We start from the raw sequence: 281,369 nt of genomic DNA, 5'->3' as shown, positions 1-281,369 counted from the left end.
TCTTTCATTCCCTGGCTCTTATGCCAACTCTTGTAGGTAGTTGTTTTGATCACAGATGGGAAATCCAGTGACTCAGTTGAAGATGAAGCCCAGATCCTGCAGGATAAGGGCGTGACGGTGTTTGCTGTAGGTATGTATGGACACATTAATTTACATGGAGCATTGCCACCAAACACTGACTGCACACTGACATGCAGTCGATGCACTAGGGAAGATTCCTGATGCTTGACACCCCCCTCCTGTAAAAGCTGCACCCATCCCTAGGCTCAGCCACTAGCAACTACTGCAAGTACAGGAAGATCACATCTGTGCTGTGCTTGAGTGTTTTTTGTTGTTGTCAATAGCTGATTTATTCAGTGGAAATCTGTGGGTTTGCATCTGTCAAAACACTTGCGAATTCAGGAGTTCCATAAAAGGCAAAATGTTTTGATGTGACATTGTAAAAAATGAAATGTTTTTACTTTTGAAGGTTTCTCTTAATGGGGTTCAGACACTGACTTCAGCTACGTTAAAAATATCCATCAGAATAACTCCATGGGCAAGGAAATGTTTCAGCACACCCCCACCCCAAGAGCTAAATACAGCCATTTGTTAGAAGTCAAATCCTTCACTTCAACAAATATTTCAGAGGAGAAGAAGGGGATGGTGGTGGTGGTGGTTCATTATAGAGAGAAACCAGGTCAATTTGGACCAATGTGACATGAAAATTAGGGGAGGGTTGGTTTCTTGGGGTTTCCCCCCCCCCCCCCCCCCCCCTTTTTTTAATTCAACCACAGGAAAACTCTGCCATTTTCACGCAGCCTCCCAAAGTCCCATTGTCTGCTCATCAGAAGGGCAGAAATGTCTCTGTATCCCATTGGAAGGGTGAGGCCACATCCTGTCCTGCTCCTTTTCACTCTCCACCCCAAGAAAGCTTTCCACCTCTTGGCCCATTAGCAGCCAAATACTGTGAGGCATTCTCTAACATGCCTCTAGAGAAAACCTTGACCTCTTTTCCCTGATGGAAGAGGTTTCATCTGCTTCATCACCGCCCATCCAGCTTGCGACTCCATTCCCTGTTTCATCCTTTGCCATGGGCCGCATGACTCCAAAGGTGGTATAAAACTCAAAAGGCCAGCACATTGCTCCCACTTGCTCTTGGCAGCCCTTGCCAATGCCTGGTCTGCGACATGGATGGCTTTTTATGTCCTCCTTTCCTCTTGTTTTCTTTGTCTAGGAATTAAGGATGCTGACAAGAATGAGTTGAACAAAATAGCTTCAGAACCTACTGCAGAACATGTGCTTTACATTGAAGATTTCCACCTGCTCCACAACATAACACCCAAGCTCTCTCGAAGGCTGTGTTTCACTGCCTCAGAGCCACCACAGCCCATCAAGCAGACCGTGCAAGGTGCATCAGGGCTTTCCCTATATCCTGCTTTCCACTTGCCCAAACCTGCCCCTTCCCAGTCCAAGGACATGCCAGCTACACCATGGAGATGGACCTCCCAAATCCCCTCTGTTCATCACAAGGGACCTTTAAGGGTTGGATGACCACAGAGGAGCAACCACCCCATGGAGCATCTATTGCTTTGGGACAGTGCTCCTGTGTATTTTGCTTGTGCCTGCATCTCCATGGTTTGCCTAGTGATATCAGATCCTGAAAGTCTTGCTGCCAGTTCAAACAAAAGGAGCAGCAATGGGCTGGGGCAGCCTTTCTGCCCCTTGGGGGCTTTCATCATGGGCCTCTCATGGTGAACTCTGGCAGCACGGCTCAGGATCTCAGGAAGAACTTCACTGCTTGCAGAAAATGCAGAGAGCAGCCAAAGAGATCTCCAGAGATCTAGACCTGTCCCCAAAGAGATACTGATGTTGCAGTGAATCCATAGGTGATTGCAATGAATTCCTGCCTCCTCTTGGCACACAAGCTCATGAGAAGATTAGTTAAAAGCTTGGGGCAGAGCTTGGGAGAACTTCATCTGAGTTCTTAAAGCATCTTTTTTTGCTTTGTCTGTGGTTCTGTAGCACTTTGGGGCTTCCTGTGGTGTTTCATGGAAAGTTCAAGCTCTCTGGCAGACTCTTCCCTGGTGACAGTAAGGAGAAAGACAGGAAGGAGCTGGTGCCCTGTGTATTGAGCAGGTGTTCACAGGGGAAATGTAGCCAGAACCGTTTTTGTTTTCCTTCCTTGTGCTGTCAAGCAATTTGTCTAAAGAAAACCTGCTTGTGTGGCTCTGGCCTGGAAACAGATCGCAGCTGCCCCTGTGCTCTCAACCTAAGTGAGTGCCATCTATACCCAAGGCTTTCTCTGCATTGAATATGTTGACTCCATCAATAAACAGCTTGCACATGTACACCAGCAGTGCCACCATGGTCCAAACCAAAGGCCTTTCCTTTCTCTTTTTGCAGCTGAGAAGATCATTGGCCCCCAGGATTTGCATGTCAGTGAGCACAGCCACAGTTCACTGCGACTCACGTGGATGCCAGCTACAGGGAGGGTGATGGGGTACCGTGTTCATCTGCATCCCTTGCTGCCTTTGGGACAGGCAGTTTCAGAGGACCAGCGGCAGGTAGGGTTGCATTCCCATTTTGCAGAGCACCAGTTGCGGTTCCTGGTCTTAGGGATTAGTCCTCTGCTCAGGCTGATGTTGGCACAGCCTGGTTAGGAGATGGCACCATGTCCCTCAGCCATCCCAGTCACTGCCCAGTGCATTGGCATAAACTGAAGCTTGAAGCGAAGGCCTGTAGGTAGACCATCAGATTTGCAGGTGTGTTGATTGCTCATGCTAATTTTGTCATTGCTGCTGTCGTGAGATGGACTTTCTGGGAGTGATACGGGGGAAGGTAGGGTGGAAAAAGGATATGGCATGAACTGGCACAAACACCATTGGGATTGATAGGAACAGGTCAATGGGAAACACTCCTTTCTCTCCTTACCTCTGTGATACCACCTCCCAAATAAGCCCATCCAGCTTCTGTAGCAGCATCCCCTGTTCCTCTTGCTGCCAAAATTGTTCACCTTGGTAAGATCTAAGTGTGTTTTGGGTTTGTGTTTGCCATGTCCTTGTGTGAGTTATGCTGCCACGTGTGCCAGCTTGCTTTGGTTCAGCTTGGTCCGTGCACAAATCTGAGAGCAAGGTTGAAGGATAGAATGCCTAAAATCTTTGATTTCTAATAATAGAACAAAGCTATGGAAGCATAAATTATTAAGGTTAAGATTATTAATTGTATTAATTATTAAGATTGTGTTTAACAAGAATGATCGGCCTTGGTTGCTTCAGAATCTCATAAGAACATAGTGAAAACACAGAAGTTATGTCTCCACCTGTCTTGCCCTTGGGTTACATTGAAATCTTACTCTATGAGCTTAAAAGAAATCTTCTTTGTCAGAGGTGGTAGCTTTTCCTGTTTTCTTCAAGAGGGTTGGGGACCACCTTACGCATCATCTTACACATCTATCTTCATCTAGTGTTTTGTGGGCTATCCCACGAAACCCACCCTTCATGCTGTCCTGTGTCAGTGCTCATATGTCCACTGTGAATCTGGATATCATTAGAGGATTGCAACGTTCTGAGTTAGTGCATTTTAAGAGGCTCCTGCTCATGGAAGTCAGCTTGTATAAGGTGTGAAGCCTCGTGCTCCTAACCTGTTCCCAACATGGGGGTCTTCTACTGTTATAGGAGTGTAATTATGTCCTTTGTCCCCTGTGTGACAGATTGTGGTAGACAGTGACAAAAGCAGCGTGCTGGTGGCTGATCTGAAACCCAACACCAAGTATGTCTTCACAGTGAGGGCCATCTATGCAGATGCCCTTGGGGAGTCAGCAGTTGTCAAGGGCAAGACAAGTGAGTGTCTTTTCTGCAGTTATCCCTGTGTCTTCTTTGTCTGTGTGGACCCAGGAAAAAAACCACCCCAAAACAGTATGTACAAGAAGTGAGGGATGGATGGGCAGGGATGGGTAGAAGGAACATCTGTGCAAATGTCCATGGTGTGGGGTGCAGGACTGTGAGTGGGTGCAGAGCAACCCATGTGGTTAACCCACTTCAAAGCAGAGGGTGCAGCCTGCTGAGTAGCTCACATCATCTTGTTTAATAACCAGCAGGATTTAACGAATCCAGGCTGGGATTCAATTAATGTAAAAGCCATGTACCTGGAATGAGAAAGCTTTTGGAGACCATGGTTTGAGAAACACAGACACGAGTTTTATGAAGAGAAGTATATTCTGAAGGTTATATTCTATAACTTTTTTTTTCAGAAGTCGATGGTCCAAAGGTTTGGGCGAGCACCATGCATGCCATTAAGGCTTCATTTCACTCAAGGTGAATGCCAAGGTGGTATGATCATGGCCTTTAGGAAATGTCCCAAGCAGTGATCTCTGGTCTCATGAAATGATCTAGGTTGCAATCTGCCGTGCCAAATTCCTTTGCTGTCACATGGCTGGCTGTAATGACAAGGTTCTTGGAAACAAAGGAGCAAATTCACTCCTGGCCAAACCCTGGAGTGCAAGACATTGTCAGATGTGATGAAAGGAGCAGGTTTTGTCTCAGAAGTCTCTGCACCACTTAAGGGATTTTTAGAGTTTAAAGGGTGCACTAATTCCACTTCCCTCCCTGTTTTGGATGAAGTACCAAGTCTGCTTTGCCTGAGGCGTTTTGAAAAGAATTATTCCTTTCTTCCTTGTCTTTTGCGTCTTCCCCGACTCTCTGCAATGTCTTAAGTTGTTTGTCTTCTTGAGGGAAAATCTCCAACAGGATGAATAAATAAAGTGCCTCAATGAGGTTGACTCATATGTACTTGCCAGGAATAAGATGGAATGTCTTTATGGGTGGAAATAAATTCATTTGATCCCTTCTCTTATTATCCCCAACATGAAGCCAGAGGCAGAAGCTATAAATCTGTCTGCCATGGCTGGCTGGATCAAAATGGGCTCCCCTTTGTAAGAGTTGTATCCATAGGCACAAGTAGCGTTTGATTCATGTGCCTTGCTCAGCCTGCATGAAACCACCGCAGTTTTCTCTGCTCATGAGGAAGTGCCTTGTGGGTAGGTATTTCAGTTCCCAACACCGTTTAAAAAAGGAAGCCCACAATCATTCTGCCTTGGTGGTTTTCAGCTCACTTTTCAAGTGGACAGGGTTTGGTAGAGGGGTAACTGTTGTTTTTAAGGAAACAGCTAGCAGAATAGGAAGAATTGGTGCTGCTCACCTTTGTGTGTCTCTGTCCTTAAAGACCAAAGATTTTCCAAGCTCTTTGCCATGGCACTTTATTACAGCACTGTCACATCAATTTCTGCAATATTTTTGTATTCTAAAGCACCTGTGCCTCCAGTCACTAATTTCCGTGTGATAGAAGAAGGACTTTTTAGCTTGAAAGTGTCTTGGACACCTCCACTGGGCAAACTGGAGGGCTACAAGATCTACATCCCCAGAGGTGAGTTCAGATTTTATTAATTTTTCTTGGCGCTTGTTTTAAAAGAACCAGTGACCAAAGGACAGGAAAGATGCTATTTTGTCAAAGGAGCAATGCACCACAGAGCTCCTGGCATTATTCTGGAAGGAGTCCAAGTTAGCCTTTTCCAGACAGTGTGGTTCCTGCAGGAGAGAGGAGAAGAGTCCTTTGAAGGACTTTGTTTTGAAGAACAAGATGGGGATGCTGCTGTGGGTGCTTTGTAACCATTTGCATTGTCACATCCAGAACTACTGTGGATGTTTTTCAACTGCCTGCTTTGGTGTGGATGTGGGGTGAGTTCAAATGTTTGGTATGGCTCACACTCACCTCTGTGTGATCTGGAGGGCTGGGACAGCATGGATATATCAAGCCTTAGTTACAGACATAACTTTCAGCCACGCCACATGGGTTGGGGAACTTCAACCATGCCCTTCAGCCAGCTCCTGTGCATGCTATTCACCATGTGGTGAAGACATGGGATGTAGACAGGCAGTGGGAAGGCTTTACCATCACTCTTCTCCTTGGTTTTGCAGCCAACAGACCAGGAATGACCTACAAGCAGGTTCTGCGGGGTGATGTCTCTTCCCATGTACTGGACAACTTGCAGGAGGATAGAGAATACAACATCAGCATCTATGCCGTGTACCCCCAGGGGCCAAGCCAGCCTGTAGCTGCCGTAGGGAGAACATGTAAGAGGTCTGATTCTGTGGCTGGTTCCTTCTTGCCCTGGGCACCGTGTTCAAACCCGTTACTCTTGATAAGCACCTCACAGTTGGTGGATACTGCAACTACATGTGCGTCAAAGGGAAAGTGTTCAACAGGTCCTTTCTAACTCCAGCCTTGACCCCTTCTTTTCCCCCATGACATGCATGGACATGGACACCCTCAAAACACCATCAGGCTGCTTGGGAGGAAGGGTGGGAGATCTGGCAGAGCCTCATTTTCCCTGCCATTTTGCACCCGCACTGCATAAAGCAAATGAGGTTGATGCATTAGAGGCTTTGTTCCTGGAAAGCAATGGTTACAGATCTGGTTGTTTTCACCACTGCTTTTATGAGATGCCTTCAGCCTGTCAGGCAGGGCAGGAGCCCTTGGAAATCCCTCTCCTTCTGACAGATGAGCTGGAGGAACAGTGATGCAGGGAGGGCAGCCAGCAAAGTCCTCCACTGGCAAGTGCGTGCTCTGAAAGATTTGTTCCCTGTCCTCATTCCAGTGAAGCTCCTGCCTGTGAAAAGCATCTTGCTGCAGAACGAAACGACTGACACACTCCAGGCAAGGTGGAGCCCTGTCCGGGGAGCAACGGGGTACAGGCTTACTTGGACGTCAGCAGGTAGATACGTTGGGGTGGGGTATGTGCATCAGTGAGCTGGGAGATGAAGAGACAGGAGCTGTGAGGTCCCCAAGGCATTGGATGCAATGACAACTTCTTTGTTCAGCCATGCAACGAGAAACGAGAGGGAGCCAGGTTTTTTGTGGACTGTGAATGGTGGAGTCTTGTGTACATGGAGATAAATCAGCAGCTTGCAACAGAGAGTTATGCCATGGGTGCTGATGGTAAACTGCCATGGATGCAAAAATACCTGCTCTGGCTCTGCATAAAGCAGGCTAACAGGTACCCATCCTTTTAACATGGGATTAGTTCCAGGTTTACTGGACCTGTGTAGCCTTGGAAAGGGTTAATAGGTAGAGAGAAGCTGGTAAAATACTCCATGCGGAGCTAGATATCACACAGCCCCTGAGCATCTGGGCTTACCCCTGTTTTGGGAGGACAGGTACTACCACATTACAGACTGGAAGTGCCTGTGCTTGTTGCTTTTCTCTGCAGCAGTAAGATCTGGCTTCATCTCCTAGCATCCAATAATGCATCCTCATTCTGAGACAAATTTTGGTGTTTGAAGACAGATCAGCATTTGCAGTTGGAGCTTCTCCCTTGCCCTGAACACAAACATATTTTTGTGCGAAGTGGGGAGCAGAAGTTAGACATTCAGGTTTGATGGCATATTTTGGCCTTGGGAGATGGATATTTCTGTGGTTCAAAGATGAGATGAGAAGTCAGGACACCTGGGCTCCACCACAGGCTTTGAATAAATAGCACACTCTCCTCTGGCTCAGCAATCCTGGTTATGAAATGAGCAGACATCTCCCACCAGGGGAGGGGGGCTTAATTGGAAAACAGCTCCAAAGGTCATCAGAAGGGAACACTCTTTACAGGGAAGATACAAAACTGCTTTTATTGTTTTATAGTGAATGTCTCTCTGGAAAAAGTCATGGTGTACCCCAAAACTGAGCTGTTTACCCAGTCCTTGCTCAATACCCCAGCTAGAAATGGAGCACACATGTGCTCAGCTTGCCATGTCTTTGGAGTGGGGACATTCCTTCTTGAGGGGACAGCGTGAGACATCCTCAGCTGAAGCAGCAAGTGCACATCACCTCCACTCTGGATTTGCTCTTTCTGAGCAGCTCTTTCACGTGGTACCAGTTCACCCCATATCCACTGATGGCAAAATCCCAAGGGGCAGCCCACCCTCTCTGCCCAGCATTGTGTGGTCCTCCCCCCATGCTCCATCCCATCCCGGGGCCGTGTGTTATGGGTGCAGTGGTGCTGGGATGCAGACACCTTCTGCCCGTCCCAGTGCAGCGGCCCCGAGCACTGGAGGGGGGTGGATTTCTCTTGACTTCTAAGACAGAGAATGGCTGATGTGAAGAGAAGGTCCATGCATGGCGTGGGGTGGGAGAAGGGTGATGGGGCTCAGGGTGCTGGTGGAGCAGAAGATGAGGACATGGCACCCTCCAGTGACCAAACTGCGAATGTCAGCTTTCCCCCCCAAACCCCAACGTACTGCTGACTGTGCCTCCCTGCCTCTCTGAAACAGCGCGTGATCCCCAGGGATTAGATTTTAACTCTTCTCCTGCCGTGCCGGGGGGGTTAGCTGAGTAGTTTCTAGTCCCCAACAAGAACACAGAAATGAGAAAATGTCTTTTGTGGCATCAGTTGGCTCAGTATCCTGCGGAGTAGGCAAGATGACACAGCACCCAGTCACCCAGGGCTGGGCAGAGTGTGGACCCTCTTAATGGGACTGCTTGCAGACCCATATGTGGCCAATTGTGTGTCGCTACCTGATTTATTTTCTTTGGTCTGCAAACCCCTGAGTTGCCGTGGGCTATTGATGATCACTGAGGTCTGCCCGAGTGGCTGCGGGTTATTTCTACCTGTATATAATTAGGTCCCCAACCAAGATTTGTGCTTGTTGCACTAAGCCCTGTTTCTACCATCTTCAGCTTGAGGATCTCACTGGCACATGTGCAAGCCCGGAGGATGAAATGCCATTCAATCTTAGGCACTGTGTAGTTCTCAAGTGGTTGTCTGCATGACTGCCCACCTCCCTCCCAGGCAAGGAGACCCAAGCAAGGGTGGTCCTCCTTGGTCTGACCCAGGGGAGCCCAGACATCATTTCTTTTTGCAGAGGGCAGCATCCAGGATGTGAACCTCAGCAACACCTACAGCTACTACATGATCCAGGGGCTGCAGCCTGGCACAGAGTACACTGTCACCATCAATCCCATCTTTGGGGATGTTGAAGGACCAGTGGTGAGCAGTAAAGCAATGACAGGTGAGTGCTGTGCAGCAGAGGTGGGAGGCAGCCCAAGAAGACATGGATGGGGGTCAGGCTGTGCTGGCAGCACAGAGCTGGTGTCATTTGTAGTCACCACTCTGCCTGTCATCTGGTGCAGAAAACAATTTGGGTCATTACAGCTTTTGGGGGGCCACTTAGGAGCTGATGGGACCTTGATGCAACCAAGCAACTCTGCTCTCTTGCAGTGGCATCGAGCACTGTTCAGATGCTGAAAGTGAGTGATATATCCATCAACAGTGCTCTGGTCTCGTGGGACTCAGTTGCTGGGGCCACTGGGTACAGAGTAGCTTGGGGTCCTACACCAGGTAAGATCCCACTCTCCTCCAGCCTGCATCACCTTCACCTCCTGTAGCACAGAATCATGGAATGGTTTGGGTTGGAAGGGTCCTTAAAGATCACCTAGTTCCAACCTCCCTGCCATTGGCATATCTCCCAGCATGGGAGATCAGGCACTGGGAGCCTAAGAGATGGTGGGTGTAAGGACAGGTCCAGCTCATTCACTGCTCTGACCACCCTCTCCCACAACTTCAGGACATGAATTGAAACCATAAATTATTCCTGAACTGATCCAGAATGCCAGCAAGCAGGGTCCCTGCAGCAGCTATGTTCAGCCTGACCCCAGCCCAACACATGGAGCAAGAGTCCCACGCCACCTTGTCTGGTCCTTGGGGAATAGTGGGACAGAGGCTTTGCAAAACTCCCTGCAGATACTGGGGAGGGACAGAGACTGTGCCAACATTGCTGTGGGCCCTGTATGTGAGAGCTGGCTTGATTCCTTTGGTTCCTCTCAGCTGGTTTGGATCCTTTAGTAATTTGAATTCCCAAATAAATAACAACAAGAAAACTCTCTCTTGCCCCAGTGTACATATGAGTGTTCTACAACAGAGGTTCGGTTGGTTTGGAGATGGACTGCCAGGGAAAACATGATGTCTATCCCAGTATGTAACAGAGCTGCTTTCCAGACTCTTCAGTCTTTATTCTCTTCTATTTTATTTTCTCTCTTCCAAAGAGTTCTTTGGCAAAGACCGTCCTCGCCAGCTGGCCCTCAACAAGTCGATCACAGCCTACCAGCTCCGCAACCTGGCCCATGACACTGAGTACGTGATTTCCCTGTATGTGCTTTTTGGCTCGGTGGAGGGACCAGGGATCACAACCTCAGCCAGGACATGTGAGTATGGTCAGGGTATACAAGTAGCTACCACAGCATACAGCCCTTGCACATCTGGTTCAATTTAGTGTATCCCTACAAAGGCCTTACACTGTACCTCCTGCACCCCACTCCCATCATCTGCCCCTCATGTCAGGGGCACTGTGGTGGTGGTCCTCTGCCCAGCCAACCTGCTGCACCTGGTGGGTGAGACCGTGAATCCCAAATGCTTTAGATTTTCTGCCTGGGAGTCTTCAGATGCAAACTGGAGTATGTGTGCTCTGCAGTGGATCTGTTCATGCGCTGTGGGCTTGGGTAGAGCTTCAGATATGAACGGCCCAATCTGTGCTTCCTGAGCTTCCAGGCCTCCCAAAATCCAGACCAACGGCCAAAGTCTTCAACATTGTGGTCAAAGAGTCTAGCTGGAAAAGAGATGAGACCTGGGTAAATTCTGCCATATGAAGCCATAGGGAGTTAAAGGAAGAGGAACATCCTAATGTGGTCATTTCTGCCTGGTGACAAGGGCTGTCCCCTTCCTCAAAGAAGGGGGCACTCCAAAGGGCTATACTGGAAGAACAGGTTGCCTGGCAAGATGCAGAAGATGCAAATTCTTCATGTAAAATAGGGAAAGATGGTGGTCTACTTGATGGCCAAAGTTGTCCCTCCATAGAAATCTTCTTGGTTGCTGCATCTTGGCAGGAGGTGGGGGGCAGCAGTGCTGAGCATGATGATCAGAAAGCAGAGGCAAGATTTACACAGTACCAGAACTCTGCTTGGAGAGGTTTAAAATGGCAGCAGGTGACTAGCAACCCTGGAATACAGTATGGAGACAGTGGGTTGACCTTTGTGAAGAAGAGCACAGGCAAACAGGGATGGTCAGCACTTGTGGGATCTCTGGGTGGATGTTTCACCCTGCAGTGACAGGCGGTGGCAGTGGCAGGTGGGGCGCTGGGATCTGCATCCCTTGACTCCCTGCATCCCTGTACTGCCTGTCCTGGGCTTGCAGAGGTGCACCCACATGGATCTAGAGCAGAACATGCTCCTTGGTGCTAAGGGAGGTAGGATGTTCATGCACAGCCCAGACCTCAAGCAGTACAAACTGGTGTCTCTCCAGGTGAGGAGGATGAGACACTGAGGATAAGCAAAGGTACCACTTTTAACCTTTTTATATAATTTTGGCCTGCTTATACTGCCAATGAGGAGCCCTGCTGGACAGCACTAAGGACACTATCTAATACTATTCTCACCCTGCAGCTCCTCTTGGCTACGTTTCCAATTTCAAGGTGATGTCCTACACGAGCACAAGCCTGTCTATGGCGTGGAGTGCCACAGCAGCTGCCACCAAATTCAAAGTCACCTGGAGCCCTGTGGGAGCAGGCAAAGGTGAGCAGAGAAAGGGTGCACATGCTCATTTCTGGCACAGACCCATGGCTGTGGCCAAGGGAAGCATCTTTCTAAACTCCTGATCTACTGCCTCAGGTAGGAGAGATCTCAGTATTGAGAAACATGGTCCTCAGCCTGCACCTGTTGGCAATGGCTCCTTCTCTCTTTGTGTTCATGCTCTTCTATTTATGAATGTAATCCTCAAAGTTCTGAAACAATAGTAAGCAAGGAATGGCTGTTTCCTTCGGAGGGGATGCCACCAGCCTCACTGGTGAACTACAGGCTCTGAAGTATCCCTTTTTTTGACAGAAGAACAGGTTGCCAAGACTCAGTACCTGGGCAGTAGAGTGTTGGCTTACCGGATTGACCACTTGCTGCCTGACACCCTTTATAAAGTCAGCGTTCGGGCTGTCTTCAGCAAGGCTGAGGGGCCGGAGGTGACTCTCACTCACCGCACAGGTATGTCCTGGTGGAACCACCCTCTTTGCGTTGGGTTGCAAAGACTGGATTCATGGTCTTGTGCACTGCACATTAACGGTGGAGTGGCATGAGCAGCCCTCATAGCTGGTAGCAATAATCCACAGCTGTTCCCATGGGTAGGAGTGGACAGGTCTCCCTGGCATGTCAAATAGGCTTGCCATAGGTGGGCAGCCCTGGATGTATTAACGTGGTCTCCAGTCTTATTTATCCACAGCCATCTCAGAAAGGCAGGAGCCTCTCTGCAGGCACCACTCTGGGTCAACTCACCAGCATGCATTCTTGAGGTTTACCATTCCCTGATTTGTGGCTCTGCCTCTTCAAACTTGGGGTCCTGAGTCCTTTCAGTGTCTTTTTCACATGAGTTTGTCTGAATCACAGTTCCCCATGGTGTTTGAAGATGCATCTGGATGATCTGTCCTCTCGTGGCCCCCTCCTCATGTCCCTGTGTCATGTCACCAGAGTTTAGTGCAGGCAGTGAGAGATGTGGATGAACTCCCTCAACTGCAGTGCTCCTGTCCATGGATTCATTAGGAAATAAAGCTTGGCGACCCTGGATAATGGCTGGAAAGTAGACATTACATCAATACTCACATCTTCAGCTCTATAGCTTAGAGCCACAAACCTGATGATGTTTAACTTCAGCTGTTACTTCAGACATCTTACCCTGGTTCATTTTTGCAGCATCTTTTGCAGACTCCAGTCCCATCCAAACCATCCAAGATTTGAAGATTATTGAAACTGGTGTAAATAGTTTGAAGCTGTCTTGGAGGAGGCTTCCTGGAGTAACTCACTATAAGATATCCTGGGTGCCATTTGATGGTAAGCAACCTGGTCTCCTAGGTGCAGTATGAGGACAGAGCACAAGGAACCCCAAAAATGGAAGCTTAGCTCAGCTTATTCCTTTTCCCACAGATGGTCAGGGTAGTTGGGGACTGCAACGTCTATGGCAGCAGGTTGAAGCCCTGTGAACCAGGTTTTAGTCTCTAACAAAGATGCCGTTTGGATGTAGGCATAGTTCAGATTTAGGAAGTCAAAGAAGTGGCTTCCTTCCAGCAGCGCATGTGATGCTTTTGTGACCAGATCTCTCACCTGCCCATGCCTCAATTTCCCCAGATGAAAAATAAGTTCATAACCCTCCTCCCTAGCCAGGTCCCACAGGATCTGTACGAGGAAGCTGCTGTAACAATGATTGTTAATAGCAATTACCTTGCCCTTTCTGTGTATGCTGTGGGGTTTTGGAATGTCTCCTCTTAGGTGGCTTGGAAACTTCCCAGCTGGTTGCAGCAGAAACAGACTCCTTCATGATCTCCAAACTGAAGGAGAGCACCACCTACACCATCTGCATGTCTGCAATGATCAGGGGACGGAAAGGAAGCCCCACACTCCTCACAGCCAAAACCTGTGAGTACAAGACCACTGGATGGGGACAAGCGCATCTCCACATTAGTGCTGGGGGCTGTGTCTTCCTAGGGGCTATGATGGGAGATGAGGATGGAAGAAGAGCAATACTGGCCAACAGACACCTTACTTCTCAGGTGCCACCAGCCAGCATGCCAGAAAACATGTATTGGTCTTCTCTTCCTATTACCGAGAACCACTGAGAGTTTGCCTGTCTTCCCCTGCCAATAATCACCATTGGATGCTGGTTTTGTGACAAATTATCTTGGAATTACCTCTTTAGTTACAGCATCTTGACCATTTCCAGTAGATAAAGGCAAACAACTCTCATGATGCTGGGGCACCATGTGACTTGATGCTGTAGAATTGGCAGATTTGGAGACCAAACACTGGAGAAGGTCAGGCGTGTGGAGCCAACACTGTGGTTTCAAGAAGCACTAGCACCTGACACAAGTGAGAAGGCAAAAACTTTATTGCCTATCCCAGCAGCTCAGATTTCAGTCAGTTTAGAGAAACACACAGCAGTTCAGGCTCAAGATCTGCCAAAAGTTATTTGCTAAAAACCCACCAGTTCCCACCAGCTGAGGATCGAATCTGATTTAGCTTTCTGGAAAACCCCTAAAGTGCTGTAGGGACTCCTTCCTCTCACCAGAAACATGATGCTAATTTAGGAGGCAGAAGGTCTCCAAAGCTGTTTGCAGGCTTAAGACGTGTTTCCTGGTACACACATCTTTGCACCCTGGGGTAGGTATCATCTGAGAGATTCAACAGGACCTGGAGCCATGAAGAAATGTAGTGGAGATGTGCTTCATGCTCATCATTTCTATCTGGACTTATTGTCTTTGATTTCAGTGGGGCCAGGATTTGTGCTTCCCAAAGGATGCATCAGCTTCCTTTCAGCTTGATCAAGCTTTTGGTGGTAGCTTCTACCCACCTTAGGCTTTGTTTCTTTGTTTTCCAACAGTGGATTTACCCAAAGTGACTGAGTTCACAGTGCAGGAGGCTGCGGAGACCAGTGTTTTGCTGACTTGGATGGCTGTTCCTGGAGCATCCACATACCTACTAACGTGGCGCTTGTCCTCAGGTAATGCTTTTTGGTGATGGGAGGAAGAATGGCTTGTAATTTGGTCCAGTCCCCTCCTGTGTGAGATGCTTCTTCACCGAAGGGGATCTGAGGATGGAGCATGCATGTATCTGGCTTGCCCTGTGGTCTGTTTGATTAAGTACCTGGTTTTAGAGCCAGCTGATGCTGCAGAAGATGCAAGTGGCAGGTATTAAAGGGGAAATTTCCACCACCAGCCTTAAGTGGCTGCTATTTCCTTCAAGTGTCATGACTTGTGTCTCCAGGTGCTGCCCACTTCGACCTGGGGTAAATGATGCTGTCACTGTTGGCACCAACACTGTTCATTCTTTTGAACCCATCTGGACCCTGTTTAGCAAAAGAACAAAAAGTTGACCCTGGGGGCTTCCACAGATCATGTCCTGTCATCTCAGCTTTTCATTTGGGTGAAAAAGGAGGGGGGGGGCGGGAAATGGAAGCTGGCCCACTGAGGAGACTCTCAGGATGACACATTCAACCATTGCAAAAAAAAAAGAGACATGAAAATTGCTTAGGAAAAAGCCTGCTGGTTGCTATTATCAGTCTCTCTTCCTCTAGAGTCACTACCTGTCCATTAGGGATAGTTGCAGTGAACCAAAAAAGGTTGGCTTTTGTCATCCATACAACCCTAATTCTTACCTGTTTAAAAGCTTTGCTATATGGTAAAGAGCTTTTAAAACTTTCTTAATCATTGCTCACAATTTCTAGCATCTATTTCTTCTTCCAGTTAATTTGGCCTTACAGGGTTTGCTGTCTTAAAGCACCAGCTATATTATTTTTTCCTGGAGTGGGCTTAAGCTTTGTTTAATATAGCAAGTTTCCTGTCGTTGTTTCAGCCACTACATTTTTGCAAGGGATCTGTTCATCTTCACAAGTCAATAAAGAAAACGAATCTGACACTATTCCCCTGTGGTCCCTGCAATGTTTTTTGAGTTACCAGGTCATCAGCTTTCATTTTTTTTAATTCCAAGAACATTTTGCTATTGGCAGCTTAAGACTTAAAGCATATGTCACTGGGGATGAAGTCTCCTGTGGTGGCATCATTTTTTTGCTCTGCATATTAAGGATAAGCGATTAGGGAACTGAACATTCAGCTCTCTAGGGTGATTCAAGTGATCTAATGCAACTGTTCCCCTCCTGTACCATATTGTTAAAATACCAATCCGTAAGTATTAAAAAATCATTGGTTTCAGAGTTGTCAGCAGCTCAGAAATGGATAATACCATGTCTGACAGTCCCCCTGTGCCCTCACTTAATTGATCCTTCTGAAATAGGTTTACAACTATTGATTTAACATTCCAATTAGGTGAATCTTGCTACCACACTTCAATAGTACCAACAAGATCAAATTTATGCTCACAAGTGAGTAATTCCAATTTAAATTGTTTAATTATCCAGGCTGTCAGAATTAGTGTATAAAGGCAATTAAGAATTTTGTTGGGGTTTTTTGTTTTTTTGTCTCTTGGTGCCTTGATTAATTTTCTTCTCCACAACTTGTTTTTTTTTCTAAATGAGTACTCATTCATTACCTCTTTCCCTTGCCCCCCTTTTAAGCTTCTTTAGTGCCCTCTCCTCTGCTGGCTGATCCTAGCCAGCCTGCCCTGTAAAAGATTGGGTCCCCTTCTACGCAGCTTGAGGTCATCCCACCTGTAGACCCCCTCTGTCCACTGTTAAATAAAACCAAATGCACATGTATTTCAACGAGGCTCCATCCAGAGCCAACCTTCCTCCCCCATGTAACAGGAACAACCTTGGAGAAGGTCAGCTAGGCACTGCCCTCCTCTCTCTTCTACCTTCTCTTGACTATCCATGGAGCACCAAAGTCATGGTTTTCTTATCCACCTAATCCACAGATACTCGTTTAATCTTGCATTTGCACCTTGAGCCTCACAGTCTCTCTCTTGCAAATCAGCTTCATTTTTTGTAGAAAGTTGTCCCTGGCAAAGACTATCTTCCTTCTCCAAAGCGTGCAGACTTTTCCTGCATGTGCTTGTCAGTCTTGTGCTGGGCATCCCTCCCTGTGTATGATCCAGGTATGCCCTACCTCAGTCCACCAGCAAAGTCTCCTTCCTGTCCTGGAGCACATGTGGTAACCATGCAGTTTCTCATTATGTGAAAGCCCCATTACATGAAACAATATTTAGTGCTACACAACAGCATAGCTGTAAAAGGAAAAGTAGGTGAACGTGCCTGTTTGGGGGTTTAGACAAGCAGGTTGAGTGGTGGGCTGCCATAGATCTGTGCTTCATCAGAGCTGTCAGCTTGTGTTTCATACAGCAAATCTCAGACAAGGTAGTGTGGCACCTAAACCAATTATTACTATTTTGACTTGCCTACCCAGAGGGAGGGGAGTAGGAGAGTTTGAATCAAACTGCAAGAGGGATTTTTTTTAAAGGAGCAAAGCCTCCCATCCAAAATTTTTTGGGGGTAATTGAGAACATTTAATGAAAATTAAACAGAGGATTTATACTGATGTAATTTCTTTCCATGGAAAAGACTTCTACTTTTTTATCTTTTTAAGGGAAAATGCTATTTCAGAATGAAAAGGTGAAAGTTTCACTTTGAACAGTGTCAAAACTCATCATTCGATAGTTCTAAAATAAGACACTTATAAAATGTCAAAACATTATTCTGACATTTTCACACATTTTTCCTATCATTATTTTAAATCAAAACTATCTATTGTATGTGGCCACATTTCTCAACTAAGTTTGACTCTACTTTGCAGCGAACTTTCCAATCATTTCTAAACAAAACAAAAAAAAGAATCCTATTTCTATACATGCTAACTGCTGCAAACCATTGGTCTGTCACAGAGCTCATCCTCAGACACCGCCTGGACCAAATGCCCTCTCTAAACACTTGTACAAATTCCCATTTTCTTTTCCTGTTCATGTACTCAAGAACTCCCTTGTCAGATGCAAACAACCTTATTTCTTCTGGTTTAGGACCTGACCATCCCAGTTTGCAAACATGTCTTACCAAGAGCCTCTGCTCTGAAGCCCAGGACTTACCTTGTCCCCAAGCTCCTGTTTGCCAAAGGTGGTGTCATTAGAAGATGGGATGCTAATGGGAGTTATTTTGAGTTTCTCTGGCTCCCAGTCAATGTGTGTTTCTTCCTCTTTCACAGCTTCTGATCTTTCCCAGGAACTGTTATCAGCAGCTTCTAGATCATATCGGGTGACAGGACTGAGCACCAAAGAAATGTATTTTTTTTCTATAAGACCAGTCTTTGGAGATACGGAGGGACCAGAGACAACGCTCCTGGGACAAACAGGTATGAAAGCTGAAGACTTGTGTTGCAGTTTTACCTAGGTAACTGCTATTGAGAGTAATTTCTTGGCTTCCCTACCCTTCTGATGCTTTTGCTAGATAGTGGCATCATAATTAAAAGAGGTTTAAAAGACACCTTTTCTGTTTTCCTCTTACAGTGGGACATCACAGAGAGTCACCTGCACCAATCACTCCAGTGACTTTGACAAAGCTGGATATGATGAGGTCCCCATCCACATCTCCCAGCAATGTGGGAACCACTCCTCTTTCACTGGCCACCACCACAAAGCTACCACCAAAGCCAGAGACCCCACTATTGACAACTGTAGTGTCTACACCACTGACAACTGTCCCAGTGCCAAGTGAGTGTGTATCCATGTGTGATTTGATGATGATATAGAAGTAAGTAAAAGGGAGCATGGTCTTCTCTGATCTCAGGAGCCAAAACTAGTCTTTAATCATTGAGTAGTGAGAGTGGAACAATGTCAGGGAAGGAGAAGACACAAACCTCATAAAATGCAGTGAAGCTCTCAGCACTGCCCTGTAGGGTGAAGGTGCTGTCTGCTCACTCACCAACATATGGCATCACTAGTGGTATTTGGTTTATTTTGTTGCTCTGAACACAAAGAAACATGCTTCTGCTTTAGGACCCCCCAGCTTACAGAGATCCTCTCTTCCCTCTGCAGTCTGTGGCAAGTTCAAAGCAGACATTGGGTTCCTGGTGGACGAGTCCTCGAGTATTGGCCAGAGCAATTTCAATAAAGTGAAGGATTTCCTCTTCCGGATCATTTCCTATTTCCCTAAGATTGGACCTGAAGGGACACAGGCAAGATTTTGTTATTCTGTTTCCTGAAGGTGTTTTCCTTCCAATTGTTCACCTTTTGCTCATCCCTGCAATGAGAGTAGTCTGCTTGCTCACATGTTGTGGGTCAGAAAGGCTACGTGCTCTACCTAAAGACATGTGTGTCCAACAAAGACGTGAATGAGAGTCTCCTAAATGTCAGCTTTCTCCTTTGGATATATTTCCATTTCTTCGTTATTTTTCCAAGATCAGGTCATCAGGAATAAAGTAAATTCCAGACCTACTGAAGTGGTGTCTAGGTTATGGAGCACAGGGATGTGTCAGGTGCATGTCCCCCTCTAAGCAGACTGCTAATGGTTAGAGACCCAGGTGGGGGCCAAGATGGGAGATGCAGCACATGCCATCAGCTGCCTCCTCTAGACAAGCAGAGGACCAGACCTCCAGGCCATGCTGTGAAACACCCCAAGGACAAATGAAAAGCCTACAGCATTAAATGACAACTCAGCAAAGCCAATGGAAACACTCAGTAGATAATTTTGTGTCATTTCTGTTTAATTAATCCAGTATTTTAACTAGCCCTTTACAAGGGAGACCTATGTAGCTCACTTTCAGTTGATCTGGAAATGGGAACTTCTTGCACTCTTTGCTTGCAGGTAGCCTTGAAGGTTTAGGTACATGATGAAGTTGCCCTGGGTTAGCAAATAATTCTGAGGACATGAAGACATTTTGATTTCAGTGGCTATGGTATGGGCTGAGTAGCTGGCTTCCTTTTGCAGTCAGCAGAGATCAGAGGTTTAATTCAGCAGGAAGGGGTGTTGCCATGGGAGGTGCTGCAGCAGGAGGTGCTCTCACCCAGCCATGAGCTGCCCAAAGTGCACCAGTCTCCCATTAGTCCTGTGCTGTATCCACCAGCAGAAATCCCTGATGCACTAGATCAGGGGTCCTCAAACTATGGCCCGCAGACTGGATACGGCCCCCCAGGGTCCTCAATCCAACTCCCCGGTATTTACAGAACCCCCCTGCTCCCCCCACTGGGGTTGGGGGGGGAAACCAAGCAGCCGCAGATGGCTGCCTGCCACTTCATCCGCACGCCGGCCCCCTGTTTAAAAAGTTTGAGGACCCCTGCACTAGAGAGTCCAAAGTAGTGCCTTGCCCATCCTTCAGTGTATGCTGTTTTCAGTCTGCAAGAAGCACAATCTCTTTCCACTCCTGTTTGCACCACAACTAGGTGTATTATCCAACTCGAGGTAGATTACTGACAGCCCTCTTGCTATGTGCCTGAGCCCTCCATGGCTTTTAACCCTGTTTTCTTTGGCAGGTTGCTGTTGCTCAATACAGTGAGGAGCCCAGGGCAGCCTTCTACTTCAACCAGTACCGTGACCGCAACAGTGCCCTGAAAGCTATCAAGGAACTGCGCTATGCTGGAGGCAACACAAAAACAGGTGTGGATGGGTGAGCTGCACACATGGGGTGGACCTTCTGGCCCAACACAGAAGCTAGGGGCCAGAGAAAGCATTTGTCTGAGTGTTTTGAACCGACTTACTTGGTTAGAAAGCTATCATAGAATCATTTAGGTTGAAAAAGACCTTTAAGATCATCAATTCCAACCATTAACCCAGCACTGCCAAGTCCACCAGAAAACCATGAAGTGCATCTATGCTCTGGCCCAAAGTTCTTTAAAATTTGAGAACAGAGGATCCAATTTAGTTTTATTTCCAGGAATGGTCTTTCCAACTAGCCTGATGTCCTTTATCCTTGTCTTAGTTTTACTACTGGGTTTCTCTCCATTATTTTATAGCCTTGCCTGCACTGGAGAGAGGTTTTTATACATGGCTTGGAGACAAAGCCCATAAGCGTTAGGCAAGCATAGTTGATGCTGAAGCATCCTTATTGCCCACTGTATGCACATTTTAGTCAGCAAATTCCAAAGGTTATTGCCTTGTTACCCTGACAACAAAACAATGTGCCGCGTCCTATTTTCATGGTGTGTCATCACATAATGTCCTTTGTTCACCTGTGTTGTACACATAGCACAGCTCTTCATTAGCTTAGCATCTCAGAAGTTCAGACGTTTTTGTCTTATGTAGTTAAAAAGCTCAGAGACAGACAGCGCTCTCCACCTGCTCGTTCCCAGCAGGACAGTAGGGTATACCTGGTTCCCTGAAGGTACATGAGCAGTAATGTTAAATTGAAAGTAGTTAGTTTTAACTTTTCTAATTTTAAATGGCCCAGTTAACATCTTCCCACCAGTCCACATAAAGGGAAGCTTTGGGGCACCCATGTATGTTAACTGAAGGCTTATATACCTCATCTGGCTCAGTGGTATTGTCAGGAACACAGAAAAACGGGGCTGATCAAGATACAGGAATTCTGATGGGACTGGTTAGGGAAAGCAGACAAGAAACTGGTCAGGCTGCAAATTCCTAGGTAACCTTACCTCTACTCCTTTTCATTGAGATTGTGTCAATAGAGACATTTTACCCCTCATGGGAGTCTTTCCATACTGTTTGGGGGCTTCTTAACCATTTCAGTTTGGGGAGAGTTCTTTGTGAAGCTTTCCACTCGTTCAAAAGAAATTTGAAAATGGGAATTCCATGGATTCCTAGAGCATAGGAAAAATGCTTCGAATCTCCTGAATATGATTTTTTTTCCTTTCCAAAACTACCTCCTGAATTCAGCCTGAACCATTTCAGCCAACCTGATTTACTGCTGTCTTCCCTCAAAAGACATTGCCCTATGATAGGGGCTGCTATCCATCAATGGGACCACACTGAATGTCCTTTTTCCTCCATCTGTGGAAGGAGATCCACAATGCCCAGCTGCAGACCTAATACTTGGGCAGATTTATGCCGTGTGTCTCCATGTTTACTCAGGTCGTGGTATAGCCTACATGCTAAAGGAGTTATTTCAGTCCTCCAGAGGGATGAGATCAGATTTCCCTCACATGATGGTGCTTGTGACTGATGGACGATCCCAGGATGACGTGTTGCCACCAGCCAGAGTGGCCCATGCTTTGGGTAAGAGTTGTCCTGTTGCATTTCCCTGAAACCTTGGTTCTTCATGAATTTCCAGGGGGTTGAGAGTGGTACATTATGTAATGTGTACACTTGGAGTGCATTGTTGGCTTTCTGCCCTCCTTTATCCTCTCTTCTTTCTATTCCTAGCTTGAGTGTCTTGGTTTGCTATAACTCACACTTGCTGCTTCAGCTGAGTTCTCACATAGCTACTGAAGTACCTGATCCCAGAAGAGGTTATTAGCAGGAAGATTGTGATGAGGTGTTTGGAATCTCTGATCTCAAACGTTTTTGCTTCTGTTGAGTGAGCGATGTATTTCAGGGATCCGCGTCATTGCTGTGGGTGTCTCAGGAGCTGACCCCACTGAGCTCAACAGCATCTTGCTGCAGCAGAACCTCCAGAACGTTTTCTATATCAGAACATTCGACGACTTCCCAGAAATCCTCCGAGAGATGATAGAAGTCATTTGTTCTGATCCTCAGGCTTCAGGGGCCCAGCTGCCATTGGGAGAGGTGAGCCAGTTCATAGATCTTTGAATATAAGCCAGCTTGCTTGGTGTGTGTTGTGCAAAAGCGCAATCTTCTTCCCTGAGCAAAGTTTCAAAGGTTTAGGACACTGGGTCCAATCCTGACCTCACTTACTGTCCAACCCTAGAGATAAGGAACAAAATCTTTGAAATCAAAGGAGTGGAACTGGGGAATCCAGAATACAGGATTGAAAGTTTTGTTGCATAAGGCCATTGCGGGGGCAGAGCACTTGGATGTATTATAAATGTATTGCCCCCTTCTAACTCTAGTTGATGGGTCATTGCTATGAATGTGAGCTTGTCTGCAGAGTATCTCCAACAGTGATATTTTATGGCTGTTTCAATGAAAAGATGGGTGATAGAAAAGTGCAGTGACCTCTTGACACCTGTTGAAGGCTGGTGTTTGATGTCTGGTTCCAAAACTTGAAGGATCACTGATCTAAGCCAAACTCTATGCTGTAGGGTACCCGACATGAAGCTGACAAGCAATTGCCATTTGGTGACACGGAGAGCAAGCCACACATGCCTGATACGTCATCAGCTGAACCACATACCCAAAAAGAAGAGGATGCTTGTGATCCCTGGTGTTTAAAGGTAAGAATTAGTTCACTGTGTCTTGGGGGTTTATATTTCAAAGAGACGATGATTACTGGTCTGATCAGGTCACTTCTCATCCCTGTGTGGTGTGCAGTGGAGTTATATCAGTGTCAAGACTTTTAACTCTGGGAACCATGTCCATGTTTGGGAAGGACATCCTAGAAGCTGCCATTTCAGCATGGGAAATGCAGCAGCCTCCTGTGCTCCTTCCCAGCAAACCAATGAAATTCAGGTTTTCCATAAATCCTGCTTCATATCTGCCAGCTCCATGCAGACATCACAGGTGTCCTGTGGCATCTCAGCTCTATGCTCCATGTGAGCCACTGAACAGACCAACAAGTTGCTGCTGCTCCTTACTTCAGAAATAAAATGTCAGGGGGCAAATCTACCCACTCCTCATACCAAGCAGGAAGCCAGAGGACATGAAGAACAGTAGGACAGCCCCAGAGCCCATGTGCTGGTCTAGTGAGTTAACTGATGTGGCTGTAGCCAGCAAAACTGAACAGTGTATGTTAGCTTCACTGGAGAAAATTAGGGTCTCTGTAGTAGCTGGTGGACAGGTAGTCAGTGTGGTGATCAGTCTGGTCATGATTCAGTTCAAAGGTAGGTGTCCACACTGGCAGCATAGCTCAGATGGTGATGTTTGTGCTGTAGCAGTCTAAAATGGGGTGAGGTAACTGCTGTCTGTGGACAGTTGAATTAGGGTCTTTATTTCATGCCTCCCAAACTCCTTTCCACAGTTTCTCCGATGGGGGAGAACAATTGTATTGACACTACCCTAAAGCCTTGCAGATATGTAACCAAGAATATTTAGAGTCTGTCTGAGCCAGAAAGCTCCTGAACTATAGATGACATGGGCCAAGACTTTTTGAGGCATCAATATATTCCCTGACTGCATTTTGTCCTCACACAATGCTGTGTTCTCCATCCTGTTTTCCCAATTTCAGTGCAAGCTTGAGACAAAAGAAATAACAGATGACCTCCAAGGGACTTTAAATTGTCTAATGATATGAACAGGTCTCCTGGATGATCGACTTTGCTTCTTCCTTTTGTTGCATAAGCCAAGGAGCATGCTAGTCTGTATTTTGTGGTCACTCTGGTTTGAGTTTATTTGCCATCCTTCAGTGGATAATAATCTCTTCCATTTTCCTTCTCCTTTCAAGAACTTCAGAGGCTCACTGGCTCGCAGAGGCTATGACTCATACAGCTTTCCTACAAAGGGAGAGAAAGGAGAGCGGGTGAGTCCACCAGCATGAATCATCCACTTGATTAATATGCAACTAAATAATTAGGAAGAGACCTAGCAAAGAATCATCTTCAGGTCTTTTATGTTGGTGTTCTGATATATCCCACTCCATGCTGGCTTTGAAAATCGGGCAAAAGAGAACTAATGTGTGCGTGTGCACAGTGGCAGTTGGGGATTCTCTCAAGTGGTACAGAAAGCTAGTGCTGCATGAAGCTGTTTGGATTTGGAGGTCTGGGGCCATAACCTGCGTGCTGTTACTTTCCATGTATTTAGGGTCTACCTGGGAAGGACGGCATTCCTGGGCTGCCAGGCAGACCGGGGCGCACAGGTCCTCCTGGTCCCCCTGGACTCATGGTATGTGTTTGTTTTAACAAACTTTGTCAAAGTGCTGTTTAAGAGAAGAGTGAGCCTGTCTCTCAAATATCTCTTGTTTCTCTCTCCCCGCCCCCCCCCTCCCCATTTTGCAGGGTCTCCCTGGCATCCAAGGTGGTGTTGTAAGTATTTTCAATGCAGCAAAGATAATCAGTACAGTGGGACCCTAAAGCTTTGCTTTTCAAGCCTTTCAAAGGCCAATTGTGCTGAGCAGAACAGGAAGCCCAAGTGACCCATTTTGCCTTTATGAGGGGCTGTTGATGTCACCAAATAGCTCTAAAGAGTCTTCCTTCTGGTCAGAGAACTGGCAAATAATGCGACACAACATGGGCACATTTCTAACCAAGTAACTCTCAGTGAACCAGAGCTGTCCAGAAAAAGACTGTGAACTCTTCCTTCAGCTATATATGTATCAGTCCTACTGCATAATCACCAGCAGCAACATTTGCTCACAGACTTCCTATACACAACATGCAACATTTCATAACATTGCCTGGAAAACATGCATCTTGCCAGGCCAGCCAAACCTTGTATGCCCTTGTGTTTGCTGTACTAATTGCTCTACACTGTTGATGTCATTGATGGTGGCACAGCTTTGCACGCTAGATCAGAAGTCACAAAATGTACCTCCTCTGCTTTTACCTGGGCTCTATTAGTAGGAAAATGACCGTATTTGACCAGATAAATCCCCCTTGGCCCTGAGAGCTGTATTGAGAAGGTACACATACCAAGGTGCCCAGGTCATTTGAGATGCCCTAGGATTTCCAAGGCAACCATCAAGGGCTGATAAAATATGGGTCTTGAAGAACACTTGTGAAGTAAGAGCTGGAGGTCAGGGAGGTATCAGAAAGCATCACAAATGGCACAAGACACCAGTGTATGTGTAATTGAACTAAGTCCCTGACCTCTGTTGGCTGCAACATGGTGTAAAAAGCCAGCTCTTGTGCAGAAGCAACATTTCAGTGGCACCATCTTGAACTTAACTCCATCTTTTGGGCTTGGTTCAGGTCCCATCTTCCAGCTGATGCTCCCCTCGATATTGGGACAAAAACCTATTTTCATGACCACTTTAAGAATGAATGAGATTTCAGATTTTATTAGAGACAGGTCTGTGGTCTTGTGGGTGCTTTGCTGCAAGGTTTATTTTTCATTCCAGGGATCTCCTGGCTATCCAGGACCAGTGGGGCCAAAAGGAGACAGAGTGAGTTTCATTCCTGGGTTTCACTGGGAGAAAGCTTTTGTATTGCTCTGATCTTTAATTTCTAAGCATTTGCACAGTGACCTTTGGTGAATATGAACTTCTGAGCTACACATAACTAGTGCCACACTGCTAGTCTTCAGCCTGGGGAGTGGTCCTTCAGCTTTGCTAGAAGGAATCTAATGTGTTTATGGAGAAAAGTTCTCAGTCCTTATCACAGGCCCTTGGCACATATCAGTTGGTTATTTGCAGAAGGAGGTAGCACTTAGTTGGATCATTCTGCCTTTCTGAGTTTCCACTATGAACAAGCTTGTTTGAATACATTTAAGACACAAAAAGGTAAGGCTTCAAGATCAGTTGTGGGCAGATCCCAGGAACCATTCTATTGTCCTTCCTTCATCCCCCAATGCCCGTTCCTCCCCCTTCCTTGCATCCACCTAAGTCGTCTGTATGGCTAAAGATCAGGGAACAGATCCTGCTGAAAGCCAACCCTTTTTCCCCTGATTAATTTTCTTCCATGACAGTAAGCAAAGCTCATGGATATGGCCATGTGGTTTCTGATACCTGAAAAAGAGTTGCAGCAAGCAGGTGGTTTGGGTTTGCGGTGCAGGGAGGAGCTGTTTGCTTTTAAAGTTACTTACACTGATCCTGAAATTGCTCCTAAGTCATGAAACTGCCAGTCTGCACCCAGACCTCCCAGCGCAGCTGAGTGTGTCCCCTGCTCCCTTTGTGCACAGGGCGAACCAGGCTATGTGCTGGGAGGAGTGGAGGTGATTCCTGGCCAAACTGGGCAGCCTGGTCCCACTGTGAGTATCATACCCCACGTATGGTGGACCCTTCAGCCTCCCAAGGGCTGGTAGAGAGGTGAAGGGAACTGGGAGAGAGCCCACATCACTCCCTTTCCTGGTTTTCATTGTTGCAGGGACAGAAAGGGCAGCCGGGCGTTCCTGGGGTAGCAGGACCACCCGGTTTACCAGGTTTACCAGGGCCACAGGGGCCACCAGGGATCTCCATCAAGGTAAGCATGGTTATTTGAAGCATGGTTCTGTGATATACCACAGAAAGAGGAGACCCGGCATAGTCCACGGTCTCTGGATGCTCTTCATTCTGGGGCCCTGGGAGCACACATCTTCTCTCCATCATGGGATTCTCCCATTGAGGCATAGAAGGAGGCAGTCTGCAAAATGTTCCTGTCATCAGGGGCCCTGCTCTTCAATGCAGTGGGAACAGGTGATTGAAAAGGTTACAGTCAGCCTTGTCTGACATGGGAGTAGGTTCAGTGGCCTCTAAGACTTTTCCAGCTCCAGGTCCCTAGGAGGGCTGTTCAGCAGCTAGAGTGAAATTCACAGGATCACTTGTGCTGTACACAGGCAAAACTGGACTGATGGTTCTCACCAAATGTCTCCTTGCATTGTGGGTAGGTCAAAAAGTCTCAGCAGACATCAAGAGACCTAAATCCCCCTCCTCTACCCTAAGGTGGGGGGGTTGACACCAGATATTTTGGGCTGAGGTGCCTGGAGCATGCAAGATAGCAGACACCTCTACTAAAGCTCTGTCTTCCCTTGGGGGTGGGAGTTTTGGTCCTCTGGGCTTTTCAGCCTGCAGGAGCTTTTTGCTGGGACTAGGTTTAGAGAGGACCCTTTCTCTAATTACCACCCTATGGTAACTCTCCTTGTCCTTTGTGTTTCAGGGTGAACCAGGGGATTCAGGTATCAGGGTAAGCACCTGAGATTGGCTTTCGCTTTTGCATGTGATGAGAAGCCTTTTTTTATTTTTATTTCTAAGCTGCCCAATAGCTCTGGTTTCCCTACTTACCAGATGTCCATCAAGACCCATAAAGGTCTGCTGGGACATGCAGTAAGACTTCCCTGTGCTTCATGCAGGGCCCTCGTGGAAGGAATGGCCTCAAGGGTGACAGAGGAGGCATGGGAGAGCCGGTGAGTGGTCCACCAATGGCCAGTTGCTGAGGAAGAGCTTCTGGCCATGGTGGGAATGGGCCATTGGCCTTGAGATGCCTTCTGCCACATGGACTGGGTGTAGAGGGACAATGTCTACTGCCAGTTCTCATCAGCCACCACTTTGGGATGCCTCACTCTGTTGACAAGGGTAGGCAGATTAAACAGGGCCAATTAAGCATTTCTCACTTTGTCAGCTTCATTCTGTTGACCTGTCACTCAGGAATTGCCACAAGGAAAATGTTAAAAGGCCATCAAAGACACGGGATAACAGCCATTCATTTTGCCAAAAGCAAGGGCATGCCTCTACCTCATGGCATGGAGCAAAGCTGTGAGAAGTGCGTCCATCATGGTGCTTGCCCTGATGATAAACCCTCTGGCATAGTCAGTTATGTTGGCAGGTGATAATAAATGTCACCTCATGAAGACTACTCCAAAGCAACAGTGATTCACCCTTGAGACCCCTCTGTCTCCTTCACCCATGGAGCAGCTGAGTGCAACCCTTCTTCCCACATCCCACTCCCCTGGTCCCAGGAGGACAGAGAACAACTGGGGCAGGTCCAGGGGAGGGCAAGAAGGTGGATCAAAAAGTGTGGGACAGTAAACAGGCTGAGCTGGAAGCAGATTCAAAGCAAAGAGCCACTTCTTCATAAAAGTCCCACAAGGGTGTTTGGGGTGTAGGAATTTTGAGTTCAAGGGGAGATAAGAGAAGAAAAAAATGTCCATGGGGGACTACTAGGAATAAAAGAATCCAAGCTGGGTTTGGGAAGTCCCTGCATTACAAATGGCTCAAACCTGAAAGATTACTGAGAGACTATATGCATGCCCTGTTCTTGCATCCTTCCCAAGGTGCCTGTTACTGTCCTTTATGATACATGGGCTTTTTTTTTTTTTTGTTACCTTTGCCATACTGTAAAGTTATATCCCACAGACCAGCCGTTTCCATATGTCAGTCTTCACCATTTCTACACCAGCAAGCATTACTATGGTCACCTTTTCACAGCAACACAGCCATGAAGAGCCACTGCAGAAAACAGCCACTGCCAGATCGACATGGGTACCCAGGCTTTTTCTTCCCATGTAACAAGCAAACACATCTTTACTTTCTCTTCCTGAGTAAAGCCAGTGATTCATATCTTATTTGTGGGTGAAAAGGAAATTTGGGAATACATAGGTATCTCTATAAATCCTCAGTTGCAAAGCAGCTGTTAAGATAGGCACATCAGGATATATATTCCTCTGCTTGGGTTTCTACAGATTTAAAAATAGAACTTTTCTTTAGTACGATGGGTAACAAACAGTTTGAAAGAAAAAGAATTGATGATGTATCTTACTTTTCAGGGGAAACCTGGCTTGCCAGGCCCTGTAGGGCTACATGGTGTTCCTGGACTGCCTGGACCAAGGGGAGAAAAGGTCATTACTCTCACATCAGATGCTTGTGGAATCCATCAGTCCAAGGGGGAGCTGAGAACAGCTGAGAGAAAGTAATAGCAGGATAGACATGTGGGGAGATACTTCATGATCTCCCACCATTCCCCTTCACTCCCTGCTTGTCTGGGTTTGATTTTCTGCATGGTAGAATAGATGCTTCATCTCCATCCAAGTCCATTTTTCCTCACAGTCCTCTTGTTTCTACCCAGCAGAAGGTCTCCTCTGCAGTTCCTGCTGGTGAGAGCAATGTTTCCTCCCAAATACGGCTCGAGCCCTGCATGCTCCCTGTCCCTTGGATAGGGCTGCTTCATTGAACCCCCCACCCTGCTTCTAATGGCCACTGAAAACACCTACAGACCCTTGTTTGTAATTGTCTCGTCCAAGTTGTTGTTTGTACCTTGCTTGAAGGTTACTGATCAGACATATGTCTCAGCCAAATGTTTACACAGCAAATCCCTCCCTTCCTGCTTTGCAGGGTGGCTAAGAGTAGATCTCTGAAGCAGATATCCAGGTGGGACATGTCATGCTCTGCATCTTTGAGGACCAGGTTCCCTGAGTGCAATGCTCTGCTTACCTTGCAGGGAATGGCAGGAACTGGCATTCCCGGCACTGCTGGCTTGAAAGGCGAAGAAGGAGAGCAGGTAGGATGGCAATTTTGTGTTGAGATTTGCAGCTAAAATCTCCTTGGAGGGTTCAGTGTCTCCAGACACTCCTCCAATACCTGCCATCGTGGTTTTCCCTGGAGGGCACATCCTATGGTTACAACTGGAAAGGGTGAGAGAAGGGAAGACACTGGGTTTTAAAGTCTGAGCTTTCACGGTTTCTTCTGGTTTTTTCAAGGGGGTGATGGGACCTCCAGGAGCACCAGGACCAAAGGTGGGTACTGAAACGCTGAACCTGAGTCCCTGTGCCTGGTACTCGGATGCCAAGGAAAGCATCTAGCTCTAACCATCACCATAGGCTGTGGAAATGTTGACCTCTTACTCAAAAGCAATGAAAGGGAATAATTTTACACATCAGCAGCCACTGGCCTGTGGAAGTCATTCCTGCAGGGTGCTGCAGAGACCTAGAATGGTAGCAAGTTGTGATATTCTAATAAAATAATAAAAGGCATTTTTCTGGCCAGTGAGACTCTGCAGAACTGTAGAAGTTCATATTAGATGTGTTTTGAGAGGAAGATGTAAGGAACAGATTGTCTCATATGTGCATTTTGGACACCTTCCTCTGAACCTTCCAGACCCACATTCACTCCTAAGTTCCCAGCAGAGAAAGACCAGCCCTGTGAGAGGTGACACAGCCCATCCTGAAGTTTAACTTTTCTTCTGAAAATGCCCATCTTTCTGTTGGGGGAGAAGGAAACCTTGACTTGACCAATTCTCTCACCTTGCTTAGGAGCCTGGGGTCAGTGGTGGGGAACAGTTTTGGCCTCTTGGTGCTGCCAGAGGAAAGGAACCAGACAAATGTAGCTCCAGTCCAAATCTGGCAACTCTGCAATGAACCCAGGGAAGATGATGGATGGCAAGGACTAGTCGGGAAGGGACTCATGGCAGACAGGAAGATTTTCTTGCATACTGCTGCATGCCTCCCAGCTCTCACTACTCTTGGAGATGTGGGAGTTCAACTCCAGGTTCTCCATGTGACAAAATACCTGGGAAGCTGCAAGTGCAGGAGGAATCAGCTGATCTTGGCATATACAGGGATGACTGCTGTAGGAGGACGAGACTTTCTCCTAAGCCAGGAGAAATGCCTCTCAATTCAGGTTTGAGTGGATGTTTGCCTCTTCCTGAAGTACCTGGCTTGAGCTCATGTTGAAGTTTGACACCAGAGAAAGGCTCAGGAAGTCTGAATTTTCCCTGGTATGGGGAGTGCCAGGTGTGGGTTTAGGTGGTAAGGAAACTCAGCATGGTCCCAAGTTGTTACAGCTCTTGGAGGAGCAACCACTTAGGATTGGGTTGTATGGCCCTCTGCATACCCTCTTCTGCAGGTAACTCAGGATATACTCTTTGAGTTAACTGCTGAAGGCCAAATGGATCTGCGTCACTGATTTATTTCATGTCTGTTAAAGCTCAAAAAATGTCCATGTTGAGCCCAAAATAAATTATTTTCATACTTCAAATAGATAGAAAATGAAGGAAAAATTAATATCAAAGGAAACATTTCATTCAGCATGAAACAAAGTAGTTTGCTTCCCTTTACAGTGGTGCTTTTTAATTTCATAAAATAAAAAAGGATCTTAAATCTGTAAAGTCTTTGCAAATGTAACAGCAGGTTTGCTGCTTATGTCTTGCTCTTCACGAGAGTAAAGACCTCCTTGACTTGCCCAGTCTTGATACACACGAATATGGGTCTGTGGGTGGGTGTTTCACAGACTGCTGATGCAAAGCAATGGGGAGAAAGAGCAAAATCTGGCGGGGTGCTTACTGGTGAGGTGACTGTTGATGTTTATGAGCTCTTTCTGAGTTGACAGCAGAAGGTGCAGGAGGCAATCACAGCTGCTCATTTTCATTTAGAGTGAACCAGGACCACCTAGGGAAGAAGAATTGATTGGGCCAAGGGTGTGCCTCCAAATTAATCAAATCACAACAAAGTTTTAAAAATTAAGATTAAAAAAAAAAGTAAATGTAGAACCCATAGTAACTGGGCCCTCGACCAACATCTCACTTTGCTATCTTGGTTACGCTCAGCCTCTGAGCTAAGCCTGGACCTACCCTGCAACCCCTGACCTGCGCATTATCTATGCTGTAAACCCTCAATTTTTTCCAGAAGACTGTCTCATCTTCAGTTCTCAAGCTCCTTGGGAGGAAAGAGTCTGATCAAGCTCAGGATAGTCCATCTATATATATAGTAATGTATATATATTGTATTATAGAATCATAGAATGATAGGATGGTTTAGGTTGGATTGGACCTTAAAGACCATCTAGTTCCAGCCCCCTGCCAGGGGCAGGAACACCTTCCACTAGACCAGGTTGCTCCAAGCCCCATCCAACCTGGCCTTGAACACTTCCAGGGATGAGGCATCCACAGCTTCTCTGGGCAACCTGTGCCAGTGCCTCACCACCCTCACAGTGAAGAATTTCTTCCTAATATCTAATCTAGCTCTGTCCTCTTTTACTTTAAAACCATTCCCCCTTGTCCTGTCACTACAAGCCCTACTAAAAAGTCTGTCCCCATCTCTCTTATAAGCCCCCTTTAGGTACTGGAAGGCCGCCCTAAGGTCTTCCTGGAGCCTTCTCTCCTCCAGGCTGAACAGCCCCAGCTCTACCAGCCTGTCTGCCTAGGAGAGGTGCTCCAGTCCTCTAATCATCTTTGTGGCCTCCTCTGGACTTGCTCCAACAGGTCCGTGTCCTTCTTATGCTGGGGACCCCAGAGCAGACACAGCGCTGCAGGTGGGGTCTCACCAGAGCAGAGCAGAGGGGGAGAATCCCCTCCCTGGACCTGCTGACCACGCTGCTTTTGGTGCAGCCCTGGGTTTGGTTGGCTTGCTGGGCTGCAAGTGCACATTGACAGGTTACATTGAGCTTCTCATATGTAGTTCATATATATATATAAATATTTATATATGTTATATAGCAGATTATTGTGGTAGAACTATATAGTAACTATATTTAATTTTATAAAAATATGCAATTTAATATTAGGCATTATAAAAAAAGTATGTATAGTAATATGTTTGATTATACAAGATAGCAATATATTATATATACTATACTGGTAATTAATATGCAATATACAATATCTATCAATTCATGGACTACATATATAACACGCTATGTGCCATATATGAAATACATGTAAAAAAATGTATTTTTTTTACTTGCTTTCCTCCCTGCTTTCACAATCTCCAGCGGAGGAAACGTGCTTAGCAGGCTCTTCTGCAGTGTGCAAACCTCCAGGCTCGTCCTGCCCTGCCAGTGGATCCTTGTCTTAACTAAAGCATCTTCTGTTTTCCAGGGTAACAAAGGGCAAGGTGGTGATAAAGGGGAAAAGGTGAGACTGGCCAGCACTGAAGTGCAAAGTAGGAGGGGAAGAAGCACTGGCTCTGTTTTGGGGCTCAGGACAGAGCAGTTGAGGTATCTGACTGGAGATCCAGAGGGAGGGAATTTGAGGTCTCCCCCGAAGGCTTCTTCCAGTCTGGCCAGATGTAACTGGGCCACGTAGCTGCATGCCACGCCACCGTAACTTCAAGGTTCAGGAGCTTGCTGATGTTGAAGGTGCTGTCATGCATGGACTAGACTTTGCACAAATGGTAAATCTCTGGGACAGTCTGCAGCTAGCAAACACTGACAAACAAACTTTGAATACTCTTTGCTGGTCCATACTGAGTATTCACAGTTTGCTTTTATTGAGCTATCTTTCAGGTTTTGACAGCTCCCCCAGCTGCACTTGTTCTGCACATGTGTTTGATTATAACCTCAAAGATCAAAGAGACAGCAGCATTTTTGCTAAGAAAAGCTAGTGAAAAATGGAAATACGCTGTCAGTCTTCCTCGAGCCAGTGCACCTTGCAGGAGCAGCCCTGCAAGCACAGCGAGTGTGTGTACTTGCAGCTTCCAGCTCTGAGCAGAGACCTGGGGCTGGGGGTTAGGCAAAGCACTGACCTTGTCTGGTGGCTCCCATTCATCTCATAGCCATCTCCATACCTTCTCTTGCTTGCAAAGGACCATCTTCAATAGCTTTTCCTGGGCTGAGAGCTTGCTGCTCTGCACTTCATCTCTGGTAGATGGCAACCAGGCATGTTCAAGATAAGCATGGGGATTTCCCTCTCTCACCCCATAACTGTCTGGCAGAGCTGTCTTGTAGTTGGTGAAAAATTGGGCTGAAAAGCTTTCTCCCTCCGTCTGGCTGAGAGCTTCTCACTACAGCAGGGATTGAAAGTGCTGAATCTTTTTTCATTTTGGTGGAAATCCTCTTTTGATGTCTTGCAGGGACTCCCAGGACCTCCAGGGCAGAAGGGAGACCAAGTAAGTCGAACAGTAAGAGAGCAACATGTTTGACTAGCTCAGGTGAGAGTATCCCGGCTTTCCCCAACTTGTTCTATGTGTGCAGCTCTTGCAAGTACAGTTGAGTGTGTTTATGGGGAGGCTTACGCAGAGGTGAAGCCAGCAGGGATGTACTTGAATGCTGTTTTGCTGTTGTGCTTCTGAGATGGGTTTTGAGCTGTTTTAAGGAATGGATAGGGGGAAAAAATGAGCAGAAATTTTTCTTTGCCCCAAATTGTTCATTTTACGTCCTTTTGCCTTGCAGGGGAACCCAGGATTCCCAGGTGCTCCAGCTATGGGGGTAACTATGAGTGGATTACAGCCCTTCTTGTCCTATAGCTATGCAGCATCACCACCAGTGGTGCCAGTAGACTGAGGACCAAGAGAGATGTGTCCCACTGAACTGCAAGAAAAACTAATGGACCTTTTCCCTGACCCTCCAGCCGACTATGTCTTCTGCTCCCTTGCTCCACTTCTTGTATTCCCAGCCCTGCAAGATAGTTGCCCACTGTCTCCTCAAAGGAGCTTCACTGCTGTGCAGGAAACATGAGAATAAAGCCTCCCCACCACTGAAGCCTTGTGCTCCAGGCCTGTCCCCGTGCTCAAGCTCCTCATTCGTGATGGGGCTGCTCTGGTCCCTGCTGAAGCAGCATGTCCCTCTGCTGCTTCACATCTCTCTAAATGCTAGGGCAGCTCTAAGGAGAAAACTTGGTGGTGGCCACCACTGCATGTCCCATGGCATTGCTGCACATGGTGTGGGAGCAGCTGGAGATTGCATTAAGGACTAAGGCCCACCACCAGGACAGACTGATGTGTTATGGAGGATGCTTGAGTGAGCAGAGACATTGCTGTCTGAAGGTCACCTTGGTGTGTGTTAGCAAAGGCTACAGCAGCTCTCTGCTAATAGTACCTTGCATGTGTGGTCGTTCAGTTCCATACCTAGAGCCAAAACCTACAGAAGCTGATGGGATTCCTCACAAGCTTCACTGGGTTTGGGATTTGGCTTGTGGTTCTTTCTGGCTTGTAGCCCATTCTGATTTGTAGCCCTTTCTAACCATCAGTGCAGGTCCTATCCCATAACAAGGCTGAGATTCTTTTGCTTTGGAAAAGGTGATTTGAATAGACCCTCCTTTGAAAGGGAGATCCTTTTTTCCCAAATAAGAGGACATTTCTGTGATTTCTTTTTATCCTCAGATTTTGGGACCTCCAGGCAAGAAAGGTGTCAGGGTAAGTCCATTAATTAGCACTGCTTGAAACTTAGATGAGATCTTCAGCTGAAAAAGTGAAGGCCGTACCATGTTTCACCATCTGAACCATATCTCCCTTGTGATTGACTGGAGAGGAGATGTTGAAAAAGTAGCAGTAGTCTTGCCCTGCTGGCATTTCTTTTGCTTTTATTAACATTTTGTACCTAGCATTCTCTTTCTAGCCCTAGTCTGGGGGGAGATTTGGGATTTCCATGTGCTGGTTTTAGAAGGGAGAGATTGCTGAAGTGCAGATCCAGCCCACGCACAGAAGCTACTATCCAGCCAAGGGAGGCATTGACATAAAATCAAAGCACAGCTGAGGCTGGAAGGGACTTCTGGAAGTCTCTAGTCCCACCTCCTACTCAAAACAGAGCCAACTTCAAAGCTGAGTCACATTGCTCAGGGTCTTGTGTGCTGAGCATCTCCATGGATGGAGATCTCCCCACATCATTTAGGCCTCTGACTCAGTGTTTGGCCTCCCCATGACGGAAGAAAACTGAATTTCTCATACCAAGGAGACCACTGAGACAGAGCTGTTCCCTGACTATATTGTCCATATTGTACATCTACTTTATAGCACAGTGGCTACAGTTCACTTTTTCAGTGGCCTCATGGTGAAATGTGGCCTGGAATATCTTTTTATTACTATTATTATTATTATTATTATTATTATTATTATTATTATTATTATTATTATTATTATTATTGATAGCTCACTGCCAACCTGCAAAGAAATAAAAGATCTCCCTCATCTATGTAAGAAGTATTTACTGCAGGACTAACTCCTCTTGGCTTTTTGACAGCTGACATTTGTGAAATACCCTGCAGTGCTTCATACCTCCTGCACCCTACAGAGACAACAGGTTTTGTCCTTTTCACTGGGCTTGGATGTTGGAGCCACCTCCCTTTATTGGCCTTATTGTGCAGACTGCTTGACACTGTTTAGCAAAAATGTCTCTCTTCTTTTAGGCTGGCTGCATTTAGGTGGCGGGCCGGGACTCTTGCAGTGTCCCCATGTTGGAATTGGCTTGGAATATCTCAATTTTTTTGTCTTGATAGCTCATTGCCAATCTGCAGGGAAATAAAAAAATCTTAATTTTATCCTGCTCATACACTATAAATGGTGTTCTACAATACAGCAGTTGCATGGCTGGAGAGGGTGTAACTACTGTGATGAGTTTTGTATGACAGAAGACCAGATACCGCAAAGTTTCATTATAAACCCAAAGGTGGATGGTTGGGTGGTTTTGGCAAGGGAATGGTTTTCGGAGTGTATTAGAAGTGCAAAATGCAGTTCTAGGGAACCACATGAACAGGGCTTGGCTTCCTGCATGATATTATAAGTTTTGGGTATGTCTTTTTTTCAAAGGGAGACACTGGACCAACAGGGGCCCTGGGACCACAAGGAGACAAAGGAATACAAGGAGACAAAGGAGAGAAGGTAATGCACTTGCTTTTCTCAGCGCATCTTTTATTTTGGGTTTATTTTGTTTGTGTCCACAAGGGAAACTCTGAGGCAGATGGAATTCCTTCCCACGTCATGCTAACAAGGACCACCCATATGCTGAAAGCCAAGGGGAGACTTGTCACATGTAGAAGTCAAAAGCTCTTTGAAAGGAAGTCAGTGAGAGAGGCAGTTACTAATGCTCAGCTCACCCAGCTGCCAAGGACGTTCTCCGTCCTTTTCTGCTGGCTTCAAATGTGGAAATTTATGTCCTGAGCTTGAAAGCTGTTCTGGCAAGACATTATATCTCCCTCTGCATCTTGCTTAGCACCAAACACAGCACTGGCAACTAACTCCCACCGGTTACAGCAAGGGTGGGAGGTAGGCTGATCCTTGAGGTGGCTGCGAAATGGTGGTGGGGTGGAGACTGCTAACAGCAAGCATGGCATAAGATGTGTTCCCAATAGTGAGATAATCAGCGGAGCAGGGTTATGCCACCACAGCTTGTGCATTGTGATGGAAGCATTGCAGACAAGATCTGCAAGATCAGGATGGGGAAACCAAGGCATGTGCTGGGTTCCCCAGACTGTACTCTACTGAAAGTTGACTCTCCACAACAGCATCTCTGTGGTGGCCATAAGGACAAACTGAGAGGTAGTACCAGAACAGAGTTTGTCCTAGCTGTCTCTCTGTTGTACGTAGAGTTGCAGAGAGGAAAGCTCCTGCTCCCCAAGCGTTACACTGAGATGCACATCATCATTGATTTTTGCAGGGATGTCCAGGTTTCGGCATTCCTGGTCAACCTGGGCTAAAGGGAGACCCAGGCGATAGGGTGAGTGGGGCCGTACACTGTATGTGGAAAGGGGAGGGCTAAGGAGGCAAATCAGGAGGTTCAGAGACAAAATCTCTCTATCACCTCCATGCATGTGAATTTACTGGCCTTCACCCTTGGGGAAATTAATACGGGGTGGTGACAAGGACTCGGGCTGTCACCCTGTGGTTGGCGATCCCGTGGTGGTCTTGTGTGATGGGGTAATTAGCACTGTCTTCCACAGTCAGGTGCCAAGGCGGGGCTCCTCTGAAGTGTAGGCAGAGGATCACTCATGAGTCTGAAAGAAAGCACAGAGTCAAGGGTCAACTGGTAATTCTGTAAACAGCAAAGCCGAGGAAGCTTCATTTCCAATGGCTTTGTGTCCTGAAAGTGAACTTGACCTTTATCTTCCTGACTTTTGTGTCTAAGAAGGTTCAAGTGTCTGGTGGCTCCTACGTGAGCTCACTGATGTCTAGTAGAGGCTGGCTTAATGCCTTGGTTTTCCCTTCTACAGGGACATTAACAGTCCATTTCATTAATGTAATTTCACTTTAATAGTCACATCATTAATGGTTGAACTTGATGATCTAATGGTTGGACTTGATGATCTTAAACCTCTTTTCCAACCTACATGATTCTGTGATTCTGTGATTTTAAACCAGCAAAAACCTGCAAAACCTAACACCTCAGGTCCCCACCCTGCCATCAAAGCTAGTAATCAAAGCATTAATGGTTTCAAAGTGGAGAAGACAGATGCATCTAGATGGTGTGTGCTTACAGAAGGGCCTCTTGGGACATCATCTGTTTTCCCTTTCTCTGCATTTTACTACGCTGTTTCAGCTGGTAATTCCTGCAATCAAAGAACAGCTTTGCAGCACTGAGTCTGATGTTCACACCCTTTAGATACAACAGAGGACCCTCACCTGAAATTATTCTACTGTATCATTCTTGCCATATGACTAATGTTCTGTATTTCTGCAGGGAAATGTAGGTTTGTCTGGCAAACCAGGTCAGAAGGTGAGTCTGTGCAGGGATTGCCACATGTAAAGCATTGTCTCATGACTGATATCTATGTCACCCAAAGCAACTTGAGTCAGTGGGGTTTTTATCTTTGCCATAGGGCTGTGTCAAAATGCAGAGAGCATTCTAAAGCTGAAAGGTCTGAACAAATCCGGCTTTGCTGAAGTCTTCATATGACATGCAGAGCCCTACAGAAAAACAAAAGATGCTCTTGCATATTCAGTGAGGCCTTAAAAAAATCCTGCAAATCCTGGCTTGTAGGATTCCTCCTAGCAATGGTTCAAAACTGGTCAAGAGAGGTCAAGAAACATCCCAAATGTCATGTTTGTTCAGTGAATATGTTTCGCTGTGTATGTTTCTCAAACAGCGTTGCTCCCCAGGCTTGGCTGAAGGACCATATGAATGTGAGAAATATTACAGCCTGATACATAGCCCAGTGAAGAGAATATTTAGGCTGGATGAGCTTGATGGGCATGGAGAAATTTGATATCAAAAAAGATAAATGAGATGCATCCATGACGGGATGTGTTAACAAGATGTGTTAATGCAGTTGCAAAGTGAAGAAAACAGCAAGAGGTATTTAGGGTTGGGAGAAGGCATGGTGAGGTGGTTGAGTGATGAGGAAAGTCTCTGTTGTACAAACATCAATTAGAGCCAATGCATAAATACCCATCCACGAGAGTTCAACTGACTTTACATAGGAATAGAAGTTAAAACATGGAGGGGCAACTGACCGTGTGCCTACACCGCACTCTCAAGACCAGACCTACCTCCTGGGTCTGTTCTAATAGGTCACTTCATTTGAGCTGCAAAGCTTCCTGGAGGTGGAGATCCTCAGAAGAGTCTGTCCTGCAGTGTCTGCCAAGGCTGATTGCGGAGTCTGAATGCACTACGTTAGAGACAGATGCTTCCCAGTCCAGCCCACTAAGCAAATACTATAAGCACAACCCTTCCTGGCACAGGGTAGATGCTCTGAGCCCAAGCTTCAGCCAGGAATGTGGAAGCAATTGCATGGCCACTGGGCCTGGCATGCTGTCTGAACCTGCTCCACAATGTCTAATGTGAGAACTGTGAAATGCAGAAGAGGAATGTAACAACAATCTTGTTTTCTTTAGGGGGATATAGGTCTTAAGGGAGAGAAAGGTGAACCAGGATTACCTGGGAAACCAGGCGAGACCGGACTAAGAGGTAAAGATGTAAGTAGAAGCTAACAATCCAGCCGTATGGTCACGTCGAACCCCTTGGTACACCACTCAGTACCAAGCTAACAACCCCAGGTTATGCCCTTGCAATAGCAAGTAGGAACCAGTGACAGGATGAGACCACTCAGAAACATTCATTTTATACAGGCCTGGTTGGGGAAGAGACAGGTCTCAGCACAAGCAGCCAATGAACTACCTCTAATTAGGCATGATGGTTTGCTCATCAAGGGATCTAACTTCTCATTTGCTCTGTCTGCTCTTTGATTGCAAGTGAGGAGGTAGATCCCTCGCAGATTGTCATTAGGGTCTGCTTTAGGCTATGTTTCGGGTCTGAGTCTCTTTACCCTCGGTCTGGGAGGAACAAGTGCATGGCACCATGGTATTTGTGCTGCACTGCCTGGATGGAACGTTTCTTGTTATTCAACATCATGTTTTTTCATCACTGAGTCATGTCTGTCTGACGTGCAGAGAACTAGCACAGTGCGCAGCCACAACAGCCTGGACGGGCTTGCTTTTGGCTTTAGGACACCATAGTTCCCTCTTACGATCAAACAAGGTGGTCCCTCACAAAAGCATCATAAATGGCTTCTTCAAACAAGGTGGCCCCTCACAAAAGCATCATAAATGGCTTCTGGAAAGCCTCACCTAACCGCAGTCAATAAGGATATTTCTTCAGTTCAAAGGGCTGAGTTGATCCGTGAACATCAGATGGAATAGGAACACCAAGGGAAGTCTTGAAAAGAAAAAAAAAGCAGCAGCTGTGTTTACAATCCTGAGGTACTGCTGCCAGACACCCCTGACTTCAGAGCCACTGGTGATTTCAGAGTAAGAGCTGTTAACCTGAGGAGGAAGTTAGGGTAATAAACTTGGTCACAGATGGAAATGTAACCTTGCACTTCTGCATTGTGTTGTAGGGAGAACCAGGGAAGAAAGGCACCTCTGGGACCAAGGTAATCAAGGGGGAGCCCACACCTTCCAGTTACATGGCTACCAAACACAGCAAGCTAACTCACCGCTGGAGCTCCTGGTATGACAGTGTAGGAGAAGGGCTGCACTGAGTTAGAGTGAAGGTCTATCCAGCCCAGCATCTCACCTCCAAGAGTGACCAACTTCCCTGGAGGTCCTGGGAACAATGCAAAAGCAGGATGTCCTGTGTGAGAGGTGGTACCTCATGGGTCTTGGTAGACTTTGCTTCATGAATTTAGTCACCCCACATAAATCTTTAAAGACCCTCAACACCCCTGGGCAAAGCATTGCACAGGTTAGTTAAACAGCAGCTAGAAAATTACACCCTTTGATTTGTTTTGAAGCTGACCTCTGCTCGTTTTATTTCCTTTTTACTTGTCCTTATTGTAGATGAGACTATGAAGAATTTCCTTCATCTGGCCCTTGGCTTTTCTTTATTTCAGCTGTTGTTTCACCTCCCAAACCTGAAGGCTTGAAAAGAAAGGCCAAAAAAGAACTAAATTGTATTTTCCTTGAGAAATATTTCTTCATGTTCTACAGCAGATGCAGGAAACAGTATGCCATGAATAACAGTGAACTTTGGTGGAAATAACTTCATTCTACCCCTATTTATGAATACTATCACCCTACATCTCCTATCCCGCTTACTTTATTTATGGGGTAAAACACCACCCCTAATTTAAGACATCTCATATGGCCATAAGCCTGCTTTGCCTTGGCTTTCCAAGCATTAAGCAATGCCGAAGCGGAGATCTAACTCACATTAGAGCCACTGCAATGGTAGGTGATCTTGGTTCTCTCCCTTTAAAGTGGTTCCTCCAGGTGTAAGTGCAGTAAAATCAGTATCAGTAAAGTTCAGCCTGAGGGAAGCAAACTTTTAAAAGCTACTCCTCCTCTCTTTTAGGGAGAAACTGGTGTCCCTGGAGAACCGGGAGAGAGAGGAATCAGGGTAATAATTACTATTATTACAATTTTCTGCCTGGGTGAGTGGTGGGGCATCAGGGGAGGTTGCTCTGCTGCTGCCCGGGCACCCCGGGTCTGGGCAGGAGGAGAGGACTTCCTTCTCCATCCTAACCAGAGTACCCCCTTAGAAATATCCATGTGCAAATATTTCTTGCGTGAAAAATCACAGAATGGCCAACATTTTTCTTGTTTGCTTTACCTTATTGACCTGCTGGACATGCTCTATTTCTGATTGCTTCTCTGAATCCTTTCTTGCAGGGTCCACCCGGACTTCCAGGACGCCCTGGAGAACAGGGGATAAAAGGCGATACAGGGCAGCCTGGAAAGGATGTAAGGCAGTCCCTAAAGGAGCAGTTGAGAGAGGGTGGACTTGGATAGTGCAATACCAATCAAAGAAAGAACTGTATTATTTTTCTGCCTTACAGTCTGCAAGGCATAGAAATCTGCCTCCCTTTCTCATGGGGAGAGGGATCTCCTCTTCAAAGGGAAGATTAGGGCTGTTTCTCTCTTCTTGTTTAATTAACTAGAGCACAAGTTAAATAGCAGGACTGTGCACTGAGGGTTTCTGAGTGTGTAAAAATGTCCCCAGCCCCACACTGCTGGAAAAAAAATGCTTCGCTGTCTCAGTCTGGTGAGGAAGAAAGGGAAATGATACACTTAGGTTCTGTCTGTCTGATCCCCCTCTAATAGCTTTGGAAAACATGGGCTAAGACCAGCTACATTGTCAGAGGTCTCAAAGACAGGGTGTTTCTACAAACTTTGTGAAACCAAACAGCTGGCTAGAGGAAAGTCCCTAATAAGCCCACCCGCTGAGGAAGAGGCTAATAATCTTATTAAATATTAGATAACTCCTCCACTGGAGAGATGTTGAAATCCAGATTTCATTAGCTCAGCTGCTCAAAGATAGGCTTGTTAGCCCATTGGATGCTGAGCTGACAAGAAGAGGGGAGACTTCTGATTCCCCTTACCACAGCTCGTTCTCATCCTGCCTCTCTCTCCACCTCCTAGGGGAACACTGGAGAGAAGGGAGGCAAGGGTGAATCTGTAGGTTTGCACATTCCCACTTATAACCTTGCATGAGAGAGAGTGTGTTTGGAGGCTAAAATCTTGAATGGCACCACTATTTTTGGGGGGAATGGGGTTATGCTGGTGTTGTATCTTCACAGGGTGAGCCTGGGCTGCCTGGGACTCCTGGAAGCATTGTAAGTAACACCTGCTTCTGTTGACTTACACGTTTATTCAGGGAAGGGATATATTGAGATTTATTGTGAATCCATGTAGGACACATTGCCAAAACTTACTGCTTTCAACAGTGCATGCTGTAGAGTGGATTTCCCTCCTGGCCTTATCAAAGGTGCAAAGCAGCGAAGCCAGCTCCTCTATACATATATGCATTAATCCCACCCCAAAGGGCATTAATCCCACCCCAAATGGCTTGTTACTGATGCTGTAAAAAGACTATGATGCAGAAGAGACTAAAAGCTAGCTATGAACCCATCTGATACCTTTAATCACCACCTGTTGTGTAATCAAGGCCTCTGAGCTCCCTCTATAGTGAAGACAGAGTTGGATACCTTCTAGGAAAGGTGCTTAGGCAGATGGAATGACTCATGCTCATAACTCTCCTGTGCCTTTGCATGGAGTTTTCCTTTGGATTAAAGGCCTAACATCAAATTCGGTCAGATGAAAAGCGAGCAACTCAACCCAGGTTTATCAAAAATAAGGCTGGAAGAGATTTTGAAAGGTCATTTAGGTGATCAAGGTGCTTCAGTACATGAATGTGCAAGGAGGCATTTTTACACCCTGTTGGCTTCAGTGGAGGTAAAGCCACCACCACCCTGCAAAGCTGAACCTCTGCCCTAGGACCAGGAGCCACAGCCTCTCAAGAGAGCTGTGCAAAACTTTATCTTCCACTCCTAGGGATGAGGCATTGGCAGGATCTGAGTAAGAGGCTCCTTCAGACTGGGTAAAATGCTACCAGCCACCTTCAGTGGTATTATTCCTGTACAAAACAATTATTTCAGTTGACTTCAGAGCTCCAAACAAGCCAGGAGCAAGGAGTTGGTGCCTTCTGGTGGTATTTCTCTCCATATTTTACAGCTCTCTGCTTCCAATACCAACGTGCTGTTTGAAACCACCCCTTTTGGGGGTCCTAGACCCATTTCCAGTTTTTGTTATCCACTGCAGCTCCTGTTCACTTGTATCTTGTGTATTCTGCACTACTTGAACTCTGGTGTGTTTGGGAGTGGGACATAGGGATAGCAAGCACCCCCTGTTCCCTTCAAAACTACAAGAGCCTTATTGCTCCAGGGTATGGCAAGATCTTCCTCTGCTAGTACGTAACCATCTCACTCCATCAGGCAGCCAGGTGGCTGCCTATGAGGATAGGGTTCTAAAAGTTTGTTCTCATTCACACAGTTACCCAACCAGCTACCCAAATATCCCATTAAATGCCCATGCCAGAGAGGGACCCAAACAATGTCCTGAGTGGCAGGGAAGTGTGTGACCAGTTCCCTTTGAAAGGGACTTCACTGGAGCCACCCTGAACCTCTTACCTGTGAGAGCAAAGATGCTGCACCAGCTCCCTGTAGGTTTAACGCCAAACATAGCAGGTTCAGGTTGCAGGCTGATCTGGGAGAAAGCATCCAGCTCTGTGCCCATGGATGAAGGCTAATGGAGATAAAAGGCACATGGAGGTGAGAGGCTCTATCAAAGACATCATACTTCACTTTGTGAGCATTTTTTCCATTTTTTGCAGATATCTTCTCTGGAGAACACCATCACCCTGAAAGGTGACAAGGTAAGATCTCCTTGCTGGAGAAGATGTGTGTTGAAGCTGAATATGTGATTATTTTGCGCATGTTGTATATTTTGTAGCTTTATTACTCTTATACATCAAAGTCTGCAAACATAACCCAAAACTCTCAAGTTCCTTAAGCAAATTCTTGCTGTTCCCACATCCAACAATAAAGGTCCTCCAAATACAGTGCATCATTTGATGATGTCAGGGCACGGTGAGCTTTGGTTCTCCTTCCAAACCTTCAAATTTCTGCAGGGCAAACTAGAGCGATCATTTCAGCCCAGAAATCAGAGGGGTCCATTCAGATGCTGAAGTTCACTGTGAGACTGACTGCTTTGCTGAAAGGGAATGAGATGACTTGGACGTTGGAATAAGTCCAGTACATTGTCCAGATCAACGAGCCTATTGCTGTTACAGAAGATCCTTGTCATAGCAATAGCTCTAACTGTGGATAGGTTTGGAAGAGCTTTTATTTAGTACCAGCATTCGGATTGCAGTAGCATGGATCCTACACAGATGGAAATTTCAGTGGGAAGATATGGCAGAGACAGATTTGTTCCATCCTTTTTTCAGCCTTGTGAAAAAGATCACTGAAAATATTACCAAGCCCCTCATGACTTCATGCCAACCTGCCTAAATCCTATCTGGGGGATACCCAAGTAGTGATCAGTATCAAAGCAGCTCCTTACCCACTCCCAGCACTCTTATTGTGGTCCATTTGGCAAAGCAAATGGCAAATAAATGCAGGTTTTGTTCAGTGCAGGCCACAGTGCCACATGCAGCACCAAGATCCAACCCAGACCACAACCAGAGGTGGAGTCATGGGGTAATTTGAGTAATCAAAGAGCCCAGGAAGGTGAAAAAAGTATTTAACTGCCTTCTCTCCCTCTTTCAGTTTAACAAGGTTTGTGAGTTGACCATTTATTTGACCATTTATTTTGTGCACCTTGCAGCTGGGGACAGGGAAGGACACGAGGCAGATGTGGAGGAGGCAGACCAGCTGCAGCATCAATTTCTACTACATTTTGCTGGGCTGGGGGAAAAGGCTCATTCACAGAGGCGCAGACTGTGTATCTAGATGGGTCCTTCGCAGGCAGACCTGGCCTTGCCCTGCCAGTTTTCTGATTTACCTGCAGGGCTCATGAGTCCTGAGTCATAGGCAAAGCCCATGACAGACTGGGAGAACAAGATCTGCAAGCAATATCACAGTGGTTCTGTCACCTCCCCAAGCCCCACTTAAGACGTGCAGTCCCAGACTTTACTGAAGAAATGGTGTTGCTTCATCAGCCAAGCTGTGATGGCAGGGAAGTAGAGGCAAAGTTTGGTTTGCAAGGAGAGATAATACCATTATTAGCCCAGGCTGGGTAGCAGGGGCAAAAGGAAAAGCAGGAAAGCTCTCAGGTCTGCCTTTAGGTCCGAAGCAGAAGCAGCACGTTTCAACTGAAGAGCAGAGTTGCTCCAAATTTAATTATGTTAAACAGTGAGATAGCTACAAGAAAAGCCTGGCTGATCCAATTGGAAAAGTCATTGTTATTCTGGAGCCACCATGGGCCAGTGGGTGAGAAATGCCTCAATACATGATGCATCACTTCCACTGTGAATTTTAGGCGGGACAAAGAACTAACATGTTAATGCTGGCTTACAGGGGGATTGCGGGAAGGACGGCTTGAAAGGTGAAAGAGGTCCTCCAGGCCCAAAGGTATGTCCTGAGTGCATGGAGGCATTTTTGTGTGGGTGCCATTGTGTTGGGCTGACCAGAGGGGAAGAGCACCCATCTCAGATGTCTTCTGACCCCCTAAAATGTTGGGTTTTCAAAGCAGAGTTTCTGAGATGGGCTCATAATCTTGTGGTCATAATGATGCTGTAATCCTACAACTCGGTTAAGCAGATACACAACATTTAGGTAGGAAGATGTTGTTGAGGAGTCAGATGGGATAAATCTCTAAAACGTTCAGGGATGTTTCCTTCCTTTCCTCCCCCCTGCAAGTTGAAGAACACATTGGAAAGAGATGGAAGGAGAAATTGCTTCTGATACCACACACATCTAGAGTTCTTTAGAGGTAGAACAAACTCCTCCACTTAATGGAGAGGAAAATGCTGCAGAAAGCAGCATCAGTGGGTACAGGTAGATCTCCTCATTGGTCCAAGATCCAAGTCTTTGCAAAGGCAAGGACTTATGCAGGTGACATGCATGGGCTGTGCCTCAGACATACTGAGTTCAGCCAGTGCACCCCACATTGCAGTTCCTTTACCCCAGCACACCTTGGCATGGAGTTGCAGTGCCATCAGGGCCTTCCTGGCGCCCTTCATTCCACCGGAATCTGTCAATAAAGAAACCAGATTTCAGTGAAATGAAGCCCATCAGAGAGGCAGGTCAGCCCCCACCTCAGCAGATGTTCTTCACCCCAGCACTGGACCTCCCAAGCCATTGCCGCTCATCTGTAGTTTCATCTGTGGCACTGGCCCAGCAAGGAGAGGTGGACAGCCTGTTTATGCAACTTGCTGTTGGGAGTCCAACCCACTGCAGGTATTTGACCCAGATCGCACATGGCGGTAGGGAGGGCCACCAGCACGGTGACCACCTTCAGAAGGGACCATCAACTGTAGGGGCACCTTGGCCATCCACTTGCTGCCTACTACCTCTGCACAGCTGACACAGCAGGGACAGCAGCAGTGACATTGAGGGGCCTCAAAAACCTTCACTTTTTTAAACATTGCACATGGCCAAGAAATGGAGAAGAGGATGGTGCGCATGGCCAAGAAATGGAGAAAAGGATGGTGCAAGGCTCTGGTCCAAACCTCACTTTGATCATGTTCATGTCTGGCTCTTGGTCCAAGCCTGTCCTAAGAAATGCAGCCAGCAGCTGTGTCCAATGGAGGAGTGAAGGGTGGGATTCAAGGGGGACCAAGGGACCATTGAGCAGGGTGGGATTCAAACCCCCTCTCTGAGCTGATGGGGATTTGTCTGGGGTCACAGCATGGGCTGGGAACAAAGGGCCAGATTACATGACTCTTGCTCCTCCTCAGACTTCCTCTTCTTGCTGCTCATTGGGATAATAATTAATGCGTTGCTCTTGTTCATTTGAAGGGAGAACCCGGTCCACCAGGCAAAGGAGTAGAAATGAAGGTAAATGAAATAAAAAAATTATAGAGCATATTAATGTTGGAAACACCTCCCTCTGTCTGAGGTTGGGATGGCAGAGGGGACCCAGTGTGTGTCCCCAGGCTTAGCTATCAACAGCCTGCAGGGCCAGCTGGAGGAGAGAGAAGTTCTGACCCTTCTTTCCTCTTTCAGGATCTGGAGAGGCTTTTTGAAGCAAATGGTATCAATGTAGGTAACGCTTTGACCTTCCTCATGGCAATGATTGTAATTAAGTCTTTCCATCTGTTCCCTCTGGCCTTCTGGAGGCGATGTGTGCTCCCCCAGGTTCAGCACTGGCACTCACAAGAGTGCAGGGTTATTACTTTTCCTTTTACAGCTTACCATAGATATTTAAATGCTTCTTGGATGGCTTTTCTGCTACTATGTTATGGGGTGGATGGTGGATTTGAGGCCCATGTGACACTGAAACTTGGCAAATACCTGTTCAGAGCTTGGTGCTACTGCCTGGATTCGCTTGTACTTCAGCACTGCCAGCAATAGGACACCCACACAGCCCCATGGGTGCTCTGGCCATACTGCATGTCATGTTTAGCAAAAAAGTCTAGTTTGGGAGTTTTCCTTAGCTTATAACACAAATGGTAGTGAATCATCACTGTGCAATATAGCAGTGCTAGCCTGGTGGCCTCCCTCTCCACTCTCATGGTTGCCATCAAGCTCAGGAAGTGTGATAAGGCTCAGCTTTTAGTATCTACCATGCAGGTACTTACAGTTGTGCTTGTTACTTCTAGCTCCTTTCTGTAAGCTCTGGAGATGTGACCAAGGCAGATGGTCAAATGTAGGAGTTTTATTTAGGATGGGGAGAGCCACCATGTAAGCACCATCAATTGGCTCCTAGATGTCCAAACTGTAGTCACCTGTATTTAAACCAGCTGCTGGCTGTTGGGGCACATTGCTTCACCAGGTGCTACTGGAAATGCATCAGTCATTTTGTGGTGGCTGCACTTGCACTGTGGTGTGGCACTGGGCTACTGCCTTAATGGTATCCACTGGTTGCAGTTGGCACTGCTGAAGGACCTCTCCAATGCACTCCTGCGGGATGGACTGGATGGGCTGGTGCAGCAGCTGGGTGGCTCCAGGACAAACAAGACCTCCAGGAGAAAGCAGGCAGCTCTCCATGCTACCAAGCATGATGTGAGTATTGTCATCTGTCAACCTCAGGGGGCAGACAGACTTTGAAGGAAATGAAGGAGAAACAGAAACAAATCATTGAAGGCTTCAAGGTCACCTCTGTCATCAGGCAGGTTATGGTGACTTGCAGCCACGCTAAGAAAGAGTTAAGCTGGAACAGGCTCATGGCTTACACCAGGATCTTGGATCTTCAGGTTGAACTGATGGGATTACAAAGCACTCTTTTTTTTTTTTTTTTTTTCAGTGGAAATAAAGGAATTGGTCAACCCATGTTGTTGATGGAGGTAGCTAGAAGCCATCCTCCAAAGCCATCCCCCTCCTTGTGTCCTTTGAGGACTGGGAGTTGTTGGAGTGGTGTGTATGCAAGGGGATGAAAGCAGCTGCAAGCATGAGAAGTGATCATAGAGGTGGCCTCAAAAGCAAGAGGGATCCCAGGGAGGTAGAACTAGCTTAGAGGGAAGGTTTGGAGGTGACCATCAGGGAATTACTGACTACTTGCTCCATCCTGGTTCAGAAAAGGCCACCAGGTGGGACAGAGCATGCTGAAAGGGTGGGACAGTGGGCAGAAATAACCCATCAGGATCCAACTCATCACATGTGTGGGTCCTGGGAGCTCAGGTGTGTCATTGCCACACCAACCCACTCTTTTTGATGTTGCAGGATTCACTGGTGTTTGATACTTCTCACAATGCCCTGGCCAGCACCAAGGTGACAGAAGAAGCACAGAGCCTGGAGATGGAGGCTCAGTTTAGGGTGCCGGTGTCTGGAGGACTTCCCAAGGTGAAAATAAGGAGCAGAGCAGATTAAGTATAGTTGTGTAGATCTGTGTTCCTGTCCACCTGGTCTGCTGCTGCAATAATGTTAAAAGATTGCACATCAGATATGTACTGGCTGCCTGTGAGCTCCAGTCCATGCTCCAGTGATGCCTCCTGGTGATACTTATCCTCCCTTCCTTTCCACACAACCACAACTCCTTCTTGTCTTCTGAGCAAAAAAACCACCACATTTTGGGCTGGTTTCAAGCCATCCCCATGCTGTTATCTGTTGAACTTGCCCTGCAACTTCTCACTTGAAGGCTGTAATCTAGGTGTGTCCCTCCTGCCCCAGCAGGGATGGATCCAATCCTGCTGTCAGGTTGGGTTCAGGTTTCCCAAGAGAGGAATCCTTCCCATGACTCCACAGCCCTCATCTGCTTGGTCTACCAGGCTAATTGCTAGAGTTTATCTAGGCACCTGCATCCTTTGCAATTGCAAGTAACAGATAGCTTGCGTTTATGGGAATTAGGAGTTTATTAGCAATGTTGAGGCTGAATCTCCATGCTGGACCCGAGTTCCAGTGTGGTACAGCACACCTCCAGGAATGAAATCAGAGGATTGTATCCAGGTCACCTCTCAGCTGCTGGAGGAGTTAGTTTGTGTGTACTAGACAGTCCTGATAAGAGAGTCCAGGAAATAGTGCCTGCAGCTGCAGTGGGGCTTTTCTTGTCCTTGTTTTATGACAGCCAAGAAGTGATTCTCTCCGTAAAACCTTATAGGTCACCAGTAGGAAATGTTGTCTCTAACTGGAGCATGAGAGCTGAGGGGGGTGTTTGGAGCCAGCTCCTGATGTTTTTCTCTTCCTCTGTGGTTGGTTCAACAGTGACCCAGTTGCTCAGGCACTTAGGGTGAGACAGGCTTATCCCCTCTCAGCTCCAGGCTTCTGCCGCTGTCTCAGGTGAAACATGTTGCTTTTCCGGATCATTGGAAGCTGAATGATAGCATTTTAGGGGTTTGAGAGGTGATGAAGTGCTCACCAATACATGTGTTTGTATCAAGAGACACAAACTGGATGTGTGCCAGCCACCCCGGAGCCAGCGATGCTGGCATTTGGAGTACAGAGGCACCAAAGCTGTCTCTGTTAGGCTTTGGGAGCCCAACTGAATCTGACAGAAAGGGCTGGGGATGTCTGCTCATCTGGGCCAGCCTATCCAGGCTGGACTTCCACCAGGGGGTGAAGGGGGCAAAGCAGCCCTCCAACCCGTATGAGATCCTTGCAGTCTGCCCCAACCCATCCTTGCTGGCACTTTCCAAGTAAGATGCAGGAGAAGCCTTGGCACATTGGGTCTTCAGCCTTGCCCTGCTGTCTCAGAGCATGCTATTGTATTGCATAAATGGCAGTGTTGATAAAGCAATGCATTGTGGATGACATCCTGATGTGGAAAAAGCAATAACTTACTTTGGTCTCTACAGGGTCCATCTGCTGCTGGTTCTGAAGCTGTGTACCAATCCCTAGAGAACCCTCCTGAGTCCCTGGAGAAAACATCTGAGGAGAGAAGGAAAGATAGAGACTCAAGAAGGAAAAACACTTCTCTCAGCAGCGTATGTAAATAACTATTCAGTGACTTTTAATTACTTTTCCATTTGTGCTGATTTAACAGATGCAAAGGAGTTACATTTGTCAGAGCTTGATTGTACAAATTGTTGCAATTCTATGAGTTTTGCTTCTATTTTAATGCAGTTAAAAGCTAAGTTAGAGAAAGGGTAAGGGTGTCTGCATGTATCAGTGCCAGAGATTGGAAAAAGGTTTTGCTTTCCACCTTCTGCTCTGGTAATTAGTGGGACTGTTGTCACTTACCCATCACCCTCTGCAGGGCTTGTCTGTATCCCCACCATACCCAGAAGATGATCTGCAAGGAAACCAGTCCACAGAGCTTCTTGAGTCCTTGGAGGAGAGGGTGGAAGGACAACCACAGCAGGACACCAGCCATGTATGTCTTCCCTAGAAATTCTGGGAAGTAGACCAGTGTGGAGATAAGTGATAGACTGGAAGGGATTGATATGCACATCTCTTACAGTGCTGTGAGTCCTGGGGCAGTTACCCGGAGGACACCACTGCTCAGACATAGGACCTGGGCAGGAGGCTGATGGCCAGCCTTGTCCTTTGCATGTCCTTTGCCACTTTCCCTGTAGGCAGGGAAGTGGGAACCCCCCAGAGCCCTTGACAAATGTTTTGTTGTTAATTATCCACTTCTTTTTTTTTTTTTTTTTTTTTGGGGGGGGGGGAGGGTGATGGAAAGGATAATCTCTTTCTAATCTGGATCCATCAGCCACAGCAGCCATCCTATTATCTGGGCTTGTTTGACTGAATAGCTGAGGATTCTCAATACTTTTTTAAATCAGACTTGTAGTACTCCAGGGACAGTGCAGACCCGAGACAGTGAATTTAAGATATTTCCCCTGACAAGATATTTCGTTTTCCTTCTTACTTTCCACAGATGCCTTAGAATAGTCCAGACTCTCACGTTTCCCTGCACAGTGTTAGACTTTTAGACCCTGGTATGTACCGTTCTGAGCCCTGGAGTGCAGAGTCTGACTCCCTTAAAGAAGAGTTTTTAGTGTCTAAGCAGGAATTTGGGGCATTTCTCCTTTTTAAGGACTCACTAACAAGAGCAAATTGTAATTTAATAAGCCTTTGTAGATGGGCTGAGCCAAGGTGACTGTTCCCGAGGAAACATGATGCAGGGTGACTTACCCTACCTCTTCTTTCAAGGTCTGCCTCTTAAAAAGTTGAAGTGGTTACTGCACTTCAGTTGAAGGACAGTTGCAAAGTAGAGGTTTCTTCCATAGCCAGGAGTTAGAACTGCTTTACAAACACATGTGTACATAACCTCTAAGACTCGTTATATCATTTTCAGCAAAATTGGAGGGTGCATCCAGGCTGGTAGCAACAGATACCACATTTCAGCTGATGGGCAATAAGCTGTGGTGTTTCTGTAGTGTGGTTGTCTGAGCCCTAACATCCCATCTCACCCTTATTTTTCTGCCCTCCTGGGCATGCATTTTCTTTGGAGAATGGAAACCATGCTCCACTGCCACATACCAAACCCAACACCCTCCAGCCTGAACATCACTGTAACCATAAGTGCATATTCCAGCCTAGCTGGGAGACCCTACCCCAACACCATGCATTGAGTGACGGCAGCCCCAGTGATGGAGAGAGGGAAAATGCATTCATTCAGTGCTGTCTGAACACCTTTGCATACTGATGTGCTCTTGTGTGATGGAGGGAATGCTCTTTTTGAAAATACTCGGAGACAGGATACCAACAGCCTTAAAAAATGGACTGTAAAAATCTCTTGGATGTTTGCTTGCAACTACAGGCATGGTTACTGCTAGGAGCAGCATTAGCAAGGATATTTCTAGGAATAGCAATGAGGGAGTAGCTCTGAGTGAGGAGACTGTTGGAGGAAATCTCACTCTGATTTTTAAGTAGTCTGCTGGAAACTTGCTTCTGCTCCTAGCACTGGCTCCTGGCTGTCTCTGCAAATTAACACCACATGGAATCCCAAAGCTGGAACCAGTGATGTTGCAGCAGCCACGAGAGGGCTCCCGGCACAAGCACACACACGCAAGCACCCACCCCCACACAGACGCGTGCATGCGTGTAAGCTGCCGCTCTGGAGATGGCAGCCTGTGCCATGAGCATCCATTAACTTTGTTTCTCCTCCTGGATGCACCTTTTCCCTTGGCTGGGAATGGTTAAGCTGGGAAGGGACCCTAAGCACAGAGTACAGAGCCCAAACTCCCTCATTTCTTGGGGGATAGGGTTGCGTGATGCTGGCTGAGGTGGGAGATTTTTGGGGTCCAGTTGTTGAAAGCAGGTAGAGCTCAGTCTCTATGGACTCACACCTGGAGACTGTGAAATTGAGAGAGGGTCCTGAATCTGTGGATCTATTTGAAACTGTGGAATTTAGCAGTGCTGGATGCTTTTCGTGAGCAGACATCTCGAGGCTTCACACATGCCCCTTGCATGGGGTCATTTAATATATCAGATGCACCACAGACACAGCATCTTCTTCCTTGATGAATGGGAGTGACCCCTGTTTGTTTGGTGTCTGGGAGCTAAGTGCATCCCTGTGCCCAGACACTGTAGCCATGGCACCAGGAAGTCAAGGGGACTGTGTGGCCACACCAGATGTGACATTTGGGCAGAAAGAAGAGCTGTCCTCAGTCATCAGGTGTGTAAGTAATTAATCCCTGCATCCCAAGGACCAAAACCAATCCCTGTGTCCTTTTTGAGATGCCACTTTCTTTTAAAAAAGCCCCATGGGATCTGCAGAGCAGAGCCACAAAACTGGTTTGTAGGTGGCTTGCAGGTTCATTTATCATGACAGACCCAAGACTGGACATTTTTTAGCCAAACTCAGGGTGCCTGAGATAACATGATTTCTGCATTGAAGATTTTTCACAGGGAGGAGATACTAAATGTTAGAGGTCTCTTGAATCTTGTGGTGAAAGGCAGGAGGAGAGCCAGAGGGAGGAAGCTGAAGACTTATAATCCAAACAGGAAATCAAGAGTTTAAGCTGATTAACCCCAGCGGCAGGCTGGAGGGAGATGGTATTTTTCCCTCCTGACAATTCCCTGCCTGTCGCTGCCTGAGTTATCAGAAGCAGCGCACGGGGGGCTGGTGGGGGGACAGTTTGTACTTTGGGTTCACAGAGATGATCTCCTGCCCTGTTGGGTCTGGTGCTCAAAAGCCCTATGGATTAGTGCACACAATATCAGTGTCATCTGACAGTGATGCTGCATCTGGGTGTTTGGCAATAATTATTGGGGTAATCACGTAACTCGGTACTACCAGACATCTTTTCCTGAATCCCAGCCTGGAGGATTCCCCATCAAATGAATAATTGTTTGAAAGATGGGCAGGTAGCACCACTCTTCATTCTCTCATATCTAATGATCCCCATTTTGGTAGGGATGTTTGTAAAAGTAGAACAGCTGCCACAAGTTTTTTAGGGCACTTCATACCCTCCCCCAGCACAATGGGATCTGCACCCCAAGGATGTTTTCCTTGGTTGCATTTGGTGTAAAACCCTCTTTAGAGGAGGAAGAAGTGTGGTCCAAAGGCAGGGAAACAGCAGCAGCCCCTCTCTCCTTGTAGCTCCTGCGTCTCCTCATCCCTGGTGGCTCCTGCAGCTGAACTGAACTCAGTGGAAATGCAAAGGGAGCGAAATGGTGCTGGTTGCTTTCCCATCAGCAACAGCTGTAATCACGAATTTTACCTGCTAAAAGGTTCATAGGGCCCTAGAGAGAAGCAGCCTGTAATAGCCCAAGAGCTTCATCTCAGAGATGCAATTTCTGGCTGGCAGGAGTTAATGGGGAAGCAAATTAACTGATGTAAAGAGGCAGGATGAGCCCAGGTACACGTGCCTGTGTGAGAAGCGGTGGCTGGTTATTCTTTCCATAGATGAGCCACTTCTTTGATGCTACGGGACCGTACCAGCCAGTTCTTGCCTCCTCGATCGCCCAGCTCCCCTGCAGTTAAGCTTACTCATTTTCACAGTTAATTCAGATAAATTGCCTCTGGTTCTCTCCATGTGGATAAACCCATAGTCACTTAATTTTCCTACCTGATACCTTCTTGCCCTTTTCTATTTCTCTTTCCTGTACCTTTTTCTTTGCAGGATTTTTTTTTTTACTCCCCCTTTTATTTCTGCTGTTCTCTTTCCTGTCCTAATTTCATCTGTTCCTTTCCTCCTTTTCTCCCTTCTATCTTTTTCATTCTTTTTTACACTGTCACCTGCCATCAGTAAATCATTCCTTTAGAAAGCAGAAGCTTTTCTACTCTCTTTGAGATGCCTTATTGCTGGCATCTCCAAGCAGGAAACTGCTAAAATTGCGGAGGAATTGCAGAATGAAAGAGTTATTACCCCCTGCAATTTCCTACCACCCCAAGTAAATGGCAGCTTTATGAGATCACATGCAGATGGGTCGCCTTCAAAAGCTCAGCAAGGTCTTAGCAACCCGTGGGCTTGCCTCACCGCTGCCTTGTGACACTATTCACATGTCTGTGAATGGAACATCGACCCATGCTAAAGAGCAGCAGCATTTTACAGCTGGTTTGCACACAGATGAGCTGTGACCCAGTGCAGGATGGATGGGAACATCCAAGTGGTCTTATCTGATGGTGCTACCTAACCCACCCAGAACACCTTTGCATAGGACTGGGAGGTATTTCTCTAGCTTGTCCCACAAAAAACAGCCCAGATGGGGAGCCCCTCAAGTACTGACCTGTCTTTTATTCCTCCTTCTGTCATCCTTGCCTTCTTTCAGTAAAGAATTTCAGTTTTAATTAGATCAATTTTTTTTCACCCTTTACATATTTTGGTGAGTCAGAAACTTCCTGGGTTCATTAGCCGCTAGGTGAAATTACCATCCCACAAGATAAAATCCAACAAACAGGACTGTCATCCCTGCAGACCTGACAGTGCAATGTCTAGGGCTGGACTAAGCAGCATTTCTTGGAGGTACTTTATTTAGGATTTACTTCCCCTTGATTTTAGCCATCTAAAAGTCTTGACACATACTTCTAAGTGAAATTAGTGGAGGTGAATCTAGGTCTTTGTTTTCACAACAAAAAGTGCAGGAATAGTGCTAAATAACTGCAGACCATCCTGACTTTTCCCTCTCCTTCATGTGCTTGTGGCAGGTTACAGGGTTGGGGTTTGGGTGTTTTGTTATAAGTAAATTTGCTGCTTTTTTGTTTTCATGTCAAAATACTCACCGAAGCTACACTGCAGTGCTTCCACTGTGTGGTTTGAGGAATAATTGCTCTACACTTCAGCCACTAGGAATATTACAATGTTTACAACAGCAAGTAGATAATTTACCATTGCTAATATGGAAAAGAACAATTTATGAGCCAGGCTAGTAACTGTTTGTACAAGGTTTACTCGGTGTGCCTTAAATATATATTGGCCAAAAGCATCAGCACTGCAAACATCACCAAGTGGCAGATCAACATGTAGACATTAACAGGCATTAATTGTTTTCTTGTTCCAGTCAGATACACTGTGTACATTAAATGCATAGCAGGTGTGTTACTCGGGCATGGCTGGTGCAGGGAAGCATTTAACATTCAAAGTTGCAGTATTTTAAGTGGGGTTTATTTCTTTGAAATTGGAGTAAAATTGCACAGTGCTAAATAACATATATATTATTATGATGATACAGATAATGTTAGGTGCTCAGCAGGATGCCGCTTCCCTTCCCATAGGAAAATGTGAATTCAGGCAATGGCTCTGCACTCCCAAGGGACATTAGAACCAGGAGATCTGCAGAGCATGAGAGACACACAATGAAGACCCCATTTCACCACAGCAGCTTCAGGCTGGCCTGTGTGCAAAACCAGAGCCATCGGTGCGATCCAGAAGGAGGTGGTGACCCTTCCTTGTTGGCTCTGTCACAGGTTCATCCCCCCGGTGCTCCAGGAGCTTGGAAATCCCTATCTGGATCTGTGGTAAGTGAAGACCCTATACAAGGGTGTCTTCAAACAGATGGACGCAAGGGAAACCCCATTTGCCCAGTTGTGCAAAGTCACAATGAATGAATGTAGTGGGAGGGTGAAGGTTAGTGATAAATATTAACAAATAAAGCAATAAACAACTGCTATGGAAGCCTTTTTCTTGGCACAGCAGATTGTTCTCCCTGTATCTGGCAAGGGAAACATGATGCTTGGAAAGCAAGGGAAATGTGATGCTTGGAAAACCAAACTGGGGAAAATCAAACTTAATCAATGAGGCAACATTATAACCTGGCTCATGGGGAAAGCAACATCATAACTGAAGAGTGTTTTGTGTCCTGAGAGTTTAGAAGATATTTTAATGTGTGTTTAAATGTGTAAATATATGTGTGAGTTTATGAATACATACATTTCTGACACATCTGCACAATTACATTGTTGACTTTAACACAGTGTGCCAGAAATGGAAAGTGTAAAGAGTTGATTTTTACAAAATTTAAGAGAGAAAGACCTGTTTCCAGAAGTTAAGGATGAAAAACTCTGAACAGATTTCCTCTAAGTTTGAATGAATTTCTTTGAAAGCAGTGAGTGACCCTCACCCTGTGTTCCCAGGAGGAATGGCAGCACTGAGCTGAGCTCATCCACATCATGAGAAAACATATAATCTCATAGCCCTCCGTAAAGGGCCAGGGTTAAGGTGGGTCAGATGTGCCATTGCCAAAAGACTGGAACCGGGGCATTCCTTGATTCGTGGACCCTGGCAGCCCATATGCAATGGGCAGCACCAGCTCTCAGATGTCCTGTCCAGGCAGGAGCAGATCAGACAGAGCCTGGAGGCCACCCCGTATGCAACCAGGAGCCCTTCGATAGGGTTCTCATGATCCCTGATGACACACAGCTTCCCTGTGAGATGCTTCCAGCCTCTACACTTACTGCCTAACATCTCCATGCAAAAAGGACTTGGTGGAAATAAATTTAAATTTAATTTATAATGAAAGCAAGTTGGGTACCTCCTTGCACCCACTGCTCTCCAACTGCTCTCACACTTTCCTTTCTTTTTTGACTCAAGGCTTACCCAGGCCCTCATCACCTGAGGAGAATTAAGGTACAGCATTCATGTTGTACTCCTCTTATCACAGCTGCATGTGGTGAGGATGCAGCTGGTCCTTTCCCAGCCCCATTTTGTATGTGCTATTTTTTTTTTGTCTTACAGAAGGAGGAAACTGGCCCAGCAGATCCATCTTCCCATGGCCAAAAGGTCAGTGCTTTTGTTTCACCTTTTAATGCAGATACCCAACAGCACCTGTGGGGCATCAGGATAGTGGTCCATCTCCCAGAACAGTCTCATTTGGAGGCTGAGGAATCATGGGTGAAAACTGGCCAGGCCAGTAGGTTCAAGAGGTAGTAATCAACAGTTTCGGCTACTGTTAACGAGCAGAGATTCCAGGCTTGAGCCTTTCACAGCTGATCCAAACATGGGGTTTGTGTTTTGGGGAGCCTCAAAAGTTTTGTCCTCTGTGGACTTCTCCTGTCTCCCTCAAATTCATGGCATCCTTTTACATCTGCAGTGTTCTGGGGCAGGGAGGCCCTCAGCTTACCACTTGTCTCTGGCCCTTACTCTGCAATTTATGTTTTCTCCCTACATTTCCACTGCACAGAATAGAAGAGTTGAGGTCAGGTATGTCCCCAATCTGGTCTGGGAATGCAGGAAATGAGGAGTTCCTCCACAGGTGTTTGCTAAAAGCTGATGCAGGAACAAGGGCAGCACCTACCTGGTCCAAAGAGGGAAGGAAAAATTCCTCGTAGCAATGCATGTTTGCAATTGAAGGGTTTGCCTGTTGTTTTCCAGGGAGAAATGGGAGCTCCGGGAGTCCGTGGAGACAAAGGAGAAAAGGTAGCAATAGTGCTTTTCTGGCCAGAACCTCTCAGACCAGGAGAAGACTGTCTGTGCTAAGAGGGTCTCAAAAGGGAGAGACAACTGGGGATGTGCTGATGGAAGGGACTTTCAGGATCTATGGGAGACTGTACCAATGTAAATTGGGATTGAGACAGTCCCACCTTTATCCCTGAACCTTGCTGTGTGTTTCTGTTCCCTCCCTTCCAGCAATGCTAGCACACTCAGGAGTAAAGGCAAAAAATTCAGGGTTTTTTCCTGATGTTCATTTTCTGCTGGATCAATGAACTAAACCAGGTGACAGACAAGCAAAGACAGCCCTGGTGCAAGGGCAAGGATGGAAGAAGGGCAACACAAACCACCGTGAACAATTTTGGCAGCAAAGGTTTACAGGGGCCAAATGGCAGACTCAGTGTGGTGGGACCCAGATATTCAGAAGAAAGGCAGACAAGGCAGGGTGGGTGTTCACAGGTGCAGCCCAATGGGGAAGGGGTACTTTGCATGGGTGACCATTTAAACACCTATGTGGTGCAGCATCTTGGGGACACAGGCATGAGAAGAGGGAGGAAGGGGAGGTGGCTGGAAGGTGGCTGGTTTTTGTCTTGCAGGGGCAGCCTGGGGAGATGGGGGAACCTGGAGAAAAGGTGAGCTGTGGATTCGGTATCAGCTGCTGGAGCAGGACAGCATTACCAGCTAAGTGGCACAAATCCAGCATTGGAGATTGCCATAGGAAAGTTGAAACCTGCCGGGTTAACCCAGTACTCCATCTCCTCCCTGTGAGCAGCGTGGCTCCGTGTTAGGTCATTTGGCTTTTCCCTAGTCACGCAGCCACTGCCCACCTCTTGTGAAAAGAGGTGGAGGTCAGAGTGGCAAGTTGGTTGCTCCATGCTGCATAGGCTATGTGCACAACTGGAAACCTTTGCTCTTGCTGCAGGGTTGCACTGAGGTGGTATTTCACATAACCTCTTGCACAGGCTTGGTAACTCTTTTCTTATTTTATAGGGCACCAAAGGAGACAGAGGTGAAAGTGGTCAAAAGGTAAACAACAACATCAATACCACAATCAGGGGTGTCTTTTCTTACACTGTGAGAGCTTGCCTCCTGCTCTCCCTCCTCCTTTTGCCATACCAAACTTCCCCATCTCAGGGGCACGTGTCCAGGTAACCTCCTGAGCTGTGGGCCAGTCACTCAGTGGGGACCCAACATCTCTCTGTTGACTAGGGAGGGACTCCAAATGGCTGACACAGACAGGACACCCACCTTATAATGAGTAGTTTTGGAAGATGTGAGTCTCACCCAGAGTCGTCTGATATGATCTCCAATAATATTCCTGCAACTCAGCTCCCTCTTTTTTGAAGTTGATTAAATGCTCTCAGCAGCTTTGTCTCTCCAGGTCAGATTAAGTCTTCACATCATCTAGAGGAGATGTCATGGTCAGTGAGGGCTCTGTAGAAACCCTCAATGTAAGATCAGCTATGAGGGACTTCAGCCAAGTGTCTAGAGAGCAGCATGAAACAAGCTCTCATTTTGATGGGCCCATTGTGGAAGGAGTGATGTTAATTTTTCCTGACCTTCTCTTTACAGGGAGAACCAGGAATTGGGTTCAGAGGTCCTGTTGGTCAGGCTGGGCCACCTGGATTTAAGGTAAGCATTTCTCCTCTTCTAGATAAAGATCTCACTTGCTTTTTGCTGGGTCTTTCTCTTTGTAGTCCTTGCTTTTCACCACTGGGTGTGGAGCACAGAATTGGCTGCGGCTACAAAGATAAAGCACCAAAGCCAGTCCCAGCCCGGGAAGGCAGGAACTCCATCACATGAGTCTGGGACAGAAGGAGTGCTCTGTGTCCTCCAAAGGGCCATTTCAAAGCAGATGAGGTCCAGAGAATAGAATCATAGAATGGTTTGAGTTGGAAGTGACCTTTAAAGGTCATCTAGTCCACCTCCCCTGCAATGAGCAAGGACATCCTCAAATAGATCAGGCTGTGAAATATGTGCGTGAAAAAAATCCATGGAATTGTGGTCTCAGCAGAGATGCATTTCTGTGCTCCCTTGGGATGTTGCAGGTGTGCAGGGTTTGAATTCATTGGAAATCTCTGAAAGTCTTCAGGTAAGGGCTCCCTGCTTAGCAAGCCATGGTACGGCCCTTTCTCCAGCCCTAGGATCTCTCTTGTGAACCAGGGCTGGAGGGGATGTCCCCAGTTCTGTGTACTGGTCATGTGAATTCAAGGAGACACCCCAGGCTTTTCCCAGGACCTTTAGGGAGGCAGTTAATCCCACCTGAGATCCATGTTCCTTGTGATTCACTCAACAGGGTGAGCCAGGGGCCCCAGGACCTCCAGGAGCTCAGGGTATCCAGGGCATTCGTGGCAATGCTGGCACCCCCGGGTCACAGGGGAACAGAGGGGCTCCAGGTCTGCCCGGCATGCCAGGACAGAAGGTAGGTAGTGTGCAGTGGGGGGACAGCATGTGTTGTGTTAGCCAACTCAAGGTGAGAACAATGATGGTCCTGCTGAGACTGCCTATACTGGGTGTCCACCCAGTCAAGCCCCCACCCCTCCAGGTCTCCAGACCCTGAGCCTATACATAGTCAGTGACGCAGGAGCAAAGCCTGGTTGCAAAAGGAGAGGTAACAGAATTTATTAGACTAACTAATGTTGTTAGGGGAAAATGCAGGCCAAAAGATTTGGTACAGGGGGATGTCCTTCCAGTTAAAAAAAAAAAAAAACCAAACCAAAAACAAAAACAAAAAAACAACCAAACAAACAAAAAAAAGCTGTGGAACTCCAAGCAAGCTGTTCTTCTTTTAAATTTAGTGAAGTAACTTGGTGAGATGCCCAGGAAGAAAAGGGGTGGTGATAGCACAGGGAATGTCAGCACTGCAGGGACATGGAGGCTTAGCTGGAGGTGGGGTGGGGGACAGCAGTGTGCCTAAATTCAGGGTCTCGGTGTAGCTGGAGTCCCCTCTCCTCAACAAGAGGCCCACCCAAGGAGGCTATTCCTCCTGCTTGCTTGCCAGTGCAGGGAACACCTTGGGGAACCAGCTCCTGCTTTCTGTCTGGATGGGGGAAAGCAGGACCTTTCCCATCAGGGTGTTCTCCTCCTTAAAGGATTTTATTTTCAAGGGAGAGCGTGGGAAGAGAGGCCGGCATGGATTTGCTGGGCCCACAGGACCATCAGGATCCCCAGGAAAAGAGGTGACTTTTGTACATTGCCCTTGTGTCTTTTGAGCAGCAAAGGGGAGAGGTTGAGGGCCTGGTACCTGGGCTGGGTGTGGTTTTACTCTCTCGGAGCACTGGGACAGGGGAGCATTGAAGACTTGCAAAGCAAAGTCTTCCCTTCTATTTTGTTTTCCTTGTCCTACAGGGGATTCCTGGAACACCTGGACCCAAAGGCAACAAGGTCAGTGCCAATCTGCCAGGCAGGTCACAAGCACCTAAGATCCGGGGGTGGCAATGGGACCACTGCCCTCCCCTGGCTCCTCATCCCTAACCCCATCCAGCTACTTCATCCCTCTTTCATCCTCATGCCCTTCTTCCCCATGGTTGCTGGAGCATCCTCCAGAGAAAGCAGCAGAAAGTCAATGGAAGTGAGTCTCCTGACTCTTTCTGTGACTTCTAAATCATGGCCAAACTAATCAGCAATTGTGTGATGTGAATGAGACCTCCGGGGTTCTCTGTTCTGCAGGGAGAAATTGGTGTTGGAGCAGCTGGCCCAAGAGGTCCTCGCGGACTGCCTGGCCCTCGGGTAGGTCCCTCCATAAATGTTTCTGGCTTGGCTTCTTGCAGCCTACCCTCTTTTGGAGGCAGCTTTATACCATCACCTCCTTAAAGGCACCTGTCTTAAAAGATGTCTAAAGCGCTGGTTTCAGAGCCGTCTAATTTTTCACCAGCCAGATTTGGAGGTGATGTACACTGCTATGCCCAGCTGGAGCCGGTGCTGACCAGACTCTGCCCGCAGGTTGCAGTTAGCATCCCCTCCATAATTAGATACTCTCAAGGATTGCAGGTCACACTGGCCAGCTGCATGACCAAGTCAATCCTGCCCCACGGACTGTATTGGCTGTGCTCTCACTGGCTAGATGGGAGCACTGAAGGCAATACCTACACCCCTACATTGGTGAGGAACCACCTCAGTTTTGTATGCTTTGGGGATGCTACCCACAAGCTCATTCCTCCAGAAATCTGCATCCAGTTCTTTTATCCTCGTTCCCTTCTTCCCTCCTGTTGTCCTGGCAGAAGGAAACCAGCCCCCACCATCCTTGGGGCAGCAACGTTCACTTTTCCTCATGCTGCTGAGAAGTTTTTGTCTCCTTCCGGCAAAGAATCCAGGGAGATCCTCTTAAGTCATAATCAGAGACCATGTTTCAATTTGCTGCTTCTGTGGCTGTTCCACAAATAAATTATTATTTATTATAATAATAAAAAAAAGATTTTATGTTGCAATCCATTTAGACAAACTCCCCATCTGCCAGCAGAACTGTTCAATGAGGCCCCTGAGACAAAACACTTAATGAGAATGTCAACAGCTGGGAAAGGTCTGGGGTAAACCTCGCTCAAGCTTCATTATCTGAAGGAAATGATGAAATAATGTTTCTGCTCTTCTGACTCCAGCATAAATCTAAAGTGAATCACAGAATCTCAAATTACATTGGCTTTATATGAGAGATCTAAATTTGGCCTCACAGGTTGATGCCTAAGTCTAGGCATCTTAAAGACAAGTAAGTCTTGTAGGATCTACCTAGGGAAGTCATAAAAGGACTTCACAGACCCACCAGCACAGCTATCCTTCATAGCAATGCTTATAAGGAGCTAATAGCACGCTTAAAGGAGGCTCAGAACAAGGCCTGCGGCATCTGGCTACCATACCTGGGCGTGAAGATAAGCCTCACATTGGTCTCCAAAGATACAAGTTAGCATTGAGCAGTTGACTGGTGGCCTCTTCCTTCTGAAAGTTAATGGTATGAGTTCCAGGTAAATTCCTGGATGCCTTAATTTATTGTGGTGAGTCCTGCTGAAATCATATTCAGCAACAAGTTACGAATGTGCAGAAAAGCTGCTGAGCCCTCTAATCAGGGGAAAGAAATATCTCTGTCTCAAAAACATCTCAGACCTCTGTCCCTTGCTGCCCATGCCTTCATTGGATGTAAGTACATCGTGGGGAGGGACACAGCAGGGCATCCAGCCTCAGATGGCTTCTTCTGAGCTATTCCTACCAGGGCGTATCTATACATAAACAGAGGAAGAGACAACTTTTTGGAGTGATTTATATCATGCTAAATCAGGTGCAGATCATCTTGGAAATGCCTGATTCTCTCAGAGACTAAGGAGAAGCTGAAGCCTGAAGCTTTGATATGACCACAGCATTATTCTCTAAACACTGCAATTTCTACCTGCAGTGACATGTGTGTGATCTCAAGCCCTTTAGGCTCTTTGATCCAGATCCATAGGAGCATTAAGACACCTAATCCTGATGGAGGTATAAATGAAGAGGTTGGACATCTCCTTCAAGGATCTGGGCTTCTGCATGCTTAATTCCTGTTGTTCCCAGTGGGATGGTTTGCAGAGTTGGGACTATGCATGCTGGATTTCTCTTTGGTCATGGCCATCATTACCCATCCCCATCCTAACAGGGTGATGAGGGCATCGTGGGAGTCCGGGGCCCTGCTGGCGTGATGGTGAGTCTTAAAATAGCACAGAGGGCATATTTTACAGCACAGACAACAGTGGACCCAGGGCTGGCAATATCCCCATGAGTGATGGAAAAAATAAAAGAGGTTGATGCTTTCAGTGGGAAATAGAGACAATTTGGGGAACGTGAATTCTGATGTCATGTTGGGATGAGTGAGTGTAAATCCTGCAGGCAGCTGTGAGACATAAGGTGTCACGCAGAGCTCAATTGCTTTATCCTCTTGTCCATTTGGCTGACGCATCTGCAGGCTGCTTTTGAAGTCCTCCTGAACTATCACTCCCTCTCTGCTCTTCTTTGTCAGGTCTGCTTGTCTACATGAATTTCAGGGTCTTGTTCTGTTGTAAATTCCCTTTTCACTGACAGGGGACTGAGTCAGGGGAGATGCAAATCACAGCCGGTATTTTGACAAACACCTTTTTATTTATTAGGCTGTTATCTGTTATGTTGGAATGAATCTGTCATTACAAACAGGATGGGCCTTCATGAAGTTCCTCACAAGGCCAAGGGTGGTCGCAGTACCAGGTTTCACCCTGGGATCTCATCTCTGAAAGGCTAATTCTCAGTAAGACTGGCCTTTACACCACGAGGGCTTGCAAGATGATGTGTCCCAGTGGTCAAAGCAGCAGTGCAAGGCACAGGGGGATGGCGAAGCCCAGTTTTTGTACCCTTTGGGAAATATCTGTACTCTATCTTCTCCTCGCCCATCCTGTCCATGTTCATCCCTGTGAAGAGCTGCCAGTTCTACAGGTGGAAGGTGCCACCTCTCTGCATATTCAGGGGAGGTCGTTGGTCCCCAGTTTTGCAAATAGGTTACACCTGGGGTGACCACCATGGCTTTTCAGCTCTCCAGGTGTGGTTCCCATCCTGGCTCTGTCTCCAGGGGCTCTGACCTTCCCTGGGGAACATCTGGGGATCCCCATCACCTCCACCTAGGAGGAGCCCTCTGGGAGCAACCGTTCACATACACTCTCTGAGAGGTGGGGGTTGCTTCTCATTAATGTTAAAGGTATGAAAATCATGGCACATGGCTTGCAAAATGGGGGAGGTTGGCTAAATTTATACATCTGCCAAGACATCCTGAGTTGTGCCCAAGAACCAATGGTGGGCAGAAGCTTATGGCTAAATTTTCTCTTTGATGAGTGTGATTCACTTCTCAAATTGCTATTAGGGGGAGAGAAAGGAGAGTAGAGGCTCCTGTGCAGGTCCTACCAGCAGCTTCTCCATGGTGCAGCCTGCCCATGGAGGCAGCTCTGCCTTTGAGTGGAAGCTGCTCTTTCCTAACACCTTCCCTCTGCTAGTATTTACCTTCATGTGTCATTTTATGTTCTTTCAGGGTCTAAAAGGCTTCCCGGGTGTGAAAGGTGAAAGAGTAAGCAACAGTCATCTTATCTACACAGTGCCTTGGAGGAAAGCACCATTGTGGGGAGCCTTTCTCTGCAGCAGCCCACACTGCTGATGCCCCTGTTAAAACATCAGGGACAGTCCCAGCATCTTCTGGGAGCAGACTGGGAGGGGACCTCCATCAGTGTGTGGAAGTGTGAAGTGGCATTAGCAGCCCCTTGTAATGGCTGGGCTGAAATGAGGGTGCATGTTGTCTTTATGCATGCCTAGGTCTTTTTGGAAGGAAGTTTTGGAGTTTGGACAGAAGAGGACCCCTGATATGCTCTGGCTCATCCCCAGCTGTGCAGGGCTAGGGAGCAGATGTCCTGCAGCATCAGCAGGACAATGACTGCCCAGCATACAGCACATGCTTTTTCATTTGCATCCGTGAGCAGGAGTCCCCTTGGTCTCCTGCTACATCCCACTTGCAACCCTTGGGAAGTGCAGTACTGAGAACTGCACCCCAGATGTCAGGGATGTGCAATGGGACAGCAGGGGAGAGATCCACAACCAGCTTTGCCATTCAGAAATTCAAGTGCAGTTGTAAAGCCTGCCTCTGCTCTCCTGTCCTCACCTGGTCCTTGCAGCCCCCACCTTCTCCTGCTGTCACCACACCAGTCGAGCACTAGAGAAGATTATGAGATGCCATCAGGAATGAGTCCTACCCTTCAACCTCATGTACCATGCCTATTATAAAAAACTTCCGGGAGTAGCTACTGTTTCATACACTCTCAGTAAAGCATGTCAGATTTGAGGTTGAAATTTGGGAAATCCTGTATTATACAGGATGCCATTCCACCCTAAATGTAGTGTAGGCACATCCCTGCAGCACGGAGATGCTGCGTGCCATTGGGAGGTCAAAATCCAGCAATGGCTCCACATTGTGAATGTGCTGAGCATGGAGTCAGGCAAACCCCTTCAGTCCTCTGGGTCTTTATTATTTGTCAATGTAACAAATTCTAGTAGTATGCAATCTCCTGTGGTAAGCTAATGATTTTGCAGAGTGCCCAGAGGAACTGACTTCCAGCTGTAATAGATCTTAGTGGCTTGGAGTGTGAATCAGTGGGCTGAGAAGCACAAGAAGAGCGTGTAAAAAGGGAATCACTCACTATCTTTTTTTCTTTCCTTTGCACAGGGTGATCGGGGACTTCTGGGACCCAAGGGAGAAAGAGTAAGGACATTTCAGATTGTGACTTTCTGGGGCATATAGGGTAAAAGGCTTTCAGGATTTTATAGTTGCCAGTGAGCAGATGGACAGTTATTTAAATGAGTCAGTGATCTTACAAGGTAGAGGCTTAAACGGTAAAAAATATTTACATGTGTTTTCAGATGTCTGGAGTCTTAGTGATTTTATAGGATTCATATTGTTACATGTGGGTGAGTGTAGCCCACCCAGCATGGAGCACTGAGCAAGGTTCCCAGATGATGGGGTGCAAATGCCTTTCATTGAAGAGGACTTTAAATCCTACTTTCAATCCATGGTGTTATGTGCAGTGTCATCCATGTGCCTGGATCAAGATCCCATTGCCAATGAAATCTCGAGAATTTGAGGCTCAGGGCCTCATGTCTGCTTCTCTGTGTCCCTGCTCAGGTGTCCAGCCATCCCAGGGTGACATTTCTACTTCTGTCTAACAGAAGTTTCTCTTGTTGCAACTTGTCCTTTCACCGTGTGCCTCCAAAAGCCTGGATCCATCCTCATTATATTATACACCTATGTAGGTAGTGGAAAACAACATGTAGATGCCCCTCTCCTTCTCAGGGGTCTCCACCAGTTTCAATCTGCTTTGTTGATGCCATCCTTGCACTGAACACACAGCTCCAAGTTATGAGCTTGCATGATAGTTTTGACGGGATCCTACAAAACAACAAAAAGAGTCATTTTGGCAACTATTTGCTGGGGCACAAAAATGCCTCCTGTGAATTAAGGGAGGAAGAAAATTTCCACTGATTTTGGTATAACCAGCTCACCCCAAAGCATACTGTAATCTTAAGAAGACTGAGCTGGCTCATAGCAGGTAATGTGAAAATAACTCCCTGAGCGCTTCTGGAAAATGCACAGAAAATGCTGAACCTCTGCCCAGTGTTTTGTTAACTTCCTTCCTGGCTGGAATGGCTTGTTAGAAAATGAGTTTTAGAAAACCTACATGACGATTCTGCTTTTGAGTCATGCAGTATTAAATGATTAAGGCTGATTTGTCTCTGAGGAAGCTACTTTCAAAGGGGACTCGCATCAGAGACGAATCAATTCTTAATCTGCTTCGTGAAGAGGCCCCAAAACACTTGCCAAGCTGAAGGAATATGTAATGCATTTTCCAAAGAATACCTTAATAAAATATAAGATGGAGTGTGAGATAAAACAGAAGGGGGGTTGGGATAATTGGCTTGGGTTTGTTCTACACAATTGCGGCTTAACTTTCTTTCTAATACTCCCTTGATCAATACAGGAGTAACTGCGTGAATCCCAGGGCATGTGCTATGTACTGGATTAAACTACAGGATCTTTATCCTCCCTTTTGTTCCCAAAATTGATTGGGCCCCATCTCGTCTCTGTTAGAGACCCTCCAGAGTAAGGAGGGTATATTAAGCCAGAATTTGATCAGAGTCCTATGGTGGCATTTGGATAAACTGCAAAAGATCATCAAAGTTTGGGCAATATTTATTGATGCACGGTTGTTAAGACTCCAGCAGCAAGGCACAGTCACCCTGAAAAGGGATATTTGCAACACTGAAGAGAGCTGGTGTAAAGGAAGTCCTTTACAAATGGGCTGCAGTTGCCCATTAGAAGGTGGCTTCAGCCCTGTTCCCTCCGAACTATGGACAGCATCACCACTTTAAAGACACAACCATTGCTTTGTCAGAGCAGAGCCATTTCTTGTATGGGAATAACCTTGTCACAGCTTCTTCATCTTCTGAGGAGCGAAATGTCCCTCCTCAGCTGCTGAGCTGGTAAATAGACTTGGCATGGATGTGTCCATGGGGTTACTGCATGTCTGTAGCTACTGGCTCTCTCAGGGTGACAGTTTGGGGGTCTGACCCTCCAAAAACTACCTCTGAGGGATACCCTAAGTGCCACTCCTCTCCTTCAGCTCCAACTCCATGTCCATAAATCAGGACACCATGATGTGAATGTTCATCATCCAGCTTGTAGTTTAAGATGACTAACCTTAACAATTAATGCTGTGCTGTGGAACATAGGTGCCTTCCCCAGCACATGGACCACCGTTTGGGAAATGCTTACCTTTATTGCAGATGTGTGAATTGCTATTTTGCCCATCCTAGCAGGTGCGGTTCCATCCAGTGGAACCCATGTGTTCATTTATCACCAGGTGTCTACATCTCTCTGTGTATCCTTTCTCTAGGGTGAGCCCAGGACTATTTTTGGACCTCAGGGCTATAAAGGCAGTAAAGGCGATCTTGTGAGTTTGGTTCTTACTGACTTTTTACGCTGTCCCTTCCCCACTGCTGGTCACATCAGCACTGAGCAGTGCTTGGGACAGGCTCTGAGAACCAGCACTTTGGTCCAGAGCCAGTGGCTGAGAGCTGAGTCCTTCTAGAAGAGACACAATCCACTAATTTCTGTCTTACCTTTCAGGGTGAACAGGGCCTGCCAGGTTTTGACGGAGACAAAGGCGAGAAGGGAGAGGATGGGCCTGTAGGAGAAAAGGTATGAACTTCCTGATGGGACTGAGAGAGACAGCAAAAAGTCACTGGTTGTGTGAGGCAGGGACTGATGTCTCTGCATCCTCCCTTCCCCTGTGCCTGCTGGAAAACATGGTACAAGGACACGCTCACCCAGCTCCCACAGAAAGGGAAAGGAGGATGCTGGGCTGGGGCTTGGGAACATGAAACACATCCAGTTTACCAGATGTCAATTCTGTAGTTTTGGGACCAGGTCTGCAGTACAGGACTGCTCTGGGAAAAGTGACCATTCAATTACTGCAGCACTGTAAGAGTCCCACATCTCCCTCTCCCTCCAGGAACTGGCCGTGCTACTTCACAGCCTGCAGCTCTTGTGACATTCTTGTTAAGGCTTGTTTGGCTCCTCTCTTCCTCTTCTTCACACAGGGCTGTTGCCTGGGTGGTGGCAGAGTGAGTCGCCTGCTCCTCTGCCTTTGGTCTTTGAGAGTGCCCTGTGGAGGTCTCAGGTCTCAACCCATCACCACACCACTGGGAGGAATCACATAACTCTCCCACTCTCAGACTGTGTCACAGATAAACCTCCATGTACTAATCACAACTATTTTCACATAATGCTTTTTGCTCCAAAAGTCTGACCCAGGACGGGGACTTTGCTGAATAAATATAGGTATCTACAAAAGTAGCATCCCTGTCTGACCTAGACATCCAGCTCCTGTTAGTTCCCAAGGGAACCTGTATATCAGTGTAGTTCAAGGTGAGAATTGCCTGGCCCAAAGTGGGCCTCTCCCTTGTGAAGAGGCAATTTGTGTCCTTACCACGACTGACTGCACTGATTCGGTCCCCAGCGACTGTAAAGGAAACTCATGGAGATGCTCGCATGGGTGGTCCCTGGTTTTTTAAGTCAAATGAAAGCCCATACATGATATATGTCAGACTGCGTTCTAATAAAAAATAATGAATAAGCATCTCCTAAAGCAAGAACACCTCTTGGCCAAATATCTGAATGACTTTGGACAGAGCCTCAGAGTAGTATCTCCACCAACAGTAAGTCCAGCAGGGTCTTGTATGTGAGTGTTTGCAAGGAGGCAGCTCATCCAGAGGCTTTAAGACCATTTTCTGCTTGTTTTTCTTCAGTCCCCATCACTGGGCACCAACTCTTTTACAGGACAGTTCCCTGAGGCTTCTGCCAAGCCATTCTGCAGCTGATGGTGTTCTTCCCTAGCACTGCCTGCCACACAGACCTTTGGGTTCCCTGGGGCTGAGGTCTGCTATAGAAATGGTGCTTTTTGTCATCCTCTCTGCCCCCTCCATGGGTTCTTCTGCTGACCTCTCTCAGGTGGGGACACTTCAAGAGCAGTAGGTACTCAAAATATATTTGACAGGGATTTTAAAATTTTAGGGAGTCAAAGGTGAAGCTGGCTCCAAGGGAGTGATGGGGCTTTTTGGAACAAGAGGACCAGTGGGACAGAAGGTGAGTACAGTAAGCACTTATACTAAGGCATTCCCTGCAAGAACTGATGTGTAAAATCCCGTCACAGTTTTCTCACAGAATGTAATTCTGCATTCCCTCTCCAAAACTGCTGATTGAAATGTTATGAGGCTACCAGAGAGCAGAAGTAGCTGTGCTTTTCCAGGAGACCTCTGAAGAGTTCTCCCATTTTGTAAAGCAACAGAATGCTCTGGCATCTTTCCTGGGCTAAAATAGCCAATAATGACCCACTGAAATATCAATATGGAGGCATGAGGGGTGAACTGCTTTCTAAGCTCCAGTTACAGTCAATGGAGATGTAAGGCTCCATTTGGGGTATCTAAAGGTCCCTTTGTCTCCTCTTCCACAGCTGTAGGTATCTCCTACAGCAATCCCCATTCCCAGGGGAAATGCAGCTCTTCACCATTGTAACTTGTCACCACTTTCCTTGCAGGGGGAGCCAGGAGAACCAGGCTTGCCAGGCTCTGCCGTGAGTTGGAGCATGTTTCTCTGCATTTGCAAGTCTTGGGCGTGGGGCTGGGTTTGCACTGCTGGTCCTCTCCTCACAGTCATGTGTGGGTCAAGGGGTGGGATGAGGCGGTGTTGGCTCGGTGCTACTCCACAAAGCTCACATTCAAAGAGGCTTTGCTGGAAAACCAGCCATGGGCATGGGGGACTACAGCCAGAGTATGTTTTAATAGGATGTTGCATTTTGCATTAAGGAACACATGAAATATGCATTTATTTATTCTTTTTTAATGCCTTTAGTGTATTAGGGGGCATTGCCAGACGTGAACAAATGATGTTTCATGTTCAAATGGCTTAAGAACGGTGACTAGAGGTTGTATATCCCATGAGAAAGGACTGGGCTACAAGTGGATATTCTCAGTGCTCAGTGGGTGCGTGTTCCTGGCCAGAGGGAAAACAGTTATGCTGGAGGACCTGGGTAATCTCTGAGTTCACCTGGTTTCCTGACAAATTGCAATTGGGAAAAAAAGAAAAGAAAAGAAAAGCAATTCTGGTATGCAAAAGTGTTTACATGCCTTTGAAATTCACTTTTTCACCTGGAAGAAACCCCCAGGTGAAAAACTTGGTCTCCAAGGTTGTCCAAAATGATAAAAAGTCCCTGCTGATTTCTTTTCATCAGGGAAAGGAAGGAATAGGAGGGGAGGGAACACCAAAAGGTGACTGGGACTTTTTCTCAGATCATGGGAATACAAACATGTTCAATTGTAATATGAAATATCAGTATTATCTTAAACTGTTCCCCAGTTATGCCTCTTTGTATATGTGTGAGTGATTCTCAGCACCTATCTGTTGCTGTGAAGTCTCCACAGCCATTCAGCACTGCGTGCTGATTACTGGTCACAGCTGTGTAACTATTTACAAGCCCATAATCCAGACTGGTAATTGCTCACTGAGAAAAAGGCCATCATTCAGTTAAGTATTTCAACCCCTGCCTCATTAAAAACAGCCTTCTGAGCGCTTTGCCAAAGCGATGAGGCTGCAACATGCTCTAAGATCTCAGCATCTGGGATCCCTACGCACAGGCATTGGATCGAGTGCATTTTTTAAATTTCCTTGTAATGAACACCTGAATCCATAGGTGACAACCAGCAGAAGTGAAGCAAAGGCATTTACTGAGGCTGCTGAGTGCAAAGTAAGCACAGCTGGACTCATCCTGGCCAGCAACTATCCAGTCATGGTTGGATGATGTGCTATTTTCTACTAGCACTTACCGGGATCAGCACATTACACAGTTAACTACCAGAAAGTGATATCTTGTCAACCAAAACTGGAAGAAAGAGAAGTAATCTTTCCTTTGAAATATTTAGGTATTCTGCTGGTGCAGGTTAGCATTATCTGTGCTGTGCTTGGAGCTAGGCTGAGATAATAGGGCTTGGGTCTGGTCCTTCATTAAGTTTCTAAAATTGCAGAAGTCACATTGGGGCCGGGGCCTTGCTGGAAGGGCCACGATATATGACATCCTGGGTGAAATTCATCTGACCTCAGGTTAGATGTCTGCCACGTTCATTTTCCATATCCAAGCAAGGCATGCTCAGGCTTGTTTTACTGGCAGCTTTAGGGTACTCTTAGAGCATGATTCTCGTCATCTATTTCAGACACCTGTGTTAGGACACAACACCCTGATGTGACTTGTTCTTCACAAACACAGGTTTCACTGTAGCTTCTAAGTGCTCACAGATACTTCACTATTTCCCCCAAGTTATTCTGAAGAGCTAGGCTAGGCTGTCTTATGTATCACTCCCCAAGTCCTTGTCTCCCCTTTTCCTGAAGACAGACACTACTTGATCCAGTCTACCTACACCCAGTCTGTCCTATGCAAAGTCTTAAAGGTAATGGCTAGCAGTTCTTATTCTCAGATCCCTCTAATTCCATCTTTCATATCCACAAATTGCTGCCAACTCGTTGCAAACATTTGTTCATCCCTTTCTGTCCTGCTGAATTCACTCTGGATAATTTAACCAGCTTGTAAAAAGTCTCATCCATTTACTTTCTTTGATTTGGAATTCTATAGGAGTTCCCAATCAAGTTGACAGCGTTTGTGTCTTCTCCCTGTAATCATTTCCCAGAGAATTTCAATGGATCTGGTTGACTTTACAACTGACCTCAAGGCAATGGGTGCATTCTTGATATTACTCCTCCTTTATCCTCTAAAAGTACTGCGTTCTTTTACATTGATATTCCTGCCGTGCTTCACCCTTCTAATATTAATATTGCGTTCTGTCTTATGCTTATTAAGTCATCATCTTGATCATGTATCAAGGCTTCCAGCTCCTCTTCTGTATTTCCCATGCTTTGTGCATTAACATACTGGCAGATTAATCCATTATTCTCACTAAAGCTCTATTATGAATACCCCTGTCCCCCTCTCTTGCCATTTTGGGTTTCCAGGATCTACGATTACCGATGTTTCTTGGCCCTCTCCATCCTGGTTTGCAGTCCTCCTCACTAGGTGTACAAGTTGGAGCTCAAAAAGCTTCTTCACCTCCTCTTCTGAGCTGAGCTCTATATTTGGCCAGCAGCCGGTGGATCCTTGCCCTCTAACTGAGGAAGCCAGGGTCTGTGTGGTAGCACCATCCACACAGCCGTGTGCCTATTCCTAGGGTGTTCAGCTTGCCTGGATGGTGGGAGACCCATCAGCTCCTTGGACCTTCTGATTTTGCACTCAGAACCACTTCTGATATGCTTCATTCTTGAATGCTTGCCAGAGCACATCTGCCAAAGCTTGTGCTGGAGCAGAGCCACCGGCATGTGACTGGGGGGATGGATGGGAGAAATCTAGGATTTTTCAGTCCACACTAATCACTGAGAGTGGTGGATTTCACAAGACATGAAAGCAAAACTGCACACCTGAAGACAAAGCAAAAAGTGAGAGCAAGTCAAAAGATTCTGGTTAACACTGGAACAATCAGATGCTAAATATGGACAGCCCAGGAAGGCTAATGGACACTCTTTTGTCACCGTTACACAGCACAATGCTACAGTCAAAACCAGACAGTAGTCTGCAAGGTCTGAAAGCTAAGTGATAATCAAGGCCTTATAACCTGGAGTATGGTAGGTGTGAGAATGGTTGTAAGCAGGAATTTGACTTTACTATAGATATCATTAAGAGCATAAGAGCTCTTGATATAGGTCACAGAATCACAGAATGGTAGAGTTTGGAAGGAACCTCTGGAGATCACCTAGTCCAACTCCCCGCTAAAGCAGGTTCTCCCAGAGCAGGTTGCAGAGTCTTGTCCAGGTGGGTTTTTAATGTCCCCAGAGAAGGAGACCCCACAGCCTCTCTGGGCAGCCTGGTCCCATGCTCTGTCACCCTCACAGTAAAGAAGTTCTCCCTCATATTCAGGTGGAGCTCCCTGTGCTGCAGTTTGTGCCCGTTGCCCCTTGTCATGTCGCTGGGCACCCCTGAAAAGAGCCTGGCCCCATCCTCTTGGCACTTGCCCTTAAGATGTTTGTAGACATTGATAACAGTGGTAGGTAGACAGCTCTGAAGAGGTACTGACGAGAAAGCCCTACCTCGCTCGTCAGCTGCATGGGGACTTAGGTGAACCTGTATGACATCCCAATTCTCCTGCCTGCTGAGCAGTGTACCATTTCAAGCCAGAGGAGAGGAAAGGTGAGGTGTGGGGGTCTGCCCTGGGCTTGACAACAGGCTCCCCTGGACACTCAGAGTGGAAAAAGCCATCTCCTAAGAAGTTTTTTTCCCTGGGGGTGTGTCTTGAGGTGTCCTGAACACTTCTGATGAGTCCAGGCTGGTCAAAGAGAAGTTACTCAGCCAGATCTTTTGGCCACAGGTGGAAGACTACCCAGAATACCTTAGAGTCTTTGCAGCAGGGTATCAGACTGACCCATCTCTGTGATGCAGTGCCTGAGAACAAATGCTCATCACAGCTGTGAGGACCAGTAGCAGCTCCAACATCAAGAAAGAATTTTTCAGGGAGGATGCTCAGGACTGCAGCAAATAATTGTGGGCAGGACAGTCTAGACAAAAGATTCAGCAGGGAAGGGAAAAAAACACAGATGAAACTCTGAGGTTGAGAGTCCCAGCTACTTCATATGCATCATCCCATCAAATATTGAACACTGAAGCCCACGAGGTCGAAAGCCTTGTAGCAGAGGTTGCAGCCTACACCATGGTTTGGAAATGCATTAGCCCTTTGCTGTGTGTCTTCAAGCAGATTGTTCCTTTCAGGGCACACCACTGGGGCAACGTTCCTACTGCTGGGTTTCACACTTTCCCAGGGTAACCCAGCTAATTCCCCAGCTCGTTCATCGGAGTGGAAATGATGAGCCTGGAGACAAGGCAGACTTCTCCCTGGCTTCAGCCCAAAGCTTCACCGGAATTTGTGCCTGGAAGCAAAGATCCTCAGCTCTCAAAAATGTTTTTGCGTCACAGCCAGCACTCAGGACTTATGACTAAGCCCCTGCATTGCCATGCCTTCGTAGTACCTGGTGTCTTTGCAGTTAAATGAAGCTTGTTCCAGCAACACTTTAATAACAGAACCAAATAGCAAGAGCCATTTCCAGTACTCCACCAGTAATTGCCTTTAAATTGCCATTGTACTAGCTTTTATTGCCCAGCCTTTATTTGCCTGGCAGAACACGGAATGTAAATCTAAGGGAACAAATTTCCATTCAGCTTCTTTCCCTTGCCTAGTGCTCAAATGTTTTCTTCTTCCCCTCTTTCTTTTTATTTGTTTTGTTTTGGTTTTTCCTCCTATGCCATCTTTTTCTTCTCCTGGGTGCAGATGGCCTTGAAAAGCATCAGCTTTCTGACCTGCTTCCCCTTCATGTCCCAGACTTGTTCTAAACTTTCTAGTCCATATGACAAAGCCTCTTCAGCACATGATGTGTAGGAGTCCACCTATGGTAAGATAAGACCCAGATCAAAAACTTGCTCATGTTTACTGGACCAAGTAGCATGGCTTAGACCAGGGGTCCTCAGACTTTTTAACCAGGGGGCTGGTGCGCGGATGAGGTGGCAGGCAGCCATCTGTGGCTGCTTGGTTTCAGGGGTGTGTGTCTGTAAATACGGGGGGCCGGATTCAGGACCCTGGGGGGCCGTATCCAGCCCGTGGGCTGTAGTTTGAGGACCCCTCGCTTAGACCCTGATACCTTTCAGCCTACCAGCACATATTAAGTCTTCCTAAAGCCACTTGGACTCCTTTCACGTCAAGAGCAGGCAAGAAGCATCTCATGATCTCAGGCAAACAGAATAGAGTTGGATACAGGCAGGTGGGGAAGCACAGGGAAACAAGGAAAGGTCTCTCCTTGACACAGGAGCCACTAAGGACAACTAAGAGAAATACTAAAGCTGACTGAGAAATCTCTAACTAGTGCCAGGTTCCTTCAGGATCAGGCAGTGCTCAAGTTCAAGCTTTTTAGCCGATCTCCTTGGATACAGGTGTATAAAACCCTGGCCAGATGGATCTGCACCCAGTTCAAAGCTATCTTAAAAACACCAGGCTCTTGAAGGTATCCTGGGCTTCTGAGATATAACCATCAAACCAAAAAGTTTATTACCCTCCAAGCAGGCAATTTGTCTTAGCAAACAGAGAAACTCTAGTTAGCTGGGGGTTTTATGGTCCATTTACTTCCTCAGATGGAACTTTATATTGATAGTGTCAATAAATAGCTACTATTAAATAAAGAGCTTGCTCAAGATGTTTGTGCCTGATAGTGTAGGCAGTGCTTGAAGAATGTTAACTTTACCTGATCCAGGCATGATCTGCAGAGCCATGGAGGAGCACCTGGTCAGCTTTCAAATACTTATTCTGAAATGTAAAATGTGCTGAGGCTTGGGGAGGGGTTTGAAGAAGCCACATGTTTCCCAGAGGAGGAGCTGAATTTTTATATCTGGGAATGTAAAATGTAATGGCTCTGTACTCACCATCTGACCCACCTTCAGGGGCAGCACCATCCCACCCATGTGTCTCTGGGATGTTTGCTTGTCACCATGGTCATTTTTGAAGTGTCTGTTCATCACAGAGAGGAGAAGTAATTAGAGAGGTGATGAGTCTGCTTGGCATACAAATCTGGTAGCTGATTTTTTAAATTTTTTTTTTAAGTAAATGTGTTTCCTTTCAACAACCCACTGCAAATTAATTGCAAGTATAACATGCCACTTGTTCATCTCCTGTTCTGCTTAAACAGGCAATTAATTTTCCTCCAAGTGAGCTGAGCCCTGTGCAATCAGTGTCTCAAGTGGGGATAAATCCTATTTAATCTCACATCCAGGTTCTGAAAACTGCCATCAAAATTGGCCAGAATGGATGAGTAGACTATGACAGCCTTGAAAAAAACAACAAAACCAACAAAAAACAAACAAAACAAAACAAAACAAAAAAACACTAAACAAACAAAAAAAAAAACCCCACAGGTATTTGTTTCCAGTAGCTTTTAGTTTGCTACCGAAACAGTGGGAGACCCCATGTAAAGAGGCCCCAGTGCTGGAGGTGGCTTCAATGTCCCATGCTGAGCTGAGCTGCAAGGTTGGCTCCACAAGCTGAGAACCTCTGAAGTGTGGCAAGAAGGTATCTTCTTGGAGGAGCAACTCAATCCAGCACTACCCACAAGTCTGGGCTGGATAAAAATCTCTCTTTGGCTCCCAGCTCTCCAAATGGGAGATCTCTGAACTGCAGTTGTGCGTAATCCCATGCCTGGATCTGCTCATTCATCAAACCAAATGTCACCACGCAGCACTGCTTTCCTTGACTGGTGGGTCTGAAACTGCAGATGCAGTGCCCAGGATTGTGCATCCCTCTAAGTCACTCACAGTGTATGCTACCTGCTTAATGCCCTTGCTCCTGTTTGCAACCACAGCCATCACCACCTAAATTTTCTTGGCCCAAGACTACTATTTAGCTGCTGTATGCCTCTATTTCCCAAGCTGTAATTATAAATAAATCAACTCACAGGTTGCATTTGTAAGTGGCTTACAAACCCATGAGGAATGGGCGCTAAATCCCAGCTTCAGGTCATATTGCTAGCCCTAGGGTAGCTTCTAGCCTCAGACTGCAGGAACATGCAACCTGGGCTCTTGCTATTGAGTTTTGATCCTAATGACTGTCCTCAGCCACCTTCCCTGCAAGAGCTGACACAGAAATTAATTTTTCTCTTTTCTTTGGCAGGGTGCAGCAGGTCTCAATGGGAAGAACGGAAACAAGGGAGCCAAAGGTGACAGAGGTCTTCAGGGGCAGAAGGGGAAGCCAGTGAGTAACAGGGAAGGATGTGGTTTGACTGGCAAGTAGGAGGCTCTGTGCCTTTTTTGACCCCAAGATCATTTCTCCTCACACACCCTGCATGCCTCATTACTGGAGTTAGGTTCTTGCTCAGGGTAAGATGAAATCACTCCCTAAACCTCCTGGAGAAGTCTCTAATGCACATTCTGGCCTGATCTTTAGGACAAGCGATTCTCTGGATGCCAGCAGAGAATCTGTCCGTGTCACTAAGAACAGAATCCTAAGTTTTCCCATGTTTTTCAGCATGAGTTTTCCTTTGTTATTTACCAAGGCCCAAATTTCAGGTTCCTTCACATACCAAGTCCAGTTCTCTCAATGCTGACCTGTCTGATGGAGATAGCAGGGAACAAAGCAATCATTTGCTAAAGCCCTTATGGACCTCCCTTTCCTGGGACAGGCTGGTTCTCTGTCACTACAGGATGCCTCCCTTGCCCCAAGATAAGCTTCTGCACATGGATGGGATGTCAGCCCCTTATTGCTGAAAATGCATCTTCAAACTGATGCTCGGTGGGAACATGTCTTCCCTTTACTTTCCAGAAACAAGCTGAAATCTGTGGTTTTTCTTTTTTGTTCTCCCATGAGAGGAAAAAAACCAAACAGTAGAAGATTGTGGGAGGGAGGAGGGAAGAAAGACCTCGCTGAACTTCATGAACATCCTCTAGATCGTTCAGCTAGTGCCTGAAGGATCCAGACTTTGAACAACAAACTCATTTTCCAGGGGCAGTGACCAACAAAAAAGCTGAGGGAGACCATCCAACATTGCCACAGTGCAGGTCCTTGTGACTGTTGCCACTCCATTAGCTCCCAAACCTCAATAACATCTACTCCAACAGAGGTCCACAAGGGTCATTTTCCAAACGTTGCCCAGCATATGCTACAGACCCTGTGGTAACTCATCACAGCACTTCATCCCACTTCGCTAGCAGCCGTGTCACGGTCACCCATCTTCTGCAAGGTTGTTCCCTGTCCCACCCCAGAGCTGGCTGCATTTCTAGCATCAAGGTGACCGTGATCTTCAAGTTTTCAAGGAGCCTCTGATGATTAAAACCACAATATAAATGCAAGGTGATGCTATCACCAGGGCTGTATTTTTTACCTTTCAGTCTGTACTTGATATGTTTTTCTTTTTTCATGTAGGGAGGAAAAGGTGATCCTGGGACCACTGGTGACATTGGGCAGAAAGGAACAAAGGTAGGAGATGGGCAAGATCCTGTGAAGTCTCCATTCTTGGAGATACTCAAAAGCTGTCTGAACATGGTCCTGGTCAACCAGCTTTAGATGGCTGTACTTGAGCAGAGGAGTTGGACAAGAAGTCCTCCAGAGCTCCCTTCCAACCTCAACCATTCCATGATTCTGTGAAACAGAGGTTGCAACAAGCAGAGAAGAGAGCCCAGGCTCCCGGCTGCAGGGAGGCCAATAGCGAAGGATGCTGCAAGCAAGGGAAGAGCTTGCAGCACTGCATTGGGGTTAACCCTGTGCACATGCAGAGTTCTTCCCTCCTGCCCTCGCTTTGATTTAACATCACTACCTGTGATCTGCTTTCTCCTCAGGGCTTACGAGGGCTTCCAGGACGCATCGGTGCTCCTGGAGCCAAAGGCATCAAGGTGAGCTATGCCCAGCTTTCCATCCTGCTCTAGCCACCTCATTTCCAGCAGTGTTTCCCACTCATTCCCAGGATAGCATCACACATGAAGAAGCCACCGTAACTCTGGCAGGAGAAGTACTTCTTGGTAGTCTGGGGCTGCAGGCTGCAGCACAGGGGGACATAGCCATGCAGAGCAGGGAGCCATGGATGGAGAGGTTTTAAGGACCTCCCTTTTTTTTTTTTTTTTCATCCCACTTTGCTAGCAGCCCTGTCATGGTCACCCATCTTCTACAAGGTTGTTCCCTGTCCCACCCACAGGAAAAAAAACAACATATTGCAGGGAATTTTTTGATAAACTGGAGTAAAAAAAAAAAAGCACACCCTGCCCACATCCCCTCCTGGTCTGTGGCTAAGCAACTGCCTGAACTCAATTCACAATTACTGCTGGACACATTGCTCCAATTGTCAACACCATTAGTCCTTCCTCTATAAACGGGGATAATGACTGTTAACGGTCTTTTTATGAAGGGTTTTGAAAAGCTTGATGAGAAGTAAGGGAGTCTGTTGACAGCTGAGCCAATGGGATATGTTCTTATTACTGTTGTTGTTATTAATATTTTCCTTCATCAGCCTTGGCCTATTGGGTAAATGAACTACTGTTCAGTGAATTTCCCACTTACTTTCACGTAGGTGGGCTTGGAGTCAGAACAGTCTAAAATTTATACTGATCTGAAGTAAGACTTTGCCCATACTTAAGCTTTCTGTTACCAGGAGTGTCATCATGTTCCCCCTTCAAGTGTGTTTTCCCAGTATTTTAGGGGTTGTTTGTGCTTACAGCCATTCACTGCTTTTTCATCCACAGGGAGAAATTGGCAGCCCTGGAAAACCAGGGATCTCAGGATCAGATGGACCACATGGACCAAAGGTGAGTATCTAAATCATGCATCTGCCTACAAGTAAGAGGTTTACAAAAAGCTTTACAGATGCTGCAAATCCACCTCTACAACAGGCTTATTTCTTTCAAATGGTACAAACAGGATTATTCTGAATCTGTTCCTATAAACCAGCATAGATCTGGGTGAAGATGCTTGGACACTGGGGTGGGGACCCCTTGACTCAACTTCATCCATCCCAGCTCTGATCCTCCACAGGCACTATTGCATGTGTTGAGTAAAAGAGCTTTTTAATGAGATTCTTTCGATCTCCTTGAATACCATCACTGTGCAGGCTGAGACACCTTGCTGGGTCACACTCAGTAAATAATATTGTAATCTGAAGAAAAGCCAATTCATTCAGCCAATTGCAGCCTGGCCAAGTCTGCATTGGCTATGATTTTATCTTGGTTCCTTCCAGGGTGAACAAGGAGCATCGGGGGACAATGGTGCCTTGGGGATTCCTGGGGAGAAAGGAGAAAAGGTTAGTACTCACCAGACTGCATCGAGCTGCCATTTCTAAAAGAATAAATTTCACATCCATCAGATCAAGTTAACAAAATTATACACTTTCTACATCATAGGTACCCTTTCACTGGGCAAATGTCAACTGTCTGGAGCATTAAGGCTGGGACTGCAATTGGAAAGGGCAGAAGAGGGAGGTCTCCTTAAATTCACCCTCTGCTTGATGTACAAAACCCCAGACGGGTGCCTGCTTAGGATGTGGAAAAGCCATCCAAACCCTTGAAGTGGGATTAATTGTCAGAGTTTATTCAACACCACCATGCCCAGGGTAAAGGGTGCCTGAGATGCTGTGGGGCAGAAAAAGTGAATAACACTGTTGCTTCTGGGCACGTTGGGCATGGGAGTGGGAGAGGTCTCCAAATTGACCTGCTCCCAGGCTCTGCTCTCAGCTTGAGAGCAAGTCCCCACCTTGAACACTCCCCATCCCCCACCAATTTTCCTTCTCTGCATTGCTTAATTTTCCATTTTCTTCCCTAAAAGAACAAGTCTAAAATTTGTACCTTTCCATGGAGGGAAAAAATAGGGTTTCAGTTAAAGCAGTAGTTGTTTTGGAAAAAAAAAAAAAAAAAAGGAAAGAAAGAAAAGAAAAACCCACAATAGTCCCAGCAGCCTCCTCCATCAAGTCTTTTGGTGTTTTCCAGACCCTTAGGCCCTTTCACATTCAGCCCCACCATCTGGTCTCCAGCTGATCTGGGTTCTTAAAGAATTTGTTGCTTTTATTGACAACTCTTCTGGTCCTCATTCCCTGATGGTCATCTGTGTCAAACACTATGGGTTCTTCTCTTGTCAAGCAACATCTCTGGCTCACTGAGTCTCTGAGCTGTAACTGGTTGGAGGCTGGGAAATTATTCCTGGGGAAATACTATTCCCTTCCTCTCCTGTTCTTCTCTCCCACAAACATCTGCTTTCAGCCCCTGATGAAGGTTGGGTATTGGGCTGACTGAAGATCTTTCCTGCTGCTGTGTTTAACGAAAGCCTTTTCTGTTCACAGCAGCTCCAGGAGAAAGCTCAACAGTGCAGTAGGAAACACGAGTAGGAAATTTATAGGCCAGCTCCTGGTAACTTCCGTTCTCCTCCTCAGGAGTCACTGTTTTTTCTGGAGTTACAGACTAAAGGACTCCACTTTCATATGAAGGGAGAGTTGGGCATTAGAAATTATTGGGCATCACCCCAGAGAGGGGGTATCCATGTCACCAAGCAGTGAGGTGCCTTCTGGAGAAGTAAAGATGGAGAGCAAAGTTGAAATGATCTCTACCATCCTACTGATGCTCTGTTAAACAACAGCACAACAACAGACAAAGTAGAATGTACATGGTCTCCCCTTACTGCCAATGCCATGAAAGTCCCGGGTAATGTTTGACTGGCCCATCTCTAAAACTACCTGTGCTTGAACTGCTCTGTCGGTGATTCTCAGGGGGCCAAGGGAGTTCCTGGCTTGGGAGGCTTCAAAGGACAAATGGGATGGCCTGGGAAGACTGGAGTTGCAGGACCAGATGGACCTCAAGGGCCACAGGGTGAACCAGGGCCACAGGTGAGCAGCAAATGGCCTGTAGCATCCCCTGAACCCTGATGAGATCAGTACCTTACATCCTCATGTGACTTAGCACCCCAGATGTGGCCCCACATGTCACCATGTACACACACATACATCTACCCTCTCACCACCCTTACAAGCTGGCACCTGAGGTCTCCCGCAGTGAGATGGCTACAAGATCTGTTGTCTTTCTGTGGGATCTTGGCCAACTTCATCTCTTGGTGCATTTATCACCAGAGGATTTTTTTTCCCCTTTCCTCTCTTCTTTTCCTATCTACAGTGTAAGATGTGACATCTCAGTGAAGAAAGAAAAGCTGATAATGTCAAGTTAACAGGGCATCAAGTGCACCCCTCCTGTTGCTAATTATCTGGGGAGCAGAACACCAGTGTTTCGGAAGGAGCTGGTGGCTTTCAGACCCCGTTTGCTGGCCATAGTTAATAAGTGGTTTTGCATGCAAGACATGCTGAGTACCTTCTGAAATGTAACAAAAGGACTTGTAAATGAGGCATGCTAATACTGTTTATGAGCAGGAACCTGCTGCCTCCAGATTCTATGGTAATGAAGAGTGTCTTGCTGCTGCCAACACAATGCAGAGGGAAGATGCTAGAGATTAATGCTAATCACCCACCCTTAGACACCATCCATTAAGTAACAAAGAAACTTCCAAGTGAAAGAGGACTGGAAATGAAAATACCTTTCTCAGTTGTGCAGGTGGGACTGGCTGAGTTTCAGGCCTGGACAAGAGAATACGTAAATTAACATGAAAGAACCAAGAACAAAAGAAAGCTGGAGTTGAGTAACTACCTGAAAGATGCAACTATTATCCATAAGTCTTCTGAGGGATAGTCCTGTTTTAACTCCTGCCAGCCTATGAGTCTGGCAGATATTTGGTGTGCCGTGTTTCACCCTTGGGTGATGCACCCCTATATAAGTATGTGTAAGGATATAATCCTTGTGTGTGTGTGTGTATACATATCTATATGTATGTATCAACTGCATGCACACAAATACACACATGGTTTGTCAAATACTTGAGTTTCTGCTAAACGGGAATTAGAGTGTGCTGTTGCTTTGAAAGCAAGGAAAGGAGATAGAGACTCTGGCAGGATTTTCTTCTTTTAATCTTTTATGCCCTGCTGAATTATTTCAGCCAAATAATCCAAATTCCAATCACCAGTGATTATGCTTCACCAACTCAGAAGCACATTCAATAGCATGGAGAATTTAACTGATATGTAGCTGCATCTGACAGTTCAGGACTGTGCTGGTAAAGGCACACCAGTGGAAATTGCTTTGGATTTTGAGGGTAGAACTTGGGACAATTCAGACCCAATTTTGTGTGAAAGTCTGAGTGAGTCTGAACCTCACTAGGTCAGCTGTCCTGGATCTCAAAGGTGTCCCTGTCCTAGAGCCCCTTGCAGGTCTTCTGACTTGGGTGGTGTAAAGGTGCCTGTGTAGACTTTATTGATTCTTAACCTGGTTTTCCCCCCATATAGAAAAGAGCATCAAATATTGGGCAAGCCTATACCTTGCTCTTTGGAGCCACAAAACAAAAAATAGCCAACATTGGTTTTAAGTCTTAGGAAAGAAGTGATTAAGGAAGGGAAAATGCAGGTGGTGCAGCAAGGTCCATGTTGCACTGATGGTCAAACTGAACATCTGTATGGTGTCCTGAGACATCACCAAATAAAGATTTGACCTAGAGCAATCTGCTTCATGGTACAAGGGCACAGAGGATGCTCTGGGCCTCTGGCATTGTCCAGCAGCCTATTGTTATGGCTGAATCCCACTCAGTGCTTCAGGACTGACAGGGTGATTATAGAACTGATTATAGAAGGCTCCAGAGCCTTCCCCTAAAGGGGTACAGGTGTAGAAAGACCCTTCCAGAACAACAGAAAATGGACTGGATACAACTTTAGACCATAGCAGCAACATTATTCTTCTTTACCTTGCTCCCCAGGCTGTACCTTGCAATGAAAAATGTATCAAAAGAATCACAGAAGGGAGGAAGGAGCCGAAAGTACGAGATCCCCTCATGTATGTTTAAAAGGGCTGGAAGTTTTGTTATTAGCAGTTACAAGCACGGCACACTTAGAAAGCTGTGTATGAGATAATAAATGGCTTTCGTTTGGACACTGATTAAAGAGACTGTGAGATGCCACTTTCTACACCCACACTACTACTTGTCTTTTCTCTAAATTAAGAGAAAGCCCCTGGGTCTGAACTGCAGCAGCGAGGCCACCCTCTTTTCTAACATGGGAGGGTATTATCTCCACCTGTAAGTCCTTCTCCTCCTGCTGAGACTCCATTTCTCAAACTAGTGCCAGGACAGACAGTCAGAGAGAGAAAACTGCCCTCTGTTCCTGCAGCATCCATCCTTTCTGCATACCATAGGAAATGCCTTGTGGTTGCCCAGGGCAGAGGGGACAGAGCCCAAGGCCCTGATGCATCACATCTGATCTCTCTGTGGATCATCTGAGATCCAGAGGGCCCTGAGTATCTTCTCCTGATGCCTAGGTTGGGCTTTAACGTAAAAACCCCAACCAGTGGTGTGGGTTATCTCTGGACGGTGCCCAGGCATTGCTAACTGAGCTCTCCTTTTCTTCTCTAGGGTCCACGAGGGAGAAGAGGGAGGCCTCAGCTCTGCCTCAGAGGATCCCCGGGCATGGACGGGCAAAAAGGAGAAATGGTCAGTATGGGGATGAGCCAGCCTCATCTCCCGGTGAGGTTCCTCACCACCCTGCAGCAGTGCAGAGCTCTGCATTGGGGCTGGATGAACCCAAGCTGCTCTCTAGGTTGCATCTCTTGGCTCTCCAAATTTTGCAACAACAATAAGCCCAGAAAGCATTTTACTCCCAAGCACCAGACATTGGACATGGGTAATACTGCCTACACTTCTACCTGAAGGTATCTCCAGCTGGGACAGCCGCTGTGAGCCCTGTTGTTTTGTGTAAGACTTCTTTGGGAAAACACCATATTTTGTGCCAGCATATCCTCAGCTGTGCTTGCCATGGCAGACCAGGAGTAAAACAGTATTCAGTGCAGTACTTCAGTACAGAGGGGCAATGCTCAGCCTTTGAATGTACATCAGAGGATATAAACAAGAGCTTAATCTCAAGATCTCAACCTGCAACCCATGTGCAGGGTCAGTCACTACACGTTGTGGGTGCTGCCAACACTGACTCAAGGGCATTTTTACATCAGGAGGTAGCATTGCATTAGCTCCATGTGTTGGTGGAGGGTAATGTGATTTCTTCTTGTGCTCCAGTCTCTGTAAGTGAGCATGGATTGAGAAAAATTGCTATCACAGCTTTAATTTAGATCATTCTTCCTGTGCTCCTTTTCCTTCAATATTTTTTCGTATTTTTAATTGACAAGTCCAGTTTTCACCAGTTCTGAGCGGAAAATTGTTCAAGGTATTTTCTCCTAGTAGGCAGAAAGCCCTGTTGCCAAACCTCGGTATCTCCCTGTTCCATCTTTTCAGCACTGGGATTACAGTCCCAGTTGCAATCTTCTGCCTGGTCTGGTTCCCAGAGGTTCTCTGGAGTCCAGATCCTCTTCACGCCTCCACCTCAGATTTTGTGGTCCCTTACAAGTTCCAAAGAAACCTGACTTAAACTGTAATTGTTAACATCCTTATTGCTTGGATAGAGCAGAAATCCCAGAAAATCTGGGAGCCTGCATGCAGCTCTGCGATACACACTTTTGTTCTTGCTTCCTTGCACATGGACTAGTCCGTTCCTTTCTGCTCAGTGAGCTACTCACAGATAACCCTAAAATTTATAAGAGAACACGTGAGCCTTTTCCCCCATGTCCTTTCCTAATGTATCTTTTCCTCTCTAAGGCACACTTATTCTTGGAGCATTTAATGGTCAATCTACTGAGCTTTTGTAATGACTTAAGTGTTTTTAACAGGGTGAAAATGGTCCAGCTGGCCAGAAAGGAGAAAAGGGAGATCCTGGTCTTTCTGTGAGTACTTTAGCCCAAGATCACATCCTATTACACAGAGCTGAATAGAGAAAATAGGGTAAACTTCCCCTCAGAGGTATAGGGGAGGAGGGAAATTCTGAGAAACAGATGAATTCAGAGACTATCTGGGAAATGAGAGTGCTGGTCATTACCCAGAGACATCAGACGTGCACAGGCTGGGGTGGGAACAGTGCTGGCCTGTAGGATGCCAAGCCCAAACAATGACCCAGAGCCCGAGGCACATTTCTTCTCTCCCTTCCTCCCCATGATGCTTAAAATACCTGCTTGGCAGATAAGTGCCAGTGCCTCAAGGCTGATCAAATACAAAGGAAGAGCAGGAGAGAGAAAAGTGCCCCATTTTTAAAGTGGTTAGGGAGCTGACATTGCTGCAAAAGCTGCTGCTCTGAGTTTATAAATCCTGAAGGAGTGGTTGACCCACATGGGTCAGGGCAAAATCGCTGTTGCAGCTCCCCTAACATTGGAATCTCCACCGTGTTGCCTGAGCGAATGTCTTTTATGGCACTTGACTGATACAACATGGTACTTTCATCTTTCCAGTGTGTGGAGGCCAGGCAGGATTAGTTATAGCATAGGTGTTATGGGCAAGGGTGCCCTGTGTGTGGGCTGCTGAAGAGCCCAGCTCCCTAGGTAGAAAGTGCCCCAAAATTTGTCATCCCTACAAAGGATGAGAGGTGGTGACCGTGTGAAGTGCAGGAGGGACACAGCCAACACACATGGAAGATGCTTAGCTGAAACAGTGGCAGTTGGTTGGCCCAGGGGTGAAGTATAGACCCAAAGTCCATGAGACCAGATGTTTTGCTCTGTGGGGAATGGCATTAGTTGGTAAAGAGGCAGAGAACAAAATGAGGTGCCGCTACATCTCATCTAAACCTAGTGCTACAGCCCATTTTGATGTGTCAAGCCTGTAGTATAATTTGAGTAGCCCTTTTGCATGGATGCAGGTGGCTTGATGAAGCTTCTCAGAGATAAGGGACATCTGAGAGACCATGGCCTCAGGGACAGTGCCAAAAGGGTTGGGGAGACTCCTTGGAAAGCTGACCCAGGCTTGAATTGTGCATGGTCCTCACACTGGGCTGGGGATCCCAGCTCCTCATGGCAAGAGAAGCTGGCTACAGGATGGCCATGACTTTGCAAAGGGAATCATTTCCCTGATGAGCCACAAATCTTGAACTGAGGTCCCTATGACACCACGTGTATGTCTCTGATCTCAGCCATACCTAAGCTGAGGTGGTTTCACCAGAGGCCACCTCTGGTGGGGCAATCAGTTTTGAGACAGGGCACAGAGTGGAGGGAGATGGTGCCAGGTAGAAAAGCACTGCTAACCTCTGCTTTTCCCCCATGGCACAGGAGGAGGAGGTGAAGGAGGTGGTCAGGAGTGAAATGAGAGGCAGATGCGGTAAGTTTGCTGGCAAGCCATGCTCAGGGCCACCATTCTGACATCTGTCAGCAACTAAATTGGAGCAATTTGAGTGCCGGCACATGCTGGCTCAGCAGAGCAAATAGCACCCCATTAGCAGCAAGTGGAGACTCATTGCCTCTCCACGCTCAGAGACAAGTGCGGGCTTCTGGACCACAAGGTCTCTGCCATAGTCCTGACCTGCTACTCAAACTCTTAATTTTTTCCCTTTAAACCTCCTGTCTTCACATTTCTTCCCCTGTGGTTTTGTCAGCAAAGCTTCCCTCCCTGGTCATCTCCATTTCCCTGCTGATTTGTGAAAGGCACTGGGTCACAGCGGAAAGTTTGGAGCTGCATTTTTCCTAATAACAACCTTTTCATTACTGTCTACTTTGTGGCACTCTTGACACACAGACCTCTCCTCTCCAGTGCTGAATAACTGCCAACCAGTGCCACAACAGTAACAAAACCTACCCACATTTGGGAGTGTTTTTACCCCAGGATCCCAGCATCACAAGGCTGTCAGGCTTTCAGGACCTTGCTTTCCTTGCCCTGGAGAGGTCCAGCTACTTGAGGGCCAGCAAACAGCTGCCCCACTCCTGCCTTATTCCATGGGGTCTGCCTATGGCCAAGGAGGACTTGGGGTCACCATCACTTGCCAAGATGCTTCATCCATTAAGCTGGAGTTGCACTCGTTTCTGCCTAGAGATGTTAGGGGGCACTTGAAGGCTTTGAAGAGGGGGGAAAAAAGGGTGGAAAATAGTTCATGAGAGCATGTACTGCCTGTAAAATTGATTTTGTGGAAAAATCTTACAGGGAAAAAAGAAGTAGCAAACAAACTACGCCCTGTCTGTCTTATGTTTGCAGATTGTGGGGATGAGTTGGGAAGGATGCTTATGGAAAGGGACAAGGCTGCCAATACCTACATAGAAATGCACGTGAATTCATGCAGTAGGGTAAAAGATGTTCTCCTTGCCCCAAAACATCCTGAAACTGCAAGTGAAAAGATGTTGTTAAAAATAAGTCCTTTTATCTGTGATCCAGTGCAGAAAATGACCCTGGATCACCAACTGCTTTTAGACCCTGGCTCTATATGGGGGGGCGGCATTCCTTGAGAGGAATATGAGAAAACAGGGTTGAGAGGGTCACCAAGAGGTTTTCTGCTTCCACCCACTACTGCAAGACAGAATCAAAGCTGTTCCTGACACCCAGCTTTAAAAGCTGCACTCACAGGAACACCTCTCCCTGCCCACAAAACAGATCCTGTTGCTCCACCATCCCAATCAACATGATAAGCTCCAGTGAGGTGCTTACAGTGCAGGTGTCTGTTCATCTTTTAAGTTCCTGGTGTGGAGCTCTAATCTGTATGGTCTACAGAGTCTGGACAGCCAATCTGTCAACCTCAGGGTAGACTCCCCATGTTCAGGCAGGGGCTCATCCTCTGTGCTTCAGGGAGGCCTTGGTTCCTCCATGTGGGCAAGTGACGCAGGGTCTCATTTTTCCACAGAAGATGCTGAACCAGTTTATGGGTCTCATCTGGCCATAGTAGGTTTTAAAGACACTTAGCTCACATGGAAGCACTTAGAGGAAATCTTCCAGCTTGGGATCTGATCCTCATGCCTGGGTGTTGATCTAGTTGCCCATATATAAACTGGATTACATAGCCTGCTGGATCCTCTCTATGGGCACAGGTGTCTTGAAGGTCTGTGTCATGTCCATCAACACAGCTTTGATGTCTCAGTTACCCTGGGACATCCCATCTAACCTGAATGTTTCCTACTACATTTCAAGGCCGTCATTAGACCTGGAAAGGGTCCCTCATCACAGCTTGGTTTTAATGTTTTAAACAGGAATAGACAAAGGAGGAACTTCAGAGCTTAACTAATTTGCAGTGAACTCATGTTCTCCAGGAATGGATTTGCTTTAATTTTTCCTTCATAACTTTTAACATTATATGATTTATTAATTTTTTTAGCCTTCATAAAACATTGTTTCATAGTGATGAAAGTAGAGCATTCTACAAAGCAAGGACTATCCAAACAGAGAGGTGGGTCAAGAAGCAGCATCCTTGCCCTGGATGTAAGAAACCAGTACAGACACAGGTGCCTGGAGTAGCTGGGAACTCTCTTGGTGTGGGATATTCCAGATTACACTAGACATGAGATAGTCGTTTCCAGGCTCTGTTTCTCCTCCTGCTCTGTGTTTAGAAAGCAGATCTGTCAGGGTAGAGAACATCTCTCCCTGATGTCTATCCATGGCTCTGTACCTGGAATCCTGCCCTTGCCCCAAGGCTCCATTTGCTTATGTAATGTAAATAAATCAGAGAAAATTAATCCTGCACTGTGAATGATCTTGGACAGAGCAGCCTACATGCTCCTGCAAAGGACAACCCTTGCTGAATTGTTTTGCCTTCATGACTCCGGTGTTACACAAGGACCTTTGCCTGTTATCTGGGTGGTCAATCCTTCAGCCAGGAGCATGTGGTCCTCTCCATCCCTCATACTCAGACCATCATTTAGAATTAAGTTAGCAAAGGAAAGAAAAGCTGGATCAAAACCACAGTGGATGCACCACAGAGCATTAATCTGGAATGGATTCAGTCTGCAGGTCCACATTGCTTCAGAACAGGTTTCTGGGTTTTGCACAGCCAGGCTCTACTAGATCTACTGTCCTCTACCTGCAAACTCTGTACATCCGTCATAAAACCAGAACTCTTAAAATATCTTCTTTGCTAACATGCTTGCTAACCTGGTCCAGATCATGCTTGTCCCTCAAGGCATGCCCAGTATGAAGGATGTTGGAGCCACGGCCTCAAACACATCCAAACACAGCTGGACATGCATAACTTAACTAACTCCTTTTGTGGATTCGCAACCTTTTAGTTAACAAGTCTTACCGGTGAAGACTGGCAGTGCTTAGCACCTCCGGTGACCTATCCTATGGAGATGCTGATCCAGCAGCATTTAATTATCCATGTAGTTTTGATTATGACTCCATCCCAACTGACACTGGAAACATGTCCATGCAGTCATGGAGGTCCCATGAATGCCCAGCACACTTCTTGGGAACCACTTCCTCAAAACCAGCTTTTATTCTGAATAAGTTTAGCATATCCCCTGCTCCCTTCCTTGAGAAGCCAGTAGATGGTACAATCTCTCCTTAATTGCTTTCCCTTCTCTATATGTGTATATGTGATTTGAAAACAGGTTTCCTACCTTGACCATGTACCCCAGTGGTCTGTAGGCTTTGCCCAATGAAACACTGTGTTGTGACTTGTCTCCTACACTGTGTTGTTCAATGGCAGTAATTTTGTTGAGCTACAACCATTTACCAAAGCATGGTCGCTTTCAAACTGTGGGACCAGATTTCATCCTCACTGACCCAGCAATTAAATCCGCAGGTCTGGCGGCAGCTGAAATCAACAGGCAGCTCCAAGGGTATTTTCAGCCTCAGGAACACACCAGAAAAGATGGTGAAAGCCAAGAAGAAATGCTTAATAAAACTCAGAGCATGACCACATTGGCTTCAGTGAAGCCCTTCATGGAGCCAACTTCACTTATTGCAGGTAAGTGCAGCTGCGTGGCTACATGCTTTCCTTCCTTCCAACCATGGCAACTGGTATCTTCTGGAGCACTCCATGAACCCAGTGCTAAATCCTGTTCCCTGGGGCTGGGCAGAAATAAGGCAGTGATGGGATTTCCATTGAGAGCTCCCATGCTGTGGTGCCCTGGTGCTGAGAAGGGCTGATCTGTGGCTTGGAGATGAGGTAAGCTGATGCCCCTGGAAGGGGTGATGGGTGAGGAAAAAGCCAAATACGCATGGCCTCAGTGATGATCACCACTTCCAAAAGGATGCATTTTGAAAGGCTGGAAGATGGCAGCTGTTTCAGGCTTATTTTGTCTCCTCTTTCCCCTCCACGTCCTTTGCAACTTCTAGTGAAACTTCGTACCAGCCAGAAATTACATCTCTGAGACCAAACATCCAAACTATAACAGACTATTTCTGCCCAGGGCCTCATGAACCCTTTAATGGGTAAAACTACTGATTATAGCTAACAGAAAAAACAACCAATTCTATTTCTGTCCCTTTGTGGTGCCTAAGAGAGAGGGGGAGAGAGAAGGGCCAAGGTCCTGCCCTGAAGACATATGAAATACAGCCCTGCTGTACATGAACACCAGTGAGTGGCATCTCCTCACACTGCATCTCCCTCTACACCAGGCAATGGGACAGGGCAACAACATGATTCAAGACTGGACACACTTTTAGGTATTATCAAGCTCCCAGTAGGATCCTGAGCAGCACCAGGCAGCTGAGGTGCAGCCATCATTTTGGGGATGAAGGCTGCTGAGCCACAGGAAGGTGAACTAAGTCCTGCTACTTGCCCATGGGGTGGAGAGAGGTTCATGGCCCACTCTGTAGGCACAGCTGATGGGGTAGTTCCTCAGGAGGCACCATGACCACCTTGGGATGCAGTGGGACACAGTGTCCTGATGGAAAAGCCCAGGAGATGAACCTGATGGATACATGTAAATCCATTAGTGCCTGGCTGAGAATGGTCATCTTTCCAGGGAGAGGACAGTATGGGGCAGTTTTGGCTGCATTTCAGGTCATCTACCCTTTCTTCTGACCATGAACCACTGTAGTGAGCATTACAGTGAGGGAGTGCTTGGCTCAGCTTCGTGCAGACCTGATAATCAATCCAGTTCCTTTGGCACAGAAGAGCTACCAGTCAGATATCCTCTTTCTCCTGTACTCATGGGATAGTGGAAGTTGAGTGCTTTTTCCAGGTCCTATGGGTCTCCCTGTCCCCTGGGATGCTGAAGGAAGCAATAAGCAGCCTTTGACATGACTGACTTGAGTGGTGTCTGGGTAACTGCCTTAAATTTTAGCAGTAACCTGAAATGACCTTCATGCAGAGGGACCCACATCAGCTGCCCTCCTCCAGGTCCATCACATCTTCAAATTCATGCCACAGCCTCCCATGGACCCTCTGACCTCCTCAACAGGGCTTTGAGTGTTGATTTATAGGAGAAACAGAGTGAAAATATGATGCAGAGTGCTGGTGGGGCGGGGAATAGGAGATTATAGGCCTGGTTGTGGAGGGCTTTCTGCACTTGGTGCTCAAAATCCAAAATCCAAACACACTGCAAGACACGGCAGACTCAAAAAGAGAGTCCAGACAATTTCTTGCAATTCAGCAAGTCAGAAATTAGTATGTGGCTGCTCAGATTTTGTCACCAGGAGGAGGGCTGGGTAGCATGAGTGGAACTGCCATTGACCCAGGCAGGTGGATGGCACCAGTGCTCTGTCTCAAAGCAGGTACTCACAGAGCCGGATGCCTATCAGTAGAAGGGAACCATCTAAAATGCAACGTCCTGTGCCCCTGCAATGGTTCTGCACAAACTCTGGCCCTCCAACACGTACAGGGCAAAGCTCTCTGCGCTGGCCGTGTGGCATCTGAGTGGCTCATCAGCACAAAAGCTGGCTAGTCAGCTCACCAGCTGGCCAGTCAGTACATGTATTGACCAACCATTACTTCTACTCTAAAAATAATTTTAAAAAAATAAAATCACGTTACACTTTCATACAGAGCAAGACACCCCAATGTTACATACTTTTACAGCCCAAAACAAGATGTTAACCTACAGTTTATGTGTATTGACCTTTATTACCCATGATGGCCCTTTCCCAGAGCTTTGGGAAGAGTTTTAAGTCAAACTCATTGATGATGACCTCCATTTTTCCCCCCATGTAATCTGCTAAGGACCAAACAAATCCCCCAAACCCAGCTAAGCTTAGAACTGCACCCCACCTTCCTCCTGCCCGCCCCCCCGCACTCTCCTGATGTTTGTGGTGTATGTCAAAGACATCATCCATCTGGATTTAAACTCACTTTATATCAAGGCAGCATTTGGGATCTGTGTGGTTTCAGATCGATGGGGCACACCACATGTTATTGAATCGCAGCTGCAGCCGTCGCCAGCCAACAATCCCATTACAGCCCAGGTCTGAGGCAGGAGGGCTCATAAATCGCTCTGATAAGCGATGAGTGTGGATAGGCGCCCTAAATGTTAACAGGATTCTGCAATTGGAGGGTTATTACTACCAGATTACAATCGCTCCTGGCTTTTCAAAGCTCGCAGATTTACAAAACTCCAGCCTGACATTTATCTCCTGCAAACAACCACAAATACTTCCATTTTCTCTGACTAACACCCAACCTTTCTGACTGAGTTGTTTAACACCATTAAGAATTTTATTGCTGCCGGTTTCTCCCTCCCCTTGCCAATTGCTCTGTGACATTTATTAAGAGAACTTGTTAGCCAGCGGAAAGCCATGTAAGGCTCCAATGATCTATATTTAAAAGGTGGGTAATTTGTTTGCATGCCCTCGTTATGTGTGATTTCCATTTGCTTCCCCAGCAGCTCCCCAGGCACAGCAGATAACGGGTCCCTCTCAGCACAAGCGCCGAGAAGCCCACAGCCAATTACCAGGTGAAATGCACTGAATTAAGTGACATTTAGTGAAGTCACTTCTTGGGTGGGAAGTGCTTTTTGGCACTGAGATCAGGGGGACATGGCACTGAAGGAGTTACACGTGCCAGCAAACAGAGACTCAGAACTCGGTTTTGGGTTTGACTTAAAAGCAGCTGGTTTTGCCCCAAGGTGTATAGCTGGCAGTGAACAAACCGGAGGGTGTTTTCACCCAGTCCAGTGTGGTCCAGCCCCACCAGCAAAATGCACAGTGAGAGTTCCCCAGGCAACACCCCGACTGCAACCACACCTGCAAAGACCCCCCAAGGACCCAGGGGTTAATCACCCTCTTGCAAAACATCAGAGACCACTAAGATGGGCACCACAGGGGCAGACAGTGCCATGGAGCAACAAGGAGCCTCATGCTCATCCCACTATGGAAATACACTGCCAGATGCCCTGCCTTGGTCCTTGCTGCCTGCTTTGCTCTGCCAACCCCATTACTGTGTGGTAAAGTGGTGACTGTGGGGCAGTGGGGGGTCCCTGGACCAGCCCCACTTATTTGTGCAGGGAGGGATGGGGGTGGCAGAATGTGGCCTTTTCCCACCCGGGTCCAACACATGAGTGGGGGTTTGGGGGTGTTTCCCTGCAGCCCCTTGCCTGCAGCCAATGGACGAGGGTTCCTGCCAGCACTATGCCCTGCTCTGGTATTACCATGCAGAGGCAGACACCTGCCGACCCTTCATCTTTGGGGGATGCCGAGGAAACAGCAACCGCTTTGAAACCAAGTGGAAATGTGAGCGGCAGTGCAAAACCTCAGCAGGTAAGGCAGCTCCTGAGCCCTCCAGCCCTCCTCTTCCTCCAGCCAGGAGTGAGGTCAAAACAGGAAAACCTATCCACCACGTGCCTACGGTGGCACATTGCCTTATGGTGCCCCACCAGAACCAAGAAAGGACTTGGAGGAGTGCCTCTAGTTTGCAAGGTCTCATTCCCCTCCCACTCCCAGCTCACTTTGGTCCCCTCCAGCCCCTCCTAGGAGCTCCTGGACATCTCATCCCTCAGGCCACATCCACTGATGGGATGTGGGTGGACTTGTGGGTGATGAGACGTGTCCACCTGGGCATCAGCACTGGGTTCTGATACTTTGCACTCCTCAAACTCAGTCACCTTGTGTCTTCTGAGAGCTGAGGTTTGCAGGATTTCAGGGCCTAGTGCCCTCTGAACCCTCAACTGCTTCATCCAAGCACCTCTGGCATCTCCAGCCATCAAGGACTCCAGGCAGAGCCTGAAGCTGGTGGAGCTGCCCTAATCTGGGCAGTCCCAAACATCCCTGCATTGAAGTAGCACCTCATCCAGGGGTTCAAAGGGGAAAACTCACTCCTGGAAGCCCAGATGGGCTCCCCTTGCCAGATCTAGTGTTGGTGGGGTCAGCCTGCATTGCTCTTCCTCATCACCAGGCATGTGGTAGCTCACCACAGGGGAAATGTGTTCCTGCCAGCCCCTACTGCCAAGCAGTACATGAGCAGTGGCTGAAACCAGCCTTCCTAGAAAGATGCTCCTCTCTCAGACTTCCTTCTGTCTGGAGACAATCTCTCTGGGCATCAGGAGAAATGATTCTCCACAATACATTAAAAAAAAAAAAAACAAAACAAAACCTCCAGTGAGGTTCACCTTCTCTATTTTTGAAGGCATGTTAAAAAGAGAAAGACATTAAAGGGAGAGATCTGTAATTTCAGGTGCATTTCAGAGTTTTCAGGTGGTCTGTGTTTTGTTGATTGTTTTTGAGATGATCACCTATTATGCATAATCAATAGCATTGCACAGGCTGTTATCATCCACTTGAATCTTTCTGATACGCAATGGACTTTCACATCCTGGCCTTCCTATTCTGCAAGGAAGAAGGCAGTGCAAATACTTACTGCTCTAAGTCCGGTTTAAGACAGGCAATGCCATCCTTGAAGAGCTGAAGCGCTCTCTGGGGAGAAGGAGTACACACTGCCTGGCCAGGAAGGAAGGATTTGCTGCCCCAGTGCAGCCAGCCCAAACTGGGTGCCCTTTCGGGTCCCCCTGTGCTGCAAGAGTCAGCGTCTCTCCTTGGGCTCCGTGGGGAGCTCATCTTTGCTTGTTGACCATAAGGACTGTCAAGGTAGACCCGTTGACCCATTTAGCCTGGCCAGTGCCCACGATTTGTGGCCTGCTTCTTTGCAATGTACTGCATGAGGGGAAGCCACTCTCAGTGCTTTAAATCCAGGCACCAGGTAGCAAATGAACCTCTTCCTGGCCAACACCTTACCCCAGGGCATAAGCATTAAGAGACAGTGTAGGCTTCACCAAGGAGCTGTAGATACCTCCAGCACTGTGTCTGCACTCCCTTTCTGGGGAGAACCAACCACTGGGGCGTAAGAGTCATCCAAACCCAAGCCAGGTCCATGGGTCCTGTATGTGCCCATTTCTCCTGACTGACCCCAAATAGTGCCAGGAGCTGGCCCAGACAGAGACATTTGCTTTACGGATGTCTGACATGTTGTGACATGACCTGTCATAGCCAATCCCATAGTGTCAGGGACGTCCCCACTCATTGTGAGCATGGGAGGTCCAAGAGGGAGCCCAAGCTGCAGCCAATCTCCAACGTCCCCTTTGTTTTCTCTTTCCTCACTTATGAAAACCAGTCAGAGGGAGGTGATCAGCTGCAATTGCCTTGTTTAAACCAAAGAGAAATGGAGCTGTGAGAAGTCTCTCCAGGACACCTCGGAGACTGGGAGAGCAAGACAACCCATTTAACGTGAAGAGGCAAGGGATGCTTGAAAAAAAAATGTTGGAAAACTGTAATTATGAGCAGGAAATAAAGTGGTATGAGGAGAGAGAGACATCTGATTGCTCAGAAAAGCTGAAATGTCCAGAGGCTCAGGACTGCACCACTCACCCTGCAGAACTACTGTGCAAAACCAGGTAACACATACGCCTGGGTTTATTTTTGTAAAATAAAAGTGTGTTAATGCTGTGGTGTATAATTCTAGTTCATAATTCACCTGGAAGCAGTAACTCTTTGAGAAAGGCAGAGAGAAAAAATTATAGAAATAGAAATAGGAATTTCTATTTCCCCATGTTGGACCGGGTGGGCAGGTTGAGCCCCATCCCATGGCCTCTCAGCTTGACCTTAAACCCTCCATGGCCTTTAGCAAGTCCCACCTTCTCCTTCACTTGACCATTCCTTGGGAAGATCCCAAACTGTAGAGTAAAAAGAAAACAGGGCTCAAAACCAGGCTTCTCCCTGCAAAATGCCACCTCCAGGTCCTCAAGGTGTTTGGAGCTGCTGCCCGGAGAGGTGTGGAAATCCAGCAAGTTGGAGGCTAAGCCTCTGCATTTTGGTGGGCACATCGACCCAGCTGAGGAGTCCTATCCAACAGCATCTCCTCCAAGTGCACACTATGGCACAACATGCCAGCCCCTGGGAAGGGTCACAGCAGCTCCGATGGCATGGAATTCTCTTCTGGCTTTTGAAATTTTTACAGTTTGCCAAAGAAAGAGCAGAAGAAAAATGCTGTGCCTTTCCCATGAGCAAGGAAAATTGCTGTCAAGTTGCTACCAGGTAGGAAACCTGGAGTCTAAAAATGACACCTCGGAGATGTGGTATGGGCCAGCTGACCGTGTCATTGCTGCTCATGTTATCGGCTTGGTGGGACTCTCCCCAGTATTTTCGTGCTAGCATTTTGGCCTCCGAGTCCTTTGTCTGGGGAGCCCTGCTGTGCCCTGGCAAGGTGAGCATCCATGGGTGCAAGCTGCAGCTCCTCTCACCATAACAGGTCCCCAGCAGACATGCCCAGGATTTCTGTGAACAATCATTCTTATGTCCCATATAAACAAAAAAATATTTTCATTGAAGAATGTACATTGCATTGCATCTTCAAGGATTGCAGTGGAACTGCCTTTCCTCCCCCAGACACCCTTGGTTGGGAACATAATGGCTAAATGAGGATTCATGGTGGAATGGGATTGCTGGGGACATGGTTAGGAAATCAGTGGGTTTTATTAAAAATTTTCTGCACAATTTGCCAAGGCTGAACTCAGATTTCCCTGGTTTCTGAGTCGCCTCATTGCTACTGGTAGCATAGGTAGAAGGATTCCCCTTACCCACAATGTCCCAGGAACCGAGGAAAGACAAGCAGAGCTTTCTGGGATCTTTTTTACTTAAAAAAAATAAAATAAAATAAATAGAATTTGGTATATGTTGACAACGATACAAGTGCCATTTTCAGACTGACATCTGCAGGCTCTCCTCTTGAAATGATGTTCTGTATCAAAATGTACTTTGGCAACAAAAATATTCCCTCAGAAAAGAAATAAGATGTTCCCAGCTGAGGAAAGCAATGGGCTCAGTGTCACCCAAAAGAAAGCATTTACGCACTTCCAGGTAAGGCCACGGCATCCAGAAACAGATGTTTTTCTGAGAAACACTGTACATTTTCACATTTCCCTGGCATCTCAGTGATAAGGGACACTTCACGAGGAAGGCTGCATGATGCTGATGTCTGCAGAGCCCCGGCTGGACTGGGGAGCTCGCAGGGTGCCTGGCTGTGCAGGTGTTGCAGCTGCTGACCCTAGAAGACACAGAGTGACATGAACTCCAGCTCCTGCATCAGCCCAGGAATGTTGAGACCATCCGGGTAAGCAAAGCATTTGCAACCACCAGGAAAAAAAACTTTGTTCCTAAATTGCATTGACAAAAATAATCCTTGTGCACAAGAAAAGGGAGCCCTAATGTAGCGCCAAGACCCACAAGTTCAAGTTCATTTGTCACCCTAGTATGAAAATCTTTATTTAGGTGGGACCTTGCCAAGGGTACAAGTTGCTGAACACCCAAATTGTGCAGAGGAAACAGCATTTTGGAGCCTTGAAAGCGGGGGGAAGGAACTTAGCCATATGAAAGGCTGGGGACGCACTTCCAGAGAGGTTCCCTCACATTGATTTGATTTGGGATATCTTTGCTTGCAAACCCCTGTGCTCCAAACAGTCCTTTCTGATGCAAACTAGCCCATGGCTGGACTGAAGCAAAATTATCTGTATGGGTAAAAGGGGACACATTGTAAACACAGAGTTAAGAAATGACCAATAGCCCAATTAACATTTTAACAGTGTCATAGTTCTCACTATTTAATTAATACAGAAAAAGCTCATTAATAATATTTATTATTGTAAGAAAGAAAACCTTGGCATCTCCCTTTTCTCTGGTGTGGTGCTCACCCTACATGTATCCCTGCAGTGAAGACACCAATGGCCTCTAGCAGAAATAACGGGTTGTCGTGCTTGAGCAGCCACCATCAGCTGACCCAGGGTGTGAGGTCAGTTCAAAGCTTGTGGTGTTTTACTAGTGCCAGCAGAGAGAGAGAGAGAGAGAGAGAGTGTGTGTGTGTGTGCGTGCACGTGCGTGTGCGTGTGTGTGTGTGTTTATGGGGCTGCAGTAACTTTGCACCAGCTCTATTCTGACCCGGTTCTGGATGTTCCCACACACCTCCCTGTCCTTGGCTCCTCCTGGGATGTTCAAGACTGTGTGTTACCCAGGGTCCAGCACTTGGCCAGCCCTGCCCAGGTCCATGAGGATTGGCCCAGCAAGGTAGGAAGGTTTTCCCAAGGGGGGGGGGTAAAAAGAAAGGCTTTGGGTTGGTCATCAGAGGAAACTCTAAACGGTGCCTCATCCTACCAAGCCAGCCTGTGTGTGGCTGCACCATCTCTGGTGATATGATGATACATGGGGCATATCTACACCCTACAGACTACCGCTTGTGTGGATTTGGTGTGCAAATCACCCGATGTCCCCAGCACATGGCTCAGGGTCATTAGATGGCCTGTCCCTGTCCCACAGCTTGGCTGGCATTGCATTCATTCAGCTCCTTAAATCCTCCCAGGACATCTTTTGGGCGTTTGCCCCCAAGCCTTATCTCTGCCCTCCCTGTGTGCTGCAGTGTTGGGTTCCCACCAGGACAATGGAGATGTTTCCAGGAGATTCTAAGAGCCTTTCTCCAATTCAGGGTGCAACAACATCACCTCCTGTGAACCATTGCCACCAGCCAGCTCATTAATAACTCCAAGTGGCACTTATTTATCAAAACCAAGAGGAGAAAGACTTCTTCCATCTTGTGGTTGTTCCCCCAGAGAGCCTAACCCCTCATTTCACTTTCCCACTCCAGCTATCAACTCAATCAGGGCATTAGAAGAGAAGGGTGCATCGCTGTGGGCTGGCAAATCCCTTGGCAGGCATGTTAAGTTGACATCAAGTCTGAGGAGACAGTAGGAAAAAGTAATTGCATGATGATTTTATAGCCGTGAATCAGCAGCACAGTGAGGGTCTGGAGGCAGAAGTAGGTGAGCAAATGGACATGGGGAACCTTGGACCTGCCTGACAACATCAGGAATTTCTCTTTCTGCCTCATTATTCTCAGACACCAAACAAATGGGCCAACACCTTCATTTTTACTTTTGAGACCAGTGTCATCACTTACAATAAGACTTCACCTTTCTAAGTGCAGAACTTCTTGTCAACTTTTGGTCCAAGCTTGGTGAGGAGTACACATGTCCCAAAGCCAAGCCTGGGGGACAAATTTGGCCTCCTGGCTTCGTGGTCAAGATGTAGCCAAAGGAGAAGGTCATAGTCTCTCAGCGAAGGTGATTTGGCTCAAGACCCTTCACAATAAACCGTGCTTATGGCACAGGCCAAAGCAGTAGCTCACCAGGGAGCCAGGTGACTTAATCCAGATTTGCAAGCGGCCGGAAGACTTGAGAAGTGAAAACCAATATTGTGGGCAAGTATATAAGATCAAGCTGTTCAGTCCTCTTCTAGGTGTATTAAATGCAGTTCGAATTTCCCATCAGTGCTCTGGAAGCTTAGGCATAATAGGAAATTGGTAACTTGATTTTTTTTTTGTAAATACATCTAGCTTTAAATGTTTACTATTGATTTGCCATCTCAACTACTTTGGCAGGGCCAAAATATTACCGGAATGCATCCTTGGTGTTTCTTTGGAAATGTCATGTCATTCTAATTGAGTTTCTTGAAATTATTTGATTGCAGGGTGGAGGAGACTTTTAGGACTGAACGATTTGCTGATGAGCCGGATGCTTTCCAGGTGCAGGGAGCTGGGGCTGCTCCAAACAGGGTGAAGCCAGAAGATTCCTGAACACACATTGGAGAAAGGACTTAGAAAGCAAAGAATATTGCTACAAGAAGTCATTTTTGACAAGCACAAATTGCATGCCGCAAACATGTGAAAAGCTGGGGGTTTGATACACATAAAACCAGCTTCACAAACCCTCGTGGAGTTTGCAAAGTGGAGGGCAATTTTGGAGCACAAGTGACCCTATCATTTGCTTCGTACGGATCACACAGCTCCAGAGCTGAGCCCATGTGTCTGTATCTGTGAATATATATGCACCTATAGCTTGAGCACACTCAGCCCCTTTGCAGGAGGCTGTTTCTTGTGCATCTAGCCAGCAAAGTCTTGCAAGAAGGTGCAAAGGAGAAACTCTCCTCATCGCAGCGTTCAATGTCCACAGGCAGTTCCTTAGCAACCCTGACAAAAGAAAATGGATCACAAGAGATGAAGAGGCCGGGCCAGTGTAATTTGGTAATTTGATAATGATACAGTCCCTCAAATGGCCTCCAGCACTGACAGCTGGGCCCCAAGCATCATCCAGCATCCTCTGGCTGCGCCCGGCAGATTGGAGCAGACAGGCTGTTTGGGAGAGAGCTGACAAAAGCTCCTGTCTTCACTCCTGCCAGAGTCAAAAGCAACAAAAAAGTTCATCGCTATGTCACCAACCTGAATTGCACTTAGCTAGGTTAATTAATTGCATGGTATTTTTAGAGCAGGAGTAATTTAGGCTCTGGAGACGCCGTGGAGGCAAACGGCCATGAGTTAATGCAGGGCTGGACCTGAGCACTGGCAAGTCCATCTTGCAAAAACCTCCACCACATCCTCCGTGCTTGGGCTCTGTGGGGGGCGGGGGAGTTTTGCATGCCATCTGCAGCTCTTTTGGGTGATATCCATCGGGTTTTGGAACAATAGTAATCACTATGTCCCTGTATTGGTATCTACAGCCTCTTGCTGGTAAACACTATACCCTGCCCACGGCAAGGGTAGAATTGAAACCCAACAGCCACAACACCCTTGAGAAGGAGGGGAATGTTGAAAAAAACAGAAAAAAACTTCTGTGCCAGGAAGGCAGGTGTGCTTGTCTGAGCTGGGACAAGCAGGAGCAAAGTCAGGAGGAAAGTCAAGGAGAAACTCTCCCCATCCAGGAGCCACTGGTCCTGCAGGAGATGCCTCAGGCATTCTGTCTCATTTTGCACCCCAGACCACCCCAGTAAATCCCACTTGATCCCTCAGGCTTCCTAGGGGATGAGTGAGGAGCCATTCCTGACTTGGGCATCCCTTAGCCCAGGACCCTGAGCCCCACTGGTGGGCCCTACATCCCCCAAATGTGTCCCACCCTGCCCCTGAAACCACCCCAAGCACCTCTCCATGGATCATGGAGTCAAGGGACCATCCCATGGCCACAATCCTAGTGGCAAAGAAATGCTAACCCATCTGTAGAGAAACAACCATTGTATTTCTTGAGCAATGTCTCTCCCACCCGCCTCATCCAGCTGCTGCAACCTTACCAGTGGGAGTGATCCCTGATTTCCTCTTCACTCCATGGGATATAAATAGGTTTTATGTTTAGGACCTGCTATGGGGATAAATGCCTTGAGGCCAGAGCCACTCCTGCATGTGGATCCAGACTCCTGCTGACTCCCTTTACATTTATTTTTTTCTTGATTTCTTTCCAACCAGAGATGTGATGCCCATGTACCTGCAGGCACATACGATGTGTACAGATAGGTGCAAACACCTCTTTGAAGAAATGGTAGGAGGTGCAATAGGAAGCAGATAAAAACATTGCAGCAAACACTTGGGAAAGAAAATTTGGAAGATTTAAGATTATTTTTTCTTCTCCATTGCTTTTTTTTTTTCCTCCCTTTGGAGGGGAAGCATCAAGAGCCAAGCTTTATTTCATGCCTAAAGGTTGTCAGTGGTGAAGCTGGTCTTGGGGCTTGGCCCAAGTGATTCTTGGAGAAGCAAATATAGCAATCTGTACAATAGCCCCAGCCCATTTTATCCCAGAGAGGCTTTCTGATATCACATTGGCATCAAAAGCTCAAAGCAGAGCTAATTAATTGCCAGGAACATGAAACACTGAAGGTGGGGTGGGGGGCTGCTCGTTACAGGCAGCCAAGTGCTTTGTGTATGACCAGGGCTGTAAATCCCCTGTGATGCCACAGCAGCAGCAAGGGTCTCAGGGCCAAGAAGGTGAAAAAAGAAAGACAAACTAACAGTTCACCCCTTGAAAAACTAACAAATTCCATGTCCCCAGCTCCTCTCCTCCCTCTGCTGAGGTCCCAGCTCGAAGCGATGGGGCTTTCCAATCCCTCAGTGCCTGCAATATGGCCACCTTGGAGAGACACACAGAGACTTGCTGCTTGTGACCTGTCAGAAGGAGTGAAAATCATCCCAAAATGGGGTTATGGGGAAGAGAAACCCACCAAAAGTCAGCCTCATGGGAGAGGAAGGGCCATTCACTGGGGGGTTACAGAGAGAGATGGGAAAAGGGCAACCTCGCATTACAGCACAATCCTTCCCCCTCCACAGCCTTGAAAATGCAAATTGCGTCTTAGAGATTATTAAAGAAGTGACAAAGCAAACCAGAAAACTCCCTTCTGTCCCTCTATGGACCTACAGTGCATCCGTGTCTGACTCTTCTGTGCAATTCTGGTGCTGGAAGTGGTAAACAGGACCGCGCATTGCATTGCCTTTGCCTCCCTGCGCCAGGCAAGACTTCTGTGCTGGTATTTGGGGCATGCATTTTGCTTTCAAGGCTTCTGGTATGATATGACCAAAAGTCACTTCATCTTATTTTTCCCAGTAGCGGAATGGTTGTAGTGATGAAACTTTAATAAGATCCTCTTTGGCTGCCCACATTTGGGCTTTAAATGATGATTCACAGAAGGAAATTGAGGCTGGCAAGAGAGGCTGCAGAGAGGTGGGAAGGTGTCCTGCTCCTGAAGAGACAGACGCACAAGGGAGATGTGTGAGGGTACTCATGACAAAACCTATATTTTTTGTAAGTTTGCTAATTTTCAGAGAAACTTCGGAGTTTGAGTCCCCTCTGCCACCATCCAGCTCTCAGGAGTGCCCCAGGCTGTTCGTGGCACAGCTCCCTCCTTCTCCAGGGTCAGCCGGGGTTATTTTGAGTTTTGCAGCAAAATCTCCTCTCTGGTCCCCTGAGAAAGCAAAGACCGAAGCAGGGATCTGCAAGCCGCAGTAGCCAGCTAGTGACAGTTTAAACGGTCTGGTTTGCTTTTAAAGCAGACTAATAGGGATGAACCAGGCAGTTTGACTTTCTTCATCTTTCTCTCTTAGGTGCTGCCTTCTCTTTCCTATTTTCCCCTAATAAAATCACTGTGAAGATTCCATGTCTGGCGTGCAGATTTGCCTCCTGCAAGGACTTTGTAGTACACTAAGCCTTCCCAACAGCAAAGTGTTTTATGGGTAAATAAAGCACAGAAATATACCCTAGTATATGCTAAGGAGTTGGAGATGGCTTTCACTGTCTGGCTTCAGCAGTGACCTGCTGAATGACAGGAAACACATTCACCTCCATGCCCCAGCTTCTCTCAGGTAGATATTGTCCATCTGCAGAAAAAGAATAAGTAGACTGACATTTACATGGGTCATTCTGGCAGGAGGATTCAGTTTTGATGGGGACCCATGTGTATACACCACTCCTTCAAATGTAGTATGTCTTTAGGGTTTTGATTGCTTTTCACCTTTGCAGTCATGGAGATGATCTGTCTCAAGCCTGGCTGCCCAGGAAAGCAATTTGTTAAGCATTGAGTCACTTTGCGCCCTTCAGTCTGCTCTTGTGCCCTGGCTCCCTGAGACCTTTGGGATCCACTGCCACCCAATTCAGTCCAATGGGGTGAGGTTCAACCCCAATCATGTGAAGATGGACCCATGGTGGAAGTGGGTAACTGCACTTGTCACCCCCCCATGCAAGACTGAAGCAGTAGCTGCAGACACCTAAGAGCCCAAGCGGCAGCTGGCACTGACAAACACCCCCTCAGGGTCCCACAGGATCTCCTAGTATGGGAATCAGCCCTTCCCCAATGTCCCCAAGTCACCTTATTGCAGCCACAGGCTGGGAAATGCTGAACATCCCGTTTCCAACCATTTACACACAATCCATGGGCCCAGCCTGAAGCATCACAGTGGATAAAAAAACACACATTCACATGTTCTCCCTCCATCACACATGCTTTCCTCTCAACCTCAGGAAAGCTTCTGTAAAAGAGGACCACCACCCCACCAGAAGGGATGGGATGGTTGCAAAGGTAGAGCAGCCATCACTTGTGTGGGGGCAGCTAAATAGACCTTACCCTATCCCAGCTTACAGTCTTCATATAGTTTAATTTACTTTTTTAGATGCGCTGAAGTAAGTTAAAGACCTCACCACCTCTGGGAGAAAGTGAGTTTTAGGAAGGCTTAATTAATATACTTTGACATCGTGCCTTTCCTTAACCTATATTCCCTTCCCCAGGTACCTGAATCACAAGTTCCCAGTGATTTTGGCAATAGCAAGGCTTCAGTTTTTACCTGAACACCTGAAATTCCTGGAGGTGATGTTGGACACCAAGTCCTTGTGTCAGAGGGGTTCACCAGGCTTTGATTTCTGGGGTACCAGTTTTGCCCTACCTTTGGGGCCAGGGGATGCTAGACCCACGACCCATGCCAGAAGCAACAACCTTTCCACATCTTTTATATCCCTCAGATAATCTCCTCTGAGCAGGTGACAACTGAGTCCAAAATGCCACCAGAGGTATTTTCAGCTGTTCCCCCAGCCCTTTTTAAGTGCTTCTTTAATCCAATGGGATGTGATGCCAGAGCATGGGGTGGAGACATCCTGCTCTGGTAGACAGAAGGGAACCCACTTTCTGAGCACCCACACACCACTCATGATGCACATGTCGCCCAGGTCAGCACCCAGAGCTCCCATCCCACATGTATTTACATGGTCAACCCCGTTCTTCAATCTCCAGACCAACAAAATCAGGGGTGGTGAGTTCATAACCCAGCCTGAAGCATGCAGGGCCATCAGTCGTCTAAGCCAAACAGGGTCCAAGGGTCTCCCGATCATTCTGCAAGGACCATAGCAAACATCTGCAGCCCTCAGGGGGCAGAAGGATGCAATACACACCTCTCCAAGGAGGCATGATGGGAGAGAAACACTGGCAAAGCCCTCACTGTCCAGCCCATGCACAAAGCTTTCTTCCATGGGTAGTCAATCCCAGGTTGAGTCAAACCTGGGTGGAGCTTAGCACCACCCAAAGAATTGCATATATTTCAAAAAGCTAGTTAGATACCTCCTGCCAAGCTTCAGGTCTTGCCCTGCAATGTCCCCTGATCCACCAACACTAATTAAGCTACCAGGTAACGGTGCTGACTCAAGCCCTTCTTACCCCGTGGATGTCAAGGAAAGGCAGGACACAAGCCAAGCAGGGGGAAGCGAAGGCTGCTGAGGATCAGCACTCATGCATCCACAATGACCACAAGGGGAAATCATTTTTAATGGACCTCCACCACAGGGGACAGGTTGGAAATAGCTCTCATCTATCACTGCTTCCTCACTGCAGAGCATGAGCTGAAGGGTTTCATCAGCTCCAGGGACCATGCAGCCCTTAGAGAAAACTCGTGCCTCTGCAATAAATGAGCCCACAAGTGTTTGCCAGAGGGAAGGGAGAGAGGACTGCGGGCCAGATGGTGTTTTCCCTCTCTTTTGCTGGGAAGAAGTCCCTCTAAAGGAGTTTCCTACCCAGCTCTTTGTGTTAAAGTCTGCAAGTGGGTTTGCTTGCCCAGAAATACGTCCAAAGTCTCCAAAGATTTGGATAACCAAACTGCCTTCCAGGTCCCAGTGAAGGAGGGGAAAAGAAAACGTCAGTCCAGGAGATGAAAGCTTCAAATGAAAATGAAAGAGGAGTGAATTACTGGAGCGGTGGATCCTGATGTGTCTCAGCCAACAGCTGTAGGTGATTAAGGGGAAAATGCTCAACCCAGGACTGAAGCCAAAGGGGAGCTTTCAGTGTTACTGGTCGCTGCCTTTCAGATAACAGCCAGCATCTTCAGGGGCTGGGAAAGAAGCTCAAAGATGCTCATCCTAGAATATCCACAATCATGGCTCCTCTTCTCCAAAGGAGCTGCTCTGACCATCACTGGTGTGGTATAGGAGCAAGAACATCTCCCCTTCCTAACTTGGAGCCCATCCAGGGCCACTGTTGGCTGCTATTACTTTTCTTGTGGTTGCTCAGAGGATTTTCCCCACTTTTGGTAGAATTTGTTCCTTCCGAGGGATAACTGCACAGCACCAGCCCTTTGCTGGAAGAAGATAACAATGGCATTTCCAAGCAGGTTTCAGAGAGGAGCTCTGATAAGCAGGCAGGGCTGAGCAGGGTTCTGGGGCCACCAGGACCCCCCATCCTAGCTGCAAATCTGTGGTGGCCATCAGAGGGACCCTCCACCAGAGACCTGACTCCTTCGGGTGTCTCATGTCAGGCTCACCTGGAGCAACACCTGCTTCCAGCAGGGAGATCTCCATCCCCATCCTTTTTGTAGCACAAAGCACTCTTGCTTGCAAACCAGTGCCATGGGGCATTTCAGGAGACCTCTGACCACACCAGGACCAGAGCGCTACTGGGAACCCAGGCTAGGGGTGTTTCCTGACTTGCTGCTGCACAGTGCAATCTGAGTTAATTCTGCTGGACCTCAGTGGGTTTGGGAGTTTTAGGGTGTTTTTTTTCAAGACATACATTATCCCTACCTCCATGCTGCACCTGGGACCATGCTACCACATCCTGGAAGAAGTTTCACAAAATTTCAGTCTTCCATAGATTTTCCTGCCTGCATGGGAGAAGAAAACCCTCTAGAGATGGGAAACCAGGCAGAGGTAGACCAGTGTGAGCAGGGCAATTCTGTCCCTGCTTTGGATGGCAGTTACAAGCGGCGACCTGGAGCAAAATGCTGCCAAGGTGCTGCACCAGCCCCATTCTTCAAACAGAAACACATTAATTAGGATAACACTGTTAATCAGTACCACAAACCCCAACAGGCATTAAAACCTCTGCATTTAAAATATCTTTGCACCAAGTGCCTGGCTACCTGGAGCATCAGGGGGAAAAGTATGTCTGCGTGATCCTCCAAAGTCCCGGCACTGGCAACAGCCTCTTTTTTGGGTGACTCTTCCCAGGCTGTCAGATTCAGACGTCTTCCCTCCCCCGCCCCCTTTTTCCCTTCTGAATGGGGAGAGGCACCGCAGCCCTCTGACGTTGCCAGCTCCCTCTGATTTCATTTTAATGAAATCATACCCAAATGAAGGCTCCACGTCTGGAGTTACGACGCAAACCCCGTGATCGCTCATTTTTATATATACACGAGGGAGGGGAAAAGCGTTTCCATAGAGAGAAAAAATATCACAGCCCTCTTAATAACAATAAAAGAAAAGCAAGGGTGCAGAAGTTGAGGGGACCGCGCCTGATGCCTCTCTCCTCAGAGTGAGACCGCAGAAACCCCTTCCCATCCCGACCACCAAGGACTACCAGGTGAGTGCCTGGATTTCATTTACTAACCAGCAGCCACCTTCATTTGCACAAACTTTAAATATTTCAGTGCTTTCCTCGGGAGATCAGGTCCCACATTTCTCTGAAAAAAAAAAAAAAAGAAAAAAGAAAAAAGAAAAAAATAGCAGGACAGGGAAAAGCAATTCAAGATAATTGTGTTAAGAGAATCCCCTCACTATCACTCCTAAGCAAAAAAAATTCTTTTTTATTATTATAAAAATTTTTTGAGACCAATCAGGCTGGGCAGCATGGGAAAGGTTTGGAAATTGTGGGAAATTGAAAAGTAGAGATATAAATCACTGCTATGATTAAAGGAATGGGGAGGTGACAAGGGCACAGCCCTGTCCCCACTGGGTCAGCTTGAATTTTGGAGCCCAAGAATCAGCATTGTCAGGAGAGATTCATTAGGAAAGTGGAGGCAGCATCAGACAGAAAGAGTTTTAAGAGTCTATAGGTCTCATCCACAGTAGTATTTTATTCCAGACTTACTTTTTGACGGGGAAGAAAATAGCTTTAATCCAGCGCCTCTGCTGCCGAGGAGCCCAAGACAACCAGCACATAGCTTTGTCCCCACTTTGCCGGAGCTGCCTTGCTGGAGCAATAGACTTTCCTCTTTAAAGCTGAGAGCAGATCTTCAGCTGATACAAATAGTCCTGCGGCGGCTGTCGGCACCACCTCAATATAATGCCTGTAAATTGCTCACGGGCATCCCGGCAATTTCCACCCTGAGGAATGGCACCCGCAGGTCACCCTCCGGCAGCGGCAGATTTAACTCAGACTTCCTCAGATCCACCGCATGTGGGGTTTCTTCTTTTCCTGCTTTTTTCGGGGGCCGGGGGAATTGCATTTCAGCCACGTTACCCCCTTGTTCTGCCTTTCCCCTCACTCAGCCAGGGTCCCCAAAGAGTTTTGCTAAGTGTAAAAAGCCCGAGCTGGCTGCCGGGCCAAGCCACCCGTTTGAGGCAGCTGTGAACCAGGCAAGGAGGAGCCGCTGCTCCGTGGCTCTGGAGAGGGCAGCGGCAGCTCACACCAGCTCAGTCTCTCCCAGCAGCTGTGCCAGCTCTGCAAGGCCTTTTGAAGATATTCTGCCTCTCCACCCGGCAGCTCAGGACCAGGGTCCCAGGGAGAGCAGGGGTTGTAGACAAGGGTGAGAAATTTAGCAGCCTCTAAATTCATGCCACCCACCCTGCTAGCAGGGGCTGCCAGGATTTTCTTTTTTTTTTTTTTTGTGAGGGGGACTGTTCCTTCTGAGGCTGAAACGCAGCTGCAAAGGGGGAGGTTTTGGGGTAGGAGAAAGATCTTCATCCTGTTAAGCTTTTGCAAGCAAAAAACTAAGTCCCAGTGTTTAAATGTCTGAATTGGGGCTGAAGGAAGGAGAGGTTTGGGCCTTGAATTGCTCTTGCATGGGGGCTGTGTGCCTGGGGAAAGGTTTCCTCCCCCGTGCTGCCTGGGTCGTGCCATGGCTGCTGCATGTCCTCTGTCTCTCTTCTGGACACAGGGCAGAGTTAAGGGGGTGGCTGTTGCCTGGGGGGGTGGGGGTGTCTCTGTGGGGTTTTGTGCAGGGGCATGTGAGGCAAAGGAGTGGAAATTAAACAGGTCCTTCAAATCCTGCCTGTACGACCTGCCCCATTCTCCCCCTCTGAGGGACTGCAAAGGGCAGGGTTAAGGGGATAAACCTGTCCCAGTCTCCCCCTCCACAGGACGGTGATGGACAGTTAAAGTGACAGCAGTTTCAGGGACCGTGGCTCAGGGGGAAGAAGAGCAGGTCCAGGGTGACAACTCCTAGGGCAAGTGATTTGACTTGATTTTGATGGGTCTGAGGACATCTCCCCCACCCAGCAGCCCCTTATGCAGTGGTGCACAGCCTCCATACCCAGAAGATGCACATACTCCATCCCCAAAGACACAGACATCCATGGAGACCCAAGGGAGCCATCCTGCTCTGAAAGAACTTCCCACGGGCTTCCCCAGCCTCCCTGACACCTCCACACTCCTGTCCCCATGGGAAATAAATTAGCAGTTCGTGACCCCAAATCAGTGATGAAACCCCAGCCCCAGGCAGGGCCCTGCACCCCCGGGGACTGTCCCCTGGCCAGGGCTTGCCATGCGATGCCCTTGCCACAAGGTGGGGTCTGAGGATCGGGAATGCCAGCACACCTCCAGGCGCTTGGAGGGGCCATGTGCCCTCAGGGCTGGCCCCAGGGACACTTTTCTGACCTCGACAGGGGCAAAGACCCTCACCATGAGATCCCCTGTGGCCTTTTCGGTGGTCTTTTTGAATGGTCGGGTGGGTATACAGGGCAATGGGTCGCTTCTGGGAGAGACAGGACTCAGAGATGGGGAGGTTTTGCGGAGCAGGAGGGTTATCGAAAGGTTTTCAGTCCCCCTCAAGGCCCAGAAATGACTGTCTTTCAAGCAGGGAGTGACGCTGCTATGATGTTATTTTGGAGGTGGCCCCAGGTCCCCAGGCAGGGCTGTCCACAGGGGGACTGCACCCTAGATGGGCCATCAGATGGGACAGCCCATCCTGAACGCAGGGTGGAGGGGGGTCCTGGGCATGGAGCCATGGCGTAACAGGCAGCCCTGGAGCACCCAGGGTCAGGGCTGGAGAAGGGACATGGGGCCATCACAGTGGACTGGTGGCAGATCACACCTCCAGCACTGGGGCTGACTGTCCCCCACTCTTCATGCCCTTTTCAGAAAGAGTTTTGTGAACAGGTGGAAGGGCAAGTTCTGGTTTCAAAGAGCACAGAAACATCTCTGGTGGCTTCAGACTGACCAGAGAGGAGCTGAAAGGAAAACCCACCTTTACAGCACCTGGTGGTACCCACAGTTACTCCATGGAGGAGTTAGCAAGGTAGAGAGGGCTGCAGGGAGGCTGCAATGAGATTCCTCCAGGCAAAGAGGTACCCACAGTAGAAACCATCTCTCCTGCAGCAGGCACTGGTGCTTCAGCAAATGGATGGCCAAATCCTTTCCTTCATGGAGACTGCAGCTTTGCAAAGCATTTTGGACATTCCACCTCCCACCCAGCACCCCAAAACCAAGGGCTGGGGGATTGCACCTAGGAGGAGGAGGCCCCAGGACAACTGATTCCCACCCACCTGTCCTAACCATTAGAGGGGATGGGGGAGACCTGGGAGGTGAAACCAAGAGTGCAGAATCTGGGAGAGGGACCCAGGTCTATGGGATGTGGGAGGATGGGGAGACAAGGGTGCTCTATCCTGGGCCCGGCAGGATGCTCATGCCCATCTCTGCCCTCCCCTCACTCTCTCCATTGGGCAGGCCACCACAATGGCCCACACCAGGCTGCTGCTCCTCCTTGCCCTCCTCTGTGCTGCCGAGACTGGCCAAGCTCTCCACCTCTACAGCGCCGCCTCTATCTTCAGCTGCCTCAATGCAGCCCTTGCTGAAGCCCAGAAGAGCCGCCCAGAAGAAAACACCATCTTGGACAAGCGCAGTTTCGACTTGCCATCGCCAGAGGAGGTGTCAGATGAGGAGGTGGGGGAGGATGCGGTGGATGAAGAGATGGGGAAAAGGACGTTCCCAGGGGAAGGCCATTACAAATATGTCTCCCAGGCACAGGTAAAGGGGAAGACGTACCAAAACCGGGCCAAGAGCGACCGCCGCACCAAGGTCACCCTCTCCCTCGACGTCCCCACCAACATCATGAACATTCTCTTCAACATCGCCAAAGCCAAGAACTTGCGGGCAAAGGCCGCCGCCAATGCTCACCTCATGGCCCAAATCGGGCGGCGGAAGTGACCCCCCACAGGGCAGGGGGGACTCAGAGCTGGGCTGGCTGCAAGGGGCCACCACCTGGCCCCAGCTTGCTGGCCAGACAGGACTGATGGCCGTGTACGATATCAGTGTTGTATATTTTTGACCCATAGAGCTACCTAACTTTCATACCTCTTCTTCCTCCTTCTCTCCTTCCTGATCTCCTCCATCCCTCCTCCTGGACATTTCCACGCGCGGGGAAGAGGCTTGTGTCTGCAGCAGGGCAAAGGGACGCATTGCCTCAGGAAGGTCTCTAATTAAAGCTACAATCTCTTGAGTTTCCAATGCTTTGTTATCCCATCGCCTCCACTGGGTGCTCGATCAGGCCTGTCTGGGCCCACTGGGTTTCCAAAACCTCCCTCCAGCTCAACTTCATGGCCCTGTCTCCACCACCATCCAGACCCTACTCCCTCCCAAATTCTCCATACACAAGTTGTCCCTACACACAATCATTACTGCATTGGAAAGGGAAAAGCAAGAATGGGCAGGGGACCTCAAGAGGAATTTCCCAGTTTCCCCTTCTGGGGACTCTATAGGTTTTAAGGTTGTTTTACAACCACTCCTTTCCCCACCAGCACCTTCAGCAGTTGCAGCTGGGACAGCATCAACCTTCCGATCCACATGGCCCTTCACAAGTGTTCCCAAGTCATCGTTTGGCACTGGTCAGGGCCACCCCATGGCCTCAGGTGAGTCTGGACCCCAAGAGCTGCAGGTGCCTCCCTGGCTGCTCCAGATCCACCTCATGGGGTCTGTCCATGTTGCCCAGTCTATCCCTGCCCACCTTTCCCACCACTCTGCCTTTCCTGGTAGACCTCTGTACCGGTTTTTCAGTTGGTAGAGCTTCAGCTCCCTATGCATAGACTTCAACATTCAACAACACAAACATTCACCCTGTTCTTTTCCACCTTCTACTGAAGCCCAGCTCACCAAGCTCCCACCTCTTCACCTTAGACTATTTATCCCTCCCTCTAAATCTGCCATTCTCTTCACCTCCCAGCCCCGCTCCAAGATGAAACTTCATCTTCTGACCTCCATTTCTGCATGTAGCAGGCATGGGAGATGGAGAGAATTTGGCCTTTCTTTCCCAGGAGATGTTTATCAAAAGCAACAAAGCAGCTCCCACCAGCTCCATCTAGGGCATGGCCAGAGCACTCCGGGGGGACATTAAGAGGGGATAGATCTCCAGTTGAAGGGTTGGCAGATGGACTCACCAGCTCCATCTGAGGAGATGTAGGTGGAGGCATCTCCTCGCTGCCCCACCAAGCACCCAGAGGAAGCAACACAGCTGAATTCAGCCCCAGCAAGCCCATGCTCAGGTGGTCAAGGATCCTAGACAATCCACAGACCAGGGACTCAGGACCCAAACCCCAAAAGCAAAAACAAAAAAAAAGGAGTACACCAGGCCCTTCAGCATCTTCCTCTCATAGCACACATCTCCAGCAGACGACCCACCAACATGCCCACAGCATCTCTGTGCAATGGCCTCCTCCTGCCTCAGCTCCAAGGGTGTACAGGCGAGGTCTTTCCTTGTTGCAATCCGCTGTAGCCTTGCACTATATTGACCTTTAAGTACACTTTATGTATATAGCTTTATACATTTTTATAGCCCAACACCCTACACATCTATCCCCCACTGGTAAGTTGAGCTCTCGTTCAGCAGGACATAGGCATTGTCCCCATTTTACACCCAGGGAAACCGAGGCACACACGCCCACTCACATCTGGTCAGGCAAAGCAGGGTAGAGCAAAGTCAGACCTGTCTGGGCACCCAGCTGGACATACTCTCGTTCCTTTGTGGGGTTGTCCAGAGGTGCCCCAGGTTGTCAGAGTTCAGCCTTTCTGGTGCAGAGATGTCTAGAGTAACCTTGGGCAGCAAGGAGCAACAGGGATTTGCTCAGAGCCGAGGGAGAAATCATTGCTCTGAGCAGAAAGTTGAAGAGACTTTCACCTGTGCTCCCCAGTGAGCTCCAGTAAAGCACTGGCCCAGGCTGGGAACAGGCTTTTGTCCCCCACCAGCTGCCATGGGGATCTGCACCATCCCTGGTTTTGAGGTCCTTTTCCAGCACCAGGTTAGACAATGGGAACATCTCAGCCCCACTAGTGCCTGGAAATCAAAACATCACATGCCTGGGGCTCACGCTGAGTGAGCTCAGTGAGCTTCTGATCCCCTTTAATGAAGGCAATTAACATTGAAGTGACACCACGGAAGCAGATGAGCCAAGGTGTTTGCTGGCACCAGGCTGTGCTTGCACGTGCAAAGCTGAGACAGGGACAGCAGATACCAGCTGATAGTGAGTGATGGGGAAAGCAGAGATCCTCCATCCCCAGCTGCATCCCCGCCAGGGAGTCTCACACACACCCGGCACTGGCTTGGACAAACCCTCCCAAAATTAATCCTCCTTCTCAACCTCTGCCAAGCGAGACCAGGGGTTGCTTGGAGGGGCTGAAACACATGCAGATGTTGGAGGAGCCAGATTTCCTGACGAAGCTGGATAGAAATAGGAGCACTGAAATCTCCATCAGCACCCATCTGTGCCTGGGAACATGTAGAGCCAAGGCTGCTGTGCTTGGAAAAGACATCATTGTTGATTGGGGTGATATGTGCAGTTTTGTAAAAGCCAGGTGAGGATTTGGTCTTTCCTGCCATTTCATGCAGGAAGTCTTGGTATTGCACTCAAAAAGAGAGGTTTGCTCAGGCATGGGTGCACAGTTGCTGCACACTCACAACATACCTGTCTGCCTCCATTGCCAGGTCCCCTCCAGTCTCTTCATAATCCTTACCCCAGGCAGCCAGCTCTTCCCAGACCTCCAGGAATGCCCTCGTCCTCCTTCTCCTCCTCCACATGATAATGCTCAGAGGCTTCTTTCACCCACACCAGAGCAAACCAGAGATGCTGCAGTGATTTAGACAGCCCCCAAGGACAGCAGATCCTGAACCTCATCCTGGGATCAAGGAGGTCCCATGCCCATCTGGCTGAGGAAGGGATTCAGGCAGTGTAACTCAATGGGCATCAAACATCTGGCCAAAAATGCACTCCCACTGTGCAAGGAGGTATCCACACTCACATCCATGGGGTCTTGGCTAAAAAAACCAAGATGATTTCCAGCAGCAACCACAGGCAGAGTTTGCCCATGCACCTCGGGACAGAGAGCAAGGGAACATGGCAGAGTTATATCAGGAGATGATCCCTAAGCAGGGTGGTGAGATGCACTTCAGGCTGCAGATACACCTAGAGGGAGCCATCCCTGGTGGCATCAAAGCCTGCTTCTGGGATGTCCTGTCCCATTCTTGGAATGTTTTGTCCCACTCCTGGGATGTCCGGTCCTGCTCTGAGCTGGGCCAGCTGTAACCAACTCTTCCAGGAACAGGGCTACCCCTGGCCACCCAGGAGCTCTGCATGGAACTCTGTCAACACAATTTGTGATATGAATAGGAGCACATAAAGATGCAAAAGCAACCCAATTATTTGAAGAAGGATAAGAAACTGTCCCCAGTTTCAGCCACAGACCCACTGGCTGCTGGATGGGTGATTTGCTCTGCTCTATGTCCCTCTCACGTGCTTTTGCTGTGACTCTGGACTGTTGCCTTCCTGACCATTTTCTGTGAGTTGTGCCCTGGGGCAGTCCCATTTTCTGTTCCTCTTCTTAGAAGACCCCAACTTTCCCACTGAACCCAAGAGAGGTGGTAGGGCAGAGGGTAAACCACCCATATCCAGGGCACCAGACCATGAGACTTAGTAGGTCCCATAAAGCCCATTCCCATGTCTTAAGTCTAAATCAGATTTTACAACTTGTGTTTCTGGCCCCTGAGACATCCCATGTCCGTGAGGTTTTGCTTTTTTATATGCTGCATGGAAAATAAAACCATTGTCCATTTGCAAAGTGGTGGTCACATTGGTGCCCCTCAGTCCTGGCATTATGCCATATACTGTCACCTCTCTCCTTGTCTGTCCCAAGTCCCCCCAGACATCCATCAGCCCCACATCACAGAACAGCCTCAGCATCTCTGATGAATTTTTGCCACCTAACAGCTCTTATCCCTATCTTAGAGAAGGGACACTGAGGAACAGAAAAGTCCCATCTCCACCAGTGTTCCAGGACCACACAGGTCCTACATTCCCCTCTGGCAGTGAGGCCCATCTCCATGGGACAGGCTGGGGAGAGCTCCACTCTCTGCACTGTCAATGGCCTGGGGCCAGAAAAGGGGGATGCTGCAAAGTTCAGGCACAGCCAGGGTAGCTGGATTGCGTTCGATGGGCCAACACTGCCCTGGAGCTGGGAAAGCCTGGCTTCCTCATGGGGCACCAGTGCTGGAGAACCAATCCCAGCCCCATGACATTACCCCAGGGCAGGAGCCCCATTCTGCAACTCCTGTCCATCCCCAAGAGATTCAACAGACGTGCTGTTTGCATTTGGAAAAGGGCAATGGAACACAGAAAACACATTTCCAGCCCTGAAGATGGCAATGAAAGTTTTAAAAATTAGCATAATTCTTTAAATATATAAATAAATAATTCCACATGCTCCCCCACCCCCAAAAAATAACCATTCAAAGCTCCTTTTCTGATTTCACAGAAAGTGCTCTTAGACATCGTAGGGAAAGCAATTCTGAATGAATATTTAAAAGCCAAAGAAACTCCAAACTCTATGGGTTTGCAGGTGCAAATCCTTCAAAGAACCTTGATTACCCCACATGGCTATCCCTCCTGGAGCAGAAACACCTGAATCCTTTGCCAGCAGGTGGCTGCACAAGGAGGGGACAGGAGGGACCCCTTTAGCAGAGAGCCCAGCTCTACCTTCTATAAAAAGCCCAAGAGGGAGGCAGATAGGGTGTGCTTCCAGGGAGGTGGTTCTAAGTGTGGTAAGGGGTCCTGGAGGTTTGGAGCAATGGTGAGTAGCTGTGGGGCTTGGGTCTGCTCTCTGATAGTCAGGGCTGGTCCTTCCTGGCTCTGCAGGAGGGTGAGGCTGGCGATGGCTTTTTTTTTTCCCAGTGAGATGTCTTGCCCCTGGCTGTGTGCTTCCGTGGGTGTAAAACTGGTTGTGGGGTATGGGGGAGCATGTGAGCCCTGGACAAGGGGTTCCTAAAGGTGTAGAGCTTGTGCTTGGGCATGTCCAGTGCTGGGTTGGCTTTGCAAATGTTGGTGTCCCCCTCTTCCTGACCTAGGGAGGGCTACTCTGCTGAAATGCCTTCAGACCTGTTTATCCTTCTGTGTGAAGATACTTTGAAGGTATTGCTGGTGGTATTCAATACATGACTGAGCTAGGTGCCCATCTGGTGCTGCTGTGGGGCTGGGGCAGACCTGGAACAGGGGATGAAGGTCTCTCCTTGTGGAGACTGGTTCAGCATCCCTGTTCTGTCCTTGGTGTTGGGGGTGGCTAAGGCTGTCCTGGGACTGTTTAGGAAGAGAAGTGCAGTGGTGGTGGCTGAGGGCTGCTATATTAAACATCAACACCCAGGGCAGGACCCTTTGCTGTAGTGGAGGATGTTGCTGCCCTGTGTCTGTGCTTGGTAGGGGTCCTGCTGTGCCAGGCTTCTTGCAAGAAGATAACTTGAGAGTTGCTGTGCTGGTGCAGTGTCCTGCCTAGGCCACAGCTAAAAGCAGATGGTGAAGGCAGACTAAGGTTTGGGTAAGCCCATCTGACACTTTCTTATCTTGTAGCTCAGGGCTTCTTGAAATGGACATGGGTTTTTTCCCTTAGTGAGCCTCAGTAGAAGTCTCTAGTCCAGTCTCTTTGAGCCCAAAAGCCTGGGTTTCACAGCCTCCTGTGTCAAGGAATTCAACAGCACAACCACACTTTCTGTACAGGGACTCCTCTCTAGCCAAGCCAAGAGTAGTTGCTTTATGGGGCAATTACTAGTCTTGTATGGAGGTAATGAAGAAATGCTTTCTTGCTTGGATTCTCTCCAGCTGTCTCTAATCAGTGATCCTGCATAGCTGTATCTAATCTAAATGGAGATGAGAAACTACTCTGACAGTCAGTTCTTGAAGCTCAACAGCACTGGCTTCTCTCATCAGAGAGAAGCAGAGGGCTGCTGCTGCTGTCTGAGCAGGGAGAAGTCTGCCTGTACCTCCCTGGGAGGAGCATGGTGGGAGTGTTCCCACTGCTGCCTAAGGCTGGCTGGGCTGAATCATTCCCTCCTCTGCAGCTGAGAGCACCAGATACAGTACCTGGGAAGGCTGTCTGTGCCCTGTCTCCTGCCCCAAGGCAGGATCAGCAAAGCAAAGAGAAGAAACCATGAGCAGTTGGACCTGATAGCCACCATGTACTGTAGATTCAGCAGCTGGGCGTGGTGGCCTGCTTCTGGTAACAGGGCTCTTGAGCAATATAATGAGTGTTGGGATGCGGAGGGACCTGCCACAACACCCTGCTCTCTGCATCTGCCTTGCTGGGAGATTGCAGCATCTCTCTGAAGTGCTAATACTTATTTGTGGGTTGTTCAGCAGCTCTTGGGTGCCTGCTACAGAGAAAGTGTCCTGGCTGCCACCAAGCTGGCTTAATGTTCCTCTTGTCCATAGGTTGTTAGCCACATGCTCTATAAAGACATTCAGAAGTGCCAGCTTTAGTCTAATTCCTCAGTGTACACTCCTAACTTTCTCTTCTCTCCCATTCCTGTGCAGAGGGAGTGTATTTCTATCCATATTGGCCAGGCTGGTGTCCAGATGGGCAATTCCTGTTGGGAATTATATTGCCTGGAGCATGGGATTGAGCCAGATGGATTCTTCCCCAGTGAATTCCCAGGGCAAGCAGACTCTTCCTTTGGGACCTTCTTCAGTGAGACAGGATCAGGGAAGTATGTACCCAGGGCAATATTTGTTGACCTAGAGTCTACTGTCATTGGTAAGTCATGGAAGGTCTCCAGAACTCTTGGGGGTGGGGGCAATAACTTCTCTGTACCTGAAGTGTGGTGTTGGCCACCTAAACTCTTGGTGAGGCTGCTAGCTTCCATGTAAAACTGCATCTAAATTAGTGCAAGTAACTTGGCAGACAGCAGATCTTATGCTAGTGACACTCATGAGATCTGAATTCCCTCCAGATGACATCAGGACTGGGATCTACCGCACGATCTTCCACCCAGAGCAGCTCATCAGTGGCAAAGAAGATGCTGCCAACAACTATGCTCGGGGCCACTACACCGTTGGGAAGGAGATCATTGACTCTGTTGTTGACAGAGCTCGTAAAATGGTAAAAACCTTGTGGAGGGTCTTCTGCATAGCGCTCTGGTTGCTTTTGCCCTGGCTGTCAAGAGATGCAATGGGCTGGGTGGCTGGGGTGGAGAGAGGGAGGCAGTGGTGAGACTAAACCGAGCATATCTTGGTTGGCTTGAAAATGCCACTGTGACCTGGAACAACACAATGGGATGCCTGTGGGTGTAGGTCTTGCTGCTTGGGACTTAAGGGGAAAACCAGGGACTAAAGATGCCCCCAGCGTAAGCAGGAAAAGAAGCAGCTGCGACTTGACTGTCCAGGCAAGAGGGCTTTCCCCTAATGTGTGTAGGGTTTGCTGTGTCAATCCTGATCCAAAATCTTATCCCAAACAATGTCACATCTCAGCTTCTGGATAGTGGCTCCCCTTAGACCTCTCCTCCCTAGTGTGATAGTGTCTGGAGCATAAGGTTTCACCCACACAGACCTCAGAAGTGCTGTGATAACACTTGATTTAAGTGGAAACTTGTAGTGACTTTCAGACTTCTCCTAATCTTCTTGACTGTTAGTATTGTCTCTCTGACCTAATATGTCACTCCCTCAGGCCAGGCCTCCTTTCCTCCAAAAGTAGAAGATAATGTAAAAGCAGCTTAATTTGCTGTGTCTAACAGATCCCACCTTCTAGAAGTGAGAGGGTTGTGTGTAAGCAGGAAAAAAAAAACAACCCACAAACGCCCAAAGACTTGATCTTGATGGTTAAACACAGAACTTTAGCTTAAATCCAAGGACACCACAATAACTCCATTAACTCGGTCCTTCTGGTTCTTTCCCTGGTGCTCCAGACTGAGCAGTGCAGTGGCCTCCAAGGATTCCTGGTCTTCCACAGCTTTGGGGGAGGCACAGGCTCTGGGTTCACCTCCCTTCTCATGGAACGGCTCTCTGTGGAGTACAGCAAGAAGTCCAAGCTGGAGTTCTCTGTGTACCCAGCCCCACAGGTCTCCACAGCAGTGGTGGAGCCCTACAACTCTATCCTCACCACCCACACTACCCTGGAGCACTCGGACTGCTCCTTCATGGTGGACAACGAAGCCATCTATGACATCTGCAACCGCAACCTGGACATTGAGCGTCCCACCTACACCAACCTCAACAGGCTGATTGGGCAGATAGTCTCGTCAGTCACTGCCTCCTTGAGATTCAATGGTGCTCTGAATGTTGACCTGATTGAATTCCAGACCAACCTGGTGCCCTACCCACGGATACACTTCCCGCTCACAACCTATGCACCCATCATCTCCGCAGAGAAAGCCTACCATGAGCAGCTGTCTGTGCCGGAGATCACCAATGCTTGCTTTGAGTTCTGCAACCAGATGGTGAAATGTGACCCACGCCGTGGCAAGTACATGGCGTGCTGCCTGCTGTACCGAGATGACGTGGTGCCCAAGGATGTGAATGCAGCCATTGCAGCCATTAAAACACGCTGGTCGATCCAGTTTGTGGACTGGTGCCCCACAGGCTTTAAGGTGGGTATCAACTACCAGCCTCCCACGGTGGTGCCTGGGGGAGACCTGGCCAAGGTGCAGCGGGCTGTGTGCATGCTGAGCAACACCACGGCCATTGCGGAGGCATGGGCCCGTCTGGACCACAAGTTTGACCTGATGTATGCCAAGCGAGCCTTTGTGCACTGGTATGTGGGGGAGGGCATGGAGGAGGGGGAGTTTTCAGAGGCCAGAGAGGACCTGGCTGCCCTGGAGAAGGATTATGAGGAGGTTGGAAGGGACTCAGCAGATGGAGAAGAATAATATTTTTACCTGTGGGAAGGCAGCTTGGAAGAAGCTTTTTGTAACCTAGTCTGCCAATCCCTCCCAGGGAAAGGAGTTGGTGGGCTGGGTCTGAGGAACTGTGACTTAGAAACTCTACAGCTTGTCTGAAAGCAACTCTTTGGTCAAGTCTCATGCATGTACAAAGTTGACTAAATAGTGATTAGCAAAACATCTTCTCCTGTCTTGAGATGCCACAAATCTGGCTTGTGGTGGCTGCAGGGTGGTTCCCATGTTGCCTTGGTCACTGTAGTCCTATCTGTAGGGCTTTCCTGCTTGCAGATGCTGGGGGGAGCCCTGTGAACTGGGGTGGGTGACAGCATGATGTGAACCATCTGCCCTGGGGTGGGACTGCCGTGTTACAATGAATGTTGAAGTGATGGTTGTGCTCAGCACCGGCTGCCCATGCCCTGTCAGTGTGCTGAAACGGCCAGCTCTGGGTTTTCTGTGCTGCTTGCTGCTCCAAGGCATAGCAGGGGGGTGGGATCAGGTTTCCCTGGTCCCTTGCTGCCGTGCAGAGCCCTGCTAAAGCAATCTATGTCCTGCATTCCAGGGCCTGCCTGGAACCGTAACTGGAGTTGAGATGAGAATTCAAATACCTCTGCTGTCTGTCAGAGCCCTGTGAAAGCACCCAAACAATGTCCTAGCTCTAAACCAGGGACATGTTTCTGGCATTAGACTTCTTCCTTCTTGTGCTGGGTGATGGCCACTCAGCAAAAGCGATGCAGGAATCCCTGTGAACAGCTAATAAGCTGAAAAAGGGGAATTAACTTGATTGCTACAGCTCCCCTGGACCACAGCAGGCTATTTCTCCACTGGGTGCTCCCCTCCCAGTAAGTGATCCAAGAAAGGGAGCTGGCTGGGATGTGATGGGGAAGCTGGATCTGCAGTCAGGCTGTAATTGAAGGGCTGACAGCCTTTGCTTTGGCGGAAGGTTTAAACAACCCAAGGGAAGGGTGGAGGGGGGTGGTTATTATTAAAGCCTGTCTCTACTTGCCATTACTCAGCTGGGCTTCTGGGGGTGGCAGTCTCCCAAGGTCATGGAAGTGGGAGCTCATGGGGGCTGTCTCACCTCCAACTGCCCTCTGCCTTTGGGAGCAACACTGGTGGAGCTGGCAGTGTGATGGCTGCAGAAGAGGGAACGAGCTCTCCTGTGCCTCCTGGCCCCACCAGGTGCAGTTTTATGTGTTGGGAAATGCCTGTCTCAAGAGGACTGATGTAGACCCTGAAGCAATGACTAAACCTCCCTCCAGAGGGGGGAAAAAAAAAAAAAACCAAAAAAAAACAAAGAGTGGACAAAGCAGAAAGTACCTCAGGCAAGGTGATGCCAGCTCTGCCTTCCCCTCCTAGGTACTTGGTCAGGAGCTGAGTAACGATTGCTTGATTTTTTTATTTTTTTTTAATTTTTTTTTTTGGTGGGAGCACTTTTCTTCTCCTCAGTATAGATGCCCTTGGATAGGGGTCCTGTTTTGGAGTACATGGTCTGTTTTCCTTGTGGTCCATTGGCAAGGCAGGTCATCTCACTACCCATAAACTGAATGCTGCAGGAGGAAGGCATGGCAGCCAGAGTAGCTGTACCATGTTTGATGGCCTGAGGTTGCATCTAGACCATTTAATTTTATGGTACTGGAAAAGCTTAAACTCTATGGATCTGTTGAATACTCTGCATTCCTGGAGAGTCAGCCTCCTGCTTCCTAAAAGTACTATTTTCATTTTTTTTTCTTCTCATTTTAAATCTTCTGGTGTGCTTGATAGCTCTTGAATGCAGAGCTGTATGGCAAGAGCCTGGTGCGCAGCTCTTACCGGTGCTGGGAGTGGAGGAAAAGTCTGGCTGTTGGTCTCTTGGGGACACGTGCTTCTCTGCGGCCAAAGCACAGTCCTGCCCAGTGCTTTGACAGCCTTGCAGCTCCATCAGGGCATTTTTGTGAATGTTCCTGAGCTTCAGGCTCATCAATTTGCAATGGCAGCAAGTTCCTTTCTGTCATATCTGTGTGCGATGGCCACAAGCTGAACCCAGAAGCGATGATGGAGTGAGGCAGTTTGTACCCCAGCCAGCTGAAGACTGTGTCACCCTATGCTGAAGACCAACCCAGCCTAAGCAGCCTCATCACCACTGGCCCCATGCAGAGCTCCACACCTGCTCCTGACACAGCTCTCAGCTTGCATCATGCCATGGAATGGAAGCAAGAGGCAGCAGTTGCTGCTGGATCTGGGATTAACAGCACTGAAGAAGAGGGAACTTGCCTGACACCCTATAAGAAGTCTCTGGCAGAGCTCTATGTGTACCTTGAGCCTCCTCCCTGCAGGGCAGTTATCTAGTTTGTCTCATTTGGAGAAGAGGAGGCTGCAGGGTGACCTAATTGCTCTCTACAGCTTCCTGAGGAGGTGAAGCAGAAGGGAGGTGCTGATCTCTGTGGTGTCCAGTGACAGGACATGTGGGAATGGTTCAAATCTGCACCAGGGGAGGTTTAAACTGTACATTAGAAAGCATTTCTTTATCATAAGGGTGGTCAAACACTAGAACAGGCTTCCTAGGGAAGTGGTCGATGCCTGAAGCCTGCCAGTGTTTAAGAGGCATTTGGAAAATGCCCTTAATTTTCTTTAACTCTGTCAGCCCTGAAGTGGTCAGGCACTTGGACTAGATCATAATTGTAGGTCCCTTCCAACTGAAATAGTCTAGTCTAATGATGAACCACTCTGCCCCATTGCCTGTGATCTACCCCTATTGCCCCAGCAGTAATTAACAATAGAAAATGGGCTGGAGCAATGTGCCGGAAGCAGATCCCGCAGGCTGCTCCATGGTTGCTGTTCATAGGAGAGTGGGGTTTTTTATGACCAGCTTGGCTATTCCAGCACACAGGTAGAGAAAATAAAGCTGAAGCTGTGCAATGAAGTGTGTGCTGCTCTTCGGTGTGGGTCTGTACAATCCACCACTCATTAAGTTGATAAAGCATTGCCTATGGCCATTGAGCCAGAGATGCTGACTCCCCAAAAGCCACAGGATTGATCCCTCACCAAGGAAAATCCTTTCCTTCCCTCTCTTACTGCATTCATAGGAGGGCAGGAGTGGGTCTGTGCAGACAGACATACTGGAGTAATTGATTGCAGTAATAAACAACTGCTCCAATTACATCAGCCCTGGTGCTGTGCTGATTGCTTTCCAAGCTGCAGGAGCATGTGGCTGTACTCCTGTCTTGCTCAGCTATACTGGGTCAGCTTGTGGCTCCAAGCAGGAGTGATGCTTGCTTTGTGTCCACCCAAGGCTGTTGTCACTCACATTTTTGGGGGATTGGACCAGTGGCTTCCAGCCTTAGCTGGCTGTGGGAAATAGAGCCACCAGGGAAAGGTGGTAGCCCTCAGGATCATGACCCTCCCCAAGAGCAGTGGGCCATACCTAATGTTTTCACTGAGGTAATTTCATAGCAGCGAGTTGAGCACAGAGGAGGCTTCAGCCCAACAGTAGATGGGAGGACCCATCTACTGTCTATTCATGCTCCCAGCACCCTGGTTTTTTAGGCTAACTGCAGCTAACAATGAACTCTGGACTCTTTCCACCTCCCAATTATAGGAGGCAGCAACACATCTCCATCCTTCTAACCATCCCTGGCTGTACCTGCCAGTGCATCACTTTGGGAACATCTCCAGAATCACATCCCCATTAGGACAGAGGGCAGCTGTAGCTACAGGGTATGGAGGAGGTCTGGGGCAGAGGGAGACTGACTTCACTTTGAGACAGAACCCAGCATTAAAATGAGGAGTGGGTATACAACAAACAAATATGGTGTATAACTCCATGCAGCATGGAGCCAGCCATTCTCCTACCCCACAGGCTTATGAACACTCCTTCTCTATATCTTATCAGAGGCTTTTCATTGCTTTTCCTCCTGAGTCACTCCATCACATTGGCCTGGCACACCTCCTCAGGGCAAACTCCAACCCCAGGTGCACAGGACTGAGTTCATGCTTGCACCAACCCCTGAGCAAGACCCCAGTCTACAGCTACAGCACTGCTCCACCAGCCAGTACTTGCTCAGGCAACCAACAGGCTTTACCAAAGATGGTGAGGTAAAGCCCCACCAGAAAAGTACTTTTTGCCCAGGTGCCACTCCCTGTAATGGCACTGGTCAAACTGGGGGTTCCCTGTTCTCCCAGACATGCTTCCTCCAAGCTGCTCTTGGTGGCAAGAAGAACAGCATCCAGCTCCAGACAGACAAGTCCCTGCAGGATATAAGACACTTGCCTCACAGCAATAATTATTGTTGATGATCCTCACAGATGACCTGCCCAGAGCACACTCTTATCAGCATTTGCTGTTCTCCCCAGGACAACATCCACGCAGAAGGGACCTCCCCACAGAATAAATCTTCATTAAGTCCAAAGAACTCAGAGAAAAAAATCTTTATTCAAATAAAAAAAAAAAAAAAGACAGTTGCATAGAAGTATACAGGTGCATTTCTAATTAAAAGGTGCTTTTACAGTAAAAGCTAGAGCAAGAGTTTGCCATTTTAGCCAAAGCAGGCAGCTTGCAACATTCCCCTGGATTAGAAATCCAGATCCTCTGCCTAGGCAGGATGCGTCCCCAACACTAAGTCAGGCACCTATTCAGCTTCACTCATCAATAAACAGCAGTGTGATAAAGCTCAAGACACCCATGCTACGGAAGTGCACTATGAGCGCATAAACTATGCAAGCAGAAAAGGTATAATACGTCAAACAGTAGCATTGCTGTTCAGGACAACCCTTTAGCACCTCCAGGCACTCAGAACCAATTTAGCCTTATGACAGAGGACTGACTTCATTAAGAACAGGCTGCAGTTCATTAGTACTCATCCTCATCAGCCTCATCTTCTCCATCTGCAGAGTCCCTTCCAACCTCCTCATAATCCTTCTCCAGGGCAGCCAGGTCCTCTCTGGCCTCTGAAAACTCCCCCTCCTCCATGCCCTCCCCCACATACCAGTGCACAAAGGCTCGCTTGGCATACATCAGGTCAAACTTGTGGTCCAGACGGGCCCATGCCTCCGCAATGGCCGTGGTGTTGCTCAGCATGCACACAGCCCGCTGCACCTTGGCCAGGTCTCCCCCAGGCACCACCGTGGGAGGCTGGTAGTTGATACCCACCTTAAAGCCTGTGGGGCACCAGTCCACAAACTGGATCGACCGGCGTGTTTTAATGGCTGCAATGGCTGCATTCACATCCTTGGGCACCACGTCACCTCGGTACAGCAGGCAGCACGCCATGTACTTGCCACGGCGTGGGTCACATTTCACCATCTGGTTGGAGAACTCAAAGCAAGCATTGGTGATCTCCGGCACAGACAGCTGCTCATGGTAGGCTTTCTCTGCAGAGATGATGGGTGCATAGGTTGTGAGCGGGAAGTGTATCCGTGGGTAGGGCACCAGGTTGGTCTGGAATTCAATCAGGTCAACATTCAGAGCACCATTGAATCTCAAGGAGGCAGTGACTGACGAGACTATCTGCCCAATCAGCCTGTTGAGGTTGGTGTAGGTGGGACGCTCAATGTCCAGGTTGCGGTTGCAGATGTCATAGATGGCTTCGTTGTCCACCATGAAGGAGCAGTCCGAGTGCTCCAGGGTAGTGTGGGTGGTGAGGATAGAGTTGTAGGGCTCCACCACTGCTGTGGAGACCTGTGGGGCTGGGTACACAGAGAACTCCAGCTTGGACTTCTTGCTGTACTCCACAGAGAGCCGTTCCATGAGAAGGGAGGTGAACCCAGAGCCTGTGCCTCCCCCAAAGCTGTGGAAGACCAGGAATCCTTGGAGGCCACTGCACTGGTCAGCCTGCAGCAGAATAATGTATATTTACTGCTCTCTTAAGGACTAGAATCGCCATCCCAAACAATGCAGCAATAAATTCTGCTTGCTTACTGGCCAGTGTGCACCCAATCCCTACAGTGGATTCACTCAGTATATCACCCTACTGAGCATATTCAGCATACACATGTTAATTGCAGCATTCCCTAGAGGTACTATAGGTAGCTCTATATGGTCAGATGGAAACTCTTGGCAAATTGCCCCATTATCAGCTCAATGCTTATCTCAGCACCTGAGAGGTGATGGGACATAGCATGTGGGTCCTAGAACCCAAGGAGACATCTCAAAAACATTTCACTGACAGGCATCCAAATACATTGTTACAATCTTTCTTCACTCCTGTCAAATGTGGAGTATGGTCTTCCCAGCTTGGCTACCAATGTCCATTTAGTATCAATATCCACAATTGTATGGCTTCCTTGTGGTCAAAAGTCCTTCTCTTCTGTCTGAAGCCTAGTATTGTGTCACTTCATACAAGTATGATATGCAAAGACAGTTGCTTTTAGGACAGATGTACAGGTTCAGATGACCCCTCATTTTAGTGAGGCCCAAACCTAACCAAAGCAGCAGCCACCACCCTCAGAGCTCACATAAAAGGTTTTTTTCTTTAAGACTTTTAGCCCAAACCGAGAGTATAACTACATTGTCCATGGTGTGTTACTTTAAGGGGAAGATTGTCTTTTCTTACCATTTTACGAATTCTGCTGAGGACAGTATCTATAATTTCCTTTCCGATGGTGTAGTGGCCACGGGCATAGTTGTTGGCAGCATCTTCTTTGCCACTGATGAGCTGCTCTGGGTGGAAGAGCGCATGGTAGGTCCCAGTCCTGATCTCATCTACACAAGGAGGAGAGGTCATGGAGAGCAGCACACAGTTAACAGTACATTAGTATGACAGATTAAAACACATAGCAAATCAACCAGGACCCCACATGAAATGACAGTTGTGGTGTGATTAGCTCAGACTGGGAATAATGGAAGGGGTAAGAATAACCTTGTCCAGGCTAATTCTTCAATTTGTCCTCCATCTTTGCCCAGCAGCTACCCTGGGATCCTAACATAATTTGGCTTAGAGTTAGTACACTGCCTACACTTCTGACATTATTGTAGGATTGTGGTTACTACATGCAGCTTGTTTTTCTGCTTGTTGCAAAGCATTTTGAGGTGGCCTGAAGCACCACCTCCATCATCCGCTCTACTGCAAATGGGAGAGGAGACAGAGTGCCTCCAGTGTTGACATGTCTGCTAGATGTACCTGACCCAGCTTCAGGTACCTTATGAAGACGGGCATTAGGAGCTGTTTCTCTGAGCTCCATGCAGTCAGTGAGGTTGTAGGCACCTACAGAGGTTATTTAAAACCACTCTGTCTCGATATTGGATACATTCTTTATTTACTGGCTCACTCACTGGCTTCCTAATTTAATGCCTTAATAAGATGCCGAAAAGTTTAGTGGAGCTAAAACAAGTCCACATTATGTCATTTAATGGAAGGAATAAGTCACACATCCTAGATGGTAAGATAGGAGCAAACACTCAGGGGAAGCCTAGAAGGCAGAAGCAGGTAGATGGATGCAGGTGGCTGGGGGTCATTTCCACCAGTTCTCGGGGGGGGGGGGGGGGGGATAAAATGTTTTCTAGGAAGGTACTCTAAATTCAAGTGCCGCAATTGAGTCAAATGCCCAGAGATCACTACAGAAGATGGAAGGGGAAGTAAAAAGTTTGCAGTAGCAAGACACCCAGTTTCCACAGAACCATGAGATGTGTAGCACCCAAAGATGCTTCACAGGTAGCATTAAGACCAGGTGAGCCACATCAGGTCATAGAAAAATGTAATTCAGTCCAGAGTCACTGAGGTTAATAAACCCACACCACTTTACACCTGCTGAAGATCCTGCTTAAGGCAGCAGGTCTCCTAAAAGGAGAGATCAACTGAAGACAGGCCAGTGTAGTAAGAGTAATAGGTTTGTCACTCCCAGGTCCATTTAGAAATGCAAACTCTGTCTCCTGATGGCTGGAGACATTTTACTGGAGCAGAGAGTGGGAGATGCTGGGCAATACGAGCAGCAAGAAGTAAGAACGGTCAGCAGTCACAGTTAAAGATACAACACACAACCACCCTACTATTACCAATGACAGTGGGCTCCAAGTCTATGAACACTGCCCGGGGCACATGCTTGCCAGATGCTGTCTCACAGAAGAAGGTCTCAAAAGAAGAATCCACTTGTTCAGGCTTTGGCTCTGTCGGTTTCACCTGCTTGGGGCCAGGAATGGTCCCATCCGCCTGTATCCCATGCTCAAGGCAGTACAGCTCCCAGCAGGCATTGCCCATCTGCACGCCAGCCTGCCCGATGTGGATGGAAATGCACTCCCTCTGGAAGGGGAAATGGCTTGTTAAGGAGATTTTTAGACATCCTGTGACTTAGCACTAGCCCCCGCAGTTCTTGTTTGAGCCATTTGCTACTGTGGATGATTAGGGAAACAGGCAGCTTCCACCCACCGCTGGGAGCTGGAGTGAGGATCAAATCACGATCTGCAGGGCAGCTGGACACAGCTGAGCTGCACACATAGCATCCCTAGGAAGTAGTCTCCCAGCCCAGGGGAGAAGGAAGGAAGGAGGCAACGGGCTTCACACTGAGGCAGGAAGTAGCTGAGCAGCACTGCCCACTCGCTCAACCAGCTCTGCCATGGAGTGGAGCAGCTGTCAGTTCCCCAGGTCCCAGAGCAATGGGGCATCAGGGACAACAGCTCCAGGGTCCTTGATAAAAAACACACCCAACAAATAGAAAAATAATTAAAAAAAAAAGCACCACACAGAAAAAACACCCCAGCACGTATAAACCACCAAAAACACACCAAAAAAGAAAACCAAAACACAAACACTGCACCAAGCAGGGAGAAGCCAAGCTTGGGAAAACCACAGCAAAGCTGAGAGTTGCAGCAGGAAACAAGGCTGGAGAAAACCAGCAGTTGCCTGGGGCCAGAACAAGGGCAGGCTCACACCGAGGGGGAGGCTCTGAGTCCTGGTTTAACCAGGTCACCCTCCAGTAGCCTCCAACACCAGGGTAGTATTGAAGGTACTGGCGTCTTTTGGGGACTTTTGATGGTTGCACGCTTCCCTGGATAATTGGCATCTCTGCTGTTTCCATCACCCCAAGATCAAAGCACTGCTGCAGCTATGACAGAGGCTCATGTCCCAGCTCCCAAGCAGACACTCCAATTACTGCCATGCATGGCATGGGGCTGTGCTGCTTCCAGAAGAATCACTATGAAAGGGAGCTGGTAATCCCACCTGGGGATGATAAGCAGTGCAGTGGATCCCATTTGTAGCATTAATGGGCAGCTTGGTTCAGCTCTCACCTCATTTTTGCACCACCACCTAGTCCCACCCAGAGCTGGGGGTCTCCACAGGTAAGCCGAGCTCCAAGTAGCCCACCCCGAGCAGAGCATAACAAATGCCACTGACAGCCCAGCTGTCTCAGGGCTGAGAGGACACTGTGTGTGCACGCCCCTAGGCATAACTATGCTGCCAGAGGGACTCTGTCCCTTGAAAGTCATTACCCTCTTAAGCAATGCTAGACAGTCCTGGGCATTAACCACATGTGGGAGTAGCCATGAGAAGGACACAATGCAACTATTCCCTTCTTGGTCTCCAAGCATGGATGTGCCAAGACATTTCTCAGCCCTCAAACAACTCCAATGGCCACCACATGCCCAGGTCACCCACCATGAAGCTAGAAACCAGCTGGATGAATACTCCTGGTACCACAGAGGGACACCAACTCCTTTACCCACAGCTGACTAAACACCACTTAATCCAGGTCTGGGCTGAGACCACCAGTTCTGCTGGGCGTGGAGGCTGTGTTTAAGTCCTCCCTCTCCGAGTTGATATTTGCACTATGTGGGAAATGCTGACTGCCATTTGCCCATCCCTCTCAGCAAGATGGTTGCAATAGCTCCTTGCCACAGCTTGCAAGGGTCAGTGCCACAGCCGTTTCACCAGTGCTTAGCTGGGGCAGCTGCTCCACTCACTATCCTCTCCCAGCTCTCTAGTCACAGCACCTGCTTCAAGGGAGCACTGGTATTTTCAGCACAGAGAACAGGGGAGGAAGAAAAAAAAAAAAAAAAAAAAAAAAAAAAAAAGAGAAAAAGGGGCCTGCTGGAAGGAAGAAAGTACAGCTTTTTTCTGCAGGTTTTTTTTCCCTCTCAAATATGCCAGAAGGTTTTTTGAGATCTGGGATCTCAAACATTTGCATCAAGATGAACTGCATTTTACAGACTCTGGCTATATGCAGCCTATTGTTGTCCAGCTGATTTTCCCATTGGAAATACTATGTAAATGTTTAACTGTTTTATGGCCAAGACAGACTCAAGAAGTCAGCAGATAAAAGGAAAAGTTCAAAAGCTGGCTCGCTAGGAGTTACTTTGAAGTTTTCTTCCATTTGCAACATGCAAAGGGACACCACCAGATCTTCAACAAATTAGTCTTTTGCATTCACAATGATATGGCAGTTGCATTATTCTTTACAAAAAGTTTCAGCTAGATCAGCCAGCACTGTTCAGGGTTGCAGTTTTTTAGTAGCCAGATCAATCCACTTTAGTTTCACAGCTGCAAACTCTTTAACACAAAGATTAAATTAAAAAGCTAGAAGGAAGAGGGACTTTATTCATTTAGTATCTAATCCCAAGGGTTTGTAACAGACAAAGGCAACATGGCAGCTCACTCCTAAAGAAAAAAAACCCTAAAGGTCTCTGCAAGTTGTACTAGTTCCCTGTGGCAGTGGAAGGGTTGAAGTGTTAAACTTTGGGAAAAGGACTAGTAGTGTCAAAAATTTAAGCTTTAGTCTATCACATAGTTGTGTACTGAGGTACAGTGGTGCCCCCAAAAAAGTAAACCCAACTTGCACTAAAGAGGCAGAAACTTTGCAGCTCTACAGACCCACCTCAGGAACTGCAAACTCAGAACAAAAAGCAGCAAGAGGCCACTTAAATAGCTCTTCTCCAACCAAGTCCCTCACTTTTCCCTTATAAGGAGCAAACATTGAATCAATAAACCATAAGGTAATCAGCAATGAAACAAAGCTGTTTGGAATTAACATCCCCAAGAGAAAGGAGAGAGAAAGCAAGCAAGCTGTTTAGCTCAGAACACTTGGAAAATATACAATCTATATTTTAAGTTTAGACAAATACAAGGCATGCTCTTACCATGATGAGACTGGAGGCTTGCTAAGATCTAAGCAAAACAGCTGCTGCCCCTGCCTCTCCCTGCAACTTTATAGCCCAGGAAGGCTTGACTCCACCTGAATATAAAGAAGCTTTCTGCTAGCTTAAAGGAGCAGAGCTCCTTTTCCTTTGCATCCCTAGAAACAGCAAGGGATAAAATGATCTATTACTGTCTAGCTGGTGTGATCTCTGTGATTAAACAGCCTTGGGTGCAGTGCAATGTGAGTGGTTTTTTCTTTTTCCAAAGAGCCTCAGCTGGGGGGGGAAATAAAAATAGATGCCAACGTTTGGGTTATCCTAAAAAGAAGGAAACTCTGGGGAAGTTTGTCTGCCCTCGTGTAATTCACTTTATCTAGCAGAAACAATCTTCTCCTTATCATTATTCAGAGTACTGCTGCTGATACACTCTATTTTGCCTATTTTTAGACACAAACCTGCAAATTTTGGTCTTTCTTCCATATGTTCAATGACCTTCATGGGAATCTGCTGACTTTTGCACCTCTGGGACATTCGGGTGCAGGCTCAGACCCTCTGTTTGCCTTACCTGGTGACTATGAAGTGTTCATTTTGCCCTCTTGTCAGGAGCTGACATAAGGACTCTGAGCCAGTTTTGGCCCCATCCTGCAAATGGGTAGGTATATCTTTAAGACTGCTCTGAATCTGCCCTTAAGTCTCAGTAGTGCCTGTGTGGTTACTAGCAGCAGATAGGTAAGAGTGGTTAGTAGTAACTTGTTTACTAATTCCCTTATTTACCTCTTCATTCTCTCATTAAATGGTTCCCAAACCTTCTTTAGCTCAGCCATAGTTGCAACAGGTTGACAGCGCTGGGACTGAGGGAGATAACCTTGTCACAGACTGTGTCAGTATGAGTGAGCACCAGCCATTCAAGGGCAGGAAGTTTTCACTCTCTCTGTTCTGCATTTGTGAAACTCTCTGCTTACTGGGTCCACCTTGGGCTTCCCAGTACAAGACAGACATTGATATACTACAGCAGGTCCAGTGTAGACTGCCAAGCTGGTCAGATTTGGAGTATGGGATGTAGGAGGACAGGGTAAGTGCTGGGCTGGTTGATCCTTGAGAAGGGGACACCTTTCAACTCACCATGAAGGTGGTCAGCTAATGGAGCAGGAGCAGATACTGAAGCATATGGGGGAATTTTCATCCCTGAATGTATTCAAAATTCACCTGCGCAAGTCCTCAAGCAACCTGTTCTAAGTTGACCTCAAGGTTTTTTTAGGAGGGAAGATTAACCCTCTGGCCAAGGACCTGTATGCAGCAACCTGATTGTAAGAACATTCCCAGACAAAGGGTAAATATCTTTAGAGAAGCTTTATTTCCCTTTGTACTGTCAGTACTGTGTATGGGCTTAGCTGAGTCAGCTGAGCCTGGAGCATGGAGGGTATTCAACCCCCAGCTCTACTGAGGCATGGGGACAAGACTGCAGCCTTGGTGGACAAAGACATAAGCTGACCTGCAAGAGGAAGCCACCTATGTGAACATCTCTCCTCCACCAGCATGTTCATCCCAACCTCTGCCTCTGAGGGGAGATGGGAGCATTACCCAGCTCCTGCTTGGGGCTATGCCATGGATTTAGGGAATTCAAGCCAAGCAGGTTGGGCACACAGCTCTGCCTGTTTTGGAAGTGAGGGAATTCAACCATAATTGGGTCAGGCGAGGTTCTTTTGTTAGATAGAGCATCATGCAAACACTGCTGCCACCGTTGTGGCCTCCAAATATCTGCTGGGAATAAAGGTGGCCTCTGAGTATAGAGAAGCTATTTATTTCTGGCTTAACCAAGATCTTACCAAAATGTGTGCACCAAGCCTGCCAGTCAGACAAGGTCTTCTCTTTCTAAGAGGCATCTGTTCCTCAATAAGAAAAGAGAAAATGAGGAACTCGAGGAGTTCAGAGCATAAAGCATTTATTCGTGAAATTATGTGGTTTTGGTAAACCCAAGTAAAAAATTTTGGGGTCTGATTTCTGTCCTTCTTGGGAAATGGAAAGCAAAAGAGAAGATTGCTATAGTCTGATGGTGACAGAGACAACCTGCCTGCAATCTCAGCTCCAAGACATATTTAGAACACTGACGAGAAGGACAGAGACCACCCCCCACAGAGGACCTGCTGCTGCAGCTCCGAGCCTTTTTATAGCCAGACCTCACAGCTGCTGCCTCCTTCTTCCCACTCCCACATCCTAAATATTGCCTCCTCGCCCTCCCTGGTCTTCCTGTTGCTGTCCCCTCCATGTGGTCTGGCACCAGCTGCTGTTCGCCTCTGTGAAGCAAATCCTTACCCACGAGGATGTGGGTGGTGTCCCAAAACATGCTGGCTGAGTGTCCTGAGATGGAAGGGAGAAGTGATCTGTGGCCATGCTCTGGGCAAGCACTTGACTCACCAGGCTGCTGAGGAAGAGAGAAGGCACTGGGTTTCCTGTGCCACTTTGGAGAATGGCACTTATATGTTATCCTTCAGGCCTATCACTTGCTTTTTGTTAGAGGTGCCCCCATGGAATCAAAATATTTTGGCCCTGGGAAGAGAAAATATTTAATTCAATATTAATTGTTGGTATTGCTGAAGCAGGAAAAAGAGGAGGGAAAAATCTCACTTCGCTTCAGGCAGAGACAAATGTGGAATTTTTTTGTATTTTTGGCTTGTTGATTGAACTGAAAAAATAGTGATTCATGTAGTTCCAAAATCCACAATTTGTGAAATAATTTGCTCCCATGTTTAATTGTTCACCTAGTTAAATTTGCTCCCTGTTTCACATGTGAATTTCCCTAGCATCGGCTTCCAGCCACTAGCTCTCATTATGCCTTTTTCTGGGAAGTACAAGTTGCCAGCTTTCCACACCCTCATCCCCCTGACGGCAGTTGTTGTCTTTTCAAGTGAATTCAGTGCTGGCCGAATATGCAGAACAACAGTCCTAGAGATCTCCATCCTCCACTTCAGCCTGAACTGCCAGATTCCATTCCACAGCAGGTCTCCATCTGCCTCTGCTGTCCTCCAGAAGCATAAAGCCACTAACATCATTAATGGGAACTCCCCAGTGACCTAGGCAAACCTGGGCTCACCTCACGTAACACCACTATCCAATAACAAGCCTCTGACAGGGGAGAAACTTGGTGCGTGCCAGTGGTTCCCAAAGCTCAGATGGCAGTGAGCACATATCTCACAAGTTTGTTGTGACCCTCAGGAGCTTTGGTGGCCATCACATGTTGGCCCTGCAAATTTTTGTGTGGCCTTCAGCTTCATGACTGATGAGCAAATGAGGAACCTCCCAAGGGGCACCCACTTATTGATGGGCCAACTACTCCTCTGGATACCCCTGCTTCTCCTTGTAGGGAGGCATCAGTCCACTGTTACCCTAATTTAGGTTTGCCAGGGCTGACTTTGAAGCACTGCTCGTGATAGCGGTTGTCCTTTATCTATCATGCAGTGAGGCCCCAACCTCAGCTTAGGCATCTGTTACTGATAACAAGGGATGATTTATCTGAGCATGAGCCTGCATATCTTAGCATTTCACTGTGTGTTTCTGTCCATGCACGGTTTGTTTTTATACTGCTCCTTGGTGTCAGCCCTTTCTGCTTCATGCATGTAAAGGATGCAAGCAGGGGCAATTCCACTTGCTTTGCTTATAAGGTTTCTTACCCCTCCCCTAATGTACAGATTTAGTTTCAGCCAAACTCCATCTCCAAACACGTCCTTGTGGTGTCAGACAGTAGAACAACTTAGATGCAGGGGGATCCATTCAGATACACTCACAAAAAAAAAAAAAAAAGAATTAAACTTGCCACAAAAGTAAATTACTAATACAGTACTGTCAAAAGAAGCATTCGGCATCAGTAGGAACTTTTGGCATTCTCTATCATAATGCAAAAAGTTACAGCAAAAAGTGATTAAAACCCATTTCAAGGCTTTCATTTCAAGGCTATCAGGATGGGATGTTTTGACAATCCAATTTCTCCCCTACTCCCCTCATTTTTCTTTCCAAATAAAACACTGGCAGACTTATCCCATTCTGGTTGACGGCTCAATGGGAGTGGAAATGCATATTTCAGCAGAACATAGTTCCAGCAGAATTCCCCCAACCAGCTCTGCCTCAAAGCTATTCCTGTAACCAAGGGTGGAGAAAGCACCATCTCTTTATTTGTGTCTGCACAGCTGTGCTTCTCCTCTGCATTCCCTAAAGCAGATAGGAACCAGCTGTGGGGTACAGACTTCTTTGTGGTGGGGTTAGGCTATAGAAATAGTGAGTGTGCAAGGATATATTATCTATTCTCCAGTTGCAAAGGGTTATTTCTACTCTTCTCCTTTTAATTGTCTTTGGAGTAATGAGGTAAATGCTTTAAGGAAAAGCTTTCTTCTATAGTAATTTGAAGAAAGATGGACTTTAATGAGTTTCAGGGTGGCTGTGTCAGGCAAAGGTTTACTACCCAGTGCCCTGCTCCCAACTGTGGTCACCAGCAGCTGCTTGGAGAAGCGTAACGGGCTGGGAAAATGTATACAACACACCCCCTGAAGTCTCTCCCCTGATTTTTATTCAGTTCAGGGACTTGCCGAACTGCACATGGTTTCTACATACTCAATAATTCTCAATGCATTTCCCTGCCATCAGTTTGTCTCGTGCCCCTGAATATTGTCCAACATTAGTGTCAGCTCACAGGCACTTCTAATTTCAATTTATTCAGCAGGACTCCAGGTAACTAACTTACTGCTGTGTGACTTGTTTTCATCTTTCCAATACCCATTTTTTTTTTTCTTGATCTCTCTCTTGCATTTCCCTGTCTACAAAGCTGAAACCATCTCATCAGTCAAGACAGTGTGTATGTGCACAAGCTTGTTGAAGAAACTGAGTCGTGTCTTTCTCTCTGCCAATAAAGTGATGTTACCTTGTTCTGCAAAAAATCCTAGAAGCTCTCTGCTGTCTTGGTATGCAACCCTACTACCAGTCTTGCAAGTTTTTGTTTTAATCAAAGAGACTGAGCCAGAATCCCCATCATTCACTAGGGCGTTGCTGTTAGTCCTCACCATGGAACTGCCTGGTGCATTTCAGCATTGATTCAACTCATTAGTGACCCTCTACAAAGGGCCCTTCTCAGAGGGACTTTTCACTCCCACCTGTCTGTGCATGGGAAGCATCTAGAGCAAAGACAGGATTAGAAAGGTTCTTAACCAAATTCATGACCCGTTTAAGAGTTCAGCCTTAGTGCTTCCGTTCATGTTTAATGTCAGAGTACCAACACAGCCTTTAGTGGGGTTGAAAATTGAATCTTTGCATCAAGTGCTTTAGAAGAATTAGGCTTGAACACTGAGGCTTAATTTGAATTATTTGGATTAATTTAAATGTGTGGAGTACAGGGATCAGTTGCATGGCTGGAAAAGGTAGGTAGACATATTTGAGTGTCCAGGCTGTTCTTGGCTTCACGGGATCTTCTCATTCCTGCACATTTCTCTGCTCCCTTATGGAAAAGCATTGTTTTGGAGCTGCTGAAAGTAAATTCATAGCAGTGTCAAAAGGGTGTTGTAGCTAGAGACCTGTTCCCCTGCTGTGCTGAGCTGTGCGAAGAAGTTTTGAGCAAGAGCCTTTCCCATCGCCACAGACAAACCTCATAGATGACTGACAATTCTGATTACTTGCAGTTCACAGGGCTTTTGTAATGGTCCCAAATCTCTGACAATGATACATGCTGTCATTAAGCCTACATAAACAATCATTTCAAAGTTGTAAAAGCAAATCACTTTTTCCTTCATCTTCTGAAGGTTGCAATGCATTGTAAAAATACACGTAGGGCTGTGCTGGCTTTTTTATATTGGTCAGCTCTCTGGCTAAGACAAAACACAAGTGAGGTCCAACTGTAATGTTTGTAGAAGGTGCAAGGAGTGAAAACAGAAGAGCAGAGTGACTTGGATTATCCAAACTGATTTGCTTTTGCTTTTTTTCTTTTTCTCTCTCTCTAAAGGGAGTCAATTCTGCATGGCGTGCAACCATTGAGAAATGCATCACTTGAGGCTTACAGCAGCAGTTTGGCCAGCTTGGGTATCTCATAAGCCTCGTGGAAGAGATGTGAAACCTTTCATGAGTTCATTGTGTCACTTGGCAGAGTTTCTGTCGTGGCTGTGAACCACATGCATTATCAAACTTAATGCCTGCTGACTACCTGGAATGCAAGAGCGATTTTCATGTAGTTTTACTTATTTTCTAGGGTTTTTTTTCTAGATGAAAATACAAGACAGGTTGGTGTTTTGGTTTTGGGTTTTTTTTTTAATGGCTCTGAATACTGATGGTGACACACACGCTAATCATGTGCAATTTATGGCCTAAGGTTTTATAGCACTATAAATGTCTAAGCTGCCTCGAATCCTCCAGATGACTACTTTCGAAGTAGTGTAAGTGCTTAAAAGAGCAACATTGCCAAATGTATAAAATTCTACAAAATAACTTGATGCTTTGAATCCTGAAAGAGATTGGTGTCAATGAGGTGTGCTTTAATATTTGCCTAATTAAGTCTGCTTGTTTGAGAACCACAAGGCTTTAACGCATGTGTTACTAATCCCCTGCCTAATCCAAAAAATCTTTCCAAAAGGGAATAGTCCTAACAAGACAGACATTTAGGTCAATAGAGTCTCTACTACTCCTTGCTGAGAGTGGGGAGAAGAAAGCCTAGCAGGCAAAAGCCCTCCTTTGAGCAAAATATTTTCTGGTCTTGAAGATGCAGAATGGAGCATAGCTCAAACTCAAGATTTCTCCTGGAGCACCACGACCTTCCGAAAATGTAGTGAAACTGTTTTGCAAACCCTTGACAGCACTTGCAAGCAGGTAGGTGCTGTAGCATCAGTGGGATTCTCACCACCCTCTTAGCAAGCCCCTGAAAGGCTGTGCCTTGTCAGTAATTCTAATTGTGTACCACTCATGAGATCCCACAGATACTATATGGACATAACCTTGAACCATTATTTGCCTTTGATGGGCATTGGGCTGCCCAAGTCCATCTTCAGTGGTGTAAACAGCCTCAAACACAGCCTCGGTGGTGCAAACAGCCTCAGATACTACCAGGGACTCAGCCATAAAGTCAGGATGTAGCCTGAAGCAAGGCAAAGCTTCTGTCCTGACCATCACCAAAGAGCACACCAACCAGTGTTGAGCTAAATGCCTGACTTTGAGATAATATCTTTATATAGCATCCTAAATCAACTTATGCTTATTAAAATTCCAAGCTCTGGTGAGCGCATAAACTGCACAAGTAGCAGGGCTATGCAGCTGCTAAGTCTCATGCATAAGTGAGGGGAAGAAGACATAGGGTGAGGCTGGCGTGTCTAGCTGAAGACTCTTGCTCATGTGCTGATTGGCAGTCATGTACCCTTCCTGCCCAGTGCTTGCCCTCATAGCTGCCTGTGACGAGAAGCTGGGGATCCCCTTGGGCACGATGTCTCCAGTCTGGTAGGCTCTGCCATACAGCAGAGCGAGAGAGGAACGTGTCAGAAACAGGATCTCCTTAGTGTCAGGAAGGATTTTCTTGTGCAGCCTCTGGCTCCTCTGATGAAATCATTGTGGTTGCTACTGCCCCTCAGCAGGGAATGGGAACTGTGAAAAGGTTTCTTTCACAGTGTCTTGGTTTGCCTCTTCCCTGGTCCTACTCAGGGGTTCTGCTTTTCCATCTCTGCCAGACAGAGTGGTGTGCAGATGGACAGTGCAGTACTGCCTCAAACATGGGGTCCAACTACAAGGCCCCACTCCCATAATCAAGCAAATCAATAAGCTCCTCTGGGTCCTTCATTAGTGAGAGAGGACTGAGGGGCAGCTGTCCAGAGCATCCATTTAGCTCCAGAGCCCACAGTCACTGGAGAGATACCAAAAATCGGGGGAAACCTAATCAAGAGGATTACAAGACACATGCAATGGATCCCTGAGCTTGACTGGCTTCTTAGCTTTCCTAAAATGTTTGCACCAGAAATCCTGTTTCTTACAGCGAGGTTCTTCCCTCTTCTGAGCTGTGGCACATACTTTGAGGTTCCCCTTTGTCTTTCACTGTTCAACAGATCCTGTGACTACTGTGGATATGAGTTCAAGTTGGATATGAGTTGTAGGGGACTCACTGTAATGTAAATTAATTTAATATAAAGACCTAAGACCCTCGTATAGAAAGGTAACAGTTGCTCTGATTTTCAGTCTACTCCTTGCTCTGCTCCTCTCTTTCCTCTGCCACCTGACCTCCTTTTTACTACAGTCTCCAGCAAACATATTTCATTATGGCTGAAATTCGGATTGGTGTCCACTGTTCTACTTTTACAGTGAACCCCATGTCAATGGGAAGGGAGATGCTGCCAACAATCTGGGACTGCTGCACCCCTGGGAAGGTAATGTTAGATTTGGACTCTGATTGATGAAACTTCCAAAATGGCAGATGAAGCTCGGTGAGTGCAGAGCAGAGGCAACCTGAGTTCTGTCATGCTTCTGCTGCTTGAAGATGGATGGAGACTTTGTCTTGAACATGCAACTGAAAAGCAAAGACAGGTGGGTGCAAAAGAGTTGATAATAAGGCAGACCTGGCTCTGCTCAAGTTCAGATTTCAGGGTGCATTTCCCTCCCTAGCCTGGCCACAGCTCAGTGCAATCGTGATTGACTCCAAATGAAGTGTGGCCTTCAAAAATCTACATTTGGATTGAATGCTCCTCTGTACCAGTTTCTTGGAACGCCTTCTATTGCCTTCTGGTCATTCAGATCTAAGCTGTAGCTCTGCAAATCGACTTGAAGACAGGGAGACTTGCCAGCTTCCAGAGGCAGCTCCACACTGACCTCCCAGCCCACCCTGGGACACTTGGACTCCACAGGAGACAAGAAGGCCAGGTCATAGATCTATGATATCACTAACCACAACTTGGATACCCAGCATCCCACTTGTACCTGCTGATAGGATGGTGTCCTCTCCCATCACATCCTTGGTTTAACGGAGCCTTCAGTATTGACTTCACCAAGAGAGTCACATCTGGTGACCACATCCTTGGATATGCTTTGCACTCATGACCTACCTATCTATAGTTGCAGCAGAGAAGGCCCACCACAAGCACTTCTCAGATCAGCGATGTCTGTACTGAGTTCTCCAACTGCATGGAAAAGTAATTTGATAAGTCTGTGGCTCACTGCCTGCTGTACTGAGGGGGATACAGTGCTCAGGGATGCAGCTGCGGTCACTGCAGAATGCAAAAAACAGGAGGTCTTTTTTTGAAAAGACAGGAAGCTTTTCAAAAGCAGGAGGACACCAGTTTGTGGATGGCTGTTGCAGAAACCAGGGTCCAGCTGAGCAGGGGAGGTCACTGAGGTAGGAGGCAGCTGTGAAGGAGGACTGGAAAGACGTGAAAGAATTTGATTGGTAGAGATGAAGTGTATGAATGTCTGAAGCATACTGAATGTCTATCAGTAACTATAAGCCAATATAAATTAAATACCAAGTGAGGCAATACAAGTTGCTAAATCTAGTTTAGGTTTGAACAAAAATAGAAACTTAACAGTTTTGTCATGTTAAGTCTGCACTGGAATAAAATAAGCAAAATAATTCCCTTTGCTTTGGCATAATATCAGTGCTGAGTCTGACTCCTCTGGCACACTGCTGAGAGCAAGCCTGGTGTATTGGGTATGCTTATTCTTTTTCCCATCCCAACAGTATATTTCAAAATAGAAGTACAACTTCTTTCTAAAACCTTCAAATCTTTGTCTCGCATATGGTTATGTTAAGCCTTTTGGCAGGCTGCTACTTTCAGCTTAAAGAGGGGGCATCTACTTCTCCAAATCAAGCCACAGGTTCCACTTCAAAAGCTAGATTTGTTTTTTAGTATCTCTGAAGAATCCATTTCTGATTCATTATTAAAATACAGCCAAGTCAGTCGAATACCTTGTGCATATGTGGGGGTTTTAATGGATTTCAAAGAATTTCATCCAACTGCTACAGAGAAGTTGAGATCAACCTGTGATTGAAATGAACATGATCAACTAACTGTAAAAGGCTATTCCAGCATAGCTTCCTGGAGTGCCAGCATTGTTAAAAAGGGAGATCTTTCTGCCAAAACTGTCTGATCTAAAGGCAGATTTGTGCTCCAGTACCCAGAAGTATCCAGAGATACTTCCAATTTATAAGCAATTATAAATCATAACCCACCCCCTCTTACAGGAACAGCCAGGGCTGCCACCCCATGAGGGGAGAGACCCCATCCCCTCCATGACAGCCACTTTCCAAAGAGGGAAAGGGCTGAAATGGAGGAAAATCAAAATCTCAGCCAAGTGGGACATGTTTCCAACTGATACCTTCACTTGAATGTGTCTAACCGTTCACCCAGTGTCTTGCTCAAAGCACCACTTAACTCCAAGTGGGATGGGAGGAACCATGAGGGCTCCTGATGGCTTTTCAAGGCAGAGTTTCTGGGGTTTGCTAGTCAACGCCTGTCGCGCCAAGGTGTCTGCTTTTCTCTAGCACTGTCAGAAGTGAAGACCCCACTGCAAATGGTTTACACAGTGGTCTCATGCCGAGACGTGGCTGTGGTGAGACAGATCTCGCCCTCTCCACACCAGGGAGCAGGAGTCGAAAGTCCCACCTTTTTCCTTTGCATGGCTTCGTGATGCCTCACAGGGATGGTTTGGTCCAGGCACATCCCGTGTCATCCCGGGAGAGGGAAAGCCCCTTAAAAGCGAGATGGGAAAGGGCCAGGGGTGCGGGCAGGATGCTCTGTGAGGGAAGCCGCCGACTCAGCCCCATGCCTACACCCAGGGGACACCCCCAAAGTAACACCCCATTTAAATTGCCCGTGTGTGTTTTGAGGGGGGTGTCTGAGGTAAATTTTTTAAGATTTTTAAGTTGTTTCTCCAACAACGTCTCGTTGATTTCCAACTCCCTCATGGGGATGAGGACATTGCTCCCCTTCCCGGGGCCGTGGGGTGCTGGCCTTGCATTCTTTGCGGAAAAAATACTGAAGGGAAGGAGGGAGGACGGGAGGAAAGGAAGCATAGCGTTGGCCGGGACGGAGCAGGCCGGCGATGGCCGGTCACAACGGCTCCGTGCCTCAGTTTCCCGCCAGCCGGGGACCTCCCTCGCGCGGGGCAGTAGGGGGCGCTGCGCTCTTCGTCCCCCCCTCCCCCGGCCGGCCCGCGTCCGTCAGAGCGGCGCCCTCGTGCCTCCTGGCCACGCGCCCCGCCCGCCGCGCTGATTGGCCTCTGCCGCTACCGCCGCCATTTTCAAACCGCCGGTTCGCTGCTGCCGGTACTACTGTCGCCATTTTCCGCCGAGCGGAAGCGGTGCGGCTTGGCTAGTCCCCGCCTTCTCCCTTCCCTGGTACGACGTGTAGCCATGGAGGCAGAGCCTGTTGGCCAGAAGCCCTCTCGGCTGAGACGAGGCAAGGCCAGTGCCGGGACATGCGCCAGCCACTCGCCCCCGGCGAACAGCACCCCCGCGGTGACCGCCTCGGCAGCCTCCTGCAACCGGTAGGAGCCGCGATCCCTCCCCGTTCCCCCGTCAGAGGCTGGAGCCCTGCCAGTAGCACACGGTTCCCCCTGGCTCGTGCGCGCCCCGCGAAGGGGGACCCCACCGTTCCCCTGGCTTACAAGGCGGGGGGCTCCTTTCAGCCTGCAGAGGACGCTGCTCCCTCCTGTCTTCTAAAGGGAGACCCCCGGCAGGCCGTGGGGGAGCCCTCACCCTCCTGTCTTACAAGGGATATTCCCTCCTTGCGGTTGTACGGGACTCCCTTCCTAAGTCATAAGGAGAATTCCTCTCCTGCAGGCTGTGGGGGGCCCCCTGCCTTCTTATGAGACAGACACTTAACACACACACACACGCTCAACCCAGATCGTAGGGGATGCCTCCCTCTATGTTCTATAACGGAGGACACCCCCGGCAGGCTTCCGCCCCTGACTTATAAGGTGAACGTGTCTCCTATAATTAGGTGAGGGGTTCATCAACACCCCATCTTGTATGGTAGGAGCTGGGGAGGGGCATTCCTCAGGCCATAACCAGTTTTCCTGTCTGTTCCTGTCCCGTAATGGTGGGGTGTCTTTAACGTCCCCTGGAGCGATTGGCTGAGCCTCCAGGATCTCTGCAGGCCCTAACAGCAGATCAACTCCCTCTCCTGGGCATGGAGAGACCCTTCTCAGCTCCAGCGTCAGTCCTGGCTTTTACTCTGATTTTTAAATCCCTGTGTATACCATCTATTACTGTTATTTTGATATGTTGAACTCGGGATGCTTTTCCAAGACCACCCAGTGAAAGAAACTGTTACTACTTAAGTTAACCTGAAGATCAGTTTATGTGTTGACCCAAAAAAAGTTACCTGTATGTGTTTATAAGGAGCTCCTGCCCTATCAGAAGCTGACCCCTGAGTGAATCATCTCCTGCTGACTCGTATCTAGACAAACCCAGATTGATCAGCAGAGGCTTCTGTTTTCTGTTGCCTTCAGGGTTAGGAAGTGATTTCTCCAGGTGTGCAGGTGATGGAGAAACCACCCATTTCTGACAAATGTGGCTTTAGTTACCTCAGCACAGTTTCTACCTCCAGCTGCTGTATTTGGGCAGAGGTTCACTCCTAGATGTGATCTCTTCCTCGCTGCCCTGGTTCTTTGTGCCTGATGCAGGACTGCAGCCCTTTGCATCCCAACTTGGCAGCTGCTTGGGTTGGAGTGTTGAGAAGTGCTCGTGCTTTTCTTCCAGCTTCATTTGTGCCATGGGAATGAGTAAGAGGAAGGTGACTGGGGCAGTCCCTTGTTTTGAAACCTAGTGAAATTGCCCATGGACTGGAGTGCATGTTCTTTATTGGGTGACTTAAAGCAAAGCAAGGTAAACACTGATGAGCTTGGTTTTCGTAATGGCTGGTTTTAGTAACCATTCTGGATGGCAGAACTTTTTAATGAAATTTTAAAAATAAATGTTTTCTTAGAAACATGCTGCAGTATCATCTTGAATATCAAATTGTAGCTCCCTAATTACCGTACTTGAAAAGCATAGCATAATTGAAGGCTTCAGTGATTTGATGAGTTGATGAAACACACTGGCTCAGTTTCTGGGATGGTCGCACATTCCTTTGTGAGGCTTGTCTGTGTGGAGAGGCCCAGGGAAATTGTGATAAAACTGGGAAAGAAGTTTATGCAGATAAGACATGCATGCATTAAACCTTTGTGTGGAGACTCACTAGCAAGATGATGCCAGCTCAGCACCTAGATGTGGTCTTGTGATGTAGGCAGAGCAATTAAGAAGTCGCTGGCTTGAGGCTTGCTTATAGAATAATAGAAGAGTTTAACTGGAAGTGAGTTCTGGGAAGTCTTCAGTCCAACACCTGCTCAAAGCAAGGCCAACTTCAAATTTGTCAGATTGCTCAGAGCATTGGCTGGGCAGGCTTCAGAAACCACAAAGGACAGAGATTTTCTTACCTCTCTGGGTCCCTGTTCCAGAGTTTGACCACACTCGTTGTGGGGGGGGAATATTTTTCCTTTGAGCTAATGGAAATTATCCTTGCTGCAGCTTGTGCATGTTGCCTCCTTTCATTCTGTTGTGTGTGCCCAAGAAGGGTCTGTCTCTGTCTTCTCTCTATTCCCTTTTTAGATAGCTGTAGTCAGCAGTTAGATTCTCCTCTGCCTTCTCTCACCTAGGCTGAGTGAACCTGCTCTCAGTCTTGTTCGTCCTGTGCTCCAGCCCCAACACAGTGTTGTTTGCTGTGGGCTGGATGTGCTCCAGTTGTTGATGTTTCTTGTACTGGGAAGCAAAGCTGGACCTAGTATCCAGATGGGGTCTCACAAGTACTGATTGGCATCATTTGACCTGCTTGCTGTGTTTTTTCCACCCTAAGTAATGCAGAGCCAACCATCTTGCTATAAACCACTAATAACAGAATTCAAATTGTTTAACGCCTAGTTCAGCTGTTGGGCAACTGGCAAACTAGGACAGAGGGACAGTTGGTTGGTTGTTTAAAAAAAAAAAAGCCAAACAAACACAAAACAACCTGGAAGCAACTGGGGGGGGGGGGGGTGTTAGTTGGGGTGTTGGGGGTTTTTTAAACTGCTTTAGCCAACTGTGCAAAATCTGTGTCTTGTGTTCAGGAGTCCAGCTGCCAGTCTAACCTTGTAGGGCTTTAAGCCAGTTTAACTTGTAGGGCTGGTATATGTTAGTGTGTGACTTCTTCCCCTTGATAATGGTGAGTACATCTATCCACTTGTTGCAGGCAGGATCAGTACTTGAGTCTCTAGGCTAGGACAGGCAAGAGTTCCAACTGTTTGCGCTGTGTTTGTGGTCTGAACAGCCAGCCTGCTGCACAGGGCTGCTCTGAACAGAAAATCCACAAGCTGGGGTGGTTGAATTCAGCTAGGCCTCCAGGAGAGCCACACAGGACACTTCAGCAAAGGCCACTACTTCCTAAGTTAGCACTCTTGCACTAGAACATAAATATATTTAAACATGCACAGTAAATTACCTCAGTCTCACTGTTAATTTGCTTTAACCTTGTGAGTGTGTGTACACATGCAGGAAAAAGCTCTTGTCTCCAGCCCTGTAACCTGACCCTGGAGGAGGGAATCCTCTGCCCGCCAGCCTGATTTTAGTCGGGTATCTGTCTGGGCAGAAATGGAGCTCCAGTTGCAGGCCTGAAGCCTCTGGGAGTCTCTGTTGAATGCACTAAATACATTCAGCAATCTTTGAGGACGAGGTAATATCTTTCGTTAGACATGTCCTCTTGCAGACCCTGCCTTGCTTTTGTACCATTAGACTTTCATGGCTACAACATTCCTGAGTAGTCTCAAATCCACTGTTTCAGTGAGGTTTTTTAAGTATTAGTTTGACTTTCATAGGAAGCATTATGTTTCACTTCTGTGATGCTAGAGAATTCCTGATGCTTCCAAAAGATGGGTATGTGGTTGGGGAGGTGTGAAGGGATGTGGTTTGGACAGAGTATTTGTAGTCAGTCTCTTGTCTATGTAATCCCAGAGCTGTATCTAAAAAGGGAGGAGACAGTTGATAGCATGCTAGAGACAGTGACTTCACACAGTTATGAACAGTGAATGTTTCCTCCGATAGCTCTAGACTGGGGGCTGCTTTAACATCTTATAATTTTCCATTCATCCCTTTCCCCCATTGGCAATACCACTGTAACTCTCGCACAGCAATGTGATTCAGGTTTAAGGTATAAACATGAGAGGTGGTTGCTCAGTTGAACAAAGGGAGAGGAAGCTATAGAGTGTGCCCAAAGAGCAGCCCTGAAGGGGGAGTGAGGGATGGGTTTACCAAGAATGCATTCTCTCTGTTGCCAGCTAGTTTTTGACCCAGAATCAGACAGCATTACTAGTTGCTGGATGAGTTTCTCTGAACCTTGTGCCCCCAGCTCTGGCAGCTAGAAGACGACCAAAATAAATTGCAGGTAGGTTTCTGGGACAGATAAAGGAAACTTTGCTTTTGGTTTTGTTTGCTTTGTAATCTTGTTCCCAGCTTCATAGTTTATCTAGTCTCAAGGTGAATCCAGGTGAAGCTGACAGCTCAGGGGCATGTTATCTCTTCTGAGGTAACACACTTACATAAAACATCAGATCCTCTCTCCTGCCCCAGACACGCTATCTAACCCCAACTTGCATCTTGCATACATCTTTTGCCAAGCTGTGTGAGCCAGTGTTGGAGGGTGGCTCTGGAGGAGCTCCCTCCAGCTGGGATGGCCCAGCACGCCACTGGGAGAAGACAGGTACCATCCAACTCCAGGCAAGCCTGGAGCTTGCCAAATTTTTTTAATCTTTATCCAGAGTCAACTTTTCTCTCAGATATCTAGAAACATTCTGTAGCTTTTATATTTCAGAGGCACCTGGAGACGATCGTGCAGGGCTGGAGTACTGCTGTGCTGAGCTTTTGAGGACAGAGATGGGCTGTCAAGTCACACATCTAATAAAAGCCCTATCTCATACTGCCCTTCTTGAGTGTCTGCATCTTTGGTAGTACAGAGCCACAGTTCTTTTCAACCACTAATGCTATGACTCGCATGTGGTGTTGTGCCTGTTTTGTGATCTGTTGTTACTTGCTTGGCACCTGGGGTCCCAGACCTCATGAAGACAGTGCAGTTCTGAACAAGAGACAGTGACGTGTTGCTTTGAGACAAGCTATCTGCAGTGGGAAGGAAAGAGGATCACAGTTGATTGTACATATTCATGTTCTTGTAAATATTTTAATTGTAACTGTCACTTCTCAGTAGTTATTCAAATGAGATTAATCTCAATTAACTGGCTGACTTTGTATGGAAGGATGAAAAGAAACTAGTGGTTTCTATTTAAGTCACATTAGGGTGGAAGGTGGAAAAGTTGCTCAGTTGTCAAATTGTGCAAGCAAGGGTGGTGTCATGGTAAGTCCCTGAGCAAAAGCTGGTCTGAAGCAGGCTGACCAGTGTTGACTTGAGAAAGCAAGGACAGCTTCTGTCTGGTGTGATCAACGGATTGGGCTGACAAAGGAGCTCTGTAGAGTAGCAGGTGTTGGAGAAGAGCTGAGAGTCTGGTTTTGTGTTTTGTCACAGTGCAACTGACCAGCTGCCAAAGGTGGGTTCCGGGTTCCCCAAACCAGCTCTGTTCCTGCTGCTTTCCTTGCAGCAGTCCCAGTCACTGTTTGGCTGCAGGATGAACTGGGTAGTTAGTTTTCTGTTGAACCAGTACCCCCCCCAAAAAAAAAGCTAAGTTTTGCACTTAATCAGCAGTTGAACCACCTTTCCCTATGACCAGATGATTACTGAATTAGGCTTGCAGGGATGTGGCCGGGAGGAAGGGGGAAAGATAACCTTTTTTGATGGCACCGTGCAGTCACACTGGAGATGTGTAATGTGAAGCAAGACCCTTCACTGCAGCCTGGGCAGGAGGTTTGTCAAGAGGTTTGTTTCTGTAGCAGAAATGGGAGCGAAGAAGCTGTTTGTCCACGCAGGAGAAGGATGGGGTCTAAGGAAGCATCTGAAGAGAGTCCTTCCTGAATTATATGTTTACATATTAAACAAACAAAAAAAGCTTTTCAAAAATCTTCCCTGATTACCCACTGACCACCACTGTTCTGCAATCTGCAGTAAACTCTTCAATTGGCTTTTATTTATTCGCTTTACACATTTATCCTACTGAAAGGCAATTGTTTGTTGACCAGTGACCTAGCACTTGTGAAGGCAAAGTGTTTTTGATGATGATGGCTCTCTCTTTCCTTTCTTCTCCTAATTACGGCTTTTCTGAAATGAATGTTTGTTTCCTTTTGATCTTTGTTGTGATTAAAGCCTATATTCCATCAGACTTTCTTGGGCTGGTAAAATAGTAATGAAGAGTGCAAACACACACTTTTCTTTCCTATTATCACATCAAAGTTAGCACAAATGGAAACTTTTACTCCACTGAAGAAGGTAGCTATTAAAATGCTTCACTTGAACATAATTGGAAGCTGCAGTGTAGCTTTCAGAAAATGTCTAGAGGCTCTTCTATTACCACTGGTTTTTATTCCAAAAGCAAGCTGTGAGTGTCTGTGTCTGAATGTGTTCAGGCACGGTAGGTTTATATGCAACCACTTCAATCAGTTGTCCTTCCATGGGCCTCAAACACGCAGCTCACAGGAGACAAGTAACGCTGCAGTAGCCATAGTAGCCTAAATTGTGTGACCATATTTTGGCCTGAAGTTACTGTAAGAGCATGCTGATGCTTCAGCAATTGTTCATAAAAATCAAATAAGGGTTTGGGGCTTTTAAGGGTGCGTTTGTGTTTTGTGTTTCTCCTCAGCTGTTCTTTGCACAAGAACCCCACAATGATTCAGCAACTGGCTTGAAACAAAATACCCCTAAAACTGAGTGGCTTTACACTGATACAGTGTTCTTGTGACATTATATTTTCTGCCTCCATAGACTGTGTTTCAGTTAAATAGCTAGTACTATTTTAAGGTCATCTTTCCCTACACTTTGAGTGTCAGAGGGTTATTAAAATCCAGCAAACTGTAATGTAATCCTGATGTTACTGGTCACCTATTAACTACTATTGGTGCAAGGGAACTGTCTCGTACCTACAAGGGTCAAAGAAGGTGTGAACATACCTGACTAGTCAGCTGCACAGCTCTGGAAATAGTTCTCAGTTTTCTTGTTAGGATGTGCAAAATATGTTAAAACACAGGCAGAGTTAATAAAACAAGGTGAAGCATACGCTTCATGTACTTTTTGGTGGCCTCTAAACAAGTATCTATGAAATATTGGTAGGGCCTGTGGCACATTCTTGCACCCCCAATGTGCTTGCTGTGTAGTGTGCTGTTTCTCGGTAGTTTGAGACACTTGGAATGAAGTTTCTCATAGGGAAGATGAGATGAGAGTAGGAGGAAGAATACCTGTAAAATTATTCAGAACGTGTCTTTTCTAAAGCATGGTACTGCTGCTTTCCCAACCTATGTGGCAAGTGCTACCAGCCAGTTATTAAAACCTATGAAAACCTTTCAGCCCTCTCAACATCCCTCTGTGTGAATGTTGATTTTGGGTAACACAAGTCTCTTAATTACTATATGCTGATGATAGCCTGCTTGTTATTGTCTTGTAAAATAGAAGTCATGCTACACTTACCAAATAATTATCTTCACTCACAAATCATTATCCCTAACATCCAATTGCTTAAGCCTAGCTATTACTGCTTCAATTAATATTTTCAGGGCAAGCTCATCACAGATGCCTTGCAGAATGCTCCCTTCAGATAAGTAACCTACACTGGATGAAGTAGGATATTACTGCTGAGCCTAGCCAACTTCAGTCCTGCAAGTCAAAAGATAAGGATAGCATCTTTCCTGTAAACATGGTCCCTTGATGCTAGTAAGAATGAGCCCTTCAGTGCTTTTGCACCCAATGAGGTAATCTTTGTGTGTGCTGAAGATATCTTTTCTACAGTTAGGGATGTTCTTAACTCTAGCTGTCTCTTCTGACCAATAAATTGGGCAAAGGGTGGTATGAGCCCATAGCAATGATGTGGTTCAGTGTGATGGGGAGAAGACCACCTCCTCCCTGTCGTGATTTTTTTTTTTTAATTGAGTAGCTGCAGTAGTTAATAAAAAAACCAAAGCCCTTAACCAAATGCACTTGCAGGAGATATTGGTATCACTCTCCTGACATCTGAGGCAGATTATTAAAATATTCTTTCTAAAATAACAAATTATGTTAACACCTACATCTCCTAATTGGATAGGAATAGAGCACAGAGGTGTTTCCTGCAATTGCAAGCAACAGTGCAATAGAGTCTACAAAATGTCTGCTTTGTGCCCTCTTACTGCAGACTACACACACTTCCAGATCCCTTCAGCAAATTTAACAGCTGCTGGTTATGATCACTGATCTCCTGGAATCTGCTTTGAAAAGATAAAAATCAATGGCACTGTCGGTCTTATAGAAAGATTAATATGTGAAGAGCTTTATGAAATGGGCCTTGCTGCCTTTGGAGGGAAAGGCCAAGAAAAAGCAACAAATCCTCCTGCTGATCTGGCCAGTGGAAGGACTGACTGACTCCAGACAAGGAGAATCATTTTACTGAAATCATGCAAGTGAGAGACTATCCAGGCATCTACTTCAGTTATCTTAATTTTGGGAGGACACTCTGCCTGTCTTGACCATATCCTGTGCAATCAGAGGAAACTGAATGTAAAGATTCCTTTCTTGAAGGGTGGAATCTTGCATCTGTAATACAAGAGATAACAGGTAAAGGCAGGCAAGGGAACATAAAAACAGGAGAATTTGAAAGGGATGGGAGAATGACTGTATTAGATACTGTAGAGAGCAGGTAGTCTGAGTCTATGCTGGAAAATACCAGAGTTCAGCTATTCAAGAACAGCAGAAAGAAGCCTTCCTTCTAAGTCCTGGTGGCAGGCACAGGCTTCTTTGAGGGTAACAGTGGATGTGTTGTGAGTAGCTTTGAAATTAAGCAAATACATGCAAGGCTACAGAAAAAGATGGATCCTCCAAAGAAGGCTGGAGGATGCAGAGAGGAACAATGTGGTTAATATGGAAGACTAGGAAACTATTTTTGTAGTGGTTTGCCAAAGAAGCGTGCAGTAGTTTCCCTAACTTTAGTAAGCATAAGGGACAAGTGTTAAATCAGAGACAGGTCTACCTTATTCAAACAGTGAGCAGAGTTTAGCTGTAGGGAAGGGTTACATCTGTTCCTGACAGACTTTTCTTTTTACCATAACAATAAGATTTTGACATATGCATAAGCGTGAGGTCCAAGTCATACCAAAGTTATCTTGCCTCTTGAACTTGTACTGCACTACCAGAGGCAGCCTGGATGTACCATGTACGCTGCTACCAATTAGACCTCAAGTTCAACAAGTTTAGATAAGAACAGCCTATGGGTTAAAGAAAAGTGTAAGCTGTGAAGGGAAAAAAAACCCTGAGTTTACGGATTTAATCCTCTGCTCAACTCCAGAAACATAACTTGCATCTGTACTGGATAAAAAGGAGTTGTAAAAACTTGAGCTCTAACTATCTGGGAATGTGGAGACAGGGCTTCAGATCAGCATCCTGGTGCTTTGGTGCTTTCCATCATGCCGAGTGGATGTAAAAACAGCACAGACTCAAGGTGTGACTGCTTCCTTGACTGCCCTAGCTTCACAAAAAAGCCTTGAAACTGTTGAATTTGAAACATCCCACCATCTCCCGTTGCTTGCCCTTAATATTTTGAAAGGATTTAAACTCCTGGTTTTGCTTCAGGAGTGTTTTCAGGAGCTCAGATTGAAAATAACTGGAAAACTAATTTATTGACAAGTTTTTTTTCCTTGTCTAAATTGGAGAAGAGATGAAAAATGTAAAGACTGCTTCCAAAAATCTTTTCCTGCCCAGGTGGACACATAAGGCTTCTAATTATCAAATTACCTCTCATTCTTTCTCACATGCTGGCATGCAGGTTTCCAGGTGGTAGCCAGCAAACCTCATGCTGCTCTTGGTGTGCCTGCTAGAGACATCTCAAAGCACTCTGTAAGGCTGCCTGTGATCATTGTGTAAGGAGGGAGCATTATCTCTAGTAAACATAGCTAAGGAAATTACTGAAGGGGGTAAGGAAAACTGACAGCCTTAAAGCTCTTCTGCTTTGTTTATGTTTAATGGAGTGGTGGGCATGTCAGGTAGGGCAAAATTGCTGTTAACCTGCAGAATTGCCTGTCACATGGGTAGGCTTTAATGTGTGATATTCTGCAAAGGGGGGTTGGAAATGTGAGTAGGTTTGAGAAAGTGAAGAGCTGTAGCACTGTGGCAGCCTTCTGCAGAGGTAGACCCAGGTATGTTTGTGAAAGGGAAGACTGGAGAAAATAAAGGCGTAGGAAGTGAGGAGGAGAAGCTTGTGCAAGCTGAAGAAGAGGCATTCACATGTCTGATGGGAGAAGAATGAAACTGCTGTTGTTCCACCAACAGAGAACTTGTGGGACATCTTCAGCTTCCACTGTTGGGTCAAACTTTTCAAATGTCAGAACTGTGTACTTCAAGTATTTGCACTGTTACTGTTCCTACTGAGCTAAATGTGCACTATTCACATTTGACATCATACCAGATGTCAAGGCTTTCAGTTTCTGTTGTATTAGGAAGCTTTTGCGTAATTTCTTTTGGTTTCAGTTTTCTGGGCAGCTCTTTGTCTTGCCAAAGTTATGCCAAGTAAAACCTGACCCATTAGGGTTTGAAAATGGGCTTGACTTTTTTTGGGAACCATTTACTGGTGAAAGTATGTGAGCAAATGCCTTAAACCATTTTTCAGAACTGGCAAAGTAGATGTCCTACACTAAAGTCCTCTTCAGCTCTTATGAAGTAATAAATCTGCCAAGCTGTCTTTCACTTCACAGAAGCAGTTTCTTTTAATACAGTAGCACAAGAGAAATGCATAATACTTCTTGGCCTTCCTCATATATTCAGGAGGGTAATATTCTTGGATTTAGCTTATTAAAATATTAGGGGTTATTTTACCAATATCTTTTTTTAAAGTCCTCAGGATAAGCTGTAGGCAAACTTACTGCCTGAAAAAAAGATGTACTCAGTCTTTGCCTAATCCAGGACATAGGAATATGATAAGCAGTTGTCTAGGTCCACATGTATTAGAAGTTTAGAGAAATGGCTTAGAGCATTTTTGTGTGCGTGTCTAGTGTCTGCAGATAACTTGTGAACCTTTCTGTAGATAATGAAAAAGCACTAATTTAAAAGCTTAATAACATAATTTTATAAATGAAGGATCCCTAAATAGGATCTCATCTTTGCTGAAGACTTGGAGAAAGACAGTTGAGGGTAACTGATTTTAAAATATATTTATTTATATATTGCTTGAGTTCATAACTATGGAAATGGTATCTTTTGGCAGTTGTAGTGGCTGTTGCTGTCTGTGGTAGTAAGCAAGCGCAGTCTGGGAGCCTATGAAAGTACATCAGGGAGGTATGCTGGTGAAAGAGTTTAGATCTTACAACTCTATATCTTGAACAGACCTAGAACCACCAAATTTCTTAGGGACATTGGTTGTACTGAGAAGCTGTTGTTACTGTTTGATTTCCTGATTTGCAAATCCTTTCTTGTTGGACTTTTCAGCAATGCATTTCTTTTAAAACATAGCTAAGATTTAAAAGCAATGCATAAATAAAAATATTACCTCATTGAAACTGTTGGTGGAATTCCCAGTAAATTCACAGGTTTTACCATAGCATTCCAGGATTTTACCTTGGACTGCTTTGTACAACGTATTAATTTCAAGTGCCCGTCAACGGAAACTTCCCATCTTGGCTGACTTGCAAGGATTTCCTCTCTGGATACTGGAAAAAATTAATCTCTAACATTAATGCTTGTTTTCTAGCTCTGCTATCAGTTGGCTAATGTCACTTCTTGTCTTCTCTCTTTTTTTCCCTTTCCCTCACAATTCTTTCTTTCCTATCAGATCTGCCAGTATACTTTACACTTTAATTTTTGCATCAGATGTAAATCTGCTGTCATCTGTGGTGTTGCCCTGAAGAAACAGCAGGAAACATGTTGTTTCTGGTGAATGTCAAGCCACTGCAGCAATGAAACTTAAAGTTTTGAAATGCCTGAGAAAGGAAAGCAGTAATAGGGCAATCCTGACAAGAATATGTGGAAGGAAGAACTCTTCCCAGAAAGGAATGTGATAGTGAGATGAACAAATGCTGGGAAGCAATAGAGTGAGAGAAACAAAATGGTTGTATGAAAGTTTCCCTGAAAAATAATTCATAAGTGGGGAGGAAACAGCTGGTGATGATGCTGAGGTAAAGCAGTTTATGAGGATGGAAAAGCCTTTTCCCCTAGTGTAAGTCAGCTGAAGATTAAACAGTATGTAAGCTCTATATGGACAATTCCCAGGGAAACTGATGGAATTTGAATACTTGTATTCCTTTTACAATGGCAATGTTTGGCCGCTTTTTGCGAGTTAAAAGATGTAAGCATTTAGAATTCACTGAATTCTTTCTTAAATTTCAAAATTCTGCTCACAACTAATGACTATTCATGTTTGCATTGGAGCTGTTCTTGAAAATAGTGTCTCTTGTGTAATTTGTGTAATATGGGTTTCTATTTAGTGTGGGTGTCCATAATAGTGAAGCTGGTACCCTGAAACTTTTGCTGCTGTGGTTGAAGTGCCTTCTAAAAATCTGAAATGTAAACAAGTGCAGGAATTACTTCATCTGCTAACCAAGACTAGCAGTTGAATATAAATATAAAATACTCCAGGAAAATTCATCCACTGGATCCTGAAAAAGACTTTAGGTAGGTCATTAGATTTGAATTTGGCTTGGAAATTAGTATTATCACCTAAGCTCTTCCTGAATGGAGTTTTGTCTTGCAAGACCAGGTCCTACAGTGAGTTGGCCAGTGTGCCATCTTCCACAGAGCTTATCCAAGCGACTGGGATGGCTGTTGCTGAAAGATTTCTGCTTTGCATCCTAATGGAAAAAATACTTCATGCAGTGGAGTGCCATGGAGGACTGGGCCTTCAGTAAATATGGTAGGAGCATGTCCTTAGCAGACAACCACCACTTTACCTTGTGCATGTCTTCACAGCCTTGTGTGGGCAGTGCCCCATTCAAGCATGACTTAGTCACCCCCAACAAGCCCTGAACACAAAGGCTGCAGACATGAGCTGAGGAATTGGATTAATCTTCAAAACTAAACCGTATCACACTATTAAGATACCCAGTGAGCTGGAGAAAATGGCAAGTGAAGGTCTGCAATTTGCTTCCAAATAGGATTTTACATGGTTAAGTTTGTCTTCCTAGCTGTACATCTTCCTTGCTTCCCAGCTTTTATATTCTGCAGGCCAAATTTCAGTGATCCCTGGAAAGCAGCTGCAGTTTCGTGTAGTATTCACATGCCAAAATACATACCTTGTTCTTTGAACTGTTTAAAACTTGCAGCTTCGTTGTTTCAGCTGGGGTACCTCATCCCTTAAACTATTCTTGAGTTTTGCCGCACCTGAAATTGCAGGTTGCCAGCAAAGCTGCCTAACTCTGTGGTGCCATGCACTTGGTGGTCCCACAGTTACCACATCCTGGTGAGAGGGGAAGTACCTTATTAAATGTGTTGACATAATTGTAAGCAATTATCTGACCAAACCTTCAACTTTACCTGCAAATGGACAGGAAGGCAGGTTTAATCACAGGCCTTGACTTCCCGGTGCCTTGCCCTCCTCAAGCAATTTTATTTAGGGTTACTTTTGAAGTCTTCCCAAAAATTAAAGCAAGGACAGAGGCCGTCCCAGTAGTCTTAACAGGGAGGAAAAAAGCACAGGTTATTTCAGACCTAAGTGTCAGATGTTTGGACAGATCCAAGGTGGACAAGGCAATTTGTTCCTTGAGCGGGACCCCATGCTTGTCCATAACTTCTCCAAAAGAAGTGTTTGTACCCTGAAGAGGGGTGTAAAGTATATCTGTGCAGCCAGAGTCTTACAGGCTTTGTGCTGAGAGCACCACCCCTGCTACATTTGGCTGGCTCGCTGTTACCTTTATTCTTGATCTTTAACTTTGGTGAAGCCAAAGAAAATGCAGACTTCAACAACAGCAAAAAAAGGCATAATGCCAATAATGTAGTTAGAATTGCAAATTCGGGTGGGCCCCACCTTATGTGGAGGAGTAGGAACAACCTTGGCTAAAGTTTCCTGCATGTTTTAGCAAGCAGTCCCAAGGACAGACAATAATGCAGCCTGATTTCCTACGGAGCTGGCTTGTGCTTGGATTCTCTGATGTCTTTTTCTCCCCACCTTCATGGCTGAGGTGTAACAGTTCATTCATGATGTGCAAAGTTGAGAGAGAGAGGGTTTTAAAAAAAAAAAAAAAAAATGCTGTGGAGATCAGGTGCTTGAGTCAGGAATAGAGGTAAGGTCTGTTAGGAAAGCCATGAACAGGCTTACTTGATGCTGGGGGCCTGGGCTCTCCTGGGTTATGATACCAGAGGTGGCTGAGCATGATTTGCTGATGCTGCTGTGCAAAATACTTTATTCTTCCTGCAGTGTGAGGGGTGGGCATGTAGCAGGAGAGCTCCTGGGAAGACCTCCCAGTGCCATTTGGAAGAGGCTCAGGCTTCTCCTTTTTTCTCCCCCATCTTTTTCGTGTGTCTTCCTGGAGCACCGTTGCCGCCAGGAGCTTTCTTCTTGCTGTGTTCTCCTGTGCTCCTGAAGCGCACAGAGGGAACTCGAGAGTATGAAATATGGGACTCCAGAGCCACTGCTGGATCAGGCAGAGCTTTCTAATTTTCTCAGTCCCTTCAGGAGCTGCCAAGCACGCAATGAAATCCTCTCCCTCTAGGTGTCACCGCTGGATTGGTAAACAGCCTTTTTCCTTCCACATCGGCCCAAGCTACAACCTGGGTGTTAACATTGCACTCCTGCTCTGAGCCTAGTATTTATAATAAATTGACCACTTGGGCTACATTTGGGTTTAATTTCGTTTTATTGAGTCAAATGGTTAGTGCTTCCCCACCCATCACGAAAGGAAATAACTTCTTGAATACCACAGGCTGACTTTTTCTTTCTTCTGTAACATACTGTCTGCTGACCATGCCCCTTCCCTAAATCAGGTCAGCTCAAAGGTGATTTGGGGGGAGAAAAGTGAGCAGGGAACCAAAACATGTGAACACATCCTGGATGCCCTGGGCTCTTAGCATGTGGGTGGGCTGAACGAGGAACACAGCAGGGCTGGGAGCATTCATCACCTGTGTCTTCACTTAAAAGCTCTCCTGCAAAGTTGTCTGGGTGGTTCCAAACTTATTTCTGAGAACCCAGAATATGTTAGTCTTTATGCAATAAGCTTTTGTGGTCTCTCTGATGCCAAAGTTAAATTAAGCTGATTTCCCTCCCCCGCATACATAAACGTCTTATGACTTTGTAACTGCTTTTGTATCTTGCTCAGTGAGAAAGTCAGTTAAAGTGCTTGGCTTAGTTTAAACCTCTAGATGCAAGGTTTTCCAGTGAATCTAAGTGATTTAATTCCTGTGGGTGACTTTTTTTAACGCCAGATGTGTTCATGACGCCCTTATACTGGCTGGAAAATATCACCCAGAGCACTACAAAGCATTAACTAATTAGTGGCCTGTACTCAAAGTCCTTCAAAAATGACATTGCTGTTCATTTCATGGGAGTTTGCACTTCATACAGTCATCTTTTGAAGCAGGGGGCCTGAGCAGCTGACTTTGTTATAGCTGTTTTACAGAGGGGTTATCTTCAAACTCAGCAGGTAAGGACATCGACGCCAATGCAGAAGTGCTGACTTTCAGAAAAAAGTCTATTAACCACAACACAGCCTGGCCTCTGGCTTGCCCACCTAGAGGGCTGCCAGCTGCTGTTAGTGTCATGTCCCCTTCCCTAAGGTGTTTTATATCAGTAAAATGAGTTGGTGTTTTAACTTATGCTGTATCAATGCTTGGGAAAGAAGGTGTTCACTGTAATAGGTGAAGTGTTGAGATACACAATGTTGTCAATGCAATAGTCCTTATCGTTGTATCAAGCCATGTTTTCTGAACCAGGCTTACATATGTAATGTTTTGTGTTGCTGCTTGTTATTTCGGCTGACAATGTATCTCTTACTCAGTTTTTGACATTCGTTTTGATTTGTTAGTGATTATCTCTTTGCATCGAGCTTACTGTACTTTGTAGTTGCATGCAGTGGGCTGTTGCAATACTAATTCCTACACGTGAGGGGGCAGATTTGAGATTGTTCTGGAACCTAAATCTATTTTCTTTGTGTAAAGAATTGCTTCAGGATAATCTTTAGAAGAGACAAAAGTAATTTTTGTATTAACTGTCAAAGAATGTTCTCTTGAACATGAATAACCACTAGTTCAGCTGAGTGATTTTTAATAATGGGTTTCCTGTGAACATGTCTAGCAGACTTTCTCTTCTTTTAAAGATGCTACGTTCTTGCTAGAGAGGTGCTATTTTTCCCTTGCACTGTGAGATTTTTGTATGTGGGTGGGTGGTTTGTTGTAATAACTGGAAATTGTTATAATGCTTTTAATAAAACTTCATTATTACTTTGTTTAAAACTTGAAAACAGACTTCAGGTGTATTTATATTTCTCCCATGGAAAGAGATTAGAGACTCGTGTCTGAACTCTCCTCCCTTTCTCATAGTGCTAGCTCATATGTCTTCCTTGGCCCCTGAGCAGCTGCCTTTCCCTGCCAACCTCCGTAAAATTATCCCTGGAGGCAGCAGTTCCTTGTCTACTGCAGTAACTACATTTTCTCTGATTTCTTAATCCTTCATCTGTATTGTTTTGTCTGAGTTTCAAGCTCTCTTTCGTTTCCTTGCAGGCCTTTCTTTGCTCTGTTCCTTATCTGCTACTGCTTCTAAAACCTCTATGGTCAGATAGCCAAATAACATCCAAGACTGTCATCCACACAAGGAGAATTTGGCTTCTAGCCTGAGGTTTACCTTGATCTCTACCGCCATCCATGTGCAAACCGAGCTAAATTGGCCAGATTAGGAGAATGGAAGGTATCTCAAACTGGAAATGGACATCTAGGACCTGAACCAAATAATTTGAGGGCTAATACTCTGCTGCTGCTTTCCCACTAGCAGGAGAGAGCGTAGGGCTTCAGCAGGAAGCTTCATGAGATTGTCGTGAACACATACAGATGGGCATGGAGGACCAAGAAACACTGATGTGGTTTTATGTTGGGGTTCTGTGAGTGCAACCTTAACTCAGGCACAGATACCTACCATTTGGAACAACTTCAGTTGAGACCCACTACTGAAGCTTTCACAGAAAGGGCAAGGCTGAAATGGGAAAGACTGAAATGAAAAGGGAACCCATTGAGGAATCTGAAGCCCCCAAAGTCACAGGGGAAAGAAGGCAGTTCAAAGTTAAAATCACGTGAAGAAAGGTAGTCACAGTGAAAGGAAACCGTTATCTTGCCTAAGCACAGAAGGTGCACTAGTTTAAGTGCCTTAAATGAATTTAATAGAACAGTGCAAACCCTGTTTGAGAAAATGAGTTCTTCTGGGGTGGTTACTGGCCAATGTCAGCTTAGCACAGGTCGATCTGTTACTGGCTTGCAGACTTGCTTGAGATATCAGCATTAAATGTGTTTGCTTATTTTTACATTTAGTAAGAAAAGAATGAAAGGGACTGTGCCTTCAGAAAGTAAAAGCGTTAAACAATCTCTTTTGTAAGAGCAAAGTACACCTTCAAGTCCTTGTACTGTTTAAATATTTAAAATATGAAGTCACTCAGTGCTGCCTTACCACCCACCTACTAGGGCCTGTTTCTCTTCCGATCTTACCCTTAAATTGTATAGACATTACATTATACAGCTCCACCCTGCAGCCATTTCCTGCCCAGCTCCTTAGTCCTTGGTATTTTCTTGGGTGTTGGTTTTTTTTCCTCTTGTCTCCTTTTCTGTTTTTCCTGTAACTCCATAGGTTTTTTTATCCATGGTTCCTAGACTGCTTCTGCTGGCTTACTCTGCCCAAATCTAACCCTGCCCCTACTACTTTTTTCCTGCATGGGCTAAGTGTTAATCTCCTTCAACCTGCAGAGCAATGCAGGGCATCTTTTTATAGCCCTGCCAAAGATAAGGAGGTGAACTTTCCTAAGAACATAAGAGCTAGTTCAGAACAAGGATCTCTCTGACCCAATGAGCTGTTTCCAACAATGATTTGAGGGCTAAGAAAGAACAAGACTGACAATTATGATGCTCCTTTCTTCTGTACAGTGTCAGTCTCCACCAGTTTTCAAGTTGTCTGCTTAGTAGCCCCCAGTAAATTTCTTCCAAGGCTTTATCTAGCCTTGTCTTGATTCCATGCAGACTTTGCATCCAGGGCAGCTTTTGGCAAGGAGTCCTGCAGATCAGTTGTTTACCCAGGGTGTTCATGGTGAGGCCATAGCCAGGAAAGCCTCTCCTCCACCAAAGTGGGCAGGAAAAGGGATGTAACCTGCCCTGACCCCAGTCACACCGTATTTTATGGCTTCTAAGGGACTGCCTTGAGCAGTAAGAAAAATGCTGGTGTAGATTATTTCAAGCTGAAGCCATCCTGTGGCTGAGTTTGTTTTTGTTATGAATAATCATAACATAATCATAAATAATGACAAGCATGTTATTCTAGTGATAAGTCCCTGTGCTGGTGCTATAGCAAAGGGCAAGATGGCTTCCTTTAAATACACATGTGGCAGTAACACTGCTGTTACAAATTCCCCCACCTCCTCCAGTTGTAGGAGAGCCTTGAGCTGCAGTATAGCCCTGTATAATAGAAAAAAGCTATGCTAGTACAAGCAAGCAACCAACCACATTTCAGCTGGTCTTCAATAACCTTTTACGTGCATGTGTTCAGCCTCAGCAGAAGATGATTGTCTTTCAATGAGCACAAGCCTAACTGAACTCTTGCTCTTACTACCTCGCATTTGCTGCTGGTTGCAGGAATGCCTGTGGACTCTTACAGTGCTTCAGCTGATCAGTGGTAATTTGTTACACCATGTTAAGTTGCTGTTCCAGCCCTTGAGCCCTACAACTAGCATTAACTGCATTCATAACAGGGGCTGCAGCAACGGTTTGCACAGAAGAAGAAAAACATACAGTTGAAGTGACTGTTTCCATAGCTGTGTAGAGTTAAAAAGGAGAAAAGTTTGTGCTTGTCAGCACTGAAATGTATGTTTTCCTGAATGTTCTCTTGTGATAACTTCTAATATTTATTGGATCAAGCTTGGTTCCCACAAGAACCTAGAATAGTTGTTTGGATTTGAACTGACACAGTCTTCCACAGCTGGCATGACTGCTGGGCAGCAGAGCTCGCTCCCATGGCTTCTGGGCACTTGGAATTCCTCTGTCCAGACTGTTCTCCCCTGAGAGCGTTCAAAATAGGTATCGCACGGGAAGGGGCTGATGAGGGTGATGCTAAGTGGAAACAGTAATGTTCAAATACAGCTAGTTTCAGCTGAACTTGGAGCCTTTTGCTCCCTGCCTGGAAATGTTCGAAAAGTTTATTCACTTGGAGCCTTCAAGAGCGTGGTTTTGTGGGAATTAAAAAGTCACGTAAAGTTAATCCAGAAGGGTCAGTGGTTCATTAAAGCACCCAAAGACAGCAGCCTTGTGAAGACAGCCTTATCTTCAAGTCTGGTCTCTATGAGACAGTGCTTTCCTGTAAGCATGGCTATTGTTTACAACGTATTCTTCCTTTCTCTTTCTTCCTTGAACTGCAGTCCAGATACCTAAATGTTTATTCGTGGCGATTTTTGTGCTTGTGCATTATCACCTGGTCGCGTTAAGCTAACATCTCTGCATTAAAAAGTCTGCTTCTGTTTGTTTTAACAGTGGTAGTTTCTGGCCTTGGGACCAAAATTGTGGAAGAGGATGTGAACTGTTTAGAATAAAGCCTGACTAAAGATTTCTCTAAGCCTTTAAAGGTACTTGCTATCAACTGTACAGCTAGGATGACATGATGAAGTGAGTCAAAAATGTATTTATGAATCTTGCATCTGAGCTCTAACTAGAAATTTAGCTGGTATCTCCAAAGCATTGCATGGAAGATTAATTTCACCTAACTTAGGTCACCTAAAAGCTGATTGCTTAAATCTGAGCTGCAGACAAGGTTTCTTTATAGCTGATACAGAAAGAGAGGCGCCTCAAGGGCGTAACCAAGCCAGCTTAAAATGCCTGGCTGGAGGTGTCAGCCTCTCTCCAGGAGTGACAGGGGAGCCTGGACAACTGCCTCCCATCCGGGGGGCTGACAGATGAGATGAGCCATGGCCTGGCTACACATCCAGCAGGAAGTGGGGAGACAAGGTTCGGCATGTGGTATTGGTGTGGTTTTATTTCTGTTCCTGGTTTTTAATTGTTAGGATTATCTTCTAGCTCATCATTCATGTGAGAAGTCGTGCACTGCCGACAGACCTGATTGACAAGGGCCTGATGCACGAAGCTCAGTGGCTCAAGAGCTGGGGGTGCATTAGCTCTGCCGCAGGGAGCTGTGCTTTGCTGCTAGAGATGATCCTGCAGCAGTGAGAGCGCTTGCATGGCTGCTGACAAGCGAAATATTTTGTCAGCAGCTGCACTGCTTCTCCCTACAGCCCTCCTCCCCTCTCCACTTCAGCATTTACATCATATCTCTGTAAATGAGAGTACAAATAGCTCTGTGAAGTGGGCAGAATTACTACACGCAGCATGTGCTTAATCATGTACCAGAAGATGTTCTGTCAGCAGCTTTCATTTTTCTCTTAATAAAGCAGAATAAAGTTTTTCTCTTCCCAGTGATGGATTATTGCCATAATCCTCTCTTACATGCTTGCAGTCAAGAGTACCTGCTTGCAGAACTGGAGCTGTCTTTGTTCAGCTGTGCCCCTGTGTGCCATAAGGCTGAGTGGAGGAGAGTCAGCTCTTGCTATCTTCCAAAGCAAAGCATGGGTGGCAGCAAGGGCAAATGCCTGGGTGAGGGAACAGCTGGGTGATGCTCTGGGGCATCACTGGCAGGAAGACATAACTGCTAAGTCCATGGGGACAGCAGCTCCCTCCTGTGCCTTGTAAAGAGGGATCATACTTCCGGAGCACCACAGTTTCCACTCGTGCCTGGTGATGCTTCTGTCCTTTCAGCTTGGGCATGGCCTGGACTCATGGACCCTTTCAGGCATCCAGGTTTTCTTTGTTTCCTCGTCAGTATAGGTTCTCTGAGATGTTTACGGTGTTCCCATTAGGTTGGCAGTTGAAGATGGTCTGTGCAGCTGCAGAGTTGTCTCAGCAGGCTAGCTTGTGACCAAAGTGGACCTCAGGTTTTCCTATCCAGGCTTATGTTTGCTACATCTCAGTTTGGCCAGCATAAATGTTTACACAGTCATGTTGTAAACTAAATCACTGAAATGGTATTCTTAAAAATAATCTTCACAAAAGGCTGTTGTTATCTGTTTGATTTCAGTGCTCAGTTGCTGGTGTGCTGGAGCACATCATTCAACCAGAAGCCTTTGAAAAATGCCAATGTGTGCTAAGCATAAGCACTGAAGTAATTTGAACAGTTGGAAAAGGTTTAGGGTGGGGAAGAGAGGAGACTTGACCACGTGCTACTGAAAAGACCTCCTCTTTCTCCTGCAGAAAGCTCTGGCTGCCAGCCTTAGCAACAGTGCTAGGGAGCTTAGTGTTTACTGAATTTGACTTGGAGCAGATACCCAGTTGGGGAGGGAAGTGTGAAGGCAATCTGGAAGGAAGATGCTTGGGTCATAAGGGAAGTCTGTGGTGAAAAGATATCACTTCAATCCTCAGATGAAACTAGATGTTGCTGTGTTGGCTGTGGAGAGACTGTTAATGTGCAGCTCTGGAGAGGTCAAGCGTGTGATTATTTGAGGATATCAGTGCATGTTTAATCTCCTTGGGGCTTATCTGCTTGTGTTCAGTGCTGCTGTTGATTGCTTCTTCAGACAAATAGCTATAATATTCCACTAATACCTGTGAGAAGTAAACACTTCTAAAATGGAAAATTACTTTTCCCATTCAGTCTGTGCTGAACTTCATAAAACTATTTAAACAAAAATTTAATGTTCTTTGTATAACTTAAACCTGCCCAGAGTGTCTGAAAGTGCTTCCTTTTAGAAGCAGAGGTTGTTCCAACATAATAGAACAAAATAATGGCTATTCCAGAGTGTCTGAAAAGTACAAGAAGTTCTCAGCTCAGCAGTAGCACTGCTTGGGCCTCTCCAAGTGGTAGGTGGATTGAAGTGTTTTGATCACTGTTTAACTCTACTGCCATGGGTTTTCATGGCTTTGCTATTTGAAAGCTGAGACTGCTAGAATTACTAATTGCACCAGTGTTGCAAACCGTGATGATGATGATGCCAGAAAGTTATTGCAGCTTTCTAAACCACATTTCCAGAGAGCAACCAGTCATTCTTTTACTCTCTATATAATTATGGCTGTAAGTATCCCACTTCCTTTTGTGTGCTGCTGGCAGTGGTAGCATTAATGAGGTAGCATTAATGACAGAGAAGCAGTCTGCAAACTTGAACTCCATGCGGAGTTCACTGGCACCATTTTCCTCTCAGTCATTGAAGTACTGAGTTCTTCTGTCTTGCTTTTAGATATTTAAAATGTCTGTCAATAGATTTTTCTTGAAGTAAAGCTTTTACCCTGCAGCTTTTCAAGATAAGGAACCGTGCAAGGACTGCTGTAAGTGCCCTTAGTCAGAGTTTGTTTGCACAGTGCTCGGGAGGCCTCTTATACTTATCCAAGGCCTCTGGATATTGTTGAAATGGAAATATTAACTATAGTAAGTTGGAAATCCGGAGGCTCTGTGTTTTGCCCCTGTAGAAAAGCTTTAAAATAGAATTCAAAAGACTCTTTGTGAGCTTTTCTGTTCTTGTCATTCAAAACAGGATTCACCAGTGTGGCTTGCTCATTTTGGGAAAGATGTACTTTCAGTCTGTACATGTTGGTGTAATGTTCACCATCTTGTTACTTAACTGGTGCAAGTGGTTTATATTTAAGAACAGCTTACTCTGAAAACACAAAAAAAGGAGGTTGGAAGTCAGAGGGGAAGGAAACACAGAACTGCTGCCCAGTCTGAAGAATGTATTTTGGAACTTTAAAAAGTTAAGAGAACAGCCAGATCAAAGCATTTCTGCAGTTTCCTGGATAAGTCATCAAAAATAAGTAAAAAAAGAGTGCAGACTGTCAAATGATGCTGACTAGGCTGTGCGGATTTACAGTAAAAAGGGAGAAAAATGTTTCAAATAACTTTAATGGGAACTTGCTCTAACCTGATGAGTGAAGCTCTTCTGTGCTTTATCCTCTAGTCTAATGGGAATGTATTCTAGCACGCCCTTTGTGGATGTCTTTTGGTTTTTTATTGACCCCAAAATCTTACTTATGGCTTGCTTTTTCCCCTCCTTCCTCAAAAAAACCCAGCAAAAGTCAATGCAAAAAATGTCTCTGGTGAAGACAAACAATTAAAAAAAAATTAAGCAGCAACGCAGTGTTTGACAGAAACATTTGCTTTTTGATAAATTGATTTAAGATTAGGTGTGTTTTTTCACTGCTGTTTACACTTGCCCTCTGAAATTCAAAATGTATCCAGCGCTGAAGGGAATCCTTAAAGTCTGAGGACAAATTTGGCCAGGTGCTCACTGCCATTGCTACATCCACGCTGCCTGTGCTGGTGAGTGGAGCCTGATGTTTATTTAAGGAAGGTGGTGAACAATGACTGTTTCCTTAGTCTGACTTCAATGTGAAACAATTGAGCCTGCCCACTTGCCTTAATCAATATGTTATCTACTAAATTGCCCAAACTTCCTCTATTAAGATTATTGGGGCCCCATCTCCTTCCCTGCTATGTTGCAGAACAGGTTTTTTGTTCAGGACTTCTCCTGCCTCCCTCAGTGTTGGTAGCTGCTTTTCTAAACCTATTTGCAGGGCAATACAAACTTGAAATTACAAATTAAATGTGCACTTCTAAGGTTAAAAATATTTCAAAGCTAATGTCTGTATGGACCATCAGTATGGCAATCTCTATTTTAACAGGCTCTGCAAAGATATACCCTTGGCAAGCCTGGCAGTATCCTCATTTGCTGGTGAACAGCCTGGAACATTCATTTCTTGAAGTAAACTGAGGGTACCAAAACAGAAGTGTTTGTTCTTTCTGCACAATCTCAAGAAGATTGCCCTTCCTCTGCTCTTAGTTTAGAAAGATCTGCTTTGCCAGCGTGTTGCTGCAACATTTTACATCTTGAAACTTATTTTTGTGTGTTCACGCAATTGTCTTCATAACCCTGAAGTTCTTAATCACTTTGAAATAGGTTTCAAAGTTACATGAATCAGCCAGCTATAATTAACACTTTCTGCTTGTCTTGGGCCTGGTAAGATAAGGAAAGGGTCTATATCTGCTCATCCTGTCTTAAACAAGGAAATTATGCTGGAGACAGTCTATCAAGAAGAATCTTTTTCAAGGAAGTGACTGAACACAAATTTAATCTTTTCGTTTGGGTGACACAGCAGGGATCTCTGTGGATGTCCCCACAACAGGGCTGGGCTCTTGAAACTGCTTTGCAGTAAACACAGCAATTAACTATATCCAACTACTGGCACAAGCACAATACTTTATTCTGCTGTCTTCAGGTACTAAAGCATTACATCCAGGCTATTCTGAACTTGTTTCAATTAATCATACGGTGTTTTGAGCAATGACCAACAGTGCAGTGCTCCATCACACAGCTCTGCTTTTTCTCATGTTGTGTTGTGAGATGCATTTCATAAAACTTCCAGGATTGCTCTTAAGGTCATCACTGACCTTTAGTTCACCAGTGCTGTCTTCAGATTCTTGACAGACCTTGCAAGGGATACCCATGCAAGCACCACAGTCATGAGTCATTCATTTGCATGTAATATGTGTAGTAGTCATGCAGGTGACTAAATTTGGCTTTGTGCTTTTGCAGGCTCTAGCAGAGGAAAAAAACCCAAGCAGTTCTGCTGGTAATCATTCCCATGATCATTGCTTAAGTGGTACCTCATCAAGGCTCAGTTAGCAAGCAGTGACAGGAGGAGACACGGGGATGTCATGTGGTGAAGCTTTGAGATGAGGGAGGCCACTTCCCTAAAGGTCTTTTTTCCACTTAGCATGAGTCCACTTCCCTTGATATCTGTCCATTTGCCACTCCTTTATGGTTCCTGGCAGATCTCAGCTCCCCATACTTGGCTAATGTCTTGAAAAGGAAGAAGGATCGGTAAGACCTCTTTACACCACAAAAGGCTCATTCCTGTTAAGAAAACATGGTCAGGAAATGTCTGTGATACCAAGATCTAGAACAAGTAAGAGAATTCCTACTCCCAAAACACTGTCGATGTTGTGTTGGGGGCATGTGAAGAAAGAGCAGTTTCTGATTTCTCCCTTGCCCTCTTCTCTTGACTGAGTCTTCTTACTAGACCATTGAAGAGGAAGAAATGAAAAGGAGGAAACAACAGCTGGTCTATAACAAGCTCTGTTGTTGTGGAAGATCTGTGTTGGGTGTTTGGAAGACTGAAAGGAACTTTTTAACTGGGGCAGATATTTCTATATTGCATACCTTTTGTGGAAGGGATTAGCTGCATTTCTCCCCACAGCTGCGTGACAAAAGGAAGAAAGTTTAGATGATGGAGTCTGAGATGGAGAAATGTCTCTCCAACTCTTGTGGACAACTGGAAACAAAGGTGCCTGTAGAATTTTGAACCTTAATCCTATTGTACTGCCCACCCCTGCAAATTATTTTAAAATGCGGAGGTTTCCAAGTTAATGCCTGTCATATGTGATCATTTCTCCTTTTCATGAAAGAATAGTGGCTATGTAGTCTTGATATTGAACAGAAGCAGTAGAGAGATTAATACATGTGTGATCATCTCTATAGGTTGTGTTTTGGAAGATACCACCAGGTAGGTTCCCAGGAGACACCAAGAAAAGCCTTTTTCAAGAACAGCAGGGAGGCCAGTGGGAGGCTTCTCACACTTTTGGCTATATGAGTCCCACCCCAGCTTCAGCAGAGGGGAAAGTGAAATGCTGCATAGGCAATCCCACAATGCACATTGCCTTACAGCATGTGTGCCAAAATAAAACACTCCTTTGATAAAAACCTTATTATAATGCCTGTATAATAGGAATGAAACACTTGGGCAATAAACGGAAACCTACAGTGGTTGCTTGAAACCTGTAAACGTAAGAGGACATGGTGATAGATGTACCATACCTTTAAATCTGAGCTTTTTGAAAGATTGCTGTAGCCAAACTTTCTCATTATACCACGTAAAAACTCCATTTCATTGGAAGCTGAGTGCACTAGTACAAACTCATGCTTGTACTCAACGGCAGCTTTGTGCCTGCAGTCCCATTGCTCCCTGTGGGCAGTGAGGCACAACTCAGGGTGCACCCAGGACCTCAGACAATGCACCTGGAGCAGCTACAAGCAGCCCACATCCATACTGGGATGACTGGGAGATACTCTGAACAGTTTGCAAGCCTGTGGCTTCCAGGCCACAATTTGGCTGCCTCTGTTGTCAAAGATCAAGGTTCCTGGGATAAAATTGTGCCTCTGCTTCCCAGCATGAAAGCTCATGCCTGCCTTAGAGACTGAGGCTTAGTCCATTCTAGTAGCTCTTTCTAGCTGTGCATGGCACAGTTTGCAGACCATTAATTATCTCTTTGCTTTTCTATCTGAAGTCAAGGAATATTTAATCAAGCTCATAAATTTTGGTCTGAGCAGCCTAGCAGGTTAGATGTTGGGATTAAACAGTGAGGATTTTTCTTTCTCATGTGAAAAAAATGGCTCTATTTTAAATTTCAAAGAAATCTGATGCTTATTCCCAGATTTACTTCTGAAGCGGTGTGTACTCTTGTAAATCCCAAAGAATGTTCCCTTCTAGAAGTTTCTTCTCCATCTAGTGATCAGTGTACTGGTATGCAGCTCTTGGAAATGCCACTTTCCTTTCTGGAGCAGTGTCACAGACATAGTGATTGTATTTAAAATTTTTGGCTGATCCAAAGGTACCTGAAGGTCATGTGGTCTGAGGACCAGCTTCCTCTGATTTTACGTAAATTATAATTCATGCATATGGTAATTTGAACAAGTTTATTTGTATGTTTTATTTATTTTATTATATTTAATATTTTAAATAAAATATTTTATTTTATGATATATATTATTTAAAAATAAAATATTTATTTTTAGATAGCTATATATTCGGATATCTAAGTCTACATATATATATAACATAAATGACATATTTACTATTCCAACCACTTTGAAGCCCATGACAACGTTCATGCTTCCTGTTTTTCCACCGCACATGCTGCTTGCTTACTATCTTCACTGCTTATATAGCAGCTACCTTTCTTGAACCCTTAGAGCAGGTGAAATGCTACTAAACAGGTCCTGAGGGGACTTCAGCAACCCCAGAAGATGCAGGGAAGGGTTGCTCCTATTCCATGCGACCTACTGAGGTGTCCAAACAGCTCTAACTCCCTGTCCAGAGCAAAGTATGTAACTTTCTGCTAAGGCTGCTTCAGCTTTTTATGTGTACCAGACACATTCCTTCACCATGAGTGCAGAATGAAAAGAATGTGCCCTTCTTGCACATTGTGGTCTTGTCTTTTTGGTACCAGGTGCCACATAACAGTTTTGGGTCATCTCCTTGGGTCATTCCAAGAAAAAAAATCCACTGCCTGGACAAAGTCCTTCCTAGAGAGAGTAGCACGGAACCAGCTCAGGCATTCAGCAGTTCTTAGATTTCTTCTTACATTTGAGTTTGAAGTAAAATACAGTGTCATGTGTATTAACAGACATATGCTAAGCAAAGGGACAGCATAGAAATGTATTTCTGGAGGAAAAGCACTGATAAGCTCACCTGAGCAATCTACATCTGCTGCATAAAATGTTTGCTTCATCACCAAAAGGATCCTGTTATTCCTTCACATCTTGCTTCCAGTAAGGTACACTTCATAAAATATTTATCTCGTTGCTGTGCCCTGGCTGGTAGAAGTGCAAAAGTATTTCTGGATGGTTGATTTATATTTTCCAAATACCAATCCAGAACACCGCACCCTGCACAAACCTTTTACAGACAAATGCTTTTTCTCTTCGATACAGAGAGCTGCTGATGTTAAATACTACTAATATTGTGAGATGAATTTTCAGTAATGCCTGAGCAATGCTGGAGTGCTAGTCCTCTGAAAGTCAGAAGGATTGGCTTTCCTATATTATTTCCAGGGTTTTGATAATCCTGTGGGATCTTAGTATGAAGAAGAAAGGTGCAGCTGGTGAGGAGATGCCTTTTCTGTCAGAGTTTGTGACAGCAAGGGGGAAATCTCCCCATTAGGTGATGCAGCTGGCTGCCTTTGAAAAAAAAGTGTGTGGCCCATGTGGAACTAAAATTCTACATGCAGAAACCCAATGACAGACAATAATGTTTCTCCATATTACGGCCAGAATAAGCTTTAAAAAATTGTTGCTGGAAACATACCTTAAGTCCACCAGACAGTGAAAGTTGGAACGTAACTTGTTTGCTTAACTCAGTGCTAGTACAATAAATGACTTGCATAAGGCAATTCGTTTAGCATTGTTCAAAGAGCAAGGATTATACAAACGATCTATTGTGTGTAGTGCTTTCTGGTGGTTTAACTTTCTTGGATCGAGAACAACTTAATGAAAGACCACAACTCAATTTCTGGTTGTAATTTTACGGGAAAGTGCAAGTCTGCATTGTCAAAGGTGCAGTTTGCTGCTTCCTTTCATTTCAGCTTTATTAACCTTGGAAAATGAGGCCACATTATTATTATTTTTTATTATTATTATTGTTTTATCCTTCCTCTTGGTCAGATTGGCAGGTTTGTGGTCAAAAAGAGATTTTCCTTCAGACCAGCCTGCAGGGCCCAGTGGAGGTTTTGCCTGCCTGTGTTGTACAGAGCCATTCATTGTAGTAAACCAGGTTTTAAAAGCTAACACCTGCAATTGTGATGGGGAATACTGGCAATCCTTTTGGTCTTTCCTTCCCAAAGAGTGTGCTACATCATTGTCTTTGCAACTTTTGTGCTAGCAGCTGAAGATGTATGATACAATCAAAGCTGTGGAAAACAGATGTAGTTTATCAATTGCTACAGTAACCTCTAAGTTATTTACCTTATTCTTTTTTTCTGCTCACAGGTACCATCTGAGGCGAGGCAGCTCTTTCACGTTTCTGACTCCAGGACCACACTGGGACTTCACCCTGGTGAGTAAAACAGCTGGGGAGTGCATATTGCAAAAGCATGCAAACAAGAGCAGGAATACAAGAGGTGAAGGTCCCTCTGGAAGAGAAAGAAAATCAACACATTCCCCTCTGCCTGGCTAGACACTTTCTGAGCCACTGAGGCTTCTGAGCTTTAGCTAGAGGGTGCTTTTTGCACACAGGAGTGAAGAGAAGGTAGGATATCCTGGAAACTACGGTTTCTTTATAAACTTACTTTCTGATATGTTTCAAGAGTCCTGCTAACTAAGCCAGCAATGCATGGCCTTACTGCTGTAAGCCTTGTACTCTGTTCTCTCCATCCTTTAAGATACATCCCTTGCTAGAGCAGTGGTTCGCATCCAGCCTCTAGAGCTGGTAAAGATGAACCACTCTCCAGAGAGGACCTACACTGGGTTTCTATTCTGAATTGATGCTTCATGAAGTCTGTCCCTCTTCACACAAATTGCAGGCAATTAATCAGCTGAAGTAGGTGCATAGTGCCTGGTGTTGTGTATATAGATCTTGTACCATCTTAAAGCTGGCTTTCATGAGCTACCTAAGCTGATTTGCTCCCCACTGCCCCTGGAAGTGGTGATTCCATCCTCGGCCAGCAAACTGATCTAGCTGAAAAACTTGCCTTACCAAAAAGAAAACAAAGAGTTTTGGATGAGCTGATCCAGCTGACTGCACAAGCTGTATGAATGCTTGTGTCGGCACGAGTTAAGGCGTGAGAATGTGTCTGGAGGTGGGGAAAAGGAGAGGACTACCTTTCATAAGGGAAATCCCATCTAAAATCAGCTGGAGCTTCTTGTGAAAGCATCCATTTAGACAGGCACATTGGCAGTGCCTTGAAGGGCAGCCATGTGCAATTTTGAGGCTGCACGAACACCAGTCCAGTGTGGGAATGGATTAAACAAAACCATAATCTCTTGTAGATTTTTCTTTTGCTCAATTTTAGAAACTTTCATCTGGTGACTACAGCTACATTAAACATATACATTTGAATACTACAAAGCCCTAGAAATTATATTCTTTCAAATTTGAAAATATTGTGCTCTAACAACACAAAAATATTTTGATTTAGTTTCAAGTTATTCCTGTTCTTTGTGTGGTTTTTTAATCTGCTTTTATTTGGCTATGTGCATATTCAGTTCAGCTCTTAGACAGACCATATTGTCTGTCATGACAGACTGAAAAAAACTGAAAGAACTGATTTTGGAAGGACTTAATTGCTTATCTGCATTTCTCCATCATGTCCCTCATCAACCTAGTCCACCTCCGCTTCTCCCTTCAAGCCCAAATAGCTTCGTTTGCAGCTACAGATGGTGGGCATCTGGTGAAAGCTGGTGAAATCCAGCCCTTTTCTGGAGATTCAAGCTTTCCTGTGACTAGAAGTTAGTCTTGGACTGATACACCCAACACTGGAAGAGAAGCAAAAAGGAGGAGAGAAAGAAGCATAGCTGTGCAGTTTAGTTGCCCAGCAGATGTACCCTTACTGCATGGCTGGGAACCAGGTCTCTGCTTAGAGGCTTTGCCAATGTAATTCTGCTGACACACATTGACCACAGCGCTGTATTTGGCAGCAGCCTGTAGGCAAGCAAGAACTCTACATTTCTTGGTGTCATGTCTCATGTGCTGGATGGATTAAGCGTGTCACACAAGGGTTTTTTTTCCCCATGACCACTGACCACCAAGTACTTGTATGCCAGTCACAAACAGCATCTCTTCATACCATAGTTTGTGCAGCTGTTTGGCCAAAAGTCTGTAAAATGTACCTGGCCTGAGCCTCAGAGGAATTGGGTAACTAAGCCAAGTGTCTTTTTAATGCCTGCAGAAGTGGGATGGGTATGAAGAGGAGGACCAGTGCACGTTCTGCATAACTCTAAGAGAAGACTAATGCAGTTTGGGTTAAAACATCCTCTGGGTGGCTTCTGACTGGAAACAACGTTACTCATGGTCTATTTCCTTTCTTCCTTTTTGTTGAGGAGGATTCGTTTATGATAAACAAGCACTTGATCTTTGTTGTCTTAACAGTCCTGATGCACATTCCTTACCTGAAACCTTATTGGTGTTTTATGACTTCAGGTGGGCAATAAGCCACAAAAAACAGACTGATCCCTAAAGAATGAAATATCCTGGGTTTAGGCAAAAGCACTTAGTAGGAGAGAAGAAAACTAGTTGACTAGAATTGTATTCAAATTGAAAAACAGTACTTTATTAAAAAGCATTTCTGGAGCTTTAATTGGAATCCTTGAAATGTGATTAACATTCATACTCATGGTGTTGTTTAGGTCATTCTAAAAAAAAAAGTCACAAAATATTTAGATTTCCCTTCCTGATTAGCATTTTTCAGGCTTCTCTTTTACAATACCTCTTTGAGAGCCTAAATCGGGTCTCACGGTTTTTACAGTTTAATAACTTTCGTAGAAGTAACTTTTTCCACATAAGTTTCGTGCGAAGGTTAACATATCAGATCTCTGATCGTGACCGTCTCAAAAATGTGAGAAAACAGTACCATAGCAGTTGCTTTTCTATCATGTGGCTTTAAACACCCAGATTTGTGCAGTCTGAAGAGGCCGTTTTCTTGGAATCTGTTTCTGTTCTGGCACCACATGGGAATGACACAGCTGGCTCTGCAGTGAAATGTCTAAGTTTTTGTATGAAACTATATTGGGCAAAGGAAATGGGGTCCAGCCAATGCAATACTTATTGCATAAGTCTAGCCAGTTTAAAAACAAAACTTTGGCCTTCCCTTAGTGTCTGGGCTTTGGTCTGGAGCTGTATGTTAAAGAAGTTAATATACTCAACTACATAAGGAACAAATAATATTCAGACCAAAAAGGCGTGGTGTCTTTGTCTTTATTGCAAGTTTTCTTCTGTTAAATAGATGCTAATATCCTTGACTTACATATGGGAAAAATAATCTGCAGACTAAAAAGGTGTGGTTATAGCAGTCTTTTATTGCAGGGTTTGATAAGTAACAAACCCTGAATATTTTACTAAACCTAAAAAAAAATCCCACCACAAATGTCTGTATTTGCATGTGTTCTCAAGCCTGCCAAAGGTCTGTTCAAAAAGTATGGAGTGTGCTGGGACATTAATTCAGTGTCAATGCTATAAATACGGTAAGTCATAATGTCTCATATGACAATTTTTTCCTCTGTAGCTAGCAAGTCTATCAGTGAAGGGACTTACGTGACAGAGTCAGTTTCTTGTCTTTGCAAATTCATAAAAACCCCAGAAATACTGAACTCATTGGGGAACTTTGTACTCGAATCCACTTCTGTAGCTAGTTTGAATAGCTGAGGAGAAAAAAACACAGCACCAAAACCCAAAACATAAGAAACTAGTGAGTACATTTCTGTAATATGTCACCGTTACATGTGTGTATTTAATAGTTAAATGGTAGAGTCAACATAGTGTTGACAGACCAGAAAACACACTGAAGCCTAAAAACACGTCATACAAAAGGACTAGCCAACAATAGGTTTCTGAGAACCCTCCAGGGAAGCTGAACATCCCCTCAACAGCACCACATTTTCAAAGGAACCATGAAAAGAAGGCTGGTCAGCATTTAAAATAATTTGAGTTGTATTAAAACATTTTAAATATACTTACAATGATGACAAACCTCTTAAAGCTGAAACTTTTAAGTTGTTTGAATATATTATTAAATTCTAAGAAAACAGGAATTACGTATTTGCTTCTGACAGAGGGTCAAGCTGCTGGACTGGTAGAGCACAAAACTGAAATCTGCTGAACTTCAGAGTGAACTTGCAGTAGTAGTTCCCTCTGCAGCTGCAGAGAGGGTATTTTCCTCATTTCACCTAGTTCAATGCCTAGTCCGTTAAACTGATAAACAACATGTAGACCAGTATCAAAATACAATATAGTTTCTTTTTCCTTTGTACTTAAAGAAGTGGAAGCGGATAAACTTGACTCATTTTGAAATGTTGAAGGATAACAGTCAAACACAGGATGAAAATAAACTACTTGTTTCATGGGTGACCAAACAATTTATGCTTGTGATCCATGTTTTTTCCAGACCAGGTGACCTGCAGGCTGGCACAGTCTAACAGGATGAGTCCGCAATTGGTTTACCATTATCTGGGCAATGAAAAAATAACGTAGGAGCACAGATAGTACAGAAATAGTGGGAGGTATCAGGAAGCTCAGTGCAGATGTCTTTGATCATTGTTCCACTGGCTTGTTCTCTTCTTCAGAAAGGAAAATAGCTGAGATCTCCCTAGCCAAAAGCTTCATCTATCTTCCACAAAAGCATGTATTCTTTTAGCTCATTGCATTCCTAGCAGGGGTGCTTTAGCCACAGCTGTCTATAGCCATGTCCAAAGTAATGAATTAAATAGGTGATCAAAAATGCCCTCACATTAAGCTGTTTAAGAAAGTGTACTGTAATACAAATCCCTCATACACAGTAAGAATCTCCTAAATAAATTATATTTAGTTATTAGAAGGTAGCTGAGGAGCAGGAACAACCAACCTAATGCAAAATAGCTTTATGCTGGGACTGCCTCCGGGGTGAAATCTGTAGATCCCCTCACTCACAGACCCTTAACCAATGCTGGTGAGCAAACGTTCTAAGAATTTAGGCATGGTATCTTCAGATGTCCCCTAGAGGCCTCTGATCCTAATGATCTCCAAGTCTGACCCTTGTAGTACCTAAATCATTCAGAAAGCCCAACTTCATTGCTGGACTATTGACCTCAGAAGCCACAAAAATGGCTTCATTTAACTAAATGAATCTCAAATAATTTCACAATGGTAACCACTGCATTCTGTCTTGCTACTGAGATTACCTGCTTCAGCCTTTACTCACAACCACAATTAGGGGAGTGCAGAGAAATAAGCTTATAAGCATGTAATTTAGAGATATCGATCAGGTGACAAAACTCATGAAATATCATAAACATGCTTTGCATTTGTTTTCAACCTTTAGTTTCTTTGCAGTTATTTGGGGGGGGTGGGGGGTGTGGTGTGGTGTGTAAAGAAAGAAAATGTCACTAGTCTGCTTTGTAAAAAACCAGAGCTGCCTTTCTGAACGCAAATTGAGTGTACAGCTATAACTCTTGTTTCATTTCTTACAGAAGAGGAAGCGCCGAGCAAAAGACGATGATCTAGTCAGTCTTTGCAGCCTTGACTTTAAGGTAATCAAAACACGTTGCTCTACAATATTGTGCAGTCATCTACTTTGTCAGCTACAGTGGCTTCTACTGGGGTGTACTATACTTTCTGTGTTTGCAAGACATCTGCAGCTGTGTTTGCTCTTGCATACACCTCTGGGGTGGGCTGAGTCCTGCTAGTGATATCAGTAACGCTGTTTGTGATCTCCTGTTTTAATCATTTGAATCCTAAATCTGTCACAGTTTTAATGTTGTGTGAAATAAATGTGTGTAACCCATAGTTAGCAAGAACATAAGCATTTTCAAATGCCGGGAAGTGAAACTGTGCAAAGCCCCTTCAAATGTTGCCTTTGTTTGACTTTAGTTAGTGCACTTCATTGTATTGCAAACAAGCTGAACTGGCTGGGTGGTAAATTGTTCTTAAAGCTATGGATTAAAGCAGCTTACAAAAATTAGGGTGGGTAGGTGCAGAATTGCATCTTTTTCCAAGGACTATCCAGACTTGGTATTCTGAAAGAAAAAAGTGCTTTCCACTGCCCATCTGCCCTGAAGATCTCACTGTTGGACACGTCTCTGAAGAGGGGAAGAGAAATAGGGTTTTTCCTAGGAATGTAGCTATTGAGTTAACTAAGTGGGTTTTACAGTTTATTAGACTGGGATTCAAAGTAATTTGTTAGTGGGGAATTTCCTCTTTGACCTAATGACCAGCACATCCTCTGTTGTTGTCACTTACTTTGCATTTGTGCATTATTTATTAGCCTCACTTAACCTGGCTATTGCTGGATGCTTTCCATGACCGATGGTACTGTCTAACAGGCTAACTCTGGGCTTTGAGCTCTCTAGACTATATCTCCTGTTCCAGATAAGAACACCCCTGTAATTTCCCAGTAGGGGAGGGAAAAGAGCGAAAAAGATTACCTGCAGAGGGCTGTGGCACAGAAGTGCTGATGTCTCTGAACCTACTGTTTTGGGCTTCTTTTGTTTCTGAGGTCTTTCTGGTTTTCTGATGCAGATGGGAGTGTTATGGCTAGGAAACCTGCCCTCAGGGAAAAGGATTTTCTTTTCTCTTTTTATCTTTTTAATTGGACTACCTTTTTATGTATCGGACAAAACTGCAAGAATTAGGGTTTCTCCCACAAAGCAGTCACTTCAAGGTGAAACTGAAATATCAACAGTAATTTGTGTACGCACCTTTTAAGAGTTTTAACAGAAATCCGCCAAGGAAAAAGCAAAATCCCTAGGCCAATACAGTCAAAGTTCAGGCTCCAGCTTTTGTTTAACCTGACTTTTTAACTTGTTCTTTTGAAAGGGTCAGACTCCCCTGAACATTTGAGAGTTTGAGCCACATCCACCCAATTCACCCCAGTATTCTTGTTAAAACACATTAACGGTACTGGTTGGATTGTAAGTTTCAGGCTTTTTGATACCAACTCTCAAGGTTATTAAAAGTTTCAAAAGCACCACAGTCAACTATCTATAGTCAGATTTTCAAAACACATCACCAGTACTTCTGAGTCTCATTGGGCACTTATGCTGGAGTACAAATTATACTTTGCCCTGTCTAGATTTGATGAGGGTGAATCAATAGCCTCAAATTTGGCTCCATCAGACATAGATATATCTATTTAATTGATGAAATAAGGTCACAAGAGAAGATAATTTAAGAATGTTATGGTCAGACCATATATTTTTTATCGCCATCTTAGAGATAGGAACTGATTTTTCAGAGTTTGTCTCTAGAAATGTCTAACTCCACAGTATAACTGTTATTTCAGCTCCACAATCTCCCTGAGCAAATATTTCTCAACTAACAAGCTGTTGTTTTGTCACCATACTTGCAATAAAGGGGTTTGGCCAGCATTTTGCATTCACACTCCTACTAGACATAATTGTGCTGACAAAACTGCCATGCAGATGGCAATCCCATAAATGACTGCTTTGGAGCAGGTAGCTGCACCCTAGTATCCCAGACTTGGCACCCTACCCAATACATGTTTTTAAAATAGAGGGAAGGGTTTCTTTACTTTGGATGTGCACCTGTCTTTCTGAAAAGGTTGAGCAGTCCTTTAATGATGTTTAAACCTCACATATTCTAGATCATCATTCCACACACCATGAAGATGGTGTGCAAAATGGCAGGGGATATCATGCCACTCCAGATAGACTACAATGCCCTGGCTATTCTTGTTTATTTTGGCTTGTTAACCTCCCCCTTGCTGCCCAGAGTCCTGCGCAAAAACAAGCCAGATCTGTTAGGTCTGTTAAGCTTCTAATTTGACATGCAGCTTAAAACCCTCCAAACACTGCGAAAATATGAGTGGGAAGTTACAACCTGAGACCATAGTTACAGCTTCCACTTCCTTCAGCACTGACCCACCCCTTCTCTTATACCAAAACATGCTCCTTTGGGAAGGAAGAAAGTATTTTCTACCCAGATCATGTCTGGAGCCATAGTACAACATGAGCTGTTGATAATTGTCTGGGTAAGACAGAAGGGAGAGTGAATTGCAGTGCAGGGACAGAAACAAGAAATTGAGGACAGGAATTTGTTAAGCAGATCTTTATGTTTTAAAACTGAGATTTATTTTTGCATTTCAGGTAGGTTTATGACCAACTTTTTGTTAAGTGATCACATATGAAACAGTTCCATATTACCCCCACAGTTATGTAAGGTGCTGAATGATTCATGGGAGGAAGCAGTGCTGTGTTTTTTGAAGGTGTGTGTGTGTCTTTATGTTTGTTAGCAACTAGATAAATACTTTCCAGTATGTGACAGGGAATAGACAGATACAATGGTGCATTTTACCAGAGGCAAAATGAAGCCAGGCTGAGTAATGTGTAAGAATCACGTCTCGTCTGGATTGTGTTTTCTGTTGGTTATGGGATGTCCTTGTAAGGCTTTAGGAACAGGGATTTTAGAAAGGAAGTGAAGTCTTAGTGAGGATGCTTTTCATGAACCTCCATGCTGTGTCCTCGAAGCCTTACTCACCTTTTTGGGACCAGTTCTGTGAATATGACTCAGCCTGGATAGGAGTTCAGCCCAAACAAGCCCTAGAGTTGTACTAGTTTTGATAGCAGAGAGAGACTATGACAATAAAGATGATAGTGACATTCTGCACATAAACACTGATAATTATTTTTTTTTTATGTAAAAAGTTACTTGGGGGAAAAAGGAGGGAGAGAGAGAATCCTTGTGTGTCTGTCTTCGTGATGGTCGAGGTCACTTGAAGCTGCCATTGAGTGTCTTTCCATGGTCAGAGTCCTCACAAGCAGCTTGGCTTCAGGCAGAGATAATACAGCCTAAAGATCATCACTAATGCAAAAAACTGCAGCGGTAACTCCTTTCTTTAGAATATATACCCACAAGCTTTAAAGAAACAACAAAAACAGTCCTTCCCTCTTCCCTTCCCCCTCCCAAAGATATAACCTCTCTAGAGGACTTTCATGGGAATTTTATTGGCGTGTCTGATTCATGCAAGAACGTGCCCATGCATAAGTTACAAATTTGTATTTGGAAATAGACTTTGATCAAAACGAACATCTCTGGCGTTGGCTACACAGTGCAACTCTGAAAAACAACTTTTGGCACGTGAGCAGGTTGGGAGCTGAAGTCAACTGTAGCTTCTCGCTCCATTACTCTGTTGTTAGGGTAGATGTTGTATTTAATATTACCAGTCTGGACGGTCCATGTTTTCTGCTGTGCATTCATATTCATAAGATGGAAATTGCTTTTCTGGCCTGAGCGCACAAATGTTCACTTCAGGGATGGCTGAGGTAACTCGTTTTCTACAGAGGTCTGCAGAATGTCACAGGTTGTATTTCAGTGAAAATGCATCTGCACTGTGAGTTGTGGGTTTCTTTTTTGGTTGGTGGTTGTTTTTTTGTTTTGGGGTTGTTGGAGGGTTGTGGGGTTTTTTTATTTGTAACTGTATAATGGAATTGAATGGCAGCTAATTATAGTGACCTCCCATTATCCAAAATAAATGCTGGATTCCAGACTGGCTCATAAACTTTTTGGATGACCCAATAGTCTCTTGATGGATCATAGCCTACTTTTGCTCATTTTCCAGAATACTGCTCTGAATTTGGCTCTGAATATAAATATCTGGGAGTGGAATGTTAAACACAGCTCATGGATGGTAAACAACTACGTGTACGGCAGAGGGGGTCTGACTGCCCTGGGTATGTGAACATGTATGGGAGAAGACAATTGCCTGTGAAGATCTCCTTTATTCTAGTCCTTGAGTGTTCTGCATGTTACACTATATATACCACATTAAGAATAGCTGTAAAGTTTTTAGGTGGACTTCAGTTCCTGGTAAATAGCATTTGAAAACATACACGCACAACAATGAAAATGAATATGCTATGAATGTAATGAATGCTTTCGTTTTCCCCGAGACTTCAAGCCGCCAAAGGGATTAAAATGTCGCAGGTTCTTTCTTTGAAGAAATTGAATCCAGATGTCAAGCACATTAGAGGCATCCAGGATCTGTGAAAACTGGGAAAACTGCCCACTGAGGAATATCCCTCTGCCTCCAGGCTCTGTTAATGCACCAGCTCTTGTCTTCTCCTCTCCAGCCAGTGGCAGAACTGAGATCTTTTGTCATTGGCTCTTGTTAGCAGCTGCAAACGGCCTTATTCCAGGGTTAAGTATAAAATAAAGCAACCCTGAAGTGGCCTGGCTGATGGTTGGAGCTGTGTAACATGGCCAGAGTCGAACTACAAGGATATTGAGGGTGCTGTAATGACTCTCTTCCAGTGATGGTAGGCTGAAAATCACAATTCAGGCCTGCTAGGGTTTTATATTAACTGTGCCTGCCATTATCTCACATGATTTGCTTGAGTACTGCCAAAAGAAGAGACAGGAGTGCTGGCCACCCTGGCCACAGGTGCTAAAGGACATATTCAGCTGTTGGGGGAACATTCCTGCATGCCACACTTGGCAACCCCTGGCACTAGCCAGATGCCATATGTCGCTTAAACAACTGAGTATTTTTAACTGTGAAAACTTACATCAGTCTGGAATTGTACACTGGAATTTGGATGCATGTTTTCTTAGGAATTCATCATTTGTTAATCTAAAATTTATTTGATCATGCTTTGGGGCTGAAATAACAAAACGGCATGTCAATACCCCAGAGAACATTTTTATTTAGTAGCAGCCCTACCCAAAATAACTTGCAGGAGCAAGGAATGTAGCAGGTATGAGGCCGCCCAGGACTTCAGGCAAACAGCTCTGTGTAACAGCAGTCCTCCCTTCTCTGTAGAAATGAAAACGCAAGCTAAAAATAAGAGTAAAACAATGAGGGCTGGGTGATTCCTCTGTCACTTGAAGTCTTCCCAGCTCTCTAATTTGATAGTAGGAGAGGAGTCACCAAAGTATTTTGCTCCTAGAAGTGAAAACACCCATTTGAGTACAGGCGAGGAATGCTATTAATACCCACTGGCAGCAGAGCAGGAAAAACTGGCCTGTTATCCATCTCTCAGTGCAGCAACTGTCCGGGCTATGTTCTCGTGGCTTCAGAACCACCATGGCATGGGCTGATCCTGCCCAGTGGGCTGAAGGGGCAGGGAAAGGCACAAAGAAGATTGAGGCCAGGGCAGAGGGGTAAGGGGACACTAGGAAGACACAGGAGATGGTGCTGGGTAGAAGAAAATGTCCTGAGTTAAGGGGAAAGCTGGGATTTATGGTGTGGGGTGTATAAGGTACAAATCCGTAAGTCCGGCTTTATTGCCTCTGCTAACAAGGAACAATTCTCCATTCTTTTTTCATTTGTTTTGGGTTTCATCAGAGGGTTCCCAAGTACCACTGCCTTGTTCAGGTTGGTTTGCCCACTGGAATGGTGTTTGCACTGCAATGAACTTTACTAACTTAAAGGTCATATTCATGCTGCCTCTTGCATGTGTTGTAAGTAGGGCAGAGGCAGGTAATGTACAGGTATGGTAGCACACTTGGAGCCATGCTGATTATATTGCTGTAGAGGAACTTCCTAGGGCCTGGGGGGTGGTTATTTACAAGGGTGCAAGATCCCCTTCCACCCTTGCTGTCTTCAGGCTTCTCTAGATTACATTGCTTTCCCTCTGTGCTCTGCATTGTATGTTGGTCAGGGAGTACCCATTGCATAGTGTGCATCACCACTCAGGATGGCTTTCGCCTCAAAATGGCACTTGATGATCTATACAGATATACCTGGCATACAGAAATCACCCTATGTGTCACAGGGACAGCTGGGAACCGCTTGTCTTAGGTTACCTAGGTTGCCTTACCCACTCTTTGCTTTGAATGAAGGGCAGTTGTTCAGGGCACGTAACCCTTTGCACATGCCATGCCAGGGAGCAGACAGGGTCAGAGTTGCATCAGGCCAGAGCTTTATGTTTGCACAACATGACATCAGCAGGCTGCATCAGCTGGGGCTTGCATCACCGTAAATTAGTTAGCCTCACAAGGTGTCACGCAGAATGTCAGGGATCTCCTGGTTGGTGAATCACGTGCTTCACTGGTATATAGCAGCAGGTCCCTTCCCCGAGGGCTAGGGAAGCAGGAGGACTATTTAACACTTACGTCACAGAAAACACTTCATATGGCATGAAGTGCTTCAGGACGTGGGACATCACGCTCTGGTCCTAACAAGAAGCGTTTTGAGTGCCACGTCTGTGTGTGTGACTCTGCTTCACACCTTCCCTCTCAGGTCCTGGGTGTTCGTCCCCTATTTCTAGTTCACTCGGCATAGTGTGTCTACATCCCACTGAAAAGAGGCAGGCTTTCAGGGTTGAGAAGCATTCCTGAATCTTTAGACCAAGTTTAACAAACATTCGACCTTAGATTATAGGAGAAATAGGCATGTTTGATAACTCCCAAAAAAATTATCTAACTCGGTGGAGGGTTTGCCTGCTTCTCCCCAGTCATTGCCCTGTTGGTCTTCTGTTGTCTTTAAAATGGTTGACTTCAGTAATCCAAAAAAGGATTACCCATATCTGAAGGAGTCACAGTCTGTTCTCTCAGCAAGAGTGCGGAAACTCACTGTATCCTGAGTTTCTGAGAATCTTGCAGTGGATGATCCTAAATGTCCTGGTTTTGCATTGCGGAGGTTAAACGGGCGCAGATTTGCTGAGAGCAGCTCTCCACGGGAGAGAAGCAAACAAAGCTAAAAAAAAAAAAAGCCAGGGAGGGGACAGCAGGACTTTCCTCCTCCCCACTACTCTGAACAATGCTGCTGCAAACCCTCTGTCCATCCCTCAGCAGGGACACTGCCGTACCCCTGGCCACCCCCAATTTGTCTCCTCCAAGAAGAAGGTTGGTTAGCATAGGTAGGCAGAAACACAGCTGCCCTCCTGTCATCAAATAACCTCAGTTTATTTTTACCAGCACAAGAGACCTTTTATTTTGGAGATTTGTAGCAGTGCCAGGAATAATATGACTTGAACAAACAAACAAAAAATACAAACCCTTTGCATCTACAGCCGGGCCTGCTGGGACAGGCTCCCCTGTTAGAAGAGGGGGAGAGGCTGAGCCCAGCCCCTGGCTAACAGAGCCGTGCCAGCACAACCTTTAAAGCTGAGCAGACTTAAAAGCACAGGTCTAGACAAGATTTCTTTCTTTTTTTTTTTTTTTTTTTTTTTTTTGAGCAAGGAGGGCTGAGGCTGTTCAAAAAAAGCAACTCACAGCGGTGAAAGTTTTATGCTCCAGAGGCGGCAACCAGAGCCGCCGTCAGGAGGAACACATCCCACCACCACGCTTGCGTGGCAGTTGTAGGCGGCGGCAGGCCACAATGCTGCCAGTGCCAGCAAAGGGGGGGGGGGGGGGGGGGGGAACAAACCAAAAAACGAAACACATTTGGCTTTATCTCTTTGGAGCACAAATAGCGAAAGCCCCGTGCTTTTCAAACTGCCCTCCACTGTGGGGTGTGATGGAACTGTCCCCTCGACCCTCAGTGGGTGGCCCTGTTGCCCTGCCTTCAGGCAGAGCCTCTCGGAGGTCCCATATCGGGGGAGTTTAGGAGGAAATAAGGGCCAGGAAAGGTGCCCGAAGGGTCCCGGTCCCCGGGCACCCTGCTGCTGGGGCAGGGGGCGTGGCTTATGGTGGGAGGGGCGTGGCCGTGGCGGCGGCTCCGCCCCTGGCAGTGAGGATGGGGCGCGACGCGGTGGCGGTGGCAGAGCGGGGATGAGCGCCGGCTGAGGCGGCGGCGGCCGCGGAGTGAGGGCGGCCGGGAGGGAGGGGGCGCTGCGGCCGGCGGCCATGGTGGCTCACGACGAGCTCGGGGGGCTGCTGCCCATCAAAAGGACTATCCGGGTTATCGACGCGCAGAACCAGTCCTTCAGGGAGCAGGAGGTGAGGAGGAGAGGGGAAGAAGGGTTGGGTTTTATTCCCAGTGGTGGGTTAGGGAGCCCCCTCACCTTCCCGCTCTCCGCGCTTGAGGGGAGGCGGCGAGCTGTGTACGCTGCCCGCTGGAGGGTGGCTCTGGAGTGAGGTGCAGGCAGCGATCTAAAAATAACATTTATTCTTTTTAAAAAAAACAAAGCCAAGTTCATAGCCCCCGGAGGGTTGGGACCAGGGAGCCGAAACAGAGCTCGGCGCTTCGCCTGGCCGCGCTCCTCCTGGGGGGATTTTCACTAAAGAGCAGCCTGTGGCTCCGTGCGCGCTTTTGGAGATTTCCCTAGTGAGGGTGCTTGTTCGCTGCGTGAACGAAAAAAAAAATGTATCGTGGGGGTTGGTTGGGGTTTTTTTTATTATTGTTGTTTCTATCATGTCTTGTTATGTAGATGAGAGTAATTGCATTCCTGGTGAATGCTCGCATGCCTCCTGCTGCGACAGAAGGCAAAAGTTCAGCAGCCAGGTAGGGACTGGCTGCCCTGGGCAGGGTTTTATGGCGGAGATTAGCGGTGAGATGAGGCGGAAAAGAAATAAAGGCGGCTCCAGACAGCTCTGGGGCTTGAGGGCTGCGGGCTGAGTCGCCAGCCTCTTAAAATCCTGGCTTTAAAAAATTCAAACTTGGGCAATCTCGTTGTGCAAAAGGGAAACCAGATGTTGGGAGAGAAATAACGTAAACCAGATTTCTTAAAGGAGAGTAAATCGCTTCTAATTCTTAAAATGTGAATTTTCTGTAGGGTATAACCAGTACACTAGGCATCTGAATTTAAACTTTGGGTCTGGGGTTGAGTAATGACTCATAAGGCACCACTCCTATCAAAGCCGGGTACTGAGTTGCTATCAAGAGCCACTGAAGTTATCAGCAGAGCGTGAGGCCAGATTTCTCTCCTGGTCTCGAACAGCTTGTTGAATTTGAGAAAGGCAGGGGTTGTAATCTCCATACCAAAGTGTCAAGCTAGAGGCTGAATGTTCGGTTTGAGTGCAGACAACTCTTTTCATAACAGAGCTTGAGATTCAGAGAGCTCCTTGCACGTGAATCTTAAGATAGTCATGTGGTGCTGAGTTCTGCAGGAGTTATTCAAGCTGGTGACTAAAGTCCCTTTTCGCATATTTGGCTTAATAGGAAAAGTCTTGCTTTGCGTGTTTGTTAGATTTGTCACCCTGTTTGTATTCACCGGTCTGGGACTGGCACGTAGGACATTGCACTTTAGTAAGTGATCCTTGTAAAAACCACTAATTATTACCTAGCATAGGGGGAAAGGTTGTAGGCATGCGTGCTGCTAGAGGAAAATGTTTGTTGTTCAAAAGTAGAGCCTGGTATGGTGGTTTTTTGAGCAGCGAGGTGCAATCTTTTCATAATGTGAACCTGCATCTAGAAGCACTTGAAGAAATTCCACTAGTGTGAAGTCTTGCCTGCCAGCAGAGGCACTGAGGCACAAATTTAGCTTTTGTGTGTATGATTATGATATATTTATGTACACTTTTAATAAAGAGTCCCCTGGAAAAAAAAATTCTGAATGGAAGCAGAAGTGCTGTTGAACTCACTGGGCTTTTAATTATCTGTTAGTGCTGGAATGCTTAACACCACTACCTTGTTACAAAAACTTTGCAGGCTTCATTCTAATCTGGGCTTCTGTAAGTAATACAGTGTGGAGACAGGCTAATCGTTGTTTGCGAGTAGAGAACTAAAAAAAAAAAATACCGAGCCAAAGTTATTCATAGTATGAACTGTACTGAGTCTCAGCTTACACCAAGGCCGAGTTTGACTGTAAATGGAGCATATGACCCCAAGCTGAAATTCAGGTCTCGGAGAAGGTGACGTTTCTAAGCAGAGGGATTTTTTTTTCCCCCTCCCTGCCTTGGATGGAACGATATGTCTGGAAAGAAAAGAAGAAACAGATGCTTTTTTTCAGCAGTCAAGCCATTCATGTCTGAGTAGCACTCACAGGACAGAAAGTGGGATTTTTTTTCTCTTTGAGAGGGGAAATGGCCTTTTGCTAAGCTGAATTTATAGTGTACAGAAGTTTTTCTGTTGGCCGAACACCCCAGGGGAGTACATCGCACATACAGAAAGTGGTCTGGTCATGCCGATCTCTGTGAAATTCCTCCCTCCTCAGAGCAGAGAAGGGTTCCTCGGGAGCCATGCTCTCCCTTGTTTAAAGAGAGCAATACTTTCACTTAAAGCCTGTCTTTGCATGGTTCAGGATGTATTGACTCACAAGTGGTGATTTACTATCCAAGGAGCCCTTTGTTTCGCCTGTCCCAAATGGAGAGAGGCAGGAATGCCTTCTGCCAGACCTTGTGCATATGCATGTGTCGCTTCAGCCTAGCACAGATGTGCTGGGAAGGCGTTCACACATGTCCCCCATCACAGATAGTGTGTCATTGTATCTCATATCTGGAAAGGCTGCGGAACTGACCCTTTAACAGTGAGCTGCAGAAGACTGTACAAGCATCCTAAAGTACTGAGGTTTCTTGCTATTAATTTTCAGTGTCATGGTTTTCTTTTCCTTCCTATTTATATCACTGGCCTTGACAGAGCTGTGTGTGGCTTATGTCTGTATATTTTCTGCTTGTGTTCCTTCAGTTTCTTAAGCTTCTCTTGGCTTGTGTCCCCCTATTGTAGCACACAGATACATGGTTTTCTAGAAGTAAATTACCTATCCTTTTTCTCCACTCAGAAACATCTGCAATTAATTAAAGTTTCCTTGTCTTTTGAGCCCAGCCTAACTTTCCTGCCTTCTGCATAGTCCTTTTCTTGACTGACCCCGTCTCGAGTATGGTGGCTCATGGTTGGCAAAGGAAAGCTAAGTGACTGCAGTGTTCCCCATGCTGTACCTAAACTCAGCTGGGGGTTGGGGTCCCAGGGTTGAGGACGTTCTCTTACACCTTTTCCCCATTTCTATAGTACACTCATAGTTCTGACATTACCCAAACATTTCAAGCACAGCATTGAACATGCTTTGTACTGTCCCAAGAGGTCTTTCTGTCCTGCATCACATTTCTTTTTGTGTTTCACCCCTGAAACTTTGAAGGCTTAATTCAGTGTGAGCTAACTTCTGTTGCTTAACACTGCGTGTAGGCAGACAGACGGGCCACTCCTAGGGTCATGTTGCTGTAATCAGATCTTACATACGTAGCTTTTATGCTTCCTCAGTCTCATGACTGGAATCCAGCCAGCTCTGTGTGTTCCTATTACCCTTTTTTTCTTTTCAGTATTTGGCACTTCTCTTGCTACACAGAAGCAAAGGGTTTGGGCATCTTATCTTGCAATCTCAGACTAGAAATCAAGACAACAGAGAGCTTGTCGTAAGCAGTCTTCTCATTCTTTTGCCTTTTGAAATGTAAGAGGAGAGACTCAACTGCCTAATAAAGCTTAGTAAAATTTCTGCTGAGATGAACTCAAAAGAGAGGCTGTTTCCATCAGCTCATCAGAACTTCATGCTAAGAAACTTCCTTATGATCATGAGTCATGTCCAACTGTCTGCCAGATGTTTAAGAGCACCAGGGCACCTCATCTAGCCGTTCTCCTAGCCTTAAGCTCCAAATCCATCTCTTGGCTTCCTATTGTGCACACCTTTCCCATACAGTCTTTACAACACAAAATTTTTGGTGAAAAATGTGTAGGGTTGCTAGCATAATTTTAAAAACTGATCTGAGCTTAAGCAGTAGGAGGTTTCCATGGGGCGTTTCCTCTTTCTTGGCAGCGTTTTGGTCAGGACAGAATTGAAAACGCTCTGGGCTCCCAGCAGGGATTAGTGGTGTAGAAAAGCAGAAGCTCTATCTTTCAAATCTCAACAGTGTGTAATAAAAATTATGATGACTTGCAGGGAGTGGGGAAGAGCAGAAGGGGGAGAAAGCTTTGTAAACTGAAGGTTTTAAACCTTATCCGCTTCGTGTGTGCATGTCCCTCGCAGGAATGTTCAGCATGTGGTCATTTGCTATTTGTTAGAATAGCTGCTGAGGCTGTCCTACGCTCCAACTGCTGCTTTTCTCTCCAAAATAAAATGGAAAAACACATTCTTTCTACGAAGGAAAACATGATAAAATAGAGAAACAGATCACAGCTCCATCTTTAGATGACAGTCACTTGCCTTGCAGAGGGTAATGCTTCAGTCTATTTATGTTCAAACCATAACGGTCCCTGTGTAAGCCCTATTTTGAATTCTGACTGATGGGTATGTTATCTTGCCTCTTTTACACTGGGCAAAGTCTCTGCAGTTTAATTGCAGCCTTAAAGTTCAGACAAATATTTACAGCCCCTGGTTTCCTTTTAAGATGAATGGCTACTTCAAAACACACTTTTTGCTGCGTTTCCCACTCCTTAAGTGAGTTCATGCTTTTTAAACCTGCCTGGGCAGCCTGAGAAATGAAGTAGGAGTCACAGCCAGTACAATTTGTTCTCTGCTTTATTTACAGGAGCCAAGCAATAAGCGGGTTCGGCCTTTAGCACGGGTCACGTCCCTGGCGAGCTTGATCTCTCCTGTAAGAAATGGTGCAGTTCGGCGCTTTGGGCAGACAATACAGGTAAAAAGCAGAGCCTTCTACTCCTAGAAGTCTAGAGGTATATGGAAGGTACTGGCTCTATGGGGGGAAAACAGGCACTGGGATTTCAAGGCATCTATTGTAAATCTACTATATGATTCGTGCAAGGAGAGAAAGCTTGCTTGGGACTTGGGTATGAAGAAGAGTTCGAGATTCAGAGGTGGCTTGCTAGATAAGCAAGTTATTGAGGGATTAAAGCAGTGAAAAAATAAACTGATTCAGATAGGGAGAATTAGCTGATAAACTGTTCTAGTGCTTGAGATATGCATATTGGAGCACGTGCTTAGATGTGAACTGACCCTGCTGTTCAGCAATCTTTCAATAATGTTAGAGAAGTGTTGTCTAAGGAGCACTATACTATAACCCCATGTATGCAGATAAGAGCGCTTCTCTGTCTAGGTTTCAGTACCATTGCAGATTGTGAGAGCAAAGTTCAAGGGACTCCTGAATAGCCACATTATAGGTAGGATTATGATCCTGGGTTATTTACTTCCTCATACCTTGGAAATAGACCCAAGCTTTACCTCCCCATCTTCCTCCCAGGCGCTGCTGCTGGATCACTGCAGGGAGAGGTGCATGGAAAAGCTTGCCAATCTCTGTGCTCTCAGGGCTTTCTCAGCAGCTTGATTAAAGTGTTCCTTTATCTGAGGAAAAGTGTCTGGGTGTGTTTTCCTGCCCTGTACAACAGAGGAGGATGAAGGATTGGGAGGGGTATGGATAATACTTCTGTACTTCTGAAATGTTGGCTCTACATTATTTTATTGTGTTTTTTTAATCCCTATAGTCATTTGCCCTTCGCAGTGACAGCAAGTCTCCTGCCTGTGCCCAGAAGTCATGTAGCAGATCTGCTGCTCCTACTCCTCCTAAAAGAAGAAACAGTGTACTTTGGTCTGAGATGTTAGATGTCAACATGAAAGAGTCCCTGAGCACCAAAGAAATTAAGCGCCAGGAGGTAGGCTGTCCGTTAAACAGCAGGACCGGGAAAGGCAGCCAGGGCCTTGACTTTTTGTGTTTCCTTGGTGGGGAAAGGAGTAATGAGCATTTGTGGGTGACTGTATCTTCCTGTGCACCTTCATTTCTAAATCACTAGATTTATTTCTGCATTAGGCATGGGAAAAGGTAGGCTTCTCTCTCTTGAGTCACTAGGGAGTTTGTCTCCCCAGTTTGACCCTTCAGAGATGCCAGACTCTTTTCATGGGGGCTCTCAGCATTTCTGAAATTCGAGACTCGGCCACTCTGGTTACTTTGCAGCAGACCCAAAGTCAGGTTCCTTGTAAAGCCAGCCTTCTTTTTCTTAAAGCTCTTGACAATTGGTTGAAAGCCAAATAGCAAGGCCTTGGCTTGCCTTTTTTTCTGTAGTTCTTAGACAAATCTTCTAGTGACAACACAGAAGCTGACTAAAGACGCCTGGGATGTGACCTCTGTGGTTTTCTGGGTTTTGTGTTTTTTCGTACTTGCCTGTGTAAAAGCAGTGATTTAAAAGGCGCTAATATTTAATTTGGCTTGTGCATGAGCATCAGAGCTTTCACACAGTTGTAAGTAATGTTGCTTTCTCAGAGCTGGGAAAACCGGCAGATTTACTTGAGGTTCTCATGCCCAGGTGGCGTACAGTGATTCAGATGGCAAAATTGCCTATCCAGGCTGCAGAGTCAGGGTGTATATTATGGGAGCTGAAAGGCTTTTTCAGAGGAAGGCTGGGATTAAAAATTACTCTTGATGCTTTATCCCCTCCCTCACAGGCAATATACGAAATGTCCAGGGGAGAGCAAGACCTAATTGAAGACCTGAAGCTTGCCAGAAAGGTGAGTGGGTTTCTTTTCCTGCAGTCGGTAATCGTATTACAGGTAACAGTGATGTTCACTTGCACCTGCAAATGTTCTGTATCGGTTTTATCAGGCCTAGAATCCACTTTTTGAAAGCTGGCATGGAAAGTTGATGTGAACAGTCCTACAGTACTGGTTTGGTTGCAACAAACGCAGCCAAAAAAGGATTGTACTTTGCAGTCCTGCAGAGCTGGTTGAGAAATCCCTCTCTCAGATGAGAACAGTTCAGACAAGAAAGTCCATTTCATTTGAAGGCCTCGATACCTTCATACAGAGGTCAATCTTATAGTGATCAAAACTGGTGTTACTGTTTCTGTTGGCTTCACTTCAGATCTGTCCTGCACATGATATGTCCCCTCATATTTAAATTGTCAGCTTCTAGGCTTGGGAGATTTGAGTATTTTTTAATACTGACATTCTTCGACAGGCCTATCATGATCCCATGCTGAAACTTTCTATCATGTCTGAGGAGGAACTCACTCACATATTTGGGGACTTGGATTCTTATATTCCTTTGCATGAAGGTAAGAGCAACTAGATCATTTCCACATAACATGCTGACTAAGAGTTAAAATCTGTGCTTTCTCAAGTTAGAACAGCTTACTGGGGCATTGTTGCAATTTCTATTTTTGTATTTTGATTCCAGACTTGTTGGCAAGTTTAGGAGAAGCAACAAAACCAGATGGAACAGTGGAGCAGATTGGACCCATTCTTGTGAAGTGGGTGAGTACATAACTTGGAGACAGCAGGCTAAAAATGAGCTTAAAGAACATTTAAACCTAGAAGCCAAAAAGCTGTGGGCTATCATGGCCTTGAGCAAAAGATTGAAACGGAAATCCTGGCTATGCTGAAAACAATGGGACTCTGTCAGCCGTAATGGGGCACGATTTCACCCTGGAGGCATACACTAATGTGACTGCAATTATTTGCTGATTTATGTTTGAAATGTCTATATCTTCTGGACTGTTTGTCGCTAATGTGATTTCAATAGTGTTATTGCTGTTAATCTCAAACACCTGAACTTCAAAGGCATTGCATGCAGGGTGCCCGTGTTCTCACAAAGGGCTAGCTACATATACAAGGTAGTTTGTTAGCTTTCTTGTACTGGGCAAAGTATCATAGTAAGGGAAATAGAACTCCCCAAGTTTGACATGAAAATGTGATCTGCTTTTCCTACATGGAATTTGACTCCTGAATATCGTTCTGTTCTGCAGTTACCACGACTCCATGCCTACAAAGGTTACTGTAGCAATCAGCTGGCAGCCAAAGCACTTTTAGATCAAAAGAAGCAGGACCGGAGAGTGCAGGACTTCCTTCAGCGCTGCCTTGAGTCTCCTTTCAGCCGCAAGCTAGACCTTTGGAGCTTCCTGGACATTCCTCGAAGTCGGCTGGTCAAATACCCGCTGCTCCTGAAAGAGATCCTGAGGCACACTCCCAAAGACCATCCCGATACCCAGATTCTGGAAGAAGCCGTAAGTAATAGTGATTTCATGATCATTGTTCTGACATAAACACATCACTCTGGAGCTCCAGAAAGCTTGCTTAAACCCTCAGCAATTCCATGGGGTGGTGTTCTTGGCAGACACAAAACTGTGACTCTTAACCCTTTGTGAAAGCAAGAGATCAGTCCACATGGATTCCATCACCTGGAGTTCTTAAATAGCACTTAAAGGGAAGATACATAAGCGAGGTCACTAAACATTTGTAAATGTTTTGGCTTATAGATATCTATAATACAAGGAGTCCTCTCTGACATCAACCTGAAGAAGGGGGAGTCAGAGTGCCAGTATTACATTGACAAGCTGGAGTACCTGGATGAGAAGCAGAAGGACCCAAGGATTGAAGGCAGCAAAGCTTTACTGTGCCATGGGGAGCTGAAGAATAAAAACGGACATGTAAGTCCCTCATATTCATGGTAATTATTTCTCAAGTTTGAAAACTGCCATCAGAGGTAGTTCAAACTGTTTGTCTGTTATAGCGGGACCAGGAGCCCTTCCATCCTTTGGGTTGGTTTAGACAATGAGCTGAATTCAAAAAGCAGAAGAGAAAGCACCTGATGGCAGTCTGCATTTCAGGGTGTAAGGAAAAGTTTCCTGCTGACAGCTTTACAATGGGCCTTCAAAAGCTGGAAAATAATTAGTGCAAAATTACTATAGAAAGTGTGCTCTGTGCCCAAGCACTCAATCAAAAGGGATTTCCTGCTGGCTGTTTACTTTCAGGTGCTCTGACATTGCCCATTATGAGCACTGGCACACAGTTCTTGCAAACAAAAGTGTTCCTGCAAAAGCCTGTTTGGCTTTGACATGAACTGCCAGAAATTTATCTCCCACTGCAGCAGTGCTGAAAGACCCTGCTGCACTCAAGGGTTTGCTGCCTTTTGTTCTGGCTTGTAGGAGTAACCTCATTTTAAACATCAAATCTTTTTCTGTTTTCTTTCTTTTTTTTTCTTGGTTGGTGGGTATTTTTGTTTAATTTGGCCATTACGCTTCTGTACACGTGAAGCATTTTGTATTGTCAGAAAGGATACTGCTTCTAATCATCCTATTCTTGGCATCTGCAAATAGTAATTCACTTTTTCAGGGTCATTAGAATAATAAACCTGTTGACATGTCTGGTCTGTGCCACCACTGCCAGAGCCCTGTGTTACTGTAACAGGAAACTGTCAGAAAGTTAATGTGGGTGAAACTTCAGATGACATGGCCTTGAATCCCAAAGAATCTGTGACCACTTTGAGTACAATGATTTGCTCATATTCAAATGTGGTTTGATTTTCAGAAACTCTACGTCTTCCTCTTCCAAGACATCCTGGTTTTGACCCGGCCAGTCACTCGCAATGAGCGTCAGGCCTACCAAGTGTACAGGCAGCCGATCCCCGTCCAGGAGCTGCTCCTTGAAGACCTGCAGGATGGCGATGTGAAAATGGGAGGATCCTTCCGAGGAGCTTTTGGCAACTCCGATAAAGGTATGGAGCAAACCAGTTCATCTGCCTGGGAATCTGTTGGTGAGGAGAGATTACACCTGGACATAGATCTCCATGGTCTGAGGTTCCTTTAGGACAGCAGACACGTGAGATGTGTTAATGTCTACCTTTAGACTGTCACTGCTGGTCTTTGCAGTTTTAGATTTGGTGGCCGTGAACTTGGACACGGTGCTTTGCAGCTCATGCCCAGATTAGAAAACATTATTTCAACGTGTCTGGACTGGGTTGTGGAGTTTGGGGTTGGGGTTTTTTGGTGGAGTTTTGAATACCTTGGACACACAACCTGAAGCAGAGCAGGGCAGTCCAGATCACTTGTCTAGCAATGGAACTTCTTAAATATTGAGCTAGGAACTGATCTGCTTTTTCCTATGTTTATCTTCAGCTAAAAATATCTTCAGAGTTCGTTTCCAAGATCCCTCCCCAGGCCAGTCCCACACACTGCAGGCCAATGATGTCTTCCATAAGCAGCAATGGGTTAATTGCATCCGAACCGCCATTGCTCCCTTCCAGCGGACCGCTGCTGCAGCAGAGCTGAAGGAGCTGCCAGAGCTGAGTGAAGAGTCGGAGGAGAATAATCCCTCTGCACCTAACATCAGAGCCCAGAAGAGGCAGTCTGGCATAACTGAGATGGAGCTAGACGACAGCACATCCGAGTGTAGCTCAGTTCTGGACTCAGAGGAAGCCAAGGGTGTGGAAACACACAGAACGCCGTCTGGGCACAGCAAAACGAGGGAGAAGCAGCTAAGCAGCAAGCAGAAAGAAACACTAGTGTAAAGAAGAGCCCAGCAACATCCTGGTGGAAGACTGTTTATTTATAAATAATGTGTACATTTTTCTTGTAATGTGAGCATGATTGGATTCACTCTACTGAACAGATTTTGTTGTTGTTGTAATGGCAGCTACTGGTATACAGTTAACACTGTTGAACTGGAGTCTGTTTTTGCAAACACAGCCACTTTGAACCTGGTTTTAATGCTGTGAGTGATTCAGAAGCCCTCATGCTTTTGCCTGCTCATGGCAGATTTGAAGAGCAAACTTTGGTTTCTGAAAGATTTCCATGTGGGGTGTTTGAGGCTGGAAAACAGTAAACCTAAAGCAGAAGTCTGGGCCATCACTGTGAGCCTGGCAGCACCACCCTTCACAGTGGGTTCAGATTGACACTGCGAGAGTCCTTTTAAAGCAGACTTGAAACCTGAATTCATTATTTTTTCTTGTCTTGTACAGCACATGTTTTGCAGCGTATGGTTGTCATAATCTGTGTGATTTGCGTTAAAAAAAGGAGGGAAAAAAAACCAGACCCCAGGTTCAACAGGTTCTCAATTAACCTACTGGAATCTTTCATCTTAGTGTGTCCTTTGTACATTCCTCACTTTCACTTTTGTAACCTGCCAGGTATTTAATTTTTTTATTAGTTGTTCTGTTTCAAGTTTGTTTGGAGTTTGTTGGGTTTTCTTTTGTTTTCTTTGGTTTTCTTTTTTTTTTTACTTTTGTATTTGTTTTCGTCGTTGTTGTTGTTGTTCAGACTTGGCATTTCCATTGAAGTACTTGATGCTTCTTACTCCGAGGTGTGCATGTATGTACTGTTTCTCACATTGCTCAACAGTTCTGCAGAGCCCAGGCAAGCCATAGTGTCTTGAGCCGGTGGCTGATGGAGACACTCGATGTACCCCGTTACGATGAGTGACATAAATGGCTTGTGTGCTCTCCGGATTGCTGAAAAAGAACTGCATTGCTAACGCATGTTGTAAAGGGTTTGGGGAGGGAAGAGGAGCAGCAGCTAGAGGGGTATAGCAGGGAGAGAAAGTAGATTTTTCTTGTTAACTGTTGCCTTTTCGAAATGAAATGCCTTCCTCAGGGAGGCAGGACTGGAGGCAACCAAGGGGTTATTGCATGTGGTAGAAAGGTAGAGAAAAGAAAGCGTTTGAAGCTGATGAGATGTAAAGACAAGAGATAGTGGTTGTATATACTCGTAATGGCAACACTGCCACGTTCTAGTGGTCCAAAGATTTGTGTGAAAGATGCCAGCTTGGTAACTGCGCCTGCAAAGTGTTGTAGGAAACAAAGCGGTGACAGCATTGAGCATATCCAACAGGTTGTTCCTGTCATGCGACTGGTGAGGACAGGGCGAGGACAGCAATCCCACAGTACCCGTCCTTGAGCATTACCTGAACTCTGTGTTGAGGAGCTGTAACTCAGGTAGAGAGGGTTACCATCTGTCACACGTTTGGCCAGTAATGCTGGAAATCGGAAGAGGGTGTACATAGACACGAACATGTGGTTCTCTGTAAATGTATTGTACAGTTTTGAGTGTCAAGTACAATTAAATTCCTGACATTGTCTGGTCTGTCTCTGCCTGAGGGGGGACATGCTCATGAAGCCGGTGCTGCTGCACGCAGCAGATGAGCACGTACCTGTGCTTCTCCAGTCCTGGCCCACTGCTGCACGCTCTGGGCATAGGGCTGTATTTGCAGGAGGAACCTGTGGTTTTATTCAAAACCCTTTTTCTGTCACGGTTCCTCCTTGCGTCGCTGTGGCTGGGCAGGACAGGAGGCAGCGGTTGCAGCTGCGTGTGCAGCGTGTGCAGCGTGGGGCCTGGCAGCCACCGCCCTTTGTGTGCAACTGGTGGTTGCTGGAAAACGGGGCACAGCTGTGTGACTCAGTGCTTGCATCACTGTGTCTGGGGAAAAAGGGAGCAGTGGTGATACTCCTTGCCCTCCTGGGGTACTTAAACCTCCTTGCTATGGAAAAGAAACCACCCCCCAGAACCAAAAGGGTCCCCGCTCAGCAAATAACTTGGAAATCTCCTAGACCGATCTTCAGAAGCAGCTGAGAGGGGAAGGGGGACTCCACTGTGCAGACTCCTGTTTGCTGGGGCAGTGGGGAGCAGCCAGTTAGCAGCAGCGTGATAAAATTGTCATGTCTCCTAAGCCCTCCCCAAAAACTGCGGCCTGACCATGTAGGGGGGTGTCTGGGCACGGCTGCAGCTCCCGGGGCGAGCAGCCCCGGCTCCACGCCAGCTCCCCCGCGCTGGCCGGGGCCCTGCTTGGGAGGGACGGCACAGCTCTGGTAGCCAGGACAGGGTTTTACAGCTGAGCTTTGACCTGTGAAGCTGAGTTTTGATCGGGAGGAGACTCAGTCCTTCGCAAGAAGGGAGAAGCTGGAAAAAGAGCTCCTGGAAAAAAAAGAAAGAAAAAAAAAAAAAAAGGCATTAGTGGGCTGCTGGGGCACATGGCTCGTCCTGAACAGAGAGGAAATCCTGCGGAGAGTCTGCTTATCCTCCGTGCGTCAGGCTGGGGCTGAGCCTTCGTCTTGTCATCCTGTAGCCAACTGCAAATTAGCCAAAAACTTGATTTCCCTTTAAAAGTAAATTCCACACACGCACTCCCGACTCCTGGTGGTTCCTATCCCCACTCTGTCCCTCCAGGAGGAATGTGCAGACCGCAGCCACCCGCCTCCTCAGTTCCCCCCTTTGCTAGACTAAACAAGCCGGGCTTTCCTGCTTACCTCCCGTGCTGAGCTCCACCGGGGCCTGGCCAGCCCTCTCCCCGCCTGTGCTGCTGAGCCAAGACCTCCCCTCCCATGTACGGGGGGACCCTGGGACACAGTGAGGTGACAAACCTGGGGGCAGAGGGGGGACCTGGGCCGGCGCCATGGCCCTGAGCCCCGCTGAGCCCCTACATCCTCACCCACCCTGGCCATAGCAGTGTCCCCGTCATGGCCGGGGAAAGGGAAGGTGTCCGTGCCTGGCGGGTGCGTGGGCACTGCCGCCTTCGGTAAGCAGCTCCTCAGCCCCATATTTACCTTGGGGGATCCACCCAGCTCAGGCGCTATCAGAGCCAACACCGCCCCAGTTTACAGGTGAGACCTTCCCAGAGTCGGGGTCAGAGCAGGGCACATCCCTCTCCCAAGCATCTCCCCAGCACCCTGATCCCAGCCTCCCTCCTCCGCCACGGTGACATCTGGCAGTCCAAAAGTGGGACCCGGGTGCCTTTGCTTGGGCTAAGAAAAGCCTGACTTTAGAGCTGCCCTGCAGACCCTGCAGCTCACCCCCAGCTTTGGAAACCTATGCTGAACTGTGTCTAAAACAAACCACTAGCCACCGGAGCCCGTATTTCACACACAGCGGCCACTAGCCCCAGGAGAGCCCTGCAGCCATTGCGGGATCATGCATAGGCTCAGCCTTTCCAAAATCCCGCTTTCCACATTAAACCTCGATGCAATTTATGCCTGGCTTCGCGGAGGTTCCCCCCCATCCCCCCAGACGCTTGTGGGACCAGGCGGCCTCAGCACATCTGGGCTCGTGCGGGGGCACGGGGCCCCACGGAGGTTTCCCTGTCGGAGCTGTTTCCCACTCCACCTCCAGCTTTCTCTTTTTCCACAAATTCATCAGCCTCGCTCCCCCCTCCCTGCCACCGCCTTGTCTGCAAATGCAAACCCAGACGTCGCGGCACACATCTGCACACATCTGGGCTTGCCTTACGAGCTGCGCAGGCTCGGGATAATCCAGCTGGGTGCTTTTAACCATCTGGTTTGGGTTTGATTTTTTTTTTTTTTTTAACCGTTACCTGGATCAGACTGCTCAAAGCCAGACGCTGAGGTTGAGCGGGCAATGCCACCTGGAAAATGCCATGTGAGGCTTTAACTTGGCTGCTTGCACCTTTCTTCATCAAAGTATCAACCCCTCCAGCTCTGGTTGGAGACATCTGAGGAAAATCAGCTGCCAAAATACCCATGAGCCAGTGGCTGCGTGGTGGCCTCGCCGCTTTCCTGTCCTACCCCACAGCCCGTCTCGGATGCCATAAATAGGACTCGGCCATAAACTGCGGGATTTTATGGGCCAGTAGGAAGTTTTATTAGGTTAATTATCCTGCTGTGCTAATGAGAGCATAGTTAAACACAGTCAGAATCAAGAGCTGGCTTGACCTTCTCCCAACGGCTGCTGTAAATGTGGGAGGGAGTGGGTGCTAGTCGTGGAGATGTGATGGGGAGGTGCTGGGTGCTGGCAATGGGTACTGGAGATGGAGAGGCGATGGGGAAGCAAAACTCCCAGCAGCTTCCAGCTTCACTTGGCACCAAGGGACACTCAGGACAGAGCAACATCTTCATCCTTAGCAAAGTGACCCAGGGTGCCCCCACGCAGCCCACTCTCACTTTGGAGCTCAAACAACCCCTCCTGTAGCTTGAACAAACACTTTAATCCTCCCAGGCTTTGAAAACACCCAGTTATCTGTTGGTGTTTGCTTCTCCCAGCTGGGTTTGAGCCAGCTCCCCCTCATCTTGGTTCCTTGCTTGGCTGCCCAGGGCTCTTTCACAGCAATTTTCATTCGATCTTATTAAATCTGGAGCAGAACAGCAAGCGTGGGCAATTAGACAGACAATTAGGGAGTAGCTCGTTGCACAAGAAGAACTGCCAAGACCTCCCCTCCCCGAAACGCACTCGCAGGGCGAGTGGTGCTGTGCCTCTTGCCAGACAGGTTCCCGGCAGAGCTTGGCCGATTCCTCCCTGCAACTGCAGTGTTTCACATGCCCAGAGTTTTTTCCAGCTGAGGTTTTCCTCAAGACAGTGATCCCCTCCCAGACTTTGTCCCACCTGGAGTCCCCCTTTCCCATGTGTTCCTCAGTAGTCCCACGGGTTGCCTTCTGTTTTGTGGCCTTCCCTCCAAATCTCACAGCTCTGATTCCTCACTGGATTAAACTGGGGTAAACTGGGGCCATTTTCCTCTAGTTAAGAAAGGAAAACTATCTTTGGCTGTGGAGCCTGGTCATCTGCTCCATTAGCTCCTTGGCCTAGCTGATGAAGGTCACTTTACCATTATGGGCACATAGGAAAGAGGGACGGATGGTTGGAGGGACAGGTAGATGGATGTAAATCCATGGATGGATGGACAGATGCATGGACAGATGGTTGGAGAGATGGATGGATGGATAGTTGGAAGGATGGATGATTGGGTGACTGGATGTGTGGGTGGATGAACAGATGGATGGATGATAATGTATGCACATATGGATGGATATGATGGATGGGATGGATGGTTGGTAATGTGGTTAGGTGTACGGATGGACACGCAGATGGATGGTTAGGTGGCTGGATGGACAGCTGGGTAGATGGATACATGGATGGATAAATAGATGAATGGATGGAAGGTAGTGAGAATAGATGGATGGACAATAGGATGGATGGACAGTTGGACAGAGAAATAACCCTCATCGCCATTTGTCTCTGAGCTCTCCTCTACTCCAAGCTGTAAGAGATGAGTAAAAATGAAAGCAGGCCATTACAACATGGTTAACCCTCACTCAGCCCTGGCATTTACCCCTGACTAACCGGGGCAGGACTCATGGCGCTGCTCACCTGATGTATCACCACATCAGCTGCCCCAGGGGCTGCGGGGCCATTCTCAGGGAGCCCGGAAGAGGCGTCACGGGCTGATTCAGGTCTCCATCAGCACAGAGCACGTCAGCTCCGGGAAGCCAGGCTCTGCCTGGACCTGCACAAGGGAACCCTCCCTCAACGGGTTTGTCATGCTGCCAACATCCTTGTGGTGGCCTTGGGGCTAGGGAGACCCCTCTCAACCCCTCCGTGCAGGGCTGGAGGCCTTTGAAAACTCCAGACCTCACCAAAATTGCCTTAAAATAGCCAATAATAGTGTGTATCACACACACACACACCCCATACCACAAGCACCCTGCCTCTCCCCGAAACCACCGCTTTGCTGCAAGCCACAACACATATATTTTAATTAGGGGGTTTGTTAGGAGCCAGCTGTGCGAAATGCCACCAGCAGAGCAAGCGGGATGGCAGCCAGGGTAGCCAAGGGGGCTGGTGGTCACCCTGCTCCAGCACTCCAAAATTCCTCTGCCTGTTCCACTGGGGTCCAGCTGAACCCTTCCTGCAGACCCCATGGTTCAGCCTCTCCCATGTGCCCCAGCTCCTGCCTCCTCCTCCTCCTCCTCATCCGGGGAGAGGCAGGCTGGAGGGAGGAGGCCCCATCTGCGCCTCCCTGCTGGCGCCCAGCGTGCTGGAGCAGAGCCGCTTACGAACGGGGAGCGCCATGGCTGAGCGGCTGTCGGAGGAGCAGATCGCTGAATTCAAGGAAGCTTTTTCCCTTTTTGACCGGGATGGAGATGGTTGCATTACCACAAAGGAGTTGGGCACCGTCATGCGCTCGCTGGGGCAGAACCCCACCGAAGCAGAGTTGCAGGACATGGTGGGGGAGGTGGATGCTGATGGCAGCGGCACCATTGACTTCCCTGAATTCCTCTCGTTGATGGCAAGGAAGATGAGGGACACAGACAGCGAGGAGGAGATCCGTGAGGCTTTCCGCGTCTTTGACAAGGATGGCAATGGCTACATCAGTGCGGCGGAGCTGCGGCATGTCATGACCAACCTGGGTGAGAAGTTGACGGACGAGGAGGTGGACGAGATGATCAAGGAGGCTGACTGCAACAACGATGGGCAGGTCAACTACGAGGAGTTTGTGAGGATGATGACGGAGAAGTGAGCCCCTCACCACCCACCTCCAATCCCATCCCACAGGTAACTCTCTGAGATGCGGCTTTGCACCCAACCCAGCACCCATGGAAAGTCCTGAACCAAGGGGTCCAGCCCACCCATTACAATGGCCAGCCCAGATCTTGCATCTCCCCCTACCTGACCACCTTCTGCCTGGCAACTCATGCCGGCAGTTGGAAAAATAGATGTTCATGGTGTTTTTTTTAATTTTTACTTCATTTTTTCCATAGGAAACAGAGGTTGTGGTGGCTTCCCAGCCCCTCCACCCCCTATCACCTTCTCTCTGCTATCCAGGGCTGGAAAATTCTCTTTTATGCCAGCCAGAGCGTCACCAGCCAGCACCTGCATTGGATGCAGGCATCCCACCTAGCAGGATGGGGCTCAGGGTGCAGATGGAGATGGGGGGTCCCTCCCCCGTGCTCCCCACGAGACACATCTCTCATGTCCGTAGAGGTTCCGGTGGCCACCGTGCATCCCCCAACACTGTGACAAGTCCAATAAAGAAATGTCCCCCCCACATCCTGGAGGCTGCCAGTTCTTCATTCGGCTACTCTTTGGGGTCCCTGCTAAAAACCATCTCCCTCAAGTCACTGACACCAGTGCATCCCAGCCAGGGTCAAGCCCACATCCTCTTCCCCCCCCATCCTTTTCCCCTACAAGCTGGAAAGATGCCCCTCGTGGGTGCTGGGCATCCTCCAGCTGCAGCACCCTGGGTTGTGGCCATCCCCACCCCAAAACCCCATTGCTTTTGGGGTCTGATGTCTGCACTCCCAATTATTGCGGGCCCTTTTCTCTCCCACAAGGTAAGAGGAGAGTTGGCAGCTGGATTTGGCCTTAATCCCCATCCCAAAGATAAGTAAAGCAAGATTCACCTTTCCTGACCGTAATACACCCCGTAATGCTCCCCTGACTCAGTTTCCCCACAAAGAGGGTGAAACCCAATTGCAGCAGCCCTCCCACCCCAAGCTGGGGTGATTTCCCTACATGGATGGATTTGAAGGAAAATTAATTGTAATGAATCTTATTAATGCTCAGTCACTAATGAGCAAATGGGGAGCTGGTGTGAGTGGGGCATAGCTGTTTCATGGGGGACATCATGGTTCCAGGTATGTTCAAGCCACCATGAGGACTTCAGCTCCCACCTCCAGCCCATCCCTGAGGCCAGGATCTTTGGCAACCCCAGTTGTTTTCCCGGTGCTGGGAAAACTGGGCAGGTGCCTGCATGCCAGCCGGCGGGGCTGAGTGCGCCCACGCTGGCTTCACCCCAGGCACAGCACCCAGCCCAGCACCCAGTGCCCTCCCCACGCTGCCCTCCTGCCTGCACACCCAACCTGCCCGCAGCGCGGCGGGGGGTGAGCGTGGGGCAAAGTCCAGCAAGAAAAAAGCCCCAAACCCAGCAAAATCAAGACCAGTGAAGCGGTCACACCAGGCTATTGTACCCGAGTGGCTAAAATTAGACTTTCCTGAAAACATGATTATTTATTAATGCCATGTTTCAGTGCAAAACCATACCCTGTATTTTTAGGCTTGACCTTTTCTCCTTCTATTCTGGGGTTGTTTAATTACCGGAGTATTTTTTCACGCCACTTACCCGAAGCTGGTTTTTCTTAACAACGGTCTTTAACAGGAGGCTGAATCCTGGCCAGAAACGCCAGCCCTGCAGCCCCATGAGCAGCGGCACCAGCCCAGAGAAGAACGTGTATTTGTGTTTTTGCACTAGAGAGATTTGCCTGTTTCTCCCCAGCTTTGATGCTCAGGAGCATGGTGGGAAGGTTTCCACTGGCATTGCTTGGGATGGACAGACAGACAGATGGGAGGGTCCTGCTTGCTTCGGGATTTCCAGGGGAGGGGATTTCGCTTCCCAAATCCAGTTTTCCAGGCCCAGATTGCTGATGGAGTGTGCAGGATCCAGCCTGGCACTCACACATTGCCTCCTGCCACACGGGGCAGATCCATGACTCACAGGGCGGTTTGAAGCAGGCTTTAGTTAATGGTTAAATTAATTGACTGAGTACTCGGTGCCTGGGAGGCTGGGGGGGTCCATGCAGGGTGGAAGGTGGGGGTATGGGGTGGTAATGGAGAGACTGGCCATTTCCACCCCAAAACCTGGTCAAGATGGTCACCTGCACCTGGGGATGGAGACTGTAGGGTGGGACCTGGGGCAGGCGTCACCTGGGATGGGTGCTGGGGGATCATCTAGGTCAGGACCTGGGGGATCCCCTGGGATAAGACCTGGGGTATCAGCTAAGAGGAGACCTGGAGGGGGGTCATCTGGCATGCAATATGGGGGACCATCTAGGATGGGGATTGGGGGATTATCTCAGATGAGTCCTGGGAGATTCCTTGGAATAAGACCTGGGGGATTATCTAAAACAGAACCTGGGATGTGGTCACCTGGGATGACACACCGGGGATCACTTAGGATGGGGCTTGGAGCATCCTTCGAGTAATTGGACCTGGGGGATCCCCCAGGATGGGACCTGGGGGATCACCGAGGATGGAATCTGGGAGGTCATCTAAGATGGGACCTGAGGCGTGGCCACATGGGGTAGCAGAGAGATCACTTAGAATGGACAATGGGGATCACCTGGAGAGGGACATCAGGTTTCATCTAGGCTGGGACATGGGGATCAAGTAGAATAGAACACGGAGGATCCTGCCAGATGGGGTGTTGGGGTATCTCTTGGGATGGGACTTGTGGGGATCTCTTGGATCCAGACTGTAGCAGCTAATCCCACCTCCACTGCTGGCAAACAGTCTTCTACCACCTTTCCATATGTGGCACCTCCAGCCTTTCCAACCAAAAAGCCAAGGGCTCCAGCACCACTCAAAGGCAGGGGCCCAGCCATACCCCTGCATTGCTCCCCTTTCGCTGCTCACAGTTCTGCTTCACCTGGGCACAGGCTTTCTCTAAACTGATGCTTTTTAGGAGAAAAGCAGCTCATGAACCCCCCAGCATCACACACCATGGGGGACTGGAGATGCTTCTGCTACACTGCTGCTGAATCAGTCACAACTTTTCCCCATTCCCTTTTATTTTAGCAAAACAAGACATTTTAATAACATTTCAACAACCGAGCTTTAAAAACACATTAATTAAACATTGGGGAAACAATGCTGAGACCCCCCAAGAAGGACCAAGGAGCTTTTCTGAGCCCTCCCAAAGGACACTGAAAAGAAGGGCAGGGTTTTTTCCCCATTTCCCCCACTTTTATCCCCATCCTGCAGCTCCCTGCCTGCCCCCCCCTCCCCCCACACCCCAAGGACCGTGGTTCCCTGCCTCCTCCCAGCAATAACTGTGCCCTTAAGCAAACATGACGTGTTGCCTGGGAAATGTTCCTGCCTGTGGGAAGAGGAGGCCCCTCAACACCCGGCTGCCATAAAAAAAATGGGGAATAAAGGATTTCTGAAGTGGGGTTGATCCCGGTTGGTGGGCCGAGGGGCTAGGGGATGCTGCAGAGGAGAGCTTGGTTGGGCTGCAGCAAGCCAGGTTCTGTACAGGGGAATAAATAACTAAACAAAGGCCAAAAACTGCTTTGCAAATATGCCTTTCTGTTATTTAGATTGGTGGAAAACTGTTGCATTTCTCAGGGGTGTTTTTTAATCTATTTTAAAGTGCTTTTTTCTCACTGATTTTCCAATTTCAGGTTATTTGTGAAAGGAGAAATTACTGTCTGTGGGAGAAATTAAAACAAAACAACGCAAATTGCCCCATGACCACCAGGCATTGGGCATGGGACGTTATGGGCAATGGTGCCTGGGGATGTCCATGATGATTCTGAATGGAGCAGTTTGGTGCCAGATCCAGTGCTGAGCCCAAGGTTGCACCAGATGGTGCATTGTTTTGGGGCAAAGTGCCTGATTTTGGGGACTGGAGCAGTTGGGTTTATCCCCCCCTTTTTTTTTGGGGGGGGGGGGGGGCGGCATTAGCCCCTCTGTCTCACTCTGGGTACCACCATGATGCAGATGCCCAACAGCATGCAAGGCATGGAGCTGCTTTGCATGACATAAGTTTCCTTGGACTCAGCTCACAGACTGGCCAAAATGGCATCAGCCTCCTGGCTGCACCTTCCAGGGCATCCAGTGAGGGGGCTTGGGGGGCTGCATTAGTGAAATGCATGTGGGAATTAGTGAAATAAAAGTGGGGAAAGGCTCTGGCCCCATAATTCTGCACTGAATCCCATGGGATCTGCACCAAATCTGCAAGTAGGACAAGGAGAGGGGACAAGTGGTACCAGGAGAGCAACAGGATCAGGAGAGGGAAACAAATCAGACCAGGAGCTGAGGACAAGAAGAACCAGAAAAGGGGGAAAATGCAACCAAAAGACAGAACAAACAGGACCAGGAGATGGGGACAAGTGTGACCAGGAGAAAGAAAGTGGGATGTGGAGACAAGGGCAAGTGGAACCAAGAGAAGGAAACAAGTTGGACCAGGAGAAGGGACTGGTGGGACCAGGAGACAAGTGGGACAAGAAGAGGGGACCAGAACCACCAGAAGATGGGGACAAGTATGACCAGGACAGGGGACCCCATGGTATGCCAGGTATTTGTTGGGGCATGAGGTGAGCGAAGATGCCCTGTGCCCCACTGCAAGGAGGGGGAGACCTCCCCAGCCCCTCCATCTCCTTCCCCCAGCATTCCAAGGCTCAACGTAAAGCCCCAAGACTTTTGTGAAGATGCTCAGGACTCCTCACAAGGACGCAGGGAGTCCCCAGCTGCCACTGCATTTCACAAAGCTCCTCTCCTCCCTTCCACTGCTGAGGAGTTTCCCAAGTTCAAGTTACCAAAATAAGCCCCTGGTCTCAGCCTGGGAGTGTTTTGAGTGTGAAATGCAACCAGCGCCAGCCCCTGGGCACTCGACGATGGCTGGGTTTCCAGCATTGCAGAGTGGGCAGATGTGGCTCCATCCCAGCCAGCTGGCAGGGGATTAAATCAGACAAGGTCTTTGCAGGCGCCAGGAGGGTTTCCTGGATGTCTGAAGGGACCCTGAGTCCCCCAGGAATCCAGTGAGGACCTGCAGCAGCCATAGGGTGGCCAAAGTGGTGACCATCAACCTTCAAGGGATGTAGTCTACCACTGGCACCATGGGATTTGGCTCTCTCTACCCAAAAAGTCATGCAGCCCTGCAAGGGTTAACTGCAGTGGCTGTGATCAGAGCTGCTTCATTTTCCATCCCTGCAGCACAGGAGCCCTGTTTTAATGGGAAATTAATAGCGCCATGACCTCAGCCACCACGCACGCGGCCCCGCTGGCCGGCGTGCCGGCAGCCCCACGTAATCACAACCCACCGTATCCCAGCTGGAGATTTTGGGGCCTTCTGCTTCTTTTCTACCGCCAGGATAGGCAGAAGGATGGTTCTGTAGCTCTATAAATCACCCCCAGCAATGAACAAACAGTTAAAAAAACACATCCCCAGTCTTCACAGCTTTAGAGCTCAGCACCTTCCCCTCTTTATAGCTTAAAAAAGAACACCTTCATTTCCCACTTTGGTCCATACTAGCCCCAAATCAGCCCTCACAAGAAGCGATTAAGAAAAAAAAAAAGAGCCCAGGCAAAGCTGAAAGGAAGAAACAACAGCTGTGCAGCACCTCCATCTCAATTTCTTGCCCTATTTTCATCCCATCCAGGGAGGCACAACCTGCCCTGTGCCCCTCCTTTCCCCCAGCTGAGCTGGGTTTGCAGGTCTTTCCCTCAATTACTGTTTTTCTCCTTAAAAACGCACACACCCCTGAGCCAAAATCAGAGGTTTTTTTTTTTTTTTTACTGACAGATCTGGGGAATACGAAAAAGCTTTTTGTGATGAGGAGAACTGAAGCCTGGAGGTAGGAACTGAGTCAGCTGGAGGCGATTTGTTGTTCATTTATCACTATCCATTTTTACTCAGGAAAAGGGTGGGGGGAACCCAACAAATACAGGTGGAATGGGGCCCAAGTTTGCAGATTTAAGAGCTTTGCAGGAATAAAAGAGCATCTTGGCTCTTGATCATCTTGGCGACCCACGATGCCTTTGCCGTCTGCCCACGGAAAACCGCCCGGGCTTGTTTCAGGGAGCAGATTTTTCAAAATTTTTCCAGGATTTGTCTTTCTCCTGCAAAAATGTGGCTGGTGTAGACCCAGCTGGTTAAGCATTTCCCACCTGCAGGGAGGTTTCGCGGCTCCTGCTGGGGCGAGCAGCGCCGCCAAGCGGTGCTGTGCAGGGAAGCACTCCCCGCAACCCAGCGGCAACAAAACCTGCAGATTTACAAGCTTTTCGCACTTGTATCGCAAATCGGTGCCAATTCCGCCCAAAACACCTCCCCAGAACACACAAGTACCTTTTCCCCACCTCAACCAGCTGCTCCAACCCACAAGAAGGACTCAGTAAGCAGGCTGGCTGGAGATCATCTCTTAGGGAAGAGAGGGACTGTCCCTTTCTATCCAAACACCTCCAAATTTCTTTGGGATTTTGTTTCCAGCCTCCATTTTCTTCCAGGATTCAGGATTTCCCCCAGCCCATTTTCAAGCTGCCCAGGGTGAAGAGCTATCCCTCAGTCCCAGCCCCTCTTCCCAGGTTTCAGCAACATGTGGGAAGCATTCCTGGGAAACAAGGACTAAAACTTCTTGGGGGCATGGCGGGGCTTGTTTTTCATTGTTTCAGTGTCCTCTCAAAATCTCAGACAGCATGCCCCTAAAAGCCTGTGATCACTAGAAAAACAAGCCTTCTTTACAGAATCACAGAATGGTTTGGGTTGGAAGGGACCTTAAAGACCATCTAGTTCCAACTCCCCTGCCAGGGGCAGGGACACCTTCCACTAGACCAGGCTGCTCCAAGCCCCGTCCAGCCTGGCCTTGAGCACCCCCAGGGATGGGGCAGCCACAGCTTCTCCGGGCAACCTGTGCCAGTACCTCGCCACCCTCACAGTAAAGAATTTCTTCCTAATATCTAAATTTACCCTCTCTTAGCTTAATGCCATTCCTCCTCGTCTTATTGCTACAGGCCCTACTGGAAAGTCTGTCCCCATCTTTCTTACAGGCCCCCTTTAGGTACTGGAAGGTGCTATAAGGTCTCTCTGGAGCCTTCTCTGCTCCAGGCTGAACAGCCCCAGCTCTCTCTGCCTGTTGTCCTAGGAGAGGTGCTCCAGCCCTCTGACCATCTTTGTGGCCTCCTCTGGACTCACTCCAACAGGTCCGTGTCCTTCTTATGCTGGGGGCCCCAGAGCAGACACAGCTCTGCAGGTGGGGTCTCATGAGAACAGAGTAGATGGGGAGAATCCCCTCCCTGGACCTGCTGGCCACGCTGCGTTTGGTGCAGCCCAGGATACAATTGGCTTGCTGGGATGCAAACACACATTACTGGGTCATGTCCAATGTGTCACCCACCAGTATCCCCAAATTTCTCTTCACAAAGCTGCTCTCAGTCATCTCTGTTGATACTAGCGACTGGCCCAGTGCAGGACCTTGCACTTGACCTTGTTGGATTTCATGAGGTTCACATGGGTCCCCTCTTTAAGCCTGCCAAGGTCCCTCTGGACAGCATCCCTTCCCTCCAGCAAATCAACTTTACCCTCAGCCTGGTGTCATCTGCAGAGTCAATCCCACTATGCCATTGATGAAGATATTAGAGTACTGGTCCCCATACAGAGCCATGAGGGACACATCTTGTTACTAGTTGCCACTTGGACACTGAGCCATTGTCTGTAACTCTCTGGACGTGGCCACACAGCCAGCACAGACTTGGGCTGGTTTGTCCTCCAGAGGGTAAGTTCAGCTGGTTGCACAGGTCCATAAAGCCAGGGCTGACACGCTGCCTGCCCACAGCCTCGCTGCAATTAAGGCTGAGGCTGACAAAGCAAGTGGAGCTGGCAGGGCTCCCGCACAGACCCCACACCCCAACCGCAACCGTCTACAAGAAGAAACACAGTCAGGCACAGATGAAACCTTCCAGAGCGAGTTTTAATCACGAATAGCACTCCAGCGTGTTCACACCTGCCCAAATCTTACCTCCACAGCATGCCAGGAACCATTACAAATCAGACAATCAGGTATAAATACAAATAGCATCTTCATAACATGCTATACTCTTTCCAAACAGAGGTCATTGCTTCCTGAGCCTGGTGTCTCAGTACCTAAACCCAGAGAAGAATCGGAGTATCACAGTTACAGGGCACCCACCAAAGAACAAGCTGCATCTATGCTGCTGGGTGGAAAAGTTGTTGGTTTGGGTTTTTTGGCAGGACGCATGAGGTTTTTGTTCAAAGTAACATGCAGGCAGGAGAGTCTCGGGTTAACTAACAGCACAGGCGAACCTAAAGGTGCCACATAGAAGTAGTCAAGATTTCCAAAGGTCCTAAGAAATCAGTGGGGGTTTTTTTCCTCCCTTACGCTTTGCTACCTTGCTATGGGTTTAGATGCTGGCTTTAAGTTTGAAAATAACAGCCTTGGCCTTAAAACCCCTGATTTCAAAACAACTACTGCTCCGGCCATCCCCAAGCCAGGGAACAGGATGTTCACCAGCCTCTGAGCTGCCCAAGGCTGGACCTCAAGCAAGCGCCAGACAGCAGAGACTGCCCTTTTACACTGAGTTTACTGCAGAGTTTACACTGACTCCCGCTGAAGTGCACAGGACAGGCACCATCTTCTTGCAAGTGCCTGCAGGATCACTTGTTCCCCTGAAGAAAGGAGGGAAGTGATGAACAGGGTGTTGAAAGCTCAGGTAAATACTCAAGGTCTTCAGCATTTGGGTTTGTTGGTTTTGTTTGTTTTTTTTTAAATCAAGAGGTAGAACAGATACTTCATGCTCATGCTTGCTTTAACCATGATGCAACCACTGCATTACTCATCTTCAGGTGCCGCCTTCCAGAGGACACTGAGGTCTTTTCTTGTTGCTGCTAAGATTAGGGCAGCTCTTGGGGTTTGCCCTCTTGTACAAAGATATTTTGTACAAGATATTAAAAAATAAAACCACCAACCCTGTTTGTGTTTGTTGCCTTCCCTTCTCTGCTGTTTCTTTATGCCAAGACTTGGGGAGCTGCACCAATGGCACAAATCTTTCCTTCATGCATAGAGGGGAAGGGTGGCTCCTCTCCACATCGTCCGGGGAAAGCAATGGCTGCTGGCATTACAAGGAGTTAATTCTTCAGCGCTGTGAGGCTTTCTTCCAATCATCAGCTTCAGCCACACCTTGTTTTTTCTGGACAAACTTCACATAGTTGGGGAAAAGCTGCTATGATCAAGCTCCCTGCTCACGAGCTGACCTTAAGAAGCCTGGCCAGCAGCAACCACCAGCGAGCAACCCGGGAGCAAGCCTGACTGTCCATAAGATGATTTTCCTGGATGAAAGCAAAGTCCTGTTCTCATTTGGGCTTCCCTGAAGCAGCAGCATTACTTCAGACTGCTCCCTGTGCTTCTTGGACCCATAGCAAAGCTGGCAGAGAAACCCACAGGACAGGGGAGGTGGCCCAAAATGCTCAACTGGGTTTGCAGTTTGGGGAGCCCAGGAAAGGGGATGGATGAAAGCAGGACTAACCTGGTGGGTTTGGGTTTGTTTGCATTGGATTTATGCCCTAATTTGACATTAGGATTAAAGGGTGAAGGAAGTCAAATAATAGCCAGAACATAAAAATAAAGCAGTGGGTGTAATCCAAGCAGAGTCAGTCAAGGAGTTTCACTTAATAATACCTCTGATTCAGAGAGCCTCCTTCATTCCCAGCAATCCCCAAACTCTTTAAAAACCCACAGGTCCTTCAGCTACCACTGAAACAGCAAAAGCACCCAGTCCCTATAATCTAAGAGTGAATTGGGTGCTTGGGATCTCCCAAGTTTTTTAACCCATAACTGAGAGAAGGCAACCTTATGTGGCCAGAGGGTGTATCACCCAGGTGAGATGCATAAACTTCCAGAAGATAAGGTCCTTGAGACCTTCTTTCTCATACACATAAGAAACAAACCACAATCACTGCAAAAATAACCGGAGGAGGGTAATACTGGAGGCAGCCACAACAGCCTTTCCCAACCCGTACCTACAACATGATGGTGCAATGAGAGATGGGTATGGCTTAATGGGATACAGAAAAGCATGTCCACAGCCTCTGGGATGTCTTGCAGGTGATCCTGAACCATCCATTTCTGTGGTTCATGTCAAGCAGGGCAGCGCAGTGCGACAGGTTAGCAGAAGCAGAGTGTTGGGGATGGCTCTTTGACAACCTGCCATGGCCTCTTGTGTTAGTAAGTGGAGCTACTCTCAGCAATTCATGGGCCAGGAGAGACCCTAATCCAAATCTGACCCTCAGTGTAGCCCTCACCCCCCCTGTTAGGGCAACGTTATCCAAAGCTTCTAATTCTAATCTTAATTTGAGATGGCTGCAGTGATTCCCAGCTCTCCAGACTATACTTGCAGTAAGGATGATGATGCTACTCATGCAGTAACAGCTAACTGCCACAAAAATTGCAGTCTGAGATATTAAGGTAAGCAAAACATCACATCAGTTTAATTTGGCATCTACTTCGCCTTTACTCTGAGCTGTAAAACACAACGGCTCAGAAGATGCTACACAACCAGCTGAGAAATCCCTGCAGGATTAAAAGAACTGAGGGCTAGACAGGGGGGATAAAAGATCAAAAAGAATATAAACCTCAGTTTTCACTTGCAGTTTAGAAACTCAGAGATGCACAAGTAAACACCTGTTGGGTCACCAACAGCCACGGCATGATCGGGCCACCTGCCTTAGAACCACAGCACACCAGGAAACAACTTGGGTGTCGTTTTCTAGTTTGTTGGCTCTCAAAGGACTTTCCTGGAACACCTCTCCCTCCAGACATGGCTGTAACAAGTGGATGTCTTAAGAAAACTGCTACTCAATGGGTCTGGCTATTGCCACCAAATAAGAGGTGCTTAGCTCTCTCAGTAAGCCCCTCCTGGATGCTGCATTGATCAGCAGGACCTCTAAAAAGACATTAAAAAATAAAAACAACAAAACTTTCAGACCTACCAGAAAGGTGATTTAAAAGAGAGGGAAAAAATAAAGATGACATAAATAGGAACTTGTAATTTTATTCTCGGTTGTTCAAGGAATCTTTAGCTTTTACATTGGAAACTTGGACTTACCCGCTTCATTATTTCGTCAGCTTAGGCAATGTTAAAAAAAGCAACCTAACAAGGGATTTGAGTTGGAACCAATAGGGAAGGTTTTCACCCCAGATTACCAAAAGGTACACTTTCCTAATACATGTTTGTCTGTAAGGACATGCATGTTGGGCAGAAGAAGCTTTTCTTGAAAACAAAACCTTTATCCTATCAATCTGGCAATAAACACTTCTAGGGCTTCCCTGAGCTTCTCAGCAACTTCACATTTCTGATACATTAAAGACAAAAAACAGAATTATAAACAGACAATTACGCAAAGAGCAGGATCTCAAACTTTTTTCTGTCCAGCTCTATATGACACGGCACAGCAAAATAAAACCACCAAAGGGGTGCAGAGGGAATGAACCTAACGGAAAATTAAAAAACAAAGTGATTTGCTGGTCACCATTAAAGTGCATTCAGTTCCACCTCAGCTCATCAACCCTGTGCTTATGCGATTTTCCCCTGTCCCTCCCAAGGCTGAGCCCCATCGTGCTGGCCAGGGGAGCGAGAGATCTTGAAAGAGATTGCTTACTTTTAATCATTAATTCACAGCATGAAGAATGTTGAGAGCCCTGAGTTAGCTTGATGCCACATTAGACAGCGGATTTCGGGACATCTGCTGTCATTCAGAGGAGAAATTTATTCTCATCACAGTGCTAAAACTTGCCACGGGGGCACTGGGGAGCTCCATCCCCTTAGTACCATGTATCCTGTAGGTTACTGCCTTCAGACAACATGTAACATCTCATCTGGAGGGCAGACGACAATTTTGGCTCTGCTCATACAAGATTCAAATCACAGACGGACAAAGCTGCAGTCACGCCAGCTGAAGCCGAAGGATTCAAGCACAACACTCAGCAGCACACGGCTCAGGGCTGCCTCCTGCTGCCAACCTCTGAAGAGGCTCCAGCACTGAGAGACAAACTCGGAGGGGGGGAAAATAAAAATAAAAATCTCAAAACCTAAGTCAGAACCCAGCCCTCCTATTGCCTTTCACGTGTGGGTATACACCACAGGGATCTGCTGCACCGCTACACAAGGAACATGCTCTCACCGTACTTCAGGCACCATCGGGCAGCAGCTCTGCCACTTATTGCACAGAAAACCAACAGAGCGACCACAGTGGTTCAGAGTGAGTGGAAAAATATTGTTTGGGACCAGCCATCTGGAGGGAAGCATCCCTGGATGTGCAGAGAGACCTGCTTCCTGCTTGGGCTTGAAAATTAGACACGGTGATACCCTAGAGGAACACTACAGTAAGGACTGGCTCACCGTCAGCAAGGAAGGAGCATGGGCAAAGTCACCCCTGATCTGGCAGCAGTTTGTCCTCACCGCTGGCGTTGAGCCAAAGCCCACTGATGTTCACGGAAAGTCAGTAACCGGCTGCAGTACCTCTAATTAGTCCTGAGCTTGCTGGAGACTTAATTTGCCTCCAGCTAGAGCACACACGTCTCTCAGACCTTGTCCCTTGGCATTAGGCAGTCGTCACCTGAGTTATTAACACTGAGGTGGGATCCAGCGCTCCCACTGCAGAAACACACACGTCTGTATCCGAGGGTATCACCTCCAAATCCCTTTGCAGTCAGCGGAGAGAGGCGCTCCCAAGGCATACTGTATCATCCCAGCACAGGCATCTAAAAGGGGACAGATGAATCATGCTCCAGAAGTATCTATTTCTCTTCACTGACTGCAAAGGGAGCCTGGCTAGATTATACGGAGATGCCTTAGGCTAGAGACATGTAAAATTAGGCAAGACTAACCCCACTCAAAGAGCGAGCACTATGGCCTCAAACACAGTGACAGTCTAACAGATCCAGCTTCAAGCCAGTGCTACACATCGTCTGAGCCTGTTTTTGCCCACGGAGAAGAGGAAGTGCTGCCTCATAAATACTATTTACACCAGTTTGCTGAAATTAAAATTAGTTTCTTGGGGGGAGGTAGAAGAGAAAGAGACATCCTTCATACTGCGGGAGCTTAAGATATCGTCCTTCCCAGCCACCTTTTCCCCATCAGTTGTAGGACAGGTACTGGATTAGTCGCGGAGGAATATTTAGCTTGGCAATCTTCTCCAGTGCTCGCTGCCCAGCAGCCTTCCTCACTGTAACTCTGCAGAGCTGTGACAAACTCAGAGGCGTTTCTAAAATGAGAAAAGAGGATCCAAAGTTAGGGCTGCAGCTCAGCGGACTGCTGACCTTCCCAGAGAGCACAGACCTCCTGTCGACATCTGGCATCACCCCTGCCATGATCACAAGCCTGGCCCTGCTTCCAAGCGCTCAACCTCCCACAGCACCCAGGCCCAAGGAAGGCACTGCAGAGCCACAGGCGTGCTCCCTCAAGGCTCATCCCAATGCAAATCCCACCAGAAATAGCATGGCTGCAGCATGCTTCTCCCAGCTCCCTTCCCCACCTGCATCCTCCAAAGGCTAACGGTGCCCAGCATGTCACCTGCTCCGATCCACTGGGGCCATGCAAGACTTTCAGATCTCCCTTAGTAATGCTGTATTAAGTCTCAGCAACACTGCATACAAGAACAAAAACTACTTCTAACACTTCCCTACCACTCCGTTCCTCCATCCGAGAGATGGAGACTCAGCACTCCGCTGAAAGCTCGAATAAAACTCCCCACAGCCCCTTCCAGGCAGCCCCATCTGCAGCCCACAGCCTCAGCACCATGTGTTGATGCTAGTGCACGGACGCAGAGTTACAGTCTGGCACAACTGCCCTGGAAGGAGTCAGTCCTAAGAAGCTTCCATCCCTATACCCCCACAGCCTTGGCAATCACCAGCCTCCAAGGTCTGCATCTGTCCTGGACCTAGTCCTGAATGTAATGATACCAATTAAAAGAAAAATAATACTAAAGCTAGCACAATACTGTTACAACGGTCTGCGTTGAAAAGCAACTCGTGCAGTTCTGCTGGCTGGACTGAGGGGGCTGTAAACTCTGGCAAGATACAAGAAGTATTTATGGGCATGCAGGATTCAACCTCTTCAGCCAGCTCAGCTGCAGCCAGACCAGCACACTTCATGGCTCTCTAAAGAAAGAGAGCAATAAATAACCCAGAGGAGAGATTGCTACAGGGAAAGAAGTCAGAGGGAGAAGGGGCTATAAGGGGCTCCCCACCGAAAGGACTGCAAAGCCAGAAAATACTTGATTTTTCTGTAAAAAAGACATTTTTCTTTCTATAAGGAAGAATTTTTTTACTGTGAGGGTGGTGAGGCACTGGCACAGGTTGCCCAGAGAAGCTGTGGCTGCTCCAGCCCTGGAAGTGTTCAAGACCAGATTGGACAGGGCTTGGAGCAACCTGGTCTAGTGGAAGGTGTCCCTGTCCCTGGCAGGGGGGTTGGAACACGGTGATCTTTAAGGTCCCATCCAACCCAAACCATTCTGTGATTCTGTGACTTTTAGGATCATCTAATGCTATGGTGTTGAGCAACAGTCTGCAAAAGCTCAGAAAGGTCTGTAATTTACTCCTCTGAGCTCCACCAAGGGTAACCAAGATAAAGATTGATTTAAAGCCATTCTCAAACCTCAGTCAAATGTCTCCTCCAAAATTTGACAGCCAACACAGCTAAAGTTTAATGCTTTCCCTGCCCCAAATAAAATGAGTTTTCAGCTGGGTGATTTTCTTGACCTGACTTAATGCATCAAAGCATTAACGCTCATGCTGACACATGAGAGGGGCCTGAATTCAGTGAGGGCATGATTTGGACCATCTTTCCACTGTCATTCAACCACAATTAAGCAGAGTCAGTCTACGGTCAGCTGCTACACTTTGCCACCAAGAACTCTAAACCTTCACAGGAAGATGATCAGGGATCTACAAATCAAAGCTGACTGAGAATCACGATCTGGTGCAATGGAGCTGGCAGTGACTGAATTCCTGGGGCAGGGGATCATATCTCACTTACTTTCATAGTACTCAAAGCACTTTGCTGTGGGACTGCTGCTCCAGGTGTAATCCGATGGCTTCTTTCCTCGGTTGTCCCTTGCGTAAATGTTTCCTCCAAATTCAATCAGCATCTCCACCAGATCTACATTTTTCACTTTTGCTGCATGGTGGAGGGCTGTCTCATGAAGTTTAGCAGCATTCACATTTGCCCCTGGGGACAGAGAGAAAACCAAACCTGTTCGTGAAAGCCTCACTTGACCCAAATGTAAGGAGTGGTTTGACTGGAGAAAAAAAATGCTGTTAAAACACACAGGACCAGCCAGAACAAGATCCAAACAGCACAAAGAGGAAACTAAACTACTGAACAAGTTATTGGTGCTGGCAACACATGAGTTTTCCTTTCTGGCTTTATGATTTCCTTGCAGAGAAATTATTTTAGTCCATGTTACCAGGTAAATAAGCTGCTGAGTGTGAAGTTCAGAATTGCTTCCTGAATCCGTGCTGTCCAAAGCCAGCAAAAAGCCATTCACAGTCATCCCAGCGGAGTATTCCCACAAACAGTGATGGCTTTGTTAAATATTTTAACAGAAATACTCCAGACTCATGATAAACTGCAGCTCACCATCAGACACTACTGCAGGATCAAGTTTTAGTTACAGATACTTTTACTAAGAAAGTTTGGGCTTTATAAGCTTACAGCAAAAGGTCCTTCTCATACCCCCACAACTGCTTCCATTTTACCAACTGACTTGTTAGCAGAGGTGAGACAAACCTCACTCAATTCAAACTATTGACTTCTAGGTATGTGTGGTCACACTGAACTCCCCTTACAGTTAAAGAGAAGAAACAGGCATTTCTGGGGAATCAATTGATGGGTGCCCAAGACAGGGAACTGGAGTGGCTGGAAACAAGCAAGCTTAGATGTGTAATTTTTAGACAAATGATGTTCAATGAAACAAATCCCCACCCCTGGGCCAAATCTCCTCCCAGTAAGCCCAAGCCACGACACGAAGTCCAACTCCAAATTCCCTCAAAGTTAGCAGCAAGAAAACTGGGATGTGAAACCTGGAGCACAGAACATTGACTTGAACATCCAGCAAACTCATCTGGGCATAACACCAACCAGATCTCCCTGAGGTATGAAGTGACTTCACCTCTGGTTTTCTGTACAACATCAAACCCTGACATCTCCCCCTAAAACCTACCCAAAACTGTATGACTGCGCTACCAAAGCTGAATGCATGCTCACCAGCTGATACCACTTTGGAGAAGAAGCTGATACTTTGCTCTAAGGGGTTGAAAAATTCTGAATTTTATGAAAATAAGGGCATGAGAATGTGACTGAGAACATCACAAATGGGATATTGACAGTCATATGCTGAAAAAATGCTTAAGCATTAAGCTTTGCTTAGGTAAAGGCAAAACATTTCACCTTTGTCATCTATATTATGCTGTGAGTGAATAAGCTCTTCAACAAGAATGCCACTGCAGAGCACCAAAGGAAATGCTGTGCACAGACACCACCATCTCCTGCCCACCCAGAAGCAAAACCTGTGCCTGCCATACCTGCCTTCAGCAGCAACTTTGCACAGTCCAGATGCTCCCTGGCACAGGCCACATGTAGGGGAGTCCCAAAATGGCAGTCGTGAGCCTCCAAGTTCGCGCCAACATCGATGAGGAGTTGCACGCACTCTGAGCTACCTTTAGAAAGGGAAGATCCAAGTCAAAACAAAGAATCCAGCTCAAATGGGAGCATACGGCAGGCTGGGATCAGCTTGACCCACAGACAGCCTGTTTAATATTTGGGGTGATGGCTGCAAAACAGAAGTGCTTGTGAGCCAACGCAATACACTGTAGGACAAAGACTGTGAGACCACAACACAAGAAATAAGAGTCACACCTGCATGGCACTGAGACTAACATGGCTCACTGGGAATCAGGTCAAACGAACCTGAATTCCAGGGTCTGCACAAAATTGCCTGTTGTTTGTAGAGACGGTTGTATTGCTGATCCTGCCCTGGGTGGATCAGATCACCCTCAAGACCACTCCAGCTTTAAGTCTTCCAATGCTAACAATATGACTTAACAGAAAGTGGGCAGTCATCATCATCGAGCCTCAGGAAAAAAGTTTAACAAGGAAAAGCTAAGCAAGAGCTCACAGCTACGTATTTTACGTCAGCACCTGTTTGTCAAAAACGCTGTCTCCCATAGCCTTCATAGTCAAAGGGAAACTGTCCAGGACAGGGAGGAGAGAGGAGGTATTACATCTTACAAAGAGGAAACTGAGGCACAAAATCATTAAGGGATTTGGTCACAATCATCTAATGGGGACATTGCCACTCTCACATCCAGGCTTTCCTGCTGTTGCAGCTGTGCATGCAGAAGTTCAGGGGAACAATTACATTTAAACACCCCTCTGCCACTCCTCCACCTCTGCTGCCGTCACAGCCACCCCTGATGCTTGCTCCTGCTCTGTAACCCAGATCCAAAAGTCCAGAAGAGGCTTGAGTAAAGGCCAGAGGTAACAGAGAGTGGCTGGCATGTGCCAGCTGGGACATTATTTTGGCCCCTGGGGTTTTCTCTTATCCCCTGGACAGACCCTGCAGCTGGAAAAGGGTGAGTGAGGGACAAGGAGCACTACAGCACCGCCCAACAGTCCCTGGCACTTTCTTCCCACCCAACAGCCTCCTCCAGCAGCTTTGAACAACCACCTGATTAAGATGGTCTCATGCCCTAATCAGAGCAATTTATTCCATCTCAACTTGGACTAGAGGGAAAGGGTGCAAACTCCCCTCTGCTCACAACAGCAAAGCTACTTGTTTGCCTGAAGGTTTTTCTAATAGAGCACCAAGAAGCTGTCGTTTTATCTGCCTAAGATCTTATCTTGAGTCTGTCATATGGGATAAAAGCACCCAACACAATGGACAGCTTTATTCACCAGATACCACAGCACTCTGCATTCAGAATTCAACCAGGGATGTGCCCACTGATGTATCTGCAAGCTGTAATGGTCTGATGAGCAACAACAGCTTACAGTCAACTTAAGACACTTGGCAGCTGCTTTTTTTTTCCATCCAAGCCGCAAATAACCATGCAAAGAGCACACCAGCTTACCATTCATGCAGGCTTCATGGAGGGGAGATGCTGTGTAAAGGGGAGGATTCACCTTGGCACCGTGGGACAGCAGCACTTTCACACACTCTATGCTACCTGAGGCACAGGCATCGCAGAGCGGAGTGCTGCCATCGATATTCCTGGCATCCACCTTCAAGGCAGAAAAAAAGATGTTAGGTACCTGCAGGCTGCTGTGTGGCATTACCCTTTTGCCTATGTCCTCACTTCTTTTAACCCCAGAAATATTCTGAGCTAGGGAAAGAGTTGGTTGCTAACTGTCAGCAACATGGCTTGCACTGTTCCCATCACTCTCAGGGCATGGATGCACATTAATGACACAAATTTAGGCTGTTATTTCCATTCTTAGATTTTTCTGCCCCTCTCCTGGCAGCTGAGTAACATGTTAACTCCTCATCTGCTTTAGTGCAAAGCTCAGCTTCATCGGCGGACTGAGCCAAGCTGTCTGACTTTAAAAACGAGTAGATATGGTGCTTAGGGACATGGTTTAGCGGTGGACTTGGCAGTCCTGGGTTAACGGTTGGACTTGATGAACTTAATGGTCTTTTCCAATGTAAATGACTCTATGATTCAATGCGAAGGACTAGGGAGCAAACACGTGCTCCACTTCACCGGCTTTGTTCAGAGCACTGCTGTCTTCAGTGTGTGAGAAGTCACAAGCCCTTGAAGACAATTGTCACCAGCTATACCCAGAGATTCTGTTTGGCTGATTTTTGTTTCCGTTGTAAAAATTAAAGCAATAGAAGAAGAAATTAAAGAATAACTATAAATCTCCTCTGGAAGCTACATGACCCCTGCTATTCTTCTGACCCCTTGATTCATCCCAGTTACCTTTAGGTATCTGAGTCATCTGAACTAGATTTTTAGTCACCCTGGGTTCTGCCAAGTCAGTGAAGAGAGAGAGGGCGAGACAGAAATACTTTCAGGTAGATGTTTACGTCACATCAAGCTCCAACACCCTCTGAAGAGGCCTGCCATCCTCTGCTGACTGTCAAGAAAGCCCAGGGTGATGAAGAACCTAGAGCTAGACGGGGAGAATTCAGATCCCAGGAATAAAATCAAGATGAAGTTCCCAGCTGGATCAGACCCAGATACACACCTGGGCCCCTGCAGCCAGCAGAAGCTTGACACACTGTGTTTGCCCCCGCAGGCTCGCCTCATGCAACGGGGTGATAGAGTCATAGGTGACTGCATTCACACAGGCTCCACTCTCTATCAGCTGCTGCAGCTGTAGGATCTCTCCCCGCCTGGCTGCTTCATGAACTGGTGTTCGATCAGCCCAGAAGCCTAGAGAGGAAAGAATAAATAAATAAGTAAATAAATAAAACCATACATGTCGAGCAAATGGATCTCATGCTGGAGAAAAGCAGACAGGGAACGTGGGCCAGCAGCTAGAAGAGAGAGCTGGGAACAAGGAGCTTATTCTGCACCATGCCCTCACTCAGCGTGTGTTTTTTAATTGGGTGCTTAATGTTTGTAGGTTCCCGGTTGACCGTTGCCTTGTCAGGGACTGTTTGTATTGCTGGGCTCCCTTGCAGTTTCTGAAATGCTTTGCTGTAGTTGCTTGAAACTATATCCTAGCACAAACCCCAGCAGCGTTCGTTAGGTCCAGATTCATCCCAGCGAGCTCTTAACCATTTAGCGTTAAGGGCGCTGTCCCTTCTGGCTCCATCTGAAATCACTGGAAACAGGACATCTCCAGAGAGCAACTCAGCCCACCTAAAAAGTATCTTCCCCAAAAGTCAATGGAGCTTCAACAACTGAGTTTATATCGTCGACACCTTCGCTGAGCATCTACAGCTGCACGGGGCAAGTCTGGGTTTTGCTTGCCAGCACTAACTGAGGATATCATCTCCTTTCAGGTATTTTGCTTTCAAGGTAGGAACAAGTACAGAACAGCCCTGTGCGTTTTCATGCAACTTTCAGCAAGATAAAGGCATCTTCTCCATAAAAATAAGTGCCTTGGTACCCTGCAAAAGCAGGGCTTATCGCAGCCATATGGTGCTGTTTGCATAAATATTAATACTAAAAACCACCGGCAAACCAGACCTTGCAGTTACAGTTCCTCCCCTTTACACATCTCCATAAGACCCCCATTTCAAGGCAAGCACTGACAGAGCAGAAGAAAAAGGGTGATTTGCCTTATTTCTAAAAAAAATAAACGCCTTGTCACATATTTCAGTTGGACTGACCATATCTCTCTCCATCCCTAAATGCAACATTTTCTTTACCAGCATAAAGCAGCAAATGCCAACACAAGCTAGTGTTATGAAAGATGGAGCAGACCTGAAGAATAACGCAACACTGAGGTGTATAGTGGACTGAAACCACTCCTTGAAAGGGAATCACGAGTACTGGCATTTTCCCAACGCACAGTTATAAGCAGGCTTTTTTGTTTGCTTCTTAGATCCTCATCCCCTTGGCCAATATCCCTGGGCAGGATCTTTTTTCCCCTCTCTGGAGCTTGTCCTGGTTTATGTCAGGAGAAGCAAGATGTCTGAGAATGAGGATGGAGCACTCAAATTGCCAGTCACCGAACAGCATCACTTTGTCACCACCAGGACTGAGGAGAAGAAGAAGCTCCAGCAGCATTTCACTAAGTGCTTATTTATACAGCCCAAAAACCCAAACCTGCACACTGCAGGCTCCTCAAATTTCTTCTCTCCTACTGCACAATTCCCTATGTGGCAGGCTGACATGAGAAATAACACCAGCAGTCCCCATAGATAGGGCTCCCACCTGGAGCCGTACGTGGGGTTACGGGGCAGCTGGGGCCAGAGCTCCTACATCTGCGGCTCAGGACCTCTGGTTCAGCCCTGCCAGCTGCAGCACCAGGCAGGGGGGGCACGGCCGGTCCCTGCTGCAGCTAGAGAGCATCCGTGCCAGGGGAACCAGCCGTGCAGCACCGCCTCACGCTCCCTACGGGCTCTCCTGCGGGTCCATCCACGGGGCAAGCTGCCGGGCTGGGCCCGCTGCTCCAGCCGGCCGGGCCCCGTTCCCAGGGACAGGATTTCTCAGCGCTGTGCGAGCAGCTCTGTCACCTCCAGCGCTGCGGAGGGATGGCGGAGACAGGGCTCGGGCCCGGCGAGGTGCTGCGTAGCTCCCACCCGCCATCTCCCTCCAAGGAGGGGGCCATGCCCTCTCGTCCTGCTCCCCAGCAGTGCCGCCGCGGCTCGCACAGCATTCCCCACACCCAGAAGCGGGGGCTCTGCCAGCAGCATCCTCCCCTTCCTCGGGTGAAGCCACCCGCTCCCCGACCCATCCTGCGCACCCCAAAACAAACACCCCTGCGCCACCCCCCCCACCCCCCGAAACGCGGCGCTAACACCGGCCCCCGCCTCTCCCCGTGGCGGATCAACCCCACCGCGCCGCGCACACGGACCCCGCGGCCGCGCCCCACGCACTGATCTCGCCCCGCAGGGACCCGCCGCTGGCGGCGCTCTCCATGGCCCGGGCCGCCGGTCCGGCCGCCGCCGCTCCGCCTCCGGCCCCGGCACGGCACGGCACGGCCCCGCACGGCACGGCACGGCCCCGCACGGCACGGCCCCGGCCGCGGCGGCCGCCGGGACTTGTAGTGCCCGGGCGGGGCGAGCACTGGGGTGTGCGGGGAGGGGGTACTGGGGGCGGAGGGGCTCCTGAGGACACTGGGGTGTGCAGGGAGGGGGTCCCGGTGCGGGGATGCTGGGGGCACTGGTGTGTGCGGGGAGGGGGTCCTGGTGCGGGGGTACTGGGGGCACTGGTGTTTGCAAGGAGAGGGTACTAGATGCACTGGTATGTGTAGGGAGGGGGTACTGGGGGCGCTGGGAGCACTGATGTGTGCAGGGAGGGGGTTCTGGGGGCATTGGGGGGGGACTGCTAGTACTGGTGTGGGGGGAAGGGGTAGTGGAGGTACTGTTGTGTGTAGGGAGGGGGGACTAGGGGCACTGGTATATGTGGGAAGGGGTACAAGGGGTACTGGGATGGAAGGGGGGCACTAGTGTGGAAGGAGGGGTGCTGGGGATACTGGTGTGGGTGGGGATTGGATACTGGGGGCACTAGTGTATGTGAGGAGGGAGTTCTGGGGGTACTGGTTTGTGTAGGGAGCAGGTACTGGGGACACTGCTCTATGGGGAGAATGGGTACTGGGAGCACTGATGTTTGGGGGGACTAGGGGCACTGGTATGTGAGGACGAGGTTACTGGTGTGTGGTGGGAGGCATGTATTGGGAGCCTTTGGTGTCTGCAGAGGTGGTACTGGGGGACTGGTGTGTGTGGGCTGGTGGCATGTGGGGAAGGGGTACTGGTATATGTGGAGGAATGGTATTTGGGGGAACTGGGGTGTGGGAAGGGGTACTGGGGTCACTGGTGTGTGTGTGTAGGGAGGGGCTAGTGGTGGCACTGGTGCAAAGAGACTGGGGTGCTGACAGGGGGAAGGAGAGGCAACAGAGACCCATAAGACCGGTGTAGAATACAAGAAGATGCTGGGCAGGCGATCTGGGGACACAGGGTGTTTTGGGGAGAGGTAGGGCTGCAGGGCTGGTGCTTGTGGAGAGCTGGGGAAGGGGCTCAGTGTGGAGGGGAAGGACACACGGCTGTGGGATGGGGTGCAGGAGCTGGATGAGAATGTGTTTTGGGGAGCTGCTGTGGCAAAGAGAGGTTTGGGGTGCGCTGGAGCAGACTGGAGAGAGCACTGGGGCCTGCAGAACTGGGACAATGTGAGTACCAAAAATATGCCAAAAATGAAGCGGGACTCTTTTCCCTGGATCCCAGATGGCAGCAGAGTCCACTTAGGTCCCAGGGCTGAGTGAGCTGCTCTTCCAGAGTCACCAGGACCACAGCGAGTTCCTTGGCAATTATGTCATTGATGATATTACTTCCTGGAAATAACACGTCACACATGCAACATGGAACAGGGAGCCAGGCCTCCCAGCCACTCTGTAACAACTGGCATTTCTTTATTGACCTCTCTGGTTTTGCTGGGTCATCCTGTCAATCGTTGCTCTGCAAAATTTACAAGTAGGTAAGACAGCTGAAACAGAAGCACAGAAAGGTGATTTGCCAAAGATGACAAAAAGAAGTCAGTGCAAGGCTGAAACTACAGCCTGAATGGCTTAATTCCCACTTGGTTCACCCAGGAGAGTGCAACCTTTTTCTACCACTTCACCTCCATCTATCCCAGATTTCTGATCTCTCAGGGTAGGAGCTAGGGTAAGATGCATTCCTTAAAATCTTTATTTTAAAGCTTCTAAAATAACCATGCCCGCATGGAGGCAACAGCAGAACCTGCAGGAAACATCCACTTACCATGCTTGATCATGCCAATGAAACCATCAACAGCGCTGCTGGTGTCTCAGATATCCAGTCATCATCACATCAGCTCACCTGCTGCAGGGGCATGCTCCAAGGCTCCAAGCACATCCCTTTCCTCAGCTCAGGAGCCCTACACAGCAAGTCCCATCTCATCAACAAATTGCCGATTAGTTACCCAGGGTCACCAAGTGGGAGAGAAGCCACAGCAATCAAGCTGCAGGAGACCAGAGCCAAATATCAGCATACCACACTCAGAATATGAACATAAACATCACTGCCCTAAAATCTTGCACATTCTCCGATGTTTCTCCGGTCTTACCACCTAGGACTAAAACCGCAGAGCCAGGTAATACACGTATTTCTTCTTCCACCTTTTCCTCCTCCTCTAATTACTAAATCCTCTAATTACTAAATCTAATTACTTATCTCTAAATTACTGACTGTTCTTCGTGTTAGAGATGTAGGAGAAACAACCCAGGCTGTACAGCAATCTGCCATTCATCCATGGGTTTTCTTTCCCTGTGTGCCAGGTTTTGCTTCCTGACCCACACTCACGTAGTCATATCCAGAAATACAAAGCATTTGCTGTCCTAATTCCCAACAGATTATTTAGATAGCTGATATTTATGAGGACTTTAAAAGAGGCCATGGTGCCTGTATGTTTGTTTTGCTTTGGCAAAACAATTTACCCAAAGAGAAACCAGACCTGTGGGCTGGTGTTTATGTGGGCAAGGAGTTAAATTTGGGTGCTAGTTTGAGAAACACGACTTGACTCTTCACTTCCTGAACTCTCAAAAAGGTACCATGCACCCAAAACACTGATGCCTTCAATTCGCTAGCCGAGCCAAGCTTTGTCAACAGCTGCCGGCAGCTTGGACAGCTGCCATGCGATAGTGTTATTAACCTTTTCTCATTTACCTCCGAGTCTTGAAAGAGGAGGCATGTATCAGCTTTCCTGTGTGTCCTACTTTGATGGCATTCCCAGTCTTGCAGTCTTCCCCTGATGTCCTTCTCCAATTGCTGGAGTAAGCAAGCAAGGAGACATGTTAAATGGATTTATAAACGGAGACCCCAAAAAATCCCCTTCACCCCAAAAAGATTCTGCAGGATTCCTTCACTGCACGGCCCTGACGTACACTTGCAATTCTGTTCATGTTTTTCATTTTGCCCACCTGCTTTGCATTTGTATGTGCACTTCTCAGGTGGTTGGGAGATACTCTCTAGGGTACACAGCCAGCTGAAGAACACCTGCTTCCCCCTTCCATCTACAGCAGAACAAAGGATGAAATAATATTAAAAAAATTTACATTTATATATATATATATAAAAAGGAAAATTATATTGCTTCTTGCTATTCTGCAGTGACTACACTTTTAAAACAGAAATCTGCCCTGTGCTCGTGCCCAACTTTGAGGGAAAAATCAATATTTTGCAGCAATGGACATTTTTCTCCTGAAAATACTGATTTTGAAGAAAACCAATTTTCCATTGCAGGAAGATGAAATTAAATAAGTCCAGAGGGAAACTTCTGGTCAGCGCAGTGGCAGACCTGCTGCCACTTTCAAGTAGTAAGAAAATCAAGCCTGTCTTGCACTAACTTCATAACAACTAAAATTGGTACACCCTGGTAACTGACAGAGTATGAGGATTAGCCCAGGATAGGACCTCTCAAAATGTGAGCTATTATCTTTTCTGTCCATATGTTGCAGCCATTCATGCCAGCCTCAAAGGCAGGACAAGATAGCTGGGTAATTGGTTTCACATTTTCCAGGGTTTCCATTCCCTATTTAAAGTTGCAAAGAGTTGGCATGCCAGCACCATTAACAGAAACACAGGCAACAGGGCTGGAAGTGATCTCAGAAAACCACTTAAATTTTCTCACCTCTCACCCCAAAGTAGGACCAGGGATGAATATAGGAAGTGGATAAACTCATCTGCTTAGTGCCAGGTAGAGATGGAAATACTCTACGGGCCTGCACATAATGTCAGCTGCAGTTCAGACAGGGCTGGGGATTAATCAGCTTTTGATAATGGAACTATGACACAGGCAATAATATGAAGAGATAAATACAGTGTCTGCCTCAGTTTGATAAGATCAGGAGTAAATGTTCCTATTTCAAAGCATATTCCTATATACACAACACCTGAAAGAAGGCCACTAAGAAGGATGGCATTTTAACTTTCCCAAATTCCTTATCTGGCCTCCAGCAAAACACTCACTGCCTCAGTTTTCTCCTCTGTAAAATATGGATATTGCTGATTTATGAAATCTGCCTGATGGAGGAGTTTAAGCATCACAGAATGGGCTGATGTGGCTCAGGGCAGGAGAAACTATTCTAAGACCAGCCAGCACCTCTTCAGCCTCACCTGGCTCTTCTGTGGAGAGAATGTAGGATTAATAAATTATGATTCTATGATTACATGGAAGGAGATAGATTAGAGGTTGGAAATAGCACAGTCAAAGTGGGAAAGAAGCAGCTGTGGAGGAGGATCATGGATACAATCTAAATTTCCATCTATGAGAAAATAATTCACTGTAAATATCACTTAGCTGAACAGGATCACTTGCCTGCATCTGCAGATAGTCTGAAATAAGACACAGTAAGATACAACGAACTCCAGCCTCACACAAGCTGGTATCAGCTCTGAAGATAATAACAATGATTGCAAATGCTCCTTCTGTTTAATTACTACAGGACTGGTAACTGCAAGAGAAGAAAAAGGTACTCTGTTTAGGAGATCTGCACGATCTCAAACACACGGTCTCATTTTGCCATGGTCAAACAGTAACATTTTGGTTATAGAAAGAACTTGTATCTCCTGGCTCCATTCTTGTGCTCAGCAAGGACTAATAATGTTTAGGCTCTATCTTCAGAGACTGTTGGATTTACAGTACAAAAAATACAGAATAAACAGCACAGCTATTCACTTTTACAATTACCTCAACAATGATTTTTCAAAAATGTGAGGGAAATGGCAAAGGGACTTGAAAAAAAACCCCACTTGCTCACCACAGAAAATCCTCATCTGCACTTTGTCACTTTCTTGTCATCTTTGACTCATTTCCTGAGTGGACCTAGTAGCTGCCTGTGCAGTGTGTGGTTTTACACCACTGTGAAAACACCATAAAACAAGCCGGGTTTTGCTAGAAGCAAAGAACCAAGTTGGTTGGTTAACAACTTTGATTCTGATTCCCCAGTGCTGCTAGAACTATTGCAATGTTTGTTATCACAACTTGAACAGAAAGCTGGTTTCTCAGGAAGTTACAAGATGCCAAAATAGCCAAAAAACCAAACACAAGAATAAACCAAACCAGAAACCGAAAATATTAACTGTTCTTTACTGCAGGAGGTGTATACCGCATGAATACACCAGGAGCAAGTACCAGAGTTCAATGGCAATGAAAATACAACACATTTTCCAACAAACACAAGCAGCATATCAGTCATGGGTACAATGTGATTTGGGATTTCCTCCAAGAGATGAAAGACTCTTGACATACCAGTAGGCTCTAAAAATGTGCTGGCCTATATAGATAAGCATATGCTGGGAAGGTAAGAAGGAAGATTTTGAGGGAAAAGACTCAATCAGCTATTTCTCTGGAAGGAATAATCCTCTGCATTTAATTTCAATCTGTGACCCGCAATGTTGGAAAACACACGATAAATGTTACAGTCATTCTCAGAGAAACCAGATATACGTACATCGTGCTGGAGGATTCCAACATCTGGATGGAGATAGAGATGGTATTTGCTGTGGTATTTTTGAAGAATTTCCCCTATTGCTGAAAGACATGACAAAATCAAAGGTCTTAGGCAAAATTTGGTTCTCTTGCTGCAGATCCCAAAGTAATTATGGGAGTTTTGCTTGAGTCGAGTGAAGGATGGGGCAAGACAGCTTTATGGGAGATGACACACACCCTGAAAGCGTTGTAGAATAAAGTAGACCTTTGAGCATTTCATGCTTTTCTTTGCAGTTTGTTTTGACACTCCTTTACAGAAAATAGAGTAGAGCAGAAATGAGTGGGGAGCAAACCTTTTTCTGTCCATCTGGATTAAATCAGAAGGGCTCAGACTTTGTGGTGGTGTGCAGCAGCCATTTCTGAGCTAGCTGCCTGCTCCCACCCCTTCTCAGGTGACATGACACCTTTAAAAAACACTCTGCAGTTTTTCGGGGCATACCAAACATAACGTCCTACCAAAGAGGTCAAACAAGCCCACAAGTTCTCTTTTCCCACTTTCCCTTTCAGTTAAGGTCCTGAGCCAACACTTCCCAAGCCAAATGGCTTTGAGCTTGGTAATTTACCACAGCACATTAAAAGTTCCTCAAACAACAGATGCTGAGGCCTACCCGACCCTCCAGATAGGCCTCGTGGTGCTGCATCTAGGGAAGCTTCTGGTTCAGGCTCATTTCTGTACAAAACCAGGCAATTTCTTGGGGCAGACTTGTACAAAAAGATCAGTCAGGCACCGTCCTGCTTGGCTTCATTCCTGAAAGCACTGCCTGGGAAGGGAAATTTCATCTTGACATAAAACCATGCTAGGATCCTGCTGTGACAGATGCCCATCATGCCTCTTCTCCCTGCTGTAGCTACTTGCCTGCAGTTCCTCTCAGTTTCTGCAGTTGCCCCTCTCGCCCCTGGACACATCTGTCCAAAGTCTCTGCAGCAGAGGAACGCCAGGGTTTTCAGCACCCTCCCAAAAGGCACCTGTGATATTTTCACGTGCTTGCATTTTACCTTTTAGATCGGCTTTAATCTGTCCCAACAGCCGTGCCAATGAAAGAACACTCACACTGGGCATCAGCAGTATCAGCCAGCCACGGGCTTCATGATTTGGCTCTGAGATCTATGCAAATGCAAACGTGTTCAGAATTACCTTGAGCCACTGGTGACCTCCTCCCATCTAGACTCCCTCTGCAGCAGTTAAGAGGATGGTTCATCGACTGGATGATCTCATGAGCAGAAGAGGAAGAGGGTCCTCCAGCAGATCACTGATTTTCTAGAAAACTGAAGAATCCAGTCTGTGAAACCACTACCTTGTTGTCACATTGGGCTGAAACTGGCTAATGGCTTCAAAAGTTAATAGAAGAGACACACAGACAGAAAGAGTATGATCACAAGCCTTGTTTCCTTAGGAAACCAAATGAAAACCACACCAATCTCTCATGCCACGTGTTATAAGGAAGTGGGAGAAAACCAAAGAGAAGCTCAGTGTTTCCACCTATTTCTTTGTCATCTGCTCTCCCATGATTCACACGTGGCAGGAAAAGGGGAGGGAGCCTGCAGGTCCTATGCCATTCAGTGTCTGCAGGCTGTGTTTGTACACTTCACACAGCACCTGGGACTCCTGACACTGCCCCACACAGTCAATAATGACCTCAAGCCTAACTATTTGCTTTATAGTTTTGTGTTGTCTTTCAGCAGGAGGACAGTCCCATTTTCAGGAACTGCTACTTAGACCTCCCCGTTGCTTCATTTCATTGCTACTATTTTTTTTCACCGAGTGACTGACAGCATCTGCAGGCATCATTCATTTTTTTTCTGAATAAAAGAGGAAACAGATCTTCAAATGACACTTCTTTATTTTAGACTTACAAGTATGCCAGAACTTTATGAGTCATTCTTTCAAAGAAGCCAAAATAGAGTATTGCCAGGAACTAGGTCCCCACCACAGTTAGATCATGAGCTTTTCTCTTGCACAGACTACATGTGCCACCACCCAAAAAGGCATGAGGCACCAAATAGCAACACAGAAAGTCCAGTTAGAAACAGTCTGACCTCCAGAGGTTCCAGTTACTCTCCCCAGCAAAACAATAACAAAATTCCCTCAAATTCCTTCTTTTTCTAATAGATGCAATGAGACTAGATCATTGAGACAGGAGCTTTCACCAGAAATCCTATGTTTCCTCATCAAAAATAATTCCTTATACTAAAATACTTGCTTTTCATTGCGGCAGTGGCTGAACAGTCACACTTGAGGTGGAAACCTGAGCACTCTGACTGCCAATCTGCTCTTCCTTGGCAACATGTGGAAGCTCAGAGCCCTTCTCATATCTCCTAGGCTGAGGCACACGTTTACATGGGGCTGCTCATCTCACACTGTCACAGGGCAACCGGGGACACTGACCTTCCAAAAATATTTCTGTCTCACCTCACCTGAGTACTACAGCACAGGAACATGGAAAGCCTTTTTTCTTACTCCCAGGCTAGCTGTGTTTAGGACCAGCAACACCAGCAAGAATTCCAGCCTTTGATATATCAGCAGGAGCTAGAAAAATCAGTGGATCTGGCAAATCAGAGATACGCTGCTATGTACTCAGAGTGCAAAACTGCTATCAACACTGTCTTTACTGACTGTAGGACACCAGAAAAATCACTTACTCTTCCCTGTGCCTTCATTTTTTCACTGGGCAGTAGCACTTTGCACTCTGCTGCTCTGGTAGCAAATTCTTAGGATGGGTGAGATATCTGTAACGACATGTTACTGACCTGCAGCATTGCTTTGAGTAATAAATGACTTACAAATGAGCTGAAACCTTGTTGCCTCATGTCCCTTTTTTTTTTTGTTTTTTGTTTTTGTTTGCCAATCTTTCCTGCTAAGGCTATGAATACCCCAGTGTGCAAAAATACACCCAATTAGGTCAGGAGAGCTAAACCAGAGCCTGGGCACTGGGGAGCTGAGTACAGAGACACCCAAATAGGCTGTGCAAACACCAGCAAGGACTGGGAATCAGTCCCTCTATAAATGTATTGGCTCAGCTGGGTGATCGCACAAGGTGTCTGGGGCATGCATCACAGTATGGACACAGCACCACAGACATCATTGCCAAAATCCCAGGTGGGTTCCTTGCCAAGCACACACCAGACTCATTGCTCAGCACAGCCAAACGCATGCCCATGCAACACAACCATTGACCCATCATGCAGCATGCTGTGTTCACAACAACCCCTTACGTAAGAGGCTGGGCAAGCCCAGATCATCATGTTCCCTGCTCCAACATCTATTACAACATTGACTAGTTGCTGCATTCGCAGCATCCCTGAGAGGCTGCTGAGCCTGGTGAACCCTAAAAATTATCATCCATTCCTACTGTTCCATGTAGAGTCTGACAATACTGCAATGAGTGTCACATGCCGGTCTGAGACCAGAGCATGGTTCTGTTTGTATTCTCAGGAACAGAATCAAGACTCAAAACGGAGTCAAGAGCCAAGGAACTTTATTTGCCCAACAATAAATCTGCAAATGCAAAGGGAGAGAGAGAGATAAAGAGAGAGAAAGGAAGAAAAGAAAGAAGGAAAGAATGGAAAGAGTTCAGAGCGATAGCTACCACCCCAGAGCTCTGGCGTCCCGATAAGTTTGATTCATTTTTAAGTCTAGTGGGGGAACATTCCATCCCGCGTTAGTTGGTTCTGGTTTTTTATAGAGTTGTTACAAGCTGTTCTGCTCAACCACACCCCCCACCCAACATTGGTGTCCAACATTCCTCAGGGGCCTCCAGGCATCTTGACCCCCCTCACCTCAAGTCTGGGCACATGCACAGGGGTTTGGTTAAGTTTTGCAGGGTCAACCTCCCCTGTTGCTCCATGGCGTCAGTCAGTTTTGGTGGCAGTGGTGTTATCTTCCTGCCTTAAATCTCTTCTGAGGCAGTGGTGTTATCTTCCTGCCTTAACAATGTATTCACTGTGGTGATGGCATGAGTTTAGCAATGTTGAGACAACACATCTGCTGTGGCAATGATGGGCCTCACCAGTGCAGTCTCTCACAAATGAGGCAACTCAGAACCATCAAAAGAGACCATATACCTCTTGGAGCAACATGAAAAGGATCTAGGGCACAGGTGGTGTTCTTTATGCTCCCAGTGAGAGGAAGTGGTTTAGGAAGGAGGAGACAAATTATAGGATTCACCTGACCAAGAGGGGCAAGATAGTTTTATCATAGAACTGTTTGGGTTGGAAGGGACCTTAAAGATCACCATGTTTTGCTGCTGCTGCCGCCATGGGCAGGGACACCTTCCAGTAGATCAGGCTACTCCGAGCCCCACCTTGAACAACAGGACAAGGGGGAATGGTTTTAAACTAAAAAAGGGTAGATTTAATTAGATATTAGGAAGAAATTCTTCACTATGAGGGTGGTGAGGCACTGGCATGGGTTGCCTAGAGAAGCTGTGGCTGCCCCATCCCTGGGGGTGCTCAAGGTCAGGTTGGATGGGGCTTGAAGCAACCTGGTCTAGTGGTTCACATGCAACTACTCAAGTGACATGTCTCCATGCTGGGCTGATCTAGACAGCCCAGTTTCCATCTACCACCTGGAATCTATTTATCTACTTCTTCTGGTCAGACATTCATTTATCCCTCCACTCCTGGAGCAAATCCACACCCGGGCCAAACGCTTCCATGTTTTCAACAGAGGAGTGAAACTTAGAATGTCTAGGGACACACACTCACATGACACAGGGCACTTTTTAACATCTTGGAGAAAGTCCTATTTAAAAGGGGTGACCAAGTAACCCCACTGCACAGGGGCTGCTGGTGTGAAGTGGGGCCAGGAGCCACTCCATGAGGGTCCCCGTGGGCACCCCACCCCACGGGAGGCAGCAGCAACAGGGACAGGCCAAGGAGGAGGCACTGAGGTAGGGGCCACTGAAAATGGGATGAGGAAAGATGAGGGAAGGGGCCAGAAGGGTTAAAGATAGGGAAAGGCCCTGAGGGAAGGGGCCAAGAGAAGAGCCAAAGGGAGGGGCTGAGGGGAAGCCCGAAAGAAGGGGCTGAAGGAAGGTGTGGCGGGGGAAGGGGCCCAGGGCAGGCCCAAAACAAGGTGCCGGCAGAAGGCGCTGAGGTGAGCGACAGGGCCCAGGGCGGGTGAAGGCCGAGGGAAACCTGAGGAAAGAGCTGCAGACAGGCGCCGAGGCGATCGGGGCAGGGCTTGAGAGGCAGTGGCGAGGTCCGAACCAAGGGGCCGGGGGAAAGACCGAGGCGAGGGAAGGTGCCCGGGCCAGGAGGTGATCGGTGAGGGGCCGGTGGCGGCCAGGGCCGGGGCCGGCGCGGCGGTGACCCGCGGGAAGAGGAAGGCCGCGGGCGCGGCCGCCCTCTCTTTCCGGTTCAGTTTTCACTTTCTGTTTTTTTCCCGGCTGCCGCCGCCCGCCCCCGGCGCGGCCCGGCCTGGCCCTGCCTCCCCGCCCCGCCGTCCCTCCGCGGCGCCCTTTCACTTCCTGGGGCCGGCGGATGGCGGCGGCCCGCGGCGCGCCCGCCTCGTGTGCCGCCCCGCGCCGCCTGAGCCCGCCGGCCCGCCCGGCCCGGTAGCGCCGCGCCCTCCCGGGGCCCCGCCGGGAGCGAAGCCGCGCCGAGGGCCGGGCGGGCCGGCATGCGGGCGGTGTGAAGGCCGGAGCGGCGGGGAGAGGCGAGGTGCGAGTCCTGGGCATGGGCGAGCGGCGGGATGAGGAGGCCGGCGAGCCGGGCACGGGTGAGCGGGGCCCGGGGGGCGGTCGCGGGGCGCGCCGCGGGGAGGGCGGCCGGCTCAGTCCCACCCTTCGCCCGAGGAGGAGAGGCCGAGCCGGCTTCGCCCCTGTTTCTCCAGAGCCGGGGCTGCGGGGCCCGGTGGGGACGAGCTTGAAGGGGTGCCTGCCCCTGGCAGGGTGAGGGGCACCGTGAGGCACCTGCCCCCAGCTCCTGGGCGCCTGGAGGCCTTCGACACCTAGAAAACAGCTTTTTTAATGTGGCGTTGGCTGCCTTGCTGAGGCCACGTTGGCTTTTCCGAGCTCCCGCTGGTGCCAGTAGCAGACCCAAGGCCGGTGCAGCTGGGAGAGCCGCAGTCCTTTTCAGTTTTTTGTGGCCACACACAGCTTCGGTCTGTCCCTGGGGAGCCGTGTTGGTCAGTACAGGTGTCCTTCAGGAGCAGGACGTGGAAATACAAACAGCTCGGCTGTGTGCTGCTCCTTTCCTGAGGGCTGGCGTACGGAACTGGGGGCTGGAAGGCCTCTGCTCCTGCTGTGGAGCAGCTGTGCTGCCCTGCAGGACTGGAAATTGGCCCCAGAAGAGGGGTAAAAAAATGTTTTTCCTCTGGTCCTGCACAGTTCTGCACCCAGATTGTCCTCAAACTAATTGTCCCGCAGAGGCTTGGGTAGGAGCAGGGCTTGCTGAACTGTAGGCCTGCACTCCTTATGGGGGGTGGTGGATAAAAGTCTGGGGTAGATGAAGCAATCAGGAAAGTGGATGGCACAAAAACAGTTGTAAAACGTGTTCCTTACTCCATGGGAACAACGTTGGTTTTGCATTTGTGTTTTGTTTTTTTTTTTAAATGTGCAATAGAGGCTGCCTGGCTCAGAATAATCAGTAGCCTGGTGGCTTGGTGCTCATTGTGAATGCAGGAGATGCTGGGTGAAGCTCTGCTCTGTGGGGGATTCAAGTCAGAACATTAACCTCATGGTTTTACCTCAAGTGTTTGGTCAAAGTGGATGTTTCTTAGTGCTGCTTGATAGATCTCATTATAGTGCTTATAAGAGACTGGTAATGAACAGTGAGCCAGACATGGGGCTCTGCGGGCACTAGCTGTCCTATGGCTGAGGCTGGAAATTACCAGTCTGCACCTGAATGAATTTGTGAGATATAGTACATTGTCAAGAAAATGTCTGATTTCACAGAAATTGCTGTTTTTCCAATCGAAAAATCATTTTGTCAGAGAATTCCCTATCTGCTGCGATAAGAAGGGTCAATACTTGCCTAGGACCAGACACTGTATCACCCAGCACTGAAACTGGTTTTGCATACTAGTTTGGTCTATTTTTAGTGTTCCTCTTAAACCTGGCGGGTTTGGCAGTAGCAGAGCTAGCTTAAATGTTCCCTGTTCCCAGATACTCACCCCCAATACCCCGTAACATTTACATCCACCCACCTTTGAACTATGTTGGTACAATTCTTTGTGTGGAGCCATGGAGCAGTCTAGATTGCTGAACATATCTGGATTAAAAATAGCTTCTTTTACTTTATTTTCTGCTGCACTTTCCTGACTTTCTTCATTATACAGCCCCAGCTGTGCCAGGAGGGGAAGAGAAGCACTGGGGCAAGGGCTTGCATAGGTCACTGTAGCTGGCCACCAAAATGCATGTGGGATCACAGCTTTGGTAGAATAGACTGGTTTTATTACATGAAATATATATGTTAGTCACTCGGACACCTGCTGAAGTGACTAACTGATTGTTCTTGATTAGAATCATGTTGAGACAGGAAAGGGAAATGTTTATTATTTTTGGTAAGTGCTGTTTTTGTGCAGTTTGGCTTTCTTGGGTGCGGGGATTGATGGTGAGATGGTGAGAACCTGCTAGTTCTGATGGGATTTTTGGAGTCAGTGTGCATGGAGATTTTAGTACTTGGCTTTGGTTCTGGTTTTGTTTGAAACTGTAAGTGTGTCTCGGTAATTTCCTCAGCCAAAGGGTCCACAGAGGACATGTGCTTAGAACTGTGTTGCCTTATCAAGCAGAATAAGAGATGGGGAAAGTCAGTGCTGGTAGGAGAGCATCTATGGTGAGAGCAAAAGTAATGCAACAAACCACACCAAAGGAAGGATGTATCCCTGTTTGGGAAGTTTTCAGGCTTGCTCACAGGCAAAAGGAGTAAGTAACCAGCAGTTTGGAGGAATGCAGCTGCAGGATTTGGGGCAGGGGAACTGTATGTTTGCTTTCTCCAGCCACAAACAAGTTGGGTTGGATTTTTTTCTTTTCCCAAATAGGGGAGTTCTGCCTTTGGGAGATCATTTTAACACATGAACTGTTGCTCTCACAAGGCTGCCTATGTGTTGGGAGGCCCTGGACATCGCTGCAGTGTGTGCAGTTGCCTTGGCAGCTCATGGCCTTTAGATCCAGGACATTCTCAGCATCAATTTTCAGGGTCCCAGGAGGCAGTAGATGAACTCCAGCTCACATGGCAGCAGGCTGATGTTTCTTGGGAGGGACTGGATATTGCTCTGTGGGTCCTGGGTTTCAACATGTGGGTTTCCATGTAGTGTCTGTGGGCTGTGTGCAAGGGATCCTCGAAACGTAACCTAGCAAAGGCAAACCCATCATCAGTGGGTTTTTATTTTGCTGTGCGTGAGTCTACAGCTCTCCCACAAGGTCAAAGCACGTCAAGTCTCACTCTTAGGCCATTGCAGCTACTGCACTAGCATGCAGAGTCACTTGACTGGATGGTTTTGCAAAGAAGAGGTTATCTTTAGTTGTCTAAGTGCTAAAATACTTGTGCTGGTGCTAGATTTTGGAAGATCCAGTTGCAGACACCTGCAGCTGAGTGAACCTACAACAGGTGGCAACCCTATATGAGATGATAGAAGAGGGGAGCTGTGGCAGGAGGGGACTCTGAGGAGCATCTGCTGATATGAAAGGCAGCAACAACTGCCGTTGCAATGAATTAACGAGGGAAAACCTGTAGTAACCACATCCTCAATTACTTGAGCGGCTGACACTAACAGGAGGGAGGTTATAAAATCAAATAAATGTTACTTGGAAGGTTTCTCTGGTATAGGACTCCTACCCTGAGTATATTTTTCACCAGCGTCAGAGTGGGGCAGCTGTAGCTTTGCCCAGCCAAAAATGGGGACCTCCACCTCTCTGTGACCAGTTCTGAGGCTGCATCGCTCTCTAAGGAAAAAATTTAATCCTCTTGTCCAGTCTGAACGCCTCCAAAGGTGCAACTTGAGATGTTTCCCCTTATTTTTTCCATCTGCTGGTGCAAGAAGAGAGGCTTCAACATCTCTGTGACTCTCCGTCAGGGTGTTGTGGGCTGCAGTTGGATTTCCCCAGCTTTTCTGCCCAGACTAAACAAGCCCAGCTCCCTTGCTCTCTGTGTAATTATGTACAGTCTTATTGGGGCTGCCTTCTCTGGGTAGGAATTTTGGGCACAGTTTGGAACAACCAGGCTTGCTGAGAATCCTTATGACACAGGGGTTTTTTTACATAGTGTAGGAACATAGCCTTCCCTACTCATGAGGAAACTAATAATGTTTTCTCCCCATCCAACTAGATGAATTCAGATATTGCTGTGAGATTAAATCTGCGTTGGCAGTGCTCAAGTGGACCTGTCTGTGTAAAGGTTGCGTGTCCTCTGGACAGTGGTAGCTCTCCTGAGAGGATGCAAGAGGTTCCCTGCGTCACCTGACTCCTAAAAGTAATCTAAAAAAATACTGTTAGTCTCTGTTACTGAGATTAAAAGCATTACAAAAGCTCCTGCAGCCTAGATATCTGCATTCCCAGGCTGCCTGATCTCAGATGTAATTTAAAATACAATCCAGCACCTGTTTTTTTTCAGTTTGGCAGCAATCACCTTGTCTCGCTATGAAAGAGTGTTTTAAATACATCAAACCAGGAGATTGCAAAAGATACCATCTGACCCCAAAAAGGGACATAACTCCTGCGTTTTAGGCCAAGGATGTTAATTTAGGAGAGCAGAACTGCATTAGCCTGCTTGCTTTTCTCGGCTAAATGCAAAGGTTAGAGAGTTGTGCCATCCAAAACTTCCCCACCTTGCCCAGCAGTTTGAGTGGTTGGTTCCTCTGGGGAAAAACAGCTCCACGGTTAGGAGAGCTCTTGAACCTCCAAGCAAGGCAACCACCCTCTTTCTGAGAGTATGAGGAAACATCTGTTGCAGAGAGGTGGTTTGTAATGGTCTGTTACGATGATTTGCTTGCAGGAGGCCCGTAGTAGTTGCAGGATAATTGACTCAGTAAGTTGTCTTGTCCATGACAGCATCACACAGAGTAAGAGATGCTTCCTACTGCCGTCACACTAATGTGGCACTGCATATCCATCATCTGGCATCAGCCTGGCTCCATGCGTCGGGGTAGGGGTAAAATCTTGTGCTAATTTAATGGACAGTCCCAGCTAAGACCCAAGATTCATCTTGGCTGGTATCCTGACTCCAGGAGTGACCACTTGGTGAAAAGTATGTAAACAAAGGTGCAGCGTTCTTTCTCCTGAAAACTCATACCACATGAACAGGTGTGTGGCTCAGGGACTTCCTGAGGAAGAGGTGGAATCTTTGCATTTAATAGATTCTCCCCCCCTGCTGATTTTTTTTTTAACTCCTCTGCAGCATCCCACAGCAAGATCTTAAAAAAGCACTACTTGTTATTAGAGCCCTTCCTGGCTCTGCCAGACAGCCCGTGGTACAACCTTTGCCACCTTTTCCATCCCCAGTGGGAGGCCTTTTCCCTTTTCATTTGCTAACAGATTCACTCCTCATGATCAGTCCCTAGAATAGTAGTTGCTGACTTCTGTTTTTCATTATCTGTTTCTTTGTCCTGCCACCTGCTTCCCATCAAGGAGGTTTTGGCTGAGCTTATCAGGGATGTCTCAGGACTGCTGGCTGAAGAGACATCCTTCTTTGTCAGTATATTTAAACAACTATTTAGGGACTGATGTCCTATGATGTCCTGCTCACTGGGGATGCCTGGCTGACTCTGGACTCAGCGACATGGATCATCTTTGAAGTGAGACTTTTCCATTGCTGACTGGCCCCACTTCTGGGAGTGGTTTGGTGAGTGTGTCATACTGGTTGTACATCTCACATAATAGCTGAAAGAATTTTGCAGGTAGATAGCTAGTCAAGCATGTAGTACTGTGGAGTTTTATAACACGGAGTTAAAAGGGACGGTTCATATAATTGTCGTAATTACTGTGTGCTAGAGGTGATGAGAAAGTAAAACTAAAGAGTAAGAGCAGCAAAATCAGGATGGGAGACTATAAACAGGGGAGAGACAGTGGACTTCAGAAGACCCAAAGAAGTTTGAGTGATGATCTTGAGGAGTCTCAGCTGGCAGTAAATGAACTGTAGATGGTACGGAGTGGCATGTGGCGGTGCCAGAGCTGACACAGCCAGTGATGCCTGCTGTTACAACTCATACTAACGATGGGACCGAGCCAGGAAAATGGAGGAAATCCTGGCTGAAGAGAGGCAAGATGGAGAAGGGCTGTGGGAAAGGAACATGCAGGAGCAGCCGTGCCAAGGACAGGTTGAAAGCCCTGTAGGTGAGCAGTGTGGCAGTGTTCAGTACGTGTTGACTGTGCTGGGTTGCAGACTTTTGGAGATTTGACAGCATTCAAATGTCTGCAGCAAGCACTGCATTTTATTTAAAATCTAAAGGTTAAAAAAAAAAACAAAACAGGAAGAAAAGCAAACCTTTTTCTCTGTACAAGTCTTTACAAGTAAGTAGTTCAAAAGCCATGGGTTTTCTTCCTGGGCTGACTTTGGAAGCTTCTGCATGGTGAGGCCATCCAGAGGTCACATGAAAATGGATGAGCCAAAAGAGGATCCTGGTTTTGGGAAGTTGTGTCTCTTGGCCACAGCTGGCCTTCCTGATGGGCATCCAGCACCTGCAGGAGCCCTGGGTTGGAAAGGGGAGCACAGCAGATGGGCTGGGCATGTCTGCCAGCTGGGCATGTCCGCTCAGGCTGGCTTTAGCCCATGCTTTGCAGAGGACAGAACAGGACACGTCAAGACATTTGCAGGTATGATTGGGGAAGAAAGGTCAAAGGAGCTGGCTTTAAGTCTAGAGCAGGAAGAGGGAGGAATAGGTTAGCAGCCTTCCAAGAGATGCAAGGCTGTTGGAAGCCGACTTCTGCACAACCACAGCACAAGGGAAAGATCAGCCTTACTTGCAGTATTGAAAACAGATGTTAAGAGCTGCAAAGGTGACTGTTTTTTCTCCCTTGCTGTCAGGGTAGAAAATCACCAGGACAGGCTGTGAATCCCTTTCCAAAGGTTTTCAGGGCATGGAAAACACCCACTGTGGATTCAGCTGGACCGTGCTGGTACAGACCTGTGCTGGGTTTCTGCAGCTGTCCTCCAGCTGTCAGTCCTGTGCATCTCTGCTGTCTGTCCAACCCTGTGCAAGAAGTCAGTCCAGTTCCCTAAGGATGCTGCATGGTGGTAGTGGTATGTCTAAGCTGCTCAGCGGGGAGTGGACACTTTCACTTTTACTTCTGGTTTAGGCACTTTCACTTTTGCCTCCTTGCAGCCTGTGCAGAGACTGTCAAGGGCCTTCTGCCCCTGTAAACGAAACCTGGAATGTGTCAGGGTTTTGCATGTATTTGTGTGAGCGCAGACCCTTCCTTAGGGTGGGAGCAGATCTGAAGGAACCCCTTAAATCTGAAAGGGGAGATGAGGGTCACAGCAAGCTGCTGGGCTTGGTGCCATGCTCTGTGATTGTGTCAGCTCATGTATTTATGTATCACTACAGCGTGGTTTTTTTTTCTCCTTTTGGACTTTCATTTTTACACTGCAGCTCAACCTGCAGGGAGGAACAAATGTGTGAGTTATCATCTGCAAAACTGCCGGTTTTGTTGGATTTCTGAGAGCTTCCCAGGCCTTTTTTTAAAAGCCTTTAGCTTGTACCCCTGAATGATACAGAATATCTCATTCTTTTGCTAATTTAGTGCCTCATACCCTCAATATATGTTCTGCACTCAGTGGGGTTTTTAACTCCGTAATCTCTCTTTGTCAACTTGGTGTCTCACGTACTCAGCATAAAAACACATGACTGGCTCCCAGCTTGCATGTTTAGACATGGCCTTTCTCATGCTCTAAGACCCCAAACTTGTTGATGTTGGAGAGCTGCAAGATGCTGGCAGTAGGAGAAGCAGAATATCGCACCGTGAAAAATGAGATGGCTTGAAGCTGTGAAATTAAGTAACACCTGCTGCAGTCCTGTGCTTTTGGAACATGAGGCACAGTTGAGGTAGCTGGGCTTGTTTAGAGTAGCAGAAAAGGTGCTGGGCATGGGGCTATCTTTCCTCGGAGGATGGTTCTGGACATAAGTGTTGTGATGCTCCAGCAAGAAGCGTAAAGGAATGTTATGTTTGATCCAAACCTTTGAGCAGAGCTGTGAGCTTGGACCTAATTCCCTGATCTGATTTACATGGAGGAGTCTGAACTCCCTGGCTGATTCCTTGAGAGCCACAGGATGCAGGAGACCCAACAAAGCAAAATAGAAGACAAGTGAGGGAAAAAAAGTGAGGAAACAGAACATCCTTTCCTATCCTCATTATGCTCAAAGAGAGAAAACAGTAATACTGAGAGAGAAATGGAAGACCTCTTTATTTCTTTTTTTTTTTTTTTTTTTTGCTCTTGAGAGGCTTTTTTTCACTTGTGTTTTTACTACTACTACTAATTACAGAGGCATCACCTGAAAGTGGGAAGTTTAGAAAGTGAATACAAGAGGGCATAAAAGATCCCAGTACAAGATTAGGAGAGGCAAAAGTACTTCTAAAGACTTTCCTTTCTGTGTTCCCAATTTCCATTTCCACCATACATGCTTTTCTCACAACAGTTTTTTGATCCTCCCACTTTTGGCCTTGTCCAGATCAGTCTTTTGATGTCACAAAGCAGATGCTGTCTCCTTTCCCCTGTTAAGCCCTGTAGTGCTCACTGGCTGAACTGGCTTAGAGCAGTGTAGCTAAATGAGTTTAATGCATGCGGTTGGAACTGTTATTTTTCCTGTTCCTTATATTAGGTCCTTTTTCAGCCTTTTAGTAATTCAAGAGGAATAACAAGATTTGTGACATAGGGAATGATTCTGTCGTCTTCTTTTTAATTGAGGGGTGGAAAAGAAGAAAATGATTAAAACTTACCCTTTAAAAATAGGAGGCAAAACTCCCAAGTGGGTTGCAGGATTACAACAGATGCCGTCTTGCTCACCACCAGAGGAATGTGGGCCTTTCTGTTTTAGACATTAAAACAAAAACTCACCAATTCTCAAAAATTTTGGTGTGTTTTTTCTTAGAGAGCGACCAGCATGCAAAACATGCAAAACCTGTTCTTTGGGCAGGCCTCAGCAGTTCTGCAGTTCTTTCCTTATAGATGAACTACTCTGTTTCTTAAAGTGATAGGTCAGAAGAAATAAACCTTTGAATGTGTCTATGTTGCAAACTCAGCTTGGGATTTGAAATTTCGTAGCTCGTGAATCACCACCAATAATAAAGGTTTTTAGATGTGCAACAGGGACTGAGTCCAGGATTTCCTGTGCTTCTCGGTGGCTGCTTTATTTAATATTTGGATTTTAACAGTTGTAAGAGCACAAGTACTGCAGTGCTTTCCTTTGTTTCTGCATCTATACTTATTTGTCAACTGCTTTGGGACCTCTTCTTACTGGGATGCTGTTGGAAAGTGTTTTACTGGGATGATTTATTTCAGAAATGTCTGGAGAGAGTTTGGGCTTCGAGAAGGCTCTGCACATTTGAAGGAAGGCTTGCTCTCTCGGCATTGAAAACCACATTCATCCAAGACCTGAAGATCTTTATAGTAAACAGATAACCCCAAAGAACCGAGCATGCACCAGTTTCCCTATGTGTAAACATCAACTCTCGCACCGTAAAAGAGCATGCAACAAATCTAAGTAACTTGAGCACAAGAGAAAACTCTGATGTGCTCAGTGTAAGAATTGTTTACCATAAGGCTTTGCTTCTGGCAGTTGCTATCAATTTTTTTTTTTTTCCTGTTGCCAAGGAAAAACTTTAAGGACTCACTGGCAGAGAGCTCTGTATTCCTCCTGCCGAAGGGCAGTTCAACTTGCAGACAAAGACTTGGGGGTTGCATGGCTGGAGAGGAGTTGCTGCTCCCAGTAGGAGCCACAGAGCTGATCTTGCTCCATAGAGATCTGGGCTTGTTAAATGAGGCCCCTGTGTAGTGGGTGAGCCACACTCAACTGCCGCCTGCCTCTGCTGAGGCCCCATACTGGTCTGGGGGTACCCAGAGTTAATATCTGCACCTGCTTTTTTGCTTTCTTCCTCCAGGTTTCCATCTGAAGTCGGAAGAGTCAAGTTCCCTTTTGCAGACAGCAGTTTCAGTGCTGCAGAGCTCCTACTTGGACTCTACATCTCAGGATGGCTTTCAGTACAGCCAAGCAATTCTGGTGGAAAATGATGTTTTCCGGAGTGAGGTAAGGCTGATGGAGGAGCAGGGTGTTGCTGGCAGCTTGGAGAAGGGTGGTGTTTCTTTGGAAGCTGCAGACATCTGTAAATGCCAGTTTATTGGCAGGTCTGTCTTCCCTTTGCAGCGCGTGACTGATTTGTCTGCCTTACAGAGCCCCATTTGCAGTTCATGGCTGAAGGGAGCCTTTTCTTTGCTTTCTTGCACTTCTTCCCAATCTGATCAGGAACAAAAGTCCATTCAGCCAGTGTTGACAAACATTCAACAGCAGTTCCTGGAGCAGGTCTTCAGGGCAGGTTTAAATCCTGGTTTGATACCTAGCAGAGAGCTTTAATGTTATCAAACTTGTGCTGATTCACAGCAAGGCAGATTTCCCCCGTGGTATTTCTTCCATCTGCCCTCACACCTGTACAGGCACAAAATTTAACTCCATTTCCCTTTCTTCAGCTGAGTGGGGCATGTAGAGAGCCACTTTTAAAATGCCTTTTATCCCTATATTCCTGCGGTCATTGGCATGGAAGACAGGCTGTCTTCTCTGGGGACTGAAGGTGATGAGTCTGTTTGTTGTCATGAATTAAATAGAGCTTAGACATTTTGGTTGCCTAAGTCTGGGATAGTCACTGTGGAGCTGGATAAAAACTGGGAAAGCAGGTATCAAGTAATTCATTGATTTGCCTGTGAGTTCTAAAGCCAAAATAAGCAAAAGCAGTGATGAGATTGTTGTTTCCTTATAATCTAACCCTGTTTTAAAAATCCTGTCTTTCTACAGCTTCTTTTATTAAAGCCCCAAAACATCTTGGACTCAGACCCAGGTCTGTTTGCTCCCATGATGTTCTCCCTGTTGGCATTGAGAACATGCTCTGCTTTAATTATCACACAAAAGAAACTGGAGTAATGTGTTACTTGGCTGTAGCCAAACCATCTGAGCTGTAGTTGCATGATAGCACCTGCCTCTAGTCAAAATAGTCTAGGCTTCCCTTCTCAGTGGAGAGAGAAAAAGAGAGGTGCCTCCAAGCATCTCACTTTCTGTAGGCATCTTCTCCATGACTGAGATGATTTGTCTTCTTATGGCCGTAGCTGGCTGTGAGATGTGATGCTCCACCAGCTGCTCAGTGAAACAAGCTCCCCAGTAGCTGGCAATGTGTGGCAAGAGGGCGAGGTGGAATAAGGCTGAACTTCCCTAGGATGAGCAGAGCATGGCACTGTGGGGCTGGATGTGCCTGCTGTCCCTTGGAGGATATTGAACATGTTCTGCTGGGGACAAAGGCAGGGACAGATACATGGAGTGGGGGCCTTGTGTTGGGAGACTGGGTATGCGTGTGCCTGGGGGAGGAAATAATATGTGGGCACATGAGTGGGTCTGGCATTACCTGGCTGCTGCCAGCTGCCCTGTACTGACCTGGACTGGAGGTACTTGGGATACATTGTCCTCACACCATGAACACGTGTCACTTGGCTGTGGCTTGAACAGACTAGAACAAAGTGGTGTTGTTGTCCTCTGCAGCTGAAAGCTTTTGCCCAAGCAAAGGAAGCCGCTGGGTACAGCCAGGAGGAGCTGGAGGAGACCTTTGCATTTCTCCTGTTTGATAATGAAGAAGAGGTAATCTGAAACATTTATTCAGCTTAAGAAGTTTGATGCCAAGTGCCTGCATGTGTGCTCTGTCCCACCAAAGCCCAGCAGATCTGTTGACTGAAGTGTCCTGGCTTGCTGTACTGTGGTTACCAGTGCAATTACTACTGCGCAAACAGTCAAGAACAAGTTCTGAAAGCAGCTCCTGGGAGGTTTTAGTGATGAATCTTATTTTGCATCTCTCCAATCAATTACTGTTTGAGATTTCGCTGCTTACTTTGCCCTCTGCAGGGAGATAAAGGAGTCTCCCTTTGTCACCAGCCAGGTGAAACCTTTCATGTAGGCTTAGAAGAGAAAAAGCAGCTTTGTTACAGAAGATGGGAGTTTGTCAGGTAATTTGGGCAAATTCCCTTGGTTTTGCCAGCTAGTTGGAGAGAGTGCCTGACATAGCTATTGGGAAAGTTACTCCTGCCCATTTTCTCAAGGATGCTTTTGATTTTGTGAAGAGAGTTTGTCTATACAAGGATGTTCAGGGAATCTAGTGGGAATTCACTTTTAATGTGATTTAATGGTGCCGTGCTAAATCACAGTAGAGATGGTTTTGTTCAGGAAGAGAATGGCCTGAATGTGGTTTAGTTCTGTTCAGTTTGGATTGAGCTACAGCAAAATAAACCACTTCCAGTCTCAGTTTGGGTGCAAGAATTGTCCGGCTTAGTTTTGGCTGTTTGAAATTAACAGGCTGTGCCGAGTGTCTGAGCTCCTGGTACAGACCCTAGGAAAGAGGGAGCTCTCTAGAACACAGCTGGACCTCATTTAATACAGGCATCTAAAATCCTGGGCCTAAATTGCTCTCTGGAGGACCTCTCCATTGTTCAGAGGAGAAGTCTAGCTGGCTTAGTCTAAGCTAGGCGCTTGCCTTTTAGAAGGTACAAGTTAGGTGTGATGCATGCCCCATGTTGCTTATAAAGGGACTGACTACAGTTTGACTGGTTTGCTTTTATTTCTCTCCCATAATATGAGTTCAGACTGCTCCTGTTGTCACTCCTTGGTCAATATGTATTTGGACTTAGTACACTTTAATGAATCTGCTTTGGACATGGATTAAATCAAAGCCGGTGGGATGCTCCCAAGGGAATAATTGTGCCTGTGGAGGGGTGAACACAAGAGTAGCAAATATCCTTTGCCTTCACAGCATCCACGTTGCATTTATCTCTCCACAAATTGCACAGACAAAGAAAGTGCAAAGTCCAGCCTTACACTTGCGGTGGTTTCTGGAGGTGCTGGATTTTTTCCAGATTTTTCTAAGCTGTTGTTTCCATGGAGGTTTTTGTAACAACACTTGATAAAAACAAGTATTTTGTACCTGAAACAACAAATTTTCTTCCTGTGGACGTTGTGTTTAGTTTCCTTTGTACCTCAGGTGTCTTGGGACTGTAAGGGTCTCTAATTGACTTGTGGCACATGTTTGCCTGTTGCAAGTGTTTTTACCAACTGTTGTGCTACAGATTTCAGTAGCTGTCCCCCTTATCTTTGAAAATAGATGGTAAAAGAGGCTGTCTCTTCTTTTGAAGGCAAAAGAGGTGTGTCAGACAGGCCTCCGTGTAAACAGCAGTTCTATTTCCACGCTTGGTGACCCAGCAAAAGGTAAGATTTCCATTCATAAGGTCAAGAGATCTGTTCACTGTTCTGGGGATATTGACTCCTTCAAAAATAAAAGCAAACACCCAGACAAACTCCTAGTACTGCCTTGTTATTTACTGCAAAGATTCATGGAGATACCTGTGTTTCTTATATGGGAAACTGCATTTGTTTGGATCAAGCAAGCAGCAGTGTTTTCGTTCTGCCCCTTCAACCAGATGAAGATGCGATCTTCCCCAGGGAATGTTATCATCAATTCATCTCTCCTTTTCAGGTTTTTTATCCCTTGTTAATCGTTTGTCACCAAAGTGGCATTTTGGCAGCTTTTCCCACCAGTTTGCTCTTCAGAGTCCATTTGTTGAGCTTTTGCCAACAATCCTGTTAATAACCAGAGCGGATCATGACATGTCAAAGCCCTTTCCAGTATGTGCTTGTTCCTTGTCCAAAGGTCTGGGGCCTCAAGATGTGCAGTGCAGGACACGTTACTCAGAGAAATTCTTCTGCCAGCAGCAGATGATCTCCCAGTACTCATCCCAGAAGTCTTTGCAGGCCAAGACACCTAATGGTTGAGCAGTCAATGGCAGTGAATGCAAACCCAAACAAGAACTTGTTATTCATCTGGGTGTATTATCTGAATCCTGATGGACTGAGATTAATACTGTGGTTTATCTCTTTGTAGCCCTTCCCTTGCCCAGTCCCTGTTTCCCCTCCAGGTACTTCTCTACCCGTCTTGTCTACAAAGATAAAGCAGGAGTGAAGAGCCAACCCTCCCATGCCCCCAGTAAATCCACATATGATGTGCCCTTAGTGTGGAGAAGGAATGGGAACAAGCTATGTCAGAATAGGCCTTGTCACAGGGTAGAAGGTTCACATTGGCATCTGGGATGCTGAAGGGCCGTAAAGAGCCAAGGAAGGGACTTGGGAGGATCTGTGCCATGCCACGGGCCTGCTATCATACCCTTGTAGTGTGTGTTTCCTCTGTATAAACATCTACATTGTCTTTGTGTGACTCCATATTGAGCAAAGTACCTGCCCCACGTGGAGTCTGACCTGGAAGCCCTTCACCAGATCTTCCTGTAAGAGACAAGCCCTCACTCAGTATGTTTTCATGTAATGTGGGGCAAAACCAACCTTAGCTGGCTACTTCTCCCAGGAGAAACCCAAGGTAACTCATTTCCTAGAGCTGATCCTGAAAAACATATAATTGCTGTTCCATACCAGCAGTCAAAAAAAGAAAAAGAGTCAGAAAGAGTTTCATCCTTTCTATGGCAGCAAGTGCTGCTCTGATCTGCTGCACTGGCTCTGCAGAGACTCCCATTTCTGCAAGAGGGTCCTCTTTAGGGCTTTTTTGGCAATCAGCTTTATTCAACAGATGATTTACATTATCTTGCATTGCTTTGTTTTCATAGGAGTTTATATTTCCAAGTATGCAGACTGTCTTCATCCCAGACCGTGGTATCATGGAAAATCAGGCTATATTGTCATTTGTAAGCTGATTAAGGTAAAATACAAATCTTGCTTTTTATGTGGAACAGTTTTCAGAAGCCGCTATACAGTACAAGGAGTTTTTAAGGAGATAATGGTGCCTGTAACTGTGGTGGGGTGTAAAATAGGCTCTGTTGAGAGCTCGTCAGGATTTTTTACTATGGGATGTGTTAGGTTAGAAAGCAAGAGATCCAGCTGGGCTTGACTGGTGGCCTGCAGGGCAGCAGAGGATGCAGAAGACCTTCCAAATTCTACCACTGAGATCAGAATTTCCCCCTAGGGTCACCTTTTTCCCTGAACTGTCATGTGTTTGGGGGTTTGAGGGGAGGGCCCTAAGGTGGCTCAGATCACAGCCCCATTCTATTCCTCCACGGGGCTGGCATGTGGCCCCTTTCTCCCCTTCCCACTGGTTCCTGCTTTCTGTAGCTGACACTGAAAACACATTGCTCCCATTTGGTCCCCTAAGCAGAGCAGATTTGTCTGCCGTGCCCAGTTCTGCCAAGTCAGGCCCTCATGTTTGGAAGGACACAAAGGCATGTAACCCCCTCACAGTGGTGGGGAATACGGGGCTGCCAGCAATACTGTCTTTGGGGAAATGGAGGATTCAGGAGGTCTTTTAAAACAAGTTTCTGTGAACAGTTATGTGTATTTTTCTTATTATTTTAAATTTTTTTGTTAATTTTCTGGCACAGGGGAAGGTCAAGGTGATTTCTGAGAATTACACAACCAGCTATACCTGCCCATCTCCTGGCTATGACTGCCATGTCGCCTTGAGCAGAAACAACACACCATCAAAGACCAGCCACTGCCAAGCCTTTGAGCAGAGCCAGGTATCTGTTTGCAACAGGACTGTGCAGGCAGCAAACACGGTCTGCAGGGGAACGCAGTGTTGGCCCAGGTGCCTTGCTTGTTCTCACCTTGTGTTTTTTTTATCTGTTTCCCTTCTCATCCCAGTATTATGTGTATGAAGTGTCCGATGGCAGCACTGCCGAGCGGCCAAGGCAGATCTGCCCATACATAGTCATCGCCTGCCGGTACAGGGAGCTGAAGGAAATGCCTGTCTTAGCTATAGAGAGCCTGTAAGCAACTTGCTGTCGTTCCAAAATACCTAGTTGCTTTTGTGGGCTGTTTTTACTTTTCCCATTGCTAAATGTTCCTCTTTTTCTCCCTTTTCTCTAGACCTGAACTTAATCACAAAGGTAGGAGCATCTGGTGATTTGGTTTGTTTTATAAATGTACCTTTCTCTGTTTGCCCTTCTCTCTTCTCCTGCTTTCTCTGAGCTGTTCTCCCTTTTGCCTGTAGTGTTGTACTGCCCATGGAGGGGGGAGCTCTCCATCCGGGGCCAGCTTTTGTGCAACATCGCCCTAAGGACCCCATACAGCTCCACGATTCCAGCCCAGCTGTAAGTTGCCCCTTCCTCTTCTTTCTGTGCAATTTGTGGAGTGTGAAGCATTAAATCTTTGGGTGTCTGAACCAGGGAAAGCCAGTTTTGATTCTCCTGCCCCATCCTTTCATTGATCAGCATCATGCAGCTGTACCAGCCTACCACCTGCACTGTGGGGGCAATCATCAGTGTTAGGAAAGTGGTGTTGGGCAGCTGGCGGTGCCGTGTCACAGCAATAGCTGGATGAAGACATGAGATCAGGCCCTGAACTGCAGCTGGAAACAACTGTATTTTGTCATCTGTTTTTGTTAACTGCTTTGGGATGTTTATTCCAAATCAATTATTCCTGCTTAGGATTCTTCTCCTTGTGAGAAGTGGGCTTCTTGATGGTGCATATATGATCAGCCAGTTGTGTTTACAGATCAGCACAATGGCAAATAAGATACACTGAGGTAACTAGCATTCAAAAAACTAAGATACTTAAAACCTTCAGCAGTCAAAATCCAGCCAGCAGGCAGCAATTTGAAACAGCCAGTAACACAGTCAACAATATCAGTGTTTGGAGATGTTTACAAACAGGATCCTCAAATCAGCAAAGTGCTAAGCAAGCTGCACCTTCTCCAGTGTTCTCCAGAGCTACTTTCTCTGGTTTCATGGTGACAGGGCAACCAGAACTTTCTGTGCTTAATCCGGAGAGCCTTTTAGGCTTGTGATCTCACCAGCTACTGCTTTATCCCCATAGGCCTCCCAGCCTGGACATTACCCATGTCATGGGTTTGTCCGACTTGAAGAAAAAGCTACCAGAAGCTGCATTTGGGAAAAGAAATTACATTGAGAATGAAGGTGAGTGCAAAACCTGCCGGCATGATGAGTAACGTATACTTGTGCTATGCCATAGGAATTGGCGCGGGGGGTCAGAGTTCAGGTTCACATGGCACTGGGTGCTGTGTCTCGAAGGGTAGTTGATTGCAGATAAACAAGGAAAAATGCCAAGGCAGCACAGATATGTTTTCCTGTCCACACTTACATGGTCTCCTGGTACAATGTAATCCTCTTCCCAAAGAAACCCTTTAATCAGCCTGTTCCTGGGACAGGACAGGGTGAGAAGACCCTGTTTTGAGACCCGGGCTCCCATCCTGCAAGGTGCCAGACATGGTGAAACTGAGAGCAAATGCAAGGGAGCAAACTTTCCTCGTCTTGCATGATCTCCATGTGAGGTGAGGGACGTTCCACCTCTTGGGATCTGACCCAGTGTGTCTTGCATCAGGGCAGGTGGGGGTAGCTGCCAGCCAAAGCCAAAAGATGTGGCTACCTGCAGTAGCTTTGGGTCATGGGTAACCTACTTCTGACTTCAAGGAGACTGACAGTGAATGGCAGCATGAGAGGGGAGAGGAGTCCAGAAACCTTAGGGAGAGGCTCAGCAATCAGCAAATAAAAGCACAGATTTGGGGAAGAGGGAGCAGGACTGTACTCTCCCCTTAGCTTGAGACCTTAGCTAAGAGACCCTGCTTGCCTATAGTCAACCACTCTCTGTCCTGGTCAGTGCAGGCTGGGGAGGTGGGGACCTGTGTCTGATTACACTTTGTGGTTCATACTGCTGATTGATTTTTGGGCTGGAGTTTTGATGAGCCTGGCAGCTCTCAGCCCCAAGGTGTTGAGCTCCCAGTGGCTGTGAATGACTGTGCATTGCAGTGGATGTGGTTACTGGCATGGATACCAGCAGGTTGCACATGGAGAGCTCTGCATGCAGTTTGCAGAGGGTCCAGGTAAATTTCCATGTCGTCTTGCACCAAAATAAGTGTGGACTGCTGCAGTGTTGCCTCCCATCTATGTATTGGCTCTGCTGAGCCAGGTCGGGGGCGCTGATCAGGCCAGCTGACAGCCAGCCTGGTTTGGGGGTTAGCATTCAGCTCACAGTGCAGGTGGACACAGGATAGTGCCAGGGCAAGGGAGGAGGCAGGAGAAGTCAGGGGAGGCCACAGCAACACTTGATGAAGGTGTCATGGAGCCACAGTCTTAAGATCAGCTGGTGCAAGAGAGGAAATACTTGAACAGAAGAATTTTGCTGTGAAATTCAGAGGGTAAGTTGGGTCCAAGATCTTGTCTTTGCTAAACTCCTTTGGGGATCAGTGTGTGGAATAAAGATGCTCCATAGTAGAAGAGGATATGGTATGTTAGAATGAGGTATTTCCTCCTGAAAGGCTCCCTGTCTCTGTTGAAGCACGCAGCATTAGTTAAATTGCTTCTGTTAGCTGCAGGGGTAAGATAGGAAACATATTCTGTGAACCATGGGTTGAAAAGGAAACTCACTGCAATATGAATGCATATACCAGCTTATATGGTATTAAAAAAAAAAAAAAAAGGTGTTTGGTTTTTTTTTTAAACCCAGTGCTTCCACCAATTGCTCACACATCTTCCTGGTCCAGGAGCACTTAACTTGTTTAGAGTTCATGCAAGAGGCACTATTTCAACATCAATTCTCTCTTCTTTTGTCTGCAGTTTGCTTTCAGGGTGTTTACTTCAGTCTGTATGAAGTAGAAATATCGAATAAGGATCAATATAAAATGGATCAGTTGTTAGAAAATCTAAAAGAAAAGGACTTGGTAAGTTTATTAAAACATTGTCGTTCTGGGAGGAAAGTGGCCTTTTAAATCAGGGGTCCTCAAACTTTTTAACCAGGGGGCCAGCGCGCAGATTAAGTGGCAGGCAGTCATCTGCGGCTGCTTGGTTTTCCCCCCCCAACCCCCGGGTAAATACCGAGGCCCGGATTGAGGACCCGGGGGGGGTGGGGCCGTATGCGGCCTGCGGGCCATAGTTTGAGGACCCCTGTTTTAAATGATTTCTTGAAACTTTTGGTAACATTATTCATAGATTCTGAACTAATGCAAAATGAAATTAATTTCCTTGTGTTAGGTATTATTTTCCTGCTTTGTTGTTCTCAAACATAGTTTAGTCTTTTCTGTATTTAAACTGTTAACTGAAGATTACCCACTATGAGCTGGGACCTGACTTCTAGGGTGAGCATGCCCTGCTGAGCAGAAGGCATTATGCCAGGCAGAATTCACCTTTGGCTATGTTTATGCCAAATTAGATTATTTTATTGTCTTTATTAGTGATTTTTCCCCTTGCACTGTCAACAGCATGGTGGACAAGGACAGCAAGGGGATCATATATATCTTAAGAAAGCAGAAGCAAAGTCCCACAATGCCAAAATGATAATTACTAAGTAAAAAACACACACTTTCATGTGCCTGCCTTTTTCTCTCATGGCTGAAAAGTAGCCCCCACTCAGCTGGACACTCGTGGTTACACAGCTGAAACCTCATGGGCTTCTGGGAGCTCTGAAAATGTTGAGATTTATCCTTTTTTTTTTTAAATGGGGAATTTCCCTTGTGATATTATATGAAAAGGCTTTTTCCCAGCACGCTGGGGTCTTTTTGTTCCCAGTGTGATTGTCACACCTCTTTGTGACTCCAAGGGATAATCCTCACCCCTGTGGAGCACAGCACCTGTGTCTCTACTGGGATTTGTGGTTAGGTTGGGTTTGGCTTTGCTGCTGCTGGTTGCTCTCTCACATCTGATGCTTCCTGTAGATTCAGGGTTGTAAATTCATGGCTGTAAACTCATGTCTGGCTGGGCATATCCTCCCCTCACTCTTAAGTTGGCAGCAGCCTGTGAACTGCCTGGAAGTGTTGTCGCTGTGCAGCAGTGTTGAAGAGCTGCCCACTGATGTGCAGCTTCTCTCATGTAACATACCACAGCAAGTGTTTGTTGTAGGTCCCTGTAAGAAAAGCACTCAAACTCCCTAAAGAATTGATTAAACTATCTTTTATGGGTAACAACATGAGAAGAAATAAGGAGGATAGCAAATGCAACCTTAATGTCCCTTCGCCTGCAGGGACCCCTGAACTGTGTGTGCAGCATCAGCTGGACCTCTGGCTGGGGCACAGATCTGTCCATGCTGCACCTTGAGGCTCCTGGCATCTGAAGGGACATAAGCTTATCCCTCTTTTCTTCTCCTTTTCTCACCAATGAAAGATACTTTAATCAACACTTTTCAGAGTCCAAGTGCTTTTCTTACTGGGATCTGTGACAACTGCTTGTTCTGGTGCATTACGCCATGTTTGCAGCCACTGAGGATTTAATATACATCCTGCCAAGCCCAACAGAGCTGGACTCACTAGAGGGGTCAGCAGAAATGAGCTGGTTGAGTTGTGGCCATGATCAATTTGGTGTTGAAAGCCATTAGGAGCATTGTTTCTGTAGAGCTTCCCCACCCTCATAGATTAATCCAGTTTGACAAATGTATCTCCCTTATTTCAGCGAGGAAACAGTGACGGCCCCTTTGGGGTGTGCTTCTTCCCTCCCCTTAGCGTGCTGTTGAATGGCCCATGGGCGCATCTGCTTTGGCAGCTGTTCCCAAAAGCACAAGTGAAGAATGCCCTCCATCTCCTTCCCTTTTCAGTGGTGTGTGAGCCAGGCACCCCACTTTGTGCAGGGCCCAAGTGAAAATGAAAGGGTGGCTGGGGCCAGGTGGGGTTGCCTGAGGCTAGCTGTACTCCTTTCCGTGAGCAAGTCTCTTAGCTGTGTGTCAGGTGGCTGCTGCCTAATGACTTGACTTTCCTCTTCACCTGCCTGAAAATCATCCTGTCAATGAGAAACCACAGCTGCTTTGTTGAGCTGGATTTATGCAGCAGGGGTACTGGCTTTTATCCCTTCTGCTCTGGTGGCTTGAGATAACCCAAGCAAGGAGCTACTGCTCTGAGTAGTGAATCTTACACTGACATTGTTCAGCATTTCCAAAGTTCTGCTGTCCTGGAGAACTGAGGCTGTGGGCATTTGGCCAATTCTCTGTTATGTCTGAATGTAGTGAATGGGATCAGTGAAGTTTCACAGACCATTAGAAGCCCTAGGGTTATTCAGTTTCTCTAAGTTTCCTGGAAAGATGTGTTTCCCCATGGACGGAAAGGCAGTCCAAGCCAAGCTCTGCGATGAGGCATCAAGCAACACCCAAACACAAGAAAAGCCTTGATAAATGCATGTATCTTTCTAGATGTGCGGTCATCCAGCTCTGAGACAGTTGCAGATGTCTCTTAGACTCAGCAGTTATTTTATTTTCACATATTCATTGATACTGATGCTGCTAATACGCAAGCTGCATGGCCTTAACTTCTGTCAGGCTTGTGGCTGGAATGGTGTTGTATTTTGTCAGACGCTGGTGGTCCAGCCTTATTTTCCCTGCTGGGAGAACCTTCCCCTGGAGCTGTGGGAAGCAATTCCTGGCTGAGATGCCCAGGAGCTTTTGAACTGAAGGAACTAAAATTATTAACCTTGTTCATTATGTACGGCTAGTTTGGCTAGACATATTTCTTTCTTAAGAAATAGATGGAAGGAGTTTGAGAGCTATGTGACAACATAAATGGAACACTTTTGGTTACAGATCCCAGTTGACCCAAGTAGCATGAAACAAAGTGTCCTCAACAGGGAATGAGCTGGTGGTGTTGGCACACGCTCACCAGCAATCAGGGCTTGTTGACAGTCCTGCTGAGTGATACAAAGTGTGCTAAGGAGGGAGGGGAGTGGTTGCTCTAACTTTTAAGTGTTTGTTACAGGCAATCATCAAATATTTACAAGATCAAGGAGTCCTTATCCTCCTTGCCTCTTCCGCCTTGGCATCAGATGATGGTAAGACATGGCTGCATAGAAACTACTATCTGTGCTTAAACATCCTGCTCTGTTTTAGAGACAGAGGGTGGGCACCCTCAGTCTAAACAAAACCTGTTGCTTTTTTTTCAGAGTTTGACCCCAAGGAACCAGTCAGTCTCCTGGCCCTGTTTCTGTTCACCTCATCCCGGTCGGTGTGCCTGGGAGGTAGGGAGGTTCCCTTTGCTGGCTTCAGACACTGTGTTTTGGGTGTGGGATCCTCACCAGAGGGTCCTCACAGACATGTTCATCTATAAGAGCTGATTTCTCTGCTCAGACCCACCCACAGCTTTAGTGCAAAGAGTGTTAAAAGAGGAGAGAGAAGTCCTCTCCCTCTCTCTGTAGCTATGCCTCGTTTTAAGGTGATGTAAACCAGGTTCCCTGCTTCACCTATTCACTGCACATCCTTGCCCCTTTGCCAGAAGTTGATAGGAGTGACAATTAATTACTTTGCTCCCTCTCAGCAGCATCCACTCCCTGAACTGTCTTATGCGTGCGCTTGGGAGTCTGACTCATGCAGAGCCTGGTTTACATCCCCAGAGGTGCGCTGGAGCCATGCTTAGGGGGTGAAATGACATATGGCACTTGCTGGACCCAGCATGGAGCTGATGTGATTTGCTACACCAGCAGGAAAAAAGCCTGCCCTAAAAAATAATTGAATTGTTTTCTGTTGAGATAACTAGTGAACTGGACTCCATGAAACGTTGCTGCTGGCATGGGGAGAAGGAGGGGTGGGGAAGGGGCATTGCTTCCTAAAGAGGGTTTGGAGGCTGAGCTGTATTGTGTGATTTCTCTGCTGCAGGATCTGTAAATACTGGTAGCAAAGCCATGATGACTGATCAGGGTGCATGACAGGAGGGAAGGAGATGGGCAGGGAAATGGTGTGGGGCAGAGCTGCAGTGCTTTGCTGCCATCAAGGTGAGTTACAGCTCTGGGATCTGAGAGGTGAATCCAGGCTGTTTGCAGCCCCAAAATGTGCTGGTTCTCATGTAGAACAAACACAGAGGTGCTGAGTAAGAGAAAACAAAGATTGCACAGTTTGAACATGCAGATCTTGAAATAAGAATGAGCTTCAACCTCTGTTGAATTTGCCTCGTTTTCACTGTTGGCTTTTTGCTGCACTGTCTATGTGGAAGTAGTCACACTACAATTTCTTCTTGTGGACATAAATAAAAGTTACAGCTCTGCTTCCCCTGGACAGCTTCATCTGCACACTTCTCGCTGCGTCCACTCCACCAGTAATACTTCTAGTCTTGCAGATCCCCAAGCAACATATAAACAGGGGGCTTTTGATCTGCATAACTTCTGGCTTGCTCTTTGTTGAGTCATCCTGGGGACAAGCCAAGAGACTGTGTGTGCCAGCACACACTGGTATTTCAGTCTGCCTCTGTGAGTTGCATTGCAAAATGACTGCATTGCTGACGGAGCTGCACAGGACATACCCATCTCCCCTCCTTGGAAGATAAATCGGCAGAAGAGCTGACAAGACTCACCAGCACATCCGAGCATGGATTGCTTTGTCTCTGTCGGTGTTCAACTTCCAGCTATAAACTTTCTCCTTCAAGAGCTGCATACAAAGTGGGCTTGTAAGTCAGGTGAAGACATGATGGTAACTTGGCCATGTGGGGTGCTTTAATACCTGAATTTGGTTGACCTAACTTTAAGGACATACTGCTCATGGCTTTGTTAGTGTGGCAACTTTTCTAGTTTCTTTTCTAGGTGTAGGAGGGAGACAGGCTTCTGGGGCAGACTGAAGATCCAAAGTGCCAGGTCAAACCTGGGATCAGGTTGTTGCTGTGATGCCTGAAGTTGGGTGAGGTGAAGGCGAAGAATGCCTGGAGAGCAGACTGGAGGTGGGAACTGACCACACAGATACTGAGCTCTTGCTGACCAGCCCCTCAACAGGCAGATAATACCCTCCAAAGCAGGGAGATCTATTCCTGAAAAGCTGACTGTGAGCACTGTAGGCAGGGGGAGGGAACAGGTCGAGGAGGTCTTTATCTTGAAGAGGGTTATTGTGGAGGAAGGTGGTGGAGTCAGGAGTGGGCACCAGGCTTAAGGAGCAAGCAGCCAGTTGGTAGGAAGGTTTGGGGCTGTAGCATACATTGCCTGTGGCTGGTGGCCGTGCTAAAGAGGTGGTGAAGCCTGGGCAGCCACAGAGCAGCTGGTGGCAAAGCAAAGAGGCGGGGCAGAGGATAACGTTGAGTAAACGCTCAGTGTTGTTATGTGTTGTGATCTGAATGTTGATGGCTTCCAGATGTTTCCCCTCTGGTGCCAGCAGGACTCCTTGCACGTGCTGTCCCATTATGCTTACGCAAGCAGCAGCAGCAGCCCCAGCCAGCCCTGACAGTCCCCTGGGTCCAAGACCTCTTCCTGATGGCATTATAACCCCCTTTTTCCTTCAGGACTTCTCCTTTCTGTGAAGATAAGCAGAGCTGTGCAGGGGTTTGGGGTTGAAAAGAGACAGTCACCGAAGATGACAGGGGTGCAAGGGAGATGCAAAGAGAAGAGGAGGGTGAAGGACAGACGCATTTGAAGTCACTCAGCTCCAACTCAAAACATGAATAATGTTTCGCGTTTTGAAACAAGCATCCTCTGAATCTGTTCCTTTCCTGTCCAGACAGCCACTGGGAGGAATGTAGGACAGGCGTAACAAGCCCACTGTGCAGATGTGCCGCAGCGTTCCTGAGGCAGGCAGCTGGGAGCCAGCTTGCAGGGATGCCTGGGCGTGCCAGTAACAAGGACCAGCATTGCCAGTGCAAGCCATGCCAATAGGCGATGAAATTGCACATCTGGGAGGGGAAGAGAAATGCTTTTGCCTTGCTGGGAAGAGGCGTGATGGGGAAGGGCACTGGAGTTGTCAGCCTGGCCCTGCAACCAAAAGAAACCTTAGAGTCGGATCGTAACACACAGATGGGCCAAGCCCATGGGTGCAAAGTGCCAATGTCATCAGACTGCTGGTTTGCAGCAGATGAAGCTGGATAAGTCTGGCTGGGGCAGAAGGGGAGCTCATCCAACAGGCTCTGCATATCACACCGGCTGTCCAGGCATTTTGTGGACACTGAAGGGACACTGCCGTACCAAGCAGAGCCTACTTCTATGGTGACATCTGTGAGGGTGGGCACCCTCGAGCCTCGGGACTTATTCATATTGATCCCTATTGGGAGCTAAACTTTTATGATACTGTGTGCTGTACATGGTAGGGTGTTAGTCCTGATGAAATGAGAAGTACCATCTGTTTTCAGTAGGATCAGTCCTCCAGCTTTAGAAAATTACCCAAGGGTTCGTTTTCTTTGTTTATACGGTCCCTAGGTCTGCTTGGAGAAGGCTGTGTTCCCCATCCCACTCTAGAGCACTAATGTGGTATCTTCATGTGAAGTGCGTCCACCCATGCTGGTATATACGGAGCTGCTGGCAGTTGCATGTGAACAGGACATAAACAACACAAGTGATCTGAAAATGGTGCTAGTCTAAACACCCTGCACAGACAACCCTACATTTATACAGATTTAAAAAGAAACAAGAAAACCCATGTAATTTCAGAGCCCTGGCTGTCCTAAATATTGGATTTGGCCAGAACTGCTGGAGTGAAGGGACTTAGGCCACTATGTGTGCGATCTCACCCTGTAATTTCCTGCAGAGCAGCAGTCTTTCATCTTAGTTTAATCCACTTTTGACTCCCACATGCAATTCTTTTTTACCTTCAGCAGTTACAAGCATCCATCAAAACAGGACATCGCTCTAGGGCTAGCTTTTTGTAGACTGACTTCTGGGGCTTTTTCATAGCTTTCATGTTCCCTTTGCATGTAACAGTGAGGTGATTTGGGAAATTGAATCCTTTTTTATTATAAGTAAAATTTCTATTATTTTCCTTTCGCAGTTGAAAAGCACGATCCAGAAGATGAAAGGGAAGACAGTGATGATAGTGACTTCTCATTAAAAATAGCTTCAGTTTTGCCTGGGCTTCGCTATGCCTTACAGAAAACCACCATTTCTTCATGGGGGGACTCAGTCAGTACCAGCATACGTATCAAACAGCATTTACAGGAATATGCAAAGCTCGATCAAAATACACAGCCCACCGCTGGCCGAAACAGCAAAGTTCCTCTTTCTTCTCTCCTCTCACCAACTGAGGATGAATGTACTAATCCCTTCAAAAACCATTCAGAGCAGTCCTTCTCCCAGCTGCAGCATTATCTCTCTGATCCCAGCAGCTATACTCTGGAAATGTCAGCTGCCTTAGAGTGTTTGACGGGTGCTGTTCAGTCTCTTTGCTCCAATTCAGAGGCTGATTGTAAAGTGGACTTCTCTTCAGCTGTGCCACTGGACCCTATTCCTCCCAACACAGCAGCAGAAATAAAAAGTGAAAACCCAAAGCCCGCAGTGGGGCTGGACCAGAGTGGTGAAGCGCCCGTAAAAGATGTCAACTCAGCAAGCAAGCTATGGGTTCAGCAGAGCAGGAGGAAATCCAACCGAGCTGTTGTCACCAGCACCAGGAAGAAGTGGTCTCCCCTCAAGATGCAAATGCATCCTATCGGGGACAGTGGCAGGAACAGAAAGGCAACCAAGAAGAAAAAAATCAATATTGCTTTCTCTTTTCCTAAAAAGCCAGGGTTTGTGGCCAGTTCCAATGAGCCCATGCTTAAATTAGCTAATTTGCAGTTTCCACACAGAAGGAAAAGAGGTAAGTGTTGTATAAACAGGACTAACTTCCTCCTGCTTCTCTGGAGTATCCAGCTGGGATATTCAGGGTTCACTAGGAGCCATGTTCCCTCACCACCACCCCAGGTGCCCAGAGCAAGCAGACACCTCCTGAGAGCATCCAAATAGGTCTGTGGTGATGTCTCTTGTTCAACCTGGGAGGTAGCCCAGGGCGATGACAAGGGATTTTGGTGAAGATGCCTGAAACTTGGTGCAGTGGTGCATGCTGTTGCCTTCCTTTGCTTAGGGGTGACTGCACAGGGACATCAGCCAGGTCACAGTTATTGCATCCTTTGTCTGCAGGCTGTCGATGGCTCAGGGAAGGAGCAGTTGCCAAAGCCATGCTCATTACAGGCTGTGTAGATAACCAGCCACCCTGCATAGTCATGTTGTGGCTCCCTGAGAGTCAACTTTCTTGCTGTGACCTTGAGGAAACTAGAAGTCTGGGACTAATCCTACCCAACCTACTCTGCTGAAAGCTGATATCATAGAATCATAGAATGGGTTGGAAGGGACCTTAAAGACCATGTATTTCCAAACCCCTGCCAGGGGCAGGGACACCTTCCGCTAGAGCAGGTTGCTCAAAGCTCCACCCAACCTGACCTTAAACACTTCCAGGGATGGGGCATCCAAAACTATGACTGAGTCCCAGACAGAAGAGATCAGCACCTCCCTCTCCATGTCCCTTCCTCAGGAAGCTGTAGGGAGCAGTGAGGTTGCCCCTAAGCCTCCTTTTCTCCAAACTAGACAAACCCAGAGTCCTTATCTGCTCCTCCTAGGATGTTCCTTCCAGCCCTTTCACCAGCTGGCCTGAGCTGCTCATGCAAGGTGTCTCAGTGGCATAAGCTGTCCTCTGAAGGCTCCTGTCTTGCTGCTGAGGATAGGCTAAGCCTGTCCTGAGCCAGCCTGAGCCTCCACCTAATTTGTAGAGACAGTCAAAGTGGATAGAGATGAATCTCAACCTTGGTGTTGAAAGGTGGCCAAAAACATCTAAAGGACCACTGGACTGCAGAGTTAGTGTCGTACTCGGTGACCTCCCCTTGCATTTGCACACATCACAGGTAGCGGCAGCAGCTGCGGGAATGGTCTGTCGTGCATACAGGGGGTGGCATGGCGTCTGCTGGATGTGAGCTGAAGTCAGCTCTGATTCGCAGTCCATCAAGCTCTGTCCTAGGGCACATTGACTCGCTCCTGGGTGGCATTGCCGGTGGATCTGGGAGAGGTTCTTGTGTGCTTCTGGGAGAGGTAAATAAGTACCCTCAGGGTGCAAGTGTGACAGGCAGGAATTAGTGTGACTTAGCCCTGGAGAACACCTATTCTCTGTCAAGACAGTAGGCTTTTAATGAGCTTAAGAAGTGATGCTTGATTTTTAATAACTGCTTACTGATCAGCAGCAAACCCATTTGAAAGATCAGATGCATAAATCAAGTTATTGAAGATTGTTCTGCTGCTGCCAATCATTTCTAAAGCAGTCCTTCCACATTCCTTAACTGCATATTTTGCCATTACTCCTTTTTATCTGAATATGCCTCAAACCAAAAGATACGCCCTCCCTTTTCCTTGTCCCAGGTGCAGAGGTCCTGTCTGCAGAATTTGTGCACAAAACACAGTCTGAACCTGTTCAGAAGGAAACCTCAGTTCCTGACGATCCTGGCTTGGAAACAAAGAGGCCAAAGACACTGAAGAACCCAGAGAGGAAAAAGGTTCCTATTGCTGAAACCATCATGAAGCCAATGAAAAGTAAGATTCTAAAAAGTGTGGCTAACAACCCATCGAAACCTCAAGCCAAAAAGCAAGCAGAAAGTGGTAAGAGTGCTGTTCCCTGTGGAAATCTTTCCTTTAAAAGCCGGGCCATCAAACATCATGGTCAGGTCACGACCAGATGATAGTAACAGCACGTTTGGCAGCAGACAAAGGGCCTTCCAGCGTTTAGTGCTGAGGGTCTGGGTGCTGCTGCCCCACAGCCTGCAGGCACCCAGTTATGCATAGTAGTGTAAAAGATAAAGGTGAATGTGCAAATCACCATTACAGGGTCTCTTCTGAGTCCTTTCCTAAGCCTTCTGTTTGCATCCTTGGCAAACTGCTCGGGTAGTTTAAAAAGCCTGATTTTTAACTGCTGAACTCTGAAACTGCGTTGAGGCAGCTCATGGACAGTGTGTTATAACCTCTGCTCATAGCCAGCATCTGCCTAGATTTTTAGTTGATTAAGTTGTAAATTTGGTCATTTTAAAAAGAGTCAAATTGTTGCAGCCTCTGCAGTGGATTTAAGAGGCAGCATGGACAGCCCCTGCGTGTAGTGTCTGTAGGTGCTGGCTGTGAGCCTGCTGTTAAACTGAGAACCAGTATTACGGTGCCAAAATAAATGATGGAACAGAAGAGTCATTTTCTGTTAATTTGTTGTGTTTTCTCACACTCGCACTTTGATGTCTTTTTTGGATCTGTCTGTGGTCTGTCTTTTTCCCTTTCCCAGGGGAGGTGGAGGCTTTGAAGACTGGTTTAGCCACCTCTGCTTAGTTTATCCATTCTTCTTGGTCTTTTATTGCCACGTGTTCCTGAAACGTGGCACTTATCAGCAGTGTCTGTGTATCAAACACCACCTCTTGTTGCCCTTGCCACACGGGGTTCCTGGAGCAGATCTGGCCTGTGCTCTCACACGGGCAGGGTGTCAGATCGGTCCTGCTGAATGCCAGGGTCTGCCAAAAATGTAAAGTAAGAGTGTTTAGCAGTAAGAAATACTCAATTTGTATGTCTTACTGTGCAGTTCTCAAGGAAATTAAATGTAACACATAGGACTTTAGCACAGATGTGATTTAATAAGGTTTTACTTGAAGAGAGATTTTTATGCTGGTTTTTAGTAGAAGGCATTAACCTTATTTAATGACTTCATACTGTTTTTACGAACATGGGCCTTGAGCCATGGTGAGGGGCATTTTTAATGCTGAAAACTAAATGAACACTTATTTGCTGTGCTCTGGCTGCCTTTGAGAGCCCCCAGGTTTCTGCGTGTGCTCTGAGGTACAGCTCAGGGGCAGGTTATGCTCTAGAGAGGGTGTGCAGTGGGAAGCATGAGGGCAGGGTGGTTTTTCTCTGCGTTTTAGAGTTTTGGAGGTTTTTTAACTGTGAATTATTGAAAGCATAGCACAGGGTTTATCTGTGAAGATTGCAAATACTGAAACTAGAAGAAAATTTAAAGCAAAATAAAAAAAAGATAAAGGAAACACCTGAAATATCTCAGGTTCTATTTAAGTGGCCGAATTACCCTGTGCACAGAGGCCAAGGGAAATTTTATTCACTCTGGATTCTGTGCATTTTATTTCTGAGGATAAACCCCCTTCCTGAAGTTGCTTAGATTCCCAGCTCTGGATTGTTTTGTAATAGCCGTGGCCTGCATGACCATGGAGATGCTTTTTGGTTTTTAAGTGTGCAAATTCCATGTTGGAAAGATGCTTTTTCCTGCCAAACTGAAAGCCTGCTTTGGTCCCCTTCGCAAGGCAGAGCTGTGTGGCCTTTGTTTGTTCTCTGACTTTGTTTTTCTCACACAGAGTTGAAGCAGCCTTTCTCTGTCGTCCCAAGCGCAGTGTCTTCCCAATGCCACGGACCAGATAGCCAAATGAGTGAGACTTGCCCAGGCGGGGTTGATCTCGTTTTTGATCTGAAGGGGAATGACTACGAGTCCCATGCCTTGAACTTGCTGGCTGATCTGGCTCTGGGTTCTTGTATCCCTTCATTTATCCCCAGGGACAGTGGGATGATTGCTGTGTCCTGCAGCCCCACCAGACATTCTGCAAAAGAGCAGCAGAGTCATCGCAAGCACAAATCCTTGCGTGTTGCTTCCGACCATGAATACCACAGGGTAGACAAGCTTGCAAAGGGAGCCACCTCTCCTAGCAAAGCATCACTGAACCAGAAGCTTCCTCCTGCTGAAAAAGTAGACTTAAATGATTTGGCCTCTATTCCCAGGGAGAAAAGCCCTGGGATTTTCAGCAAGAGCAACAATACAAGCCCCAGCCCCACAAAACCTGATGTGTTGCCTCCCAGAGACACTCAAGAAGCTGCTGACGTAAACAAGCACTCCTTCATCTCTGCTGAGCACTCGTACGCCTCGCAGATGCCTGAGCATTCAAAGAAACACATGTATCCCAGAGGTGCCCCCTACCCTGGACCAGCACCCTCTAGAAACGGTACCAGGAACACCCGAGCTGGTCCCCTGGTTGGGAAAGTCCTGCCTTTCTGCCACCAGCAGAACAGCAGCCCCCCGCAGCGGCCCTTTGAGGCCGTGGCGATGAGGCGCAGGAGCAGCCTGCTGTCCCCCAGGCTGAAGGAGGACTTCGCTAAGTCCCACACAGTGAACATCTGTGGTGAGTCTGTGAAGGTGATGTGCCATTGGGAGGCAGAGTATCTCTTCAGTTTGGACAGCAGGTACACCAACGATGCCCTGGAGAAAACAGTCATCCGTGCCCTGCATGGGTAAGTCAGTCTGGAAGGCCATCTGCAGAGACATCTCTTGCTGGACCTCTGGAGCACTTTTGGAAGGGGCTTTCTGTGCACTTTTTTGCTTTGATTTGCATGATAATTGCCTTTTTCCTCATGCTGAGGTGCCAAGTTCTGTGTTAAAGCTGGCGTATCTGCCCTGTGGAGAAGGACTTGGGGATACTGGTGGATGACAAATTGGATGTGAGTTAGCAATGTGCACTCACAGCCCAGCAAGCCAGTTGTATCCTGGGCTGCACCAAAAGCAGCGTGGCCAGGTTGAGAGAGGTGATGCTCCTGCTCTGCTCCACTCTGGTGAGGCCTCACCTGCAGTACTGCATCTGCTCTGGGGTCCCCAGCGCAGGAAAGACGTGGCCCTGTTGGAGCAAGTCCAGAGGAGGCCACAAAGACGGTCAGAGGGCTGGAGCACCTCTCCTAGGACAACAGGCAGAGAGAGTTGGGGCTACTCAGCCTGGAGAAGAGAAGGCTCCAGGCAGACCTTAGAGCAGCCTTCCAGTACCTAAAGGGGCTTGTAAGAAAGATGGGGACAGACTTTCCAGTAGGACCTGTAGCAATAGGCTGAGGGGGAATGGTTTTAAACTAAAAGAGGGTAGATTTAGATTAAACATTATGAAGAAATGTTTTACTGTGAGGGTGGCGAGGCACTGGCACAGGCTGCCCAGAGAAGCTGTGGCTGCCCCATCCCTGGAAGTGCTCAAGGCCAGGCTGGATGGGGCTTGGAGCAACCTGGTCTAGTGGAAGGTGTCCCTGCCCCTGGCAGGGGGTTGGAACTAGAAGATCTTTAAGGTCCTTCCAACTTAAACCATTTTATAATTTTATGATTCCTGTGGCTTTGCAGCTAGAATTGGTACCTAAAGCCATGAACCCAAGTCCTCCTTCATAGCTATGACTTTCTCTTTTTTGTAACAAGCTGGAAACTGCATCAAGCGATCTGTGACTGCAGCTGGACATTTGCAGCCCCCTGCACTGGGGCTTAGCACTGTGGGGATTTACCTTGTGCTAGTCAACTGGGGGGGGAGGATGAAGACGTTTCAGGCAGTGTTTGTTTTCTCTTCCAGGCCCTGGGACCCTGATCTGCCCGATGATGTGGAAGAGATGAAGCTGATACTTCATATGTGGGTGGCTCTCTTCTACAGCAAACCCAGCAAATTCCTGAGCAGCACGAGGAAGGTAGTGGAGCACAGCAACCCTGAGAAGTATGTCTCAATAAATAGCACTGGGGACTTTCTTGAGCTGAGTGATGATGGTGAAGACTGTTTTGGGTTGGAGACATGCCCTGCAGACTCTCGGTCAGACCCTGACCAGACTCCCAGCAGCTCTGTGGATCACAGCACACATTACCAGGGACCGTTCCACCCAGAGGAGAGCCCTGCAGACTCTCAGACTGATGCTGATGAGACTCCCGGTGTTGTTGATAGTACAGTATCATCTTCTTCAGGGGAGCTGCCCTGTGGGGAGGAGGAGCCTTCCTCCACAAGCTGTTCTGAGCACCTTTCCCTTGCTGAACATGCTGATGAGAGCCTGGCTGTGAACGGCAGGCAGCCAGCGGCTGCTTCCGAAGAGCATATGCATGATGTCTCCACCATCGCTGCGGTAAGAGCTTGGGGTTTGGGTGGTATATGTCTCCAGGGCACACAATGCATTTTGCACTTACAGGAGTAGGATCTTCTGAGAGGAGTGGAGCAGACATGCTTGAGGGCTTTCTTAGAGCCAGGTAGTGGGGTCGCCAAAGCAGGACAGAGAAACATCCCCCAGCATTTAGCTGCCCCAAATGACTGCCATGCAGACGTGCTCAGAGGTGCCATAAAAAAGAAGCTTTCCGGCCTCAGTCTGGGTTTGGATGTCCTCTTGGACTGAGCAGGCATCCCTGGGCTCTGGCATGAGCTGTATCTATCTCTGTCCAAGGGAGCAGGGCCTTGACATGGATGCTCTCCAAGGAGGCAGAATTCAAAAGAACTAGAGCAACTGAAGTGTTGAGCTCGGCATTTGTTCCTGGTTTCAGCTGCAAGCTGTGTGAGCTTTGATGAGGTCTCAGACCTGCACTTGACTAAGGGCGAAGAGGAACAGCAAATACTCCAAACCAGGACTCAAAACCCTGCCTGTCTCGTATAGGCAGCTGCATTTGCCTGCCCATGGTTGCACCAGCCCAGGCGTGTTGGGGGACATGGCACAGTCTTTCCTCTGTTGCTTTGGGAGGGTGGAGGTTTGCTGGCTTGGAGAGGGTTCCCCCACACAGATGGCAGTGCAGGGCTTTGCAACGTTTCCCTTGCCCCTCTGGTGAAGTTAGTTAATATTCCATTTTGGGTAGGGTTTTCTAAATTAATTTTTACAGTTTCTATGGTCTGTGGATGGTCAGAAGCAGAGGTACTTGGGTAAATATAAAACATGGGTGTCTGCTGACATTTTTCAAGCCTGAATTTTTGAACTAAAATAATTCCTTTCAAACTTCCACTCTGAACAAATGGGCAGCTGCCATAGGGCTGCAACTGTCTTTCACGAAGGAAAAAATATTTCAGTGTTTTTTTACCACCTGGGTTCAGTGCTGTGGTGCAGGCACAAAGTTTTGGCAGGAAGTATGGGATTGCTGTCCATAGTGTCCATATAGCTTGCTTGGACAGATAAACTCAAGTAAGGGTAAGGCTTAAGAGGGTGCTGCTACATATATACATCCATCAGCACTGGTTGATGGCTTCTGCACAGTTTGGCCTGTTTTTAAGCCATTTCATGGTGCAAAAAAGGTAGAAAGTTTCAAAACCTTCCCGCAGCTGTCTGTGGGACTCTGCTTGCTGGCTGCAGTGTGGCGATGGTAGTGGCTCACATGGGATAAGAATTCAACCTGGACTTAATTTAGAGACAAACTGTTGGAGTGGTCGTACTTGCAAAGTCTGAGCATTTAAAACATCTCTGTCCTCCTGCATGGGGGTGTCAGCTCCTGCATTTGCCTCCCTTTAACGTCTGAACTGTGTTTTTTCAGGTGGAGCAGCCCAAGGAGGAACTGCCAGATGTAGTGATAGCCCCCAGCCCTTCCGATGAGCTTGGCAATGCCAGCGAGCCCCCAGCTGCACTGGACAAGGAAAACCCTTGCAGCCAAGCTCTGAATTCCTGTACAGCTCCCTGGAGAGTTGCCCCGTGTGTGCGACATGGACGTGGACAGCAACAGGAGAGCGGGTGGGCAGCAGGGTCAGGTGGTGACCTCAGCCCTTCTGAGGACAGAGAGAGCATGGGAGGTGCTGAGCATTGTACAGAGGTTGAGGACTCCAGCTGGGCCACCAGTGACAGACCGCAACGTACCTGTGATTCAGTGCCCTTAGAAGCAAGTCCTGAAAGTGCAAACCTTGATGGAACCAGTGGGGAAGAGAGGAAATCACAAGACCCCTTCGGACATTCAGAAATAGAGGAGGAAGAGATGGAGGAGGAAAAAAAAGAGAAAGATGACCCTCAATATGAAAGAGCAGTCCTGGGGCCTTTTGATTTGTCATTTTCTGAAAATGGTGATGCTGACATGGAGCACGAACACAGTGAAGAGAAGCCAGTGAATTTGACATGTCCAAAGGACTTTGGTGTTCCTGGAGAGGGCCCTGTGCCCAGCCCCACCACCTTAGTGTCCCCCTGCCCAGGCAGATCAACACCAGTACTATCAGATGGGACTGGGACTGGCCCTCAAGGCCTTTCTGTTGAGGTGGCGCCAAGCTTGGACATGTTGCAAGAACCCTGGGAGGCTCTGGACACCCCAGATGCAGAAACGAACAGTGTTGGTTTGGCACACCCAGCCAGTCCAGCCGATGTGGGGTCACCCTGTGACAGCAGGTTGATGCTGCCGTTACCATCTGATCCGAGCCTTGTCTGTGGGGCACAGCCAGACAGCATTACAGGCAACTTGGGACCTGCTGGAGAGGCTCTGAGGGTTGGCTTGGAGCAGAAAGACAAGGATTGTGCGCCCTCTGCAGAAAGGTGGGCACTTGCTGGGAGCAAAGCTGCCAGCACAGCTGGCCTCGAGTCACCGTGCAGCCAGGGATTGTCACTAACTTTGTCTCCTGACTCCAGTTCTGTCTGCCTGACATCTCTTGATGGAGCAACAGATCCTGAGGCTGCCCCAGAGGACCAGGAGGCCATGGCAAGCATCCAGTCTCCATCACAGAGCAATCTGGGAGGGAGCAGGTGCCCTTCCCAAAGGTATGGATGTGACATTTATGCTGACCTCACTTCGCTGAGCACTAGTGAATCAAACCAAGAAGAGAACAACATTTCGGTGGAAAACCAGCTTAGTGGCCCTTCTGCCAACTGCACAGATGTGCTGGATGAGTCCTTGGGAGCAGGTGATGGCCAGGGCTTTGTTTTCAACTGTACAGCCTTAGTAGGTGACTCTGAAGCTGGGGAGAGTGATGATGATGTGTGCCTTGGTGCAGAGAAGTCCCCTGGGAGTGACAAAATGAACATAGTGATGGTGGCTAACACACTGCAGGAGCCAGAGACCTCTCTTCATCACCTCCTGGAATTAGAGCCTTCCTCCTTGGTGACAGAAGGGATGTCTGTCAGGAAGGATCACCCCAGCTGGCAGCAGAGCTCCCCAGACAGCCGGCTCCCACCTGCCCATGCAGGCTCAGGTCCTCCTTCTCCCTGCCAGCAGGACCCTCTCCCCCATGGCGGAGACACAGACACCCCCCCCAGTTTGTTAGAGCAAAGTGAGGGGGGGGCAGTCCTGTGCCAGCACAGAAAGTCCTGCAAGCAAGTAGATGCTGCAGAGGTGATCGTGGCTGCTGAGAGCCCAGACAGCTCCTTAAAGCCCCGATGTGCAGAAGAGGTGAAAAGAGACATGGGTCTGTGCTATGCAGAACTAGCGGGGAGCTCCTCTGCGGATGTACTTGTGTCAGATGACCCGGAATCAATGCCTCCATCTCCTCTGCATGGTCACAAGGCAGATCTGCACGGTGCTGAGCCAGACTCAGTCCTTGATGTGCACTCCAAGATGCTCTCTCCTGGCACAAGTCCGGCTCCAGATGGTGCCGCATGGTTCTGCTGCGTGGACACCTGCCCTAGGTGTGCCAGCCCTGGGGGCCATGCAGCAGATGTAGTAGGGAGCCACGAGAAGGAACCCATCCTGCCTGAGGATTTGGGAGGAGGAAGCAGCATTACTCTTGCCAGTCCTGCATCTTTTTCAGCAGGGGAGTCGCTCATGCCGCTGTGTGAGCCTCAGTCTGTGTGCAACCAGGGTGAGCATGAGGCTGAGAGATCCGACACATTTGCTGATCTGCACCATGCCAACATGGAAGTGGGAGGAGAAATCCCCACTCCTTCCTTGCCGGTGTTGCCATTACATGCACACAGGTGTCTCTCTGGAGAAAGCCTTAGTGATGCTGAGGATATTTCAGACGTGCTGCCAAGGGCAAAGCAGTTCCCCAGCAAAGACAGACACACGGGCTTGACCTTTGAAGATCTGTTTGAGACTTCCTCCAGTGACTCAGACCAGGAGTACTCTGGGGGGACTTCACAGTCCCTTCTTACAGCCAGGGGTTCCTACGGCACGAGATCTGTGGATGCTGCAGGCACAAGGACTAACTGCGACTCCTCCTCCACGAGCTCGGTGCGCACAGAGGGGCACAGCGGGGACTGGGGCTCGCTGGGTGTGGAGGGGGCCTGCTCACAGGCTGAGCGCAGCTGGCCGATCAGCCGGGGGGAAACCAGCAGCGGGCACGTTCCACTGTATGTCAATATTAGGGACAGCCAGGGGATTGTCAAGGACTACCAGAACTTTGTGGTCACCAAAAAGTGCCAGGAGAGGATGGGAAATTTGCAGCCGTCGAGGCGCAGCCACTGTGCGGGGCAGTCTCATTTGTTAGGGTCACTGATGGACACTTGGAGAGGTTTTGAGGAAATTACCCAGCACACTTTGGACATGGAGTGTCTCCGTTTCCATTATAAGCTAAAACAAATCCTAAGGAGTGGGAAACCACCCTTTTCTACCTCCAAAAGCATCTTTCCAAAAGACTTTTCTCCCCGGGTGATGTCTGAGACATTGCCTGTGCAAGAAGCTCCCGTCTCGCTCTCCCCGCGGAGCAGGAGCCCTTTGCAGGTGACTGTCCTGCCCTCGGACACATGGCCGAGCGGGCTCGGCCAGCACCGGCGAAGTGGCTGGCATGGGGACCCATGTACCCCGTGGCAGGATACCTTCTGCAATGAGAGGAGCAGGGCGAGATCCCAAACCATGAGCCAGGGCCATGCGGCTCTTTCCCACCTTAGCAAGCTCAAATATGCTAATAAGCTAAAGGACTCGGAGGGGGAAATCGCCGTCATCCTTGACAAGTACGCCGAGTTCAACAAGGTGATGCTGAGCAGGGCTGATGCAGGAAGCAAGGGCAGAGGGCCGGTCCCGGTGCACATGGAGGCTGCGGGTGACTGGACCTGCACATCCCTCCCCGGGAGGATGGCTGCCTTCAAGGAGATGATCGCAGACCTGTGCAGCGCGCTGCGTTTCCACCTGCGCAGCGTGGCCAAGGAGGCCTGCAGCCACACCAGCATGTTCTACTTGGTGGAGACGGGCAAGGACCCTTTCTTCGCAAGAGTGAAGGTAACAGCCAGTCCCACTGGCCTGGACAGGGATGGGTGGCCCTGGTGTGAGAGCTGAGGGCAGCAGGAGGAGGCACAGGGCAAGCTTGCTCAACCCAACACAGATGGCATTTGGTTCCCTTAAGCCAGGAGCCACGTCTCCCGTTTCATCTCGGCTCTCACCACCAGAAATTAGAACTGTAGAGTCATTTAGGTTGGAAAAAGCCTTTAAGATCGTTGAGACCAACCGTTAAACCAGCCCTGCCAAGCCCACCGCTAAACCATGTCCGTAAGTGCCACATCTACACATCCATTAAATACCCCAGGGATGGTGACTCCACCATCTCCCTGGGCAGCCTGTTCCAGTGCTTGACAAACTTTTTGGTGAAGCAGTTTTTCCTAATATCCAATCTAAACCTCCCCTGGTGCAACTTGAGGCTTTTTTTTGTTGTTCTACCACTTGAACATTCCCCCCGCCAAAACAGATCAGAGTTCATGCAAGAGCAGCCCAAACTCAACCCCTGCAACGTGGCTTTTGCTTGAGCTCTCATAATAGGGTTGGAAACTCAGGGAGGGTGATTACACAGGAAGATTTTCTGCTCTGAGATAGCAAAGAAGCCCGATACATGGTACAGTGAGATGCTCAAGGTAGTTTTCTAAAAGATTTTTGCCGACAAAGGTAAATGGCTGCTTCCTGCGTGGCTGGCTGGAGCCTCAGCCTGGAGCACGCGGTGCCTTTGACACCGGGGTGCCTGGTTGGGTTCGTTGTCTTGTTCCTCTCTCCTTGTCCCCAGGCACGTATGTGCCCGGAGTGTGGCACCACTGTTGTGAAGATACTCTCCATACAAACCTTTTTACACAATTTCTGTTTCAGACCTTGTTGAAGAAACACGGCCGCGTGGAGATTGAACCTCTGAGTTTCTGCGAAGCGAAACGCCTGGACGCTGACATGCTGCTCATTGTCATCAGGAATGAGGACATTTCCTCACACATCCACAATGTAAGGCCTGAGTCTGTCCTTTTTTTCCTACCAGCATTATATGTTAATACTGGAATCCATTTTAAAAGTTTTGGTGTTTTTAATTTTACACTATATATAGTCGCAGATTTAATTGTCAGTCTCTGCAAATACACAGTTCTCTCCACTGAAAGAACAGTGCGTCATGAAGAGCTGTTAAGTATTTCAAAAACATGAAGCTTGCCAATTCTACTTCTGTCTCCGTTTTTGGTCGCTGAATAACGTCACTTCGAGTAGGCCAGCTCAAGGGAGTCAGGTTGGGCTCATCTTGTGTAAGAAAGCAGTTCAGCCAGGCTTTGGCTCATGAGCTCCAGTGAACACTGCAGCAGACTGAGCTGCCTGTAGCTCCCCATATTGCCATCCATGGCTTTGGGGTTGGGCTGTGGAGACACGAGTGTTGGGGTGATGCAGGGAGAGGATGGGGTGGGCTCCCTGGGCCTCCCAGGAGTGGATGCAGAGAAGTGCAAATGCTATTGAAATGCGGCTGCATGCACAAAACCACCTCTGCCTTGCGCAGGTCCCATGTTTGCTGAAGCTAAAGCACTGTCCAAATGTGGTGTTTGCTGGAGTGGACAGCCCCGAAGATATAACAGGTCACACATACCAGGAGCTGTTTCATACTGGTGGCTTCATGGTGTCAGACGACGAGATGTTGGAAATGGTAACACTGGGTGAGTCTCTTTGGCCTCTTGCTTGGATGCGAGCATACAGTGTCAGCTCCCAACCTTGTCCACTGACACCTTCCAAAACCTTGTTGTTGGTGTCCTCTGCCCCTCCTTTAAGTGGGGAAAATTCTTTCCCCTGTATTTGACATTTGTAGACCCCATCTGGATAGTGGGTCCAAGTCAGGGCTCCCCAAAACATCTTGTGTGATAGGGGCCACCGAGATGGTCAGAGGCTGGAGCAGGGGTTGTACGAGGACATTTAGCCTGGAGAAGGAAAGACAGAGGGTAAACCTTGTTGCTGTCTTCAGCTTCCTAATGGGAAGCGGCAGAAAAAACTGAACCACACTCCTGGAGATATGCAGTGATGGGACAAGAGGTGACAGGGACAATTTGGGCTTATCCTTTTAGATAATAGGGGGAAAAAATTCACGGCAAGTGTGTTCGAATGCCAGGACAAGATCCCAGTTTCTCACAACCCAGGTTGCGAGCCTCACAGACAGGCTGAGAGAGGTGGGGCTGTCCAGCCTGGAGAAGAGAAGGCTCCAGGGAGACCTTAGAGCGGCCTTCCAGTACCTAAAGGGGCTTGTAAGAAAGATGGGGACAGACTTTTTACAAGTGATAGGATAGTGGAGAATGGTTTTAAACTAAAAGAGGGTAAATTTAGATTAGATCTAAGGAAGAAATTCTTTACTGTGAAGTTGACAAGGCAGTGGCAGAGGCTGCCCAGAGCAGCTGTGGCTGCCCCATCCCTGGGGGTGCTCAAGGCCAGGTTGGACGGGGCTGGGAGCAACCTGGGCCGGTGGAAGGTGTCCCTGCCCATGGCAGGGGGGTTGGGAGCATATGGTCTTTAAGGTAACCCAACCCAACCCATTCTATGATCCTTGGAGATACTCAAACCTCACCTAAGCAAAGCCCTGAGCAACCTCAGGTGGCCCAACTTTAGGCAGGGGTTGGGCCAGAGCCCCCCAGGCACTCCTTCCACTCTTGGTTACCCTCTGGCTCTTGCTGTCTCCCCAGCCCAGCTGAAGGAGATGATGAAGGTGCTAGAGAAGCTGAACAGAAGCGGGAGGTGGAAGTGGCTCCTTCACTACAAGGAGAGCAAGAAGCTCAGAGATGTCAGGTAACAGCTCTGCGGTGGCAGCTCCCTCATCCCTGCTGTCATCACCACAGCAAGGATATACCCACTATGGTACTGTGGTGTCCCATTCAGTGCAGGGACAGGGGACGAGTTAGGTGCTTCTGGTTGGGTTTTGGCCTCTTGCAAGATCAATTTGAAGATTTTTGTTTAAATAAGAACTTTTCTTATCAGTGACAGACCATGTGCCTCAAGTCTGGAATTGCTGGAGGTCAGCATTGCTGGAGGTCAGCATTTGAGCGCTAGCAAGTTAAGTGTGATAGATCTTTTTTATACCTGTATGAGATGGAGCAGCAGGATGTGGGACCTGGACAGGATCAGATGGCCTGAAACACTGTGTCTTGCATGTGATCCTGGCTGAAGCAGAGCTCTGGCAGCTAGCTACTTCTTGCACCCCGCTGTGTCTCCATAAGGCAGTTCTCCTCTCTCTTTGGCAGAGATGCCCTCTGAGTGTTACAGCCTGCAAGGGCCTTGAGGAGAAGCACAAATTTTGTTTGAGGGGCTGCACGCTCCAAAAGCTGCCTCTGCAAACTGAGCTCCTTCCCACCAGCTCACCCCAGCTCCTGCACGCAGTGGGAGCTCGGGGTACTTTCCTGGGCCTCTACTCCACCATCTCTTTGTTCTCTTTTTCTGTCCCATCACATGTGGGATATGGGGGAGTGATAAGGAGCTGTGAGTTTGTAGTGTGGGGAAGAACCAGGGTATTGTGGGGAGTGCCTAAAATTAAACCCAGCTGGGAAAAGCAGAACTTCTCCTGTTGCTGTTTGCTACTTATTTTAGGTTATTTGCAACAATGCGTATTTAAGTGATGCCATTTGAAAAAGAGAAGTGAGATGGCAAATACTAACCGTTTAAATGTCCTGGGTTTATCAACTCAGAGAGGGAGGGTTTTTTTGGGCAAGCTGCCTTTGTTAGTGCCAGCCACGGGCCAGGAGGGACGGCTTTCTAGGAATGACCTGTGAACAAAGGAGAAACCGGTCTGTTCTGTCTGAGCAGCAAATGCTACAAAAAATGGGGAGAAAACTCAGGTCCTCTTCACACTTGGCCTTTATGGAGATGACAGCACAAAGTAATCGTTCTGAAGACCTGTTTTTCAGTCCTCAAGCAGTGAGGTGTCGCAGAAGCTTGGGGCTGGGTATTTCAGTGTAGTCTGTGAGATGAGGACTCAGCCTCATCAGTGCATGCTGCTGTGGAGCAAGTGTTTTCCTTGTGCTCCCTCACTGGCGCTCATGTCGCATCTCTTGACTCCATTGTGGTGAGATCATGAGCCTCGGTGTTCGGTTTTAACCCTGGCTGGCAACTCAGCCCTACACAGCTGCTCACTCCCTCCCCCCTGGTGGGATGGGGAGAGAATCAGAAGGGTAAAACTGAGAAAACTCGTGAGCTGAGATAAAGACAGTGTAATAGGTAAAGCAAAAGCCACGCACGCAAGCGAAGCAAAACGAGGAGTTCATTGAACACTTCCCACTGGCAGGCCGGTGTTCAGCCATCCCCAGGAAGGCAGGGCTCCATTGTACGTAACGGGGACTCAAGAAGGCAAACGCCATCTCTCCGAACGTCCCCCCCTTCCTTCTTCCCCCAGCTTTATATGCTGAGCATGATGCCATATGGTACAGGATATCCCTTGGGTCATTTGGGGTCAGCTCTTCCAGCTGTGTCCCCTCCCAGCTTCTTGTGCCCCCCAACCTGGTCGCTGGCAGGGTGGGGTGAGGGGCAGAAAAGGCCTTGATGCTGTGTAAGCGCTGTTCAGTGATAATGAAAACATCCCTGTGTTAACAACACTGTTTCCAGCACAAATCCAAAATCCTCATACAAGCTACTACAAAGAAAATTACCCCAGCCCACAGCAGCACACGCAGTCTGTTGGAGCTTCCCGGAGCAAGGGGTCAATGCGATCCTTGCGGTGATGCTTGCTCCTGCCATCTCTGCTTAGTGCAGGGTAGCAACCGTGAAAGCACCCATGAGGCTGGAAGAAACACACATGGGGGAAGGGCAGGTCCCATCATACCTGCTCATTCCTTGGGAGGGGAAAGAGGGCTGAAGCCCTTCACTGCTTCACTCTGCCCCTCTCCCAGCAGGGTGGATGCTGATGCCCACAAGAAGCACTTGATCCTCAAATCGTGCCAAGGAGCTGAGCTCATCGAGGTGCTGCACTACCATGCCTGTGACTCCAGGTCATCCCCCAAAGCCGAGTACATCAAGTGCTTGTTGAACCTGCAAGTTCAGCGCGTCAGCGCCAGGTTTGCTGTGTATCTCACAGGTAAGGACAGGCTCCAGGCCCTGCCCTACACTCTCTCCCTCAGCCCCGTGAGCACCATATGAAACTGGCCTGGGAGGCAGGGGAGAAAGGACAAGAAACATCCCATTTTCCTCCCATTTCTGCTAGAATCACTTTGAGGTGTGGGTCAGGTGGGAGCTGATTCATTGCAAGTCAGCGCAGTAAAAGGCAAAATGAACAGACTTCTGGAGGTCTGCTAAATTCTGGCAGTTTTCGAGCCTGCAGATGGCTTTACAACGTGCTCTAATTCTGGCCTTGCTGGGCTGAGGTGGTTCGTGAAGCAGCACACATTTGCTCACATTTGCAAAACAGAGTAACTGCAGTGGGATTTGGTGCTATTTTCTGTAGGCTTCAGAACAACCCCATTTGCTTGTTTGAATTACGGTGCTGCTCCTTCCTTTGCAGAAGAGCCCAGCGTCAGCAGGGAGGTCCTTGAAAGCAAAGGAATCCTTGTGACCAACATCAACACTTTCCTTGGGACAATGCAGGAAGCAGCTGCCCCGTTTAGAAGAAGCTACTGGTAAGGGGGGAAGCTTGGGATCAACCCCTTTGCCCCCAAAAGGCCAGGAGCAGCTCCCAGGCTGGCAGTGGGGTGGTGGGCAGGTAGCTGGGGTCCAGCTGCGCCCGCAGCGGAGCAGGGGCCTTCCCTGGTCACTGGCTACAGAATCTGCTCTGCCAACCCTGGGGGCCAAATCCTTAAGCTGTAGCCAAGAGGACCCGCGCTCGGCTCTGCCAGCAAGGGGAAACACACCGGCACTTGCCCAGGGGAAGCTCTGCAAGAGGTCAGCGCTGCCTGGAGCAAGGAGGGGAGCAGAGCAGTAACCTGTGCCACATCTCTGTGTTGCAGGTGAGGAAGCAGAGCTGTGGCACGGCTCCTCCCCAGGCCCTGCGGTCCCAGTTTGGGCATCCTGGTCCTCTGCAGGATGGCCCCGGCATCCTGGTGGGTTTTGGGTGCTGCATGCAGGGGCTGTGCACAGAGAGGGGTGGCAGGGGAAGGTTGGCTCTAGTTCTGTATATAGAAATTATTTAAAGATGGCTAATGCAAATCCTCCCAGGGATTTAAGCCCTGTCATTGAGTTGCATATAGGACAAAGGTTATTTTAACATTACACAGTTCTAAATTATTGGAGTGTTTTCAAGTGATTAGTGCAGCTGACATTGGAAGAAATAGAAAAATAAATTAAAAGAAAAAAGAAAAAAAAAGCTGTTTACTTGAAGGTTAGGAGCAATAAGAGTCCTTGATAATAAATGCATTTTCCACATGGCTGTTGCTGTACATGTTGCACATGAGGTGGGTGCACATTTTAAATGGGTGTTAGGGACTATGGCCCGAGTGTCACTGAGCCTGTGGCAGCCTGCTCTACACTGTGTTTCGAGTCGCCCCTGTTGCCTCTTGGTACCATTTCACTGCTGGGACTTGAGTGCATTCCAGCACGTGGAAGTCTTGTAAATAGCCAGACGACAGGATGCAGGAACAAAACCCTCTTATTTATGGTAGCTCAAACACGCGCCAGGAAGAAAACGCTGCATTAACGACCTTTGTAAGATACTCTGCCTATCAATGTAGAGGACAGGGTCGGTTGGTTGTTTTTTTTTTAATATAAGAATGCAAGAACGTTATGTACAGGATGACTTTGTATAGAGTTTTCAGTAATAAAAAATAAGTTTCACATAGCACTGCTCTCCAGAGGAGGGGTTTGTGCTCAGCACCCAGCCTCTCCCATCAGCGGGGGGGGGACAGCAGCTTTCCCAGTTCCCATGTGGATCAGAAATCAGCTTCAAAGCCTGCACAGGAAGGAGCAAGCCAGACTGGCTCTAACAGCGGTGGGCTGACAGACTCGGGGCTGCAGGATCAGTCCTGCCCTCCGGCCCAGCAGGAGCAGGGCACCAAGAGCCAAAGGAATAACCAAGTAGGTTATGGCAGAGAGGGGCAAGGGAAGCACTTAGGGGAGGAGCTCAGTTTCCACATGCATTAGGTCTGTCTTGCCTTTGAAAAGACTCAGCTTGCCGACACTGAGCACTGAAGCAGCTGAAGAGAGGAAGCACAAGGCAAGGGGGAATGTTGCCAGCCACCACTACGCCCATTGCTCCAGCAGTACAGGTACCAGGCTCCCAGCAGGCCCCAGTGGCTTAAAATGGAAAGGCGGCTGCTAGAGCTGGCAGCCAGGGAGA

General features: G+C 47.2%; 8 protein-coding genes and 1 long non-coding RNA gene across 21 annotated transcripts in view; 6 read left to right on the top strand and 3 right to left on the bottom strand.

The window, feature by feature from the left end:
* Positions 1-96,563, top strand: part of LOC130149750 (collagen alpha-1(VII) chain-like) — a 116,274-nt gene extending 19,711 nt beyond the window's left edge. The window contains exons 5-89 of the mRNA XM_056339721.1: positions 37-130; positions 1,217-1,390; positions 2,386-2,546; positions 3,692-3,821; positions 5,287-5,403; positions 5,955-6,110; positions 6,635-6,751; positions 8,886-9,032; positions 9,242-9,361; positions 10,066-10,224; positions 11,458-11,586; positions 11,896-12,045; positions 12,748-12,885; positions 13,321-13,467; positions 14,429-14,548; positions 17,694-17,840; positions 17,995-18,198; positions 18,523-18,662; positions 19,957-20,080; positions 21,512-21,655; positions 21,975-22,165; positions 22,642-22,773; positions 23,940-24,014; positions 24,296-24,376; positions 24,490-24,516; positions 25,551-25,595; positions 26,330-26,398; positions 26,515-26,610; positions 27,283-27,309; positions 27,476-27,529; positions 28,889-28,960; positions 29,560-29,619; positions 29,819-29,854; positions 32,932-32,967; positions 33,905-33,940; positions 34,224-34,259; positions 35,153-35,185; positions 36,575-36,646; positions 37,422-37,481; positions 38,442-38,477; positions 39,596-39,676; positions 40,597-40,632; positions 41,553-41,597; positions 41,870-41,941; positions 42,620-42,655; positions 42,778-42,813; positions 44,370-44,411; positions 46,057-46,110; positions 47,500-47,538; positions 47,707-47,742; positions 48,571-48,705; positions 49,363-49,482; positions 50,931-51,059; positions 51,332-51,448; positions 56,741-56,983; positions 58,056-58,091; positions 58,200-58,244; positions 58,836-58,880; positions 59,489-59,524; positions 59,883-59,918; positions 60,465-60,524; positions 61,189-61,314; positions 62,000-62,071; positions 62,241-62,276; positions 62,562-62,621; positions 64,507-64,551; positions 65,899-65,934; positions 67,081-67,116; positions 69,305-69,361; positions 69,538-69,609; positions 70,984-71,055; positions 71,507-71,542; positions 78,708-78,788; positions 79,956-80,009; positions 80,369-80,422; positions 81,266-81,328; positions 81,757-81,819; positions 83,275-83,391; positions 86,007-86,084; positions 87,311-87,364; positions 88,733-88,781; positions 92,182-92,346; positions 95,204-95,275; positions 95,907-96,077; positions 96,499-96,563. Of these exons, the coding sequence (XP_056195696.1) occupies positions 37-130; positions 1,217-1,390; positions 2,386-2,546; positions 3,692-3,821; positions 5,287-5,403; positions 5,955-6,110; positions 6,635-6,751; positions 8,886-9,032; positions 9,242-9,361; positions 10,066-10,224; positions 11,458-11,586; positions 11,896-12,045; positions 12,748-12,885; positions 13,321-13,467; positions 14,429-14,548; positions 17,694-17,840; positions 17,995-18,198; positions 18,523-18,662; positions 19,957-20,080; positions 21,512-21,655; positions 21,975-22,165; positions 22,642-22,773; positions 23,940-24,014; positions 24,296-24,376; positions 24,490-24,516; positions 25,551-25,595; positions 26,330-26,398; positions 26,515-26,610; positions 27,283-27,309; positions 27,476-27,529; positions 28,889-28,960; positions 29,560-29,619; positions 29,819-29,854; positions 32,932-32,967; positions 33,905-33,940; positions 34,224-34,259; positions 35,153-35,185; positions 36,575-36,646; positions 37,422-37,481; positions 38,442-38,477; positions 39,596-39,676; positions 40,597-40,632; positions 41,553-41,597; positions 41,870-41,941; positions 42,620-42,655; positions 42,778-42,813; positions 44,370-44,411; positions 46,057-46,110; positions 47,500-47,538; positions 47,707-47,742; positions 48,571-48,705; positions 49,363-49,482; positions 50,931-51,059; positions 51,332-51,448; positions 56,741-56,983; positions 58,056-58,091; positions 58,200-58,244; positions 58,836-58,880; positions 59,489-59,524; positions 59,883-59,918; positions 60,465-60,524; positions 61,189-61,314; positions 62,000-62,071; positions 62,241-62,276; positions 62,562-62,621; positions 64,507-64,551; positions 65,899-65,934; positions 67,081-67,116; positions 69,305-69,361; positions 69,538-69,609; positions 70,984-71,055; positions 71,507-71,542; positions 78,708-78,788; positions 79,956-80,009; positions 80,369-80,422; positions 81,266-81,328; positions 81,757-81,819; positions 83,275-83,391; positions 86,007-86,084; positions 87,311-87,364; positions 88,733-88,781; positions 92,182-92,346; positions 95,204-95,275; positions 95,907-96,077; positions 96,499-96,563 (7,305 nt within the window). The remainder of the gene's footprint in view (positions 1-36; positions 131-1,216; positions 1,391-2,385; positions 2,547-3,691; positions 3,822-5,286; positions 5,404-5,954; positions 6,111-6,634; positions 6,752-8,885; positions 9,033-9,241; positions 9,362-10,065; positions 10,225-11,457; positions 11,587-11,895; positions 12,046-12,747; positions 12,886-13,320; positions 13,468-14,428; positions 14,549-17,693; positions 17,841-17,994; positions 18,199-18,522; positions 18,663-19,956; positions 20,081-21,511; positions 21,656-21,974; positions 22,166-22,641; positions 22,774-23,939; positions 24,015-24,295; positions 24,377-24,489; positions 24,517-25,550; positions 25,596-26,329; positions 26,399-26,514; positions 26,611-27,282; positions 27,310-27,475; positions 27,530-28,888; positions 28,961-29,559; positions 29,620-29,818; positions 29,855-32,931; positions 32,968-33,904; positions 33,941-34,223; positions 34,260-35,152; positions 35,186-36,574; positions 36,647-37,421; positions 37,482-38,441; positions 38,478-39,595; positions 39,677-40,596; positions 40,633-41,552; positions 41,598-41,869; positions 41,942-42,619; positions 42,656-42,777; positions 42,814-44,369; positions 44,412-46,056; positions 46,111-47,499; positions 47,539-47,706; positions 47,743-48,570; positions 48,706-49,362; positions 49,483-50,930; positions 51,060-51,331; positions 51,449-56,740; positions 56,984-58,055; positions 58,092-58,199; positions 58,245-58,835; positions 58,881-59,488; positions 59,525-59,882; positions 59,919-60,464; positions 60,525-61,188; positions 61,315-61,999; positions 62,072-62,240; positions 62,277-62,561; positions 62,622-64,506; positions 64,552-65,898; positions 65,935-67,080; positions 67,117-69,304; positions 69,362-69,537; positions 69,610-70,983; positions 71,056-71,506; positions 71,543-78,707; positions 78,789-79,955; positions 80,010-80,368; positions 80,423-81,265; positions 81,329-81,756; positions 81,820-83,274; positions 83,392-86,006; positions 86,085-87,310; positions 87,365-88,732; positions 88,782-92,181; positions 92,347-95,203; positions 95,276-95,906; positions 96,078-96,498) is intronic.
* A 16,686-nt stretch (positions 96,564-113,249) lies between these two features.
* Positions 113,250-113,893, top strand: UCN3 (urocortin 3). The gene has a single exon (XM_056342126.1). It carries the CDS (start codon positions 113,250-113,252, stop codon positions 113,718-113,720), a length of 471 nt encoding a protein of 156 aa, XP_056198101.1. The 3' UTR covers positions 113,721-113,893.
* A 6,489-nt stretch (positions 113,894-120,382) lies between these two features.
* Positions 120,383-122,682, top strand: LOC130150073 (tubulin alpha-3 chain-like). The gene is made up of 3 exons (XM_056340623.1): positions 120,383-120,575; positions 120,772-120,920; positions 121,723-122,682. Exons 1-3 carry the CDS (start codon positions 120,398-120,400, stop codon positions 122,680-122,682), a joined length of 1,287 nt encoding a protein of 428 aa, XP_056196598.1. The 5' UTR covers positions 120,383-120,397.
* Positions 122,683-127,164: 4,482 nt separating this feature from the next.
* LOC130150786 (tubulin alpha-3 chain) lies at positions 127,165-133,799 on the bottom strand. Its single transcript, XM_056342045.1, has 4 exons — positions 133,736-133,799; positions 130,661-130,904; positions 129,222-129,370; positions 127,165-128,500 (listed from the first exon to the last, which is right to left on the bottom strand). Exons 1-4 carry the CDS (start codon positions 133,736-133,738, stop codon positions 127,520-127,522), a joined length of 1,377 nt encoding a protein of 458 aa, XP_056198020.1. The 5' UTR covers positions 133,739-133,799; the 3' UTR covers positions 127,165-127,519.
* Positions 133,800-145,037: 11,238 nt separating this feature from the next.
* Positions 145,038-199,088, top strand: NET1 (neuroepithelial cell transforming 1). 5 transcript variants are annotated; one of them, XM_056340901.1, is made up of 12 exons: positions 145,038-145,219; positions 173,826-173,892; positions 178,995-179,054; positions 191,821-191,928; positions 192,731-192,898; positions 193,686-193,748; positions 194,197-194,293; positions 194,416-194,492; positions 194,984-195,241; positions 195,494-195,664; positions 196,545-196,731; positions 197,132-199,088. In XM_056340901.1, the coding sequence occupies exons 1-12, from the start codon at positions 145,086-145,088 to the stop codon at positions 197,521-197,523; spliced, it is 1,782 nt and encodes a 593-aa protein (XP_056196876.1). In that variant the 5' UTR covers positions 145,038-145,085; the 3' UTR covers positions 197,524-199,088. The 5 variants fall into 5 exon arrangements, with proteins under 5 accessions (XP_056196876.1, XP_056196879.1, XP_056196877.1 ...); XM_056340904.1 differs by lacking the exons at positions 145,038-145,219; positions 173,826-173,892 and having other exon boundaries at positions 178,996-179,054; positions 192,748-192,898; XM_056340902.1 differs by lacking the exons at positions 145,038-145,219; positions 173,826-173,892; positions 178,995-179,054 and adding an exon at positions 187,177-187,362.
* A 4,580-nt stretch (positions 199,089-203,668) lies between these two features.
* On the top strand, positions 203,669-204,287 carry LOC130150249 (calmodulin, striated muscle). The gene has a single exon (XM_056340971.1). It carries the CDS (start codon positions 203,802-203,804, stop codon positions 204,249-204,251), a length of 450 nt encoding a protein of 149 aa, XP_056196946.1. The 5' UTR covers positions 203,669-203,801; the 3' UTR covers positions 204,252-204,287.
* A 7,887-nt stretch (positions 204,288-212,174) lies between these two features.
* Positions 212,175-225,920, bottom strand: ASB13 (ankyrin repeat and SOCS box containing 13). Its single transcript, XM_056341093.1, has 6 exons — positions 225,792-225,920; positions 223,487-223,674; positions 222,370-222,520; positions 220,822-220,956; positions 219,275-219,466; positions 212,175-217,502 (listed from the first exon to the last, which is right to left on the bottom strand). The coding sequence occupies exons 1-6, from the start codon at positions 225,832-225,834 to the stop codon at positions 217,375-217,377; spliced, it is 837 nt and encodes a 278-aa protein (XP_056197068.1). The 5' UTR covers positions 225,835-225,920; the 3' UTR covers positions 212,175-217,374.
* A 1,381-nt stretch (positions 225,921-227,301) lies between these two features.
* LOC130150300 (uncharacterized) lies at positions 227,302-234,170 on the bottom strand. 2 transcript variants are annotated; one of them, XR_008822198.1, is made up of 6 exons: positions 232,553-234,170; positions 231,380-231,459; positions 228,848-230,380; positions 228,594-228,695; positions 227,670-227,889; positions 227,302-227,394 (listed from the first exon to the last, which is right to left on the bottom strand). It is a non-coding gene; the product is annotated as an uncharacterized LOC130150300 (long non-coding RNA). The 2 variants fall into 2 exon arrangements; XR_008822197.1 differs by having other exon boundaries at positions 227,302-227,889.
* Positions 234,171-236,788: 2,618 nt separating this feature from the next.
* TASOR2 (transcription activation suppressor family member 2) lies at positions 236,789-280,461 on the top strand. 8 transcript variants are annotated; one of them, XM_056342111.1, is made up of 24 exons: positions 236,789-237,136; positions 246,450-246,595; positions 248,090-248,185; positions 249,727-249,799; positions 251,203-251,294; positions 251,971-252,108; positions 252,233-252,357; positions 252,458-252,477; positions 252,582-252,681; positions 253,406-253,506; positions 255,163-255,266; positions 258,276-258,348; positions 258,460-258,534; positions 262,247-263,050; positions 264,637-264,807; positions 266,610-267,534; positions 268,617-269,151; positions 270,533-274,123; positions 274,976-275,101; positions 275,637-275,790; positions 276,802-276,904; positions 278,995-279,179; positions 279,603-279,717; positions 280,045-280,461. In XM_056342111.1, the coding sequence occupies exons 1-24, from the start codon at positions 237,094-237,096 to the stop codon at positions 280,046-280,048; spliced, it is 7,899 nt and encodes a 2,632-aa protein (XP_056198086.1). In that variant the 5' UTR covers positions 236,789-237,093; the 3' UTR covers positions 280,049-280,461. The 8 variants fall into 8 exon arrangements, with proteins under 8 accessions (XP_056198086.1, XP_056198087.1, XP_056198084.1 ...); XM_056342110.1 differs by having other exon boundaries at positions 236,790-237,136; positions 264,637-264,873; positions 278,998-279,179; XM_056342107.1 differs by having other exon boundaries at positions 236,790-237,136; positions 264,637-264,873.
* Positions 280,462-281,369: the final 908 nt, after the last annotated feature.

The sequence above is a fragment of the Falco biarmicus genome, chromosome 5 (genome assembly GCF_023638135.1).
Source record: "Falco biarmicus isolate bFalBia1 chromosome 5, bFalBia1.pri, whole genome shotgun sequence".
NCBI lineage: Eukaryota > Metazoa > Chordata > Aves > Falconiformes > Falconidae > Falco > Falco biarmicus.
The sequence above is the reverse complement of the archived record's forward strand: the minus strand, read 5'-3'. Positions and strand labels throughout refer to the sequence as shown.

Coding starts and splice junctions, on each gene's coding strand:
- LOC130150786 (XM_056342045.1), bottom strand. Junction 129,371..130,660: donor CTTGGAGCCCACTGTCATTG/GTAATAGTAGGG, acceptor CTCCTTGTGTAG/ATGAGATCAGGACTGGGACC. Junction 128,501..129,221: donor TCAGCAGAATTCGTAAAATG/GTAAGAAAAGAC, acceptor ATTCTGCTGCAG/GCTGACCAGTGCAGTGGCCT.
- LOC130150073 (XM_056340623.1), top strand. CDS start 120,398: ATGGGCAATTCCTGTTGGGAATTATATTGCCTGGAGCATGGGATTGAG. Junction 120,576..120,771: donor CCTAGAGTCTACTGTCATTG/GTAAGTCATGGA, acceptor AATTCCCTCCAG/ATGACATCAGGACTGGGATC. Junction 120,921..121,722: donor TTGACAGAGCTCGTAAAATG/GTAAAAACCTTG, acceptor CTGGTGCTCCAG/ACTGAGCAGTGCAGTGGCCT.
- NET1 (XM_056340901.1), top strand. CDS start 145,086: ATGGAGGCAGAGCCTGTTGGCCAGAAGCCCTCTCGGCTGAGACGAGGC. Junction 192,899..193,685: donor AAGAAATTAAGCGCCAGGAG/GTAGGCTGTCCG, acceptor CCTCCCTCACAG/GCAATATACGAAATGTCCAG. Junction 193,749..194,196: donor ACCTGAAGCTTGCCAGAAAG/GTGAGTGGGTTT, acceptor ATTCTTCGACAG/GCCTATCATGATCCCATGCT.
- TASOR2 (XM_056342107.1), top strand. CDS start 237,094: ATGGGCGAGCGGCGGGATGAGGAGGCCGGCGAGCCGGGCACGG. Junction 248,186..249,726: donor TGTTTGATAATGAAGAAGAG/GTAATCTGAAAC, acceptor CTTCTTTTGAAG/GCAAAAGAGGTGTGTCAGAC. Junction 274,124..274,975: donor CTTTCTTCGCAAGAGTGAAG/GTAACAGCCAGT, acceptor TTTCTGTTTCAG/ACCTTGTTGAAGAAACACGG.
- LOC130150249 (XM_056340971.1), top strand. CDS start 203,802: ATGGCTGAGCGGCTGTCGGAGGAGCAGATCGCTGAATTCAAGGAAGCT.
- UCN3 (XM_056342126.1), top strand. CDS start 113,250: ATGGCCCACACCAGGCTGCTGCTCCTCCTTGCCCTCCTCTGTGCTGCC.
- ASB13 (XM_056341093.1), bottom strand. CDS start 225,834: ATGGAGAGCGCCGCCAGCGGCGGGTCCCTGCGGGGCGAGATCA. Junction 222,521..223,486: donor TGCTGGCTGCAGGGGCCCAG/GTGTGTATCTGG, acceptor TCTGCCTTGAAG/GTGGATGCCAGGAATATCGA. Junction 217,503..219,274: donor GTGCTTTGAGTACTATGAAA/GTAAGTGAGATA, acceptor TTCTCATTTTAG/AAACGCCTCTGAGTTTGTCA.